General features: G+C 46.1%; 1 protein-coding gene across 1 annotated transcript; it reads left to right on the top strand.

Moving 5' to 3' along the window:
- The first annotated feature begins 83,071 nt into the window (after positions 1-83,071).
- Positions 83,072-271,102, top strand: CHEK1 (checkpoint kinase 1). Its single transcript, XM_078682330.1, has 13 exons — positions 83,072-83,179; positions 117,080-117,178; positions 117,698-117,921; positions 154,741-154,805; positions 154,891-154,960; positions 163,129-163,317; positions 199,202-199,306; positions 199,723-199,818; positions 210,601-210,709; positions 220,983-221,160; positions 225,795-225,926; positions 257,861-257,962; positions 269,760-271,102. The coding sequence occupies exons 2-13, from the start codon at positions 117,114-117,116 to the stop codon at positions 269,853-269,855; spliced, it is 1,431 nt and encodes a 476-aa protein (XP_078538456.1). The 5' UTR covers positions 83,072-83,179; positions 117,080-117,113; the 3' UTR covers positions 269,856-271,102.
- The last annotated feature ends 17,256 nt before the right edge of the window (positions 271,103-288,358 follow it).

The raw sequence follows: 288,358 nt of genomic DNA, 5'->3' as shown, positions 1-288,358 counted from the left end.
ATGGACACACAAGGAATTCACGAACTGTAAAAGCCGCAATTTGGTTTACGCAATCATCTGTCCCTGCCCTAAACTGTATATAGGGAAAACGACTCAGCAAATAAATCAAAGATTAGCACAGCATCGATCTAGAATTAAACAAAACATACTGACGGCTCCAATGGTACAACACTTTCAGCAAAGTGGTCATAGTGAGAAGTAATTTAAGTGGACTGTATTGTCCGGCATTAAGACTCCTCCACGAGGAGGGGATGTGGAGACATTACTGTTGCAAAGAGAAGCATACTTGATTTTAAAGTTAAACTGCGTGAGTGATGGTAAGAACGAACTTTCAGAACTTCAAAGAAATATTTACTGATCCTCTTGTGCACATCACCAGCACCACTGAGAAATCCATTCGGCAATTGCAAAAGCAGGATGAAGCCCTTAATTATTATTCACCACCCACAAACTTGAGCGCATTAGTCCCTGGCCCGGTTATACAAACTACAACTTCTAGAAGCCAAAGGGAGAAGTGTAGTCATATGACCCTAGAGGCGATTTCCGCACAGACACACAGCAGAAACATGGCGGTACGCTAAACAGTCGGAGCGAGCACTGCCGAACTAAACCATAAGTCAGAAGGTGAGCTGTAATTCTGTCCCCAGTGTTTGAACTAAAGGCCACTGATAAATGGGTGAATTCATACATAGTTTTTAAACCCTTTCAGCTTGAAACATTGAATGCGGCAGAATAACTCATTAACGACGACGCCTCGAAACACAGTCGAGTGACAGAACCACGGCACACACAAGTAAGAGCTCGCTCAAGTAAAAGTGATCTCGAATGTTTGTACATTAAAACCGATTGGTAGTGGGAATTAAAACAAATTCATTATTTACAAACAGAAGGGTGGCTACCCCAGACCGTCTTTCTAATGCAGGATCGGTCTACAGCACGAGTTCACTGCACCAACTACTACAAGTAAGTCCAAAGTACCAAAAATGTAAATTTTTAAGAAATGCCCATTTTGTTAAAACACAAGGAGACAATTACATGTCTCTTTTTACCAACACAGGCAAAAAAAGTCTTCACATCAGGAGTTTACACGCCAAAGCGGCGCTGGAACAGTAAGGTAATTCCGTGCACCAGAAAGCAGTAGTGTAACAATACAAAAAGACAAATAGGAGAAGGCACTAAAAATGTCATTATTTTTAATCCGTCAGGTACCCAGGTTTGCCCTGAGGAAAAACCCGAACAATTGGACCGGGTTTGGAAACGCGTCGGCATTTCCGATAAGATTCGTCTCTCCAATTCGCCAAGGGCAGAAAATAAAAGGGTGTCCCGGTTTGCTGGGCACATTAGGTTAAAACAAGCCCATGGTGAAAATCAGTCCTGAAACATATAAAGAAATAAGTAGGCAGGACTGAAACACAACTGAGTCTGGCGTACCTTTGCATGAAGTTTTTATAAAGATTGAATTGTAATTATTTATTCATACGCAAGAAATTGTTTTGAATTATGATTTGTTTAGCACAATGTGTTTATAATTTATGTTAGAATGTGTTAAAAACCTCGTATAAGAAATGAAGAAATGTCTTATATGAAACTTGTTAAAAATAAGTGAAATAACACATGAGCTGTTTAATTGATTCAAAGCTCATATTTTGCTGGTAATTAAAAAGCAGCATACGGTTCTGAAAAAAAAAAAAAAAAAAGCAGCATGAAATTCGAGACCAGGCGATTTTGTATTATTTGAACTTCTAAAATTGGCATTTCCAAAATAGTTATAATAAATCTGTGCACACCATCGTGCAGCGTTTATGATTTCTATTCCAACCATACCAAACTTGACCACCCTGCTCCTCTCATATAAGGAATTACCACTGAAACACTTATCAGGGAATCCCCAATGCATTCCTATGGGAGGGCAGCATCACAGTAGTGAGAAACCGAAATGGCTGTTTGTCACTACCAGGACATGTCACACACTTAAGTTACATATCCTACCTTTTACCTACAATGCACCTTGCACATAGGGCTAGCTAGGGCCTATCTTAGAGGTGACTGACATGTAGTGAAAGGGGAGTCACAGACATGGCACACACTTTAGGTGCTACGTCATAGCAGCAGTAACACTGCGCGCAAAGGCCCTGCAATGGCATAGGCCTGGGATAGGGTTTGAAAGGCAACTTTCGTGGGTGGCACAATCAGCGCTACAAACCCACCAGTAGCATTTAATTCACCAGCCCTGGGTATATGAGATACCACTTTACAAGGGACTGACAGGTAAATCAAATAGGCCAAACAGGTGCAGACCAATCTTACCATGTTTATCCCAGAGAGCACACGCACTTTACACTGAACAGCAGTGCTAAAGTGCCCAGAGTCCTAAACCCACCAACACCATGTCAGAAAAATAGCAAATTAATTTGTTTTGGTGTCTACATTTATATAAAAAACTGCTTTATTTTTATATATCTGAAAGAAACAGATTAGTGTTAGATTCCTTACATTAGAATATCCCCAGGTGTCAGGGTGGATCCGGAAAGTTTTCGTCAGCAGTACCCTTACGCGCCAGTAGGCGTTGTCTGCGGCTCCGTGTCCGTCGGCATCGCCGTGGTCGCCGTAATGACGTCGTCGGAGTACTTAGATGCCGCCCTCGCGCACTGACATCAGTTCTTCTTTTTTCCGCACCAGCTAGCGCAGATCCGGGAAGAGCAGTACTCTTAGTCACTTTTTGACTACTTTTTTTTAATCCATTTTGGATCTCTTATTTTGAGTCGACTTCGACTCCTGGTTCCATAGGGATGGCTGGCTTCAAGCCGTGCGACGCCTGTCACCGCCTGATGTCGGTGACCCACCCCCACCATCGGTGTCTCTACTGCCTCGGGACGACCATGATGACAAGTCGTGCCCCGACTGCCGGGCCTTGACCTTAAAAGCTAGGCGGGAGCAGTCCCGCAAGCTACTCTAGATCTAGTCGGCTCAGCGCTGCTCGAGGTCCCGGTCGAGGAGGAAGTCGAGGGACCGGTCGCAGAGCCGCAGTCATCGCTCGTCGAGCCATCACTCGTAGGGTCCAAGTCCTCCGATAAGTCAAGGCACTCAAAGAAAAAGTTGAAGAGGCGACATCGCTCTTCAGACTCTCCTCGCCGCTCGTGCGACGCGGCTGAGGGTTCAGGCGACACCGCCCGCGCTGCTCCGTCGGAGCCGCAGGTGCCGCCTCCCGCCCCATACCTCTGGTCCCTGGCCTGCGAGCGACGCCGGAGGAGATTCGTAATTTCCTCATTGCCATGAGGACTCACTTCCCTCCGTTGAGGCCTGCCGGCTTGCCTTTGGGCCCCACAATCCCAACCTGGGTGCTCAGCGGGCTGGTGGCTCCGGCCCCGGTGCCGTCGGGTGCTTCGGCCCCGGCGCCGTCGTCGACCTCGGTCCCAACGCTGTTGGCCCCTGTGGGATCTGTGCCTGGATCCCAGTCGACGCCAGTTGACCTACGACTCCTCCGCTGGCGCCGACCCCAATGGTGTTGCTCCCGGCGCCGTCCTCGGATGACGTCAGCCCCAGTTTCAGCCCCGGTCAGGGTCCGGCGTCTGAACGGCGCTGCTCTGCGCCATCCCCGGCATCGATGGGTGAGGCCTTCACCTATGATCCGGCTCCGTCATTCCAGACTGTTTACCAGGACACAGATAAAGGGGAGGACTGGGAGGAGTCTGAGGACCCTCTGGCACAGCAGTGCCAGTTGAGCCAGGACTGGGAAGATGAGCTAGGGGAGGCCAGTGGTTTGGACACATCGCCCGACACTGGATTAATCTCTCCTCCCTCCGTGGCTACAGAGGAGGGTGCTATATATGGTGTGGTGTTGCGCAGGGTGGCCAAGGCCTTGGCTCTTGAGCTTCCTGCTGTGGCCCTGAGTACTAACCTCCTCACTGAGGTGTTTCAGCCGCCAGTAAGCTCCTCGGAGCCTCTACTGCTGTTCAATGAGGCCCTCACGGACGTTCTGTTGGGCACCTGGTCCAAGCCCTCCACAGTGGCCCCTGTGGATGGGAATGTGGCCCGACGCCACCACCTGGCTCTGGGCGACCCTAGCTTTCTGTCCGTGCATCCCACCCCCGAGAGCCTGGTGATCCAGGCATCTACGCCCCAAACTTGCTTCCCGACCGCTCCCCCGCATTGGGAATCCAAAAGGTTTGATCAGTTTGGGAAGAAACTGTTCTCCTCACTGAGTTTGGGGTTGCGGTCTATCAACATCGCTTGCCTTTTGGGCCGTTATACCCACTCCTTGTGGGACACGGTTGCGAACGTGCTGCCCCAGTACCCGGAGGAGGCCCGGGCCCAGCTCGCCCAAGCCCTTGCGGAGGGGCGGGATGCGGCGCGTTAATCCATCAGGTGTGGACTGGATACCAAGGCCTCGCTGGGAAGGGCGATTTCCATGACGGTGGCGGTTCGCCGCTATGCCTGGCTGAGGTCCGCCAATTTCTCAGCGATGTCCAGGCCATGCTCATGGACATGCCCTTCGATGGCCAACGCTTCTTTGGCGACAAGGCAGACAGTGCGCTTGAGCGTTTCAAGGACTCCAGGACTACGGCCAAATCCTTGGGCCTTTCTGGCCAGAGCCAGCAAACTTCTGCTTTTCGCCCCTTTCGTGGCCAAGGAAGGGGCACCCCCACACGACCTGCCAGCCACAGGCCACAGAACCAGCCTCAACGCGGCCGCGGACGTGGTAACCACCGTGGCGGTGCCGGAGGACAGCGGCAAGATCAGTCCACATCTGCTCCCGCAGCATCTACCTCAAAGCCGTCCTAGTTCGAGCTTTCAGGCCCATTTGACGCCAGTGAGGGGCAGTGTCCACCATCACCTCCTCCACTGGCGCTCCATCACATCGGACAAGTGGGTGCTGCAAATCGTCGGAAGGAACTACTCCCTCCCCTTTGAGGCGACCCCTGCACCCACGCCAATGCAGTACCACCACATGTTGGGGGATCACTTTCACTTCTGCAGGAGGAAGTTATGGCCCTCTTGGCAAGGGGGCCATCGAGCGCGTTCCTGGGCCAGAAGTAGGACGTGGTTGCTATTCCTCCTACTTTCAGGTACCCAAGAAGGTCAAAGGAGGCCTACGCCCTATCTTGGACCTCCGGAGCGTCAACGGCTTCCTCCAGAAGGAGAAGTTCAAGATGCTGACTGTAGCTCAGGTCCTAGCTGCCCTAGACCCTGGAGACTGGATGGTAGCGTTGGACTTTCAGGACACATATTTCCACATCCCCGTCCTTTCGGCCCACAGGCGCTACCTGCGGTTCACGGTAGGCCACGAGCACTTTCAGTTTACCGTGCTCCCCTTCGGCCTTACCAGTACCCCTCGGGTGTTCACGAAAGTGATGGCGGTGGTCGCAGCTCATCTGCGCAGATCAGGGGCTTCAGTCTTCCCCTATCTCGACGACTGGTTGTTTAAGGCGGGCTCGCCCCAAACAGTCGTCTACCACCTCTGGACTACTGCCGACCTCTTGCACTCGCTGGGGTTCTCCATCAACATGCCGAAGTCGCACCTGTGCCCCTCTCAGAAGCTCCTTTTCATCGGAGCGGTTCTGGACTCGGCGCAGTTTCGGGTTTATCCCCGCAAACAGTGGGTTCAGGATATTCAGGCTCTGATTCCGATCTTTCAGCCTTTATCCCGAGTTTCGGTCAGGTTGACGCTGCGGCTCCTGGGGCTGATGGGCTCCTGCATCCTTCTGGTGCATCATGCCAGGTGGCGGGTGCGGGCTCTGCAGTGGGACCTGAAGTTTGAGTGGGCACAGCATCAGGGCAACCTGTCTGACCACGTCCTGATCTCGGAGGGCACTGCGAGTCAGTTGCAGTGGTGGCTCACGAACCGCGATTGGGACAGTGGCAGATACTTCTCCCTACCCCAACCGGAGCACATAGTAGTGACAGATGCGTCCCTCCTGGGATGGAGGGGCCACATGGGAGAGGCGGAGATCAGATGCCTTTGGTCTCCGGCAGAGTCCTGGCTCCATATCAACCTTGTGGAGCTGTGGGCGATCCTACTTGCACTAAAGGCATTCCTTCCCTCTGTCCAGGGAAGTGTAGTGCAGGTGTTCACGGACAACACCACCGCCATGTGGTACTGCAACAAACAAGGCGGGGTGGGGTCGTGGACCCTTTGTCAGGAGGCACTGCGCCTCTGGAAATAGCTGGAATCACCCTGGTGGTTCAACACCTGGCAGGTTCCGTGAACACCAGGGCGGACAAACTCAGCCGCCGGTGCATGAAGGTCTCTTTCAGCAGTGGGGAGAGCCTTTGTTAGATCTATTTGCCACCGAAGAGAACGCGCAATGTTATCAGTTCTGTGCATTGGAATTTCCAAGGCGGCACTCGCTCGGAGACGCTTTTCGCCGCGAGTGGAGCTGCAGTCTGTTGTGCGCCTTTTCGCCTATACCACTTCTGCCCAGTGCTGAAGAAGATGAGGCGAGACTAGGCCCAAGTCATCCTTGTGTCTCCGGACTGGGCATGAAGATACTGGTATCCCGAGCAACTCAGCATGTCAGTCGATCCTCCGATTCGACTGCCTCTTCAGGAGGACCTTCTGTCACAGTAGCAGGGGACGGTGCTCCACCCGAACCTGTCCAGTCTCCACCTACATGCGTGGAGATTGAGCGGCAGCAGTTGAGGCTATTTGACTTGCTTCCTGAAGTCTGTGATGTGATTCTGACAGCCAGGCGTCCCTCCACGAAATCGGTTTACGTCTGCAGGTGGAACAAAGTTTTTGCATGGTGCACAGCAAAGGCTGTGGATCCACTCTCTGCCCCCCCTTTCAGAGGTTCTCCTCTTCCTTCTTTCTCTTGCCCAGCAGGGCTCTGCTCTGGGCACTATCAAAGGCTACCTCTCGGCCATTTCAGCCTTCTTAAGGCTTCCTGATCAGCCTTCTCTTTTCTAGTCCCCTGTTGTAAATAGATTCTTGAAATGCATCACACACGTTTCCTCCGGTTCCCTTTGTGATGCCTCAGTGGGACTTGAACCTGGTACTAACTTATCTGATGTGCGCTCCCTTTGAGCCACTTCATAAATGTCCTCTTTGTCTTCTGACTCTTAAAACTGCATTCCTGGTTGCCATCACCTCTGCCAGGAGAGTGAGTGAGCTCCAGGCTCTATCTTCTAAACCTCCTTTCCTCTCTGTCCATCCGGACAAGGTTGTTCTGAGGACTCGTCCTTCTTTCCTGGCCAAGGTGGTTACAGCCTTTCATATCGGGCAGTCCATCACCTTGCCCACCTTCTTTCTGCCTCCGCATCCCTCCAAAGAGGAAGAGAGGCTCCACCGTCCGAACCCAAAATGTGCGCTCTCCTTCTATCTAGAACGCACACGACAGTTCCGGGTGGATGACCAGCTCTTTGTTGGTTATGTGGGCGCTAAGAAGGGACAGGCGGTGCCAAGCGGACCATCTCTCAGTGGGTCATCTTGTGCATCAAGGTTTGCTACTCCTTGGTGAAAAAGGAGCCCCCTGTGGGGCTGCGCACTCATTCCACTCGGGCCACGGCGGCTACTACTGACCTGGGTCGGGGAGTCCCCTTGCAGGACATCTGACAGACAGCTACGTGGGCCGTTTGCTAAGCACTACTGCCTGGACAGCCAAGTCCGGAGAGATGGCTTTTTTGGCTGTTCTGTTCTCCAGGACTTTCTGGTGTGATCTTGGTCCGCAGACCCACCACCGGGGTTGGTATTGCTGGGGTATCTATTCTAAGGTGTTCGATTCCTTACCGCCCCACCCATCCTCCCCGTTCTGCGAACCGATATCTAGGGTTAAGGACATCCCTTTCAGACCCTAGTTTCATGGCAACAGTGTCGGTTTCTATCATGGCTCTACATTACTGGCGCGGAAAGCTAGGTACAGAACTGACATCAGCGCGCAAGGGCAGCTTCTAAGTGCTCTGACGGCGTCATTCCGACGAACACGACACTGACGACGGACGCGGAGCCGCAGACGACACCTACCGACGCGCAAGGGTACTGCTGACGAAAACTTTCCGGATCCAGCCTGACGCCTGGGGATATTCTAAGGTAAGGAATCTAACACTAACTACGTTTTCATACAGGTATATCGTTATCGAATGTAAGTAACTTGTGCATTGGTGTCCATTTTTTTTTGTTAATTACCTATTGTCCATTTTGGTACTATTAAATGCTTAACACACATAGGAAGGGTAAAACACATACCCTTCCCACATAGGGTATGTGTTTTGCTGTTCACCCTATGTGGGAAGGGTATGCCCAGACATGGGACCCGTGCTCACTAAGCCACTGGAGTCAAGCTATCCTGGCTGAAGACGGCTGATAGCCAGAAACCGTTCCTAGGATGCTTGATTCCGGTCCAGGGAAGACATGGCTTGGCAGTTCGGGCTGGTCTGTTCCCTTGAGGCACAGGGTCAAGACTGATTTGCATATGGCCATGTCTGAACTGGGGTGGCTTGGTGAGCAAAATAACGATGGATTAAACCCAGATCTGTGACTGGGGGTGAATGTTTTGCCATTGTGCAACATTCTGTCCATCATCTTGTGTGTTTTGCTGTCCTTTTAAATGTAGGCATCATCAAACTTTCAGTGAAAGTGAAGTGTAGCGTTCTATGAGGGACATACCACCAGAATCTGAGCTTAATATATTCCAGACCACAGTCGTGAAGAACCTTATGGGCAATGCACAAGGTCTTAAAAGCGATCTGTTTCTTTACGGGCAACTAGTGACATTTATATAGTGCCTGGCATGCTGACTGAACTTCGGAATGCTCAGGAAAAGATACGCAACTGCATTTTGAAGGTCCTGAAGTTTATTTATTAGTTAAGGTTGAATGTTGATATTTAGAGCATTGAAGTAGTCAATTCTTCATAACACTAAGGAAACTACTACTGTTTAATGCAGCTTGAAAGGGATGCAGGGAAAATGTTCTACAATATTCTCAATATATAAAAGCAAGATGAAGCGACTTGATTAATTTGTTCTGAGAAAGTCAGCTTATCATTGAGCATCACTCCTATATTCTTTACCTTTCTAGAGGAAGATAAAGGGACCAAAAGGATGTGTCATTGCCAAACAGAAGAACCTACGTGTTTCCAGAATTAAGATTAAGGCAATTAATGTTAATACATTTTCCGATTTCCAACATACAGTTATGAAACCCGTTTGCTACCTCATGAATGCCACTTGAGATGGAACACAACAATCTGACTATCATCTGTGTAAGATCCTATAGAAAACCCAAAGGAGCCAATCAGTCTAGTGGAAGGTGTAACATACACATTAATAAGTGGGGGGCTTAATGTTGACCCCTCTAAAAACGTCATTATATTTGAGGATTGTCTGAAAGAAAGGAAACTAATAGGACCAAGGCAGAGTCCTTCATCTCTAAACTCTGGAACCAGTCTATCAACACTGCAATGTCGAACGCAGCAGACAAATCTAAGAGGATGTGTGCTGCCTTACCACCACTATCCACTATTGCTTTATGTTCCTCCTCCATCGCTTCAATTAGGGCTGATGTCATATTCTGGAGGGGTAGCGATCTGTTGGAGCACTTGATTTGATTGATTCCATTAGTTTTATCACCTGCTCAATTGTCCGAGGTGCGAATTCATTAAGGATCTCTGTTCCCATTATATGACTTTCATGAATAAAATCGAGCAAGTGATCAATTTCCATATTTAAATAACACTTATTGTATACACCATTGACTTTTGATTGGAAATAATTGGCAACTTTTTCACAAAAGCATTGAATTAGACCTGATGTATTTGTGGTATTTAATTAATAGTGTGTTGCCATTTTGAAAGTTCTTTAGATTAATTTTTAGCAGATTAAATATTTTCAATATCGTAAGTAGATTTTTCAATCATAACCATGGCTTTGAATTCCCTAATGCACTGCTACTATTTATTTCTCTTGCATGGATCATAATGTCTTCTCCATTTTTATTCTTGTTCATCAAATATGTTTTTGAGATCTTAGTTTGTCCAAGTACCATGGAGCTGAGGTTTTGCTTCTATGACACTTTCAAATTGGCAGCCGATCCAATACTTTGCCAATCTTTTCTGTTTAATTTAAGGTTGCCAGGTACAGATCACTGACTAAAAGTGGTTGGGTTTTGGATACAATCACGTTAAATTTATCAGCTTCTGGGGTGGGACATCCCGGCGGACCCTCGACTGATACTTCTTCACAGCACGGAAGACATTGGCGGGAACAGATATAGGAGACACCTCCTGTTCCTAGGCTTCACCCTAGCCAAGCTCGACATCTCGCAGCATTGGAAGTCTTCCTCTCCCCCTGGGGTGGCGGCATGGAAAACATCCTTAGATAAATGTATGTCGGCTGAAGTAGCGGTATTTCAAGCATGGGGTTGCCCGCAGAAACATGAAAAGATCTGGGCCAGGTGGGCTAAACACAGGGTTATCGACCTGTCCTTTCTTTTACAGCCAGCAAACCTAGACCCTATTAAATGACTGGTCATCAATGACTCCCCAATCTAATGTGCTAATTTGTTCTAGCTGTGGACCTATTCTTTTTGTCATGCATGTTTTTATTGTTCCTTATGTGATGTGTGGTGCAGGGTTTGGGGGAGGGGGTTGGGGTTTTATGTTGGATCGAATGTTTCGCAGACCTCCTGGTGAGGCTCTCTCCAGTATCTCATGTTCATGCATTCTGTCATTTGCCTGTATGCTGCTTACTGGGTTTCGCCCACTTGGTGTTATAAACTCAATAAAATATGTTGATAAAAAATGTATCAGCTTCAAATTTATGCCAGGCGTGCAATTTAACGATTTGCTAAAGTTATGTTTCGGTATTGCCTTATTTAAAATTATTCACTTACAAGTGACCATTTTATGGTCTGACCAGGTAAGCAGTAATGTGGACAGAAAGTTAAGAAGCAGATTATTTGAGAAAATGCCATCCAAAGTATGGCCCACTGAGTGGTAGCAGTATGGACCAACTGGGGAAGTTAAAATCCTCAAATATAATGAAATTGGACAGAAATAGACATGATTCCTACAAGGAAATGAGCAGTGCTAGAGTCCTAGTACAGTGCTGAATGGCGCAGGACATGCGCTTTGCACAAGATGGAAGTGAAGTTGCTTTCACAATATTGGATGTGTATTGCTGACATTACTGAAACTGAAGGCAGGAGACAAGTCTTCTTTAACTATTCCTTTGAGCCTTTTACTGAGAGCACCTGCTGGTTAGTCTTCCTGTGGCACTGCCTTTGGTGGTTGCTGCCGATGAATGGTGGGACTGCAGTCTGTTGTTCAATGTATGCCTGTATAGAATGTTTTTATAGCAGAACCCTAGCTAGAAGTCAGCAGAGCACTGTACATGGTCAAAGACAAGTAATGTTAATGAGTAATAGGAGAGGAAGCTGTGCAATGAACGGGTAATGCATTGTGATATAGTGTTCCTTGTAGAGGTGAGTCTTCAACACTCCAAAATTAGAGCAGCATTAAGGTGGTTCTGATGGAAATGGTGATGTTGTTCCACATGAAGGGTGCATAGATGGTAAAGGCCTGCAGTCTTGTGTTATATATATATATATATATATATATATATATATATATATATATATCCATACTCAGTCTGCAGTATAATAGGGTCCTGGCTAGAGGAGTGCCGAGAACCGCCAAAGATAGGGAGCTTCTCTGCATGGTAAAAGGGGGTACCGGTCGTAATGCCTTTGTAAATAATGACGCTGGTTTTGTAGAATGTTGCGGCCCTGCAAGGGTAGCCAGTGGATTTCAATCCGGATGGTGGTGTTGTAATCATATTTCTTCGGGCTTCGGATGGGACCTCCTCTCTGTTGCCCTTATTGGGCGATGGTATGTTTATTTTTTTGTGTTTAATTGGTCAAATTCAGGCTCACTGCTTAACCGCACCTTTTGCCACATGTTGTGCATTCTTTGTATGAAATGCCTGTTTAATCGGTCTTCCGTTTAGGGACCACGGGAGCCTCCATTGCTCCTACGCGGTTGTTTTTAGGTTTCGCCTGGCGTCGGAGCTCCTAGCTTCGCCCAGGAGAAATCTTATGTCCCTACAGTGTAGGGCTTAGTCCCGCCCTCTGTTCCATTGACTAGCTCCATAAATGGAGGCTAGCCATTGGAACAGAGATCTGTCCGTCAATTGCGGAGCAGATTCGTCCTGCCCCTTCTGACAACGTCATGCGGCAGTGGGCGGGGTTTATTTTTTTTTGTCCTCCATGTTTGTTTTGGCCATTCCGCGGCCGACCGTCGCCGGAGGAAGTACAGGTCCAGGTCTAGATACAATCAAAAATCCGATATTGTTTCCCCTTCTCATGCCGTCCCGCTGCTCGTGTTCCCGCCCCCCTCCCGCTGTCCGTTCCCCGCCCGCAGCTCTCCTTCCCCAGTTCCAAAGCCCAGAGCTCTGCCCGTAATCACATCTCCTTGCTTCATCCTCAGAGTAAAAAACCCTCGGACAGTTTTACAGCATGCAACAAATGTTTTATGTTCTCTTTGAAGCCAAATCAACCGCTTTTTATTACAGTCATATTGCGAGATACAAACACTGCCACTTACAATAATTTCAGATCAATGATAACAATCCAAAACACGGCACAGCTACGATCACACTAAATTGTAAAAGAAGCATGTTGCCTTCTCATGCCGTCCCGCTGCTCGTGTTCCCGCCCCCCTCCCGCTGTCCGTTCCCCGCCCGCAGCTCTCCTTCCACAGTTCCAAAGCCCAGAGCTCTGCCTGTAATCACATCTCCTTGCTTCATCCTCAGAGTAAAAAAACATCGGACAGTTTTACAGCAAGCAACAAATGTTTTATGTCCTCTTTGAAGCCAAATCAACCGCTTTTTATTACAGTCATATTGCGAGATACAAACACTGCCAGAGCAAAACCTGCAAACTATTCATGGTAGAAATATTATATTTAGGAATGGGTGTCTGGCTCTGTGTGTGTGTGTCTGGCTCTGTGTGTGTGTGTCTGGCTCTGTGTGTGTGTGTGTCTGGATCTGTGTGTGTGTGTGTCTGGCTCTGTCTGTGTGTCTGGCTCTGTCTGTGTGTGTGTCTGGCTCTGTCTGTGTGTGTGTCTGGCTCTGTGTGTGTGTCTGACTCTGTGTGTGTGTCTGACTCTGTGTGTGTGTCTGGCTCTGTGTGTGTGTCTGGCTCTGTGTGTGTGTGTCTGGCTCTGTGTGTGTGTCTGGCTCTGTGTGTGTGTCTGGCTCTGTGTGTGTGTGTCTGGCTCTGTGTGTGTGTCTGGCTCTGTGTGTGTGTCTGGCTCTGTGTGTGTGTCTGGCTCTGTGTGTGTGTCTGGCTCTGTGTGTGTGTCTGGCTCTGTGTGTGTGTCTGGCTCTGTGTGTCTGGCTCTGTGTGTGTGTGTCCGGCTCTGTGTGTGTGTGTGTGTGTGTGTGTGTGTGTGTGTGTATTTGTGTGTGGGGCTCTGTGTGTGAGCAATGCCAATAGCTCTAACTTTTCCAAAGGCGAAACCATTGCATTGTAAATGCTTGTTTCCTGTTGGATGCTCGCACTATGGGGCCCTCCGCATTACAGACTATGTGCTCAGCGCATCTCTACCCCCCACTACCCAGGTGCGCTTCTGTCTCACTGTGTTCAGTGAAGCGTGGCTGGTGAAGTTAACTGACACGGGGAAGTTTAATGAGCGATTGGAAGCGAACACCTGTTTGGCTATTTTTAGCGTTTCCTAACGCCTGAAAATGATCATTGGGCATATATATTAATAGCGTTTCCTAACGATTGAAAAGCAAGGGCCTGTCTGGAGACAGACACCTGTACTCGTGTAAGAGAAAGGAGCTTAACACACTAGTGGGACAGTCCCAGGCAGAATATTGATTCCCTAGAGAATAACAGGGTGGAAGTCCCACAACTGCACCCCTTTACACCATCAAGGGGAAGTAAACCCTATCACAGGGACATTGAGTTAGGTGTTACGCCTAATCAGCTTCCCCCACTACCCCATTATAGCTATGGGAAGCTTTGAGGTAGATGAATCCATGAAGGAGGAAGAGGTTACTTACCTCCCAATTGATGAACAATTCTGCAAGGTAATGGATGCCTCCATCCTCAAGGCAGTATCACAGGTAGTGGCCCACATGGAGAAGAGACTTATGGCATGGCAAGCCCAATGCGTGAAACCCCTTAACCATAAGGAAGACATGATGGGGCCTGTCGTGTTCTGCGATGTGCGTCAGGCAGTATATCAGACTCAGGACACAGGTTGGTTCTGCAATACTTCTTTTATTGGTTTCCTTTGGAGCTGGTCACATGCACGTCCGTCCCCGTACCCGTCCTGGTCAATCTGCTGTCCTTAACCGGATGTGGTGTCCGGTGACCTGGTCACCTCCCTCATGACCCACTGGGTCCTAGTGTCGTCCTGTCCTGTCGCCCTATCTGTCGGGTCACGACAGCTCCCCCTTTGTTGCAAACAAATATTCATGGTACAGTTCTACTGATAATTTTCGCCCCCTCCCCCTTTTACAGCATTTACTCATTGTTGTGGTGAGAGAGAGAGAGAGAGAGAGAGAGAGAGTGTGTTTGTGTGTGTGTGTGTGTGTGTGTGTGTGTGTGTGTGTGTGTCCATGGGTCTGGTCGACCCGTCTCCCCAGTCTCTGACTCCTACGTTTCATCACTTAGTCTCTTTATCCCCTTGCATTCCTCCGTTGGTCGCTGTTCTCTGCCATCAGCTTTTGCTTCTGTTTGTCGGTTGTCCTCCTTCTGCTCTCCACTTGCCAGCCTCTCTTCGTCTGCTTCTAGCTCCTTGCCATGTGCCCAGTGGTGTGGGCCAGCTGGCGCCCTCTCCGTAGGCTCCTCTCTTTCTACTGCCACCCTTCGTTGTGTTTGTTCCCTCAGTGATTCTTTTCCGTTCTTTTCCTCTTTCTCTGGTCCCTGTGTCTTCTCTTCGCTTACGCTCAGTGTCTATTTCGTTTTTCCCGTGTCATATGTCCTGTATATGAGACCCATGGCTTGGGCGGTGCTGTTGCTCATCAGGCATGGTCCTGGGACATCGCCTTTCAGCACCTGGATGTCCTCTTTGTTCTTTTTTCTTTGTACCTCAGTTCCCCTGTGAACTCTCCCAGGTTTGTTACCTGTTTCTTTGACCCCCAGATGAAAACCTCAACCCTGGACGCTCTCAGTGTCGGCTTGGCTTTCATCTTCTCGTACTCTGATGCCCACATGACCTTGCATGTTGCACCACTGTCCGGTACAAATTCCGCTTCATGTGCTCCTACTCCTATCATTACCGAGTCTGTCTTTTCCCGTGTGCTTCTGTTTGCTGGGTGCGTTGTTTCTCCTTATTCATCTCCCCCGCTCAGTTCTGTGTGGGCCTCCGACATGTGATATAGCCTTTCCACTTCCTTTTCTTCCTCTTCTTCGCCTGACCCTCGTGATGAACTTCTCCTTTCTGTTTGTTCCCGCCAGTCATTCCTCCACCGGCCTGTGCGATAGTTGTTTGTCACGTGGTGTGCGTTTTCTATTTCGACGTACTTCCCTCTTTCCATTCCCTTGGCATGGGTCGTTGCTCTCGCCTCTGCTCTCGCCAGTGACAGGATGTTCTCCAATGAGGTCGGTTCTTTTAGGACCCTTGCCCTGAGTCCTGTGTCACGACAGCCTTCAATGATCCGTAGCCTTATTGCTTGTTCGTTATCGAATTTGTTGAACTCACAATGTGTCACCAGTTGTCTCAGCCTTGTCGCAAAGTCATCTGGCGTTTTGTCCACCTGTTGACACGCAATAGTGAAACTGTATCGTTCGAAGTCAACATTACGTTGTAGGTCAAATTTGGCCGTTAGGCATTTCTTTAGTTTCTCATATGTCTTTGTTTCTTCGGTTGGCAGTGTCACCAGAAGTTCTTCGACGTCATCCCCTGCTAAGTTCAGCAGTAACCCTAATCTCTTTCCGTCTGTTACATCTGTCACTTCCATATATCTTTCAAACTGTCTGATCCACTTCTCCCACCTGATTCCTTTTTGTGGCTCCGATAAGTTGAACGGCAGTGGCTTCCTGTGTTGTGCGCTGGGTTTTGGGTCTGCCATTCTTGCCTTTATATGCTCTTTTCTCTTTTTGTTCTGTCGCTTCTTTGTGTGTTGTTCTGTGTTTCTTTTTGTTTTCTTTCCTTTTATAATCTTCTTTTCCCTCACTTTTGCCTTGTGGGGTCTTTGTCCCTCCTTTTCTTGTTGTTTGTTTTTCTTTGTCTTTGTCTTCTTTATGCCTTTTACTGTTTCTTTCCTTTCTTTTCACTTCTTTTTGCCTTTGTTGCTCTTTCTTTTCTTTGATTGTTTCTAATTCGATTCTTTCTTTCTTGTCACTTTTCTTTTTTCTTTCTGTTTGTCTTTTATCTTCTTTTCCCTTTTGTCACTCTTTTTCTTCCTTTATTTTACTTTATTTAGCCTCTTCTGGGCTTTCTTAGGCCTTTTTTGTCTTTATTCTTGTCTTTTTCCTTGTGTTTTTGCTTCTTTTCTTTCTTGCCTGGCCTTAAAATGGCCGCCCTGTTTGTTCCTATGGTCTTTCTTTGTATTGTCCTTTTCCCAAAATGCTCTTCTCGCGAGATTTCACGATCGAAATCTCGCTCGCCTGACTTAAAAATAGCCGCTTTCCAGATCTCGCTTCTGATTGGCCCAGCCGCCTGACCTTAAGATGGCCACCGAGACTCTCGCGAGAGCTCGCGCCTCAATTTCGATCGCACGCTTCCTTTCGCGCTCACCGCACTTTGTTGGCAGTCTCTTCAGAAGCGGTCGGGTGGGCTCCGATGTCGCTCGTTTCTCCTTTCCTTCTCGCAAATCCAGGGTGGGCACCTGGTTGTTCCTGATGGCGCCGTCAATCAATACGTGTCGATCTAGGCGTCGGCTCGTTTCACCCTCGTCGCCAGTTGTCGTGTTCTGCGATGTGCGTCAGGCAGTATATCAGACTCAGGACACAGGTTGGTTCTGCAATACTTCTTTTATTGGTTTCCTTTGGAGCTGGTCACATGCACGTCCGTCCCCATACCCGTCCTGGTCAATCTGCTGTCCTTCCTGTCCCTAACCGGATGTGGTGTCCGGTGACCTGGTCATCTCCCTCATGACCCACAGGGTCCTAGTGTCGTCCTGTCCTGTCGCCCCATCTGTCGGGTCACGACAGGGCCACGAGACCCTTTACCTCCAGGGAACCCAACTAAGCCCGCTCCAGACAAGAGCAAATGCACATAGGGGTCAGGGGTAGACCTTGACGCTTTGAGCATTTGAAGAAAGCGTTCATGGACTCCCAACCCATGCTGGAACCTTCAGGTCAGGGCACTCCTGGGGAGCCCCCTCTAATTTCCCCCCAAAGTACCACATGGGATGGGGACGATTCCTCGAATACTTCCAACGGTGCCGGGGAACAGTCCAGACCCTGGCGCCCCTTTGCTGGACTCTCAACCATCCGGCTCTAACCCGATCATGGCAGCAGGCCTATTGGATCCAGATGACCTGCTGCATCTGCGTTATGCGGAATGGTTCCTAGCCCCCTAGGTTGCATCCTATATGGCTAGCAGGCTTAGGAAAGCTCTAGATAAGGAGGTGAGGAACTGCCTCAAGACGGAATGCCCTCGGCCGACTTCTGACAGGAAAGTGGTTCTAACCCCGGACATAGGAGCGAAAATGGCCACCTTCCTCACCAACTTTGGCCGTGACCCCAAAAAGGGCATTGATGGGTCCTGGCGGTCCTGTCAAGATAAACTATTGGATATAGGAGGACCCCATGCCTAAATAATGGATATGGCAGAGGGCAAGAAGGCATCCAGTACGCTTATCTGGTCCGAAGCCTTATCTAGCTGGGCTCAGCGGGCAATAATCTTTTTGGGGAACGCCAACTGCGCAATTTCTACTGAATGGCGCAGATCCTTCTTAATCAAGATCGACCCCAAACTAGGCGATCTCTCAACATCCGAGGTGGGCACAGTGGCCCAGGGCAACCTTTTTGGGGACCCGCTTATTCGGGAACTGGTGAAATTTGTTAACACATTCAATTCCCTAGATAAGGCTCAAACCTCCATTAAAAGAATATTTAACCCCCGTGTTTTTGCCAATGCCGGCCGAGGAAGTGGGCACTCGTCTGGCTGCTTTCAGCAGCAAGCCTCCAGAGGAGAGCCCAGCCGGGGCCAGTATCAAGACTCCAGTAAATTTGGAAACTTCTACCAAACCAGGATCTACGCCTGTCGTAGAGGTGGCAGGGGCGGCAACAGGGACCACAGCATCTACAACAATTCACAAGGTGAGAACTCAAAGTGTAGAAGACCTCCAGCTTGGAGGTCATTTGGCATTATTCTTGCAGAACTGGGAATCCCTGTCTTCAGACACCTGGGTCCATCAAACGGTCCAAGGGTTTCACATAGAGGTCTATGGGACCCCTGCCCAGAGTCACAGCCCCAGGCCTCTGATCTTTCAACGGATTCAGCAAACCCTGATCGAGTTAGAGATAGCAGATCTCTTGGAGAAGGGAGCTATCGTCCCCACCAGACATCCCAATGGGTTCCTCAGCAATCTCTTCTTGGTAGAGATGAGGGATGGATGCCAGCGTCCGGTGATCAACCTAAAGGAGTTCAATGGATGGCTCCTATATCATCACTTTAACATGAAGGGCAGTCACCTTCTCAGAGATCTTTTGCAGAGGTTGGAATGGATGGTCCGTTTTGATTTGAAGGATGCTTTTCTGGCCGTGCTGATTTTCCCACCTCATAGACGTTTTCTGCAATTGCAGTGGAAGTCCAAGGTATTCAAATTCACCTCCCTTCCTTTTGGACTCTCGTCCGCCCCTAAGTGTTTCACCAAACTGATGGGACTCTTAGCAGAATTCTTATGGGCATGAGGCGACGACATTCTCCTCATGAATCAATGCCCTCAAACTCTCGCCCTCCAGTTGCAGATGGACGTAGACCTACTGGAGTCATTGGGTTTCATGATCAACACGCACAAGTCCACCCTGACCCCGACTTAATCCATTCACTTTCTAGGATTTCTAGTCAACTCGATAGAGACGACTCTCAGTCTCCCTCCTCAGAAGGTTGTCCCAAATCAGACACGAACTATGGGGAACCCTGCTCAAAGCTCAGATTATCCTAAGGCAACTGTCCCGCTTAGTGGGACTGCTCTCGGCTTCCATTCAAATGATTCTTCCAGTACCCCTCCATTATCGGGCACTACAATGCCTGAAAATAATGCATCTCTGGAAAGGCCTCTCCTATTCCCAACTGGTCCCGCTCTCGGAGGTGGCGATGGAAGAGATCAGGTGGTGGATCTCCCATATGGAGGCATGGAATGACAGGGCAATTTTCGGCTCCCAATCAGACCTGGTGATTAAATCCGATGCAAGTGGATCGGGGTGGGACGCTCGCTGCGGTGAGTTCTCTACCGGAAGAAAATGGTCTTCCAACGAACAAGCTCTTCATATCAACTGCTTGGAATTGATGGCAGGCTCCTTTGCACTCAGGTACTGGATGAAAGACAAGGTGCAGTGCACAGTCCTACTGAAGATGGACAACGTAGCAGCGGTTCGTTACGTCAATCATCTCGGGGGCACACGCTCAAAGGCCCTGTTGAACCTTGCCAGGACCCTGTGGGATTACTGTTTAACCAATCACATATCCCTGATGGCAGAACACCTCTCAGGCCAAGCCAACCAGATAGCGGATTGGCACTTTAGTCACTGGAGAGAGGTCAGTCTGTGGAAACTGAATCCCTTGGCCTTCAACCAACTCCAGGAACGTTAGGGCCCATTTTTAATGCATTTGTTTGCCTCCCGCCTAGACATACAGGTGGAGATGCTCTGCAGCTGGAGGCCAGACCCTTTGGCAGTGGCAACAGATTCCTTCCTCCAAGACTGGAGCCTGGAACAGGCCTATGCATTCCCTCCATTTGCAATGATCAAACGGCTGTCGGCCCAAGTGAGCAGGCTGGTGGCGGATCTGGTCATGATCACTCCAGTCTGGAGGTTGCAAGCCTGGTATCCTGTGATGATGGAACTTTCCTGGGATTTTCTAATCCCTCTACTCCTAGATCTATATCTCCTAAGAGATCCCTAGGTCAATCCTCACCCCTTGATAATGGCGTGTTCCCTCAGGCTAATGGCTTGGAGGATTACCGGGAACGATGGAACGTTAGTTTGGAACGGGAATTTTAGCGGAGGCTGCAGCTCTCCTCGCCAAGGCCTTGGTGGATAGCACCAGCAGACGATACAGATTGGCATTGTATAGATGGGTATGTTGGTGTCTCCAACAGAAAATGGATCCCGTGTGGGCGGAGGTTGTTCACATCCTAAATATTTTGGTGAACATGGCCTCACAGGGCTTAGCCTACAGGTCCATTACCACCTTCAGATCAGCACTCTCGGCGGGACACCTTACCATAGATGGCTGCGCGGTAGAAAAACATCCACTTGTATGCAAACTCCTTAGGGGTTTTAGATTATCACTCCCTACAGAGCCTAGATACTCCGTGTTACGGGATGTGAATAAGGTCCTTAATCTATTCACATCCTGGACTTTGAATAGAAAACAACTGTCAGCGAAATTGGCGATGTTGCTTTGCCTCATACCCTGTTGCAGGGTCTCTGACGTGCGGGCTTTGTATATTACAGGTATGATTTTTACTCCAGAAGGGGTAACATTTAATATTTCTCGCAGAACTAAATACAATTCTAGAGTGGTGTCCTACCCAGAGTTTCAGTGAGTGGCAAAATTATGTGTGGTCTGGATCCTGAAAATGTATGAGGCGGTCACAGATGAGCTTTGCCCTCTTGGGGCCGGACAGCTGTTTGACCAAACCACACAGAGCAGTTTCCTCCCCTATGATTGCCAGATGGATTAAATGGGTAATGCAAGAAGCAGGGATTGATACCTCTCAGTTCGGCGCCCGCTCAGTCAGGAGCCATGGCCTCTAAGGCCTTCTCCCTGGGAGCTCGTTTAGAGGATATCCTCAATGCAGCAGACTAGTCTTCTGATTCCACGTTTAAAAAGTTTTACTTCAAACCGGTATCATCTCTGGCAACCGTAGTGGTGAACCAGCTTTAAACTAGCCTAATCCTCAACTCCGGTTCTTGTCATAGAATGAACAATTTCCTAGCTATCGTAATGGAAAGTTTAAATTCTATTAAGGACACGGAAGCGAGGATTAGCTGACCTATTTAGTCAAGCACTGGCTCCCACCCACAGTAAGAGTTGGATCTCAAGGTTATAAGAGTGCAAATATGGTTTCACGTAACTTAAACCTAATCATCCCAATTGTTAATGTTTGTAGAAAAGTTTATCGAATGTGTGTGATGCCATTGATAAAGATGTTCAATGACTGAAGTGACCGATTGGCATGCTTAGGAGAGAGTATCGCAAATGTCTCTTTATATATTTTTTCAGGATCAGAGTCAACTAAACAGGAGTTTCGTTCACAGGGAGAAGCTGTGTTTGCAGGAAGAAAGAGGAAGATAGAGCGTCTGCAGGGACAGTTATACATGCAGGTGCATACTGGTTGGACAGACTGTTTTCGCTTTGATTTTCCCATTGTGCCAAGGGAAATGTAGTTTGTTTAAATGCCTTGTCGTTTAAAAAAAAAAAAGGCTGCTACTGAAGTAAAGCAAAGAAATGAAAAGCCTAATCCTTGCCTCCGTGTCCTTAATAGAATTGAAACTTTCCGCTACAATAGCTAGGAAATTTTTCATTGTCACTGGTGATGTGGGACTTTTTTGTGAGAAAAGCAACCGTTTGGCTTAGAAAAAGCTATAGAGTCCACTCAACCACTATTTTTAATATGGCTTAAATGTATTAAAAATCCAATTCAATGGTGAAGTTGAATATTTGGTAAATATACAAGGAAAGAGACTTTTAGAAGGTTATACATTTCCTGCTGCAGTCTCCAGTAGGCTTATTAGCATGGGCTGCCCTACCTGCCAGTGCTTCATCCATTAGTATGTGTGAAACTGCTCCTAGGGTAAGAGCAAAGGCTTAGGCCCTTGGGCAGTAAGATCTACATGTAAGAAACTGAGCTTACCTTATCAAGGGAAGAACCATTTGGAAGGGTCCGCGATAACCAGTAACTTGAGAGAGACCAGAATTAGGCCTGTCAAGTATAAGTTTAATTTTACATGAGACCTCGGAAGGAGTGGCTGCTCGATGCTATCATACACTATATCCATACTGGCTCCATTAACAGTGGACGACAAAATGAGTCCCAGAACAAGGGTAGTGTGAACATGTATGACAAGACTGCTAAATTCCATGGACGCATCCCTGGGCGGGCCACAAGCCTCCTGCAAGCGGAGAAATGTTTGGCCATTTTATGTTTCCCTGATTATGGTGCACTGTGGGGTAGTTTGCAGTAGGGAAAACAGGATGTGCTGTAAAATTGGGAAGGTGTACTAGATCAACACCGTCTACCCAATACTGGGGAGAAGCTGGCTTTTTTTAATGTTGCTGAAATTTTAACAGCACTAGATCTCACGTCTGCATACCACCAAATTGCATTCCATGAGGACTCAAAACCACATCCTTCATTACAACAGAGAGGGCCATATTATTATACAAGAATGTCACTGGGATTATCTGCTTCCATTGTCTGAGTATATTGTACAAGGCCTTTAAAAACTTGCATAATCTGATATATTTTCAGAGTGTTATTATTTTCGAAAAAATATAAAGAAAGACACAATGATACTCTTTAAGATTATTACTGTTTTAAAATAACAATGGGTTGGCTATAACTAAAGGAAAATAATAGTTAGAGGTAAAATCTATAGAAGATTTGTGGCGTTGTATAAGTACAGATAAAACTGCACCAAAGAAGAGTTTAATAAAAGCAATAGATGAGATTCCCAAGTCAAAGGATGAAGACCACCTCAGTTTCACATCATTTAAAGTCACACCAATAAGAGGAATCAACACGCCAAATATATCCGTAAGCACTTGACTAACCCCACGTTTTATTCTTTTAAGACTAATTTCACTCATCTCCGTTATCTCACCTAAATGATACACGTTTGGAAAAACTAATGTAAGATAGCTAGAACTTACCCTGTGAGTTGGAATGTTAACATAAGCTGTTTTACCAAAGACATGAGAAATGTCCCTAAATATAGGGTCATTGTTCAACATATAATCTCTACCACTTATTCAATTATAACTGCACTTGTACCACTCATTTCTGAAGTTTTTTCCTCATCAACTTTGTCATGCATTATCCAAATAACTTCTTCTTCTCATTAATTCTACGTCTATGATGTATCTTTGAATTTCTAAATCACTTCTCAGCTTCTTCCTGTAGTTAAATCTCCTTGTTTCTGCAGCATTTCTAATACCTTTCAACCTCCTTTTATTAAGTTCTCTAAAACTAATTAGCTTACACACACTCTTCTTGTTAATGTTGTCAAATCCTTGTTGAAGTAGTATAATAAATCTATTATTTTTATTAGTCTTAATTTCAGGTATTTCATCAAAAGGCAATTCATTGTCCATTAGTAGATCCTGTCCCACTAAAATTGCTAAATTCACACGACAAAATATGGCAAGCTTAGAGGGGAGTTGAAAGTAGGTCACCCCTTCTGTAATAGAAGTTGGCGGAGAAGTACATTTAAAACAAACTGTAGCTTCCATTAGCCACTGAGAATCGATTAACAGAATTACTTTTCTTTAAAATTCCCAACAGAAACATTTCTATGATATAATTTATCCTTTGTAGCATTACTATGGTATAAATCATTTTTATGTTCAGAAGTATATCCAACAGGAGTGTACAGACTTACTAAAACACCGATTGCGGTTAACAGAATAACAGAATGACTTTCCTTAAAATTCAGAACAGAAACATTTCTATGATCTAAATTATGTTTTGTAGCATTACTATATGTAAATCATTGTTATCTTCAAAAGCATACCCAACAGGAGTGTTCAGGCTTCCTAATACACACATTTTGGTTAACAGATTAGCAGAATTGCTTTACTCAAAATTCCCTTTGATCTACTCTTTTGTAGCATTACTATGATGTAAATCGTTTTTATCTTCAGAAGCGTTTCCAACAGGAATATACAGATGTCCTAATATGCTAATTAAAATAAATAAAATGAGGATCATAAAAACTATTTTTAGAGCCAATCAGAATTTGTTGCGAGTAGCCATCTTCTTTAATTAAAACTTTAAAAAACAAAAACTAAGCACAATGCAAAAATATCAAAAATAAATTCTTCAAATATGTTATACATTCTGGTGAAAGTATTTTTACTTCACAAAAAGAGTTGATGTAAGCAGATGAAGGGGTATATAATTCAGCAGTTATGTGCATTAAGTTCAATGCGGACACAAACTGCTATCTTCAGCTGGATATCAAAGGAACCAAATTATTCTTCTCCAAAGCAGGCAACTGGAACGCTTTGAGTTTCTCTTGGTGCTTTTAGAGGTTGTGTTTTTGATGTTTGATTTTCTTGTGATTCCTTTTCTTGTTGTTGTTGTTGTTCTTCTCGTCATTGTTCTTCACCTTAAATTCTTTGCTCACTCCCCACTGATCAACCTAGTAAACTCCAGCTTGACTGTGAATTAGTGGTTTGTGTCACTACTTCTTCATGTGCAATCTTTACTCTCTCCTTTTGAGATGCGGATATACAATGTGGTAAACCTCGACAATTTACAGCAGTACTCATCACCAAAATCACCTGATAAGGTATTTTCCATTGAGGGCCTAGCAAGCTTTTATTAACATGCTTTATCACCACGCCCCTGCCACCAAGCGATAGGTTGTGTCAGGGTTCTTCACTTGCTGATGGTGTAGCCAAATTTACCTGGTGAGAAATAGAGCTTACCAGATCAGTCAAACTCTTGTATAAATCCAAGACCAAAAACATCCATAATATTCACAAATGCAGCTGAAGGAATACGAGGAATCCTCATAGCATGAACCATTAAGAAGTCATAAGGAAACAAATCTGTAGTCTTGCTGTGTGGTTCTGAAAAATCTGGATTCATATTATAGTACTGGACTCGAGAATAAAAACTTCGTCGAAATGGGACGAATTTGGTATCAAAAGACCGAGAATGACGAGTACATCAAGTACATGTATTTTCGGCATATTCGAGTGACGATTTCACCTCGAAATCGTCATTTTGCCTTCTGAACCCTTAGCTGCATGTTGCCCTCTACATAGGCCTTAATCCAGTCGAATTTGATTCCACAAGGACACATACTCCTTAATCGACTTCTTCCTGACCCCAGTACAAGTTAGAACCATTGCCCCAGGCCGAACTCGTTAGGTCAGTTCCCTCCCAGTGGCCGAGCAAGATAGTATCTAGGCCCAACCGGCCATAAAACCATTTCAGCACGCACACCTGCCATATCTCGCTCACATCTTTCTCCACTCCTTTTCTTCACTTATTTTATGGTAGGGAGGTGACCATTTTTATTAGGGGTCCAGCGATATCTGATGAAATGTTGGGCCTTGCCGGATGATTTGTTATGGGCAGCACGACGTGAAATATGTACATGTCATCATGACTCTGCTTTTCTTTTGTAATCAGTAACCATAAATGAAATACCACGAATCCTAGGAATGTTTTGCTCAAGGCTGAATATTGTGTATAAGAAGAGAAGCCTAACTTTGTGAAAGTGTGCAGTCTCCTGAATATACTTGTATCGTACTTCTAGGACCCTGTCACCTTGGTTGCAGCCAATAAACTAATCTTTGACTTCACCTGGAAGACTCTGAAGTTTCTGTCGGTCTGACTCAGGAGAACCCGAGGTCTCTGGTGTGTTGATCCCCTGGCACCGCTGGGTTACCGGTTCTGTGCCGGTTCTTAAAAACCCAGTACCTCATTTGGCGCCCAACGTTGGGCGATTCCAGTGGTACCAATCAGCCTGAAGATCGTGAGGAGCTTCGTGTGAAAATTCCGGAGGAGGGCCCACCACCTCATCGACCCCTGCATGTCGACGTGGTCCGAAGGTCTTTACTGCGAGGTTCCCCGCTTCCCGACGGCTACAAGGACTGCTGCCCTGGCTATCGCCCTGATGTTGGACCCTTGAAATTTTCGGTAGAGCGAAACGCTGAGACGAGTCTTCTGGTGAAGCCATCGATATTTTTCAGTTAAGTATAAGTGGAGCGTCTCCCAGTCCTTAGTTGGACTTACTTTGTGGTATCTTGGAGATACATAAAGGTTTTTATTGGTACTTGCAAGCACCATAACCGAAGGACTCGTGTATTCACGAGAAATATCGTAATCGATAAATCCTTTGAAGTTTTGGAACTAGACTAGAGAGCGAGGATGCCTAGTCTTAGACTCGGGAATTGGTTTTGTCTTGGTAGTAATAATAGGGACTCCCGATTGGAGGACTCATGTCCGGTTCCTCCAGTTGGAACTCCGACTTACGAGCTGTACGTTAAACATGGGGTAGGCCCCATCGTTTACAACGAGGTATGGATTAAATACACTAGGAAAGATGGTGTTTTAAAATGGCCCCAATATGGTAGCTTTGATTCTGAAATCTTAGACAACCTTGAAGTTAAACTCTTCAAAAAGAAAGCCCGGCGGGCGATGTTTGACTCTTTCCGCCTATGGCGCAAAGAAGCCAAACAAAAAGAAATTAAATTAGCTAAGAAAAATAAGAGAGAAGGGGGACTTTCAGTAATGCAAGCTGCCGTGCAGTTTAAAGATAATGAGGAAGAGCAGATAAATGAGCAATTGCACAGGCAACGTAAAATGGCAATAGATAAGTGTTATCCAGTTTTGCCGTCTCTTCAGCAAGGGACAGCAAAAGAGCGTGAAAAAGACCAATTAATGTCGCAATTATTAACTTCGCCACCCCCCTATGCGCAGAATGCCACAGCACCCCCGCAACCTTTAGTTGCACAAGCTGCGCCTCTGGCTCTTCCACAGCACTCACCAGCTGCTCTTCAGCTGGCTCCTACTTCTTCGGTGCAGCCTCCTTCAGGCCCACCGACAACTTCTGTTTCTCCTGTGTTTTCTACGATTTTGCCTAGTACCACATCTATTATTCCTGATACCTCTTCTGCCATCTCTACCCCCGCCTTATCTCACCCCGTTTTTTCATCTGTTTGTCCTTCAGTTTCACCTTCCCTTCGGCAGAAAATGGCCAGCACTGTTACTAATCTTCTTTTACCCCTTTTCGGGTCGCCTGCTACGACCCCGAACATAAGTAGAAGACAGTTGCGAAGTCAACTGCCTGATTATCAAGAGAGAGATTCCCTGAATAATTTAGCTCGGAAATGGGTCATGGACACTGCGAAATATGATTTACAGTCTGTCATGGAAGTTTTCCATCAATGGGAAACAGCGACACAGAGATATGTATTCGAACAAATGTGTGTCTTTCTTGGCGAGGATTTAGAAGACAATGATCAAGAATGCATCCCGTTAGAGATGTGTCGTGTGCGATTTAAGTTTGGAGAGGGTATGATTGTAGGTCCCGATGTGGAAAAAGCAGTTGAAATGCTATTATCATATCGAAGTAAGGGAAGTAGTTCTGGGTCACCATCGGAATATAGTGCATCTAGTAGGAAAAAGGCACGACAATACCCTATGAGATAAGTTCCCCCACAATGGAGAGAGGGTGACGCGACAGCTGTCCCACCTGTCCTGCCCCACTTTCACCGAGTATGGGTACATGTTCCATGGAAGCGAGCTGAAGTTTTAGCACTCAAACAAACACTACCAGATCCGCGTAAAAATCCTGCAGGGTACTATAAAGAATTGTCGCAAACTGCTGGGTCATGTATAATGAATTTGGCCGATATCGATATGTTATTCGGGAACGTTGTTCCACAGCCTTTATGGGGAAAAATTTGTCATGTAGATCATGACCAGGAATTAGGTGACACGTGGGCTAATATTACTGCTGCAGATGCACGACAAGTTGGTGGTGCCAAGCCTGAGCCTCTGATAGCGGAACTACCTGGTAGAATAGTAGATTACATGAAAACGATAATGCCTGCAATACGTGTAAATTGGGATAAGTTATCTGCATGCAAGCAAAAGAAAGAAGAAACTGTATCAGATTTCTTCACCAGATTTGAAGAAACATTCATTGACCACAGCGGTCAAGATATGACCACAGAAGGTGGCCAGAGATTGTTTGTCGATAAATTTGTGCACAATCTACTTCCAGACTTGTGTAGAAAATTAAAAGATTCGGAAAGTTCTTGGGCAGTCTCATCTTCAGCCCAGATATTAGCTACCGCACAGTACTACGAGAATAGAGACAAAGATGAGAAAGATAAAGTAGAAAAGAAAGCTAGAGAACTCAAAACGAAGGTTTTGCTACAGCAAGCCTATCCTCCACGTGGTGGTGGTAATAAAAATAATAATGGTCAGAATAACTACCAGAACACTTTTCAGCAGCCTCAGAGAAACTTGCAGAGATTCGATTACAATCAAAATCGCGTAGGTCCCAACCAGTGTTTATACTGCAAACAAGAGGGTCATTACAAATATGACTGTCCTGCCCTGCCACAACGTGCGAATGGATTTTCTGGCGTAAGAGGTCGTGGTAGTCAGCAAGCGCCTAGAGGTAGAGGGCGTGGAAACGCCCCTCAGGACGCACGTCCCCTTCCACCACAAAACTCTATGAACAGGTTTGACCAGCAAAATAACGTCTCTGACAGGACAGCTCAATACTACGTTGATGAGTATTACACAGAAAATGAGCAGTGGGAGAATAACGATTGCTAGGACAGCCTTAGACAAGGAGAGGGAGTTGTTTCAGTTCCAGTAGATCAGAGTGGACCTTACGTTGAGGTGATTACATCGGGTGTGTCAGAACCTTTTCTGTTGGATACTGGTGCTACAAAGAGTTCGATTATGCACTCCAAACTCCCTGGCGCACCTTTGTCTGGCGAAATGAACGTTTCCGTAGGTTTTTCTGGCGCCCCGGTTAGAAATCCGATTTCTGACCCTTTATCTCTTTCTGTTGGTCCTTGTGAATTCAAAGCACCCCTTATTTTGACAACAGGTTGTGGTGAAAATTTACTAGGATTAGATTTGCTAAAAAGATTGTATGCGACTTTGTACTGTTCTCCTTCAGGAGTACAACTGACTTTAGGTAAGAAAGTGTTTTCTCCCATGTATTTGTCGAGGAATGCACTTCCAGCAGAATTGGCACTTCTTCCCGATATTCTTTGGGCTACTGGTCCGAATAATGTAGGTCTTTTAGAAATTCCACCGTATATTGTAACATTGAAACCGAATGTCAAAATGCCACGAATTCCCCAATACAGAATATCCAATGAGGGCGAAAAAGCTTTGCTCGCGATTGTTTACGAGTTGATTGAGAAAGACGTAATTGAAGAAACACGAGGAAATGTTTGCAATAGTCCTGTTCTGCCTGTTTTAAAACGAACTGACCCTTCTCAGCCACCTGTGTATAGATTCGTGATTGATCTTAGGGAAGTAAATAAGATAGTGGTGCCACAATTCCCAGTCGTCCCCGACATTACAACATTATTGACTATGATTCCAGCATCCGCATCCTGGTTTTCGGTGATTGACCTGAAGAATGTTTTCTTCAGTATCCCGATTGCTGAGGAAAGCAGGGATATTTTTTCCTTTAGTTTAGGTGGTCGCAGTTTCCGCTTTAAACGCGCCCCTCAAGGCTACTGTGAAAGCCCCTCAATATACAGTCAAGCTCTGAAAAGTCAGCTTGACGCAATGGTTTTGCCCAAAGGTGCCACTCTCGTACAGTACGTGGACGATTTGCTCATAGCTGCGGATACTGAGAAAATTTGTAAAATGGCCACGTTGACATTACTGCGCCATCTATGTGATATGCATCACAAGGTGTCACTTTCGAAGCTTCAATATTGCCGACAAGAAGTGACCTACTTAGGTCATCTCTTATCGAAGGAGGGGAGGAAACTGACCCCAGAAAGAATTCAGGCAATAGCTAAATTGAATGTGCCAAGAACGCAGAGAGAAGTACGCGCTTTCTTGGGCATTACATCGTACTGTAGACAGTGGATTCCAAATTTTTCGTTATTAGCCAAACCATTATTGGCACTAACGTGTACAAATACACCCAATCCCATTCCTTGGTCTGATGAGTGTCAGAAAAGTTTTCTCGAATTACGCACAGCATTATGTTCGGCCCCTGTGTTAGGTAACCCCAACTACAGTAAGCCTTTCACATTATATGTCCACGAGAAGGAGGGTTGTGCATTGTCCGTGCTGACTCAGTTATACGGAGATAGACAGCGGCCATGCGCCTATTTTTCATCAACTTTGGATCCGGTAGCACGAGCATTGCCAAGTTGTCTTAGGGCCACAGCAGCAGCAGCTGTTTCTATTCGACAGTCTGCAGGTCTAGTAATGAATAATACACTGATCGTGATGGTCCCGCATGCAGTAGACACATTGTTAAATAGGACCAAGACACAGCATTTAACTAGTGCTCGACTGTCCAGTTATGAATTGACGCTACTAGCGAGCCATGTGCACATAAAAAGGTGCAGTACCTTGAACATAGCCACATTGTTACCAATTACTGAGGAATCGGATGCTTCAGAACAGCACGATTGTTTCCTCAGAACAGAGGAAGAGACGAAAGGGAGAGTTGATTTATTCGACACTCCTCTTGCCGAATGTGATGGTACATTATGGGTGGATGGTTCATGCTTTAAACTCCCAAATGGTAACGTGACTACAGCATATGCTGTCACAACTTTGCACACAATCGTTGAAACTGCGCGAATACCACACGGTTCAGCTCAAGCCGCTGAACTCGTGGCACTTACGAGAGCATGTGTGTTATCCAAAGGAATGAAAGTGACTGTCTATACCGACAGCCAGTATGCTTTTGGAGTGGCTCACAGTTTTGGACGATTGTGGAGAGAACGTGGGTTCCTGACTTCGCATGGAGCTAAGATTCAGCATGGTCAGTTAGTAAATGAGCTTCTTGAATCACTGACGTTGCCCCTGAAAGTAGCGATCGTGAAATGTAGTGCACACAAGAAAGTGATTGATGATGTTGGTCGTGGAAATGCATTTGCTGATGAAACTGCTAAGGAAACGGCAAAGAATATGATGAGCCGAGTGTATGTTGCGAGCCCAGAAAGATGGACTGGTGATGTTGGAATATGTGAAGACACGATAGAAAGTGTGAAGTCCATCCAAGCTGAGGCCACGGATAAAGAGCTAAGCACGTGGAGAGAAAGTACAGGGAGAATGGATGCAAATGGTTGTTGGATTGAATCGACAGAGCAACAGAGATGGTTGTTACCCGATGCATATGTGCCTGCAGTGGTTACGATGGCCCATGGGATGGCCCATATCAGCGTGAAAGGAATTTGCGAGTTGTTGGCCCCAGTGTGGAAGAATTCAGGGATTCCCAAGTGTGCAGAGAATGTTGTCAAGAATTGCATGGTATGTCTGAAGCACAATCCTGGTAGGGGAACCCCAACTCCAGCTGGTCATTTTGCACCTCCTACGTATCCGTTCGAGGTTTTGCAGCTAGATTTCATACACATGGAGAGGTGCAACAACTTAAAATATGTGCTCGTGGTTGTTTGTGCCTTCTCAAGGTGGGTAGAAGCCTATCCCCTAAGGGACAATACTGCCTTGTCCACAGCGAAAGCCCTTGTGAAAGAGTTCTTCCCCAGGTTCGGAATGCCTAGAATGGTCTGGTCGGACAACGGAAGTGAATTTGTGGGTTGTGTGATGAAAAGAGTGTGTGAAGGGCTAGGCATTAGGCAGAAGTTCCACGCTGCAAATCACCCCCAATCAGCTGGATTAGTGGAATGTTACAATGGCACGCTTAAACTTAAATTGGCCAAAATCCAAGCGAGCACGGGTCTTAAATGGCCTGACGCTCTACCCTTAGCACTCCTATCCACCAGAATGACTGTGCATTCGCGAATGAAACTCAGCCCCTATGAGATAATCTTTGGTCGGCCAGCCAACATATGGGGAGTGCCTAGGCCCACGAAGTTTAGCGAGCTGCAACACCCCATTTTGCTTGACTATTTGTATGAATTGACGGCTAAATTGCGTGTTTTATATCAACAGGTCCACAACACCTTGCCTCCGGTCTCTGAGACACCGGGACACTCCATTGACCCCGGTTCCTGGGTGTTGGTCCGCAATTTCCAGAGGACAAGAAACGACCAGCCCAGATGGACCGGGCCTCACCTCGTCCTCCTGTCTACAAGGTCGACTGTTAAAGTGGAGGGGAAGGCCAATTGGGTCCACGGGATCCATTGTAAGAAGATACCCTTCCCTCTGCCACACGACCAATGGGTCCGAAAAGGAGGCACTGACTCAGAGCGCACAACTGACGAACGTGTAAAAGAAGCTAATCCTGATTATGAAAGCGGGAACATTTTTCAAGACACTGCGCCACCACCAGAACAATTGAACTCTGTGGAACCTGAACTACTATTCCTGGACCAGACAGTACCCGGGAAAAGACGCTACAATTTACGACCAAGAAAAACAGACTAAAGTAAAAGTGATTTATTTTATGATCCGAGAGAAAAACCTGTGGACTAATAAAAAAATACGTTTTTCCAAAATCCTATTTTTCTGAAAGTGCAGATTCTCCCATCTAGGTAACTTGCTTATTTTTGTTTTTTTTCGAACCGCCATCCGGGTTCCGCTGCTAGGGTCGCGGTTGATTAAAGACTTTTGGGTGCAGCTGACGACAATAGGTCGCTGGTTCCAGTTGGTCCAAGGGAGCCACCCTAGACTGATGGAAGCATCCTTTAGCAGAAACAACCTACCGCCGCGGGCAGCACCTTAGAGAGGATGGAGTTTCCTGATGTGGAGAGAACTGCCAAACAAATGAACTTTAAGCAGAGACTTTTGAAAACAATGAGGAAAAGAATTTTTATAATAATGTGTATTTTTATGCTATTTAGCGTAATGGTCTTTTTGATAAGCTATGTTTTATTCTCTTTTCATGTGACTTTCACGCCCACTACATCACCCATACCTCCCCCTACTGTTTCCTCTCATTCTTTCCACTCTTTGCCTGACCACGAATCAAATAGGAGATTAGAGTTCATTAATAACTCCTTCGTTCAGCTATTACACCAACACCAACTTGTAATGAACACAACCAACTGTTGGGTGTGTGGTCTCATGCCCCACACCACGGATAGAGGTATCCCCTATTTGGTCCTGCCATTTAGTCACGATGGGTCAGTATGGGCATATAGGACAATGTTCATATATGCACGAGAAATCCAACCCCTACGTTCTGTAAAAGATAACCTCAAGACTAGCGCCCTAGTCAAGGGTATAGTTGACATGATCAAGGGAGTAACTTCTTACGAAGATACCCCGGATGATGAGATACTTGCATATGTAGGTTGGAATGTGACCGGATATGGCACTACATTAAGTGAGAAACAGCAAGCCAAGAGATCGTCCCCTATCTGGATCGTACCCCATCAAGGTCACCTGTGTCTGCAAGGTATTGGTAGGAATCCCAGAGCTCAGCTAGGGAAGAGTGTCTGTACAGAAACGTACGTTTTTGGATCTCAGACTTCCCCTGCCTTTTTAGCCGCTAAGGGTACTTATTTCATCTGCCATGATAGAGCCTATACATGGTTGCCCCCTGACTTCTCGGGCTCATGTTTTGTTTCATTCCTGTTACCTCCCACCTACACAGCAGCGGCGGATTACCATCGGACAAGGGTCGTTAGAGGTGTTTTGAGTAAAGAAGACACTGCAGGTCAAGAATTTGGTGACTTTGCAATGGGTGTTCTGCCGTTCTGGGGAGCCATGGCTAACAGCAGAAACATAAGGCAATTGACAAGGGTAGTTGAATCCACCGTGATTGAAACTGCGGGTGCCCTTAGTAACCTGACTGCTGAGCTCCAGTCGGATCGACTGATGACCCTTCAGAACCGGGTCGCTTTGGATGTAATACTGGCGGACCGAGGTGGAGTATGCAAATTGATCCAGTCCAGTTGTTGCATTTTTATTCCAGATAATGCTCCAACAGTGTACGGGGCCATCTCCAAACTACATAAGATTTCCGAATCTATTCATGTGGATAAAGGAGATTGGTCATTAATGGGATGGTTCTGGGGACTGATATCTGCCTGGGGATGGAGAATTCTGATGGTCATTGGGATGGTCTTAGCCATTCTTTTCCTGTTCTGTCTATGCATACAGTGTGCTCCTGCAATATGTGGCCTCTGTGTTACATCATGTGTAAGGAAGCCTGTGTCAAGACATGAGCTCAGCACTAGAATGATGTTGCAGCAACATCTCAATGACTTTAGGAATATAGATCTGGACTCAGATTAACATGAGGATAGATTAATTGCCTATGTAAGGGCAAAAGGAGGGTCTGTGGTTCTGAAAAATCTGGATTCATATTATAGTACTGGACTCGAGAATAAAAACTTCGTCGAAATAGGACGAATTTGGTATCAAAAGACCGAGAATGACGAGTACATCAAGTACATGTATTTTCGGCATATTCGAGTGACGATTTCACCTCGAAATCGTCATTTTGCCTTCTGAACCCTTAGCTGCATGTTGCCCTCTACATAGGCCTTAATCCAGTCGAATTTGATTCCACAAGGACACATACTCCTTAATCGACTTCTTCCTGACCCCAGTACAAGTTAGAACCATTGCCCCAGGCCGAACTCGTTAGGTCAGTTCCCTCCCAGTGGCCGAGCAAGATAGTATCTAGGCCCAACCGGCCATAAAACCATTTCAGCACGCACACCTGCCATATCTCGCTCACATCTTTCTCCACTCCTTTTCTTCACTTATTTTATGGTAGGGAGGTGACCATTTTTATTAGGGGTCCAGCGATATCTGATGAAATGTTGGGCCTTGCCGGATGATTTGTTATGGGCAGCACGACGTGAAATATGTACATGTCATCATGACTCTGCTTTTCTTTTGTAATCAGTAACCATAAATGAAATACCACGAATCCTAGGAATGTTTTGCTCAAGGCTGAATATTGTGTATAAGAAGAGAAGCCTAACTTCGTGAAAGTGTGCAGTCTCCTGAATATACTTGTATCGTACTTCTAGGACCCTGTCACCTTGGTTGCAGCCAATAAACTAATCTTTGACTTCACCTGGAAGACTCTGAAGTTTCTGTCGGTCTGACTCAGGAGAACCCGAGGTCTCTGGTGTGTTGATCCCCTGGCACCGCTGGGTTACCGGTTCTGTGCCGGTTCTTAAAAACCCAGTACCTCAGCTGGGTGTGCTCATCATACTCAACAGAACTAAGGTAAAAGTATCTGGCCATTTCAGCGCTGTTGATGCACACACTTCAACTAATTTTGCTTTCAGGGTATCTTTGGCCCTCTTTACAATTCCTGGTGTTTCTAGATGATATCCACAATGTAATTTCTGCTCCATTTTCAGTGCCATGGAAAGAACCCTCATTCTCATTGTAAAGATGTTGGCAAACCAAATATAGGGATCAATAACTTTAATAAAACCTTGGCTGCTGTGTGAACATCCGATGTCCTGATTGGATAGGCATCCACCCACCCACTGAACCGACAGACTGCCATTAGAATATAACTTAAACCCATTGCATAGGGGCATTTCAACAAAATCTATTTTCAATGTTGTGAAGAGACCTAATTTCTCTATGTGACTCAAGGTCACATTATTCCTTTTGCCGGTGTTTATTGGCTGGCAGGTAACCCACCTCTGATATATTGTCTCTGAGACTAGTCTTTAATGTGGATTAAACCAATATCTCTAGAAGGTTGAAAACATACCATCACGCCCCACATGTGTAGGTCCATGAATGTATCTAGCCATCAGAAACATCATAAAATCAGATACTGCAACCCTCCCATTGCTTGACAACCAGAAGTCACTCTTCTATCTTTTGAACATACTGCTTTTTCCCATGGTTTCTTTTTATCCTCTGCCACCTCAATTTGCAGCTCCCTCAACTCCTCAAGTGATTGAGTTGACATAGACAAGAAACTATTGTAATGTTCCATTACACATTCAGATGCTTTATTTGTTCCAAATGTACCAGATGCAAAATCACTGTACTTTTGGCCCAGATGTACGACCGCGTGAATTTGCGACTCACAATTTGCACGAAACAGCGAGTTGCATTTTGCTCATCGCAAAAAGTAATGTACGTACACAACCAGTCCCCAATTTGCGAATGGCAAATGACTCGCATCGCAATTTAGCTAGGATGCAAATTGTGACTTGCTAAGCACACGCAGATAGCCTTCGCGGTGGAACAGCCAGTTTAGCATGCGCAAATAGCGTACCTGGCAGAAAAGGGTATTTTGCATGTGCAAATAACAGCCGCGATTAAAAACCAAAAAAAGCAAAAACACTTCCTGGGAGAGCAGAAGGACCCCAAAACAGGAAGTGGTCCCTGTAGAATCCTGAACAAAATTGACAGTACATGTTGAGGTGCAGCAGCACAGTCCAACACTGCAAGCCAGCTAATCCAAGAAAGCCAAGATCCAGTGAGAAGGCAGGGAAGGAGCAGCTGCGCAAACTAAAATTCTCAGAGAAGGATCTGGACATACTAGTTGAAGAATGCTGCAACAACCACGAGCAGCTTGTCGGGCGGTCATCACATACTGTCTCAGAATCTGAGAAAAGGAAAATCTGGAGAGAGATTCAGCTGCGCATAAATGCCCTGGGTGTGGCTGACCGGTCCCTAAATGACCTAAAGAAAAGGTGGTATGACCTGCGCTCTAGGGCCAAGGAGAGGGCAGCAGCACAGCTGCGTGAAGGAACAGGAGGAGGCTCATCCAATGTTTCAGATACTTCAGCAGCAGAGGCAATGGTGGAAAGTACCCTGGAGAGAGAGGCAGTAGTGGGAATACATCTCAGCCACCACCATCCCCTGGTAAGTGTGAAATGTGCGCTATACTATTATGTCAACCAATAGCCTGATCCCCACATGCATGCCACACACCCAGAACCAACTGCATCTACATGCTCCATGATCCAAAAGTCACAGTTGGTGTATTATGGGAAATATAGTATGTGGCATAAACAGTGCAGTTAGGGACTGACAGGAGCTGAAGAACATAGTACCACCACTGAGATAGTGACTCAGATTGTGTTTATTTATTTCCCCTTTTTGTAACATAAATACACCTCTGGAAGGAGAGTCAAGGGCAGAGGATAGTGATGCACAGCAGGATCAGGTCCAGATGGAGAACGGGAGGATGAGGGAATAGTTATTAAGCCAAGTACTTCAAATGTCCAGGTAAGTGCTGAACAACAGGTCATCACAGGCTCAAGCAACACAGCAGCAAGCACAATCCTAGAGCACTCTGGGCACCAGGATCCGGGTTGTGCATCCGACACAGCAGTCAGTAAGGCTGTTTCAATCTAGGATGCACACTCCCTCCCATACTGGAGCAGCCACTCTGGCGGCGTTTGGTGGCCTGGAGCAAGCCATGTTGAAGGTTCAGCGCCGGCAACAAAAACAGATCAGGCTAATCAATTCAAAGCTGAGCAAGGGGTTTCATAACATCACACAACAAATGGCTGAAAACCAGTCCCACATTGAGGGAACATTTGATGCCCTTACAAGGGCAATTGGGCAGCTTTGCACAGAGTTGGCTGAGGAGAGAAGGCAGCCTAGGAGAATGGAGCGCAGCCGGGCACATAGAATTAACTTATTAGCCAGGGCAATGGGTAGGCTGGCAACAGCAACAACACAGCACACCAAGTGCACCCTGGCTCTACAGATGGAAATGGGCCACTACAGTGGTGACATTGCAAGAGGGCTGCAACAAATAACAGCTGCAGTGGAGGCAATCTAAACAAACATGATTGCCACTTGAGGAGCCACAGAGACAGCAGACAGCAAGGTGTCCAGCCGCAGCAGTGTCTCCTCTGCAGAAACACCTATGCAGTGGCAAAGCGGCAGTCTGCAGCCACAAATCCCACGTGCCAGACCCCAACATGCTGTACGTAGAGGCACAAAATGAGTTTTGACACATATGTTCCTGTTTGATTATTGTTGGTGGTGCAGTAACCACATGACATTCATACTTTCAGTTGGTTATGTGGATTGAGATGGACAGGTTGTCCAGCATTGTTTATTAACATGCCCTTCAAATAAAGGGGGATTCAAATAGTTAAGTTCACTTTTTGTAGTGTCATTTGTTGTGTGTAAAGTGTCAATGGTTATGACCTACCTTGAAAAATAATGTCTAGCTTTGTGGTCCCTGCGCCTTCTCTCTTCTACTGCTGCATTTCCCTCTCTTGGCTGTTGGGAGGTTCAGCCAGAGTCTTCATCTACCAATTCTGAATCAGACACCTCCACCGGCATGCCACACCTGCAGGCAATGTTGTGGAGCATAGCACAGGTTGCCACCGTTTTGCAAACTGTATCAGGCGCATACTGCAAGGCTCCACCACTCTTGTGAAGACAACGGAATCGTGATTTTAGGATGTAAATTGTGTGTTCAATGACTGACTTGGTGTGTCTATGTGCCCTGTTATATTGCCTTTCAGATGCGTTGTTGGGAAATAGGTACGGTGTGAGGATCCATGTACGCAGGGCATACGCACTGTCACCTTGGGGGAGATTCATAATGGTGAGACACCATGCAGACAGACATTAAGGTGCAAATACATTTCACTGTGGGCATGAAGATTCAGTACTTCAGTGCACTGCTTTATGTTTTTTCTTCAAAAAACTGCTGAATAAAGTTTAAAAAAAAGTTTCAGTACTTAGTAGGTATCCTTCATCAAAGTCACCTCTTTCTAATTTCTAGTATATGCCACTGTGTCTGAAGTTGTATGAGTCATGGGGGCTTCCAATATATTTGGCAACAATGTATGTGATGATGTTGTTTGCATCACAGACAACGTGGATGTTGAGGGAATGTGTGCTTTTCCTATTACATAATATGTATTCTATGCGTGAGGGGGGACATTTGGGCACATGGGTCCCATCTAAGCACTCTGTGACTTGTGGAAACCCTGCCATTCTATAAAATAGCATTTTTGTATTTTCAAGTTCCTCATCATTCCTGGACAGGTATATGTGCTGATGGATGTGGTGTAGCATGGCATCTAGGAAATCATGTATGAAATGTGACAACACACTCTGCGACACACCTCCGCCCACTGCAATGACATCTTCGTTGCTACCAGTGGCCAATAGGTGGAGGGAGCACAACACCTGCACATGTGTGGACATTGCATTGCTACACATGGTTCTGCTTTCCAATTGTGGCTTCAAGTTGTCTATGAGGACTAGGATGACTGCTACTCAGCCTGTATTGCTCATAAATCTTTTCGTTTGTCTTCTCAAACAATGTCGGCCTGACTCTGAAAATCCTCTCTTGTCTCCTCCTCCTCTGCTGAGCAGCCAGTATCTGCACCCTCCTTGCTATCACGTACAGGGCAGCACTGTGGAAATATTTCAGATGCATTCTGGGCCATTTTTTATAGGTTGGGCCTGTTTACCACCTGGTTCTGATTAGTGGTAAATTGCATTCGCAAATGGGCCACTTTGCGACTATTTGCTAATTGCGAATGGTCCGTAAATTGTAACTAGGGACTCACAAATTGTGAGTTGCTATTTTCAGAATGCAAACAGCGATCACATTTTTGGCGAGTCAGTATTTGTTTGCACCGTAATTTTGAAATTTGCGAGTGCCCTTCGTGCATTCCGCACGACCATTTTTGCAACCGCAAATCTTTTTGCGACCGATTTTGCACTTACAAAATGGTCCTACATCTGCCCCTTTGACTGCAAAATGATTTTGGCTTGAAATTATATCATCTCCACTCTTGTGTGCAACAGTTTTCTTTAAGAATTGTAGAGCCTCTAATAAATCCAGAATTCTGGTAGAGGCTACTAATCACAGATTGCTCACGTTATGAATATCCCCCAAACATCAGACTAGATTCTGAAACTTTTGAGCAGTACCTCTGCACAGCTGTAGGTGGTACTGTACAGCTCTACATTGACTCTGTTATGCTCTGGAAATTACATGTGGGCCCATATATGTCGCACTCCCACACCCTGGCATCAGTTCCTTTCTTTCCTCGCCACCAGAAACAGATGCAGAGCAACCTTTTGTCTCTTGGAAACTGTTTTCCTAACTAAATTTTAAAGAGTGTAATGGAAATGTCATCTCCCAAGACAACCGGATTCAACCAGTGTAAGGACTGTTGTAAACAAATGTCTGTGACAGATCATCATCAGGTTTGTGTGTCGTGCCTGGGGTTGAGTCACAACTCTAAGGCCTGCAGTGACTTCAATGTCAATGAACCAAAAGGCTGTTATACAGTTCCTACAAATATACCAGGACTGTGTATTTGACCAACTTGAACTTATTTGAGACTTATTCCACATATACCAGCAATAAGTGTTTGTGGGTTACAGCTAACCCATTGAACCCCGAAACCAACCAGGGTAACAGATGTTATTGGCAACCTCGAACATGACACTCTGATGCCCAAGGAATCCGTGGAAACTGATCTAACCCTTTTGTTTGGTCCCTCTTGCATGCCCAAGGTAAACACGAGAAAGATGCGACAGTGCATTTTCAAACGTATACTATTTTTTTTTAACTTCTTTTTTTTATTAAACATTCTTCAGTGTCATTATACAGTATTACAATAGCAATGGTTGATATTACCTATCTGTCATCATACTTCATATTTCGTCGACATATGGATGTTTGAAAACAACCAATACTAGTGGAGGTCCCGCTCAAAACACCCCCCGTCAACCACCCCCTCCCACTTTAGCAATCAGGTACCCCCCAATTACCCCTGTACTCTTCCCACTGTTGCAGCACTTTTTGCCATTTTTCAAACATTTATTGAAATGATTGTATTCTTTCAAAGAGAGCATGCGCTGTGATTATTAGAAAGATGAGGAGTTACTGTAATCAGCATTACCAGAATGGTAAACAATATGAACAATTCAACCATGTTAATTGTTGCTAACATTTGCTTACTCCTTTCGGTATCTAATCCTACACTGAAGAGAGCATAGTGGGAGTACCCTTCTGCCAGATCTATTGGGATAGCATAACACCCATACCTTGGTCGTAGGTGTCAGACAGCTGGTTGTATTGCACAGAGTATCTTCCTTAGCAGGATGGAGGTCAGAGTCGGCAGGACTGCATCTCCGTATGACCCTGGAACTAACTGTACAGACTACGGGGTGTCAAGGCCTATCTGAGATACACATACAGCACAATCATGCAATAGCAGAAAGTGTAGCAGAAGGCACCATGAGAAATAGATGTCAACTTAAGGAGTTGGATTCAAAACAGTGTCGGCTCCTCTATCTGAGCGGAGGAGCGTAACCCCACAAACACTAGAGCTGAAAAATAAAATGGTTAATAAAGTTTATTTATTACCATTTTATATTCCAGTAATCTGAACTCAGAGTAGGGAAGGGGTGGGGCCAATGCTGCCAAGTGGCAGCTTGTGGTACATAAAACAGTATGGTCCTTCTTTTATGTAATTAACATAAGATGTAAAAATGTATTTGCAATGATAGCGAGTGAAGAACAAGGACAACAGCATGAATAAATCACACTCAATGTTGAGTTCTATAACCAAAGTATATTATTTATATATTAAAGATTCATTTATAATCAATTTAGTATAAAGAAACATCAAATTCATTATACAAAGGTTGCTCCACAGAGAGTGAGAGAAAAAGTGTTCTTAGAAGTGCTCATGTGCGCAGTGATAAGAGAGAAAAGCAAAAAGGAGGGGGAAGATTTCTTCACTATTTATTGTACAAAATAATCATAGTTCAGTGGCTATGGCAAAGAGGGAATCCAATTTAGCTAGAGCCAAGAAGCCTGCTTGGTAGATGTATCTAGCCAATTAATTCTTTCTTAGTCAGAAGAGGGTGGTGTCCAGATAGAAAGATCACCCCCCACACGATATCAATATTCAATCCAGGCTAAATAGTTCTTGTCAATGTTTTGACCTGACTAGTGCAAGAGGTAGATTGGGTCCTAGCTTGCGGGTCTTCATCAGGACAGTATGCAACAAAATTAAAGGGCAACCTCACAGTGGTGCAGTCACACAGAGTGTTGAGGGATGTGTTAATTCAATGTACAATATCCATTCTAAATCCAGAATGAATGTGGCGTAAACTCTTTCGTCCATTAAGTGGCAACCCCTTCGTGTGAAGATACAGTATGTGGTGAGCGGTCTCTAGTTAAAAGGAAACTGATTCCAAATATTGTCAGGTCTCGACGAATGAATCGTACCTTACTCAGCATAGGAATTAATCCGGTCCAGCAATGGTATCTTCGCACGAAGGGGTTGCCACTTAATGGACCAGCTTTTTATGAAAGACCTACAGTGTGAGTTTCCTCCCTCTCCTTTTGTCATGCTGCAGTGCGACCTCAACATGGTGCTCACATATTTGATGTGCACTCCCTTTGAATGGTTTCACAGATGTCCTTTGCAGCTTCTCACCCTCAAAACGTTATTCCTTGTTTCCATCTCATTAGTGCGGTGAGTGAGTCAGCTTCAGGCTCTGTGTTAACCCGCCACACACTACCTTCTTCCCAGTAAAAATGGTTAACATACTTCTTTCCAAAAGTTGTGATGCTGTTCTGCATCAGCCAAACCATCACCCTGCAGATGTTCTAAGCTTAGCCTCACCCTCTAAGGAGGAGGAGAGACTCCATCACTTGGACTCCAAAAGAGTGCTGAGCTTTTACATCAATCGTTCCAGAGGTCACTGGGGAGGGGGTCCCTCCATGGACCTCTTTTGGAGGTAATCAGTGGTCGCAGCTGTAACCTCTAGCTTGCTCCCTGCTACTCCTGGCACTTACTTTGTGACACCAGGTCTCAGAGGTCTTTGTGAGGCAAGGCCACGCAGAAACAGACCATCTCCCATTGGATTGTGCTCTGCATCAAGATCTGCTAAGCACTGAACAAAAAGCAGTCTCCAGAAGGACTGCAAATCCATTCTATCAGGGCCAAAGCTGCTACCACTATGTTAGTACGCAGAGTTCCTGTCCTGAACATTTGCCAAGTGGCTACGTGGGAGTCACTACATACATTTACGAATCACTAGTGTCTGTACAGCCAGGTTCGCAGAGAAGGGTATTTTGGCTATTCTGTCCTGCAGTATTTTTTAAAGTCTAACCAAATTCCCTGACCCACCTCCTAATAGGTACTAGTTTAGTATCTATTTAAAAGGTGAGGAATCTACCATCAGAAGCCTCATTCAGAAGAACAAGTTAATTGCCTTCGGTAACGCTCTTTCTGATAGAGACTCTATCTAACTGAAAAATACTAACCAGCATTTCCATTCTCCCCATTCTGTTAATTGGACTCTACTCATTATTAACATTCCAAGTTTAGGAACTTGTACACTAGTCAAAGCTAATTTACTGCTAGGGCCCTGAATCTTATGGTTACGGGTGGATTCAAAAGCAACGGACATCAGTGTGTGGGAGTCGTACCTATATGAGCCCCACACCTCATTTCCAGACCAAAACGGTGTCTGCGTGGAGCAACACAGCAACACCTACAGGCACATAGAGGTATTTCTCAAAAGTTTACGGAGCCAGTTTGATGCCTGGGGAATATTCAAATGGTGAGGCATCTGCGGTTAGACAGAGTCTCTACTAGGAGGAGTGTTCCTTAAGGCAACTTGCTCATTTAGGAATCTGCACACTGGTCAAAGCCAATTTGCTGTGAGGCTCTGCACCAGAGGGCTCCGACAGCCTCAAAAGCAATTGACAGTGTGTGGGAGTGGGGCCCTTTATGGGCCCTGCACATCATTTCTGGAGCGGGATTTCGGCCTTGCTGAGCCACACGGCACCACCTACCAATGCACAGAGGTACAACTCAAAAGTTTACCAATCCAATCAGATGCCTCTGAAATATTCAAAAGGGGAGGAATGTATGATTAGATAGCCAACCAGAAAGAGCATTCCCACAATTGAGTAAATTGTTCTTCATTGCTTGCTTCTGATGGGGGGGGGTGCCAGCAGATGATAAGAAGCACCTTTGTGACCACCATCATGTACCATTCCAAAACCGTATCAACCATCTGCATAAATTGTAACCCTCAATCCAATGGCTGTGCAGCATGCTCTTGTAGTTGCAATCAATTCTGCCCCTTGTGCTGATGTTGCTTTACACAAGTATGATGCTTCCACAATATATGCTATTGTACAAACTACATATACTGCTTGAATAGTTTCATAATAATATCTCAGACAAGATCCGGACACAAATGAAATAAGATCAGCCAATTTGAGTACATCTTAAATATCCAGTCTTGGATTTAGTACACAATTCTGTCACATCAATGCAATCATGGTCACCTTAATCGATTTTGTCAGCAGCCTCCTTCCTGGCAATGGCAGAAAGGGTGCAGGATTAATTGTATTGCAGGATTTGATCGAAATGTTCTCTGCCAACAAAATAATCTGCTCATACGTAGTCATGTGACTGTAAGGTGCTGAGAACAGGTATGAGTCAGCAATGTCTCACCTGAATTTGGAACCAGGACAATAAGTGTGTCACTAACTTCTAACTTTGTACCATTATCAAAGAAGTAGCCACAACGCTCTCCGTGCACCCTGGGAGTATTGAGGCCACTCTATATAGTGCAGCAAAATAAACTATGGAGTGTGCTGTTCCACCACCCCCTTGCTGCTGTGTGAGAAAGAATGTACCCTTCTCTTTCATGACAAATTGTTCTCATAATTCCTAAAACTGGGGTGCTTCACCAGCTATGTCTGAGCTTCAGGGAGGCTTCTATACACTCATTGTCCTAGGGCTCCCTTTACTGTGAAATTCAATCTACTGATAACAGTATCCAACCAACCCTAGAAACTTCTAATTTATCTCTCTGTGATGTTCGGGATTCATTTTCAGAATTGCAGAAATGCGTTCTTTGGACACCTTTCTTACTCCCTTCTCAATTTGGTATCCCATGTATATCACTTCCTCATAATACTGTAATTTTGCAAGGGATACGTCATGCCCAATTCGGCTAGATGATTTAACATAGCAATTGTGCCAAGTCTACAGAGCTCTCTCATTTTAGCCGCGACCTGCAGATCACCATTGTATTGGACAAGCACTGAATCACAGGAAATTAGACTTCAGATCCGGCTTTAGGATTTGGGAATAGATTGAAAGACCCTCTGTGAGTGATTCTACACCAAACCAGCATTCTATTGTGGAATCTGATTGTGTAAAGATATTGACTATCCAAATGAAGAGTGACTGAGTAAAATCTTTAACTCAAATCTACCACTATAAACCATTTGGCTTCCGTAGAAATCTGGAACCATATCACTGCAGGATTCTGTACCATGAGACAACAAGGAATCACTGTGTCATTAATTTTGTGCAGGTCCTGTACAATCCTCCATTTTCCACTAGGCTTCTTAATTTCCATGAGCTACCTAATACTTCTTTTAAAAAGCCTTGCTCAATAATTTTATTGTAAGGTAGTTAAGATGAGGCCCTTTTATTAATTGTAATTGTTAAATGAGTTTTTAGAATGTTTTATGGACAATTGTCTAAATAGACTTAGCGCCTTGAGACCCTCTGGGTGAGTAGTGCGCTTTATAAATGCCTTAACTTGAACTTGAACTTGTTTTCCACCTACCTACCAGTAATTGTATTATTAACAGGTGAAATCCCCGGCTTAATTAGTAAGCTTGATTGAGGAGTACTAAGAAACATTGCATTCAGTGACAGTGATCTGCACTTTTGATAAATCCAATGTATTTTCCTGAAAAATCCCAAACCTCCTTGTTCATCATATGTATTTAATCTGGAGATACATTTCCTCTGTAAAACTTGGAAACATACTACCTCGTGGGATATTATCTTGAATTCAGGATCCTCATTATTTGAATACTGACACAATCCGGTAAACAGTTATTTATGCAATTGAGATTATGTAGTACGTCTTGTCCTAACAGGTCAACTGGAGTGGCCTCACTGATTATAAGTTCATGGTCCTTTACGATTGAACCAATTTTTACACCAACATTAACGGATAACTTACAGGTAGCTTGTTTATTTGAAATGTCTGTATCATTGACTTATTTTCCTAAGAGACGTAGATGGGGATCCTCCACTCTCTAACCGTGGTGCGGGTTGCACCTTCATCGGTAAAAATGGTACAGGATGGCCATTCACTTTTCCGTTTGAGAAGGCCAATCAGGTCTACATCTAGGACAGTACCAAACATGCCATTCTCCTGCCTCCTCATGCACCATCGTTGTTTCAAACTCGGTCCTGTGCAGGAGGCAAATTGTGGAAAATCATCATTAATCACTGAAAGCTTTTGCTGAAATCTAAAACTATGTTGGAATCCCTGCATATGATTCTGTTTTGGCTGTTGCATAACTGAAGCTGAAGGCATATGCCCATTGAACTGTCTTGGATTATGCATGTTTTGCGCACAACCTCGTAGGGTCGGCACAGTTGAATGTATCACCCCATTCTGCGCCATCAGATTTATAGTATACTCCATTTGGGGAATTCTTTGTGATTCACTCTGAAATCTATTTGGATTAAACCTACAATCCTGTTGCCAATGACCATTTCCCTGAAAATTATGGCATGGGCCATTTCTAATTTGTGCATTATTAATATGTTAATTGGGAACGTTGATAGTAAAACCTCTGCTCGAGGACCACCATCTCCACCTTGCCCATACTGCATGCCATATCTTTGTTGTTAGACCTGCCTTTGATTTACAGTGGGTTTATTCACAGACTTTTTGCTTTTGGGCCTTTTCTTTCTGACCTGTTTTTGTTGGTTTTATGACTCTGGACACTTTGCCATTGCTGATCAGTGCTAAAGTGCATATGCTTCCCCTGAAATTGGGTTTATTGATTGGCGTTTCTCTGATTGGCTTATTTGATTTACTACTAAGTCCCTAGTACAGTACACTGTGTGTGCCCAGGGCCTGTAAGTCCAATGCTGCTAGTGGGCCTGCAGCACTTATTGTGCAACCCACACAAGTGGCCTTTCAAAGGGTTCTCAGACATGCCACTGCAGTGTCTTGTTGCAGTTTTTACTGCCATGTCGACCTGCCTAGTGCACCCACTTGCCAGGCCCTAACCTTCCCTTTTCTTACATGTACGTCATCCCTATGGTAGGCCTACAGTACCCCTGTTGGCAGAGTGCAGTGTATGTAAAAGGTAAGGACTTGTACTGATGTGAGTGACATGTCCGGATAGTGAAATGCAGTGTATTTCGTTACTATTGAAAGGCTGTCTGTCACCTTAGGATAGAATGTGAGTTATTTATAACATCTTATAAGTATAACTTCCCTTTGGGACAAGAGAGAAAGATGGGGTTTAGTATGCCTGAACTCAGAATATCAAAATGCATCTTTTGGTAAAGATGATTTTTATATTGTGTGTTTGCAAATACCTCTTTTAGAAAGTGGGTATTTTTTTGTTTAGCCATCCTGGGTGCTTCTGCTGGTTTTTGAATTGACTGTCTAGCTTTGGAGTGACAGGGGCTGAGGATGTACATTCTCTCAGACAGCCACTGGGGCTGATGTGTGACCTGCCTTTCCATAATGAGTCATGGCTGGGCTGAATAGACCTGCGCTGCATTTAGAGTGGGGGGGGGATTTCCTGCACCTGAATGGGCCTAGTCTGCCTTACACAATGTTGTCTCCACCTCCCACTGGGAAGCTGGACCAGAGAGGACAGAACTGGTTTTGACTGAGCACAGAGCCTCTCTGCCACAAGAGAACAAACAGAAATGCTGTATAAATATTTGGGTAAAAGAGACAATGGTCCTAGACCTCAATTCAATGTGACACTAATCAATACTTAGTTGCTAAGGCAATCACATTTTTGAGCATATAGTAAATCAACAGCTCCATGTAACAAATACTAATCTTAGTATTTGTTACATGGAGCTGTTGATTTACTATATGCTCAAAAATGTGATTGCCTTAGCAACTAAGTATTGATTAGTGTCACATTGAATTGAGGTCTAGGACCATTTTCTCTTTTACTGCATATTACCCAGGTCCTTGACCAATCGGGTTACCCCAGTTTTGAAAATGGTATAAATATTGGGGCCCTCCTGAGCAGAGGACCCCAAACTCCAGAGCAGAGGACCCGAAACTTATAAGGGACGCGTTTGGCAGTTTTACCAAAATCTATATTTGGGAGCAGGAGAGGCTAATCAGTCAGAAATTGAAGATTACCTAGATAATTCCCGACCTATTAGATTTGATATAGAGGATGCAAATAGCCTAGAAGAACTGCCCTCAGAGGATGACATTTTAGGGGTAATTAAAAACCTACCTGGAGGGAAAGGTACTGGGCTAGATTGTATTCCCTCAGAATTTTTTTAATAATACATATATATAAAGGGGGTTTGCCACCGAAGTCCTGGTCCCGGGCAAAAATAATTATCTTTCCCAAAAAACACAAACCCCCGGAACAGCTTGGCTCATACCGCCCTATTACCCTAATTAATTCAGACTCGAAAATGTATGCCAAAATCCTGGCAAACAGAATTGCCCCTTTAATGCACAAAGTCATCTCACAGAGCCAACATGGCTTTATACCAGGGAGATCGACCATTAATTATATTCATCGGGTAATCACCTTGTTTGATGGATGGAGGTGGCAGGGGACCCTCTGGCGCTCGTCTTGCTCGATGCTGAAAAAGCGTTTGATAAGGTCTCCTGGCACTTCCTATGGGCAGCAATGGCCAAAATAGGGATCCAAGACAGGTACATTCATGCCGTCCAAAAACTATATATAGAGCCTAGGGCCGTAGTGATGGTAAATGGCAGTCTGACAAAAGAATTAAGAATCTCACGCGGGACTTGACAAGGCCGTGTTCGCCTCTACTCTTTGCGGTTTATATAGACTCATTTATTAGACATCTAGAACAAGATAGAGCAATCAAGCCGGTAATTTTAAAATCCTTTCCGACCAAGACATTAGCCTATGCGGACGATATCGCTATTGTTTCAACTGATCTATGTACGGCCATGCCGGCAATAGAGGAAAGGGCAAAACAATTTGGAGATTTGTCAGGATATGCACTTAATCAAGGGAAAACCCAGATTGTTCTCGGCAAAGATTGTTTAATGAACGACAATAAAGTGACGAAACATGCAACCTATCTAGGCATCTCAATTGCATCCGACCATGAAAATCTTGTTAACATCAACCTAAAGCCAATAACTAGTGTAATCCAGAAAGATCTCAAGCGCCTAGATAATCTGCACCTCTATCTTAAAGGCAGAGTAAATGCGATCAAAATGGTTTTCTTCCCCAAGATTCTATACCTCCTTAGAGCAATCTGTCTAGAATTTTCTACTACCTGGCTTAGATCAATTGATGAGATGTTTTCCAGCTTCATCTGGGCATACTCACAACCGCGATGCGCCCAGAAGCTTCTCACCCTCCAGAAAGATCGGGGTCGGCTGGGCCTCCCGAACTTGCAAGCATACTATTGGGCAACTGTCCTCCTCTATAGCAGGGGATTACTCGAGAGTAACCGTCTGAATGGAACAGGAGAGACCGTTACACCATCTACCTTCCAACTGCTGTTAGGTAGGGGGAGTATCGGGCTTGGTGGAGGCACCTACATGACAGTTACTACAAAAAAAATTGATTTAAAACACTACTTAGCGGGTTTAAAGTATGGAAGACAGTCAGGAAATTGGTAGGGGTTGGTAGACTCTCATTTTACACGCCTATAAAAGACAATGCCGACCTGCCCGCCATATTTAAAGACAATTATATGCGGAAATGGTATGATGCTGGGATTAATCAGTTGGGCTGCCTTTTTTCCACTGAGGGGATACTATCCTTCGAGGGGCTAAAAAAACAAATTTGGGCTGGACTGGCTCGATTTCTTTAAATACCTCCAATTAAGAAACGTTTTATCCCGAAAGACGGGTGGGAGGAGAGGTATGGGTATAATTGATTTATTAGACATAATAATCTCAGGCACTGGGAACAAGATCGGATGCATGTACCTACACATTATGGCATTGTTTCCAGACGATATGGAACAAATATCTCAGAATTGGCAAGCAAAAGCAGATATCACAGATAACGAGTTTAGCCATGCCTTTGAAATGTCGCAAACAATTTTGATGTAGACTAAACTCCAAGCACAATTTTTTAAAACATGTTTTTTTTATATTACACACCTGATAAAATAGCAAAATGGGGATCCGTTGTGAGTACTTGCTGCCCGAGATGTAACCTTTATAGCGCTGATTGTATACATATCTTTGCATCCTGTGAGGATCTAACAACGGTTAAGCAAGAAATAGAGAAGTTCTTATCCACACTGCTAGATAAAACTGTTGTGTTAACCAGTGGAAGCATCCTACTGGGGATCGCAAATCCAGAAGGCACCGATATAGGCCAGGAGCTTATCTTTATTGCAATGGCTGTCTTCAGGCATTGCATTGCCTCTGCATGGCGAGACCGCAATGCTCCATCGTTCCAACAATGGCTTGCCAGATTCCTAGCGGTGGCTAATATTGAAATTAATATTTACAAAGGCAAGGGTAGGCAACGACGAAAGAAATGCTTAAAAATCTGGAACCCCCCTGATAGCGTGTCGACAGGTTGTGGGTGGTATAGAGTAATTTCCCCGCTTTAAAGATTAATATTGTTTTGATTGTTGTATGGCATCTGTATTTTCTATTGTGCTCTTATACTGTCTATTGTCATATTGTGCTTATTGGTTTTTTTCTGCTGTTGATTTGTGTTCGTGCCTAGTATATCTATATTGCATTCCAAATTTCTATTCATCTGTTTGCCTAGGTGGGTGGGGGGGGGGACTGTTGTGTTAATGTCATTAAAAAAATAATAACAAAAAATATATATTGGGGCCCAGACCCCAGAACTTTAGATTACTTCTGGATCCAATAGGAACCTCTGCTAAGGAGAAGAGCTGGGAAAGCTGAAGGAGAAGTACTGCCCCTTTGCTGTGTGCTCTCTGGGGTTGGCATGTAGTGGCTGTTTCTGCCACGGAGAGGACAAGGAGTTTGCTGTGTGTTGTGTATCCTGCTTGAAGAAGATCTCCAAGGGCTTGAAGTAGAGCTTACCTCCTGTTCTGAAGTCTCAGGGACAGAACGACTTCACTACCAGCTCCACAGAACATCCCTGCTGGGAGTTCTGCCCTGCCAAGCGGTGCCTGTTGCTGTGTTGGGTCTCTGAAGGTTGTTCCTGCTGCTGCGAGATTGGAAAAGACATTCAACTAAGAGAAGTGCAACGCATCCACACCGGTTTCTGACGCATCGTCATTGTGCCACTGAAAAAAACGACTCAACGCCTGCCCGCGGCTAGAGAAATTGCCGCACGCTGAATCCTATTGCACCGATCTAGGAAGTCCAAGATCACAGCCCGGATTCCGATGCAGGTCATGCTGTGCAGTTGCACAAACCAATGCATCGTGGGACTACGGCTGGGGAGACTAGTTGCTGCCTCCTGCGCATCGAGAACCAACGCATCCCCGATTGCCACGCATTGCACCGGGGCGCCACGTCTACAAGAATGTCGAGCCGGAGTAAGAAACCGACACATCACCTCCCCGCACAGTAAGAAACTGACGCATCACCAACCCTTCATTAGGGACCGACGCATCACCTCCCCTGCGTGGCAGTAAGGAACAGACGCATCACCTCGCCTGAAGTAAGGAACTAACGCATCAACTTTTCTGGGTGTAAGGAACCGACCCATCACCTTCTCTGTAGCTGTTTTTGTTCATTATTTTGACGCATCCAAGGTACTTTGTGTTGAAAGTGTCGCCTTTATAGTTTGCTATGGACAGACCTGTTTTTATCTTCTAAGAATCCTATTTTGATGATTGTATGATAGGTTTTTGTTGTTTGGTCCTGTTTGGTTTAGACAAAGATTACAGATTTTTCTAAACTGGTGTGGTGTCTATTTGAATTGTTTTCACTGTATTACTTGCATGTGTGCACAAATGCTTCACACACTGCCTCTGAAATAAACCTGTCTGCTCATACCAAGCTACCAAGGGGGTGATCAGAGGTTATTTTAGAAGTGTATCCCCCTTACCCTGACTAGGAAGAAGGGTCCCTACTTGGACAAAGGTGCAAACGATTGCCAATGAGAGACTCCCATTTCTAACACTTGTGCATTACCACCTTGCACATCAGTACCAAAGCCAATACCAGGTGTCTCAAAATCACCTTGTCCACCATTAGGCAACCTTCCATTTATTTTTTGTTGTTTTTTTCTTTTCAGCATCAAAACAATCAATATAATACTTTGTGTACACCAGAATCCAGTCTATCGATCTGGCCTGCCCACACATCATGCTCTGCTAGATATGCAAACTAATCTCCAAATACAGTCCCAATACAAATGCCAAAACAAGTCCAGAAACACTTTCTTTTGTGAGGCCTTCAACCCCACTATACTGTCTCTAAATCTGCATTAATCTTTTATGATTTGCATGCATTGATTCACCTGGATTTCATGTCACTCTTGTAATCTTTGCTCAATGTACTTGTTTCTGGTTCCTCTTGGTCTTCAAGTGCTGAATAATTTGTTTATATTGCTCCATAAACACCGGAGAAGGCTTATTTTGAGTGGCTTCTTACTGTGGTTCTTCTACTGGCCACTGAACCATAGACTCACATTCTGTCCACAAATCTCGAGGCACAACTATTGTAAATAAAGCATTCAAATCTGTCCAAAGCCCTTTTGAAATGGTCACAGTCTTTTCCAAATGTAGACCAGTTTTTGGTCTTCTCTCTGAACTTTTGGAAATTTTTCCTAAATGAATAAAGACCACTCCTTGGCCATAATACATGCACACATGCTCCTCTTTGCACTTCTCACAACAGAAACCCTTTTTCAACAAACATGTCACAGTTCAAAACACATTCTTCTTCATTTTACTCTTTTTCGACAAGCCAGTTTTATCAGCTGGTTCCATCTATTCTTTCCAATACCCAATCACATTCTCCTATACCCTAATCATGTCTAATATTTCTATGAGAGTATCACATAATATTTTGGGACTCTGATTCATTAATTAATTTCCAGACATCCCTTTCTAATATGACTCACAACTTTTCTTTTGCCCTAAATCATCTTTAATTCTCTAGCCAATTTCAGATGTTTCTCAAATGCTTTGAGAGCAGTTTTCCGGCATTTACACTCATATATGCCAATTCATCTTATTATACTTTGAAATGTTGTCTTGATCGATTCTTCTTTCTGCTATTAATTCCAAATCTCTTCTGAGTTTTAACATATCAATTTCCATTGTTTTCCTCTAACTGCATGACAACCAACTAGACATGCCTTGTTTCTCTTGATACTCAGCTATCCTGCCCCTAAATCTTCCGGCTGCCCCTGCAATGGGCTTTGTGATACGAAGGAAGTCTTACTTCAATCAGCAATCTGTTCATAAAACAGATAAAGCAGGTCTCGGTTTGAGATAGCGCATGTGCGCAGTACAGAGCAGAGACCTAAATTTCAGGGAAAACAATGCCAAAAGATGCATATCTAAATGACGGCTTCTGTAAAATTACAACATCTGCAGTGAAAGAGAAAAACATATTGTGCAAACAACCATTCAACATGAAACCAGGACTTTCAATGCTAATGTATAACTCACAGTTAGTATGGCATCAGTAGTTAGGCTAACTTATATCAGTACATCGTGTTATTTCACTTGTATGCTTACAACGACTAAGTATGACTACCCACTAAAAAAGTAACATTTATTATATGTGTATTATTTTGCATAGGCTTTTTCACTTTTCAGCTTAATGTATTTTTGTTTACAAAATGAGGAAATTTGCTCCAGCAACCTCCCCCTCTGATGGCTAGAATTGCCATCACAATTTTATCATAAATGGATATCTAAAGTGCACCTTCCATTCTTGCAGTGTCATCTAACTTATTTGTTGAAGTTTTCACCTCTTTCAACTTCTTGTATGCCTTATTCTTACAATCTTCCGTTTCTATTTCTTCTCCCCTTTGGCTTTCTCTTTGGTTTTTTTCTTTCTTGTTAACTACCATCTAAATCCCTTATACAAACGAATAAACATATTAAGCAAATTACAACAATTAGTACAGGTTTTAATATAATCCCTAAGAAACCATTTCAAATGTTTCCATGCTTATTACTTATAGTACCAGCTACTTTTCCTAAGGTTCCTAACACACTAGTTGTCTCTAAAGTTTCTAATTCAGGTTTAAGGTTTGAAATGTTTTTTGCAAATTCTTCTATTATTTTACTCCCGTCAGGTATGTATGAACGTGCTTCTGTACGCGGATGATGCCGCATTGATAGCTAGGACACATTTAGGTCTACAGAGACTTTTAAATACATTTAGTGACTTCATGTCCTCTCTTGACCTAGTGGTGAATAATTCTAAATCACACGTTATGGTTTTTGGGACTGCTAAAAATAATATTAAATCTTTTTACTGTAAAGGGGAAGTGATTACTAATGTTAAAGTTTTCACTTACCTAGGTGTAGTTTTTGATTCTAAGGGTAGCTGGATTCCGCAAATAACAGCTAAAACTAAAGCGGTGAGGAGCTCTGTAAATGCTATCCTAAGCTTCTCAAGGAGACTTGGGGGGAAACCAAGTGGTGCATTATTAGCTTTGTATAGGGCAAAAACATTAGCTATAGCACGGTATGGAGCAGGTCTGTGGGGTTATGTGAAAACTGAAACTATACAAAAGGAGGTTAACAAGTTTTTTCGCTCTATGTTAGGGCTCCCTCCGTCGACAGCCACTTTCTCAGTCCATCAGGAGCTTGGAGTAGGTTACATTATCGATATCCTCTCCATGGCACCTATCCTACTATGGATTAGGGTTTGGATCAATAACAACTTGGGTCTTAATCATAAAATACTGATGGATTGCTTAAAACTTGATAAGTACAAAGATATTGCCTGGCTGTCATATATTCATAAGTGTTCAGTGGAACTAGGACGCCCCGAGATATTTTCCTCCCCCGCTTGGCCTGAAAAAAGCAGACCTAGACTGGGTTAAGCTTAATTTCTTCAAACTTAAGACCTTGGAGAGAGAGGAACATCAATTAACAAAACCCACCGTTAGAGCCCATTTTATGACAATTACCTGTATAGCTATTCAACCGTACCTTACTTTAGTTAATATTCCATTTCACAGGTGGCTTCTGGTTAAATTTCGATTTAACCAGATTTATATGGTACTTTGTGATAGTCAAGGTTGGTTTAAGCCCGAGGATGCACCTGTATGCAAATGTGATGACTTTTCCCTGCAAAACAATATGCATTTAATGCTGTTCTGTCCTTTTTATAACGTTCCAAGACAGAAGTATTTGGTACCTTTACTGAAAGGGAAAGCTTTTTTACAGGCAAAACCAGCACTCCTGTATTTAAAAATGCTAGAATCCCCCTTGGTGATGTTCAGCGTGGCGAACTATCTTGTTGCTGCTGTTAGGATCAGGAAGAGGATATTACAAGTGTAATATTGGGGTTTGTGATGATTGTTGTTTTGCCTCACCTATTTGTACATGATGATTTTTAATCTCGACATTTTTTAATAATTTTTGATACTGATATTGTATTGTATGAAATTTTTATATGAATTTGGAATGTCTTTTAACTGTTTGTAGTATGCTTTTATGATTTTTAACAAAATCGAATAAAGTGGTTTTTGACTTGACTTGACATGTATGAACAACAATTTTGAGCCTTCAACATTTTACCGACTACACCTTTCTCTGCCAGCAATATATCTAAAGCTAATCAATCCTGCGAAAACAATGATCTGATAGCTACTAACTCTGTTTTACTGCTAATAAATTGACAGATGTACTAGTAGCCAGCTTATCTACTACGGTACAGAGCTTTCTGGTTTTCTCATCATTCAGAACTACTCTTACTGGAGGAATAATTGCCCCAAAGATATCTCCCACTAATTGAGTCCCATCCATGGTACTGCGTATATGTCCATGACGAGTCATTTTTAGGACATCTATGTGATTTACATGATACTTCTTAGGTTACAATAGAGCTAGATAGCACACTCCCTCCCAATCAGAAGGCAACTGAAAATATGCATCTTTCCTACAAACAAAATATACTCATCGTCATTTTTGGACAGGCCCTTTAAGAACTTCAAATGTATGTACAAAACCTTATCCCAATGTGTCTTTTTCTAAACGGATTTCTCATTTTAGAAACACAGAATTTTCCTTTCTATCTAATTTTAAATTTGGATATATCATTTTCTTTTTGTATTCATCTTCCTCCTTCTTCCAAACATTCTTTAATGCACCTTCTTCTTTATTTGCATTACAAAACATATGAGCTCTGCATTTCAATAATGCTAAGATAAATCGCTTTTCTAATGGTCTCATTAAACACATCGAATTTTGTTTGTATGCCTTAACAATATCTATCTCTATAGGGGATCAAAAGTGGATGAAGTTCATAAGAGTGGTTGTGTTCGGTGTGCTGAGCTGTTCCCATGTGGTGGGCAGGTGGTCGTCGGTGGTGGTCAATGGGATGATGAGGAGGTCTGAGGGATGGGGATCGAAATTTCTATAGATGGTTGCTATCTTGTTGTGGAAGTAGTCAGTGAGGGCATCGCAGAGTTCCTGCGAGGAGGAGATCTAGTTTTCAGTGGCTGACAGGCAGGTGAACTCTCTTTCAATAGAGAACAGTTCCTTGGTTTGGTTGGCACTGGTCTCGATCCAGTGGGTCAGTGCCTCCTTTTTTGCAGCTTTAAGCTGGCGGTTGTTGTTGCCAAGGGCTGATTTGCACAGCTGCCAAGGTTTCAGACTGCTTATGTGTGGCATTTTCTCAACTTCAGTGTAATTATGAGTGACATTCAACAAGTATGAGTGACACTTTCTCTCAAGCAAATAAAAGCAATGAAGACAAGGGAAACAAATAAATACCAAAAGCTACACTCATTTGAGCAACAAAAAACTCCAATAAGATTTTAAACCTGCTGCAAAGCATCTGATCATACTGCAGACAGCGACTCATTGCAATGCAGAGCCCTCAGCTGTACTAACTCTACTTATGCAGCTGAACTCAACTTTGTCCAGACGGAAGACAGTGTGATTGATGCAATGAAGAGCTCTCAGCCTTAGGTGCCAATTTTCCGCTGACTCATGAGTGATAGTTAAATGTTTTCAATGGCCTCATGAGTGACATTCCAATGCCATATGTCACACTATTAGTGAGACTTCATTGCAAGACGAACAAATGCGTCATCTCATTGGCATTAAGATAAATTACAGGAATGACTCCTTTTTGTGCTATGTAGTGGTCTAGAAATGCCCAAATAGAGATCCAGCTCTTTCAATTGCTCACTTAAGGGCGCCTTCTTAACTCCTTATTTCAATAAGATAATCCTGGGTTTTTAAAAGAGTGATTCTGAACCAAAAACAAAATGGTATTGTTGAAAGAGAGCTTTAGCTTGTGTCCCCTGCCCTTTGAAAATTTTAAAATAATGTATGCAGTATTGTGACAAAATGAGAGGAGCTCAATGTACAGCAGGCAAGAGAAAAACAGTGCCGTTCTCTTTTAGGCCGGAAACAAGAGCAGGAGAAAACCCGTTAACCCAGTTGAGACTCGGGTAGTAGTGTAAAAATAATGAACAAAGTCTCAACTGGTAATCATTTATGCATTGAGAGAGAAAAAAATCAGTAAGAGAGAGATGGTAAAAAGGGAGACCACAAAAGAAATTGTATAGAAATGATCATTCTTGTTGCGAGATGCAAGTTGTTATATCAGCACTACATTACAGCTTATGCATAAGTGGCCCAATAGTAGGCGTGCACTTTGGGCTTGTGAAGGTGAACGGCACAGGGACACAATGTAAGGTGAGAAAACAGTGTAAGTGGCACAAAAAATACAATTAAATTAGAGGTCACAAAAACAGTTGCCAGTTATTTTTTACAAAGCAGTATTCAACTGCTGAAAGAGACCACAGTAACTCCCAAAATTGTGCTGAAAAGGTCAATGGTGTTTCGACCTGTACAATTTCAGGTCATCATCAGGACCGGGTTACATAAATCAGGTGAATGCTGTATATGGGCAAAAAAAGGGGGGAGAGAAGAGAGGTAAGGGCCAAGAAATGCCAGAAAAGTAAGCATGGATGGATAGTTAAGGGAGGAAAACGGACTTCCAGGGGCAGTAGTGGAGAATCCGGTGAAGAGGGATGACTAAGGTCTGGAGGATCAAAGCTGGCTCTCCAGGGGAGGAGTAAAACAAGAAAAATCCATGAGGAAGGGCAAAGGGGCTAGGAAGGGGATGGGGTAAGGAGAGGTAGAAAAGGTACCTGGGAGAGATGAGACCAGCCAGGAGTGTAGAAATGAATCAGAGCAAGGCAGTCCTCATTCACTGCTTTTCCCTCAGCGTATCCACATGTCTCCCCTCCCTTTACAGTTGATGTCTGGCTACGCACGCCGCGTAATTTAACCCTCCGGGACTGCCCATCCACCACGAGAGATTCATCTTCCTCAGGCAACGCCTTGGATTTCACTTGTCTTTCACTGATTCCTTTCTACACTCCTGGCTGATCTCATCTCTCTCAGCTAACTTTTCTACCTCTCTTTACTCAATCCACTTCCTGGCCCCTATGCCCTTCCTCATGGATTTTTCTTGTTTTACTCCTCCCCCCACAGAGCCAGCTTTGATCCTCTGGACCTTAATCATTCCTCTCCGCTGGATTCTCCACTACCGCCCACGGTAGTCCTTTTTCCTCCTTTAACTGTCCATCAATGCTTATCTTTCTGGTATTTCTTGGCCCTTGCCTCTCTTCTCCCCCCCCCTTTTTTTGCCCTTATACAGCACTCACCTGATTTACGTACCCCGGTCCTGATGATGACCTGAAATTGTACATGTCGAAACACTGTCGACCTTTTCAGCTCAATTTTAGGCGTTACTGTGGTCTCTTTAAGCAGTTCATTATTGCTATGTAAAAATAACTGGCAACTGTTTTCGTGACCTCTAATTTAATTGTATTTTTTGCACTGCTTACGCCTTTTTCTCATCTTACGTTCTGTCACCGCGCCGTTCACCTTCACGAGCACAAATGTGCACGCCTACTATTGGGTTACTTATGCATACACTGTAATACATTGCTGATATAACTACTTGCATCCCGCAACAAGAATGATCATTTCTTTACAATTTCTTTGTGGTCTCCCTTTTTACCGTCTCTCTCATATTGATTTGTTTCTCTCTAAATGCATTTGTCCTCTAAATGATTACCGGTTGAGACTTTGTTTATTGTTCTCTTTCAGCCCAGCACAATCACTAAGTATGTGCTGATCCTGCCCATTAATTCTGTCCTAGCATTGTGAGGTGATGTTCAAACCTAGGTACAGGGTAGAAGAGCAGTGCTTTACAGAGTGCAAGTTTAGATAATTAAAATAAATGCCACCCTGTGAGATTGGCACACTTGCTTACCAGAATCAGCTGGGTGCACTGAAGCTGGTCTAGTTCGCCTCACTCTTTCTGTCCGATTTACCTTATCCCAGTCTCTCCTCTGCACTCTCTTTCCTTGCTCTTTTGCCCACTCTTCCTTTCTCAAACCTCTCTCACTGTTTGCTTTTCCTCCTTCTCTTCCTTTTGCTCCCCTGCATTCTCCTTTCTTGCGCTTCCATCCATTCTCCTGGTCCTTTCTTGCACTGTCCTCTCTACCTACTTTTACTTCTTAACTTTTATTCTCTCTCCTGCATTCTCTGTTCATCTTTCTCCCCTCCTTCCACTTTTCTTGTTTCTCCTAAATGGTCCCGTTTCACTCGATTTTCTCTTTTTATGAGTTCACCTTCTTACTTTCACTTCTTTTCTTTGTCTCACACTTTCTCTTTCTCCTCCACCTCACTTTCCTTTTATTTCACTCATGCTTTCTTTCCTTGTTCTGCCCCCTCCCCTTGATTCCTCCTCCATCTTTTCTTCCTCACTCCTTTAGTCTTCTTGTGTAGCAGTGATGGCATTGCTGATGCTACCTATAATCTGTGGTGGGCCAATACGTTCATGCACCCCAGCAACAAACTACAGAGGCACCAATAAACAAAGAAAAACACTGTAAGAACCACTAACCTATGAGTCAAAAATATCTAAATTTAAATTTAATAAATAAACCTCACCTATTCTTAGAGGACTTCTTGGTCTCTCCATAGCACACAAGCTAAAATGAAACGCCTTTCTGTACTTGAAGTTGAAGGCACTGAGTAAACTTAGTACTGCACTACTTCTAGAATACACAAAAAGCATTGCATTTGTTAGTATCTCAGTGTAAATTGATCCAATTTTTGAGGGCATTGCATTTTTCATAGTAATTATTTGTTTTAATGCTTCCTTTCCTTACCAGTGCTTTGGTAGCCATAGTTGTATTGTATTGTATTGTAATTGCATTTATATAGTGCTTACTACACCTGTCGAGACGTCAAAGCGCTTTTTCGGCGAGTAGCACGCTACTCCGGGACCCATAAAGGATTAGTGTTGAATTAGTATAGTGAAATATCCAAGTAATTAAAGTGGTGGATAGGTTAGTCAGTTATTTGAATTCGGAAGGATAGCGGAAGGATATAAGAGGAAAAAAGGTTTGTATTTGCATTTATATAGTGCTTCTTACCCCTGAACCACCTTTTTTTGGGGGGGGGGAGGGGGGCAGTTGCACGCTACTCCGGAAAGCCATAAAGGATTTTTTTTTTTTTGTAACTTGTTTTTATTGTTGCATTAGCAAGCATAAGGTTGGAGGAATCATCTGCTGGCGCGGCGTCAACATTCAGCCGCGGTCAGCCAATCACGCAACTTTTCTGCATATAAAACTAGGCAATGTGGCATTTCTTCCATTGAATAACACAGGCTCCTCAAACTGGTAAGTAAGCAGGGATGCAGGCAGGAAACCCCACCTGGGGGGACAAAGAGGAACAGTAGTCGTGGAAGTCCCTGCTGTGGAGGTCGTTGGAATAGGGCCCGTGCAGGTCGTATAGTGGTGGTGTTGTGCAACTGGGGGGACAAAACTGTGGGGGGGGGAGCATGGTGGCAATAGCAGGAGTGTCGCTAGAAGGGACGGGAGTCGGGCGATGGGCTATGAGAGGGATTCACAATATCCATGCACGTCGTGGCTGTGCAGTCAGTAGGCGAGGTCGTCCCATGCGTGGGGCAGCCGGGCAGTTGGCGTGGGGGGGGTCACAATGTCTCTAATATGGCGCGTGGCGTCGGGATCTGGCACAGGCAGTGCGGGAATCAGCTAGGAGTCGTGAGTGCGCCCGGACGGGCGGGTGGGGGGACAATGGGGGGTAGGTGTGGGTGAGGTACTAGCGCGCAGGGATTGCCGGAAGCTGTGGAGGAGCATGGCCCATTCCAACGAAATGGGATGCTTACGTGCGCCCTTAGCTTCTTCCTCTCGGAGGGCATCCTACTCGGCTGCCGCCCACTTACAAACCGCCCCCGACCAAGCCGCTATGGGGGGGCCCTCCGGGGATCGCCAATGCATAGCTATGCAGTGGTTCGCCAGTAGTAGTGCCAGGGACACAAAGCGCCTGTGTGCTGGGGCCCGTTTAGTAATGTGAAGGATGCCTAGCGCACTAGCTTCCCATGAGGTCAGGGTCGTGAGGCCTGTGAGTTCCGTCAGTGTGTCATGTACCGTCCGCCACAGAGAGTGGAGGGTGGGGCAGCTCCAGAACATGTGTCAGAAGTCCGCAGCGGGGGAATGACATCTAGGGCATAGGAACGTCGTCGTGGGGTAGAACCGTTGCAGTCGCGCTGGCGTAAGGTATGCCCTGTGTAGTATGAAATATTGAATGTTTTTGAAACGGGCGTTCCTAGAGACTCGTTTTGGGGCCTCGAGAGCCTTGGTCCACTCCGAGTCATGCAAAGCACGCCCGAAATCTTCCTCCCACTTGGCCCGTAGGGTCGCCAGTGAGGCTTGCGAGAGTTCTCGAACCGATTTATAGAGCCAAGTGACTAAGTGGCGCCCCACACCCATGAGTAGGGTAGTGTGTATGACTGGATGCGTGTCTGGTTCGCCGGACTGGAGATTGTGGTAGGGACGAAAGCCCTCAAGCAACTGTCGGTGTTTGAGGAATTGACCTGGGGGGAGTGCGTACTCGGCGGTCATCCGGTCGAACGACTTCATCTGGCCGTCCTCAAAAAGCGACTCCATGTCCGTGATGCCACAGCGAGTCCACTCGGCCAACATGGGAGCTGAGAAATAGAGTTCCCGTCTGGGGCAGCCAACCAGAGGCAGCAACAGGGAGTACGGAACTCTCCTGGGGGAGATCCGATGGACCCGCATCATGCATTGACGCGCTATCGCAACCTGGAGGGGATATGTACGCCGTGGTTTGGTGCCCGGAAGGAGAAGACGGAGAAGCTCCGGGTTTGCAATTCTACCAGTCGGGGTACCGGTTTCCAGGGTGTATCGGTCCGCAGTCCAATATGATAACCATTGGAGCTGCGCCGCCAAGAAGTATGATTCGAAGGAGGGAGCTCCCAGCCCCCCTTGTGTCGTAGGGAGTTGGATTGTTTTCAAGGCCACTCTGTGCCGGCCCGAGCCCCAGACCAGGCCGCTTAGGAGAGAGTTGAGGTCTTGGAAGAAGGACTTCGGCGGTATCACCGGTAGGTTGGTGAAATGGTAAAGGAGCCGGGGAAGCATCACCATTTTGGCTAGTGCTATCCGTCTTATCGGGGCGAGCGGGAGCTTGGTCCAGAAGGTGACCGTCTGGCGGAGGCTAGCCAGCATCCTGCGGTGATTCCCATCAAAGATGTCGGCCGGGGAGTGGTACAGACGGACGCCGAGGTAACGGGGGGCCTCAGCGGACCATGCGAGCTTGTGAGTCCCTAGTTGAATGTCTCGGGGTGGCAACTCGGGGTGAAAGGGGTAGATCGTGGATTTGTCCCAATTCACTCGAAGTCCCGAGGCATCCGCAAATTCGGTAAGCGCCACTGCTATGGGAGCAAGATCTATCTCAATGTCTCGGACGTAGATGAGAAGGTCATCCGCGTACATCGAAACGCAGTGCGTGATGTCCGCAAGCGGAATGCCCCAGAGTGCTCCCTCCTGCCGCAACCTGATCGCCAGTGGCTCGACGGCCAGGGCAAAGAGAAGAGGCGACAGGGGGCACCCCTGTCTAGTGCCCCGACGGACCTCGAATGCGGGTGAAATGTATTTCCCAATTTTTACACGCGACGTCAAATCGGTGTATAAGAGGCGTGTATATGCTGTAAGTCTAGGGCCTATGTTGAGTCGGTGTAGGACCGAGAAAAGGTACGGCCAGGTGAGGGTGTCGAACGCCTTCTCTAGATCTAATATGAGGCAGGCGGCGCGAGGGAACCTGTCTCGCACCTGGTCCTGGATATGAAAGACCCGGCGGATGTTCTGTGAGGTATTTCTCCCCGGAACAAAGCCACATTGGTCAGGATGGACCAGTGGGCATATGATCTGGGCGTACCTGTCAGCTAGGATCTTCCCCAGGATCTTACAATCCGCAGAGAGAAGCGTTATGGGGCGATATGAGCCCATGAGGTGCGGGTCTCTGTGGGGCTTTGGGAAGGTGACAATCACCGACTCGCGCAATGAACGGGGGAGCACTCCTGCATCGAGTGCCGCTGCAAACACCTGGGTCAGGCGAGGGACCACCAGGGGGGAAAATGTCTGGTAGTATTCTAGTGGGAAGCCGTCCAAGCCCGGCGCCTTGTTACGAGACAAGGCTTGTAGCGCCTGTGCGATATCTGAGGGTGCTATTTTGGCGTCGAGCGTGCGCTTGTCGGCATCCGAGATCGTGGGTAATGACAGCGGGTCAAGGAAATGGTCCATAAACGACAGAGAGGAGTGTGTCGGGGCGCCGTACACCCGTGCGTAATAGCAGTGGAACGCCAAGAGGATATCAGCTTGGGACTGGACCAATGTCCCTTCCAGGTTGATAATGTCTGTGATTGGTTTGTTCTCGGTGTCTTGCCTCGCCATCCAGGCCAGTAACGCACCCGTTTTGTCTCTGTCCTTGTGGACTCTGGCGGCATAGGCTTTAAAATTGTATTTCCTAAGGTCGGCACAGGCCTCCTGGTAAGTGGACTTTGCCTCAGCTATGTGTGCGGCGTGTTCTACCGAATCATCAGTTTGTTTAGTGAGTGCAGCTAAGCGCTGTTCCGTGGCTGTGAGTGTCTGTTCCAACGTGCGACGGACCCCTGCGATCTGTTTGATGCATTCTCCCCGCGCCACCACCTTGAAAGCATCCCACTCCACTAGTGCCGACGTCGCCGTGTTTGCATTGTGCGAAAAATATTCTCGTATACTGCGTTGGTGTGAGTCCCTGAACACCTGATCCGTCAGGCAGTCCTTAGGAAGCCGCCAAGAGGGAACGGGTGGGTGTGGGGGACGCCAGGACAGGCGTAGTATATGGGCGTCATGGTCTGAGACAACTCGGCCCAGGTAGTCAGAGAAGACCAGTGTAGGGAGGATCGGTGCAGAGCACAAGAATCTGTCCAGCCGGACTCGGAGGTTGTGGGGTATGGAGTGGAAGGAATATATGCGTGCCTGGGGGTATAGGTGTCGCCAAGCATCGGTGAGTGCCCAGTGTGCCGTCCAAGCTCTGAAGAGTTCCGCCTGCCGGGGGATTGGAGAACGCGCAGGGGGGAGGTGTGAGCGGTCTAGCAAAGGGTCCAACGTGCAGTTGTAGTCCCCCCCTAAGACCCAGGGGACGTCGGTGAACTGAGCTAACACTCCCGTGAGGTGATCCCAAAACTTATCTTGCTCTGTATTGGGGGCGTAAATGCTTCCTATAAGGATCCCCTGACCGTCTAGTAGACCCTCCAGTAGCGCATATCTGCCGTCTTTGTCCACCACCCGTCTGAGTTCTCGGAAAGGGGTCCCTGGTCGAACCCATATCAAGGCGCCGCGCGCAAATGCTGAATATGTCGTGGCGCAGAGGGTCCCCCGCCATTTGGACTGTAACCGGCGTAATTCAGTAGCATTAATGTGCGTCTCTTGTAAGAGAGCAATATTAGACGACATGCGCTTTATGTAGGAGTAGACAGAATATCGTTTGCTGGGCGTGTGAAGGCCTCGTACATTGAGTGTGAGGATGCTAACATCCGGTCGTGGGGTCGTCATGACTATGGAGTCGTGGGTGTGAATCTAGCCCCTTTGTAGTCCCCGAGGGAGTGTGGTTGTGAGTCTCGTGTGAGCTCCTGCGTGCCGTGCTTCCATAGGTACGATGGGGGAACTGTCGGGAATAAACAGGTAAAAACCAAAGGTGGGAAACAGTCCCAATACAAGGGATATATCACCGGGGGTGGCATATCCAAACCAAGAGTCCCACTAGGGAAGAAATTAAGCAAAATTCAGCGGGGGCGGCGGCGTGTGTTGTCGCTGGGCTGTGCGTCGATCGGGCTTCTGTAGGAGAAGTATCGATCGCACGTGTGCACACACATTCAATCCATCATGTAACCATTGGCTCACAAACAACTCAAAGAGCAAACATCATAAGAGGATACAGCAGTGCGTATGTCTCTGCTCAGGAAGTGGTTCCAGGCTGTTCAATCAGGATAGCGTCCATCTCGTGCGTAACAAGAAGAGGGGAAGAGATCGGGCCAAACCCTGACATAGTTCCGTCGCTGTCTCGGTCTTTCTCAGGGGTGAATAGGTGCGGTTGGCGTTCAAGGTCCGGAGCCAGTGGGGAGAGGTGCAGATCCGTTACCGCCTTCAGTGCGTCTCGTCGCTCCTTCATGATCTGCGTGAGGTCGGGTGAGCCCGATGGGGAGGAGGCTTGACTTTTGGACGAGCCCGTTTGGGTGCGCTTCGTACCCCGTTTCCTGGGTCGACGCTGATCAACAGTTTGTCCTCTTGGGGGCCTGGCTTTGGGGATCAGCGGGCAGTGGAATTCAGCCCAGTCCTGTGCCTCATCCGCGTTGGTGAAGAAAAGGGCCTTTCCTTTGTGTAGCACCTTGAGGCGAGCCGGGAACAGCAGAGAGTATTGCACATCGTTCGCATGGAGGCGCCTTTTAACGTCCAGAAAGGTGGATCTCTGTTGCTGGATCTCTCGGGCATAGTCCGGAAACACCATGACTCGCTGGTCTTCCACCTGCAAGGGGCCCGCTGCCCGGGCCGCTCGGAGCACCGCATCTCGGTCTCGGAAGTGTAGGAACTTGGCCAGCATGGGGCGCGGAGGAAGGCCCGGTTTAGGCGCCCGGGCGGGGACCCTATGTGCCCTTTCGATGGAGAAGAACGCCGACCGCTCCGATTCTGGGGTGAAAGATCTTGTCCAGGACTCCATATAGGTCAGCGGATCCGAGTTCTCGATTCCCTCCGGTAGCCCCAGGACGCGAATGTTGCATCTCCTCGAGCGCCCCTCCAAATCCACTGTACGTTCCTCGAGGGTCGCCACCCGGCGTAGGATGTCCTGTATGTCCGTCGCTTGGGTCTTCACCTTGGGTAGCAACTCGGCGGCAACCCGCTCACCCTCTTTCACTCTGTCCGCCAATTTACAGTGATCATCGCGGATCAGGCTGATGTCAGTCGTCAGGGCCCCCAATCGTTTTTCCATCGAAAGTCTGGATAGTTCAATGGCTGCCAACACCTGATCCAGCTTCGCCGAAAGCGTGGGGTCGGTGGGTGGGGTATTGCTCTGTGTCCAGGCCCTTGTTTGTGGCATGTTCTCGGGGGCCGTTTCCGGGACGGCGGCCGCCTGCTGGCCTCTAGGTTTCCCCATGGAATCGATGGGATGGGCCTTGTATCGCCGCACAGTTGGAGGGGAGAGCAGGAGTCAGAGAACAGGTGATCTGGGTGATAGTTGGCCTGTATGGGCCAGGCATACGGCCTGCACTGGTGCGGGGGTGAGGCAGAGGCTCCTTTAGTGCTGTGTGCACGGTTCCTCGGCGTGTCAGGCAGCAGAAGAGTCCGTTAGTAGCGGGAGTAGCGGGTACCCCTCGGCGTGGTCCAGCGACTGCGCCAGCACAATAGATGGCGCCTGGGGGATGAAGACCCGGAGGGTCCGAAGCGGGTCGGCGGCCTGTGGTGACTGATGGCTCCGATGTAGGGGTCCTCGCTGTGTTGCAAAGTCCCGACCCCTCCGCAGGGTGAGCGGTGAGGTAATGGCGGCCCAGGGGATATGCTGGAGGGTTTGGGGGGGTCTCCGGTGTGTTGAAGGGCCCGTAGTGGTATCCAGGTACCGCCCGGCTCGTCGCAGGGCCCCCGGGGGCCCCGGGGATTGCGGTAGTGATGAGGTGGTGAGGGGGTCCCTCACAGTGGCGCCTGCAGGCGTACAGCGGCTGGCCGGTGACTAGGTGGGAGGCCGGTCGCACTTCACCCCCCTCGGGCAGGGAACAGCGCCCGGCAGGGTTTGCGGATGACGGGCGCCCGTGAGGCTGTGGCGGAGATGAGGAGTCCTCATCGCGGAGCGTCACCGCCGTCTCCCGGGGGTCCCGCCACCGCCGGCATCATGAGGAGGCCCGCGCCGGGCCTGGCAACCGCGTCCCACCGGGCGCCATCTTGGGGTCAGGCAGTCCGTGTCAGGAGTTCTCGGGCCTCTCCGCTCCCACGGGCAGGGGGGGAGGGTGTTGGGCTATCCTCGGGGGGCCCCCAGGGGAGGCCTGGGGCCGTTGGGGCGGTGGTGTCGGGGATCCCCAGGGGGCCGGGGGGCCGAAATAAAGCAGACACTCACCGCCGGGAGAAGCTCCCAAGGCGCTGGGAGGTCCGGTCGCCGCACTGGCGGTGTGGTTGTAATTGCCCCTCAGTCCACGGTAGCTCGACAGGTATCCGGCCGGGTGGCAGCGCTGGTGGGGTGAGGCTTCGGGTCGGTGGCCGCCATCTTGCGCATCAAGCCGCGCTCGCAGGGGTGGGCCCAGTAGACAGTAGATCCCCGGGCGTGAGCCGTGTCACCCGGACAGGTGCGCCGCCACTCCGGACTGTGCGGATGGTCCGCGGGAGTCCGATCCTGACGCGAGGATGTATCTGCGCCGAGGTCAGGGGATTGGAGACGCGGCCGCCATCTTGCGGGTCAGTCCGCCGCTCCGGCAGACTCAGTGCCCCTCTTCGGCGCCGCGCTGTAGCGGCTGTCGTCGGGTCCGGGAAAGATGCCCCCGATGTGTCTGCAGCCGCCGGTGAGTTTCTGTGTTGGCTGAGGCTCCCAGCGATTCCCAGGAACGGGCAGGATGCAAGCCCGATCGCGGAGCCTCAGCAACACACAGCCGCCATTGTGGCTTGCTAAGCCACGCCCCCCGGAAAGCCATAAAGGATTAGTGGTGAATTAGTATGGTGAAATATGAAAGTCATTTGAGTGGTGGACATTAGTCAGTTATTTGGAATGAGAAGGATAGCGGAGGAATAGAAGGAGAGAAAGGTTTGCATTTGTATAGTGCTTGTTACCCCTGAAAGGGGTGTTAACGTGCTTTTCTGGCAAGGAGCATGGTACTCCGGAACCCATAAAATGATTAGTGTTGAAAATAAGTATAATGAAATATAAAGTAATTTGAGTGGTGGATATGTTATTCAGTTATTTGGATAGAGAAGGGTAGCAGCAGGATAGAACAGGGAAAGCCATAAAGGATTAGTGGTGAATTAGTATGGTGAAATATGAAAGTCATTTGAATGGTGGATATTAGTCAGTTATTTGGAGTGAGAAGGATAGCGGAGGAATAGAAGGAGAGAAAGGTTTGCATTCGTATAGTGCTTGTTACCCCTGAAGGGGTGTTAACGTGCATTTCTGGCAAGGAGCACGGTACCCCGGAACCCATAAAAGGATTAGTGTTGAAAATTAGTATAGTGAAATATAAAGTCATTTGAGTGGTGGATATGTTATTCAGTTATTTGGATAGAGAAGGGTAGCAGCAGGATAGAACAGGGAAAGAGGATTGTATTTATATAGCGCGTGCTACCATTGATGGGGTTTGAAGCTCTATTTTTTTGTGAGTAGCACGCTACTCTGGAACCCATAAGAATTAGTGTTGACTTAGTATAGTGAAATATGAAAGTAATTTGAGTGGTGGATATGTTAGTCAGCTATTTGGATTGAGAAGAGTTGGGGAGGGGTAGAAAAGGGAAAAGGTTTGCATTTAGATAGCGCTTGTAACCCTGATGGGCTGTTGAAGCGCATTATTGGCGAGTAGCATGCTACCCTGGAACCCATAATGGTTTAGTGTTGAAAATTAGTATAGTGAAATATGAAAGTAGTTTGAGTATTGGATGTGTTATTCAGTTGGATAGAGAAAGGTAATGGAGGCATTAAAGAGGGAAAAAGGTTTGCATTTATATAATGCTTGCTTACCTCTGATAAGTTGTTGAAGCGCTTTTTTTGGCAAGTATCACACTACTCTGGGACCCATAAATCAGTAGTGGTAAATTACTATAGTGGAATATGAAATTTGAGAAGTGAACATGTTATTCTGTTATTTTGATTGAAAAGGATAGTGGAGGGATAGGAGAGTGAAGGATTTAGAATTATTTTTTTTGGAGGTCATAGCAGTAGGAGGAGGCTTTTGGATGAGTAGAAAGGGGTTGTGGAGGGGAAGAGTCAGAGAGAAGAGTTTAGAAAGGTTTGTTTTGGGGATCGAAACCCAATGCAGGGCTTTCAAGGCAGGTGAGATGTGGTCTTGCGGGTTGATATGCAAGAATAGTCTGGCAACCGAGTTCTGAATCCGTTGTAGTATTTTCATGGTAGTTAAAGGTGATCCGTGGTAGATGTTATTGGCGTAATCGAGTTTGGACAAAACAAGGTTGATGGTAGCTTGGACCTTGTATGGAAATCCCAAACGAGGGGAAATTATTTGCAGCGTTTTTATAGTGACAAAGCTTGATCTTGCTAGTTTGTCCACTTGGGCATTCATTGACAGCTTGGAGTCCATGGTCATTCCGAGGTTTCTTACTTCCTTCGACACTTTAGGTGGTGATCCCAGTTCATCAGGCCAGGTGGCAAGCGGGTCATAATGTTTCCAATTGCCACATGTGAGTATTTCCGTTTTAGAAGCATTTAATTTGAGGTGGCTCCAAGTCATCCACTGATCCACGGGCTCTGAGACAACTGAAAATTGGGGAGTTTCCAATGTATTTGAGGCATTCCAGTTGAAGGAGTATTTGTGTGTCATCTGCATAGTTATAGTACGTGAGGTGAAATTGATTGATCAGTACTGGTAATGACTTCATGTTGATGTTGAAAAGCATGAGCGAGATGATAGAGCCTTGAGGGACCCCAGCTTTTGTGGAGTACGGTTTGGACGAGAAAGGTGGGGTATTGATGGCATTAGTTCTGTTTGAAAGGTAGGACGTGATCCAGTCTAAAGCAGTCACCCTCTATGCTGGCTTCATAGAGTCTTTGTATCAGAGTGTCAGGGTCAACCGTGTCAAAGGCAGCTGAGTGGTCCAAGAGGAAAAAGGCAGCAACCCCGTTGCAGTCAACTGTGTTCTTCAGGTCATCCCTGACTGCAAGGAGGGCAGATTATGTACCTCTTCCTGGACTGAAACCTCTTTGGAAGTCTGAAAGTATGTCATTCTCTTCAATGAATTGTGACATCTGGGCAAGCGCTGCTCTTTCTATCAGTTTGCCCAGGAAAGGACCATTTGTAATAGGCCTGTAGTTCATTCAGAGCCCCTGTTCTCTTCAAAACTGCTCATCAATGATGGATTAAAATCAAACAGCCCTGAGCTCATGGAGTAAGGACTTAAATCTGCAGAGTTTCTAAATTTGATGTGCTGTGAACGAACTCACACAGATTTTGAATTGCTGGACTATAACCAATCCATAAGGAGACATGCCTTTCTCTGTCTCCACATTAGTAAGGAAAATGAGTACTGCATGCCAGAAAAACACTCAGCCACTGGATTCATTTTCTTATGCAACGGAAACTACTGAGGTCCCATGACAGTGGGCAGCTGTGGCACTGGTTGGTCTCAGCTGCTCTCAATCAGTACAGTCAGCTCTGCTGAGCCCAGCCTGCTGTGGCACCAGCCCGCAGGTCTACTTAACTTGGAGGCTCAGGCAGACTGCTAAAATCAAATTATATTTTGAATATTGTAAATCAACATCATGTTAGAAATCATCATGAATTGTCAGACCTGAATGGCCAACGTGACAAGAGTGGTCTTTTTTTCAGCACAGCATTGTGGAGGCACTAAGATTTCTTGAGATCCTGCTTCTGCAGAGGTGACTGTCCGACCTCATTTGCTCGCCCTGTGTTCCTGCATGATGATGGAGCAGCAAACTGCTGGCGACACACAGGCAAGCAGTGGTGAGGTGAAGAAACATAACTGCCATGTTTTGCTGCCTCACTAGGACTTCCTGTCTGCAAATAGACAGTCATTGGACGCGATGTCACATTAGGCCTCCGCAGCCGACCCTAGCTGAGCGGGTTTCTGCAGCAGCTGTGAATGATGTATATGCTGCCAGCGCAGCTGAGCCCACTGGATGGCGCAAACCATTCACTATATTATTTTGATTTTAAATTCTAGTCTGTACCAGCATTTCAGAGCATTTCACAATCAATGCACCGTTACACAGTGCTCTCTGCCAGACTCATTGCTCGAGTGCTTCTGGCGCCCTCTTTCTCTGTAGTCTGGCTCAGTGCTGCTTTGATGTCAGGGCACGCTTTAAATGCATGACTAAGCATAGTGCGGGGATGTGAACCACCACATTAAAATGCGTCAGTGTCGGGTCATTGTCGTAGGCGGATGTCCAGTCTTGTACACTGATGATGTTCTTGAGATCTTCGGTGAACGCCACCTGGTACTCATCCCAGTAGCTGGGTTTGGGTGCTGCTTCCACAAAGCTTTGACAGTTCAGCTTTCTTGACAATGGCAATGATCTCGTGCAGAGGTGTTTCACCACTCACCCTTAACTTTTCCTGAACAGCGGTGTTTACTGTGTGCATTATTATTTGGTCCCGCACCAAGTCGTCATGCAGATGGCCAAATTTGCAGTTGACCGCTAATTTCTTGAGTGCTACAAAATAATCTTCCACAGTCTCTGTCTCACTCTGTTTTCGCTGGAAAAATAGTATCTATCTATGGCCGTACATATGATTGGCTGGTAGTGGCTGTCTAAGTCGTCCAATGCGTGCTGGAACCTGTCTCCGTCCGTCGTGGCTCTCGGTTTCTTAACCATATTTTCGTAGACCCTCAACCCTTTAGGCCCCAGGTTGTGCAGCAGAATTTTCTTCCTGTGCTTGCTGGAGAACTCTTCTTCTCCTTCATCTTCCTGGGCAGACAAGTAGTTGAGGAAGTACCCCTTCCAATTGGCCCATTTCATGGCCGGCGCACCAGGTTTTGGGAGGAAGGGCACTGGATTCGTGAGGAAGAAGGTCTGGGCACACCTTATGGTATGAGGAGCGCACCTGCGGGAAGGTAGTCGCGCCTGGAACTTGCACGGTGCCTGTCGCTGACCGAGCAGAGGTGCCTGTGACGCAGCGTCTGAAGGTGGTGCCGAGCTGTTACGACCGGCTCCAATGTTCGTTCTTGGGCCGCGGGCGAGGTTGCTTGCACTCTAGCAATGCACTTAGGGTGACCACGTGCAGGGGCCCTTGCACCTGTGATTGAGAGCACATACACTGCACAGTTTGTAAAAGAGTCCAGATTCAGGGTTTGACAGCATGCAGTAGGGCGAATCGCTGAGAAGTAGTTTCAGTGCTGCTGTATGGGTCCCCTTGTGTGCATGGTACACGTGGCGAGGCTCTCCTGAACAGGTGCTGGCAGGACGCTACGCAGGACGCCTGGGAGCCCCACATGGGAGGTGCCGAGATCGTGAAGTGGCCGCAGGTGTGTGCTGAGGCTGTAGCGAAGGGTGCTCACCTTGCCTGTGCTGGGAGCTAAAGATTGCCGGCGGAGACCAGGGCGTGGCCGGGAGCACGCGTGACCATAGAAGCCTGGACGCTGCACTACCTCTCCTGAGTACCGTGCAGACGGCTTGCTTCCGGCTGTGAACACTGATCAGGGTAATGTGACGTGTCTGGCGGCCGTTGCAGCGGGATTCGTTTCCGCATGTCGCCAGTTTGTAACGTTAGTCCCTTGCACCATAAACCATAAGGGCAATGTTGCTGATTATGTATTGTCACCTTTATTGCGGGAGAGGGACACACGTCTGATCTATGCTGTGCCTGTTAATCAATGGCGCATCACATCGTGCTCTCCCGTCAGGCACCACGAGCGGTCACATGGGTGCCTGACAACTAGACTGCAACACCACAGATTTGAAGGTGGCTTGGTCGGTTTGGTTCCTTTCTGGTGCGCCATCTTCTGTTCATACATGCCAACCATCCCGATTAAGGTGGGAGACTTTATTTCAAGTCTTGTCTCCCGCCTCCTGATTCCTGCATGCAAAATCCTGATTCCTCTGTGGGCTTCAGCTAACGAGGCATGGTCTTGTGTAACTCAAGAGTATGCACTGTCAGTAACCTGCTCCTGCAGGCCAGTGCACAACACTTGCATCATGCTCTTTCTGTCCTGCCATAGCACTCCCCCTGCTCTTGACAGGTAAAACAAGCATTTGCAATGCAATAGGTCTCACATTATTAAAGTTTGAGCTATTGGCATTGTAAATGACAATGCCTTTTATTAATTTATTTTTAAAACTTGCAATCGGTGCATAAACAAGCACTTTGAACGTATAGTCCTTGCTTATGATGAGCAAGGCTGGCAGTAAAAGAGACTGCCAGCCTTGCTTCTTATAAGCATGGACTATAAGTACAAAGTGCTTGTTTACGCACCGATGCAAATGAATAAAAGGCATTGTCATTTACAATGCCAATAGCTCAAACTCTAATAATGCGAGACCTGTTGTATTGTAAATGCTTGTTTTTTAGAGCATCCATCACATTTGCCAAGTAAAGATAAGACAACAGGGGAGCAAGTATGATCCCTGTTTAAAGCCCTGGTCCATAAAGAGGTGCTCTGATACCACCCTTTCTCGGATTAGGAGCACCCTTACCCATGTTCTCATGTACAATGAAGTGATAGCCGTCAGCAAAGGCAACGAGATTTCCCATTTTAGAAGTTTTTGCCATAGTCTCCCTTTGTCTATGCTATCAAAAGCTGTTTCTAAGTCAATAATGGAAGCATAAAGAGTTACTTTTCAGTGCAGTTGATGTTAGTATAATTAAAGGGAGTGCTATCTTCTATCTCTCCATTTTCCTTTTCCATCCAACTAACAGACTCATGTCCACCACTCAAATTAATTCATATTTCCTTATACTAATTCACCACTAATCTTTTTTGGATTCCGGAGTATCGTGATATTCTCCGAAAAGCGCTTCAACACCTCATCAAGGGTAGTAAGTGCTATATGAATACAATTACAATACAATCCGGGCTCCCCTTGAAAAACTGCAGATACAGATGTGAGCTATGGGGCATATTTGTGGCGCTGCCATCAGCTGCTGTTAACTAGCAGCTGGCCAGCTGATTAAAATTACCTCGGAGTTGGTGGCAGCTGGATTAAGAGAAGGATGAAACCATGGCCAGCTGATGCCTTTTATTACAGCCAGACTTTATTATGTGTAAGCACATATGTATTTTTCAAACTGGAAGAATCAGGGGCGGGAGTCAGGCAGGCAGACAGACCTTTGGGAGAGGGTGGGGGGGGGGCTCCTTGGCACACATTCTTACTGCCCTGTACACCACAAGAAAGGGCGTCCCCTTCAAACCTGGATAATACACACTTAACATTTATCCATCTTGCAGGATGTCCTTTGGAGGTGAAATCAAGGCTCACGTGAGGTTGGGATTGGAGCTGTGCTTTCGCAGAGGAGCAGACACTTTAAACATGCTTATTTCAAAGTGGAATACTCTTCTAAAACAGTTTCTATTGATTGAAGACTGAAAATCAATGATTACGAGTAAAAAATAGCAGCAAAATTTGAAAATCTATGAAGCAATATCCTGGGGGGGGTCTGAATAGTGAACTTCTGTAATTAACTATACATAGATCAAATTGCTCTCCTGATAAATCTTCACTTGTGAGGTAACACAGACAGGAATAGCAAAACAGCCCTATGCAACTCTCCACAACAACACACGAAATCCTGAAACCAAGGCAGCTTGCTATTTAGCAATACTAGTGTGCAAGGAACATGCAGTTGCAGTACACTAAAATACATAGCACTTGTTTATTCAGTAGTCCTTTGTGGTTGGGTACGTAAAAAAATAACATCAATCAACTACGGTCCTCTAGAACAACATGAGCGAAAAAATGATTCATGACGTTTGCAGAGTGTATAGTTACAACTAAGAGACAAATACTAACCGCAATGTTCACAACAGGAATCTTGCAAGAGACTATCCGTTACCAACTTGAAGGATTTGCACTGCCCTAAGAGAGGCTTTTAGTGGTACCAGCCACGCCAAATGTCATGTTGTTTGGAGGAAGGCCGGTGCGGAGCTTGAATGCAGTCCTGGTCAGCAGGTTATTCATTCACCACATTCGTAGCCCCAGGTGACGGCAGAGAGAGAATTGGAGGTTAACAGAGTAGAGACGAGAGTGTCCAGTTCGCAGCCCAGGAGGCTGAGCCCCGTACACACGGTGCACTCAGTAAAGGCGGCGAATAACAGCAGCTGGCTCAGCCAGCCAGTACGACAAGCACTAGTACAAAGGCCCTTGTGAGGCAGAAGGCCCCTGGAGTCAGATGGACACAGAAACAGCACCCCAAATATTCACTGTCTGGCTGTCAACATGTGTATATCATAGCAGTGTGACCATAGCAGTGTGAGGAGCTGGAATCGGGGAAGGGTGAAATCTCTGGTGGGAGGGCCCGGCACCCTGTAAGGTATTTCAGGTCTTCCTGAACTCAGTCTTGCACTTTTCACAAGCGCAAGCTACACACCCACCTTTTATACAAGCGGCTAGAGGCCGTCCAGTTCGTAAATGGCTCTATGAAAGGAAGTGCCGGGAAGGAGATAAGAGGAATGTAATCGCGGGCACACGGTGCTCCTACACAAGGACTCCCCTATTGTTACTCATCGAGTTCTTACAGTGCCTCGAAGGCACAAGCCTTACATAAAAGCGCTCACTTCCTGGTGATGACACATTAAGAGACCGTCGAGCACAAGCGTGAGTGCTTCGGATAATCAGCACTGTCAGCATGTGTAGACGTACAAAAGGAAAGAAGAACCGGAAGACAGCAGAACACGAGTGACGGGAGAACAGGGAAAAAGAAACAAGTAATTGCGATCGCAAAAAAAAACAAGTAGAACAGACACATGCACAAATTTAGTAATCTGTAATAGAAGTGCCATAGAGAGGTTTGAGTGTGTTATGGACTCATGTTGAAAATAATTTTGAAAGGCGCCTGGACTCAAAAATCGCCCGTGTCCTTAAATCGGGTGCCCCACTGAACAAGGGATTTTGTTTCTGTGTAGCTTAAACCATGCGATTTTCAACACGCACCATGCCAACAACAACATTGGGTAATAAGGGCCAAAAACGGTAAACGGAATATTAAAAGTCAAGTCAGTACTCATTTAAATGACAATGGTTATTGTTAATTGTGAAATTATGACGATCTTATGAGAAAATCGTAATCGTAATCGTAGAGGTTACTGTGAAGAACTGTGAAATTGATGGAGGCCAAACTCTGTAATACAATGCAGCAGAAAACAACCTATGTACGGCAGTGAAATAGAGTATGTAATATTAAGACCATATCCGTAACCCAACATTGTTACATGTACAGGCAGAGGGAAAAGGATTACAGGCAGAGGTAAGAGGCACATGCAGCAGATTGAAACTACGTAAAGAGCCATTGAGACGTTTGACAGTGTTGTGGACTCATGTTGGACATAATTATTAAAGGCTCACGGACTTCCAAAGTGGGCGAAATGCTGAGAGATAAAGCACAGCGTCCATAATGCCTAACAGGGGCAGAAAAAACACGGCCGCGAAATGAAAGTAAATAAACGCGGCCGCGAAATGAAAGCCTTTGATGCAGCAGGGGGCATAGCGGATCCCTTTGAAATGAAGCTGCTGGCGGCACCACGCTGGGGAAGCAACAGATGGCTGGCTTTGATGTGGTGATGCGAGGCAGGCAGGCAGGCAGGCGGATAGAAGCGCGTGCACGGGACACATGCACCTCTGGAAATCTGCATTTTTTTAGAGCTTAGTTTAGCTCTTAGTTTAGCCCCAATAGTCTCGTCCTATCCATTCCTTGCGGAATGGGATGAGCGAGACCATACATGCCAACATTTCAGAAGAGCAAAGAGGGAGATTTTTAAAACAAATCCGGAGAATGGGGCCTTGAATCGGGTTACTGTCATGTGTGGGCTTTGGAAGTGTGCTGCTGCAGGATCGGACATTTGAAATGCAAATGCACGTTCTTTTTCTTACCTTTCAGAAGCATGGAGCGCAATGGCAGGCAGAGAAAAGGTGATGCAAGTATTGAACACTGCCTGGCCTGGCACGTTGCTGGCAGTGCATTCACCCTCCCTCCCCCCAGCCCGCCCCTGAAACAGGGCACACACACAGCCGCCCGGAGTACTTCACAGGTCTTTAAAAGACCATGAGCTTGTTAATGAGGCTCAATTGGTTTTTCACCCCTCCTAGCCCCTGCATCGCCCCTCTGACTTTTTCTGGAAGAATTAGCACGTTACACAATACCAAGGCCTGTCAACTGAAAACCTTGAGGAATCGGCAGGGCTTTAAGTGGGGTGAAAAAACTGGGGGGGTCTCTCAAAGGGGCGTGGCCAGTGTAATTAGGGGCGTGGCTTTAAAACACGCTAAAAATCTGTGTTTAGCATAGTGTGCCGCCCGACTTGTATTTTTCTGTTTGTCATTTCATCCAGATATATGATACAAAAAGTAACATCATACCTACAACAAGTAAGAACTATTGGCTTTGTCAATGGTTATTAGTTGCATAAGATAAATAAGCTGCAACTATGGCTTGTTACATATAATATTGAAAAAGCTTCCAATTAAAGCCCTGGTGACCCACCACAATGTTGCTGCTCTTGCGTTTTAGAAAGAGAAGGGAAATCCAGAAAGAAAATGACACTTCAAAGGATTCCCCCCCCCACAACGCTCACCAGGCATGACGTCATGCCGTAACTTCTTCACTAGTGAGAAGTGAGCAGTGTGGGCAGCACACATCGACGTGCCTGCTGTCTCGAACCGGGTCTCTATTGGGCTGTTTTGCGCCCTAGCACTTTTTTAGGTTTTGCCTAGCCAATGCGTACGAAGTACGCATTGGCTAGGAAAAACTTAATGATATCTGTGTGTGGGGACTGGACCGTCCCCACTCTCGCATTGGCTAGCTCCATAAATGGAGGCTAGCCATTGGGAGAAGGCTCTGTCCGTCAATCTCGGACCAGATTCGGGGGCGTTCCCGAGAATTTTTGGCTTTTGGCTACGTCACGCTACGTCAGACGAAAGCCGGGAACGCCCCCGAATCTGTTCCGGCATTGCCGGCACCCGGAAGAAGTCCAGGTGAGTGCTTGCTTTTTTTTTTGCTTGCTTTTTTTTTTTGCCCGTTCCCACCCCCTCTCCCGCTCTCCGTTTCTCCGGATCCCGTTCCCGCCCCCCTCCCGCTGGTGCCCGTGCGGTTTTTTATGCATGTTCGGCTCGTCTTCCGGCCCCGTTCCCGGGGGCATTAATGCAATAGAAATGCAACTTGTTTGTTTAATGTAACGCACACGTCCTAACTTTGCGGACACCCACAAACATCCAGCAAAGCTCAGCCCACACTCTGGTAAGCAGCTAAATTACTCCCAGGTCAATCAGGAACAGGCGCTCTCCCCCCGGGTGCCAGGCTGGCCCCCCTGAGCCCCCCCATCCTCTCGCGCAGGATCTCCGCCACCGTTCAGCAGGTTCAGCGCGGCGTTAGTACCGCCGGCCATCATGGCTCCGGTGTTAGTGAAGGCAGACTAAAGGATAAACACTGCCGCCTGACAGGGCATAATTTGTAACGAAAGAAGTGCCGGTGCCCAGGCCGTGGCACTGCGCGCTCTCCCCCCGGGTGCCAGGCTGCCCCCCCTCGGCCCCCCCCATCCTCTCGCGCAGGATCTCCGCCACCGTTCAGCAGGTTCTGCGCGGCGTTAGTACCGCCGGCCGTCATAGCTCCGGTGTTAGTGAAGGCAGACTAAAGGATAAATACTGCCGCCTGACAGGGCTTAATTTGAAACTAAAGAAGTGCCGGTGCCCAAAGTGTTCTTGAGGGGCAGGCCGTTCTCGATCTCGTATTGATTCAGTTCCTTGCCTCATTCACTCACTGGCATACTCTCCTTGCCGTTTTAATTCACTTTGGCACGTTCATTTTCATCCTTGCTTTCCTCCTTTGGCACCGTTTCTCCCTCTCGTCCTCCTCCTTTCCTATGTTGATGCTTTTCTCTACTTTAAAAAACATATATTTTCTTTCTCTTTTGTGTCAATGTACGATAATAAAAGAAATAAGTCTCAGTCCCCGTAAATGAGCCGCCCGGCTCAAACTAAGCACCGATTCCAGCAGGTTCTAATGGTGAAGTGCCTTGGTGGCAAAACGCTCCTCTGGAGTTGTAAATCTGCTTGCCCGTTTGACCAGATTGTGTGATCCTGGGCATCCAGTCTCAACTTAAAGTGCCCCAGCTCTGTTCTCTTCCCACGCCAGCTCTTAGGAGCACACTAAGCCTCAGTATCAACATCTAAAGAAATCAACATAGAGGACTGTTGATGAGCAGTGCCCGCGTCAAACTGTAAGTGGAGACACAAGACGCGACTGGAAAGTCTTGCTGAGAAAATAGAGAATTTTCACAGTTCTACCCCTGCAGAAGCCCTCACACATGTTCATACTTATATCCTGAGTGCGACTGCTTTGACAACTTATTTCTGAGCCCCCCAACGTCTCCCCTCCCACATCATAATCGGTCCTCAACAGATGGTACCTGGTACCGATTGTGAAAAAACACCTATGCAGCCTCAGCACCATCTGGACTTGCCATCCTTTGGGTCAGGCATCATTAGGTTTCAGGCCAGCCAATGGGAATGCAGCTGCCCTCCAAAGGGGTAATTCAAGTGCCAGCCAGGAAGTAAATTGAACCACTGTTGATATGGTTGGAGGCTGGAAGGGAGCAAGTGGAGGCGGATTATGTACTTTGAGCAGGTGGAGTGGTGTTTACATATGTGACTGTGTTTCTACTTGGCGTTTATCAAACCAGCGAGTGCATTCTGGGTGCTGTAGTCATGGTTTAGTTTAGTTGGAACAGCTATCTTTGAAACAATTATATACCGAAGGAAAATGCTATTGGAAAACGTGTGTCCTTGGCGACTGCCATCTGGTAACCTCAGGGAAGAGTGGCTCATCAGTGTCCGTTCTCTCTATGTTCTTTCTTTGCTTTTTAGTATTTGCAATCGATACATGGATTTCCTACCGTATGTATGTTGCTTTTTATTAATGTTAATCGGAGGAACCTGAGTAAGTAATGTAGATGCTGCAGAAATCATTGTGCACCCCAGGATCGAAAGCTGATAATATTTAAATACTCTAATTCTGACATCTCTGCCCAAGATTTGAGAATGATGGCCTTCGGGATGCTTTGAATGGCATGAAGGAAATTAAGCAAGTGGGGATCCATCTCACCTCATACTGTGTTCATGCCACTAAGAGCTTGTGAGGGACTAGTTTCAGATACCCAATCTAGTCCCTTTTTATGTATTTAAATATAACGTTCCTTACTTGTGTGGTATATTCAAAATATGTCCAGTGAATTTTCATCCAACTAATTTGTATGTCCAGATGCTCTTCTGTCGCTTCTTTGATCACCTTGTCCCGCCTGCATGCCCAGTCTAAACATCAGATTGCCAAAATTCTACAATAACTTCCACGTCACATTCTGCATTTGTCAATTGAGTGGTCTTTAAGGCGTTCAGAGATTACAGATTTGCTAGTCCACCTCAATCAAATTTGAATCCAATAGTTGACTTTCCATTTTTTATTTTTTTTATTTATTTATGGCAAGCAGGTCAGGATAGGTTTGTGCCGTCCACCCCTCCTGCCACCTACGAATGCACCGTGAATAATGGTGTTTGTGTATACACTTTTGAGCGTACGAATACATGTGTGTACATACTTATGTGTGTATGTACTATGTGTATGCGCCTGTGTGTTTGTGCGCGTGTCTGTGCGGGTTTCTTCATGTGTGTACGTCTGTCTGCGCATTGTGTGGCTGAGTGAATGTGCCTGTGCGTTTCAGCTCGTCCGTCTGCATGTCTCTCTGCATATGTGTCTACGTGTTGAGTATCAGTGTGAGAGTGTGTATTGTGTGTGTGTGTCCGCCTGAGTGTGAAAAATTGTGCGTGCAGTGGGGCGGGCACACATTGCACAAGGGCTGTCGTGACGCCGTCGTGCCCCAAGAGGAGTGCACTATCCCAGGACACATTCTGTGTGTGTGGGGCTCGCAGTGTTTGGGGGGGGGGGGTCTCGCAGTGTGTGGGGGGCTCTGTGTGGCTGTGTGTGTGGGGGGCTCTGTGTGGGTGTGTCTGTGGAGGGCTCTGTGTGTGTGTGGGGGGGCTCTCTGGGTGTTTGTGTGTGGCATTTGCGAGAGATTAAGCTATTGGCATTGTAAATGACAATGCCATTTATTTATGTTAAAAAAATATATATAAATAAAAATAATGTCAAGAGCAATACCAATAGCTCTAACTTTAACAAAGGCAAAACCATTGCATTGTAAATGCTTGTTTCAGGACTGCAGTGACAGCAAACAGCTGTCACTGCAGTCCAGAAAAAAACACAGACCGCCTGTGCCAGGGCTCAAAACAGAGCCCGATAGAGACCCGTTTCGAGCCCCCCTTAAAAAAAAACTGCCGGTGCTCAGACCCCTTGAGACCCGGCCCACTTAAAGCCCTGGGAAACGGATTTTTGCTTGCAGGAATCGGGAGGCGGGAGACTAGCCCTCAAATCGGTAGTCTCACGCCTGAATCGGGAGGGTTGGCAAGTCTAGCGAGACCTAAAAGCCATGTGCATTTGCATTTCTAATATCCGATCCTGCCTCAGCAGATTTGCAAACCCCATATATGACAGTAACCTGATTACGGCCCCAATAGAAGTCACTGGTACTGGGGAAAATATTCTCCCGATTTTTTTTATTCTTTTTAAACTCTCCCACTACATTTCGAATACAACTGTTGTTTCTGAGATTTCCTAGTTTTCACTGCAACTGTTTTACTTTCCTCCCACGAGAAAGGCTAAAAAAACAAGTCTCCGCATTTTTTCACAATCATCTGATGATTTGCACTATATCTGACCAGGGCTCAAGTCGGGGTACCACGCGGGTGGACGGCGTCCCCCCACTTATTTTAACTTATTTCACCGGGTGGACGCCATCCCCCTTGCAAAGATGACCTTGCTGAGGAATAGAGTGTATTCTTGCCAAAAAGTTGCTCAGAGTTTATTTCAGACAGCATGAACTCGCATTCTCAACGGAAGTTAGGAGCCCCTAATGTCACCGAAGTGATTTACAGAAAAGTAATAACTGCAATAAACAAAACGAAATATTCTGACAGTGGCCAGGGCATTCTGGCGGAGCCGGCAGAAACGATGCTTGCATTCATTTTGACTAGGAAAACAGCAGGGCACCTCGGGTGACCCGAAGCGGAGGAGAGCCTATGTATGGGGAATGTCGTGCTTCTGACTCGGGCTCTATGCGCCTCTCAAAGGCATAAGTGGCCTCTTTCAGGCGACTTTGATGTAACAACCGCTGCGTCTTCATGCTCTATGTTGTTTTTACCTCTCGTGACGTCACTTCCGACCGTGCCGTCACTCTATGTCTTTGAGCGTCCCCCCACTTCTATGTTTTTAGCTTTCGTGATGTCACTTTCTGTCATGACGTCACTTCCTGTTTTTGAGCGTCCCCCCACTTCTTTATTTAGGACTTGTGCCCTGTATCTGACTGATATGCACTGTACTTCTATTGAGAACGTAATCATGTGAGGCTACGTCTTGGTTAAGGGTTATTCCTCTAATGATGATCGGGCAGCAGACTGTTGGCCGACACAAAAGCTGGCAGTGGTGCGGTGAAGAAACATATCTGCCCTAGACTACATTTCCCCTGCCGATCACCTGCTCGACTCCGTTAGGTTTTGCAGACACTACCATGGTTCAACAATCAAACAGTTAACGCCTTACTGGGAACCTACATACAGTTTAACTCCCGGGCTTCCGTTACACACCGCAACAATTGACTAGTACAAAATGGCTGCTCCGTTTACTATTATTAGTCTTCCGACCGCAGCGCCGTGTTCATTGGTCGCATGCTGCAACCAGTGATTCAGCTCGGAATTACGCATGCGCTCTACCAGTTTTGGTTGGCGGGAAACTAGAAGCTGATTTGTCGTTTTCAGGTAAAAATACTTACAATATAGTTAGTCTTGATGTAGTTATAGCAAGAAACAAGGAAGAACTGTTGTAGGGGGAACTTGCTGGAAGGGAGCTCTATGGAAACTTTAATAGTAGGGCAGCTGCGCCTAAGATCAATGGGCTTAAAGGGGGCGGGGTAAAGGGCCGGCATCTCTGATATCTAGCATATTGGGAGTAGGGGTGAAGGAAGGGTAGGTTCGCTCTCTGGTATTTGGAGTGGAGCTGGGAATGGGGTACAAGTGCTCGCACCACTCGTTTCAAGAGGGGGGTGGGCAGTCCCCACTACCACTCCAGACAAAGCAGCATCTCGGTCCCTCGTTGAAGGAAGACAGCAAGCACCTCGCTATACCTCTCACCAATATTCAAGTTTGGAGGCGCCAAATGTCGTGCAAGTGTTCTGGAACTCAGCACTATATATAGGAGGACTCCCTACTTTCCTGTGAAGATGCTGCGTAACTCCTGCACGTTAGAGAGGAGGCCATAGTGACATTGGTCTCAAGCCAGACGTTCTCAATCAGGCACACATCAAACAGTTTAGCTGGTAATACCTAGTGAAGTGGACAAAAACCCCTTGTGGCGGCGAGGTGTAATGGGTGCCGAAACAAAAGTCCATTCCTCTATTCCAGTATGCCGCTAATTTGGCCATTAATTAAATTTGCAGCGTAGGGTGTAGGAACAAATAGCAAGCTACCGCCATTGCTCTTACCCCGCTTCACTGAAAATGAGACGAAAAATAGGAATACATTTGTTGATTTTATCATTGCTACCGCTAAACTTATTCAGTGTTAAAACATTCAAAACATGGTGCCGCATTTCCCTGTGACGTTTTGTGTTCTCCGTTTGACAAATCTGGTCATGCGTGCGAATATTTGGGGTACTTTGCCTAACAGGAGGATTTCTGGGGCTACAGGTGTTGTGGGAAAAAGCGTTTTTCAGTATGTCAAAAAGTGTTGTGACTGAGTACAATGAGATTATTGCATTGGATGTGTATTTCTTGGTGGATATATTTGCGCTATTGGTATAGTGCGAACATTGGCAAAAAAAAGGCAGCAGAGCGCTTTACAGGATCAAAGGCAAGCATACCGTCAGCAAGTGATGGGAGATGTCGCTGGTTATTGGATTGTGATTGCTTTGTGATTAAATATTCTTTAAATAGGTGTGACGTCAACTCTTTCATAAAGTGGACTTGATTTGGGGGCAGTCAATATGAGTTTTCAAATGTTGCTCAAGATCCTGGATTCGTATATGGAAAAAGGCTTGTTGCCTTTTTTCCCTTCACTTGCTTAGTTTCCGGTTTGTTGGTTACCAGACTTTAGGTGTGCCCCGCGCCACCAGAGATGGTGAGTGCTCCTGCAAAGATAAGTGGAGGTGCCATTCATTATGGTTTCGTAAATGATTCAGACCCTTTACCTCTGTGGTGTGTCTGTACACTGAACTACTTCTCCATTTGCTGTAGGCCACTATAGTGTGATTTGGTCATGGTAGAGCTACATGTGTTTTGCAAATTCTATGAACCGGTGATTGTCAAAAGGCTTCAGCCATTCGTCGGTTTTCAGCAGTAGGGGTCTTTCCAGGGTTATGAATACCTGGCCTAATGCTGACGCGATGATGTTGGCTGATGTCATTTTCTGAACTTCTTAAATGAAAATCTTCAGCCATTCACGATGACCAGGATGTGTCGTCATCTGCCAACTGTAGAACTAAAAAAAAAAAGGATTAAGAAAAAAAACACTCTTGCATGTATTAAAGCCATTACTGCATGGTGATGATTGGACCCTTTACTGGTGCTGTTGCCAAAGCTTGGTCTCAGTTTCAGCTGCTCGTTGTCTGATGTATGCAAGTCTCAATTTCGAGCAGGTAATTTTTGGCTTGTGTACAGCTTTGGGTTTTTCTATTCCTCGTTTACTTTCTTGTGTCAAACCCACAAATGAATGCCAGATTATCTACAGTGCCACAGTTCAGATACCTAATGTTCTCTGTAGCAATTGAAACCTTGCTGTCTAATGTCGAGCAGTGATGAAGGACGTTTCTGCCTTAAGGGCTCCTGTGTGACTGGGATTTCTGAAGTCTTCTCTCCGTGCATTGTCTACTTCATAGCTTTCCAAACTTTTCATGTTGGTGACACACCTTTTAGTCAATCTTCATCTTGCGACACGATAACGTGAGCAAGCGCAGCTCGCGAGCCCAAATCACCTAAAGGCGGTTCCGGGGGGGGGGGGTTCTCCCCTGAGAAAAGTTTGAAAAAATAGTGGGCAAAAGGTGGATTTTCAAGCAAATTTGAGAAAGCAGGAAGGTTAATAAAGCAATTGTGAATCTGTTCTAACAAAGACAGTGACTGGCAAAAGTGGGTGTAAGCAAGGTTAGGTTTGTGCCTGAAATAAGAATATAATCATGCACACATTGACACATGCCCCAGTGATTTACGGCACAAAAAGGGCGGGTGCACGCACTGCCAACCCTTTCAACCATGCACAAAGTCCGCCTACTGCCTTGCTGAATATGAGTTACCCCTTGCCACCTGCACCCCTTCGAATCGCCACAATAAAAAAATACATTTAACATGAAAAAGTCAATCTTAGAAAACATGTTTCACCTATAGCCCATTTAAAATATTTTCATGCATACCGTACCACAGAAGTGGGTACCTGGGGTATGTAAACGAGTCTCTCATATCTCCCCCAAATACTCTACTTACAGTGCTGGAGTATGTAAATGTCTCCCATACCACCCCCTCATACTCTGCCACAAACGTGCATAAATATACAGACAAAGGATGATTGACACATTCAAAAAACAAACATACAATCACATGCATAGAAATATGTGACTTTCCAGACTCAAGCACACACTCTCTCACACACACACATACACACACACTCACACTCGCACACAAACACACACAGAGATGACCCAAAGAAGCGACGGCATGGTGAACACAAATTCTCAGACAAGCGCATACACAAAAGCTTGCACTCTCCTAGACACATAGGGCAATTGACTAAACACACAATGCTGAAACGAGACAAACTCTCCGGGAGCACCCCAAAACATAACCGGAAGCACCTGCACATTTGACAGTAAACCCTCAAGTAACTGAAACCATGTCTGCCCTGCTAGATGTTTCAAATACAACTGGCTTTAAACTCGCACACAGCTGTGAAAAAACACGCAAAACAAATGCAGAAACCCTCACAGGCAGACAAACACACTCAACAACTTGCACACAAAGAAAAAGCTTCGGAATAAAAAAAAACAGGAAGGCAAATAAATGCAGGTTGAAAAGCCTAAACATGAATGTAACCAGACATGGTTCCAGGAGCACACAGTACAAAAAGAGAGGTCCAGGTCTACAAATGGATGGCAACATGACCTGGGAGGCAGCTCTAAGATACTGTGTGTACTATAGATGGCTGACTCTGTGTAATACCACAGTAGTGACATTATTGGAGGACTGTAATATCCCCTTGCACATGTTTTGTTTCCTTCTCCCGCCTTGTTTTCTTCTTTGTATAGTCATTTGTAATTCTAAAAACGTGTAATTTGGAGACCGAACCTCAGAATGCTGAACTTGAAAACCATGAGGCCTGCTGCACTAGACAGCAGGAGGCCTGCTGAGCAGTGAAAGCATTAAACAGGAGCAAACAGTCAGAGGCAGGGGTCTTGTGCACGTAGAGTAGAGTCTGAGCCATGCGGTTAATACTGCCAAATCTGAGGTGTGCTGAACACAGAGTTTGAGGCCTGGGCGCACTGTATGCTGACGGAAAGCCTGCTACACACAAACATCCATCCTCATGTAGGCAGAGTCTGAGAGATGAGGTTTGAGGCATGCTATCCATGGACACGGACACAAGCCTCCTTCCTGCATACAGCATTGCGCACAGCTACACTGTGCACAAAGACACAAGCCTCCTGCACACACACAGCATTGCGCACAGCTACACCGTTCTCACAGACTCAAGCTTCCTGCACGCATACAGCATCACACAGCTGCAGACTCTGTGGTGCCTACTGCTACACATAGAACAACAGTGCATATAATACACAGACAGTAAGCAGGCCTGCTGCAAAAAAGCAGCGCAATGACTACTGGACAGTTTGAGGTTGTCTGCACAAGGGGTAGAAGGGCTCACTGAAAAAGCCAAACTTTAAACTCCAGCAAACAGAGCACATTAACAAACGCAGTGGGTCAGGTCAGGGAAGGAAAATGGAAACAAGCCAATTCTATTTCTTTATATCGCATATTTATTTGCCATTTGCACACAGTTGTTGCAGGTTTTAATGACCAAACAAAGTTTACTACTACTAAAAATGAGTGCATTTGCACTAAGACACAGAATAGGGGCAAATGCAAACAGAAGGCACATAACATTGGGCGATACCCACAGAAAACCTTGCACACACAAATCAACACAGACAACTATGCACACAGGCCAACAGGTGTAACGGCATAAGCAGATGTCTATGCATTCGCTGAAAACAAACACAAATACACATTGAGTCACATTCAACAGAAGTAGGATTGTACAAGATGGATGCACAGGCGGGCTGAATAGATACATGGATGAAAGGGGTAGGGCTGCCTCAATGGATGGCTTAAGTGAGAGGGCAGATAAAAAGCATGGTGATGATGCGTAAAAGATATCGGTGTGTGTTTGGGAGGATGGGTGTGCTGAGGGGAGGGGGCAGACGTATGTAAAAGGGTGCGTGCATGGTTGAAAAAATAAATGCTCTGCTCTAATAAATACATGAAATGGCTAACCTAAATCGATGCTATTTTCCAGTAAAATGTTTGCCCAAGACAGAATGAAATGCACACGCAATGGCAATCTGTGAAGATCATCTGGCCCCGCCAAATGTCCTTTGCTTGCTGCACAGATCACTGGCATGTAAAACCCTTCAGAGGTAATAATGCCTCTTTTGACCCCCAAGGCCTTTGTTAAGGCAATGGCAGCATTGTACCACCCCCATATAACGGCATCCATACTATGCCCCTTGAGCTCCTACCTGGGGCTGCCGAGCAAGCACTTCTGCTGCAACACTTTTGTGACTGCCACATAAGGCATCATGCACTCACGCCACGCTCTCTAAAATCATGGCATCCACTCAGTCACACAGACAAACACATACAAACGAGTACCCCTCACCTGCACAAAGGAGCGGATGTACAGACACAATCATGTGTCAAATAAACCCTGTGTTCATACAATCCATGTGCAGTACATTAGTAACCTCCGCGATATGGCTACTGTCACAATCGCACATAACTAAAACCATGAAGTGTGTAATTATCCTCACTCTACGGAAAGTTTTAAAATATCGAAAATGTACCTTACCTGTGCGTCTGGGCTCCTTGGTCACTGTGTCGCAAAGGGTACAAGGCCGTGCACACAGCTCACGCTCGCATAACGCTTCTCCTTCCTCCGCGTACGCCGTACTGCGTCACTGAAGGCAGAAGCCCAAGAGAGCATTCACCCTAATCTTCCCGCATCGTCGCGCGACACACCCAGGCATGGGAGGCGACACAGTGCTGTATCGCGACACACACTTTGGAAAGCCCTGGTCTACTTGCTTCTGAGGCCATTTAAAAACTTGCTTGGAGCTGTCTTTTATGCTAATTGGTCTAATGTGTCTACATTCTGAAGCATATGTATTAAAATGAACAGTTGCACAGTTTGACATGCTCTCTCTTCTCGTGGAATAGGGGATTTTGAATTGCCTGAGAGAATCTCTTGGGTTGGTCACCCCGTCTGGCGTATCACTTAATAACCTTAAAGCTGTAATTTTAGCGTCTGTGCTGTGAAAATAGTTTGTTGCATTGAGAATAAGTGAGTAGTTTGTAGGCCGACTCCATTGCAAATTTTTGACTTGAAAATTTGATTCACAACAAATCTAAACCAGCGATATCAGAGAAGGGTAAAACAAAGTAAATTTTTTTCTCTGCCCAAGGATGCTGAACCAGTAGAAGATAGTTCCAACCCAACACTTGTGTTGACTTCTGTGTAGAAGCTTGAGAGATTATAGCCAATAACAACTGAGCCAAAAACTGACACTGACTTCAAACCCAAAGCACACTCTCCAAACCCAAAGCACACTCTCATGACCTAATTGCAAAACAAAGAACAAAACTGAGATGCAGTGTCAAATAATATGGGCATGTTCAGCAAGCAGTTGATGTCAATTAGAATATTGGAAACAAAAAAAATAAAATGCTTTTGGCAGGGAATAAGTGCCTTTGAAAGAAGGCCCCATTTAGTCTAAAGGGCAACACAGTTCCTCCTATAACTGTTTCTAATGATATTTCTCTGCATTTTATCGCTTGCTCTAGAAAGGAGTATAAGAAGGGAGAACTTAACAGTCCTAATGCTCCATGTGGCTCATGATGGAAACTACCTTTAAGAACAGAAAATACTTAACCGTGACTGTCTTTTGTCATTAAATGGAAAATGTTTTTCTTGTGGGAATATTTACTTAAGACATTTTAAGAATTAGCTTTGTGTAGAATTTAAAAGGCAATTAGAATTACAAGAATAGTCTTTTATTAAAACATAGTCTCTGATTCGGTATTAAAGTTGTAAGCAAACTTAACTAAAAATACATTTACAAACACATTTTAATTAGTTATTTTGGGGAAAAAATGCCTAACCACAAAGATGTGGACCACTGTGATTTGATCAAGTATGAAGTGTGGGTGTTTGGCAGCAAAGGATGATTCAATTCAATTGTATTATTATGATATGGAACTCAAAGAGGTCCACATAAAATAGTTACATTTTTCATTAAAAAGAAAAGCAATACATTCAATATAAATTATATGAAATTCTGAAATACAAGAGGAAACCAATCGACATACAATTTTACTCTACTTTAGTCAAAGTATGGCCCATAGACAGAGAAAGTGCAAACGTACAAGCTAATCAATTAAACATTATAACGGAAAACTAAATAAAGTTATTAAATACAAAAACAAGTAGTAACATTTTTTTACGGTGCAATTCTAATGCAGTACTTGTATTTGCGCATTACATCCTGCATTGTAAGCAAAATTAGTACAGTAATTCTATTTTATTCAATGTAAAGTGTTAGGGACCTAAAATGCTGTATTCCACAAAATCATAACCAAATACAATTACTCTAAAATTATAAAAATTCAAACCATTCCAAAAAGTATTTTAAAATTGTTTTTAAAAATTTGCAAATATTTGTGCAGACTATTTTTCACGCTGGCACATAAAGACAATTCCGGGCCTCTGCTACCTTAGTTATGTTATACTTTAAAAACATTGGTCTTAGCAATTGGTGCCAGAACGAGTGAAGGTAACATGATTTAAGTTTTGAACACAGTTCCCATAAAGATCATAAAATCTCTCCTCCCTTTCTATTCCCTCCCAAGATCAGTAATAATTCTTAGTGGAAGCAGATTCAACCTCAATAACAAAACAGTTCTGCGCACACCATGGGGGAGGTTACTTAGTACATACTTAAAATATATTTTTTTACCAAATACTACTCTCCAATATTATTTAGTTCCGGGCATGCTGAGCACACAACACGATATCTATTTTCCAGCTCACTTCATAAATAGTTTTTTTCCTATCACATTTATTTAAGGAGAGCTTCAGGAAGAGGTGCCGTCTCACTCTGACCAATTCTAAACATATCTAGAGCTTTCATATAGTGAAAAAGTTTGTATTTCAGTGCAGCTCGAATGGAACCAGGTTCGCAATTCAGTAAGCTAATCCCCCACCTTAAAACAGCCGCCATAGCAAATGTATTCGTAGACCGAACCCTAATTCAAGCTGAAGAGTGAATGGTATGGTTGGAAAATTCAAATTACAATTCGGGGGCCAGATTCACCCTTCAACCATCTAAAAAAAGTACCAATGCCGTTCCATTACCTCACAGGCTTAACTCGGTGAAGGCGGAATCTTATAAACTGCCAATACATGGGCAAAATGCCTTTGCTCACAACACTTATATAATCTGGATATAGCCTAGTTTTGAGATAAAGCCTTACTTTTATACTGACTAATATGATCCTTATTCAGGCAATTATGAGCAAACATTCTGCCTAAATGTGGATACAACTCTACTGCTCCCAGCTTGTCATCCCCCCCCCCCCCCCAAGGTGTCCAGCTCTGCAAGGTAGGTCATGGATGTAAAGGAAGCAAAGCAGGGGCACAAGTAAGCACCCCTGTGTCTCTACCTTGCTGGAGAGACCCTGATTCCTGCCCATCCGAACCTAAGTCCAAGTTGAAGAGTGCAAAGCGACAACCTGAGCAAGTGCGCAGGGATCCCCAATACAATCGGTTTCCTCCACAGCGTCCCACGGTCAACCCTATTGAATGCTGTGGAGAAACAATAAAGGCAGATTATAAGGCCATTCCTTTACCCAAAGGATACGTATCTATCAATGTTTGGAGGGCAGCGATAATATCTAAGGTTTCACAATTTTTGTGAAAACCAGCTTGCTCCACAGGAACAAAGTTGTTACCAAATGCCCAATCTTGGAGGTGAAGGAGAATACTATTGGCAAACAATTTGCCAGTCATGTCCAAATTGCATTCTGCCTAAAACTAGCAGGAGAAGTTTTGGAAGCCTTTTTAGGGCTCTGCCTACATCCCACGAAGTGGGTGTGGCTTAAGAGTCCTTTTCTGAGGAGTTCCAAAATCTAACCTACGAGTTCCAGAGAAGCGCGTGAATTTTGTTTGTTATTTATGGCAGCTGCATGGCAATTGGCCCTCGCATTGCTGTGTTTTTACAAGCCATAGGCTGTTGAGTTGCTCCGCTTCCTGCATATTCCGTGCGGACACGCGCAGCAGAAGGCTATATTTCATCAATTACCAGCTGTCGGGGGCCGCGGTAATTGAAGCCAGATGCTCGACGCGCATTCACCTCTTTTCAGTTACTTTTTTTTCCAGCTGTATGTGCACGCATGCTGGCTCCCTGCCAAAGCTTGTGGGCCCGTGGTAATTGAAGCCAGATGCCGGGCGCGCGTGCCCCATTCTTTTCTGTGTGCTCTCGTAGCCAGGCCCCCTCGCAGCGCAGACGTGCCTCCACGACCCCTCCCGCTCTTCGCCGTGCATTTTTCAGATGCCTCCGGCTACTCTCTGCTCTTCGGTCGCAGACCCGACGAGTGCCCCGACAGGCGCGTGGAAGAGGCTCGAGGACTTCAAAGCATGCAATTTAAGTATGATGTCAGGCCAGGCAACACATTTCTGGCATTGCTTCAGTATGCTCTGTCTTCAGAAACACGCTTCAAGATTAAGGATGTCTTTCCATATTTATGGGGATGTTTTAAGTTGATCCCCCGTAGAGCCCTCTAAATAAATTTGCTGCAAAAGACTAAGCAGAACGCACTGCCAGCCCCGGTTGAGCTTTTGTGTGTGTGAAAGCGCACATTCCTTTCCAAAACAGATGTGTTGGGAAATGCTTCCCCGCTAGCAGGGGGCGGAGAAAACTCAGGGACGGCGCTTCGCACTTACTCTAGGTGAGGACGTGCGGGTGAGTGAAGAAGTGTACATTAGGCACACTCATTTGACGATGCGCTACAGAAATAGTACTTATCCTTTTACACTGCACCACAGCTAAGGATTGAAGGTGATCAATCCTGCGCCACGAGAGATAACCCCCGTTTTAAACAGTGCGTGAGGAGATGTAGTGTCTGCCAATTTTCTGTCCAGAAGGTGCTGTCTCAGTTCCACAAAGCAGTTGGTGGATAAGTGTTCATATGCGATGAAGTAAATTAGTCCTTCAAAAGTAGTCACCTTGCTGCCCTTGATCCACCCTTCCAAGGCCCGGCTGTAGAAATTCCCATATTCTACCCAGGTGGTGCCGGGGATCTTTTTGCAGTCTCTAAACCGTTGCCGGTACATCTCCGGGGTGAGCCCATATCGGGATAGCAGGGCATCCTTCATATGGGTGTAGGAGTTCATGACGGTGGAGGGCAGGTCCAGCATGGTGTCTCTTCCCTCACTGAGGAAGGGGCCCCACAATCCGGCCCCCCAATCCTTCTCGGGCACTCGGTGGGAGGTCATGGCGACCTCGTACGCTTTGAACCACTTCTGGATGTCATCCCCCTTGTAATACTCTTTCACTACGTCCTTCGGTATGTGCACTCTGGCTTCCACTGGGGAAGGGGCTTCTCGGTTCCCCGGGGGTCGGGCGTCTTCGCTTCTGGCTTTGAGTTCCAGTTCTTTCAAGCTGCGCTCATGTTTGAGCTGGAGTTTCTTCCCTTCATGCTCCCTCTGGAGCTTCTTTTCCTCCAGTTCTCCTTGCAGCCGTAATTGTTCTACGGCCAGTTTCTCTTCGGCCAACTTGAGTTCTCCTTCCATTTTAAGACGTGCCAGCTCTAGCTCGTGGCTTCGGTTGCGTTCTCGGTCTGTCAGCTCCTTCGGTGACAGACCTCTCTCCACGCTGGGACTCCGTGTCAGGGAGTCGGTCCTCTCGCTTTCCTGGCCGCGGGTTTCGGTCTGCGGCCCTCCCTCTCTGCCATCTCCTACTGGTGGGGGGGAGGAGGGCCCCGGCCTCCACCCAGGCTGTCAGGGCTTTTTGGTAGTCTTCTTTGGTGCTTAAACCAGTGGTAGCGATGTGGAAGTCTTTGCAGAATTGTTTCAATTCTCGGTGGGTATATTCTTCCAGAAGGTCCTTTTGGAATGTGGGCTTTTCGCTTGATCCGGTGAGACTCATGATTGTTCTTCGTTCAGGTAGTGTCAGTCGTTTTACTGCACGATCTCTAGACGTAGGCTCTTATCCTGTCGCTTGCCACCCATGTTGGAAGGGGCGATCCCAGAGGGCCAGGCTATGCTCTCCCGACCACTCCGTGACCCACCTCTCCCACAAGTACTGCAGAGTCTTAACATGAGGTCCTCGCCGGGGAGGACTTCGAGTCTAGGATCGTACACACTGAGCTCACACCACACTTATGAACGGACAACACACTGTAGGTTTCAATAAGCAAGTTCTTTATCAACAGTAAAAGGAATCCGCATTCGTATTTACAAGCAATCGAGGGATTGTAAAGTCTCAGGGATTCGGGAAGAGGGAAGCGGGACAGTCTGAATCTTTAGGCCAGTACGAAGCGTACCCTGCGCACAGCTTTCAATCCTCGAGCCGGGGGATACGGAAGATGATGATAGTACTGGTTGCTGCACTCACTTCAGGACGAATCCGTTCGTGTTGGTAGCGTCGATGGTCCAGCCGGACCAGAGTACTCCTCGAGCCGTGACGAGGTCAGCAGGGCATGATCCAGAGGTTAGTTCTTGAGGAGCAGCGACCACGTCAGCAGGGCTCAGGATGTTCCACGAAGGTCTTTAGTGTTCAAGATCGAGCCGCGACGAGGTCAGCAGGACTCCGATGTTCTAGTTCCGTCTTTACGAGGATGAGCCGCGACAGCGTCAGCAGGGCTCGAAGAGTTTGAAGGTTGTTTCCCCCAAGGGTTAAGCCGCGATCAGATCAGCAGGGCCCTCTTGTCCAGGATACAACTGCCCGTTAGTTGTTGGGCGGGCCTTGATATAGTCCAGTGGCCCTTTGATGTCCGGACCCTCGCAGGCGGAGGTCTCATGCCTTGGGGGCTGGTCGTTGGAGAGGTCCGTCGGTTGGCCCTTTGATCCCTTTGAAGATGCGTCCGGGAATTCCCAGACACCCAGCAGGGTCTGGAGCCAGCTCTCGGGGAGGCCAGAGGTGCGATCAAAACCGGCCCACAGGGGGAGGCCAGAGGTGTGAGAGAAACCAGTCTCTCAGGGGAGGCCGGAGGTGCAATCGAAACTCCCTGTCTTATCTCACTCGGGGAGCCCTTTACCCCCCAGCTAGGACTGGCGCGTCTGGAGCCTAAGTTTCGCTGGGGCCGGGGTCAGGCAAGGCCCAGGGAGTCAGGGACCTCGGGAAGGGAAAATGGCGGTCGGGGCCCTGTGAGGTGATGCAGGTTCTGGGCGCTCGGGCCTGGAAGGAGGATGGTGGAATGCGGGGCTGGTCGTCGGTTGGTGGGGTCGTGTAGGGAGTTTGGGTGGGCAGGGAACGGGACGACCAGGGGCTTCTGGGTGCAGCGCTAGGCTAACTGGGTGCTGAGGAACGGGGGAGAACCATGCCACGAGGCCAGGTTCAACAGAGAGTGAGTGCAGAAAGAGTGCGAGAGTGACTGTGAGTGCAGAGTGAGTGCGAGAGTGACTGTGAGTGCAGAGTGAGTGCGAGAGTGACTGTGACTGTGAGTGCAAAGTGAGTGAGAGAGTGAGTGTGAGAGCGACAGTGAGTGCAGCGCGACAGTGAGTGCAGCGCGACAGTGAGTGCAGCGCGACAGTGAGTGCAGCGCGACAGTGAGTGCAGCGCGACAGTGAGTGCAGCGTGACAGTGAGTGCAGCGTGACAGTGAGTGCAGAGTGAGTGCCAGAGTGACTGTGAGTGCAGAGTGAGTGCCAGAGTGACTGTGAGTGCAGAGTGAGTGCCAGGGTCACCGTGAGTGCAGAGTGAGTGCCAGGGTCACCGTGAGTGCAGAGTGAGTGCCAGGGTCACCGTGAGTGCAGAGTGAGTGCCAGAGTCACCGTGAGTGCAGAGTGAGTGCCAGAGTCACCGTGAGTGCAGAGTGAGTGCCAGAGTCACCGTGAGTGCAGAGTGAGTGCCAGAGTCACCGTGAGTGCAGAGTGAGTGCCAGAGTGACTGTGAGTGCAGAGTGACTGTTCCAGAGAGAGCAGGGTATGCTTGTGCGCTTACACGGTGCACCGACACACATGAGCTAAAACAAAGAACAGCTGAACACATGTCTTGTTACACAAGGTTCCAAAACACAAATGTAGGTTACGCTATGATTAATTCAACAAAACTCACGCTATATACGGCTGAAAAATAGCATAAGGCGAGGATAATGAAATTCAACAGTACTTCGAAAGCATGGCTTACATTACAAACAAAGTCTTGCAGTTGCCCATTGTAAATGACAATGCCATTTATTTAACGATTAAGCTATTGGCAGTGTAAATGACAATGCCATTTATTTATGATTTAAAAAAAAAAAGAAATTTCATGAGCAATGCCAATAGCTCTACCTTTAATAATGCCGAGACCATTGCATTGTAAATGCTTGTTATATAGACGCACAACAACTCTAACCTTCCAGGAGGATGGTATAGCCCTATACATATACTTTTGGGACACCAGACACAAAAACGAAGCCAATCCAGAAATCACTTGTATGATAAGTTATTGGGAGTTCATCCTGGCCAATCGTCCGGAGAATCATGCACCCCTAATGAAACTCTCTATCTCCTCACAAGAGGGTGGGCCATATACGTTTGAAGAGGGAGGCTCATCACTCGACTCCCAACAACCACCCTTAATTATAATTGATGGCATATAACTGCGAGTTGTATTGGGTCCACTCTGCATCAGATATAGGGATGGCCTCAGCCTTTTATTCTAGAAACACAATATTCCTCTATTAATGGTCAGCATTTATGCAAGTCACCAGAGAGGGTGTTTTCTCTCAACTTAGTCAATTTCTGGTCCTCCTCCGTTCAGTTATCTTCAGTCTAGTTCTCACCTGCATTAGCCAGTTAATTTCCCTTTGCCTCAAAAGAGACAACTGCTTAAATTGTTTCATTAGTAGTGAGTTTATATCACGATTTACCTTCTTTAACTCCCAAGTGAGAACTACAGAGGATTTAACACCAGTATTACTAGTTTTACTCCCAAACGATCGAAACGAGAACAGTTGGTCTTCAAACCAGGCAATAGGTTTCTTTAGTGAAGTAACAGAAGGGTCTGAATTCACTAATTTTTACATGAGCAGCTAGGTTAATCGTATTACTATTTGACCAGAATGTACCCCCTTTTGTTTTATTATAAACAATGGGGTAGTATCTAGAATTTCAACTCGGGCACTTTTAGCTCCAAGTCACAATCCACCGAGAGAATACTATGATCGCTTATATCCGCCCTCAGTACCTCAAATTGGTAGCAGGCGCTAAACATTTGGTAAGATACCACCATGTAAGCAGCTAATGATTGCCCTCGAGAGGAGTGGAAGATGAGAGAAGCTGGTGAGTTCTTCGAAAGCCTGCCATTTAGAGCGATAAAGTAATTAGATCGCGTGCAATCCAGAAAGCATAAGCCTTGCCTATCTGATCTAATATTACCAGGCAAAACACCCTCTACAATACGCCACACCTCTCCCAACTCTGTATTTCCAAAAGTCAGAGAAGAACAGTTCGAGATTTAGGCTTTAAAATCTCCTAAAAAGATTCAGTGTACCTCCTACTGAGACATTTTTATTGTGTGCAAAAGAAAACATAGACTCCACATAAGAACCACACAACCTCACAGGAGGTATATACACATTTATCAACAGAAAGGATGCATAAGGCCTTCCAATCACATTACACAGGGCTAACTTTAAGAAAATAGAAAGTTTTGAAGGATAAACAAATATCTTTGGATTCCAATTTATACTACTATTAAGTAGAATGGCTCTACCTCCACTGGCATGACTTTTTACCGTGGGTTTTGCTGTACAAGAATAGACAGAATAATTATATTTAAAATCGGAGAATGTCCAGGTTTCCTGTAAACAAATCATCAGTGTCCAAAACGTCATTAAAAAGTTTAGCTTGGACTTAGACTGTCCCAGACCTGCCATGTTCCAGGAAAGGATTTTACCCAAAGGGGTACCTCTGCTACACCATGGGGCTACCTTATCCTCCTTCCTAAATTCCCTGACCCGCTGGTCCTCATATCCCACAACATTTATCACTATCCTTCCCATATCTTTACCAATTGAGATTGTGATATCCTTCAGGTTTACAAACCACTACTACTATGTGAACCTTGGGAGAGCTTTTGGGTGCCCAATCCTGCACTATCACACTTAAGATCACTTCAAACTGTAAAACATCTCAGGAAAAGGTCCACATTGACCAGGATTAACATTACAACGACCCTAGAACTAAACGTGACCGTAGACATGGAGCAAGAGAATGCACATACACCTGGTCAATAATCCTGCTTGACAACAGACACAGGTCCTCGATCTCTAATAGGAGCTCCAGGATAAAACTTCTATTCAGAGGGCCCAGTTCACTGTCAAACAAGGAAACAAAATTCAACGTATTAGAAAGATGGCCACAACCAAGTCCTTTACCAGGAATATCATACCTTGACCCTGCCCCTTAATTAAGCGGCTCTGCTAATGGAATAAAAGGAGAAAGTTCCCTTTTAAGGGTCCTCATAAATTTGGGCACAGAACATAAAGAAGACAATTCTCCATGAGGGGGGGGGGGGGCTAAAGTAGGTCTTATAAGGGCCCACTCCGCCTCTTGGGGGACTCCAAAACCCTCTTCATAGATTCTCACTAATTTCATTTGGCCAGCCCCGATTATTATGGAGAATTACTCCCATATCCTTGGGCCCCTTCCCCAGCCGATGGAAGTCTAGAATTGGTCGTTCTAGTATGTGAGGAGTGGCGGACATGCTTATTGCTTCTAGAGACTTAAGCTCCTGACCTAAACAAGAGACAGCATTTTCTGGCCCTTCTTTTCGAAGCTGAACAACGGGGGCGGAGTCTTCTAAAACATTGGAGAACCCGAGTTTTTTTTAGACTTACATTTCATGATATGCCAGATCCTTTTCTTTCCCTTCTGGCGTTTGATCAATTACAACCCTGGGGGACCCCTTCACAGAGAATCACTATCACGGTAAGCCCTTAATAAATTAGCACCAGAAGGGGAGACCTCCTGCAAGACTGCAACCCCAGGGGTAATCGGAGTCACTTTTTTAAATATCAGAAAAACAGAAAGAGGATTCTCAATCACATTTGTGCTTTTGGCAACATAACACAGTTCTTCAGATACACGATTTAAAGAAGATAAACTGGGCATGTTGTCAGTCTCTATAATAGCCTCTTAGTTCCTGTTAGATTTTCCACAGGGATTGGCCCCAAGTCCGCCATAATCACTGGCCTGAATTCCAATTTCTGCCACCCTTCTTTTTCCACTAGATTAGTCTGGGAGGCCTGAGATTTCATTTCAGTGCCCCTTTTTCGGGCATAAACCAAAGGAAATTAGGTGCTGCACTCCCATTAAAATTGGGGACAACCCATCCAACACTTGATCAGAGTTAGCAACTGATCTGTGCAGCAGAGCCATAATGATGATAAAATATTCTCTACACATATTAAAATATTGGAGGGGACCCCCCTTCCAGATTAAGTGGCTGCATACATACTTGGTACCTTATGGGCAGAGATAGAACTCAATTCAAAGAAGAATTCATTGAGGCCATATAGGAAACCCCTGAAGATGGCTTACTACTATATAAAGCCGGTAATGATTGAAGACTGGGTAAACAATCCAGATGCAGGCTCCAGATGAAGTCCAGGGTAATCGGAGACTTTAGCTTGACCTCCCTAATCCGATTCTTGTCAATAAGAGCGGCAATGTCTGGCATGTTATAGTCCTCCACTGCACCAAGGTTACTGTCTCACAAATCAACACCGAGCCCCCCCCCACCCCTCCATGAGGTACTGCAGGAGTCTCTTTAGGTGGCAACATTTCCGACCCAAGAGCCACAATATGACCACTGAATGGGACACCAGGTGGCGCCATGAGATTATTGGAACTGGACCCAAGATCTATCTTGATGCCAACAGTACCAGCAGTGCTCGTCTTGAATGCAGCCTCAATGTCCATTTCTTCTATTACTTTCACCATACTACACAATTTATTGGACTGGTGTAAAGGGTCAGCTGGTGCTGAACCACAGGCAACACTACTGACTTGATGCAAAGCAGTGCCCTGGGACAAAACTGTAACCAATGTTGTCGTCTTCATTATTTGCATCTGACATAATCTTCAGTCACCGTTTCCCTACCCCGCTCCATCTCTTTGAGAATAGGTTCAGCAGAGGGATTAGACTTCCGAAGTTACAGATGGTACTGTGGCTTTTTCTGCCTCATAGTTTTTTCAGTTTTTAAAGGTGTAGAAGAACTAGTAGAGGTTACAGTTGCTCCAGAAAAGGAGATTGTGCGACCTGAGTGCAGACACCTAGATGGCATCTTGCAAAAGTGTCCACACACATCTCCCAGTGACCAGCTCCTCCACTTCTTCCTCCTGTGACTCTGCAACTCTGTAACTGAAGTAATTCCCTTCCGGTTTGTCTAGCTCTCCTGGCGACAAACCTTATGATGGGAGCCCAGACGAACGGCAACTGTCGTGATATTGCCTATAATAGATCTTATTGCTTATACTTGGTAATTTGTCATAGTGTCGATGGCTGATATTTGCCAACAATAATTATTGAAATTACTCCAAATCATGTCTATCTTCTCATGTCTGAAAGCCGTCTATAAAAGTGCGGATAGTGCTTAAAGTACTGAAGAATAAAGTGCTATGTATATATAATTATCTCCTCTTTATGTTTTTGACGTTCAAAGGTGCAAATAAAATAGCACCAGGTAGGTAGCATCAATGCAAGGTAACTGATGGACTCAATTTCCTGAATGACTGTACAATTCCCTCAAGCTGTTGATTAAGGATCGCTATATCAATATTGATCATGTAGCCAAGAATTTTATAGAAAAGAAATGTTTCATATGTTTTAAATTCTTATTAAATGTCAATATATTATTTCAGCGAATTGACTCTGTCCGCTCACATAGCATTCTTGAACTGACCTGTGGATCTGTCGTTTTATTCTCCCCTTTGCTCACCGGACCAGCTCGCCTCCCCACTCGCTCGCACTCGCTGGTGGGAGCGCTTTCTGCAGTCGGCAGAAGCACACACTGCTCCCAGCGGAGTGCGCTGTGGGTTGAGGCTTGAGGGGGTAATAATTGGAACTACTCCGTCCGGGGGACTGCGAGGACCAGCAATCCCTGAACTAGCGCAGCTGGTGCCTCTTCCCCCGGCGGCCACGCCCCTCACCTTCAGCCTATTTACTTTTCGCGACACCCGCTCCGCGGGTGCAGCTCCCATAGCATTCTTGAACTGACCTGTGGATCTGTCGTTTTATTCTCCCCTTTGCTCACCGGACCAGCTCGCCTCCCCACTCGCTCGCACTCGCTGGTGGGAGCGCTCTCTGCAGTCGGCAGAAGCACACACTGCTCCCAGCGGAGTGCGCTGTGGGTTGAGGCTTGAGGGGGTAATAATTGGAACTACTCTGTCCGGGGGACTGCGAGGACCAGCAATCCCTGAACTAGCGCAGCTGGTGCCTCTTCCCCCGGCGGCCACGCCCCTCACCTTCAGCCTATTTACTTTTCGCGACACCCGCTCCGCGGGTGCCGCTCACATAGCATTCTTGAACTGACCTGTGGATCTGTCGTTTTATTCTCCCCTTTGCTCACCGGACCAGCTCGCCTCCCCACTCGCTCGCACTCGCTGGTGGGAGCGCTCTCTGCAGTCGGCAGAAGCACACACTGCTCCCAGCGGAGTGCGCTGTGGGTTGAGGCTTGAGGGGGTAATAATTGGAACTACTCCGTCCGGGGGACTGCGAGGACCAGCAATCCCTGAACTAGCGCAGCTGGTGCCTCTTCCCCCGGCGGCCACGCCCCTCACCTTCAGCCTATTTACTTTTCGCGACACCCGCTCCGCGGGTGCCGCTCACATAGCATTCTTGAACTGACCTGTGGATCTGTCGTTTTATTCTCCCCTTTGCTCACCGGACCAGCTCGCCTCCCCACTCGCTCGCACTCGCTGGTGGGAGCGCTCTCTGCAGTCGGCAGAAGCACACACTGCTCCCAGCGGAGTGCGCTGTGGGTTGAGGCTTGAGGGGGTAATAATTGGAACTACTCCGTCCGGGGGACTGCGAGGACCAGCAATCCCTGAACTAGCGCAGCTGGTGCCTCTTCCCCCGGCGGCCACGCCCACCGCCTTCACGGTTATTAGTGTCTGGCTCCTCCCCGCGACGCGGGACGGAGCACGGGGCGAAGCCCGGGCCAAGGGCGGGCCCGTTTAAGCCCGTTCAAGACTGGGCAAGACTGGACTGGGCCACCCTATTTGGTTTTTGGTTTTAATTACTCAATCGGCCCTCTATATTGTACTGCTTTTTAGCTGAAGTATGTCCCCGAGGGGCACCAGAAGCAACAAAGCCCTCCGAACGGCCCAAACCACCGGCCCAATTGACCAATTCATCGCCGAGGCAAATGATGCCATAAATCAGGGCGTACTTCTTTTGGAGCGAAGGGTTTCTCAGGATTTGAACGCTGCTAAGCGTTCCTCACTGGGCTTATTGGCGACGGTCAAATCCCCAGGTAACCCTCCAGCTCCAGTTATACTTTTAGCTAATCATGCCGATCCTTTTTTAGTTCCAGCTACAGTGGACTTATCAGTCTCTCTTGAATTTTCAGCCCTCCAGCAATCCCAATTATCCCAGTCACTGGAGCAAACCCCGGCTCTTTTTAATAGTCCGAGCAGGGCTGACCCTATCCCCACTGTCATACGGGGAATTAGGGAGGGCGCGATTCCCCAGAATAAAAAGACGAAAAAGATCCCCCGCCATATTAGGAGTCCGCAGCTCAATAACCACTCTCAAATCGGGTCTCCAATAACTCCGCATCCTAATCCACATCTAATTTCTGTTCCCCACTCTCTCAATCAAGCAGTCCCCCCGCCCACTGAAGGGGCCCGTACCCCTATTGTCACCCAAAATACTTCCCCTTCACCACTCATTTTTAGCCCCCATCCTAGTACCAGTTCTATTGCAGATTCTAGTAGTTGTCCCTCTGAGTTTAATAATGAACTTCTCGATAGCATTGGGGCACTATTTAAATCCTATCTCCAGCCGTTCGAACATATTCTTACCAACATAGCGAAGCAGTTAGACGTGCTATCGTCTTCACTAAAATCTTCCCCAGGGCTTCCAATTGCCCAAACCCTAGTCACCAAACCTACCCCGAAAAATTCTAGTAATAGGGCCCCGGCAAACAGTCGCTCGGCCACAGCAGTTAATAGTTCTACTACAGCAACATTAACCAGATCCAATCCCCCTCCACCAAAGATAGTAAATGTTCCCACCCCAGCAGTTACTTCTCTTCCTACCCCTGTCCTTTTGCCAGTTCAGCCCACTATTCCACTCTCTAAACATTCTAATACACGTGACCAACATATCACCACTCATAGGACTAGGAGGAAGGGGACCCCTCCAATCCATCTTCCTCCCGAAGCAGCTCCCTTCGTCGTTATTATGACTGCGGTTCCAGAGCTGAACCCAAGCTCGGACGAACCTAGTTGGTCCCTTAGAAATAAGGTTCTACATTGGTTATCTAGTAATAGGCCCCTTCCCCCTTACGCAAATAATAAAGTTACTTCAGTACGGCGAGTTCCCTGGTTAGGTAAAGCACATAAAACACTCCAGGGAGATTGTGTAATTGTGAACTTCGAAGATCCGCACACAGTAGAGCATATTTGCTCATGGGGTCCTCAATACACATCCGATGGCATTAGTACTAGAAGACTTTCCTTCTTTTATCCTCCAGTCCAGCACTATAACACCGGGCCAGAGTGGAACTGGACCCAAGTCGGAAACTGGAATCCTAGACGGGACTGGAACAGCAGGTCCAGGTATGGGGGGAGTGATGTAGCTCCCTCATTTGGCTGGGGCGGAATCCCATTGTCCAACAGATATGACTGTTTGGAAATGGTTGATTGACCATCATCTGTTAGCCTTTATGCTAATTTTCCATCTCCTTCCCCCGGTCACTGCGTTACGGTGCAGACCTCGGTCTTGCTGCCGAGCACAACATCTCTCTCTGCTGCACCCAACTCAGATGCACCTATCCCAGATCTGTCAATTGCCCCACCCATCCCTTCTCGGTCTTCATTCCTTACCAAACATGTACCTACTACCTTCGATCTCCTACCCACCAACTCACCTTCTTCTCTTCTCCCTTTAAAACACTGTCATTCCACACACGTCACCTCACCTAAACCGATTACCACCAGGAGCTCTCCTTCACCGTTTCATCTCCCCGTCTTATTTTGGAACATAGCGGGTCTCCGCTCTAAACTAAAAATCAAATCATGGTTGGACCTCGTTTCGTCTTTTAAAATAGTCTGCCTCCAGGAAACGTGGGCTATAGCTCCGATACATCTGCAGGGCTATATTACGTTCCACTCACCTGCCAGCCCTACCACTCATGGCAGATCCAAGGGGGGTTTAGTTGTTTATCTGTGTAATACCTTACCTTTGCTGAAATCATCTGTCTTACATAACACCCCGAATTTCCAAATTATTTCGCTTGAATTTAGCAAAAGTACTGTTTATCTTTGTATTAATTTTTATAACAACTTTAGTGTATCTGATTGTATTAAATGTGTGAAAGAAATTTCTTTTCTAATTAACGACTATCGTAATAATCACCCAACATCTCTATGTCACACAATTTGGGGGGGTGATTTTAATGTTTCATTGTGCCCTAATTATAGCAAAGGAATTTGTGGTTGGCAGGACGAAAATGACTGTCCATTAACTCATTTTATTCATTCCTGTGCTGGTAACGCTTTGAATGATAGCCTGGCTGAAATGGAACTTGACTTTGCTAACGTGTTGGTAGATCCCCCTATCGATTTTAAGCCTACCTTTCATGGTAGGGGTATGCTGTCCACCATTGATTTTATTCTATGTTCATCATTGCTAAAAGGTAATCTCCAACGGTTTAGCACGGGTTCTGACATTTCAAGCGATCACTACCCCAACAGTATCATCCTGTCCATCCCATGCGGCGGCTCCTTACCTAATAAGATTAGCCACCTAATCCAACAGTCACTGGCCATGGACAAAGTGAATGGCTTTTCTGTTAAATGGTCAAAAATTGACCCTCTAGTTACCTCTGCCAAAGTTATATCCAATTCTCTCCCATGGATAAACAACTGTCTTGCTGTAGATTCTTCACCCCAGTTGATTTTAACTAGTTTTCAAGAGATCCTTTCAGTAATGCGTTCAGTGCTATCTCGCAAACATAATCCCGCTATGAAAGGTTCTATGGGATGGTTCGACAAAACATGTCGCAAAGCCTTATCAGCCTTAAAACTGGCCACAAATAGCACCAACAGAATTCCTTCTCTGATAGCTAAATTAAGAAAGGACTATAAGGTGGCCCAACAGATCCGTAAAAAGGCTCTAAGGAAAAACCTTTGGGACCAATTACACGAGTGCTGCCTAACCAAAGATAGTGCCCAGTTTTGGCGTGTCATTAAATCACCCTTTTTAGCTGAGGATAAGGACTTAGAGGTGGCAATTTCTGCAGAGCTTTGGGTGTCTCATTTTTCGAAAATATTTGGGGGGCCCTCTGACCCTCCTCTATCAGTAGACTCCCCACTTGTTGATCCCGTTGGTGTTTCAACTTACCCCATTGACTTGCACTTTAGCTTGGGTGAGGTTTTGCACGCCCTAGCGCGTTCAAAAACAGGAAAAGCGCCCGGCCCAGACGGTGTTCCCCATGACATCTTCTCTAGCAACTTAGAATTGTGGGCCCCAGTTGTCACCCAGGTGATGGCGGCAGTCTTGTCAAATGGCCTCTTGGATTCCTGGTCCTCCTCCATACTATTGCCGATCTTTAAAAAGGGAGACCGCAGCAACCCTGCCTGTTACAGACCAATTTCCCTCCTGGACTCATTGGGGAAAGTCGCTGGGCGCCTTCTCCTGGAACGACTCCAGGACTGGGCGACGGAAAATAACATCTTAACCGATCTCCAGTATGGGTTCCAGGAGGGCCTTGGTACGATAGAGCAGGCATTAAACCTAACCTTACTGATCGGCAAGTATGTAGGAGCGAAGCGCGGTAACTTGTACGCAGTTTATATTGATCTCAGTTCCGCCTTCGATTGTGTGATCCACTCCAGGCTCTGGTCTACTCTGAGCGACCTTGGAGTGGATCCCCCTCTCGTTAACTTCCTGCGCGAGCTCTACTCCGACGCTACCGCGTGTGTGAGGTTTGGGCTAGCCGGAGAACTAACACCTTCTTTTCCTGTTACGAGAGGAGTAAGGCAGGGCTGTGTCCTGGCCCCTTTCCTTTTCAACCTCTATACCAACGGGGTTGAAAAGGCTTTGTTAAAGGGGAGCCAGGACCTTCCTACTATCGACCATCGTTCAATCCCTGCCTTACTGTACGCGGACGATTCCGTCATTCTAGCTAGGACCCTCATCCAGTTGCAGAAACAAGTAGACAAGTATAACCAGTTCATGTCCTCCTTGGGACTAAAAGTCAACAAGAGCAAGACTTTCGTAACGCACTTTGGTCCCAAAGTAAAACACCCCAAATCTATCTACCTAGAACAGGTTAGACTGGAGCGCGCCAGGGAATATCCTTACCTAGGCATCCTAATGGACGACCAATTAGCCTGGAAACAGGCTGTGGCTTGCAGAAAAATGCACTTCCAAAGAGCAACTTCAGCCTTGGTTTCCTTTTCTCGAAAATTGGGTAAACCTGCTCCTAAAGAGCTGCTTAAGATCTATCAAGCAAAATGCCACAGCGTAGCCACCTACGGCGCTCCCGTTTGGGGCCATGCCCAGGTTGATAGCCTACAATTAGTCCAAACTAAGTTTATTAAATATATCCTGGCTCTACCTAGGAGCGCTCCAATATACGGCTCCCATATCGAGCTGGGCATCGATTATATAATAGATTCCATCAGATGCCAGCCGATTCTTTTATGGCGCCGTATTTGGACAACACCTCAATGTCATCTTACCCGCTCCCTTCTCCAGGATTGCCTTACCTTAGCAAATTGGCAAAAAATTCCCTGGTTACTGTATGTCTCAAACTTTTTTAGGGATATGAATTGTGATGCATATTTTTCTGACCCACTGTCTTTGTCTGACATCAGTAAAAAGGCGCTGAAAATTCTCTGTATGAACCATCTGAGGCATCTCCGCCTCTATACAGAGATACTGAAGCCAAGTAATGTGCACATTTTATCCATACAATCTACCCTTGGTACCCAGCCCTACTTATCCTTTTTCCTATCTAATTTTGAAAAGTATGTGTTAACAAGATTTCGTTTTAATTTATTCTTTCGTCTTGTTACTTTCCCTAATGTGCATAATTGGTCGCACGAAATGGCTTGCTGTCCGTGCGATGGTGTTTCGGTTCAATCAAACATACACACCATTTCTTTCTGTTTTTTCTTTGTTCAACAACGTAAAAAATGGATAATTCCCCTCTTACGTAGCATGGGGTTGAGAACGTGTCGGCCAGCTTTTCTGGCTCTCCAGATGCTGGACACCCCCCATGCTGCTAAATGTGTGGCACTTTTCCTGAAATCCTGTTTAAAAACACGTTCTATGATTGGGTCTTCTATTACATGAATTGACATTCTTCACACTTTGTTTACTCTATCGTAACTATTGTTTTTCCTTTAGTGTCGCACTTAATTTGTATTTTGTATTTTATTTTTCTTTACAGTTTTAATTGTGTATCCATGAAAATTTATTTTGATTGTTAAATTGTACTTTTTATGATTGAATGTTATGTCAATCGAATAAAAGTTTATGAATCGACTCTGTCCTAGCTCGTTGTACCCTGACCTTTACCTAGATCCTCTTACTAGATATTTTTGTTGTGGTTATCATATTACATGGGAGGGGTCAGTAAATTGTTTAAGCTTGTACAACACACCCATCCCTAACAATACTACAGACCGGTGAAAAGGTCCTCACTGGCATTAATGCCCCAGACGTATTTGTATCTCGCTCCAAAATATACTCGGTCTCTAATCTTCTTAGTAAAGACTCCCTGTTGCTCCCCCTTCTAAAGTTCAGAACCAAGTCCAGTAGATAGTATCTGAACTGTTCCAAATTGTTATGGTGCTCGTCTTTAAAATGGCGGGCAGCCGGGTAGGTAGGGCCTTAATTGGTGATTGCCCGGATGTTTTGCAGTATCTGCATGTGTGCCTGTAGCTTGTCACTGCCAATATAGCGCAGTCCGCAGGAACACTCCAACACATACACAACATGATCTGTCTTGCATGTAAGGAATTTCTTAATTATAGTAGGTTTGTCACTGAATGGGATTAGATATGTTTTATTCACCCCAAATGTACAGGCTCGACAGGTGGGACATTTGAAGAAGCCTTTTCTAAGTGATAACCAGGTATCTCCCTCCATTGGTTCTTGACTACTTTAAACAAAAGCATTACTCAATGAGGTAGCTTTTCTGTACGTAATGGAGGGGGATTTGGCAGAATGTGACCTATAATTGGGTTATCCAATACTAACTGCGAGTTTCGCCTGATGATGTTCCTCAGTTGTCTTTCCTGTTTGTTAAACGTGATAATTAACCAAGTTTGCTGTTCCTCGTCTTTCTTCAAAAAGAACAATTGATGGACAGAATGCAAAACAATTTCATACATTCACCCCAGTACAAAGTTCTGGCATAAATCCATAGTTTTTTTGCTCGCCATTCCAGTTTGGACCCACCCATGTGCAAATCAGTCTTGACCCTGCGCCCAATGGGAACAATCCAGCCCGAACTGCCATGCCAGATCCTCCCTGGACTGGAAACCAGCATCCTAGGACCATTTTCGGGGTTTCAGCCGACATCAGCCAGAATAGCTAGACTCCAGTAGCATGGAGAACAAGGGGCCCACGCCTGGGCATACCCGTCCCACTCGGGGTGACAAATGTAAAGCAAACAATTGATGGACAGAATGCAGAACAATGTCATACCTTCAACCCAGGACAGAGATCTGGGCCTAAATCCATCGTTTTTTTGCTCACCATGCCATTCCAGTTTGGACCCAGCCATATGCAAATCAGTCTTGACCCTGCGCCCAATGGGCACAGTCCAGCCCGAACTGCCAGGCCAGATCCTCCCTGGACTGGAAACAAGCATCCTAGGACCGTTTTCGGGTTTTCTGCCGTCATCAGCCAGGATAGCTTGACTCCAGTGGCATGGAGAGCACGGGACCCACAAATCGTCTTTCTTCTGCATGGGTTTAGAGGTTGTATCACAGCTGTTCCTACCAAATAGGAGCTCAGATCTATTGAGCAGTTGTGATTTAGAAATTGCTGAATTGATTGTTTTATCGGAATAACCTCTTGCCAAAAATCAGAGTTTGCTGTCTCGTTGAGCCCTTACCAGGTCTGTGTTACTACATATTCTCTTCAACCTAAGGATTTCCCCATAGGAGATGCTCTGAATCAAATGCTTAGGGTGGAAACTGGTAGCATGCAGCACGGAATTACCGGCTGTTTCCTTATGATGTAACACAGTTTCTATCTTGTTGTCAATAACACAGACCTGTATATCAAGAAAATTGACTGTTTGTGTGCTCACTGCCGCTGTAAAATTAAGATTGATGTCATTAACATTGATCGCTGAAACAAAATACTTCGTACCCCTCCAAATGACAAACAAGTTGTCAATGAATCCTAACCAAATCATTACATGCCCATTCAAGATCGCCCATAGTTTGCCCTGAGGACCAGCTCCTCCCACCAACCTATATATATATATATATATATATATATATATATATATATATACACACACACATTTTTCTCACTTTGGCAGCTCCACTCTGTGAGCCACAAGCACAGAAAGGCTGCAGCAACACAACCCCAATAATAATAATGGAGAAGAATCTGCCTCTTACTTCCTTTTCTCGTGGAATGAACTGTAGATTAAAACTGTTTTTGCAGTGACCACAAGCAGACCTAATGGGCGCGTAGAAATCTCCAGCAGAAAATGTAAGCTCAGCTCCACTCCACTCTCCGTCAAGTCCTCTCAGCGACCGCGCTGCTGGGACCATGGACCACACACTGGGGCCATGGACCACACACTGGGGCCATGGACCACATACAGGGGCCAAACCAGGTCCATAGCCAAAACAACACTTGCGCCACTTCGCCCTGCTCTCCTATATGGACTGCCTACCAGGGCCGAGACTGGGGGCCTAAGTGACTCACTCGCTGCCTCACTCCTTGCTTGCCGAAAGCGTGTGACGTCACACGTGCCGTAATCTCGTGATCGTAATCAGTGGTCAAGGACAGTAAATTTGAAATGCTTTTAGAAATAGAAAAGAATGATCTGGGAAGAATATTGGTAAAAGTTAACTCCAGGATAAGGTATCCTAAGCAAATTGCTACTTCAAGTTGGAGCATATCAAATGTCGTGGTTGTGATGAGTTTGTCCTCTGCCTTCTTTTTTCGTTTGAAGCCATCTCTACTTGTTCTTTTAAGGCCCCAAAGCACATTATTGTGCTAAGGATGTATTTATTACATCTCTGCTAGGTCACATTTTTCATCAGTGCTTGGTTGAAAGTCTGCTCGCTCGTCAAATTTCCATTATGCCTTTCAGTGTCAGCTTTGGTTGGCTTAGGATGTATAGGCGTAGTTGTGCTGAAAGAAATCCATTGTTGATATGTGTCCTTATTTCCATCTGATTTGTTTTGGTCATCAAAGAGCAGGATGATTCGAGGTGTCTCATTCTTGCTTAAATGCATCTGTTATATGGGACATTGTGTGGCATTTATGGGATTACATTGTTTATAATCTAGGGTTGTTTGTGGTTGGAAGTAGTTTGTTAGGTCATTTACATGGACATCGTAGTTTTTTTTTGCCCAAGTTTAGTCAAGTGAGCAGGCTGTCTGCTTCTGTCCATAGATGGTGAAACAAAAGATTTTTCAATTTTTTTGGGGTAGGGTTCTTACTCCAGTCTCTAAATAGTTGTTGACATCATGCCAGCCACGTTGCCTGGCGAAGTCCGATAGATACGTGTAAACTCAATTCAACATTGTGTTTATTTGCTCTGAACTGTTTTTTTTCTTTTGCTGTATTTTTATTAGCCCATTGGAGTTTGATGTCTTATCCTATTTGACAGCTGATTTGTGTTTCTCTTTAATGTTGTTCCATCTTTTGTTTGTCTTCCCTCACCTTGGTTGCATTTGGTAATTCTGTTTTTTACATTGTTTGTGAAGGCAGAGCTCAATGGATGTCATTAAGAAGTGTGTAGTATGGGTCGGACTGTTTCACTTTCATCACAGCATGTGACCCCTCTTCACTTGCATGCTCTGCTTTTTTTATCCAAGACTTGCACAGTGCCTTGGCTGTTCTCCATATGTGCCTTGCCTGGAAAGCGTTTGATCTGGTCAGAGTGAATCATTCTGGTTATTTACTGTTTGGTGGACCCCACGTATCTAGTGGTTGACGGATTACACGAAAACGCTGCTGGGATGTTGTGTGTAATCTCCACCGAATGTATGCTTGCACCTATTAGTAATAATAATAATTTCTCTATTGTGTAGTTAATAAAAACCATTACAATATAGTAATAAGTAAAAAAGATACTTTCATATGCGGACTGTTATGCAAAGGAGTATAAAATTTAAAAACAACCGTTAATAAAAGTACTAAAAACACAATTGTTCTTGAGAACCTAGTAGTTTCGAAAACTTATTCTAAATTAGCCAGTGCAATTTGAAGTTCAAAAGTTCAGGCTTGTATTGGCTTTTCAAGTTTTTTTCTTCTCAAAATTAATTACGTATTTAATTATTTGACAAATGAATTGTGGATCCGCTGAATCCAATGCGTGAAGTATCTCTGAGCGACATGTGCAAATTCCTTTTTCGTTGAACTTTACCCTAAGTAGACTCCGGCGTTCACAAACCATTACTATACAAATCAAGTGGATGATGTCTTGTACTGGAGCACCACAAAGATTACAGTCCCTCGGGCCTGGTGTCTTCCAGCCCGGTTGGTCGGCGCTTGTTGGCAGTTTACCCATGCGTAGCTGTAAATACTTTAGTTTTAAATGCGATGGAAAAGCAATGCCTAGTCTTTTGTAGGATTGTATTATCATCCAGGCGTGTGCACGGCGTCTAAGGGTTGTTTTGTCTTCGATCAACGAGTGCATGTTGACTGCCTTTTTTACGGTCAGCTTAAAAGATGTTACTGGTAACTTCCTTATCCACATTGAATCCATCTCAGTACTTTTCAGGGAGGAATTTAAGTACTTCGCATACTGGGATTTGGAGTTGCTTTGCACTTTGCACCTATTAGTATATCTTTTTAACTTCTAGTTTTGTTTGTTTGATGCACACATGGGTTTGGCTCCTCTGACATCACTGTATAAATCCCCCGAGTGGGAATGGGACTTCATTGCATGCTTCAGTTTCCTGATTCTTCAATGTAGACTCCTCTGCTTTGTTGTATCACATGTACAGAGTGAGGTGTTTCTGCTGCATGTTATATGGAGGGAGAAGGGGTGGTGCCTAAACACATTTTTACTAACTAGGCTGTGCCGATGACCCTGATCTGTAGGCAGGTGAGAAACTACTGTTAAACATAACAAGTAGAGTCTGGGAGCGCGGCTAACGTCCAGCATACATACTGCCTAGATGCATATGTAATCACAAGGGTATGCAGTTCCTGTATAGTCCTAGGAAAAGAGCAAAGCTGTTATCGGAAGAAACTGGGCAAGCAGATCGGGGTGGGGGGGGATCTGATCGCTCCGAAGCAATAGTTCTCACACTCCCACATGTGTGTCATGCTTCATCATAGGGCAGCTCCTCATTGGACCGGCGCTGCAAGGCCAACAGGCCCCTAGAGGGGACTCTTTGCCGGAGGTCTTTTGAAAATAAGACTCAGTGATGAAGTGTGTGTGGAGTTAGTGTGTGTACATTAGAGACCGTGGTTTAAAAATGACCAAGAGAAATCCTTTGGGAGTTTAATAAGCAGGTTCTCTTGTCATAAATAAAAGCAAGTAGTGGCTGTGTTGGAGGCAATGATCCTGTACAGCTCACAAAGTGGTATAAGCTTTTAACATGAGGCGCTGCTCGATGATAAAGCATGACACCCATTTGGGTGTGTGGACACATTGCTTTTACCCCCGGTCTATAAGAAGGAGAGATAGCTTAGGGGTGGGGTTCTTGTTCTTTAGAAGAGTTGAGAGGGCAGTACAAGGGTTTGTAGAGAAAGGAAGGTCCGGATCCTTGGACCTACGTAGGGCAGTGCTTGGATACCCTCTCTCTCATGGGAAACGGGGAAGGAAAACTGTAACTCTGGTTTTCTAGAGCTGTCCAGACTACCGTGTGGTGGTCTCAATAGGTTGGAGACTAGTAGTCCCTATAGGAAAGGCAGCACTTTGGTGGGATTCATCCCTCCAAGTGATTTTCACCCTGCCACATAGAGAAGAGGGATCTCTTATCTTTGTGGCAGGGTGAATATCACTTGGCATCATGCAAGTAGAGATATGCCTGCTTTAGTCAGTCTTCTCTTGAAGATCTAGGACACTTTTTTCTGTTAAAGCTGTTCCTTTCATTAGTTATTCTTCTTAGATGAAATCAATCAAATGTTTAATTAAACACGTATCATCCTTTCACGATGTGCATGCACTGCTAGAAAAATGGTGGACGTTCGTTCATATGGCATCATAACTTGCCTTAGCATTGCCCTCTTGGGTCACTGTGTTGAAATGCATATAGATGTTTATTTGAAAAAAAATGCTTTAAAGTCTCTTTATGCTTTAGAGAGAAAAACTCGAATCAAAGGAATATAGGTACAGCACTTGCTCCACTCTAAATCCATTGTTCTTTCAGTTTTTAGTCTGCTACTTACTCGTCAGTTCAAGCCAGGTCATTTTACTCCAAAAGGATGGTTTGATAAAGATTGCACGCGAGCTTTAAAAATTCTGAAGAAAGCCTTACAATCTATACCAAAGTCACCATTGGAGATTCGTCAGGCTAGATCTCGGTACCACCTTGCCATAAAGAGTAGGAAAAAATCTTTGAAAGCGGAAGCTTGGCAGGCACTGTTGTCAACTAGTGAAAGCTGTGATTCCTCAGCTTTTTGGAAATTTGTTAAAGCCCCACTTCCGTGGGTCAAAATGCCCGAGAGGAGGTTAGATCTGGCAATTGATGGAGATACTTGGGCTGCATATTTCCAAAAGCTGTATAGCAAACCTAGTCTTTCTGACACATCTCCAGCGGATCCCACTCCTTCTTTCAATGGTACCACAATGGGTCTGAGAGAGGGATCTCCTAATATTGTTTTCCTATGTGAGGAGGTTACTCTCGCCATTAGAGAAAGCCCTTCTGGCAAGGCCCCCAGCCCAGACGCCATTCCAGTGGATGTCTTTAAGGCCGAAATAGACTTTTGGGCCCCGTTATTAACTTCTGCCTTGAACTGCGCAAATGCTTATGGCCAAATTCCAACCTGGGCAGAGGCCATTGTGGTACCCATATATAAAAAAGGAGATAGGCATGTACCCTCTTGTTACCGTCCTATCTCCTTGCTTGATGCGCTAATGAAAGTCGCGGGACGTATCATCTTAAAACGTATCCAAAGCTGGACAGAGGAGGCGGATCTACTTTCTAGATTTCAATATGGCTTTCGAACTGGTAGGGGCACAGTCGAACAGAGTTTGAATTTATACTTTCTAATGTCAAAATACGTGGAGGCTAAAAATGGTAACCTCTTTGTAACATTTATAGATTTGAGCTCTGCGTTCGACTGTGTCGTCCATGACCAGTTATGGAGTGTTCTTAAGCAACTGGGGTTGAACTCATCCATTCTTAACTTTATCATGGATTTGTATAGAGATGCGGGGGCTAGGGTGCGGTATGGACAGAGAGGGGAATGTTCCCCTAGATTCACCATTGCTAGAGGTGTGAGGCAGGGGTGCATATTAGCCCCCCTGCTCTTCTCTCTTTACATAAACGGTGTTGGCGACCATATGCGGAGGGATGAATGTGACTACCCTAAGGTGGAGGGTCATGACGTCCCAATCTTGTTATATGCCGATGACGCGGCTATATTGTCTCAAACAAGGTTGGGGCTGCAAAGGGCTGTTACGAAATTTACTCACTTCATGCAAGAAAAGGGTCTGAAAGTAAATATTGGTAAGACCTTTTCCCTGGCTTGCAGTAAGGGTACCAAGAAAATCCGATGGCCGATATTTATTGAAGGACAAAAAATAGATACCGTAGAACAATTTCCTTATTTGGGTATCTATTTTTATAGAAAGATGACCTGGCAGTCTGCTGTAAAAGCCAGGACGCTTGCCTTTACTAGAGCGACTGGGGCTTTGCGGGATTTTGCTAGCAAAATAGGGGGGAGACCTGTCAAGCAGCTTATTACCATCTATAAAGCAAAATGTGTAGCAACAGCAATCTATGGGGCTGGACTCTGGGGAATTGACACTATTACATCTATCCAGAAAGTTGAAAACCAGTTCCTAAGGTACTTGCTAGGGATCCCGAAGTCAACATCTATTTATATGATCCATATAGAGCTGGGGCTACCGTTTATTTCTGACGTAATTAAGACTGAGCCCTTTCTCCTATGGCACAAGATTTGGACCACCACAGAGACCGCTTTTAACCGAGAAATAATTCTGACAGCCAAAAACTAGATGGGGCTAAACATATAAAATGGTTGTCATACGTTAAAAGGTTTTGCTTTGAAATTGGTCGCCCAGAGTATTTCACTGACCCTCTGAGCATATTACCCGGAAAGCTTTGAGAAAGATCACCTAGAGGCAAAAAGATGGACTATTCAAAAATCTCATAAAACTGTCTTGGATTTTCAAAGGATTACCTTGTCCCAGGGTCTACAATTATACCTTTTTTCTGACATCACTTGCTTCACAAGAATGCTCCTCTCTAGACTCAGATTGGGCTCCTTTTTTCGGCTTATTACTTTCCCCTCCTGCAATGACTGGTCCCGAAATTTGCCCCCTTCCCCATGCGATGACATTTCACCCCAATCCAATATCCATTTTATATTGTTTTGTAAATATTACCTAGTCCCCAGAAAATCCTTATTGAAACCATTATTGAAGACCTGGGGTCTGCGGTCCTGTAAAGATGCTTTTGACCGATTACAACAACTGGAGAACAGGGACGTGATATTTACTATGGGAAAATTCTTGAAATTGCTGCTAAAATTCAGAAATTCGTTAATTTAGGAATCTGTTACGATGGGTCATATGGATTTGCATAAATATCTATTGTTCTTTTATTGTTTTAATGGAAAATGTAACCCCTCTGTTCCTTGAAACTCATGTTTCTTTTATGGATTTACATTTGCATTTCTTAAAACTTTTAATGATAAATTGATTATTGTAATGTACGCTTTTATGATATCCTTGTGATAATCGAATAAAGCTTATTTTGATTTGATTTGATTAGTCTGCCTGGGGTGTGTTCGATTTCCAATGGGGCCAGATAACCACTGCTCTTGACCATCATCTTCTTTCCAGTGATATGTTGTTTATTAAATCTGTTCTAATGACCTAATAACTATGTATTTTGTAGTGTAAATGTGATCATTGTGTTGGTATCCCCATAATATGGTAATGCATCTCTTTATTTCTCAATTAACTTCTAGTTATGTTTTTTTTTTTTACCTTTTGAAGACGGTGCCCTATTGTACGGAAACATTCTTGTTGTAAATAGCAGAACCACACTGGCTTTACAGCTTCCTGATCAGGTATCAGGAGCGCACTTTTCAGAGCGAACAATGTCAGTGTCACTTTAATTTTGAATTTGAGACCACTAACACAGATGGCACCGAAATGGTGTGTTGGTACTTAAAATACTGTAGGCCTCTGTATCGCTAGGGACAGGTTACTCTGCTATCATGTTAACCCCCTCAATCACCTTCTGAAACGCTGAGCAGAAGTTTTTCTTTCTTTCTTTTTTTTAGAATACACTGGGGAAAGGGTATATAATCTGTAAGGAAGACGCATATTCAGATTGTAAACACTTGGGGAAACTACTGAAATTCCTTTGTGACCCAACATATGCAAATTTACTGTAACGGAACGAAAAACTGATACCATCTTTTCTAAACCTCGTTACAGTCATGAAATTAGTATGTGAGACACGTCTGCCATATGGTCTTCTGAAAACAAAGTGCCACTATTTCAGATAAGGGTGAATGTCATTAAAATAATTTTTTTTCATCTTTAAGGTTAGTTGGATTCTATCGGTTGCACATATGAAAAATGGCGGTACCATTTGTGGAAGATTGGGATCTGGTGCAGACTTTGGGAGAAGGAGCTTATGGAGAGTACGTAGCACATTCTTGTAATTCTCAGTGTATGGATCTCACCTGCTCCATGGCCATGCACTTCAAATCATCATTGAAGATAACTTGTTTGGGCAGCAATGCTGAGCTGAAAACATTTTGCAAAAACTACTACTTTAGCTTCATTCAAAATTCTTTTGCGTTTGACTGGGTTAATGTTCGGTATCCTGAGACTGCCAAAGTGTGTGTGTGTGGGGGGGGGAGAGTGGGGCGGTAGGAGGTGGCGCTAAGATGTCCATGTATTTTCCTTGGGATGCAGAATGCAACCAGCTGCTCTAAAATATATGAAAACTTGAGAATTTTCACTTTATCACTACTTTAATTTGCTTGTGGCTATTGAAAAAGACTGCAGGTTCTATCAGCACTTTTAAACTGTGTGCCATGGTTGTCTGTTGCATTAGTCTGTACAATTTCCTAGATGCTCGGACATGCAGAATAATTTCTAATCTGTAAAACGCACCCTGAAAGTCAATTGACAGTGGCCTTTTTCCCCTCTGACAGAGTGCAACTGGCTGTGAACAAACGCACTGAAGAAGCTGTGGCAGTAAAAATAGTTGACATGAAGCGTGCAGCAGACTGTCCAGAAAACATCAAAAAAGAGATCTGCATCAATAAAATGCTAAATCACACTAACATAGTCAAGTTTTATGGGCACCGGCGCGAAGGTACCATCCAATATCTTTTTCTGGAGTACTGCAGCGGTGGAGAGCTGTTTGATCGAATTGGTAAGAGTTGAAGATGTTATCGCAAAATGTTTAAGGCTCTTTTCAGATCCTTCAATAATAGTAATGGTTTCAGAATGACCTATTTAAATATTATTCAAAGCTGTTTAGGTGCAGGTCGAGGACCTTTTGTTTGTATGCTAGTTCCACAGATGTGTACTTTAATCGGCGTGGCTGAACTTCACTGATCCTGGATTTAAGTACCTAGATCCCTTGATGGCTCTGCTTGATTTAAGCACTTTCTGTCCTATTAGAAGTTGAATGGTGTAACAGTATAGAAGAGAGTCAGATAGTGTTTTACCCTTACTGCCTTGAGCGCATTCTCAAAGTTACTCGTAAGAAATGCTGATTTGATGTCTCCTTTCATTGACTTTTTTTTAAGTGAGGGGTTCATGTCCGTTTCTGAATGGGCCATTGTCCAGCATACTAAAACTATTCGGTCAATACGACTTGCCTAACAAGCATTGAAAATGCAATAGGTCTCGCCTTTTATTAAGGTAAAGCCATTTGCTTTGCTATACAATACCATTGGCAAAGCAAATGGCTTTAAAAGGTGAGACCTATTGCATTTTCAATGCTTGTTCTGACCTGTTTGAGCCTAAGGAAGATAGCCCCTTAGGCTCTCACAGCGCCATAGTGCCCTCTAGGGGCTCACCTTGTTATGATACCTTACAATTTGTTGGCCTAGCTGTCACTTTTAGCTTGAAGGATACTATGAACACCATCTCTGTGCTAAAAACATCTAAGGCACCAGGACCAGATAAAATTCCACTGGACCTCTTTAAATTAGAACCCCAGATTTGGTCACTTTATTTTAATCTGCTTTCTAATGCTATAGCGCGAGGTGAGGAGATACCTGATTCCTGGAGAGGGGCCAAGATTGTTACCATATATAAGAAGGGTGATGCATGCGCACCCTCGAATTACAGGCCAATAGGCCTAATCGACAATGCCCAGATTTTTGCTAAAGAAATCCTTGACAAATTGCTCCATTAGATAGACACAAATAATATCATGTCAGATCACCAAACTGGGTTTCTCTGTAAGATGAGTACTACAGATCAAATTTCCAGATTCACCATGCTACACTGGAAATATACACTACTACATCAGTTAGAATCTTTATGTGGCGTTTGTTGATCTTAGGGCCGCCTTTGATCTCATGCCCAGCACAAATCTGTGGTCTGTCTTAAATATGATGGATGTTCCGGGGAACTTAATCCATCTCATGTCCCAGCTGTATAGTAACAACTTTCCCCAGGTACGGTGTGGGCATGCAGGAGAGTTAACTAAACGCATCCCTATACAGCGGGGTGTACGACAAGGGTGTGTCCTTGCTCCCACGCTCTTTACCCTGTATATAAATGAAGCCGCTGATATCTTGAAGAATTGCAGAAATGACTCCCTTTCACAAAATGGTAATAAAGTACTGATTCTTTTATTTGCTGATGACCCCCTCCACATTTCTAAGACTCCAATGGGTCTCCAGCTCCTTGGTGATAAATTTACAGATTTTTCTGTGTCAAGGGGCTTGTAGCTCAATGCTAATAAAACCAAATATATAGTATTTGGAAAGGGTGCGGTCAAAAATTCAATCGTACAGGCTGGGGGAGAAGCAATCGAGAGGGTGAGGAGCTTCGATTATCTAGGAGTTAAGGTAATAGAGAGCCTGAAGCGGAATGATCAGCTAAGGAAAAGTGCACTACTACTTGAGCACAGATCAAAAGCTATTAATAAATAGGCTGCATAGGCAAACAAGCTCCCGTGCTCATTTTTACAGGCAGTTGGCACAAATGTGGCAGACTACTGATTGTGCCTTTAAGTGTCTAGGTCAAATTTTTAACTACTGTTTTACTCTGACAATATCCATTTTATATATATATATTATTTAAAGCTAATTTTTTGTGTTTTTATGTACTGGTTGCTTAATTTGCACATAGCTCTGCTTGACCTTTGCTCTTAATTTGGACACAAGTAATGGCTAAAGAAAATGAATTCTGAGTAGTATTGTTTTTAAAGGAATTGTGTTGTGACATGTCTTAAAATGGTTTTTGAAAGTATTCCCGCAATGTTTTGCACGTGTGCACTTTTATGGTAGGGGGCTACCGAATAAAGTATATTACTACTACTACAGCAATGTCCTTGTTCCAGAGTGCCTAAACTGTAAACTACCCTACACAGGGGAGAATTTGGGCACTAAGATTCTATTTAACTTCAGTCTGTGAGCCCATGAGTGTGCATATTGCCAGTTGGTGTCTATCCTTTTTATGTGATACTGAATATATCTTCTTAGTTAATGGCTTACATTTCCCACAGCTATCATAGCCCCTCTCCATGCCCAGAACGTGTTTTTTTCAGGCTGGAATATCACCTTCAAATGGTCTAAAGAGGTTTTTGCCAAAATGCAGCCTACGCTTAGGACATCTTACACCACTAAAAAGGCAGTCCTTTGATAAGAGTTTTGTTTGTACTCCGTTGTCTACAAGCTAAAATGTAAAAAACACATCGACCAGGCTAATTGGCACAGAGCACCCCAACAAGAAAGCCAGCCTTTGGTGCAGTCGCAAGTTGTGGTCATGGGGATTCATAAGGTCACCGAAGGGAAGGCAGTGGTAGAGTTAACTAAAAGAAAAAAAAGTCAAATGTTTGCTAGCCGACTGTGTTTCATTGACGTGTAGTGATGGAGGATTTAGATAGATGTGTCCTGCATCTCCCTGCTGTTCAGTTGTCCATGGTGGTTTACTCTTCAGGCAAGTAAATGTGTTGGGCCTGAAACATCATCCAGGCAGGTTTCAGTTACTGCCACGAAGTTCAAGTTCCTGCTGGCATTAAGGTAGCACAACACGTAGCGGTGCACTGCCTACCAAATGTTTCCACTAATAACCTATTGCTGGTATCTGAAGAGGCCATCTTCCAGATGGTGTCACTCTACACATCGCCTGAAATTATTGAGTAAGCGGAAGGTCATTAAGGTAGCAAGATAGAACAGAAACGGATCTTAAAACAGACTGTTCATTCTATGATATTAGATTTGGACAAAATGATGAATTTATCTCCTACTCTTTCGAGCTGCCTGGGGCTCACTCCTCTGTGGCACCATTGAGGATTCTGTGGATTTAACCTACACTTGGGCTTGCAGGAGTATTTAAAGGCAATACATTATTTGGCCTGATTCCCTCCTGGAAAGCATTTGTAGATTTCTCCGTTTGTTGTTTCCATTAATGATAGCACAAATATGGCGTTAACTGTTGGAAGTCTGACGTTAAAACTGGATTTTGTGTTGGCGATAGCCTTGCACAGAGCATCTGCGAACTCCAGTTTTGCTCTTTCTATCCATGGACACTTTCAGAGACCCTTTAGTGCTTTCTACCCACCAGCAAAACATATTTCTGTAGTCAAATATCTATCTGAATCAGAGATTTTGCTCCTGGTGTTGTTACCTAATCTTTATATCGCTGGTCTTCAACAATGTCTGCACCATCTGAATGTAAAGGAATGTAGGAGTTGAACTCTGACCTCATAAAGAAATTCAGCTTCACTTCATGGGTGTGCTCCATATGGGTGCAGAATTAGAACTATGCTCTGGAAAGCGCAAGCCCGCTGGCCTCAGTTAGGTTTTGTCAGTTGTTTCAGAGCGCAAACAAATGCACTAATTTCTCAGGAGTTGGTTACAAAAGAGAGAACAGAGATTCAGAGGATCAGAACTGTTACAGGCAGGTAAATCACAATTTCCCTTCACTGCTTGCCTTTTTAGATTCAGGAAAAGGTGACCTTTGCAAGTGCTGTTTGTATAATGGCAAGAACATAGAGTACGTCCTCGCCCTAATGGGATGTGAGCTACACATTAGTATGAGGCCTTTTTTTGGGGATCCGCGGTAAGTCCCAAGATTACTGGGTACTAACTTTAACCATTAGAAACTCAGAAGCAATAACTTGAAACTTCATGAAGCTCTTTACTTTGTAAAAGTACACAACTTTCTTAAAGATATGTAAGCTATTCTATGCTCCAGATCTACACAGAAAACCAGAAGTGCCTAGCAGCATCTGAGCTTGAGCTACAATTGTGACATTTTTTTCTCGCTCCTAGGAGCCAGATGTGCAAAGCAGTTTTTTCTCACAAGCACTCCGATTCGGAGTTTGCGACCTAAATGGGTTTAGGCGTGTGCTATATGTCCCTTTCAAATAGAAATTCCTAGCTATGAAAGGGTTAGAACTGAAATAGCGTCTGTCTAGGTGGTAACCTATTCATGAAATGGAAGGAGTCCCTTCTGGACCCCTTCCCCTTTGCGAATGTTAAAAAAAGTTGGGTAGTGGAAGCAGGAGTGGCTCCTCAGCTATGGCAGAGGAGCGTTGCCCCACTGCTTTCAAGCCGTGCAGAAGCAAAAACATAAAATGATAACTTTCAGTTATTATCATTTTATGTTTGGCTGCTTTGAGGGCCGTCGGGTGGGAGGGGCTGCTCTTCGAGCAGGCAGTGGAGGAGTAGTTTGCCCACTCCTAAAAGTGCGCAGTGACTGTTTGGTTGGCCCTCTCGAGCCGCCCAGACCAGTCATGCGCACTTTCCCACTTCTCCATGCAGGCTGTATTACAGACCGCACGGAGAGCAGAGCCACCCCTACAGCCCCTGGCTGGGCGCTGTGTCACTGCGCTCAGACCACTCACAACGCTGCCTGCTTCCTGTTCCTGAAATTGGAAGCAGGAGAGCAGGAGCAGCTACGAGGGACCGGGCGGTGACAAGGTAAGTGATTGCAGGAGGGTGGAAAATAAAATTAAAACAATCACGGTCCTCCTCAAACCCCCACTCCCCACATCCCCCCCCCCCCCCCCCCCCCTCACCCCGCGAGTCATGCCAGCCGCTGCTGAGTGGACCACGCAAACTCTCAAACAACCAAAAACAAAGTACGCTTTTTTTTGAGAGGCAGCCCTGTTTCCTATAAGGAAAACTGTCTGCATTTAAAATCAAGCATTGACATAGCCAATAGGTCTCGCTTTTGGGACCTTATAAGTATTTAGCTATGCAGCACAATATCCGTGGTGCAATAACATCAACTGTTGCATGTCTAAAATCGTACAGGGTCCTAAAGTCGAGACCTATTGGCTATGCCAATGATTATTTTTAGAGGCCTGGCATGCAGTTTTAAATGTAGGCTGGTAAGAAAGGTGCCAACCCGAGGGGCAAGGTCTAGAGAGAAATAAGATAGGAAGAGAGGTGAGTTATGAGATGGCACAAATCGAAAGGGGAAGCACAGAATAACAGGTCAGGTAAACAAAGTAGCGAGGCAGGTAGAGCCGGTGGGATGAAAGATATGAGAAGTAGAGAGAAAAGAGGTGCAGATGAGATAGAGAGATGAGGCTAATACAGAGGAAGGGCGAGGGAGAAGTAGAGAATGGTGAAATAGGGAGAGAGAGACAGCGGTAAGACAGATGTATTAAACGAGCGAGACATTGGAAGCATAGAGAATGAACAGAATTAGTGAAGGAGATAGAAAGAGATGAAAGCAAAGGGAGTGATCGATGGAGTGGAAGAGGTAGAGAGAGCATTGTAGAGCAAGAAATAAAATAATGCGAAAGGTGAGGGAAAGAGGACATCAATAAAGAGAGAGACATGGAAGGCAATAGGTGAGGTAAATTGAGGGGCTAGATGGTGTATGAGAGGTGGTGAAGAGAGAGATGAGGCAGTGAGTTGTGAGGCAGAGAGAGAAATGAATATAGTAAGTGTTCAAAATAGCACAAAACTGTTCGAGTAAACATGAAATGATGCATGGAATGAGGCCTGGGGACATGCCCTTTGTTTATCTTCCCACTGTGCCGTCTGATGTTCTCACGTTTTCTGAGTAAGCAGCGCCGTAACTTTTGCCTCCCCTTCCCCTGTCGTCTTTTTCAGCCTGTCACAGGGAACGTCTCAATATGCAGTGTCGGCTTATACCGATAAAAAAGGAGTTTTGAGTGACATTTTTATCCAACGCAAGCTTTTCTTGTTGCAAGTTGTTGCTTTTTAAATGTTCTAGTACTTAATGATGTTTTTATGTAGCTGCTTAGTAATAGAATGCATTAAAACTGAATATGAATTTTGCTTGCTAGAAAGGCAGCCGCCTCGCAAGCAAATAGCTTTTTTTTCTTCCGAAAGGGTAAATCAGTTTGATTAATAAAAACAGTGCTCAATGTCCTGTTTTTTAACGAGCACTTTAAGTGCTGCTGCAACTACACATATTGGATGTGGGTTATATAAAAAAAGGCTAGTGCCATAATGCTGTGAGCTTAAATTCTAGCAAAGTGCGTTATGGGAATGAGTAACCAAGTTAGCACATCTCGAAGTAAACACGGGCGGAACATCGAACTAAGGATGGGAATAGGCTTCTTGGGTAAGTGGTTCTACACCACAACAAACAGCAAGAGAGATTTTATGCACATTCCCCAAAAACATTGTTAAAATATCACAAGCCCCCAAAAATTATATACGTCACCTCTCGGGAATGCTGTGTAAAGAAAACCCTCCTTTCGGACTTTTGAAGTATGTACTAAATTTATCTCAGTAAATATTTCCAGAAAGATCTGCCATGGCTCCACTTCTTGGCACTCTGAATTTAGCATGTATGCCAACACATCTGATGCAAGCCGAATACTCATAATTTATGCATGGTTCTGTTGTGGTGTGCACGCAGGCGGTGACGCTTGGTTCTATTGTGGTGTGCACACAGGCAGCGATGCATGGTTCTATTGTGGTGTGGGGAAGCCCACTTTGTTAGCTCTTTAACAACGGTCTACAACAGTGACCTGAAATGAAACTGGCACTGTTGTAAAACACTGTCAAAAAATTCTAGTTCTGTCCAATAGATGGCTACATTACTACACATGAAGTACACTGGACATACAATATCACGATTTAAGTAATTAATAAAAGGTGTCTGATAGGTTCGCCAAATCATTTTTTTAGATGAAAGTAGCCACTGTAATGTATTATATTTAAAAGCGGAGGGTCCAAATTTGGAGAAAAATAAAACAAAGCTAATGACACCCATACCACAGTGCTGAAGGCTCAGACATAGGATCATGCAATGTACCAATTTGTGCTCTCACTTCCAGGCAAATATATGAGTGCAACACACCAGAAATACAGATCTTGAAAAGGTAGACCGAACACAAAAGAATATTACAGAAATTACAAAATAGGCAACAACATATGATATTTTGGCATGCGCGTATCTTACATTATCTGGACTTGATGGCTTCATAGCCTTTCCATACTGGGTGAGGAATCTGGCGGCAGAGTGACGCGATCTGTGGTGGGGGAGGGGGAGGGAATTGAAGCGCGGAGAGAGACACGCAAGGCTTAATGAAACTTGACAGGAACAGCTGCGCATGTGCACGTGCACGTGCACGCAAGCTTGAGGCCAGGAAAAGCTACTGGTAGCACTTTGAAAACCCCCTTACTAAAAGTCAAGCAAGCTGCGCATGCGCTGCTCTAGGTTTGACCTAAAAAAAGAGGCGTTTTTTCATGTCTGATACCATGGCATCAGTAAAATCAGTCTTTTTCTTTGAAACAAAATAATGAGTGCCATAGTCAGAAACCAAAATATTTGGACTTTCCTCAACAGCAAACACTTTGTCTAAAAATGTAATGACAACATCAGTAGTGGGCATTGAAACCAAATCACAGACCAACTACTTAGAATAGTAATCTATAATAATAAGAGATGTCATATCACTAGGTAATCTGTGAAAGGGTCCTGAAAAGTCAACTGCTAACTTATACCAAGGCTTTTCTGGAAATGTGTTAACTACAGCTTTGCACTTGCTGAGCTGCCAATGCTTATCAGACAATAACACTCCTTGCACTTGTTAACAGAATGCCCCACACATGTATCCATCCCCGACTTGTCAGAAAATGTTTTGGTGGGCTGCTGTGACTCGAAGAGAATGATGCTTGAAGAAAAATAAAAACAGTTCACTACTCGTTGCCAATAAAATGTAGTATCGAAGTAGTAATAACCCTGCTAAGAAAACTGCGGTCTTCAGGGTTTTATTTGAGTGACCGAATTAACAGCCCACAAAGAACAAACAGGGGCCATAGATCTCTCTGCCATCCAGTGAGCCAGTCCAATGTGGAACGCCTCACACAACTCAACAAGCACTATAGCAACGGAACGCCATGGGGCTCAATCAAAAGAATACCGCAGGTAAGCAACAGTAAGAACATAATTTACACACTAGTAACACATCCATGTTACAATAAATACACAGACATGCTATATAGCGTAAAAGCACAAATACAACAAATGCCCAGCTAAAGAACGATGATTCAATCATGAATGCAAAACATTTAAGGATCGGTTAAACCAGTTGAGAAAAAGAACTGCTCAATAAATATACTTCCATGACAAGAATTACCTACAAGAAGCTGATGTCTGAAAGAAAAAGAGCTTACAGAAATATGCCGAGGTGCTGTCACTGCTAGGTTCACGAGATGCACTGCAATAAGCAGATCTTCTGGCTTCATAGGTGTAAAGTTCGGGGAGCAGCAAGTGGTTGCTCACAAGCACCCCACCAGGAGCAGGCGTCTTCACATTGCCTCAGCCCTGCACTGAAGGCTGACTCCAGAGGGACAAAGATGGAACCCGCTCTGTGACCTAACATATGTGCCTTATGACAACAGGGAAGACGCATGCCGTGGCGCGCACATTCGCACTCGACACCAAACGCCTCAAAGATAAAACTGATTTGGGTTAAGCGATTGTGCGAAGGTGGCTTAAAATGAGGGACCGATGTGGATGTGTAAATAATGAAAGGCACTTTTTTTTTATTCCGCCGGTCTCGTGAGAACTCTAGATAACGATACTATACATCATTATTGGAACAGTTTGGTGGCATAAGGCACCTTACGAGCTATTTGATGGGGAAATACTGGCACCCTCCCAGGAGCATATGAATGAAACTCACCAGACCTAGCAGGTTTGCTCAGAAACAGAGTGAAATTTATTTAACGGTACCAAAAGCATGCATCATTGCTAATTAGTAAGGAAGAAGTCAGATCTGCCACCTTAGGGGCTCTCAGACCGCTTCTTCCCAGAGTGACAGATTTCTAGGTGCTATATACCTAAGGTAATGCCATGTCAGCGGAACTAGAATAAGGCACCAAGCCAAATATGGCTGACATGGATATGCAATGTCTGGACCATGCAAAACAGCCAGATATGGGCAGACCAGAAAGGCAGGCTCTGCACTGTGTAACACTTGCATATCATTTAGTCAAGACAAGCAAGGTGACATGTAAGGGTGTACAGAATAGCTTGTTGAATCTTGTCCAATCAGGGTCAGATAGGAAGCCCTTTTGAGCTCCAGGCCTCATGTTAATGTGATCTTATATAAGCTTGAAATCTTTGGAAGTGCGTGCAAATGAATTTATATGGACATTCATATATATTTTGTTACAATCCCCCCCTTTTGGATAGACATATCCAACATTAGTGTTAAACCAAAATATATACATATCTTTGGATGGCATTACACAGTGTTTGCATACAATGCATGTATTGTCACATTGATACATCTTGATGAGATCAGTATTATATCAGCAGGCTGTTGTGATACCGGTAGTAAGTGTCCAACAAATATTTTTCTCTGTGCAATGCATAGTGCTACAGTGTCACTTAGTCACTCAGTTCCTGGGCACTTTTTGCAAGTGTCAGTAATTTAAAGGCACACAGTGAGCGGTCGTCTGCTTCTCTTCCTGGTCCGCAGTCGTCTTGTTCAGGGGCAGTGTCACGGACCTGCCCTGCGTTGTCCTCTTCGGTCTATTTTTCTGCAGGTGCAGGTGCAGACCATCCTGTGTACTTCACTCAACAGCACCAGTAGATGTCGATGTCGTGTCCCTCTGACACTTTATGATGGGCCCTCATGGATCGTGGAAATAATCTGGTCAGTCCTCGTCTTGACTGCTGTGTTGCTCTGGTCCCCTGGTGACAGATGGTCATCACTTTCTGGTACCGTCCTCTCAGGTGTTGGGGCGCTGCCTTGCCTCTTCTCCCCTCAATCAATTCATGGCGGTGGTTCACCGTCTGTGGTCCAGTCCACCTAGAACTAAAAGAAACCGCTTTTATTTTTCTCGCAATGACCATGTATCCATAATCGCTTTAGAAGTCTTTGCCACATTGCAGGCAGTCCTAAATTCAGAGCACCAGGCCCTTTCAGGAATGTTCCATCAGTTGCTTTTACTAATAATTTATTTATTTTTATTTTTATTTTGGAGTTCATTTACTCCTCCTGGCCTCAAGTTGGAGGGTGGTATGGGGCATGCATGTTATACTTTATTCCCAAAACCAACCTCTTCAGCATAAATGTAGTCACTAAGTGATCTCCTTTTATCGCTATTTATGCCCTGGTGGGTCCCTAGCCTTGGAGAGATGGCTTTACTGAAGTACTGTACCTCAGTTGCTGCATTATTCTTCCCTGTTGGATACACTTCCATTCATTTTGTAAAGATATCCACCCACACCAGCAAATATTTAAATCCATTCTCTGGGCAGCAACATGCATCCGCGCATTCATCCTGCCTTGTTCAATATCAGAGGTTCCCTGCTCCAGTCTTGTAAGGGAAAGTAACATACTGCGTGGGGACACAGGCATCTATCTCATCCTGGTAGGCCCATACTCTCTTTATTATTCAGCTCACATCCATCATCAATCATCCCTCTATGTTCATCTGTTGTTGGAGACCATTGTGCTTCCTTTACATTAGCTTACAACAATTGTCTCTGAATGAGCTGTGTTTTTGGAATGCTTTGTTCATTAGTCCCATCTGCACTGGCTGTAACATGCTTTCATTTAATGCTGTGTCAGCAATGGCATCATCTTTGGCTAACTTAGTATTAGCTCCTGTGTATGCTTCACATTTTATTACCGCTATCCTGGTGTATAATAGTATTGCTTTTAACAAGATCCTTACTAAAGGACCATTTTTAATAAGGCGCCCTGCTTCTGTTATACATCCGTGATATTTTCACAGCTGGCCACAAATAAGAACTGCAAAGCATAATGTGAGTCAGTTTAAATGTAAACAGTTTTACCCTTGACTAGTATTCATGCTTTGTTACAGCATACAGCTCATCTTATTGGGTAGATGTTCCAGGTGGCATAGCTGCACTTCAGCTATCGCTATAGCATACCCTGCTCTGATATCCGTGTCTATCAGTCTGCTGGAGGAACCATCAGTGTACCACTCATATAGTCTACCTTTTTTAATGGTGTCTAATCTTGGCGTGGTGCCGTTTTCTACAATCTCAACACCAACTTACTTAGGGGGTCATATTTTTTTCTAAGAGAATGGATGTCATTAGAATAACCTATTGCAGGTAATACTTTTGACAAATTAACAGGTGGGCAACTTATTATGACATTTAGACAATGCCATTATAGCCTGTGTGCCTGTCAGCAGAAAATGTCGTGTTGATCCAGACAACAACAATCATACCAAATGTGGCACCTAGACAATACAGGTATAGTTATGTTATGTTAATTGTTAATTTCGATTTATATAGCGCCAAATCACCGACAGGTCTCTTAGCGCTTGCTTTGGGAACCCGTCCTGGCTTTCCCTGCGAGATAACCCCTACTGGGCATCCCCAAGGTGAAGACCAGGCATCCCATCGCGGTGAGGCCGTAGTGGAGATTAAGCAAGCTATTGCCCAGAGTTGCAGAGTGTGAACCCATGATTCGAGTAGGCACCGAGGCGAGAATTATCGAGTCCGTGGACATTTTGAGCTCAAGACCCTCCCGCGTCAGGAATTGAACCCTGGTCCCGGGTCTGACCTCTGCATCAGGGTCGGCCTCCTCTAACCAGTGAGCCACACTTCTCCACGAGTCCAACACAATGGGAGCCGTCCTCCCCACCATCACGGCTGCGGACCCCTAATCACTGCAGAAAGCAAAGTCAAATAGTTGTGTCCCACAGGCCTTTCTTTTCCAGCTGTGTCAGCACACCATCGGCAGCATCACTTGATTTGCAATGTTATTTTGCTCTGATACAGAGATGGAAAGGCAGTTTGTTGTCCAGCAGTCCCATGAAGGTGCAGTACACCATGTCTCTTTCAATTTCTTGAAACAGTTTGCAAGTTCATTTTGTAACAGTCATAGCATCTGCATTCATTATCCATTGGTGGCAGCAGTTCATTATCGTATTCAAAGTAAGGGGGAGAAAGAGGGAAAAGACAAGGCTCACCCTCCAAGAATTAACATTAACATGAAACCCCTTAAAAACAGGGATCAAGAGCCTGGCCTATCAGTAACCGGTATTCACAACACTCACTGGGGTTGGAATAGTTAGGTTTATTCATAAAGAAAAAACTTTTCCTTTCTTCAGTCCCCTCACTCACCAGGGTTTCCCCACGGTGACATGCTTCATCATTGGGGCCATCCCAGCCCTCTACGGACTGGGGCGTGCTGCGACTTGCGAAATACGTAGGAGCACTTAAGTGATGGACTATGAGTAGTGTAATCAGTGTTCGTGAAGTGGAGTGGAATATTAGTGGGTTAAAACTATCTACCTAGTGGGCTACTAATAGTTTATTCTTGCTCCTAGGGGGTAAATTAAAAACGGGGTAGAATACTAGGGGTCCTAGTAGCAATGAGATAGGTGTACCTAGTAATTCAGGTCAACCTGTTTCGAGCATTCCCCAAGCTCTTCTTCAGGACTACACAGGGAGCAGCCCTGTGTTCGCCACTCCTAATTGTGCTCAAGTGAGGTTTAAAAAAAATTAAATTTAAATTAAATGCTGCAATAGTAAAGCATGCATTAGCACATACGTAAATAGTTAGTCACGTAGTATCTGTAGGAGATAAAACACATGCAATATGGTTAAGGGATTAAATGGCCCCCCACAGTATTCACATACTTTTTATACACACAAGACACAGAATGTGAAATAATCTGTGCCTTTGTCCATGCTTGAAAAAAGAAGAAAGCCGAATGGCGTGCATTTAAAATAAATAAATTACTAAATCATGATGAGCGAATATTTAAGGGCTAAAGCGGCACCACGTGGGTTAGTAGTCAGGAATGAACCCTTTATCTTTCAACATGACATGGTGTTCAAAAAAGATTGGTCCCTCATCTCCTGGCACTGTACCAGGGATTGGTTAGTGCTGATTGTAAAAACTGCAGCACGCCTTTCAGAAGAGATGAAGGTGGGAATACACAATCTAGAAATTAAACTAAAATCAAACCAGAGTACCACAGAACTCCAAAAAAGACTGGAGGAACTGAACAAGACAATGAGTGATTTTGAAATCACCTTAAAGGACCCCAAATACGTGAAGTTTCACAAGGATACAAAAATCTTTTTCCCATGAAAAAGTATATCCATACATAAAGGATGACTACACCCTGACAGGGAGGAACCCTGGCTACAACACAGATAGTGAGGGATCTGACACGGGATCTTACACCTCGGACTCCAGCTACAATCGCAACCAGATGAGGAACAAGAGACCAAGGGGAGGCTGCATGAGGAACAGAGGAGGTTTTGGGTGGCCCCCTTACCAAGGAGCACCACCTTATGGCCCACCTCCCCAATACTTCTACGGACCACCACCTTTCCACCAACCTTACCAACAACAACCCTACCGTTTTTGGGATAATATACAGTCCCTGGAACAGCATCAACAGACTTTGCTCCAAATTAGTCCGGGAGCAGTCTATACCTACCGCGATGACAACGCGGAAACACAAGCACATAAGCAACAACCGGACTCGCACTCTCTAACATGCGGTCCGGAGGTTGCATCGTAAGGGAATCAGCCTGAGTATCTTGAGATCAAGTAAGTGCCCTCTTTGATCCCCCACAGGTGCCGACGGAATGCGGACTGCTGAGATCCACGTTTGTTTTTCGGTAGCATAACCGACCACTAACACGGCAATACTTGTCCCTCATTTTCTTTCTCAGATCGAAGCGATACCACCAACTCTCCGCGTCCATGGGGCAAAGCTAGGTCCCCTTTTATGTATGTTACAGTCTGTCAGTTTACATGTGGTGTGCGTGTGTTACAATGAGTGTCTCTCACGGTGCTCTTAGACATCAGTTTTTGAAAAATTTTTTAAATACACGCCATTCGGCTTTCTTCTTTTTTTCAAGCATGGACAAAGGCGTAGATTATTTCACATTCTGTGTCTTGTGTGCATAAAAAGTATGTGAATACTGTGGGGGGCCATTTAACCCCATAACCATATCGCGTGTGTTTTCTCTCCTACAGATACTACGTGACTACGTGACTATCTATTTACGTATGTACTAATGCATGCTTTACCATTGCAGCATTTAATTTAAATTTAATTTTTTTAAAACCTCACTTGAGCACAATTAGGAGTGGCGAACACAGGGCTGGTCCCTGTGTAGTCCTGAAGAAGAGCTTGGGGAATGCTCGAAACATGTTGACCTGAATTACTAGGTACACCTATCTCATTGCTACTAGGACCCCTAGTATTCTACCCCCTTTTTAATTTACCCCCTAGGAGCCAGAATGAACTATTAGTAGCCCACTAGGTAGGTAGTTTTAACCCACTAATATTCCACTCCACTTCACGAACACTGATTGCACTACACATAGTCCATCGCTTAAGTGCTCCTACGTATTTCGCAAGTCGCAGCACGCCCCAGTCCGTAGAGGGCTGGGATGGCCCCAATGATGAAGCATGTCACCGTGGGGAAACCCTGATGAGTGAGGGGACTCAAGAAAGGAAAAGTTTTTTTCTTTCTAAATAAACATAACTATTCCAACCCCAGTGAGTGTTGTGACTACCGGTTACTGATAGGCTAGGCTCTTGATCCCTGTTTTTCAGGGGTTCCATGTTAAAGCAGTTCATTATCCCCAGGAAGGACATCATTCATTTATTGGTGGGCAGGAGCTGAATGCCCTGAAACAATTTAATTCTGTCAGGTGACATGCGTCGTGTACCTTGGAATATCACAAAACCCAGGTAAGTCACCTCTTTTTAGCAGCATTGGCATTTTGACAATGAGGCTTCTCTTCTCTCCTGGAGGTAGTTCAGCAGAGCTACAGCGTCTTTTGTCACAGGCTTTCACAGGCCTCAAGTGATGGAGATGTCACAAGGAGGTTATCTGCATAGGTGGTTAAAGTCTCTCTTTACTGCCTGCGCATTGACATTGGGACTCGCAGTGAACGAAGTGGACTTGGTATCCCAGTATGATGGCACAGAGGTTTTCACCAAGAGGATGGACTTTAATGCTAAAACCCACTGAGGAGAGAAAAATACTCTGCCTCTACAGGTATAAATAATAATATCGTACTGGTGTCGGGCACAACAGATGTTTTCACCACTCTTTCTTTTTAAAATCTTATTTATTTTAAATATCACTTTATGGTGAGGGCATTTTTTCAAACCTCTCCATTCCCTAAATCAATAACCTTATTGTTAGTTATGTGTACATCCATCCATTTCCTTTTCACATGTAACAAACGGCAGTCTAACAGCATCATTCATCATATCTCAGCACATCCACACGTGCTCAACAGGGGGTGCATACAACAGAGAATCCTTACTGAAGCTGCAAGCAGCAAGTGCCCTGTTCTAACCTATCATTAGGTATTTGTAAGTAAATTCCATTTATTTATTTTTATATATATAAACACACATATACATACATACTGTTGCAAAATTATATTTATTTATATTAAAGCTGTGAAATGTTTCCCTTTATCTCCCACATTAGTAGAAACATCTTCCACTTTAGTGGAAACATGAGATTCTCCTTGGGCTTGTCTGATATCTGCATCCTGTAACACTGTGCAACAAGAAAACTGATACCATACTCTTATCTACTCTCTGGTATCTCCGCTGCACCCCTTGATAATGTTATTCAGTGAAATGAACCCACCCGGCATATCTCCTACAAAGGTATTAGTTCTCAAGGAAACAGTGATATCCTAAACAGATCTGTGGTGTCCAATATAGTTCAAGGAAGGCTAATGTGATATCCCTAATATTATTATCATAAATTGAGAATTAATTTTGACCCTAATTTTCATAGGCACATGATAGCCTCAGCCATCATCAGAGCCAAGTTTATTTTAACATTCTCATAAATGAGAAATTTAAAAAAATGCTATGATCTTATTTGTAAATTACCTGTAGTGCAAAACTGGACCATGTTGCCCATTCAATCAAACACAGCCCTGTACACACACACACAGTAGCTAACTTCAGATAAAAAATGCTCAAAAACTCCCTGCGTGGACAGACTTTACATTACTTGTACAGGACTGCAGACACTTCTAAATAAAACAATATTTTTTCTTAAAGAATGTTTGCTAAGGAACACATGGGCATCTTCCCTGCGTTCTACTTTTCATGATCCAAACTATGCAACATCCGCTCTAAACAGCACGGTCAGCTTATTTACACAGACCAGCTATTGATGCTAACACTTTTTAAAACAATATTACTGAATAGCCAATTAAATGTCTTATGGCTATTTCATAGACAGTTTAGACAGGCTCGAAAAAGAGAGCGCAACCATATTTTCTCTTACCCTTAATTTATAGAGGATCTAGCCTCCTTCCCCCATTTTGACAGTAGGAAACCTGAAACAGGTTTCACTTCTGTCAACACTATCAACCCCTATTTGTAGCAACTGGGCATAAACAAACTGAGGAAGTAAATAGCATTTGTAAGCGATTTAAACATGAATAAAAAGTAAGCAAACTTTTCCTTGTATCCCATCTCGTCTTTCAAAAAGTTTCAGAGGTCAAAATGTCAAAGGCAACCCTTGCTGTGAGCCTGGTAGGCTTCTAAATGTGGAACTCAACCTTTTAACCCATTAGCAACTGGCTGTCCCAAGGCTTTCCCCATGTGGGTTATTTGTTTAAAGAACTTCTCCAGAAGCAAGACTGAGGGTCCGTGCCTCTGTGGTGATATTTTAAAAGGTACGATCACATTTGAAAGTATCTCTCGAGAAGCATGACTGAAAATCTTTCCTGCTCCGTGCGTGTGTGTTTATAATTGAAAGGTATGGTGCACTTTTATTCCTTATCATTTATTCATTTCTTGTGCACTGTGCGTTCTTGCACCTAAAAATTGGCTCAAAATATTTCAGTTTTCAGAATACCATAATTTTCTCCTAGTATTCTTGTGCATAAAAGCTAAATATTGCATAAAGGGTTGCAATGTAATTCAGGTCTCTAGAGATACTCTTTGCATTACTTTTGAAAGCCTTTGTATTTGACACTGCAGCCATTAGGCCATACTACATTTTCTAAATATTCCAAACCAGTCTAAATCTATTGTTAGCAGTTTTTTTTATTTTACAGCAGCTCATACTCTGAGCAGCCACCCTGAGCAGTCACCAATTAATGTGAATGCCTTTTAATATCATGTATCTAAGGATAGTCAACTCTACTCCACATCAATGTCTATTTTTAATATTTGTTATGTCCTAGTTTTGTAGAAACACACACATTCGTTTTTCTCCGTGAGGCCTACTTTTTTCCATGGCACAGCTATGGTGCAGCAAAAGCACCCACTCAATCTCCGCAGTTAGAATTCTACCTCCTACAGAGCAGGAGCTAGCCTACAAATATTTCCAAATACAACAGGATGTAGAGAAAGCACACAAAGAAACATTTCAATTAATTGCTATAGATATATATTATAAAAGCGTTGAGTATTAGTATATAATTTTATTTATGTTGAAAAATGAATACCTCTTGGATGGGTCTACGCCAATATATGCATGTTATTTAAATACTGTGTTATTCTAGTCAAAGAGGAGTACTTTTTCGATATTTCTACCATATGTATACACCCATATTTTTCTTACAATGGTATTTGATATTGCTATCAAAAAGGAGGGATATTTTGGGGAAAAATATCTATATCTATATGTTTGCATCAGCCAAATAAGTGAATCAATCCCATATTCTCCTCCACACTATCTTACTCCGTCCATGCTCCTAAACACCCATCCCTTCACAAATCTTATTAAAGCTTGACCGCAGGCCCTGCATTGCCCTCTTTGACACGTCCTGGGTTAACAGCTGCTGCCAAAAGCTTCTTATTCTACTGAAGGTGATTCCAGTGAGGCTATGTATAATGCTCCTAGTAACATGAGGATGTATGCTAGTATTTCCCAAAATATTTATATTGGAAAATCAGTTCAACTTAGTTAAAATACATTTATAGAAAACAAAAATAAACAAGCATTTCCAAAGCCAGTAGGTCTGAAATTGGAGGTCAGTCTTTTGATTTTTCTTTTTTCAATGCATGCCTTCTTCTAGGCATGGTTTTTGTAAAACCATATCAGTGTTGAAGCTGCTGGGCCCTCACCATTCTAACAAGCATTGGCAAAAGCAAAAAATCGTTTTTGGTCTCAAAAATTACACATTGCCACAGGAATTCTGTGCACTGTACAAAACTACTTTGTGGGTCTATATGCTCCTTGTGAAAGAGCAGAATACAGTCACTCACAGTGATGCCAGCTGATAGAGAGAGAGTGACAGGCATAATTTTAATATACACAAAAGGTCATGGCTAACGCCAGGCCTAATTAGAAGCCCACTTTTCCTCCAACCACTTTTTCCTAACCCTGGAAGAAGTTTTACGTCTGCCACTGTCAAGAGTACATTTCCAACCCCTCTCATTATGAGAATATTTTAGAAGAATTGGCGAAAACCCTTAAACATGCAAGTCACTTACTTCAGCCCCAGTATGTAGACCTGCAGAAACATGGCAACATAAGGGAATTGCTAGTATTCAAACCCTACTATGGTATGAGCCCTGGCATAATCAGAGATGCTATAACAAAACTTTTATTTAATGAGATTGCTGCAATAATTTGCAGCATTGCATGGGGACAAGTAGAATACAGGACAATGTATGCAAAACCAGTCTCTGCTTTAAATGCTATACCTTGTAACTGCTTCACTGTCCATAGTACTTAACATATTTTCTATACTTCATATTCTTACCTTCATTTGAATTTTTCTCTCCTGACGGTTTTTTAAACAGCTTTCTAGTGCGCTTACCATGATTTTCATCTGAGATCCTGTCTTGTGATGTCTGCTTTGTACTTACAATGTGTGCGTACACCCTGAAAGATAAATTCAAAAAATCTCCTGCAAGGGAAAAGTGTTAGGTCAATTTCCTTCTTTCATGCACTAATGCGCCTCATTTTTATATAAATCATGAAACATAGAGGTTCAGTACTGAAGATCAATAACCTATTCAAATGCAGTCATTCATCCATGACATAACTATGCATATTTCAAAATTATTCCCTGTGTTCCGGTGCAACCAGCAAATTTGAAGCTCCACTCACTATATTCTGGGAGGGTTTCTTTTTGTGGGTAAAATCAATACCCCCTCCTAGCAAAGGGTATCTTGAAAATGGATTTTATAAAACCCCCAAAGGGTCTAACCATTTGTCAATATTTATTGACATAAGGTAACTTAGTTACTTATCAGTCACCTGCTTCACTACTTCTTATATGTGTAGGTACACATAAATTATTCTCTAACCCAGGTTCTCCTGCAGTGTATGCCACATATCAATTAGTATATTGATACAGAGAATATTTTTAAAAACATTCTCTACAGTCCCCTGTCTATTTTAAATGCCAGTCAATGCCCCTTTTATTAATACTATGTGTTAAATACATATTTGAAAGACTGAAAGGTCACTTGCACCAAGGCAAGTTAGTTTTATTTATTTTTAGCTTACATCTCACTTACCAACTGGTGACATCACAGTCCTCCAATATGTCCCACATTCCGATACCATTCTGATGGGGAAATACTGGCACCCTCCCAGGAGCATATGAATGAAACTCCCCAGACATACCAGGTTTGCTCAGAAACAGAGTGAGATTTATTTAATGGTACCAAAAGCATTGATCATTGCTAATTTGCAAGGAAGAAGTCAGATCTGCCACCTTAGGGGCTCTCAGACCGCTTCTTCCCAGAGTGACAGATTTTTAGGTGCTATATACCTAAAGTAATGCCATGTCAGCGAAACTAGAATAAGGCACCAAGCCAAATATGGCTGACATGGATGTGCAATGTCTGCACCATGCAAAACAGCCAGATATGGGCAGACCAGAAAGGCAGGCTCTGCACTGTGTAACACTTGCATATCATGTAGTCAAGACGAGCAAGGTGACCTCTAAGGGTGTACAGAATAGCTTGTTGAAGCTTGTCCAGTCAGGGTCAGATAGGAAGCCCTTTTGAGCTCCAGGCCTCATGTTAATGTGATCTTATAGAAGTATGAAATCTTTGGAAGTGCATGCAAATGAATTTATATGGACATTCATATATATTTTGTAACAATATTAAGTAAAACAATTAGCAGTGTACATCACTAGAACTGAAGAATCACGGTAAAAACAACTGCATAAACCTGCATTCCTGGAAAGCATTACACAAACTGTTAATGTAGCATTCTGTTAGAGGAGAGGGGTGTGGTGTCCTCTGTTCTGCCGCCTCCTGCAAGTGGTTGGCGCAGTGGCAATGCCTAGATTGTTAGTGTACTTGTGACTGTGCAGAACGATTGGTGATTGTGTGCTATGGTTTAGTTTGAAGAACTTATGGAGTATGCATGCTATGGTTTAGTTTGCAATGCTATGGTTTAGTTTGCAGAACGAATGAGGATTGAGTGCTATGGTTTAGTTTGCAGAACGTATGGTGATTGCGTGCTATGGTTTAGTTGCTCCTTTGGGGTCAGTCAGTGCCAGGTTAATCAGAAACTTTATGAAAAAGACAAAGGAACCCACACTTCATTACATTTCACACCATTTTGATTCGGGATGAAAAGGATAAACAAAGCTTAATATGTTTATCATGGCGATTAGTTGCGCCGTTTTATTCATCAATTTTATCAAAAGTAGATATCACTTCAGTCAAGAGAAATATCAATGTCTTGAACGTACTGACCATGAGCGTTCAACAAGAAATTCAAATCAAAAATTGCGTGATTACACAATGACTTGACGCGACATACATATAAATTGTAAAGACATATAACCAATAAATAATATACAAAAAACATGTGGTTTCATTTCACACGAAAAGGGGAAATTGTCAACGTATTTTTTCGGTAACACTATTATACAATATTTAGAAATATTTGACCAAAATGAAGCCTTTCAATGGGTCTCCAAAAGAACAAAACGACCTCTCGGTAGAAATGTTAGTAGGCTTAACGTTCCTAACAGTTTTATCTATTTATCAAAACTTAGGACTTGATCCTGTCCGCCTACGCGTTTCGAATTTGGGAGGTTTCTTCTCAAACTCTCTTCAGGGCCAAATGAATTCTTTTCCCCGTTTGTTAAACCTATTAATAAAGACACAAAAAAATTGTGGATGCTCGTTACAAATTGCTCCCCTCAACCTGCTCAATCAAATGTTTACAATCGGCACTTCATAAAAATCCCTGTTTTTTTTAGAAAAACGCACAGACCCTACAAATCTACACAAGTGTTTTGGATGAACCGAATTACCTCAAATCCCCAGAGGTACGTGTCATTTTAAAGTTGTACATAGGAGAAGGATTGAGCAGGTTGAGGGGAGCAATTACGGAAAAAATACGTTGACAATTTCCCCTTTTCGTGTGAAATGAAACCACATGTTTTTTGTATATTATTTATTGGTTATATGTCTTTACAATTTATATGTATGTCGCGTCAAGTCATTGTGTAATCACGCAATTTTTGATTTGAATTTCTTGTTGAACGCTCATGGTCAGTACGTTCAAGACATTGATATTTCTCTTGACTGAAGTGATATCTACTTTTGATAAAATTGATGAATAAAACGGCGCAACTAATCGCCATGATAAACATATTAAGCTTTGTTTATCCTTTTCATCCCGAATCAAAATGGTGTGAAATGTAATGAAGTGTGGGTTCCTTTGTCTTTTTCATAAAGTATTTGGGCCCTTACCTCACTTCTGTCCGCATGGGCCATACTCCTTTTTGGAAAAAAGTTTAGAGCGGGTTGTTACCCGAGTGAGTTAGGACTGAGACGATTATTGTCTCTTGGGTGTCACTGAATTGATTAAATCTACAACAAGGAACAACCTTCCTTGTTAAAGCATGTCAGAGAATGAAACATTGTCTTTTACGGAAAGCCATATAAAAAATTTGATTGCTTCTAATCCCTTCTCGGGTCTTTCTCTAAGTACCACTGCAAAACATCAAAACGAGGCAGATAGGTTAACTCGTCTCCAAAAGAAGCACATAAGGACAGAATTGCATGGACATTTCCTTCTACAACATTTGCGGGCTTGCACAATACCTTGGGGGCTGCAAGTGAAAAATATACCAGTGATCTTTGTGGAAGATCCGGAATATAAGAAAGGCTTTAGCTACATAAATACTAAATGTAGTCGAGACCTTATGGTCCACACAATTGAGACCGCTCAACGTTTATGTAGTGAGGAAGAAAAAGAAATTGCTGAACTATTAAAAGCCATTGCTGACAATAAAACTGAAGTAGAGGCAAAGAATCTACTAGATAAAATCGAAAAAGAAATCCAGACTTTCAAAGATATCACTATTAATACCAAAACTGCCCAGTTCGAGAAAGACTCTAAATCGTTTAAAATAGAGCAAGTGTACCCTTTTTTAAAGGAAGATTATTACACCACTATTGATTCAAAAAGAGCTCTAAACTCGTACCAGGGCAGATCAAGGACGAGATTCACCACCTTCTCATCCACCTCATCATCTGGATCGTCTCCTGATTCCAACCAGGGTCAGCAAAACAAAAAGGGCCCAAATCAACCTTTTTTAGGAAAGGGCGGGCAACAAAACGTCCGCTTCAAACCACCATGGGAAATGCGGGCAAGGAACAGGTACTACAACAACTAGATGTATCGACAATAGTGAACCTTTCTGACAAAATCCTCACTGAAGACGAGAGCATGATCCTCAATTTGGGTCTCAAATTCGTCCCAAACCGACAAACTGATTTCACAAAACTTAAGCTTGAGGCATTGGATTTTTGCAGGAAAATCAGATTAAAAACATACTTTGCCGGTGTAGAAGTCGCCACGAGTTGTGAAACTACTGGCCTCAGAGTAAAATCCAAATTTTTGCCTACCACTAATATTCCCAAACAGGTGTACGCGTTCGAGCAAGCAGTCCTGTCAGCGCTAACAAAATTAGAAAAGAGCAAATCATTCGTCAACCACAATATCAGCAAGGGTCAACTTAAAGCTATAAAAGATCTGAAATCAGACCCTTCTATCATTATTAAACAGGCCGACAAGGGTGGTGCGGTGGTGGTATGGCCCCGCCCAATGTATCTACTGGAAGGAAGGACACATGTAGACAATCTGGAATGGTACCGAGCGGTCAGAGAAGACCCGGTGGTAGAAATCCAAAACAAAATTTCTTGCATCACCAAGGAGGCATTGGAGAATGGCTTCTTGGGTCCAAAAAAATTCGAATTCTTAAATAAAAAGTCACCGAGAACACCTGTTCTCTACTTCCTACCGAAGATCCATAAAAACAATACAACACCCCCGGGGAGACCGATTGTCTCCGGCTGTGACTCAGCCCTCGAGCCTGCTTCAAAATACATAGATTTCTTCTTGAAACCATTTTTGTATGGGGTCAAATCGTACCTAAGGGACACTATTGACTTCATCAATAAACTTCAAGAAATGACGTTTGACTCTGAAACGCAGCTGATGGTAACGCTAGACGTTACCTCACTGTACACTCAAATTCCCCAAGATGAGGCTCTTGAGGTGATGGAAATTTATTTAGATCAACGCGAAAGACCACACAGGGTTCCCACTGCTTTCATTCTGGCCTTGGCCCAAATCACATTAAAAAGGAACTACTTCAAATTTGAAAACGAGTTTTTTGTTCAAATCAAGGGCACAGCCATGGGTTGTCCCTATGCTCCAGAGATGGCGGTGCTGTACATGTCACAGTACGAGGAAAAATTCATTCATAAGGATAACCCCTATGGTGCAAACATCAAACAATGGTTACGGTATATTGATGATGTCTGGCTCCTGTGGCAGGGGAGCCAGACAGAGCTCATGGCCTTCCATGAATGGCTAAACTTGAGACACCCTGACATCAAATTCTCCATTGACTGTAGTAACCAAAGAATGACATTCCTCGATGTGGCTGTTGGTACCGAAGGGGGTAAGTTCACCACTACTTTGTTTAAGAAGGCTACAGACAAGAACACAATTTTACATTATAAGAGTGCTCATCCACAGTGTTTGAAACAGAACCTCCCTTATGGCCAACTGCTTAGGATCAGACGCAATTGTTCTGACCTTGATGAGTTCAATGCACACGCAGATACCTTTTGTGATGAACTAAGCAAAAGGGGTTACCCCAAAAAACTTCTTAAGCACTCTAAGAAAAGAGCACGCTTTACCCCCCGAGAGGAACTGCTCAAAACAAAAACCAAAAAAGAGTTGGATAAACTTGTATGTGTCACTACCTACGGAGCCCACATGAACAAATTTCGACAGATCATTCTGCGTAATTGGCATTTGTTGGAGGGATTAGATTTCCCTTTGCAAAAGCCTATTTTCGCTATGAAGAAAAACCTGAGCGTCGGCCAACAAATCATTAGAGCTGACAGTTTCATACAGAAACCCAAAAGTGATTTAATTTCCAAATGGAACCTCAAACCCATCACAGGCCACCATAAATGTGGCACTTGTGTGGCCTGCAATAATGTTGTAGAAGGAGATGAATTTTGCCACAACGGCATAAAATGGAGACACAGTTTACATACAAACTGTAAAAGCAAAAATGTAATTTATGGGATTCTGTGCGCTTGCAATAGATTGTACATAGGTAAAACATGCCAGCAAGTTAATGTCCGGATAACCCAACATCGCTCGCGACTAAAGAAAAAAGTGCAAAATGCCCCAATGGTTGAACATTTTGTGACTGCAAACCATAAAGAAACAGATTTTACATGGACCGTTCTGGCCGGAATGGACCCACAGCACAGATCGCCTAATGTAGAGAAGGCGCTGTTGCGTAAAGAGGCCTATTTGATACTTCGGTTTGACACCATTAATACCGGCCTCAACTCAATTAGCGAGCTCTCCAGGCTGTAACTTTGCTCCACAGTCTAATGGACTCCAGGCCCCATAATGCAACAGTGTGGGAAAGCAAAAACATCCCACCTTTGATTGGTCAATCAAGAAGGAGTTGGCCTCTTGGAGATACCGAGGGAACTGAATCCCATTCACTTTGTGTGATGGAATGAGGAAGTGGTGAACGCTGCAAAGTTGAAAGGTATGGCAACCACATAGCAATAAGCGGGCCAGCGGTAACGCTGTATTTCACAGCGTTTGCACTTTGGTAACAGGGAATTATTCTAGATAATACTACCGGTTTTAAATCTTTGTCCACTAAAACCGACTCAGGCAGTGCCGCCGCGTTGCTTGTTAAAATACCCAGCGCGCGCGCCGTGCCTTTGAAACTGAAGCATGGTCCTTGAATGATTCCTAACCAACGCCCGCGTTTCCCCAAACAGAACCACGGCATCTGAAGACACTCCAGAAGGGGCACCGGCACAAACCCGGCCCCGTTGAGAACTAAGGCTACTTTGAAATTTGACGGTCAGGAAGAAATTCAGTAAGTCATTACCTGTTTGTGCAAAATAGCACTTGGGAGCCTATGAGAATCCATCATGGAATAAGCAAGTAATATGCCTGTTTTACTTGCAGTGTACCATGTGAAATACGAATAACTTCATTACTGAAAATTGCAGCAGAATATTGGTTCCCCTTGTACCTTACATTCAGGTATGAGCATAATGCCTTTGTTTACCGTTCATTTAAAACAAATGTTTACAATCGGCACTTCATAAAAATCCCTGTTTTTTTTAGAAAAACGCACTGACCATACAAATCTACACAAGTGTTTTGGATGAACCGAATTACCTCAAATCCCCAGAGGTACGTGTCATTTTAAAGTTGTACATAGGAGAAGGATTGAGCAGGTTGAGGGGAGCAATTTGTAACGAGCATCCACAATTTTTTTGTGTCTTTATTAATAGGTTTAACAAACGGGGAAAAGAATTCATTTGGCCCTGAAGAGAGTTTGAGAAGAAACCTCCCAAACTCGAAACGCGTAGGCGGACAGGATCAAGTCCTAAGTTTTGATAAATAGATAAAACTGTTAGGAACGTTAAGCCTACTAACATTTCTACCGAGAGGTCGTTTTGTTCTTTTGGAGACCCATTGAAAGGCTTCATTTTGGTCAAATATTTCTAAATATTGTATAATAGTGTTACGGAAAAAATACGTTGACAATTTCCCCTTTTCGTGTGAAATGAAACCACATGTTTTTTGTATATTATTTATTGGTTATATGTCTTTACAATTTATATGTATGTCGCGTCAAGTCATTGTGTAATCACGCAATTTTTGATTTGAATTTCTTGTTGAACGCTCATGGTCAGTACGTTCAAGACATTGATATTTCTCTTGACTGAAGTGATATCTACTTTTGATAAAATTGATGAATAAAACGGCGCAACTAATCGCCATGATAAACATATTAAGCTTTGTTTATCCTTTTCATCCCGAATCAAAATGGTGTGAAATGTAATGAAGTGTGGGTTCCTTTGTCTTTTTCATAAAGTATTTGGGCCCTTACCTCACTTCTGTCCGCATGGGCCATACTCCTTTTTGGGAAAAAGGTTAATCAGAAGGAACATTATTTCCGGAGAAGCTTTATATTGTCTATACTGTACCACAAGTAACTGAATTAAAACATGCCGTGTACATTGCGGCTGATGACATACTTAGCTGTGCGAAAAGTGAGCATGGTCAGTAATATAGCAAGCTTCATTTTGTCAATGTTCACTCCTGCGTTGAGCCAGATGTTCGGCAAAATCTCGGAGCACCAGGGGTACCTTGGTTGCAACCCTACCCACAGCTCAGACAAGCGCGGTCCAGCCGCAAAAGTGTCAAGCATTGGCCTGATTTCGCAAGATGCGCAGCCGTGAAACGTGTTCGGGGGAGAGGCGACCTAGACAGAGAGGCAGAGTGAGGCGCGCGCGGGAGAGCCAGAGGAAAGCCATATGCCACCTCTGCTCGTAAGCGCGCGTCCACGCACATGCACGCAAGCTGTAGGCCAGCCATGGTAGCATTTTTTGAAGCCCTTACTAAAAGTCTCGCCAGTCCAGTGCATGCGCTGGGTCAGGCGATACCTAAAAACTACACAGTTCTGGGTTTTCAGCAAGATGCCTGAATGCAAGATGGGGATCACCAAACTTAATCATGACACATATAAGTAAGGCACTGTGCGGATCTTGGGTTAATTTACATAACAAGAAGTGCAGATTCTCTCAGTGTAAAATGCTTGTAATTTTTGATCTGGTGGAGGGAATTGTGCAAGTATTCCAACATTTCCCAAAATGACAAAATTCTTCATTAGAGAGTGGTTTAAACTCTATCAGACTATTTAACAGCTAAACAAATAAACACTTGAGGAATGTCTTACATCACTTGAAGATGCTGGCTTAATTGTACCACAAAATTTCTACAGCACTCACTAAGCATAACAGTTAAACTCAGGAGTGGCTTGAGGCTTTCTTGCCAGTCGGGAGGGAAAAAATATTTTTTAGTAATTTCTAACCAAATCAAAGAGTCGCTGCGTGTTAAGGCAAAAAAGAATGCTATACAAACTGAAAGTTGGTTTGACTCTCAATGCACAAAGGCTTATACCAAACTTAAACATGCTCTAAATGCTCAAGTGACGGACCAGGTCTACATTAGGGAAGCCAGAAGAAACTACAATAAAGCATTAAAACCAAGGAAGAAAATGCTGAAAGAGGAAGCATGGAGCGCTTTACATGAGGCTTCTCTTAATCCTACTGCTTTTTGGAAGGCAGTTAATGCACAGTTTTTGGCTAATAACGACAAAGCAACCTTAGAAATCGCAATAAATGATTTGGAGGGATATCACACTTCTCAAAGTTGTATAATAATTCACTGACAGACGACCAGGGAAATGTGTTCAATGGGGTTAATCTTGAGGTCTCTCCCACCTTCCAAATATTATCATTGAATTTTACTTTGAGCGAGGTTAATGCTGCCATAAACGCAAGCTTCGGTGGTAAGGCCCCAGGGCCCGACGGTATACCGGTTGACCTATTTAAGTGTAATCTAGCACTGTGGGGACCACTACTAACACAAGTTTTTAATGCATGTTGTACAAAGGGTTTTTTATCAACCTGGTACGATTCTATAATTATCCCCATATTTTAAAAGGGAGACAAGGTGAATCCAGTTAGTTATCGCCCAATTTCATTACTGGATTGTACAGTTAAGATTGTAAGACGAGTGATCCTAGAAAGATTGCAGGCCTGGGCAGAGGAGCAAGTAATAATAAGTGACTTACAATACGGCTTTCGCAAGGGCTTGGGAACAATAGATCAGGGACTGAATCTACACATCTTATTAGATAAATATACCAAAGGGAAAGGTTGTTTTTAACGTTTGTTGATTTAACGGCAGCATTCGATTGCGTCGTTCATGAAAAGTTAAGGTTGATCTTAGAGGAGCTGGGAGTAGATATTTTACTAATCTCTTTTTTAAGGCAGCTTTGTTCAGGGGCAAGGGTGCGATTCGGGCTAGGAGGGGACTGTACCAATAACTTCGAAGTGATGAGGGGTGTAAGGCAAGGCTGCGTCCTTGCACCGTTTTTATTCACATTGTATATAAACGGCTTGGAAACTGTTTTGTTCAAGGAGTGCAGGTATTTACCAGCAGCAGCTACTCGCCCTATCCCTGCACTCTTGTACGCAGATGATGCGGTCCTTATGGCTCGCACGCCGCTGGGTCTCCAAATGGTAGTAAATTATTTTACAAATTTTATGTCCAACTTGGGCGTGTTCCAAAACTATTTAGGAATTTTATTTGATCAGTCAGGAACTTGGAACCGGGCAGTTAAAGCCAGAAGGCTTTTTATTTAGCAAATCATTGATGGCACTGTCAAATTTTAGTAGAAAATTTAGGGAAATGCTCACCAGGGAAATTGCTACACATTTATAGGGCGAAGTGTGTTGCGATTGCTTCCTACGGAGCTGGAATCTGGAAACTTGCCAATGTTAACTCACTGCAGATGGCAGAAAACATGTTTCTCAGGTTCCTCCTGGCAGTGCCGGTCAGCACATCAACTTTTGTCTGCCACACTGAGCTTGGAATGCCACACTTGGAGGATGTGATTAAGACTCAGCCTGTCCTCCTGTGGCACAGGGTATGGATCACGTAGGAATCTGCTTTTAACCGTCACATATGGAAGGATGCCCTTGGGCTCGATGGGGTTAAACATAAAAGATGGTTAGAGAATGTTAAAACTTTCTTATTTCAGTTAGGTCATCAAGAATACTATTATGACCCCAGACAATGTGTAATGTGTCTAGAAAGGACCTAAAAAGTAACTGTATGCGATTTCTGAATGAAATCAGACTTATGACCGAAATGAAAAAAACAACGGTCCAAGCCCACCATCTTACCCTGGTCTCTGCAACTATGCAACCATACATTTAGTTAATCGCTGGAGACTACGACAAATTTTTGCTAACACGTTTTAGATTACATATTTTATATAGATCTTTGAGTTTCCCCAAATTAAATATCTGAAAGAGACACGTTCGTATTAGATTCCTTACCTTAGAATATCCCCAGGCGTCAGACTGGATCCGGAAACTTTTGCGTAGCAGCACCCTTGCGCGTCGGTTGCGGCTCCGCGTCCGTCGTCGGCGTCGTGGGCGCCGTGATGACGTCGTCGGAGTACTTAGACGCCGCCTCCGCGTGCTGACGTCAGTTCTTCTTTTTTCCACGCCAGCAAGCGCAGATCTGGAAAAAGCAGTAACCCTAGTCAATTTTTGACTAACCTTTTTGATCACTTTTTGATTGTCTTTCGAGTCTCTCGACTCCGAACGGTGCCTTAGGGATGCCCGGCTTCAAGCACTGTGACGATTGCGACCGCCTGATGTCGGTCACGGATCCTCACCGCGTCTGTTTATCTTGTCTGGGCGTCGACCACGACGACAAGGCCTGCTCCGACTGCCGGGCCCTCTCTTCGAAAGCCAGGCGGGAGCGGTCCCGCAGGCGACTCGAACTCCGGCAGTCGGTCCCGCGCCGCGAGAGGTCCCGATCCCATGGGAGGTCGAGGGACAGGTCGCGGGCTCGGAGCCACCACAGTTCCGAGGGTAGGCCGCACTCCTCCGGGTCGAAGTCGTCGTCAGGTAAGAGGCACAAGAAGTCCAAGCGGCGTCATCGCTCTTCGGACTCCCCCCGACGCTCGCACGATGCGGCCGGGGGTTCGGGTGACACCACCCACGCGGCTCCGTCTGAGTCGCGGGCGCCGCGTGCAGCTCCACACCCTCCGGTCCCTGGGCTCAACGCGACGCCGGAGGAGATCGAGCGCTTCCTCATGGCCATGAGGAAACTCCCTCCTCCGACGGGCTCCACGGCGCTTTCGGGCCCAGCGGACCCGTCTGGGGCCCCTAGCGGGTCGGCGGCTCCGGCCCCGACGCCGTCGGGTGCTTCGGCCTTCGGGCCCGGCGCCGCAGGTCCCCTCTATCCCGACGCCGCCGGCGCCTTCGGGCCCGGCGCCGCAGGACTCCGCTGGACCTCCTTCGGGATCTGGTTCGTCGCCGGTGGATCTTACGACCTCCCCGGCGTCGGACCCGCAGGTGTCGCCTCCGGCGCCGTCCTCGGGCGGCGCCGTCCCCGGTTCCACCTTCGTTCCTGTTCAGCCGTCGGGACGGCCCCGATGGGCGCCGCTCCAGAAGCCGTTGGGTGATTTTCACTTTTATGAGCAGGCCCCATTAGTTGAGAACCCTGAGTTTCAGGAGATGGGTGATGAAGAGGACTGGGAGGGGTCTGAGGACCCTCTGACCAGGGAGTGTCAGTCTCATGAGGACTGGACAGGAGATCTTGGGGAGGCCAGTGGCCTGGACACCTCTCCAGACACTGGTTTTGTCTCCCCTCCTACCGTGGCTTCGGAGGAGGGGGCAACCTATAGTGTGGTGCTGATGAGGGCTGCCAAGGCCTTGGGCCTTGAGCTCCCCGTCGCGGCCGTGAGGACTAACCTCCTCACTGAGGTCCTTAAACCGCAGTCAAGCTCGGCCGAGCCTCTGCTGCCCTTTAATGAGGCCTTGACCGACGTTCTTCTGGGCACTTGGTCAAGCCCGCTACGGGTTCGCCCGTAGATAGGAACGTGGCCAGACGCCACAGCCCAGCCCCGGGCGACCCATGTTTCCTGTCCTCCCACCCTACCCCCGAGAGCCTGGTCATCCAGGCCTCCAATTCCCAGACCGCATTCCTGTCGGCCCCGCCGGACAGGGAATCCAAGAGGTGTGACCAGTATGGGAAGAAGATCTTCTCATCCCTTAGTCTAGGCCTGCGGTCTTCCAACACCGCCTGCCTCTTGGGACGTTACACCCACTCTGTGGGGGATAAGGTCGCGGAAGTGCTGCCAGAGTGTCCGTTGGAGGTACGGGCCAAACTCGGCCAAGCCCTTGTGGAGGGCCGGGATGCAGCCAAGTATTCCATCAGGTGTGGGCTGGATACCACCGACTCGCTGGGTAGAGCGATGGCAACGACGGTGGCGGTCAGACGCCACGCCTGGCTGCGGTCCGCCAACTTCTCGGCTGATGTCCAGAGCACTCTCATGGACATGCCGTTCGATGGCCGTCGCCTCTTTGGCGACAAGGCAGACCATGCGCTTGAGCGTTTTAAGGACTCCAGGGCTACGGCCAAGTCCTTGGGCCTCTCGGGCCAGCGCCAGCAATCGGCTGCCTTTCACTCCTTTCGTGGCCACGGAAGGGGTGCGCCCACACGCGCCGCCAGCCACGCTCCGCAGGGCAATACCCAACGCGGTGGCGGCCATGGGAACCGCCGTCCGGGCGGTCGGGGGCAGCGGCGAGGTCAGTCCACACCTTCCCCCGCAGCATCCGCCTCAAAACCCTCCTAGTCCGTGCTTTCAGGCCCATGTGACTCCAGTGGGGGGCAGGGTTTGCCATCACCACCTCCACTGACGTACTGTCACTTCGGACAGGTGGGTGCTGCAAATCGTCCGAAGGGGCTATTCCCTCCCCTTCGAGGCGACTCCTCCAGCCATGCCACCGCAGAACCACCGTGTATCAGGGGATCACTTGCGACTTCTGCAGGAGGAAGTTACGGCCCTCTTGGCCAAGGGGGCCATCGAGCGCGTTCCTGGGCCAGAAGTAGGGTGTGGTTGCTACTCCCACTACTTTCTGGTACCCAAGAAGGGCAAAGGGGGCCTACGCCCTATCTTGGATCTACGGAACGTCAACGGCTTCCTCCGGAAGGAGAAGTTCAAGATGCTGACACTGGCTCAGGTCCTAGCTGCCCTGGACCCAGGAGACTGGATGGTAGCGTTGGACTTGCAGGACGCTTATTTCCACATCCCCGTCCTGCCGGCCCATCGACGCTACCTGCGGTTCACGGTTGGCCACGAGCACTTTCAGTTTACCGTGCTCCCCTTCGGCCTTACCAGCGCCCCACGGGTGTTCACAAAGGTGATGGCGGTGGTCGCAGCTCATCTGTGCAGGTTCGGGGTTTCAGTCTTTCCCTACCTAGACGACTGGCTGTTGAAGGCGGGCTCGCCCCGGACAGTCGTCAGCCACCTCCAGACTACGGCAGATCTCCTGCACCAGCTGGGGTTTTCCATCAATGTGCCAAAGTCACACCAGAGTCCCTCTCAGAAGCTCCTCTTCATCGGAGCGGTTCTGGACTCGGCGCAGTTTCGGGTTTATCCACCCGAACAGCGGGTCCGGGATATTCAGGCTCTGATTCCCATCTTTCAGCCGTTATCCCGGGTCTCCGTCAGGTTGACGCTGCGGCTTCTGGGGCTGATGGCCTCCTGCATCCTTCTGGTGCATCACGCCAGGTGGCGGATGCGGGCTCTGCAGTGGGACCTGAAGTTTCAGTGGGCCCAGCATCAGGGCAATCTGTCCGACCACGTCCTGATCTCGGAGGGCACTGCGAGACAGCTGCAGTGGTGGCTCACAGACCGCGATTGGGTCAGCGGCAGATCCCTCTCCCTTCCCCAACCGTAGCACGTAGTTGTGACGGACGCATCCCTCCAGGGCTGGGGAGGCCACATGGGAGAGGCGGAGATCAGAGGCCTCTGGTCTCCGGCGGAGGCCCGGCTCCACATCAACCTGTTGGAGTTGCGGGCGATTCGTCTAGCACTGAAGGCATTCCTCCCCTCTGTCCGGGGGAGTGTAGTGCAGGTGTTCACGGACAACACCACCGCCATGTGGTACTGCAACAAACAGGGCGGGGTGGGGTCGTGGACCATTTGCCAGGAGGCTCTTCGCCTTTGGCAATGGCTGGAACGCCAGGGCGTGACCCTGGTGGCTCAACACCTGTCAGGTTCTCTGAACGCCAGGGCGGACGAGCTCAGCCGTCGGTGCATGATGGATCACGAATGGCGTCTGAACTCGGACGTGGCGCAAGGCCTCTTTCAGCGATGGGGAGAGCCTTGGTTAGATCTATTCGCCACCGAAGAGAACGCGCAATGTCATCAGTTCTGCGCGTTGGAATTTCCAAGGCGGCACTCGCTCGGAGACGCTTTTCGTCGCGAGTGGAGTTGGGTCTATTGTACGCCTTTCCACCTATACCACTTCTGCCCAGAGTGCTGAAGAAGATCAAGCGCGACCGGGCCCAAGTCATCCTTGTGGCTCCGGACTGGGCGAGAAGGTACTGGTATCCAGAGCTACTCAATATGTCAGTCGATCCCCCGGTACGTCTGCCTCTTCAGGAGGACCTTCTGTCGCAGCAGCAGGGGACGGTCCTCCACCCGAGCCTGTCCAGTCTCCACCTCCATGCTTGGAGATTGAGCGGCGACAGTTGAGGCCATTTGACTTGCCTCCTGAAGTCTGTAACGTCATTCTGGCAGCCAGGCGTCCCTCCACTAAGTCGGTATACGCCTGCAGGTGGAACAGATTTGTGGCATGGTGCACAGCAAAGGCTGTGGATCCTCTTGCTGCCCCTCTTTCTGAGGTTCTTCTCTTCCTTCTTTCTCTTGCCCAGCAGGGCTCTGCTCTGGGCACTATCAAGGGCTATCTTTCTGCCCTTTCAGCCTTTCTCAGGCTACCTGATCAGCCTTCTTTGTTCAAGTCCCCTATTGTAAACAGATTTCTTAAGGGCATCACACACACGTTTCCTCCTGTTCCGTTTGTGATGCCTCAGTGGGACTTGAACCTGGTTCTTACCTTTCTGATGTGCGCTCCCTTTGAGCCACTTCACAACTGTCCTCTTCGCCTTCTGACCTTGAAGACGGCTTTCCTGGTTGCCATCACCTCTGCCAGGAGAGTGAGTGAGCTCCAGGCTCTTTCTTTTACTCCACCTTTCCTTTCTGTCCATCCGGACAAAGTGGTGCTACCTACCAAACCTTCTTTCCTGCCCAAGGTTGTCACGGCCTTCCACATTGGGCAGTCTATCACCTTGCCAACTTTCTTCCCGCCACCGCATCCCTCTAAAGAGGAAGAGCGGCTCCACCGTCTGGACCCAAAACGTGCGCTCTCATTTTATTTGAGTCGCACACGCCAGTTCCGGGTGGATGACCAACTCTTTGTGGGTTACGTGGGCGCTAAAAAGGGGAAAGCAGTGCACAAGAGGACCATCTCCCGGTGGATCATCTTGTGTATCCAGGCATGCTACTCTTTGGCTAGGAAGGAGACCCCCGCTGGATTGCGGGCTCATTCCACCCGAGCCACGGCGACTACCACTGCCCTGGGCAGGGGTGTGCCCTTACAAGACATCTGTCAGGCAGCTACGTGGGCATCGCTGCACACGTTTGCGAGACACTACTGCCTGGACAGCCAAGTCCGGAGGGATGGCTTCTTTGGCCGTTCCGTCCTCCAGAACTTTCTGGTGTGATTATTGGTTCGCAGACCCACCACCGGGCTTGGTATTGCTGGGGTATCTATTCTAAGGTAAGGAATCTAATACTAACGTGTCTCTTTCAGATGCACAAGTTACTACTTGTGTAACGATATATCTGTAAGAGACATTAGTTAGTATTAGATTCCTTACCGACCCACCCATCCTCCCCGTTCTGCGAACCAATATCTAGGGTTAGGGTTGTCCCCTTTCAGGGCCCTAGTTTCAATGGCACCAGTGTTGGTTTTTAACATGGCTCTGCGTTTCTGGCGCGGAAAAGCTGTGTCTAAGAACTGACGTCAGCACGCGGAGGCGGCGTCTAAGTACTCTGACGACGTCATCACGACGCCGACGACGGACGCGGAGCCGCAGACGACGCCTACCGACACGCAAGGGTACTGCTACGCAAAAGTTTCCGGGTCCAGTCTGACGCCTGGGGATATTCTAAGGTAAGGAATCTAATACTACCTAATGTCTCTTACAGATATATCGCTACACAAGAAGTAACTTGTGCGATTGGTCCAGAACACTATGTAAGTGCCCGTGAGACGACATTTTTGCACAGTCATCTAGACATATTGTTCTTTTGCAAATTTTACTCTATTCCCAGGAAACAATGGTGTGTGCCAGTGTTAAGAAAATTGGGTCTGAGACAATGTCACCCTGCAATTTTGGCACTACAAATTTTGGACGATGAATTTATTATTGCCTCTGTACTTGCTTTTTTAACATTTTTTTTAAATCTCGTAAATCAATTGTGATATACCAATAACTTTTTAACGTCTGCCAAAAGCATCTGATATCATTGTGGCCCCCTCTTTTTTAAATAGTTCTGATCATTTTAACTGTGGGAGATATGAATTGTACTTTTATGGTTTACTTTGTACAGTAACCGAATAAAGTTCTTTTAATTGAATTGAGTCTATTCAGTCCTTCTTCAGAACTTACATCTCACCTCTGGAGGTATGATACGAAGGCCTTTAATCTTGAAGGCCCCTTTGATCTTTTCTGTCTCAGGATAGGCTAAGCCTGCTAGAGTTGGGACTTTTCACATGAGCAAACGATCTAGGCAAATCTGTGTTTTCTACAAGGGCTACTAAGTGGGTGTGCACTGAACTGTCCTCACTAGGGGCCACTCTGAATTGCCAGTATAGACTATTCTACCTTTGTCTCGGCAGAAGTTGTTTTGCCATGCAATGTCAGATATGAACAATAAGCCTAAAGAGGAATACAGCTGAATTTGACCTGTTTGATGTTGGAGCACAAGTGCACCCCGTCTAGGATTCTGAAGTTTCTACCTGCTTTTAGTATTCTCTCAACGTCAACTTGTAATGTCAAATTTGCTCCCTCACCCCCTTCTTTTACGGCTCTCCTAGCATATGTCATCAGTGGGTTCTATCTAGTCTTCTAAAGTTGTGCTTTTGCCGGCTTCAGTTGTAATGTGTGATTATCTGCAGCTCTGCTTGCATCTCTCTCATGCCTCTTGATGGAGATTTAACAGGATCAGACACAGTACATCGCTCCTCTTCCTCCATAGATTGATCATTGCCTCTCTCATCTATTAAAATTAATAATTTTCTCTGCTTAATAAGTCACACATCTCTGACTACTATTATTGAAGCACCCTTGTTCAAAAATAGACATATTTATTCACAAACACATGTGAATGAATTAGTTTCATCATTAATAATACACCATTTGGTAGTAAGGCCTCTAATTTTCATTGAGACAATACATTTTCATTAAAACCTGTGCAATGCAGAGTGCAATCGTTATTACTACCTTGGTATTTACTTTGATAAACACTCTCTACATAGAATTGTCAAATGTTTGTGATTCAACTTTAGGAATTATGAAAATATTGCAACTAACTAAACCTTTGTGCTGTTTCTTACAGAGCCTGATGTAGGAATGCCTGAACAAGATGCTCACAAATTTTTTCATCAACTTTTGGCTGGTGTTGTAAGTGTATTATCTACTTCTGAGTTTAAGTTTTTTTGCACCGAGAGAAAGATGAACATCATTTTGTGTTTGTTTTTTTTGTTAGGAATATCTCCATGGGATTGGAATAACTCACAGGGATATTAAGCCGGAGAACCTTCTGCTTGATGAAAGGGGTGAGTTAAGAAAAATGAAATACTCATGTTAGACCTCCTTTGGATCTACAAAGTTGCTCCTGATTATATTGAATGGTAAACTGTACATAACTTTAGAGCCTTGGATATTGCAGGTTTTAGCACACTGTAAGGAGTTAATGGTACCTGGCTACAGTTCCATCTTCTAGGTTGTGGGTTTGTGGCAACGTTTTATTTCTCAATTTTTTCATTTTTGTCTGGTTAAATTTTCTCCCAGTAATCTGAGTTATGCCTGGATTTCAAGACTACTTTCTTCCAAGTAGGTAGGGAGAAGCTGGCTTCTGGTCTGGGATGGATTAGCCTAGCTGTGTGATTTCCTTCTCTACGTCTCTGGCAAGTCTTCCGTATGGCGTACCCCGTGACTCATGCTGATTGCCTCAGGCGAGCTGAGTTAGGGAGGCTAATGTGGTAGGACTTGGTGGTGGCTGTATAAAATAATTGGCCTTAGGTTACGGTGAACAATAGAGAATCTGAGCAGGAGAAAATTTGAATGGTTGGTGTGTCAGTAGTCAAGTGTTTTGAGACTGCCTCGACGAGTAGACACCAAATTGTTTCAACCGCCTGACCAGAGCTACTTCATATTACTGAAGAGCAACTTATGATGATCAGCATTTACCACTTGGGAAAGGTTGCATTTGTTTGAAGACGAAATTCCTTATTTAAATCTGGAAATAATGCTGTAAATAAGAGGTTGGAAAACTGAGAGGCCCAGCCTTTTAATAGCTGTGCATTGATTTAAAAGTCTGCAAATTTGAGATGCTATTATTGGTTGAAAGGTGCCCGTTGCACCATTGACTTCAAATGGGGACACAATCAACTTTTAAAAAGCATAGGTGCTTTTTAGAGCAGTGTCTTCCTATCACATGGGGCTAGGTGTAGTGGCCAGTGATGTTTCTTTTTTAGTAAGGTCTAAGTTAGGAAAAATATTTTTGGACCAAGATTTGCTTATTATATTGTTGAAACTTTATATTGAGTCTGTGTTGAATTGCAAAGCCTGGTTGACATTACACACATTAATATGGAACAACAGTGGTTCATTACAGCTTCAGGATTATTGCAATGGGTATGTTCAGCTGTGGAGAAATGACAATTACACACAACAATAAACATTCCTTGTATTTTGTTTTCTCCCACTTGACAGGGAACTTAAAGTATTTGATAGTGCTTATGATTTAAAACTGACTTCTGTGAATATGTAGTGCTGTACCATCAAGTTTTTCACAGTAGTTTTTTACAAGTAAGAGTGTTGCTTAAAACAACATGATCATCTCCATTTGGAGATGATCCCCGACGTGTTTATGGTAATGTCTAGTTTCTGAGTTGAGAGGGCAGTGTTAGTACTTGGAGTGGGGTCATCTTTCCGTTATTTTTACATATTTATATTTTAAACTTGGATACTTGAGCATTTGATATACAAAAACAAATGTTTGCCTTTTATCAATAATGTTTCTGAAGAAGTTAATGTTAGACCTGGCATCCTTGGCGTAGTTTCCCCTGACTTTTTGAGCTCTACCTCCTATGTTTTTGACTCTATGCTGGATTACGTTTTGCTGGTTTAGATGCTTTGGTCACTTTGCCACTGCTGATCAGTGCCAAAGTGCAAGTGCTCCTAGTAGGGCCTGTACAGATGAAAGGGACATGCTGCAGTAGTGGATTACTGCCAAATTCGTTTTTCACTGTAGCAAGGCTACCTTGCCCATAGGACAGAATGAGGGGGGTTGGGGGGCCATGGGTGCCTGCCTATCTTCCCCCAGGAATAAGATAGGAAATCCAAACCTGGTTTCTCTGGATTCAGAAATCCATAATACATCTGTTAGCATGGGTGGTTTTTAAATGTGGTGTCTGAAAATAGCACTTTTGGAAAGTGACTAATTCCTTGTCCAGTCTGCCTGTGGGCCTGCCTGGGTGTGTGAGTTAGAGTGAGTGTGACAGGGTCTGGGAAAGCGCCAGCAGTGGGATGATAGCTGGCTGCCCCTAAAGGTTAGGGGGAGGAGTGGTGCTGGGCTGTGCCCTGCCTTTGCGATACCGGCTCCCCTGTCTGCTGGGTGACGGATGTCCCTGCCTCCCTGCTTCAAAGGGAAAGATTCCCCAGGACCGAGAGACTCCTGCAGCCAGAGTCTGGACAAGGGCGACCTGTGCTTAAATCACAAAACCTCAAAGGCATCAAAGACAATTTTCTGTATAAAGGAAAGACCTGTGTACATTTGAGGCAGACTACTTCTGACTGAAGAGGAGCGTCCCTGCTGAAGAGGACACCGTAAGAAGACCCCAGGAACAGTGCTGCCATTGCTGTGTGTCTGGAAGCTGACCTGCTGTCTTGTCTTGTCCTGCCTAAGAGGGGCCGTTGGGACTGTGCTGTGTGCTTTGTCCCCCTCCTGCTGAGAAGAACTCTCCAAGGGCTAGAAGAAGAGCTAGCCTCCTGGCCCCAGAGTCCAGGGACAAAGAAACTCTGCCGTGGTCATCGCCTTTCCCCCCCTCCTGGCTGTGTGCGGGGGAATGCCATGTTGGTGACTTGCATTTGCCGAGAGAGAGGGTGCTGCGGGAGCTCGCGGGCTCGTATCCTCTCTCCCCAAGCTCAAACTTCAGGAAGCATCGCCAGAGCCCAGGGGGCCGCCCTCCTGCCACTACACAGGAGCGCCGTGGGCCCCTGACTCTGCCCGAGAAAACCCGGCATCCCCCGGGCCCCCAGCACCGAGATCTGCGAGGCACCGGGAGCCGAGAAGAAGAGGGGAGGCTCGCCCAAATCGCCGCGCTGGGATTGGACGGCGGGCTCTGACCTCTCCGCTGGGATTCCCTGGAGCCGCGCTGCGGTTGGTTGGCGGCCCGCCGCGTCATCCGAGAGCCGCGCTGGGATTGGCCCAGCGCGTCTGGCCCGAGCTGCGTGTCACGAGGAAGCCGGGAGCCGACCTGCCTGCTGTTCCCCCCAGATAACGCTCGAGTGTGGGCTTTGGACGAGCGCGTGTCCACCTGGGAGGAGAGGGGTACGAGTAGTGCGTGGATGGCTGGCGCCGGCCGGCACTGAAGGAATCGATAGCCGAGCCCTCCTGGGAAGCCCGTACCGGCATCAGGGTGAAGTGCGGTACCGGGCTAAGAGGAAGTCATTGTTTGGACCATCACCAGGGTAACCGTCACGGGGTACATTTCATGGGGGCATTGTATGCCTACGCACCCCCGCGCCCAGGGTCCCCATGAAGAGCGGGGCAGTCCTTTTCATCCAAAGACTGCTCTGGGTGCATTCTGAGTTGCCCAATCTTTTGCAACAGACTCATTTTACGTTTTAAGAACACTTTCCATAAGAAGAATACTTTTGTTTCAAGAAGCCTATTTTATGTTGCTTTATGTCCGTTTTAAGTCTGCCTAACAATATATAAAAATATTATTTTTTATATCAGACCTGTGTGGTGTCCGTTTGTGGTCTCCATTATAATTACTGAAGGTGCTGGTGCAAATACTTTACACATTGCCCTGGAGATAAGCCTGTCTGCTCTGCCAAGCTACTAAGGGGGTGAGCAGGGATTATCTACTAACGTACATCCACCTTGCCTTAACTAGAGGAGAGGGTCCCTAGTTGGTCAGAGGCCGTGGCCCTACCAAGTATGGACCCCCAATTCTAACAGTTAATAATTGAAAGACCGAGGCCTACTTTTTTTTTCTAAAAAGGTCCATAGACATGCCTGAGGATAATTTTAAGTGGCTTGCTTAGCTGAGCTTTTCCTATATTTTAAGTGGGACAGGGAGGCCCAGACATGGGTTCCATGCTCACCATGCCACTGGATTCAAGCTATACTGGCTGATGACGGTGATACCCTGAAACCGGTCCTATGATGTTTGTTTACGGTCCAGGGAGGAACTGGCCTGGCAGTTTGGGCTGGACTGTTCCCATGATTTGCATATGTCTAGGTCAAAACTGGGGTGACGCGGTGAGCAACAAAATTATGGATTTAGACCCAGATCTCTGCGCTGGGGGTAAGTGTTTGACATTATTCAGCATTGTGTCCATCAATTGTTCTTTTTGCATTCGTCCCCAAATGGACCTAGGGCCAGAACCCCCGCTACCAAGGCAAGCCAGTCACCATGTTTCTCTCAAACACCATTACACCTACCATTCCCACTCTCACAACTAGACACTGCAACCATACTCTCTCTATTTCCATATTCATACATGTCACCAACAACCTCATTCACATACCATGAGAAAGAATACATACACCACCTTATCACTCCATCTTCAATTCAACACATAGTCCTTGACATAGCCAACATCACGCACCACCACTTACATACTCTTTATTACAGAAACCTGGTTCACACCCTCCTCCACCCATATTTGACTCTGTTCCCCCTCTTGATACAGCATCCAACACGTAGACCGCACATGCAGAACTACAGCGGGACCTGGAATTGTGCACAAGTCATTGTAGCCCTCCACTATCTTGACATGGCACACCAGAGTCTTTTGAACTCTTATCCTGTTACTTTCTCCTCTCAGCCTGCCAAACTGCCTCCTTTCATGTCATCTGCAGATCACCCGGAACCCACAAGGACTTTGTAGGAGTGTTGTCAGACCTCCTCAATTCTGGCTCTATCCACCTGTCTTGGAGACTTCAATCTATGCAGCAAATCAAGTTCCAAAACAATGAGAAAAACCCTTGACTCTCTACCCAACAATGTAGAAATTAAACACTGCATCACAAACCCAAGTCTCCCCAAAGGCAAGACACCACCCTCTCCTCTCTGCGTGCCCCAACATCCACTGCCACCCCCCTGTTCTTCTGAACTGATATTCTTGCCATCCCCTCCACATTCTAAACATCCTCCACCACATGAAGGGCAGCAGAAAAGGAAAAATTACCATCTGCTCCTTCATGCATATCTATTTAGAAATCCTAGAATATCTAATCCACGACCCAGACTCTTGCAGCCTACAGTAGATGTCAACACCCTTCTCAACCTCTACAGCACCTCTATGAATAATCATGTAAATGCTGTGGCCCTCTGAAAAATTGCACCTCCAAGCCTATGCCGTCAGTACCCAAATTAATCCTAGAACTAACTGAAAACAAGCATGCAGTGCACAGATAATAGCACCAAGCCATGAGAAACTGGTGGAATTCATTCTTAGCAGGTGAATGTTGTGGCGTTGGTATGGGACCATGCATGCTTGACTGAGTTCTACATTTTTTTTCTTAAGTGCCATTGATAGGGCAGTTTGCTCTGCAATTTCAATGTATTTATTTATTTTGATATGGAACTCCAACGGAGGTCCACAAAGTACACCAATAGATTAGAAAAGACATACTTTATATACAATACAGAGTTCTTCAAAAGTACACCAATAAATAAAAAAAAGACATACTTTATGTACAATACAAAGTTCTTCAATATCCAACCATCAGGTATTACAACATACAAAATAGACTTAAAAAAATACCTAATAACCAAGAATGTTTTAAAAAAAATTCATTTATCTGATAGCAAACTATATCATTTGGTGGGCACAAAACAAATGTGCGGGCCTCCTGAGCAGAATGGATATTAAATTTGATAAATGATGCTCTTAAAAACATAAGCATGGCCCTTTGTAGTTCCGGGCACACTAATAGCACATGATTAAGATCTTGAATTTGTAAAGAACACATTTCACAAATTCTCTCCTATTTTGGTATTTTGTCCCATATACCAGTAACTTCTCTTAGGGGCAACAAGTTAGTTCTCAATAGGAGTATCAGCCTTCTAATCCCGTGAGGAAGGTTCCCGGTTAAATAAAGTGGTGGTCTATTCCCCAAAGCACTCTCATAGACCACCTTGTTACGTGATTTGGACTGACTTAAAGCAGTTTCTCTAGCCATGCTAATAGAGGTTGTGGACTTCTTTATAAACAGCTTCAGTTCAGACTTTGGCATAGGGGAATCAACATTTAAGCTAAGCCCAACTAGATCATTTGCTTGTGCAGAGGACCTAAAGAATGTCGATTGTTCTTTCAATTAATGAAACATTTCTATTCTCAAGGCAGCCCTAAGAGTGCCCTCATCCCCCCAAAAGAGGGAGTTACCCCACCTCAGGACTGCAGCCACGGATTAAATATATGAAGAGACTAGACCAAATTCCAGACGTAATACTTTGGGGCAGCCAAAGAATTTAAGTTACGAATTTGGCGTAAGATTCTGCCTTCAGCCTTATCGAAAGAGCCAGTGATTCATATCCAGTACTTTAGCAGCATATGTTAATGAAGGGGGGACTTTCACCTTAAATACTGATGGAACATGACTAGAGTGGCGTCTCCCACAAGTTTTATAAAATCTGTTTAAGGCTCCAGCTTGGGAGACAACCTTACTAACACAAAGTTTAATATGCTCGATATCTCGTCCAGCTTTTGAAAAAACCTTGCCCAAATACAAGTACAAATCAACTAGTTCCATTTCTTCGTACCCCAACGTCCACTTATACCCTCTCTTTATTCTTAGCCCTTTCTTGCGGAAAACCAGGATTTTGCTTTTAGCGATATTAATTTTAAAAAAGTGGTCTTTGCATATTTAGTTAGTGCATCCAGACGACGTTGCAGACCAATGCGCGTTAGATAAAAAATTGCCACATCATCTGTGTATAATAAAGAACCAACTGACATTGTACCAAATCTGGGAGCATCCTCCCAGACTGAGTTCAAAGCGCTGGGGAGTTCAGATATATACAATGAAAACAAAAGAGGGCCCAGCAGGCCGCCCTGCTTAAGCCCAGTATATATTTTGATCTTACATGATAACCCCAGTGAACCTCCCATCAGAATTTGGCACCAGGTGTCTGTATGTAATTCTATACAGTTTGCTCTGTGCACATTTTGGTGCAAATTCAGGCTCAAAAAGTGCCCTCCGATAAATCTTTACTTCTCAGTGAGGCTAAACATCACAATCAATACATTTCAATAACATGAAGCATATTTGGTTCCATTGCAGGCAAGAGTGAATTAATTTTCAAAACAATGGAAGTTTGTTAAAGGATTACAAAGTTACACATTTAAATCATCAACACTTGTAATTCTGCTGTCAATACGTGAATGCGTTAGTCCATATATTTTCAAACCAATTTAAAAACCTAGAAACATAGACCGACTATTACGAAGCTGTCTCGAATTAAATAGATCAAAATCAGCTCTTCCATAAAGAAAGCATTCTACTCTGCCGAACTAGGGAAAAGTCGGGTGTTCTGGGGAGAAGTCAGGATAAAGGGATTATGCCAGATAGTCTTGAAAGGCAATAGAAAGGCATCTGCTCACAAGCAATGGAAAAGGGAGTTCCAACTTCTCATCTATATTCCACTGGCTGAAAACACACATTCTCACATTTTGCTCCACCTACATACGAGTCCCAAAAGAAGAACCAATTAGTTTAAGGAACAAGCATATAAAACAACTTTGCTAATTTTCCCAAGCAAATGCACAATGCACTCACTCTAAACGTGCTCCGGACTAACACTTGTCTGCAACATAAGATACATTCAGTTCAAGTTGTACCCTGCATGTGCGCATTAGAGCATCCTAGAAGGATTGCATCAAACCTTTCACACAAAAAACAAAAGATACATCATTCAAGATTGCTGGCTCGGTTTTCTATTGAAATAAAGATACAGGACAAGAAGCAAAATGGCTTCCATCTTTAAATGTGGCATATGCTAGCTACAGTAAGTTTAAATGCGAAAAATACATTTGCGTGTGATCATGTTATTGTAAATATAAATGCAAGCATTTTTAATATGAAAAAAAAACTCCATCACCATTGCGTATGAAATGAGATTGTGTCCCGTAAGTGTAACTAAATGAGTCTGTGACACACATGCTGTTTTAGGTATCCTGTATTAAACAGGACGCCAGTTTTGTTTTTTCTTTCTGTGCCTAGTATTTACATTACATTGTTTCTGACTGTATCTAAAATGGAAAAACGGGCTACATTTTTAGTCGCTGCATTGATTAAATGTAAATTGTAATTTTTGTCAACTATTTAAAACTCTGTATTTTATAAGTTTTTGTAGCACTTTTGTATTAGATAAAATGCTTGTGTCCCTGAAAAAGCACTGCTTTTAAGATCTGTTTTGAATTCTCTAGAAAAGCACTTGAAATATTTAATCTATTTTGCTTTTTCTTTTAATGTATTTTTTAGATAAACTTAAAATTTCCGATTTTGGTTTGGCAACTGTGTTCAGACACAACGGCCGCGAGCGATTGTTGAACAAGATGTGTGGGACGCTCCCTTATGTTGCACCAGAACTAATTAAAAGAAAAGAATTTCATGCAGAACCGGTGGATATATGGTCTTGTGGGATAGTTCTAACTGCAATGCTAGCTGGAGGTAAGAAGCAGAGACAGGCTCTTGAAATCAGTTTTCCTAGATTCTTTATATGCTGCTTTTATACTTCATGCTCAATACATTTTTCCTCCTGTCTAATGTATTCAGGCATGAGGAAAAAAAACAGATGAATGATTTTTGACTGCACATTATCATGAAAGCAAAGTATAATTGATTTTGTTTTTACTTACCACATGTGTAAATAAGCACTTTACATAAAACTGGAAATTCATTGTGGTTTACTTAAGTGATGGGGAAAAATGTATAGCAAAGATGTCTGCAAGCTAGAAAGGTGGCTGTTTAAGTTTATTTTTTTAGATATAATTTTAGGAGATGTGATTTTACGTTTTTCCTTGTGAAAAGAATGTTTGGGTTCGATTTGAGATAATCCTGTATATGACGCCAGGATATTGATACTTGACTTGAAATGGCTTGGTTTAATGTTTTTATTTCATTTTTGTTTGGCTTCTTTATTTCTCAGTGCAATTAACATTTGCTTTTAGACTTTCCTTCTTGATCATAGTAGACCTAGATAGAAAGCTTTTTAGGTCGAGCTTTGCGGCAGCGCACAGCGTGCTGCTCGCTGTTCGAGACTGCTGTAGTAGAGTATGGGAGCGAAGCCGTGCCCACTCTCCTCCCCTATTTTTCATTGGCTTGTGTCATTGTCTTTCGTAAATGCTGCCTTTGGATTCGTTAATAGGCTCGTTAGTCCCTCCTTAGTACGGAATTGTCTTCATTTGTATCCTCCCATGGCTACTGGCCCCTTTACTTCTGTTGTTACACTGGATCTGTTATTTCGTCAGTAAACACTATTTACTTTATTGAGTTTCTCTTACTGCAGGCCAGACATGCGCTGCTTCAGCTGAAACCGCTTGTGTTTTTTTAAAGAAGCTCGGCCACCCCGTAACTTGGGCGTCCGCTTTCAATTACTTTAACCCGGCATTATCTCGAGTCTGTTTCAAACCCCCCCTGCCCCCAGTAAAATGGTAAAAAATGGATTTCACTAATACCACCACCAGTACCACCGCCACCAGTACCACCGCCACCAGTACCGCCGCCGCCACCAGTACCACCGCCGCCACCAGTACCGCCGCCACCAGTACCGCCGCCACCAGTCCCGCCGCCACCAATGCGACCACCAATACCACCACCAATACCAATTCCTCCACCACAATGCCACAACCACCCCAACACCACCACCAATACCACAACCAATACCACCACCACTAATACCACCTCCTCAGCGCCTCTCGCTCACTAGTAATAGCAGGGGCACTGTAAGAGACCGTAGTTGCAGCCAAGACCATCCCTCCCTCCCTCCATGCCTGCCATAAAATACAGCCTGCTCTGCACCAAGAGGGGAAGCCAGGGCCCTACTACAGCTGGAGTGTTTTTTGTTAGGCCAAAGACAGCAATGACATTACGCAATGTAACACTGCCCACTCAAATCACGGATAGGGCAGGAAATAGCCCACCCCCGCTCTTACTCCTGAGCCGCGACAGTGTAATCACAGAGCGAAAGGTTAGTGTTTATAGCTCGGATCATATATAACTCTCACTTCACACTTTGTGTCTGTGTAATTTATAACACTTACACATCTTCTTCACTGCTCTGTTTATCACTACTTTGAAGACATCACCGGCCGGTCTCTTCATCTGATATTTACAATCTAACAAGCGGTCGTGAAGGCCCTTTATTGCAATGCAATAGGTCTCCTATTTGCGAGAGTTTAAGCTATTAGTATTGTAAATGACAATGCCTTTTATTTGTTTTAAAACTCAAAACATAAATAAAAGACACTGTCATTTACAATGCTGATAGCTCAAACTCTATTGCATTATAAATGCTTGTGTTATGCAAGCAAACTTGAAGGGGATTCTGACAAAGAGAAAAGTGTGTTGAAAATACAGCTATATGGTCAAAAGCGAGGCATCTGGATATTTGGAGACACGTTGGATACCTTGGTGGTGTGCATCAGACCACCTTAGCTTACAGTATTCTCTGTTCTTAAGAAATTGAGCAGGTCCAGGGAGCGCGATCAAGTATAGTTGTTGATAATCACCTCTTGCATACCCCTCCTTCTAAATTTCCTTTTGGGTATTTAATTCAGAAAATCCTGGATAACATGGTGATGGCAGCTGGGGATGTAGGAAAGTGCCCTTTTTTGACATGATCCCCCACACTTTTTTGTTGGTAAATAATGTAATTTTAACTGAAAGTGCACTGGGTTCCTGCTAACCAGGTCCCCAGTGCCAGAGCTCTTTCCCAAAACTGTACAATTGTTCCCCCAATCGGTAAAACGTTTAGCACCCTCTGTAAGTCCCTTGTAAATGGTACCTAGGGCTGAGGCACTAAAGAGGGCCCCTAAGGGCCGCAGCACGAATTGTTTCCCCCTAAGGGAACCCTCACCAAGCACATGCAAGACTTCCATTGAAGGCTGCGTGTCTTGCTGCAGACAAAAGTAAAAATAAGACATGTCACACATACTTGTGTGCCATGTCCCCTACCACTGCATGCCATATTTGTGAGTCAACCCTACAGCAGGCATAACAGCCCTAAGGCAGGGTGCTTAATATGACATGTGAAGGCATACTTGCATGAGCAGATAAGCCCCTTGGCTGGTCAGTCCTATTACTGTCTGTTCAAGTGGATGGGGAAGCCAGTTTAAAACGTGCTGGAAACTGGTAAAAACGAGTTCCCTTGCTACATGTTGACATTACTGAAGATAGGGATGTTTGGTATTAAACATCTCATATTCTAAACCCACACTGATGCCCGTGTTGGATTTACCAATACATGCGCCAGAGGGCACATTAGAGGTGCACCCTTAAAACCTACCAGGGTCTGGTGTCCTTGTTGACTGGTGTCTGCCAGCCTGCAACCCAAGATGCTGTTCTGACCTCCTAGTGTAAGAGCCTTTGCTCTCGGGAGATCCAGAACAAAAGAAAGTCCAGGAAAAGGGTGTAACACTCCCCCCCCCCCCCCCCCCCCCCCACAGGATGACCTGCTGATTAGCCTCCTTGGCCCGGCGTGTTTTAAAGAAGTGGCTGCCTTTGGAATGCAAATTAGGTTCCCCTCACAGGAGAGGAAGCCATTGCCCTTCCATAGCCACCTTGGCAAATGGACAGAAGGGGTAATTAGCTAGTCAGGTAGGCTTGCTACCTTCAGGCTAGTACCACCTCTAAGGTGGACTACTGTGAGGTGGATCTTTGTGATGGCAAGCTTAGTAATTCTGGGACAGGGTTATGCCCACTTCCCACAGAAAGTGGTCATATAGGGGGCGTAGTGACCCCAAGGGTCAGTAGTCTATTGGCCACTACCCTACAATTCCCTAGCACCCCTGAATTCAGCATTTAGGGGAATCCCTGGCACCAGAGGGACAGACCGATGATGACTTAAGATGAGAGAGACACCGAAGAGCCGCAAAAGCAGAGAGGGGAGAAGAAGCAGCTGACTTGGTACCAAACCTGCCGGCCTGTCTGCATCCTTTGATTAAAAAATATGCCAAAGTCGACTCGTCCTGCAGCTGTTGCCTCCAGAAACCTGGGAGACTGCCTGCCTTCGAAAAAGACTCAAGACCTCCAGAGAACAGCACACCTATTCTAAAGAGTCTCCAAAGGAGAAGACTCTGAGGCCCCCGGAACTGCAAAAACAAAAACAACACCCGAAACCACCACTGTACTTGACACCTCCGGCCCAAGTTGAAGTGGGCCACCGGTGCCAATTCGGTTCCCCAACCTTTCAGAACTCAAGTCCATCGTGATTTCCCCCCTCCAGGACTCCCCGACATCGCCTGCAGCCTCTGTACGCAAACCCCCTCAACCGCAACTGCTCCGATAAGGAAAAATCGTACACCCCTGCACCTGGGTCTAATGAGAAGAAGAGCAGAGGTGTCTCCCTGTCCCCGGACCTCGCAAGGCCTGAGCCTACTAGTGGTACAGCCCGACTGGGTACGTAGCCAGAGCCTGCAGCCTCTTTTTACTGTGACCGATCCCCATTGAAACGCATTGGTCTCTCAATGCTGATTTGCACCCTGCAATGGCCGCCCTCATGCAGCTCGTAGTGCACTGTTGGTGCTGGCTTGGATATTGTCCCCCATTCACCCTAACTCCTGGAGATTGATCCTGTAAGTCCATGTACTGTAACTCTTTGCAGAACTTGCTCTTCCTTCCATAGGATAGCATTGCAGAACTCACATTGCACTGTGTCCACTGTTTGAAGTGAAAGGAATTCATATTTAAAAACGTACTTACCTTAACGATTTTTATTTGATGCCAAATCGTATGTTAAAGTACTTGGTATTTTTATAAATTGGTGTGCCTTTCCTTCTTGAGTTGTGTTGTAATTTTTTAATCATTGTGTGTATTTTTAAAATGTCTTTCACACCTCTGTGTTAAGCCTTAGGCTGCTCGACCACACAACCCCCTAATAGAGCACTTTAGGCTTGCATAGCAAGCCCCTGTCCACTCATAAGGGAACCCTTGGACTCCTTATACAGTATATCAGATTTTAGATATATCGAATAAAGAGCCAGCGTCCTACAGGGGATAATTATACTTTTTACACTATTATTTAAATAAATGCAGCACTGGCTTTGGCAGATGTCTAGTCTCCAGAGAGGCCTACCATTTCTTCCTACTTACCAGCAAGTAATATTTGTCACTTGTGCAAATCCTGTCCGTAGGATGCATCTCAAGAATCTGCCCCTAATGGTGGCAGTGATCAAAGAAAGACCAATACTTTCACATGGCTATTGTAATTGAGGGAGGTCAGACAAGCCCTTCACTCTTTCCTTCTATCTGTGCAGAATTGCCCTTGTATTGTTTCTCTGTAGGCGCACCCATAGAGAGTGCATCTTGAACATGAACCTCTTAGCCTACTGGAAGTAATAAGAAAAGGCTATAACGATGGGGAGATATTAGAGTAACAATTACAGGGATAGATTAGAGCGTGTTTCTGTCACTTGTGAGTGTCCTGAGATGGAGATCTGTGTTTTAATAGGTCGGTCTTTGAGCTTCTCCTGGAAGATTGTAGGTTGTTGTTACTTGTGATGTCGTCATGTAGGCTGTTCAAGAGTTGTGGTGCCAGTCATACAAACGGCTTGCTTTTCCTTAATGGTTTTCCTTACTACTTGAATTAGAAAAATCTGAGGTTTGGATTGCTACTTCCATTTCAACCAGGGACTTTGTTTTTTGCAGATTGGGATGGAAGTAAACCTACATGTATGGCTGTGTGTGTTATGCAAGCCAGTTTGAAATTGTTTCTGGTATCAAGGGAAGCCATCATCATCATCAAACAACTTTATTTTGCACTTCATAAAATGCATAAAAGTACACATATAAAAAGTTAGCATAAAAAGGTACATTGAAATTAAGGGAGCAATAAGTTCTAAATTAGGGGCAGTACAGAGCCCACAATAATAGCCTTTACATAAAAAGTTGAATCAGAAAATATATACATGCATATAAAAAAGACAAATACATCAATAAAAGAAGTGATTTCAAAGTGCTGTAATTGGGGTACTGAAAGCCTTACGGGTTCTCATTGCGGCCAGTAAAAAGGAGGCCAATGCATAATAGAACAATGCGGTATCTAATGAATAAAATAAGAGCTGAGGCCACAGTACTCGTTGAAAGATTTCCTAATAGTGGAACAATAAAAACCTTCCTCTCAGCTGTGTATAATGAACAAAAAAGGAGGTGATGTAAAGTTGATTGGGCTGTCTTCTTGTCACAGAGACAAGGCGGTAAATTGCTTAGAGAAAATTGGTTACTTGGTAACCCAGCATTAAAGGGATAAGGTTCAATCTGAAACAATGCTTGTTATGCTCAACAATCCGTAAGTGTGAGTGTGAATAATTTAATATCTGTGGTATGGTTACATAAAACTTTACGGTTTGTTTCCCTTTATGGCTATTCCACCTGTCATGAGTAACTTAGTTAATAAAAATTGCCTTTAATCTTGATTTAGGGAAATGTTCACAGAGAATAGGGGTATCATAAAAAAGGCAGGCCAAAAAGGTTAGTTTCTCTGACATGCGATAGCTAGGGGAATCTGTGGGCGTAATTCAAATTCAGGATATGTTTGAGGATATTTTGGTTTAGACCCACAGTGCCCCTTTTCCATATGGATAGCCAGAGGGAAAGTGGTGCTAGTCTTATGGCACCTGTAATAAAGGGCATGCTGGCTTCTTTATGAGCTATAAAATTGTTACTTGATTGTGGGATTGACCGCAGCATTTTAATGAATTTGTCTTCTTGAACTTGAAGTGGTGTTACATCACTGATACTCCAAATTGCTGCCCCGTATGTGGCCATTGGGAGCTTTTTTGTCAGATACATTGTAAACATTTCTAGTATCAGTTAATGGCCTAGTTTTTTTTGAGAATTTAAAATAGGCAGTGTTACTTTGAATCATTAGATTAACTCTGCTTTGCAACATCTCTTTCCTAGTTTTTTATTGTCAAAAATAACCCCATAATAATTAAAATATGGTACTTGCTCTATTGTTTCTCCATCTACTTTATATATCATTCTCTTCTTTTTATCACTACCCATTGCCATAACATAGGATTTTGCTTTGTTAACGTGTAAGTCCAGATTATGCATAAAATCTGTGTTTTAAGATTTTGTAGTGCCATGGGTGTCCTTGCCAATAAGACAGCGTCATCTGCGTAGAGGAGAATAGCAAGGAGAGTCGATGAGACTAACGGAGTATCTTTCGTAGTTTCAGTCAGCACATTGGTTAGTTTGTTTGTATAGAGAGCAAACAGAAAGGGGGCCAGGACACAGCCTTGCCTGACACCCCTTTCGATTTTAAATGGTTTGGTACATTCATGAGTTCTCCCATAGCGTACCATCCAAATAAAGCTGTCTAATAAAGTTAGTGATGTCATTATCCACTTAATCTCCTTCAACGTGAACCATACTTTGCTATGGACCAAGCAGTCCAAGGCATTAGACAAATCCATGTAGGCCAGAAGGATTTGAGCGTTTTTCGCTCTAGTGTATTTCCCAATTGTAAGAATTGAATTAAGACACTGGTCTAGGGTTCCTCTGGCCTGTCTAAACCCATATTGAACTTCCGTGAGGATGTCCCTTTCCTCAGCCCATATTTCCAATTTGTTTGGCAATAATCGTCCCATTAGTTTGGCTGAGCTATCGAGCAAAGAAATGGGACGATAATTGGCAGGGATGGAAGCCTCCCCTTTCTTATGTATCGGAATGATTACTGATTTTTTTTCAAGGGAAGCCATTAGAAGTATTTCATGATGCGGGCAATGCCGCAGATTTCTTGGTCCCTTTAACAATGCATACACCTGTGTGTAGGTTGGCTCTGAGGAAAGCTAGTGCTATTTTGGTGAGAGCTGCAAGTATCTAGTTCACTGCCATTAAGGCGCAAGAGCACCAGGGCCTGTACAGAGGTCCTGAAGCCTTTCGGTGAGAAGAGCGGTTTCATCTTGCTGAGAAGGTGATTCTTTTAGGTAATGTGGAGATGTGGCTTTAGGCAAATATTTAAGACGATAGTGATTACATGCGATTTGCTTTGGAGACTGTTAGAAATGGGATTTTTAGTCGGCTAGGGCAGAAACCACCACTCTAGTCAGGATAAGGGAGTTACACTCCTAAAATAACCCCTGCTCACCCCCTTGGTAGCTTGGCATGATCAGTCAGGCTTATCTTAGATGCAGTGTGTAAAGCATTTGCACCTAACCAACAGTAATACAGTGTAAGCACTACAAAAGGACACCTCACCAGTTTAGAAAAATATCCAATATTATTATATACTTTAGACGACCAAATAAGATAAAAATCCACAATACAAATCTTCGGTTATCAAAATATGCTTGAAAAATAGTTCATTGATGTCGATAGCTCCGTCCGGGGCTATCACGGTGTCGAGAGCAAACAAATCCAAACAGTTCTGGCTGACCGAGGCTTCGGGGGCCAGCAACGGTGTCGGGAAGACCCGCAAACAGTACTTTTTAGAAATGCAGGGCGTCGGCGACGTCTCGTTGAGCTTCCGAAAGCACGGCGTCCGCAGGCGTCTGTTCCGGAGGTTGGTGCAGGAGTCGTTGGGTTACTGTGTCAAGCTCAAGAGAGGGAAACACCACCACCTTATAAGGTGTGGGAATGAAGACTACCTGGTGTACATATGGAGAAAGTCTGGTATACGTTTTTTGGTATGTTGAATGATACAGTGAAGCCAGCTCCATTTAACTGGAACCACCTTTTCTTGTTAAACAGGGTTTACTGGACTCTATACATACTGTCTAAGTTATCAAGGAGGTCGGAAGCTAGATGTAAGAGTGCGACCAGCCAAAGCCAGATCACTTTCATATGTTCATGGAATGCCAAAAATGTATATCCTTTTGGGATAATGTCAGTCTGTCACTTGCTGAAATCTTGCAGGAAAAGTTCTTTATCACTTTTACTTGTCTTCTTTTCACAGTTAAAATAGCTTTGGGGGCATGTTACTGTAGGAACATGGCAATATCGAATTTCTACATGTCCCACTTACTAGCCATCTCACCTTATGGGTTACAAGGCCTAATAGGGGTGACTTATTAATATTCAAAAGGAAAGTGGTTCTCCGGTCAAAAGGGTTGTTTTGACAGGTCGTCCTGCAGGTTTAAACTTCAGTAGTCAGGATACATTGGTAGGCATCAAGCCATGTTTTCCTTTTCCCACTAGAGGATAGCACAATAAGTGCTGCAGTCCACAGGTGATATTTAATTTACCATACAGTGAGTGTAGTTTCTACACTATACACTAAGGCCTTACAGGAGAGTCAAGTATGCCAATATGAGAATAGCCAATTTTTACATATTTCATGAGTCTGAGCACATACACTAGGCAGCGGACGGCAGCTCCCCAGTCTACAAACGAGCAATTTTTTTCTACAAAAAAATAGGGGGACCACACAAAAAGAGACATTGTCTCACAATGTCTAATAAACAAAAGCTACAGGAATACAAGCAATACATTAAACTTGATTGGCAGGCTATAGCCACTTCAATTTTGTACTGCATGTGTGTTGAGATCAAAATGTCCCCTGCAATTGTTTACTTCTGCCCTGGGTGCTAGACTATGGGTATCTGGAATCCAGGTTTTGATTTTGGACCTAGTTTCACACTAATCTAGTGCATTCACAGAAGCCTAGACCTTTTCCTTGAGTTGAGTAAGGCCGTGGACTGGTCCCGTGACCTGGAGGGGCGCGCCAACCGTGCCTTCATTGCTGTGTGCGGCAGGTTAACGACCTTGCGTTATATGAGATATTTTAGGCACACCGATAAAATACCTATTGCTGCTATCACTGATCCCAAATTTCAAGTTTCTCCTCCAGGTTCAGGTAGTGAAAATCATAAACAACAAAAGAAAAAGCGCAGGGTATTGAGGCAATTATGACTGCACCTATCAATAATCTGGTTTATGTAATCAAAAATCCGGGTGCTAAGGACCTAAGCTTCCAAGGGAAATTTCCCACAATTTACAATAAAGCACAGTGATCCAGCACTCCACAATAAAAAGTCATCAATGAACAAGTATAGCAGAAATTAGAATCCATTCAGCAGGTCTTTTTTATTAAATGTTCTTTATTCATATTCTTCACACGACAGTAGCCAACGCGTTTCGTCCAATAGGACTTCTTCAGGGCTTATCAATTTCCAATGTTGTCCTCCCTGTTCTACTGGATGTCTACACTTGATAGACGCTCTCATTAATATTTTTCGGTAAGTTCATCTTGTCTATATCCACAGTTTGGCAACCTCAACGTTTTCCAGAATTGCGTCTCCCTTTATTTGAAAAATGTACATATCATACGTGCTCCCAGTGGAATAAATATGGCGTTAGCCCATCTCAGTTAAATAGAATCGGTTTGTGATCTCCCACCGCGCGGTACTCTCCAAAAAATAGTCAAAGGTAGTGAAAATCACCCCCTCACATTTTTTTAGACTACTGTAAATAGGAATTCACTGCATACTTACCAGTCCACCATTTTTTTGTGTCCAGATTGTTTGAATTAGTTACGCCCTGTTCAATCCAGATATAAGGAGCAAGGAGTGTAAAAAGGACTTCTGGGTGAGAAAATTAAGCAAGGCTATGGATTTTGAATATATCATAGTAAAAGAAAGGTTTTAACGGGTTTCCTTAAAAATAGAAGTCCTTTCTTGTCTTTCAGTCTTGAGGCTATGTCTCTGAATGCTTTGTCTCCTCATCTCACTCTATTGATTTTTGGAATCTGTAGGCAGAAAGCGTACTTGGAGTCAGAAAGGCTGTGAAAGATGGATCGGCTGCTCTGTGTTAAATATCCAAGGAATAAAAAATATGCACTTTTCTAATTGAAGCCAGAGATGTGATGCTAAAGCGTCCTTCACCTGCACCTCTAGGGCGGCTGTCCATCTGAGCAGACTCAAGCAAAAAGTACAGAACCTCTGTAGGGACCTATATTTCTTTTGACATTGAGTAAATCTGAACGATTTGTAAAAGAGATGCCAAAGAGAGAAGCTTTACAATATTATTCAAACATATAAGTTTATTTAACTATTTTTATCATTTTTAGAAGAATTTTTTAAGAAACATTTGTACAATTGGACAAATGTTTCTTTAAAAATTCTTCTAAAAATGATAAAAATAGTTAAATAAACTTATATGTTTGAATAATATTGTAAAGCTTCTCTCTTTGGCATCTCTTTTACAAATCGTTCAGATTTACTCAATGTCAAAAGAAATATAGGTCCCTACAGAGGTTCTGTACTTTTTGCTTGGTTTGTCTCTCCCCCCTCTGGACCTTAAAGTATCTGGGAGAACTCTCTCTTTTCTTACATCTGAGCAGACTCTCCACATCCATACGAATGCATGTCACCTCCTGAGAAATCTCCTGCGCTGTTGCTCTACTCATGTGAGTTACTCTGTGACCTTCTGGAGATCCACGTGCACCAAGCCCAGGTCTACAGCCACCCTATCAACTCGTACCTCTCAGCGTGGTTCGCGTGTCCTGGACCACTTCAATGACGTCCTGCAATATCCTAGCAGGGCTGCACCCCTGTGTCCCGTTCGCCCTCGCTCTGAGGCACCAGAACCATGGTGTATTTATCCATGCTTGCTTGAATTGTCTGTGATGGGAAGGGGGGCTTGTCTTTCGCCATGGTGCAGGTGTGTAACTGTTTTGCTGAGGCCCTCTGCCAGTTCTACTGGTGTTCTCACCTTTCGCCCCCAAGCCGCGCTGCCCAGGTCAGTCCGAGTGCCCCACTGGGCTGGCAGCTCCACCGTTCGCAAAGTTTCTTGCGCTTGTTGCCCATTTACTGCATCGATTTCACCGTAGCCCCCCACTGGCCCCCAGTCACATCTGCTTACATGTACTTTTTCTGCCTCAGGGATGAGCGGTCCTGTCCAATAGCCTCCCTCTCACCCAGTTCCAAAGGCCAGCCATCACACCTGCACAGCGGCTTATCTCAGCTGCTCCCCTCCAGGTGTCCCAGGGGCCTGCCCGCCTCTCTCAGCTGTTTGCTTGTCGAATGGGGCTGCTCTGTTTCCACTACACACAAGCTTCCGATGCCTCCGCCCTCATCGCTCCCCTTAAGGCTCCACTATGCCAGGCACCCACTCGTGTAGGGCTCTTGTCAGCTAGGCACTGCCACACTCCCTGCTATTCCTCCCGGGCAGCAGATACTTCTTGCGGTTTCTGGTCACTGCTTGGTCGAGTCACGGGCACTGATCAGATGTCATCTCGGCCCCCCGTCTCCGGGCTCAATTTAAATGTCATAGCTTGGCTGTGTAGGTTTAAAACTGCAAATTCGAGCTGTCAAAATTAACCCCTTTTGACAGTCAAAACCTTCCCTTTAAATATTTATAAGGCCTTATTGTCTGTATGTCAGGGTGCATGTTATTTAAAAGTAGCACATGTAGAAAATTAAGTTAAACGTCCCTACAGTGAGAAATCCCCAAACACTATTTTCACTAGAGAAAGGCTGGCTGTTCTTTAGGAAAACACTGGCTTGTATTATTACATTAAATAATGCTTTTTCCGGTTAGGAAACAGAAATATATTTAAAGAATAATTTTTATTTGTTAATAAAATCCAATTCAGATACCATTTTTGATTAATATTAAGGAAAATACACTTTTAGAAAGTTACCATTCCTTGCCTAAACCCTCTGGAGCCTAATTGCACCATACCCCCAGTTAGTAATTGGCATTTGAAGAACTGTTAAAACTACAGCAGAGCACAAAGGTCTGGGTGTGGGAAGATGTTGTTCCTTTGACAGGATGACCAGTGGGATTGGGCCCAGGAACTGCGTTCATTTCAAAGAGGCCTCCTCTTTCACAGGCAGATGTTAGCTGAACATACTAAAACAAAAGGGTTATGTTTGAAAGGCACCCTGTTTCCCCGTACATAAACCAAATGTGGAGGGTGTCTCCTATAACAAGTAGTCACTATGCCCTGCTCCTTAGTTCTCACCAGACACACTAAATGTGCTCTTATAGAATAGTCACCCGCATGTTGTGGTCACATTCGGGTGATGCGGTACACAGAGCTAGGTTGGGAAGTCCCCGCTGACAATTGGTGCATGTGTGACCTTTGATCCCAGCATATCCCTCTCTGCGTTTGCTCCCATGAGGCCTGGATAATCTCTGTTGTCACGATTCTTGCCCTTGGTCTTGCATGGAAAATGTGTGGATGCATAACTTCTGCTCAGTATAGGTTAGGAGTACAAGGGCCTTAGAGGTCCTGATGAAATATGCACATCTTGCGAAACAGATGCACCATATCGACCTAGAATAGACATACTGCTCAGCAAATGCCTCTTTGTGTCATTTTATGTTTTAACCATATCACAGGGCCCTCTTATTAAAAAATTGGGCTAGGGTTCACTAAGGATATTTTTAACGTTTTCTATGCTAAGGTCTCACTATGAACATAGAGAATATCAAAGTGCTCCCTCCCACTGCGAGGTAGAGCCCACCTGGTGAGAAGTACCTCACCAGATCAGGACTTGATGGTGAAGCATGCCACATGATGAGCATGTGGGTGGGGTGTTTTTTAAAAAAAAGAATACATATAGTGTGCCTAGTAGGCACAAAGGAGCAGGTCATAGTGGCTGCTTATTTTGAGAGACATCCTCCACTTTTGGTTTATCTAGATGTTAGCTCACACCTAGGCAGGGCCTTTCTTTGTGTGTCCCCCCAGCCCCACACCACATCCGGACAGGCTCCTATATTAGTTGCCCTTTTTCACATTACAATGTAAAATCCTGCTGGAGTGTCAAACTCTGCTTGACAGGTCTGCTTTGGTTTACAAATTACACTAGGAGTGCACTTGAAAGCAAGGGAAACAGGATGACAAAACAACTTGTGTGTACCCACTCTCTGGTTGCTGGAATACAGTGGGATACAGTGACCTCCCCAAACTGGATATTAGTGTTAGATATGGAAGAACACTGGATTACCATAGTAAACACCCAGTCCTCAAAACCAGATATATTTCATGTGCCAGAAGACTTCAGCCACCTTCAAAGTGTCCAAAGTAGGGTTGGCCCTGGAAACGTATACCTCATTGTTTATGGCATGCCCAGGAGTCTTTCCCACCCACCGGCTTCTGCCAGGCATAAATGTGGCATCTCCAGACACCCACTTCAAAACTTGTGGCCTACTGTTACAGCTGCAGAGTCATGAGAAAGGCATATGCTGCAACTGCCCAACTAGTCAGTGGCACTGATCTTGGACTGTACCCTGCTGGTTGGTCTCTGCCCGTCTCCCCATTGATTATCTAAGTGCCTCCCCGGAGATCCTGAGGGACTTTAGAAGTGTACTACTGTGGTGGATTAGTACTTACAGGAATAAAGTCAGAAGGCAAAATCTTTGTCCAACATAAACCAGGTTGGTGTATCTCACTCGCAATCCATCTCAGCCAACGTCAAATTGCACCTAGGTCCCGGTCTGCCATGGCCATATATTATCATTGACATTTTATGCTTTTTGGTGCAATTCCTATTTAAAACTTTAGAAATTCATATCTCCGATTTAGGATTTTTATTGTTGCATTTCGACTTTATTATTGCTGTTTTGGTACTGCGTAAATACTTTACTCAATTCCCTAAGTTAGGTCTGTCTGTGCTGTGCCACAGCCAGCAGTAGGTTGAGCTTTGGTTAATTTATTCACTTTGAGAGTTTACCCTGACAAGAGTTGTGAGTAATCCAGTTCCTTACACTGATGTTAGACTTAATGATAAAAGAATGAAAAATAGAGGCGAGAGTGAGATTCTCTAAGGAAAGCCCCATGTCCCCTGCCTTGATAGAGAGTGACAATGAACACTGGAATTAAGATGGGACAATTCCATGAGAAAGGATACAAGTCATTTGAAAGCAAAGCCAGCAAATCACCCTCTTTTAGCTAATTTGTGAGGAGGGGTGGTCTTTGGTGTCAAACGCAGCTGAGAGGTCCTGAAGAATATGTATCCTGATACCTCTGTAATCCACCTTCATTCTTAGTGTATTCAAGGTGGTGAGTACCAACAGCTCTGTACTCAGGCAGTTTAATTTGGGATCGAGGATATTACTTTGTACATACTAAATCTGACGCTGGCATATTGCTGCTTCTACTTGGAACCTGCACAAGAAAGGGAGCTGGAAACTATTGCAATATTTTTCAGTAATTTGCACCCAAAATGTTTTTCCTCAGTGAAAGTTTCTGGGTACGCTTCTGTAGCAACCAGGCATTAATTATGTATTAAAGGGGTGATTTTGGTACTTATGGCTTGTCAGATAATAGCATGGCAGGGTTCCTGTGGTGGACCAGAATGATGAGTACATAACAGCTTTGTTCTTTAGTCCTTTACATACCAGGCCTCCCTATCTTTTTTTTTTTTTTGTTAAATTTTTTTTATTGAGCAATCAGATAGAAAGTACAGAGATGGGCCTACAACCACACGGGCTGGCCGCTAATTCGCAAAGCACAACATATGAAGTAAACAATCATTTCCGTGGCCAGGCACAAATCATAGATTAATTATTGCTCAAAGCATAGGACAGGACACTACACTTTTCTGTATTAAACATTAAACTAACGAACTCCAAACAAGGCGAATGCAGCAATCAAGTCAGCTCAGATGGCAGAGGGGATGACCACTAATCAGGAAGACAAAAGTAAATCAATGAGACTCGGCAGGGCCGGGGGGGGGGGGGGGGGGGGGGGGGGGGAAACAGCGGGGAGGACAGGAAAATCTTAAAACAGAATGAAAATTTTCGGGAACGTTAGCCTAGGGAGACAGGGTAACATCAGACGTGTCCACCAAGGGAGGGGTACAAATTTCTCCATGATATGCATTCCACTGACCCCAAATTCTCGTCCACGGCCTGGGTCTGCCCCTAGCCACATAGACGGTCTTCTCCCGGAACATGGACCAGTCCATGTTATCCTCCCACACCGAAACGTCTGGAGGTCTGGATGCGCCCCAGAGTTGCGCAATGTCCCGCTTCGCGACCATGTACCCCAAGGTCGCCCATCTGGTCTGGGCCACGGAATAATCGGTGGGTTCCCACACGTTCAACAGGCATCGTCGGGCCTCAGGCTGCAGGGTAATACCAGTCACAACAGTCATCACCGCAAGCACCTCAATCCAGTAGGCTGCTATCGCCGGGCACTCCCAAAGTATATGCAGAAATGTAGCACTCATCCCACAACCACGCTTACATAAGCCATCTGGGGAAAAACCCATTACAACCAGACGCGGACCAGTTACATACACCCGGTGGAGGATTTTAAGTTGCACCAAACGAAGACGGGCGGGAATGGCGACCTCTTTTGGAGAAGAGAGTGCCGACTGCCAATCCTCGTCATCTAATTCCAATCCGTCACCTACCCACATCTCCCTAAGTCGGACCAATAAGTCAGCGCGATTATTAATCAATTTCTTATAAATAAGGGAGATAGTGCTATCGGGCAGGTGTCCATCTAATATGCGATCCTCAAGGGGGGAGGACTCGGGCAGGGTCACATCAGGAGTCAGAACTGAGGCCAGGGCATGCCGGACCTGCAGATACCGAAAAAACTCTCTATCACTCAAGTCGTATTCCGCCTTAAGGGCCTGGAAAGACTTCACGCCACCTTTCACACAAACATCACCCACCTTACATATCCCAATCATATCCCAGCGGTCAAAGCCCTTAGTAGACCAGAGACACCCCAAACGTTCAGAAGCATAAAGCGGAGTCGCCATTGTCAGTCGATTCTCCCATCCCAAACTCACATTCGCGGCGCGCCACACCTTGACTGCGATCCCGGACGGGCCCATAAGATGGCGCCCGGCCGATCTAGAATAAAGCGCTCTATTAAAATCCCCTCCCGGCAGCTGGAATCTATCCATCTCAAAGGCCGGATCTCGACCCGGGGAATACATCGCGTGGTTGATGGCAGACAACTGGGCAGCCCAGTAATATCTCTTGATGTCGGGGAGCGCCATGCCCCCGTCATACCAAGGGATGGTAAGTTTCGCAAGGGCAATACGTGGACGCCCGTCCCAGATCAGTTGTCTTTGAAGACTCTCGATCTCTCGGAAATATGTAGCGGGAATGTCGTCATAAGAATTTTGAAGCGCGTAGAGGAACCGCGGCAGGGACATCATTTTAAAAAGGGCCGCCCTGCCCAGAGGAGACAGGGGCAGCTTACGCCAACGGGCCACATCCAGTCGCAGTCTAAGAAGCGGGGGAAGGAGATTACGCTCGAACCGGAGTGAGGAGTCCAGCGTAATAAAAATCCCCAAATACTTGAAGCCAGACTGGACTACCTGGATAGGAAATCTGTCCGGCAATGGGGGCAAAACACCCGAAAGAACATAGACACAGGACTTAGCCCAATTAATAACTAGGCCCGAGTTAGCACCAAACGAAGTAAGAACGTCAAATAAGACATTTAAAGATTTACGCGGAGAAGTAAGATATAGAAGAATGTCATCCGCGTAAAGTGAGACGCGGTCCTCAAAATCTGGTGACCAACGGATCCCTTTGATTGAAGGCTCCCATCGAAGCCACGCAGCTAACGGTTCCAGGGCAAGCGCGAATAGCAACGGAGACAGGGGGCAACCCTGACGGGTCCCCCTACCAAGACAGAAGGGGACAGAAACTCTACCGTTCACCACTACCTGCGCTAAGGGTTCGGCGTATAACAACTTCACCCAACCAATAAACTCAGGTCCAAAACCAAATTTTTCAAGCGCTGCCCAAAGATAGGGCCACTCTACCGTGTCAAAGGCCATCGAGGCGTCCAACGAAGCCAAAATGGCCGGCTCCGTCAGAAGCCCCGCCCTCGCAACAGCACCATGGAGACGACGTAGGTTAAGAGCCGTGTTGCGATGTGGGATAAATCCGGACTGATCCGGATGAACCAAGCCACTAATTACCGCCAAGAGGCGGGTCGCCAGGAGCTTGGCCAGGACCTTGGGCTCCACATTTAACAGGGAAATGGGCCTATAAGATGAACAAAGGTCCCGCGGTTTACCGTCTTTGGGAATTACGACTATCGTAGCCAGACGCTGATCATACGGGAGAATACCCCGCTCCCGGGATTCCAAAAACATGGCACGAAGATAGGGCGCCACCCTGTCAGGACGTAGCTTGTAAAGTTCAATTGGCAACCCATTCGGGCCCAAAGCTTTGCCCGAACGGAGTGAGCGAATGGCCGTCGCTATCTCGTCCACAGTAAAAGGGGACTTCAAAGAAACACGGTCTAACTCGGAAACACTGGGCAAAGCTATATCGCGCAACAAAAGGCGAGAGTCAGCAAAATCCCGTACAGACACAGGGGTATAAACCACACGAAAATATTCCGCAAAACATTCAACTATTCCAACCGGGTCCGTCACTCTCACACCATTCGAAGACTGAATCACAGGCACCACACGATTCGCCCTCTCTTTCTTTTTTTTTTTTTTTTTTTTTTTTTAAAACCTTTATTTCGTAGTATTGGCAAACAAATACGGGCCTACAACCATCCGGCCGGCCACAACATCTTGCAGGTCAAAGCAGCAATTGAAACGGCGACTTGGTAACAAATGAGAACAAAGCATAATCATTCCATAGTACACCAGGGACACATAGGTAAGCCAGAGAAGCAGGATAAATAATGGTTTACATTTTAAATTTATAGTATAGCGTAAAAAATAGGAGTTGAGGAGGATCGAAGTCCATACAAAGTGTCCAAAACAGAAACGGGCGAGCGATACCGACAGAGATCCAGCAAGCCGTAAGATTAATTCAAAATGGCGGCATACCGAGAACACAAAAGGATGTACATTCCCACAGCACGTCACTCGCCAGTCGCTACCCACCCCGCATCGATCCCACCCACCACCCAAAAGGAGGCAGAAATAAGAACATAGAAAGGAAGAAAAGGCCCATAGAAACCAAAAAGGAATAAAGAAAACCCCTTCCCCCCACCCTACACGCATGCAGAGGCTACGGCCACCCCCCCCCCCCAGCAGCGTGCCTGTCGCCCCGAAGAGACCCGAAATATAGAAATAAGAAAGAGAAAAGAAAAAGGGAATCGGTGAAGATCGGAGGAGGGCTAAACAGTCGGAAACAAAACCATAAACACATTTAACCCCAGCAGCCCCCCCCCCCCCCCCCCGGCCCCGGAACCCAAAGCAGAAACCAACGACTAGTCCAGGTAACATTATCCAATCAAAAACAGGCAGCAGAAGGCAAAAAAGGAGAAAAAACAGCATCAACCTTGTCCCCTTCGGTCGAGCACGACGACGAGGTACCATCGCAGCGTAACCCTCGTGGATGGAAAAAACAGACAAAACGACGGCCACAATAAAGAGCTCTGTCCACCAAGGTCTGTCCACTTCAATGTCCCACGGTCGTCGGCTGAACAAAACAGGAACCCTCGAAGAGCGATCAGCCAAGACAAGAGCAATAAAGCCAGGATAGGGCAGAGAAACATGTCGGTAGTACACACAGGATTTGCTCGGCATAGCGTCCAAAAATCATCCCCCAGCCAGCGCACCAGCACAGACAGCGCACTCCGTTGTAGCCTAACCATGACAGGCAATATCACAGCTGGGTGCTCCAAGGCCTCCACGTAGATCTGGGTAGGCGCAGCCCGGCAGCCGAGCACAGGGTGTGGCGAAGAGCACGGCACATTGAAACCCACTCGGCAAGTCGGGGGCTCCGCGGACAGAATGGCGTCAAGTCGGTCCCCCAGGTCCCGAGCAGTGGTAGATAGGGCAGCCCGCAAAGTATTCAAAGCGCTCATAACATCATCTAACGTTAGAGACGCCGCAGGTGAGGTAGATGCAGCAGCTTCCCGCACTCGGGGCACACCCGAACAGGTCTGATTCCAACACCGGTCAGAGACATCCATCGTGAATAGTCAGCCAGCACTCCGCAGAGCAAACAATATCGGGGGCCCAGGGGTCACTCAATCCAGTATAACACCGCACTCATTTGCGGTGCAGCGCCAGTTGCCATATACACCAGTAATGCAGCCCCGTGTCGGTAGATGCGAGTGTCGAGTGCGCGGTCCAAGATGGCACCCACAGCGTTGCTGGAAGACAAAGAGGCATCAAAAGTCGGCTACCGGCTGGGGGAAGGACACATTGTAGCACTGGTCGCAGGAACAGTGTTGCAAGCGTGGAGGGAGCCAAGCGGGATGAAACGTTGCGGCGTGAGGAGCAGTACAGCAGCCGCTCCCCGCCAGTCGACCGCCGCCGTCGTAAGTGAGCACGGTTGTGGCACTCAGGATCGGCCGCCCTCACAGAACAAAGACGGGGACGTCGCCATCATGCCCAGAACGGGACAAGGATGTTTCTCTGCATCCGCTGCAGTAAACACGCCGGGGAGTGCACCGTTGGCGTCAGGACAGTCTCCCGAGTCCGAAACATCAGCGCGGGTACAGGATAACAGACAGGATCAGTAGCCCTCCGGAGGGAAAGCGAGAGGGTCGGCGGAGCCGAGGGATCAGGCGGCCTTCATGGTTTCAGGCTAAGCTCCTCCTCGCCCTCTCTTTCTTATCCAACCAGGCCAATAATTTACCCGCTTTGTCCCCCACATCATACAAACGACCCTGTTGCTCCCGGAACATCAGTTTAGCCGCATCCGTGACCAAAGACTTATAAGCAAATTGTTTCAGACCCAGGGCGTGGAGTATATCAGATGTAATACCCGATTCTAGGTCAGCCTCCCTCTCAGCAATCTCCCTCTCGAGGTCCACCACCTCCCGATTCCTCGCCTTCTTGGATTCAACAATAAGGGAAAGGGCCTGCCCACGAATCACTGTCGTCCCACAGGGATATCGCAGCTGAGACGGACCCCTCGTTGTCTAAAAAATACTCGTCCAAAGACTTGGTCAAAAGGCTGCGGGTCTCGGGGGAGGTAAGGTACCATGGGTTGATCGGAGCCACCCGGCCCGCCGCCTCCACCCCCATCTCAAAACAAAGCCAGAGCGGGGAGTGATCGGAGATGCCCCGGGGGGAGGTGTCTAATCTCACGTACCGCCGGCGACTGGGCCGCGGGCATCAGGAAATAATCCAGTCTAGACAGACTCCCATGGGCCCCAGAGTGGAAAGTGTATTGAAGCTGAGTAGGATGCATAAGCCTCCAGCAATCCACCAAGCCAAACGTATCCAGAAACCCACCCAGCCACTGTTGGGCCGCAGGAGTATCCCTAGGGGGGTGACGATCGTGTAGACCGGAGAACACCGAATTAAAGTCACCTGCAATGAAGAGAGTACTATCAGGGAGGTTTAACAACACACGGCCCAGATCGGAAAAGGTAGAAGTCTGTAGGCCGGGGGGCACATAAACAGAAAATAAGGAGAGGGTACGACCCTCATAACGACCCACGAGGACAGCATACGCCCCCGATCATCAAAGATCACATCATCAATAGCTAGGGGGAGGGAAGCCCGAACAAGGATACCCACCCCCCTGGAACCCGTGGTAAACCCCGAATGTGTGGCGAGGCGATAGCCCCACCTATTCATTGCACGACACGTATTGCCCACCAAATGCGTCTCCTGTAGAAAAACAATATCTGGAGACAAACGTCGTAGACATCGCAACACCACACCCCGCTTGATACGATCCCCCAGACCATTAACATTCCACGAAATAAACCTCAACCCGCTACCCCCCATCCCACACAGCAACGCCGAAACCCCTCTCCAATGAGCATGACATAAAAAACATCAGTAGCAAGATAGATTCGCCTTGAGAACATAACACACAAACATCGAACTTCCCATCCACCCACCCCCCAACAGTCAAGAAAACACCCCCCACCCTGCACCCCTGCAAAATGCTAAAAAGCCACCCCAACATGCAGTGTGCCTGTCGCCCAAGAACCCCGATTCTACAAAAAGACCCCGGAGGAGGAAAGGCTCTGGCCCACCCACCACCCCGAGCAAGACAGATAACGAGGAGAACACACAAACAGTAGAGGCACTTAGGCATAGAGTCCCAGAAGAAATTACTCTATACGAGGGCCCAGGCGTAGACGAATTGTTCAGCTCTCAACACCACCCTCAGCACCACCCGGGTGGGCGGCGGACTCAGTCGCAGGAGGTCGGTCAGGCAGAGAGTCCAGCCAGTCATTCACAGAATCAGGCCGATCAAAGAAAAAGGTTCGGTCATTGTACTCAACCCGCAGCCTGGTCGGAAAAAGCATAGCGTAGCGTAATCCCATGTCCCGGAGACGTTTCTTGACACCACGGAAGCCCATACGCTGTTTCTGGACCTGTTGAGAAAAGTCCGGATAAAAGTTCACCGTGGCGTTCTCAAAGGCCACCGGGCCCTTCACACGTGATGCCTGCAGGATAGCGTCCCGATCCCTATAATGGAAGAGTTTCGCAACAATAGGCCTCGGCGGGGCGCCTGGCTTACCCTGGCCCCCCGGGACACGATGGGCACGCTCCACTGCGAAAAATGTACTCAGTCCAGACGGAGAGAGGTAGTTCTGGATCAGGTCCTCAACCAGGAGATCAACAGAGTGAGGTTCTGGATTCTCCGGAACGCCAACCACGCGCACATTACAGCGACGTGCCCTGTTCTCAAAGTCCTCCAAGCGCCGGGTCATGAAATCGTTCACCCTACGGAGATTGCCAATCTCCGTCTGTATCTCCGAGACGTCTGCCGTGAGGCTGGATGACTTGAGATCCAACGACTTCACCTTCTCGTTGGTTTTAGATAGGTCGGCCCGAATCAAGTTCACATCAATGGCCACGGTGTCGATTTTGTGGGCCAAAGCTTCATATTGTTGGCCTATCGTCTCCTTCATGCCAGAAATGGCGCCCATAATGTCCTGCAAGGATGGCTCCGATGACGCGTCCACAATGTGGTCAGCCGCACTCGGGCCGGGCAGGGCGGCTCCGGGGGACCCCTTCGAATGGGTGTAGCGGTCCATAACGTTAGACTGGACCGGGCCCCCACGCAGGGGCGTCTTGGTCGTCCGTGTCTCTCGGTCCCCTCTGCCCGCCATGCTGGAAACTGCGTCACCAGGAGATTTACCAGGCTCGACGGAATGGCCACAGGAAAGCAGGGCGTCGGGACCAAAAAGCAGCTGCAAGGGTACCACTAGGATAAGACCAGCCAAATAGGAGAATAAGCCAGCCAAAGGCCCGACAGCCGTCTCGTGCCCCTGACCCAGCCCAGGCCAGACTCCCCTGCCAGATGTCTCAGCCTGAGGCAGAATCGAAACCGAAACTTAAGAGGGGGACCCACAAGTCCAATCCCCCTGCCGCTGTTGTTCAACTCCAAGACGGCCACAGAGCCTCACCCAGTCCCGGGCGTACCTCGAGGGCGGAGCCCGAAAGTTCGAACCACCGTAACTCCGGAGCCCCGGGTCCAAATCAAATTCCAAAAGTTCCAGGAAGATCAGCCCAGCGTCCTCTACACAAATCCTCGTAAAGAGTCAGGATATGTTCAGGATATCATGCCGGGAGTGGCGGGGGTCCGGAGAGCGCTGTGCTCACGCGGCCATCTCGGATGCCCGCCAAGCTCCTCCTCCAGGCCTCCCTATCTTGACACCATTAAGGTCAATAACCATTGTCCTTACTTTTTCAATTCCTTGACCCAGTATGCTAATCCTTTATTGTTGACTCTGTGGCTCAGAGAATGAACATGTTCTCTGTAAGATACTGGGCCTGGAAAAATCTTTCGTCTTCTGGGGTTTTCCTTTGTATGCTTTGCCTTATTAAAGAGCTGAAGAGTCCTTCATTTAGTGACTTTTGTGTGCTTATGCCAGAACACTTAAGGATAGATTGCATACATTTCTAGATAGACTCAAACAACTATCAAGGTGACTCATCTGTTTTCCCGGCTAGTGGTAGGTCATTTGTGTGCAATGGAGAAAACTCACACCATGGAGAAGCATGGTGTTCTTGCGTTTTAGAAGCCTCTTGGGATTGGAATCGGAAGTCAGTGTGTTTAGAGTGGTTAAACATGTGGATTACTGCTTTGTTTGCAAGTCGCGCGATCCTCTCCAAGTTATTACTAAGCCAAATTTCTCATACAAAAGTCTTGCTTGCACCTGTGTCTTTCACTCAAATGTTTTGCTGAGGCCCCTTCGGTGTTGGATTGTAGCCGACCAAATTGACTGCATAGATCTCTGACTGGAGAGAAAGCTTTACTTTGAGAATGATGGTGCCAAGCTTAGTGAGAGGTGCAAGAGTACTAGAGTGAAATAAGCACCCAGAAGTATTGAGCTATTTGCGGCTAAATAACCTCTGATCAGAATCTGGCCCACCTGGCTTCTGTAAATGTAAATGTGAGGAAATGGGGTGTATTATATGGTATGGGTGTGCGACCTCATTACACTTTCCAACTCCTTTAGGTCCAGTAGGTTTCGTTTTATTCCTGCTAGCTTATCAGGGGGTCTTGCAGTAATTCTCTATCTGTTCAGGCACTTAGTAATCCACTTGCTAATGAATCTTGTTTGGCAGTGGTCGTCCCATATTATAATCTGTTGAATGTTTCTCCTTGCAATAACAGACTCATATGAAACTCTAATCTGAGAGACTTCTACCACAGATACATTTGAATATTCTCAGGCATCAGACTGCATCCGGAAGATTTTTTAGCAGTACACCTGCGCCCCGGTAGGTGGCTGTAACGGTAGCGGTAGGAAAGGGCAAGAGACGTGTCTTCGTTATAGGAGATTTTATTTTAGACAAGAGGTAGTCTGTGCAAGTTATGCGGGAGGACACTCTCTGCGGGGAACGACTTTGGTCCGTCCGCCTTCTCCTCCTCGAGGCGTCTTCGGACTTTGCTGTTCTGACGGGGCTTCTCCGATGTCTCGTCTCTTTTGGCTCCGTGATGCCAGGTCACGCTCAAGGCGGGGAGAAAAGGAGGGGACAAGTATCAGTCCATGTGCCCCGAACTCTATGTGCAGGGGAAGGGAGTGAGGGAAACACCAACCGTGCAACAGCTCGTCTACGCGTGAGAGGAAAGGGTAGGTCAGTGCAGGGACAGGAACACCGGGAAAACAACCAAGGGTAGTGGTCACGTTACGGACCCGCCCTTGCGTCCCACCCAACCCGCTATACGACCCCGTGTCTCGCGGAGCCACACGCCTCCTCCTGGCGTGCGGCTGGGCGGCTCGTATTGCCGTTGGCCTCCTGGCTCTCGTAGCGCCGATGGCTCCTCTCTCTCTATCCGGATTCCCGTAGGTGTTCGTTCGGTCGGCTCCTCTGCTCTCGCTGCTCCTCCCAATGATCCGTCTTCCTCCTGCAGCAACTCACTCGCCTCTTCTCCTCGATTCCAACGTCCTACGGTGAACAAGCACACCTGATCCGGCCTCACCTCGACTTTTGACGTGACGTCTGACTCTGCCCTCTCTCCCTCCTTCGTCCAGTTAAAGGAGCCGCACTCTTCTTCATCTTCGGATGCCTGCCACGGCACATCAGTCTGCCACCATTCCTGCTGCTGATCGGGCTGCTGTAGAGACAAGAGGGGTGTGTCATGGGATGAGTCCCCGATCAGGGTTCTGGGGGTCTTTAACCGTTGGGGCAACGGGTTCCCCTGGTTACAGTGGCGTAGTTTGTTTCTGTGTCGGCATCCGCACTGGAAGTGACATGCGTGGTACCTGTATAGTCACCACCTTGGTTTGCTGATGTCTTTACTTTCTGCGCCAGATAGTGCTGATCTTGATTGAGCTACCCTCAGTCACATTTTGACTGGATTCTTTTTACTTTTTGTCGAGGTTGTTTAGATTTCATCTCCTGGTGTGAGGGTATCACCCAAAGAAACTGGCTGTTTTCATACCATGTGGAGTTTGTCATCGGCAAATGCGAGTGACAGACCCCCACTTGGTTTGTTTGCGGTGCCAGGAGCCAGGGCACAACAACAAGGTTCGTGAGGACTTCCCCGCCATGCACCCGAAGGCGCTGATCAAGCCCTCCCGCAAGTCCTTGGCGCCCGACGTCATTGGACTCCGTAATGCTCGAGGTCCCATTCTTGTGGGAGGACCTGGGACTGTTCGCTAAGCCCTTCTTGACATTTGTCGCACACAGTCTTCAGGGAAGTTGGGGAAGATCCAGAAGTATAAGAAGTTGAAAAAATGCAAACGCTTCGACTTGCCCTCGTCCGTCGAAGGGGGCTTTGGCACTCCAGGCCTCGCAGGTCGGTGCAGTCTGAACCTAAGTCTGCTCCACGCATCCTCAATTTTCCCAGAGCCACCCCTGCCGAGATAAAGGAGTTTTTTGAGGCCTTGCGCCTCACTTTTGGGCGGCCCGGCCCCACTGGGGTGCCTTTGGGTTCCAAGGGCACAGGAGGGTTTGTCCTCGTCACTACTTGGGCCCCAAGGATCCCTCGGTGGATCCAAAGCAGAATCGTTGTCTGGACGAGGACCTTCCTTGGTTCCCACTCCATTGCCACTGGCACTGCCAACACCCCTAGGCAGCGATATCCCCATACCTGACTCAGACATGGAGCCGGATGGGTGCTTCCTGAAGCTGCATCCTTCGCCGACTGAGAACATCCTCATTGAAGCAGAGCCAGTACCAGTACCTTTTTTAAAGGATAGGCCTGGTGAGGGACACTTTTGGTAGGGCTCAATGGACCCGTACGGAGAAGAACCATTTGAGGAGAAAAACTGGTATGGGGAACTGGGGGAGGCCAGTGAATTAGACACCTCACCTTACTCTGGCCTGATGTCACCTCCTACTGTGGCTACAGAAGCGAGAGCCTCTTTTGCTATGGGCGGCTGAGGTCCTGGTCCTTAACCAGTCCTCAGTGGCCGTCCAAACTAATGTTTTGACTGAGGTTCTTCAGTCTGGAGTTTCCCCCTCAGAACCTTTACTCACATTTAATAAAGCCCTTACTGCCATCCTACTTGAAGGCCTGCTCCAAGCCCTGCACAGGGGCTCCTGTGAATAGGACAATTGCCCACCACCATCACCCCGCTCCTGGGAATCCCAGTTTCCTTACTCAGCACCTCACCCCGGAGAGGTTGGTTATTCAAGCCTTCTCATCCCACATTTACCCATGTGCATTCCCTATTACTTCACCAGATAGGGAATCCAAGAGGCTGGACACCTTTGGTAAGAGAATGTTCTCTTCCACCAGCTTGGCACAGCGGTTATTCCTATACTCTTTGGTATTTGGTTATGCAAGTGCTGCCTATGGTCCCAGAGGAAGCCTGGGCCAAACTTGTTGAGGCCGTTGCAAACGTGAGAGATGAAGCAAAGTTCTCCATCAAATGTTATCTTGACACGACCGACGCACTAGGCAGAGCAATTTCACTGGCAGTGGCCTTGCGGCAGCACCACACCTAGCTGAGAACATCTGTTTGTTCAGGGGGTATCTAGGCTTCCCTCCTGACTCCTGGACATGCCCATTGATGGCCATCACCTATTTGGTGACAAGGTGGATTCAGTGCTCGCATGCTTCAAGGACAGCAGAGCTACTGCCAGGTTCTTGGGGTTGTCTATGACTCGTCGTCCACCTCATTCCACGTTCCGTGCTACGGAAGGGGTTTCCAGCCACGCCCATACACTTTCAGCCACGCCCATACACTTCCAGCCACCACGGCCATCAGGCTTCCCTGCCATTTCGTGCCCAGCAGCGTGGTCCCAGTGACCACATGGGACAGGCAGTCCGGTCAGTCCACCATACCCCTGGCAGCTGCTGCCTCCAAGCCTCTTTAGTCCGCCCTCAGTCCATCATGAGCCCCCACTGCCGGCCAGTAACATCAGACCGATGGGTACTACAGATCGTCTAAAGGGGTTTCCTCCACTTTGTGACAGCACCTCTGCCCATCCCACCCACTTACGACCGGCTGACAGAAGACTGTCTCTCCTTGCCCTGACAGGAAGTGCAGGCTCTTTTGGCCAAGGAAGCCATTGCGAGAGGGTACCGTCATCAGAACTAAGTTATGATAGCTGTTCCCGCTACATTCTGGTGCCCAAGAAGGACGGCAAACTCTGTCCTATCCTTGAGCTGCACCTTCTCAACTTCTTCTTGAAGAAGGAGGAATTTAACATTTCCTAGCTATCGTAACAAAGTTTCAATTCTATTAAGGACTCGGAGGCGAGGATTATGCCTTCTCTCTTCACTTTTATTAATAGCAGCCAATTTTAAACAACAAGACTACATTTCCCATGAACCCTTGGTAAATTTGTAGTAAAAGAAAAGTGTCCAATTAGAAACGGTCCTGGGTCCTCCAATCGGGGACACTCCAGCTCCAACATAGTCTGTCCTCACTGGCCCTTCATCCTCTTTCGTCGCGTGAAGTCAGCTGTTAGATTACATTCATGCATCCTGTTCATTCGCATCCGGACCTACGAGGACAATGGTACATCGTCACTCAACGAAGAGGTATTCGTCAAGCCGGTAAACCAAAAGCAGTGAGGCAGATTTCCACAAAATGACAACAAAATCAGTACTCTCGACTGTCTAGAATCAAACTCAGGTACTTACTCCAATACGGGGTGGGAAATCTTCATCCAAAACCCTAGGGCGGGATAATCCTCCCCTCGGAGTCCTTAATGAAGAGGTGTGGCGCCGCGGCCAGGGCGACTGACGCTGGAATCTGGGGACCACGGTTCGATCCCCGGCTCCGGCGGCAGGTCAGCCCAGCACCATGTGACTCTGGGCAATAGCTCGCTTAATCTTCCCGACGGCCCCCCAGCGCCTAGAGACCCTTACGGGTGATTGTGCGCTTTACAAATGTGGACTTTACTTTACTTTACTTTAATAGAATTGAAACTTTCTATCTGAAAGAGACACGTTAGTATTAGATTCCTTACCTTAGAATATCCCCAGGCATCAGACTGGATCCGGAAACTTTTGCGTAGCAGTACCCTTGCGCGTCGGTAGGCGTCGTCTGCGGCTCCGCGTCCGTCGTCGGCGTCGTGGGCGCCGTGATGACGTCGTCGGAGTACTTAGACGCCGCCTCCACGTGCTGACGTCAGTTCTTCTTTTTTCCGCACCAGCAAGCGCAGATCTGGAAAAAGCAGTAACCCTAGTCAATTTTTGACTAACTTTTTTGATCACTTTTTGATTGTTCTCGAAGTCTCTCAACTCCGAACGGTGCCGTAGGGATGCCCGGGTTCAAGCCCTGTGATGATTGCGACCGCCTGATGTCGGTCACGGATCCTCACCGCGTCTGTTTATCTTGTCTGGGCGTCGACCACGACGACAAGGCCTGCTCCGACTGCCGTGCCCTCTCTTCGAAAGCCAGGCGGGAGCGGTCCCGCAGGCGACTCGAACTCCGGCAGTCGTTCCCGCGCCGCGATAGGTCTCGGTCCCACGGGAGGTCGAGGGACAGGTCGCGGGCTCGGAGCCACCACAGCTCCGAGGGTAGGCCGCACTCCTCCGGGTCGAAGTCGTCGTCAGGTAAGAAGCACAAGAAGTCCAAGAGGCGTCATCGCTCTGCGGACTCCCCCCGACGCTCGCGCGATGCGGCCGGGGGTTCGGGTGACACCGCCCACGCGGCTCCGTCGGAGTCGCGGGCGCCGCGTTCAGCCCCACACCCTCCGGTCCCTGGGCTCAACGCGATGCCGGTGGAGATCGAGCGCTTCCTCATGGCCATGAGGAAACTCTCTCCTCCGACCGGCTCCGCGGCGCCTTCGGGCCCAGCGGACCCGTCTGGGGCCTCTAGCGGGTCGGGGGCTTCGGCCCGACGCCTTCGCAGGTTCCCGCTATCCCGACGCCGTCGGTGCCTTCGGGTACAGCGGCCCCGGCGGCGCCTTCAGGCCCGGCGCCGCGGGACGCCGCTAGACCTTCTTCGGGATCTGGAACGTCGCCGGTGGACCCTACGACCTCCCCGGCGTCGCGCCATCCTCGGGCGGCGCCGTCCCTGATGACCCCTTCATTCCTGTTCCGCCGTCGGGACGGCCCCGATGGGCGCCGCTCCAGACGTCGTTTGGGGAGTTTCACTTCTATGAGCAGGACCCATTGGTTGAGAACCCTGAGTTTCAGGAGATGGGTGATGCAGGGGATTGGGAGGGGTCTGAGGACCCTCTGACCCGAGAGTGTCAGTCACATGAGGACTGGGCAGGAGACCTTGGGTAGGCCAGTGGCCTGGACACCTCTCCAGACACTAGTTTTGTCTCCCCTCCTACCGTGGCTTCGGAGGAGGGGGCAACCTACAGTGTGGTGTTGATGAGGGCTGCCAAGGCCTTGGGCCTTGAGCTCCCCGTCGTGGCCGTGAGGACTAATCTCCTCACTGAGGTCCTTAAACCGCAGTCAAGCTCGGCCGAGCCTCTGCTGCCCTTTAATGAGGCCTTGACCGACGTTCTTCTGGGCACTTGGTCCAAGCCCGCTACGGGTTCGCCCGTAGATAGGAACGTGGCCAGATGCCACCGCCCAGCACCGGGTGACCCATGTTTCCTGTCCACCCACCCTACCCCCGAGAGCCTGGTCATCCAGGCCTCCAATTCCCAGACCGCATTCCCGTCGGCACCGCCGGACAGGGAATCCAAGAGGTACGAGCAGTACGGCAAATAGATCTTCTCGTCCCTTAGTTTGGGACTGCGGTCTTCCAACACCGCATGCCTCTTGGGCCGCTACACCCACTCTCTGTGGGATACGGTTGCGGAAGTGCTGCCAGAGTGCCCGTTGGAGGTACGGGCCAAACTCGGCCAAGCCCTTGTGGAGGGCCGGGATGCAGCAAAATATTCTATACGGTGTGGGCTGGATACCACCGACTCACTGGGTAGAGAGAAGGCTACGACGGTGGCGGTCAGACGTCACGCCTGGTTGAGGTCCGCCAACTTTTCGGCCGATGTCCAGAACACCTTGATGGACATGCCGTTTGATGGCCGTAGCCTCTTTGGCGACAAGGCAGACCATGCGCTCGAGCGCTTTAAGGACTCCAGGGCTACGGCCAAGTCCTTGGGCCTCTCGGCCCCGCGCCAGCAATCGGCTGCCTTTCATTCCTATCGTGGCCACGGAAGGGGTGTACCCACACGTGCTGCCAGCCACGCTCCGCAGGGTAATACCCAACGCGGTGGCGGCCGTGGCGTCCACACCTTCCCCCGCAGCATCCGCCTCAAAACCCTCCTAGTCTGTGCTTTCAGGCCCATGTGACGCCAGTGGGGGGCAGGGTTCGCCATCACCACCTCCACTGGTGCACCGTCACTTCGGACAGGTGGGTGCTGCAGATCGTCCGAAGGGGCTACTCCCTCCCCTTCGAGGCGACTCCTCCAGCCATGCCACCGCAGAACCACCGTGTATCGGGGGATCATTTGCGACTTCTGCAGGAGGAAGTTACGGCCCTCTTGGCCAAGGGGGCCATCGAGCGCATTCCTGTGCCAGACGTAGGGTGTTGTTGCTACTCCCACTACTTTCAGGTACCCAAGAAGGGCAAAGGGGGCCTACGCCCTATCTTGGACCTACGGAACGTCAACGGCTTCCTCCGGAAGGAGAAGTTCAAGATGCTGACACTGGCTCAGGTCCTAGCTACCCTGGAGACTGGATGGTAGCGTTGGACTTGCAGGATGCTTATTTCCACATCCCCGTCCTGCCGGCCCACCGGCGCTACCTGCGGTTCACGGTTGGCCACGAGCACTTTCAGTATACCGTGCTCCCCTTCGGCCTTACCAGCGCCCCACGGGTGTTCACGAAGGTGATGGCGGTGGTCGCAGCTCATCTGCACAGGTTAGGGGTTTCAGTCTTCCCCTACCTCGACGACTGGTTGTTGAAGGCGGGCTCGCCCCAGACAGTCGTCAGCCACCTCCAGACTACGGCAGATCTCCTGCACCGGCTGGGGTTCTCCATCAATGTGCCGAAGTCACACCTGTGCCCCTCTCAGAAGCTCTTTTTCGTCGGAGCGGTTCTCGACTCGGTGTGGTTTCGGGTTTATCCACTCGAACAGCGGGTCCGGGATATTCAGGCTCTGATTCCCATCTTTCAGCCGTTATCCCGGGTCTCGGTCAGGTTGACGCTGCAGCATCTGGGGCTGATTGCCTCCTGCATCCTGCTGGTGCATCACGCCAGGTGGCGGATGCGGGCTCTGCAGTGGGACCTGAAGTTTCAGTGGGCCCAGCATCAGGGCAACCTATCCGACCACGTCCTGATCTCGGAGGGCACTGTGCGACAGCTGCAGTGGTGGCTCACGGACCGCGATTGGGTCAGCGACAGACCCCTCTCCCTTTCCCAACCGGAGCACGTAGTTGTGACGGATGGGTCCCTCCAGGGCTGGGGAGGCCACATGGGAGAGGCGGAGATCAGAGGCCTCTGGTCTCCGGCGGAGGCCCGGCTCCACATCAACCTGTTGGAGCTACGGGCGATTTGTCTAGCACTGAAAGCATTCCTCCCCTCTGTCCGGGGGAGTGTAGTGCAGGTGTTCACGGACAACACCACCGCCATGTGGTACTGCAACAAACAGGGCGGGGTGGGGTCGTGGACCCTTTGCCAGGAGGCTCTGCGCCTCTGGCAATGGCTGGAACGCCAGGGCGTGACCCTGGTGGCTCAACACCTGGCAGGTTCTCTGAACGCCAGGGCGGACGAGCTCAGCCGTCGGTGCATGATGGATCATGAATGGCGTCTGAACTCGGACGTGGCGCAAGGCCTCTTTCAGCAATGGGAAGAGCCTTGGTTAAATCTGTTCGCCACCGAAGAGAACGCGCAATGTCATCCGTTCTGCGCGTTGGAATTTCCAAGGCGGCACTCGCTCTGCGGCGCTTTTCGTCGCGAGTGGAGCTGCGGTCTACTGTACGCCTTTCCGCCTATACCACTTCTGTCCAGAGTGCTGAAGAAGATCAAGCGCGACCGGGCCCAAGTCATCCTTGTGGCTCCGGACTGGGCTCGAAGGTACTGGTATCCAGAGCTACTCCGTATGTCAGTCGATCCCCCGGTTCGTCTGCCTCTTCAGGAGGACCTTCTGTCGCAGCAGCAGGGGACGGTCCTCCACCCGAGCCTGTCCAGTCTCCACCTCCATGCTTGGAGATTGAGCGGCGACAGTTGAGGCCATTTGACTTGCCTCCTGAAGTCTGTAACGTCATTCTGGCAGCCAGGCGTCCCTCCACAAAGTCGGTATACGCCTGCAGGTGGAACAGATTTGTGGCACGGTGCACAGCAAAGGCTGTGGATCCTCTTGCTGCCCCTCTTTATGAGGTTCTTCTCTTCCTTCTTGCTCTGGGCACTATCAAGGGCTATCTTTCTGCCCTTTCAGCCTTTCTGAGGCTGCCTGATCAACCTTCTTTGTTCAAGTCCCCTATTGTGAATAGATTTCTAAAAGGCATCACACACACATTCCCTCCTGTTCCGTTTGTGATGCCTCAGTGGGACTTGAACCTGGTTCTTACTTTTCTGATGTGCGCTCCTTTTGAGCCACTTCACAACTGTCCTCTCCGCCTTCTTACTCTGAAGACAGCATTCCTGGTTGCCATCACCTCTGCCAGGAGAGTGAGTGAGCTCCAGGCTCTTTCTTGTACTTCACCTTTCCTTTCTGTCCATCCGGACAAAGTGGTGTTGCGTACTAAGCCATCTTTCCTGCCCAAGGTTGTCACGGCCTTCCACATCGGGCAGTCTATCACCTTGCCAACCTTCTTCCCGCCACTGCATCACTCTAAAGAGGAAGAACGGCTCCACCGTCTGGACCCAAAACGTGCGCTCTCATTTTACTTGGATCGCACACGCCAGTTCCGGGTGGATGACCAACTCTTTGTAAGAAGGGGAAAGCGGTGCACAAGAGGACCATCTCCCGGTGGATCATCTTGTGTATCCAGGCATGCTACTCCTTGGCTAGAAAGGAGCCCCCTGTTGGCTTACGGGCTCACTCCAACCGAGCCACGGCGACTACAACTGCCCTGGGCCGGGGAGTGCCCTTACAAGACATCTGTCAAGCAGCTACGTGGGCCTCGCTGCACACGTTTGCAAGACACTACTGCCTCGACAGCCAAGTCCGGAGGGATGGCTTCTTTGGCCGTTCTGTCCTCCAGGACTTTCTGGTGTGATTATTGGTTCGCAGACCCACCACCGGGGTTGGTATTGCTGGGGTATCTATTCTAAGGTAAGGAATCTAATACTAACGTGTCTCTTTCAGATGCTCAAGTTACTACTTGTGTAACGATATATCTGTAAGAGACATTAGTTAGTATTAGATTCCTTACCGACCCACCCATCCTCCCCGTTCTGCGAACCGATATTTGGGGTTAGGGTTACCCCCTTTCAGGGCCCTAGTTTCAATGGCACCAGTGTTGGTTTTTAACATGGCTCTGCGTTTCTGGCGCAGAAAAGCTGTGTCTAAGAACTGACGTCAGCACGCCGAGGCGGCGTCTAAGTACTCCGACGACGTCATCACGGCGCCCACGACGCCGACGACGGACGCGGAGCCGCAGACGACGCCTACCGACGCGCAAGGGTACTGCTACCCAAAAGTTTCCGGATCCCGTCTGACGCCTGGGGATATTCTAAGGTAAGGAATCTAATACTAACTAATGTCTCTTACAGATATATCGTTACACAAGTAGTAACTTGTGCGTTACGATAGCTACGAATTCTTTTCATTCTATGTCAGGACTGGAGGCGAGGATTATGCTAGTTTAAAGCATGCTCACCACGAGGTGAGTCATGTCCAGCATTGGCTTGAAATAAAACCTTTTAAAGGTAGAGTCCGAAGACCTATCCGCCATGTTGAGGATTTCCTCTAAACGGGCACCGAAGCCAAATGCTTTCAAGGCCATTGCTCCTCGCGCTGAGTGAGCGCCCAAGTCGTTAAGACTCATACCTGCCTCTTGCATAACCCACCTAACCCATCTGGCTATGGTGGGAGAGGACACCGCCTTAAATGGTTTGCATAATGTAATAAGGAGTTGACGTTCTCCTGGCGGCCGGAACTCCTCTGTCATTTTTTCATACGCCATCAGGCAGCGGACCACACACAACTTAGGTGAATCTGGGAATTCCGGATATGAGATTACTCTAGTGTGGCACTTTAGTCCTTCTATGCAGAGTTAGTCACTCAATTCGGAGTGAAAATCCTGGATGTGACATCCAGAGCTCTCACATCAGATACACATCGGCAGGAAATAAGGCAGAGCAGCACAGCCAGCTTAGCCGACAGCTCTTTCTGTGACAAAAAACAGTTAGGCTGCTAAGATAAGAACACGCTAAGGTCCTGGTTCACATCCCATAAGGCTGAGTGACGAGGTTCCGGAGGCAGGGATAGTTTAATGCCCCGGAGAGGTTTGCACACGAGGGGGTGTTCTCCGACTGCAGCATTATTAAGCGGCAGGTGGCCTGCCGAAATGGCTGAACGAAATGTGTTTATAGACCCGTAAGCCAAACCACTAGAGGCTAGATGGGCCAGAAAATTCAGGATGTGAACCACATCTGCATCCGAGGAATTGAAACTCAATCGCACACACTAGCGGGACAACCTGCCCCAAGCGGACCTGTATCGTTTGACTGAACTGTCTGCCCAAGCCTTAGACATGAACTCTTTAGCTTTTGCCAAAGGCCCGGGTCCTCCCATCGTCACATGTAATCCTCCACACCATGAGCCACAATGAGTTCCCCATAACCAGTGGGTGGGGAACTCTGTCTGGATCCAGAAGAAGATTCGGAAAGTGGGGAGTAGGATTGGAGAACTCAGAGAAAGTTCCAGAAGAACCGGAAACCAAACTTGAGATCTCCAAAAGGGGGTGACTAGAACCACCTCTGCTCGCTGCCTCCTGATCTGAGCCGTCACTCTTGTGATCATTGCAAAGGGGGGAAAGGTGTACCCAACAGATCCAGTCTCCAGCTGTAAAACTGTAGGAGTTGGTGGTCGAGCCTCGAGGCAAAGAGGTCTTATCGAAAAAGGACCCCAAAGTTCGTTCAACCTCCGAAAAACATCTGGGTCCAGCATCCACAGACTGGAATCCCTGAAGTTGCAGGTTTGAAAATCTGCCACCAAGTTCTCGCAACCGGGGAGATATTCCGTCAGTGCAGTTGGTGAATGTTATTCTTAATACATCTGTTTTATCCAAGGTTCAATTTCTTGCCGTCTTCACAATAATGTTCAGTGGTGACTTTTAAAGGAACGGGCTCTTAGGACAAATTCTTTAAAACAATACACTTGTGATAGTTTAACTTTGGCTGTTTATCTACTTTACCTCCATGGAAGTATGCTCCAATCCCCTTTACTAAAGTCTGCTGATGCCTTGCACCCTAGCTAACCCTTTTTCTGATGTTGCGAGTGTACTGTACATTCCCTTAAAAAAGAAAAGACCTCCAAGGTAAATTAAACAAGAGAGGGCATTAAGGATAAAGAATGCAGAAGTTACAATTACGCATAAGATGTTCTTACTTCCATTTTACATGCAGCTTAGTCATGGCAGTCATGTTTGTGTGGGGAGTTACTTTCATACTGTACCCTTTCTGTAATGTCTTGCTTTCTTCTGCTGTTCTTTGTTTTATTATGAAGCATTCAGGGAGAGGTTGATGCCTTCTTCTATTGCAGAACTACCGTGGGACCAACCTAACGAGAGCTGCCAAGAGTACTGTGACTGGAAGGAAAAAAAACATTACTTGTCACCTTGGAAGAAGATTGATGCTGCGCCATTAGGTATCTTTCCTGATTGATTATATATTTACATATCTTGATTATATACTTCCATATCTCTTTAGATATTTGTCTATGTTTGAGTTACTAGACCACTTAAAGATTTTAAACCAAGGCAAGACTTAAATAATAACTATAGATACATGTGCAGTAGGGATAGCTGATAGGAAATTATCAGTTACACATAGAACTAACTGGCACTAGGAAATTTGGGGAATTTCCCTATGTTGTGTAAATGTGTCCAATTCCATTAGTTGTTTGTAACTGTACTTGGTGATTGATCGGTGAGTCAAGAGGTCTGTGAATGAGATATGCTCATTGCACATGGAAGTGTGAAAGTTAATGTGGGGCATTTTAATCTGCATTTCAAGGTGGCTGTGTAAAATGTTGATTTTGTAACTGGTCTTCCTTTGTTCCAGCTTTTTTGACTAAAATATTAACGGAAAGTCCAAGTACTAGAACTACCATTCCAGACATAAAGAAAGATCGATGGTACATGAAGACTGCAAAGAAAGGTATTCTGTTCATAGGATGATTGTTTGGCATTGGTGCCAGTTAATCTCATTTGTAGTGAATGTATTTCATGGACAAGGAAATGGCCAGTGCAGTGATCCAGAAACAACGTATAAAATTATAGCTGAGTAAGAATGAATTATGGTTATGTTTTTCTCCCGATGGGTTCTGAGTGACATGAGACTAGAGCGAAGCTCCTATTGTCTGTGATGCCACGCAGAACCCCGAGGTGAAAATCGTCCCTGCTGTATGCTTTTTACCCATCTATAATTTTGTTACATATGATCGCCCAGATCATCTGCCCCTGCTTTCAACTTCTACGCGGGGCATAAGATTAATGGGTGAGCCATACGTAACAGCCTCTCCTCTCTGTCCCAAATGTATAGGTCTCTGCAGTGCATGAGCTAATGGCCTATTAGCCATGTTGTCTAGCAGCACCTCTGCTGTTCACCTAGGCTGAAAGTCACCGAAAGCCCAGAATCACAGGATGTTGAGCCGACAACAAGTCTCTTTACCCCAAATGTGGAGTTTATTGTCCTGCTCTTTGTAACACAAAAAAGCAGTGATTTGGCCTGCGCAGGCCGCATCATAGCACTTTTTTCAGTGACTTTCAGCCATGACAAGACCAATTAGTCGGGCATTGCCAAGTTCTTTTGCCTTTGCCAATGCTTGTTCGGTGTAGCTGGGGCCTTGCTGAGCAAATGTGGAAGTGATAATGAGAAACAGTTAAGCTTTGAAGTGAAGCGAGGATGTGGCGTAACAGCCAGAGCTACCAACGGAAACTGGGGAACCAGGTTGGAATCTCGGGATAGGCTGAATAGTTTGTGATTCTGGGCAAATCACTTAAGTTTCTCCCTGCCTACGACAATGAATGTGTCATTGTATAATGTAATTGGTGAGCACTTAAATCACTCCAATAGCCTTGGCTGGTGTTAGCAGTATGGCAAGATAAAGGACAGAACAAGTGCTCCAATACAGGGGTGTGGAAATATTGCAAAAATCTACTTGGCCAGGGGACAAAATGTTACACAAATCTACTTGTCCTGGGAAGTTAACTGCTTGCCCCACCTACTCCGTTATCACTATGTTAGGTCTGCACGTAGAGACCCTGCACTGCAATCAGTGCAACATACTGTGCAATATATATTTCAAGTGCAAGTCCAATTATGCAGTGCATGGTCATGCACTCTTAAATGCAACTGTTGTTCTCGCTGGCTGTACAGCATGTGTGCAGATGTGTCAGAGTGCACTGCACCCAATTATCAGATATTTTGCATGTAACACATTTTCATATGTAGAGAAATAGTACCTAAAGGCAGAGGGCAGACTGCATTTCTTGAAGTGTTTTGGCACAGTCCAGACTGTGTCGAAATATGAACCTGTAGGACAGAAGGGTGTTCTCTATCATAGGGCCAACTCATAGCTGTCCAGCTTAAAAAATCCTCAGATGTGATGCGCTGATAAACGTGTGGATGGGAATAACTGCACTTCTTGTCAGAGGCTATGAACGGTTCATGGGGCAGCAAAATCACGTAGCAGATACACTATGGTTGATTGAGGCAGTATCCACAAGTACAAATACACAAGAGGCAGGTGTGATGTGATTATATTTTTAGGCACTCACTGCTAGATCTCCACATTCTTCTCCCACACAAAGAGCATATGCAGCACTGGCAGTAGCTGTACAGGGTTCTCTCTTGCAATTAGTAATGGCTGCAGCAGAGTAAGCTTCCCTAACATGAAGAGGAGCAGATCAGCAACGGATGTTCAAGTTTGTCTCCTTCTGATAGCAGTCACGCAGCTGAAAAGCAAGTGTTAGTCTCACAGCGAAGGGAATGAGTGTTAAGTTGAAAAGACAGTAAATCTTAAAAGTGGAGAGCTGATCATCATTGAGACGGAGACTAGTCAGCAAGTCCTGAATACTGTATTCAGAGGGCAGTGCGAGTGCTGCAGTGGTAGCAGGCACAGTGTACAAGGCTGGAGAAGGTGCAGTCTGCTCAGTGGTTGAAGTGCATTAAAAAACGTATGGGAACTGTGATGCTGAACGAAATGGTGGAGGCAGGGTCAGCGAGTCTGGGGGCAGGGTGAAAGCAGTGGCTAAAAAAACAATATTTTCTAACTTTTTGTGGCCTTTCAACTTCAGTTAACTACATGTATAATAATGGACAGCTTTAATTGAAATGAAAGTTATGTTGATCGGTGGTAAATGCAGTATCAGACATTATGAAATCTCTATTAGTTCATGCACTGACCAAACCATGAACATTTAGCACAGCAAGCAGGAATCAATGACAGACCATCCTAGACACAGGCACCCACATGTGCAGACTGCACATGCATCCCTATGCACGGGTGGTTGTGCAAGTTTCACTGCAGTCTTCTGATGCTAGCCACAGGCAGCTGTCTTGCAGGCCACTGAACTCCACCAGAGACAACATCAAAGAGCTGGGTCAGCCCTTGACTACCTGGGGTAGAGGTGGAGGCTGTGAGATGCCTGCCCACTGTATCTCTGCTGAAAAAGGTTCTGGTCACCGGAGGTGGAAGGGGTGGGTTCTGCTCACATGCAATGAAACAGCTCTGTATCTGCGGGGGCCTGTCTTGGAAGCTTTTATGCCACCTAGTAGTGACACTGAACCAGTGACAATGTGGGGGTTATGACCCTGAAACCCCCAAAAATCATTTCTGTAGTCAGAATAAAAAATAATGTGGAGGGGCAAGTGCAGGCATCGAGAGGGATTTTGGGCTGGGCAGGAGGCTCAGGGGCGGCAATAGGGGGTAGAACAGGCTAAACATTCTTCATGTACCTCTAACGTAACCAAGCATTGAGTGCTCTTTGCCTAAATAGAGCTTGAGAAAATATGATCACATCACAGGCAAACTGTGACACTTTTTGATTAGAGCCTCCATTACCGATAGGACAGTTAAGGAGGTCGAAAGTCTGCAGTGATATGTTTGTAACCTATGTGCCATAGATAGATACGAGTATGGTAGTTTGGTGGGCTTTTGGACCTGCTACCACATACAAGGTAAAGAGACACCTGCAGCACCCCTGCTCCGATCCCACTGGGTTAGATCAGCAGGCTGAGTTTTTCTTCAGTGATCTGTTTGCAATGTGCCCGTCTCAGGCTCCAAATCCAGTATGCTAGTTTGAAGGTTTGATGAGAGACAGAGTGTGAGACGCAGACCGAGTGTGAGACGCAGACCGAGTGTGAGACGCAGACCGAGTGTGAGACGCAGACCGAGTGTGAGACGCAGACCGAGTATGAGACGCAGACCGAGTATGAGACGCAGACCGAGTGTGAGACGCAGACACAGAGAGACACTAGTGAGCGTGTATTAGTGTGGATTTGTTGGTATCTTTATTGCATGGTTAGTAGTTGATATAGTCTAACTTAACTCCCTGGAGCAACAGGAAATATTACAGAGAACATTTTTATAACAGCAGAAACACGCTAACTTGAGGTACTTTAGCAAAAAACGAATTGTGGGCGTGGAGTCTGTGAAGAGGTTGCGAGGACTAGTAGTTAGTCGGGTATTACTGGGTTGTGCACTCATGTGCAGTTCGTGTTGATATTTTTCAGTTAGTATATGATACACACAGTCTGAGCAGCAGGGAGCAAGAGAGAGGGTCGTTTTAGAGCAGAATATAACTAAGGTGTGCAGGTTACAAGACTGAAAGGAGTACATTAACTATGATAAAGTACCGGAGTTCGGCTGCTGTGAGGCGATTAGGGACAGAGAGCTCCTGGACACGCTATTACAGAGTGCTGGGGTGTCTCTTGCAAATGCTGCATGGCTCCTGTGCAGCCAACATGCAGGACATTCTGTGCCAGGTGGGTGTTAGGGGTAATTGGCCAATTTTCAATTCTATAAATTCCACCAGTTCTGTCGTAGCTTTTAAATACACACAATAGTTACAACTGACGTTAGATCACTAGTGGGAAATGCTTTTCTTTGTGGTCTCCTGGAAGAAAGCTGACAATGTGTGCCCCCGAACGCGCAACATGTAATGTACCAAAGGGAGAGGGTGCCAGGCGTCCTCGGATTGAACTGATATGGTTTGACCCATACAGTTGAACTGCAAGTAATGAGGTGCGAGAAACCTCTTAGGAGGGGCTTTGGGGAGTAAGAGACAGGGCCGAGGCGCTTGCAGCACGTGCCTGCACGAAGAACTCACGATCTAAGCAGTTATTTAATAATGTTGTTACACAGGCACATGTTCCAAAAATAGCAGGAAAGAGAGCATGAAACATGGGCGCTTCAGAGAAAAATAAGGCGAGACTAATACTTTTAACTCGTGTCACATCAGGTGTAATGTAAAGCGCCCACCAATGAATGAGTGTTTGTGATAGGTAACTGATTCTGGACACTGGAATTTCAACATCTCTTCGTCTTTATATATATTATGCAACAGCACACAGCAGCTCACTGTTCACCACCTCAGTTCTCATACGGGCAAAAAGTAGACGACTTAGATTATGTACTTTGCAGGTAACTGATAGCAGCTTCTGTCGCACTCTTATAAAGGAAATTAATACAAATCACATTTCCGGCCACCACTTTTAAAATCCACCAGCTTTCACAAGCAATACGCGGTAAAACAAACATATTGCTTGTGTGCTGTAATGCTATTGTGTGGTGATACGGAGCGCAGGAATTTTTAATGTGTATGCCCCAGTACAATTCTTTAACTCCACATTTAGTATAATATGCGTCACTGCGTAGCTGAGCTCCACTTAAAAAACAGTCCGCTCCAAACCCCAAGTTAGCACGCTCTGCTTTCTCTTGTGGAGTCTGAACTGGGCACTCGGTAATGCCGCCTGCCGTTATTTTTACTGAAAATCGCAGAGCTCTCAGCAGGATGTTTGCATTGCTTCTTCCCTCGCGAGCAGCGAGAATAAAGTTAACTGTATTCCTACGCCCCTTATGCCGCAAGCTCACTTGTCATTAGCCTGGTAACATTAATGCCCCTCTGCCTCCTCACCCCGTTTCAGGTCGCACCACCATCAGCGAGATATTTGTGCTATTATCTTTTGTTAAAATGGAGACAGCTTCCGCACGGTTCTGCACGTCCACCCCATTAATCTTGAGGAAGCAAGACACCCGAATCCTGAGATTGCCGCTTGTTGACACTGAAGTTTCAGTCCCCCAGCCAATCACTGGCTAGAGCCCAGTCATGGGCTGCTAGCCAATCAGAGGCCTTCAAAAGCGTCTGCAGCTCCCCGCCAGCCTTTCTGATTGGCTGTGAGACCCAGAGTGTCCACAGCCTGTATCATGTACGCGATTTAATGTCTACTTGTCCGTAGGACAAAATAAACATTACATCTTCTTGCCCGTGGTAAAAATCAACATGGTTCAGGCGTCGGGCGATATGATTTCCCCACCCCTGCAATACAATTGGATCTTGAAAAAGTGAACAAGTGCTGTTTGTGTTTTAACAGCTTTTTAAGAAATGCATTTGTTTATGTACACATGCATGCATTTTAGTGGTATGTGTATATGCGTACAAGGAAGGTGGTCTGAAAACACAAGGACTCATATGGAGTACTTGAAAACAATGAAAAAGATGGAGGATGAAACAAGCACTCCAGTACCATCGGATCGTACAAAAAAAAACATAAACAAGTGCTGTTCATGTTTTAACAACTTTTTAAGAAATGCATTTGTGTATGTAGAAGTACATGCATTTTAGTGATGTGTGTATGTGTACAAGGGGGATGGGCTGAAAACACAAGTATTCCTATGGAGTGCTTGAAAACAAAGAACAAAATAGTTCTGCTAACCGGGAGCAATGTAAGGAGACATGTACTTGGTCCATGCTCTATGGGAGGCCCAACATAAGAAGAGGGTATGATGCTCAATTGCCATGACGAATGGCATCAAAGAAAATGAGAGCGACACTGAAGTTTACCAGTAGTAGTAGATGGGTGGCCTGTAAGCCCTCAGATAGAATACATCGCATCTCTTCGAGACAGCGCATGCGCGATCTAGCCAAGACCTTAAAAAATACCTGACGTCCTGTCACCCACCCCACCAATCTTTGTTTCTTCCCTTCCCTCTCCTCCAGAAGATGTGCTACCTTCATTCCAGTACTGCTCTGACAGGCTCTTGCAGACCTCATTCAGGGCAGACTGGGATTTCTTTATGACGTAGCAACAGTGAGGTACGTCTCGGCAGTGTATTGTCAGATTTAGAATCTGACATTCACGCTAATGGCATAAAATCTCTATTAACTTTCATCAAGCCTTAGGACAGCCATATAGTAGATAAGGAGATAATTGTTTAATAACATACACATTTATGCACATCTTGCAGTAAAATCAAATTCCTTTCCGAGGTTAATTGGAGAATGGCTTGAAAAGTGGGCACTATGCTGCTTTGATCCAGCAACCATGAGATGGCAGAGACTTCCTTGTACATCGTTTGAGTTACTTTTGGGGGCAGATGTTTTAGGAAATGTTGACAAGGTTATCTACATGTTAAAGAAAGTCAATATCAAGAGACATTGATGATGCTCTTCTAAAGAAAAAATTGATTATTGGATATCATGAGGAACACCCCTGTTCCTCTTCACTGAATTTTTTTGGGGGTTTGATGAATGGCGGCTGCCTCACCCTTCTTTATTACTTTCAGCATTCTTTACATTCTGAGTGTCTTTTCACTATTTTTTTATTTATTGTGTTCTCTAAATCGCAAACATGACCCAGTTGGGTATCAGAGTGCTTCACAAGTTATATAGCACCAACAATTGTGACAACAATTTTTAAAAGGCATTGAAACATAAAGAAAGTGTGTAACCTGATAAACTTCCCATTATAACACATGGACCGAAAGAGTATAAGAATGTAGGCACTAAGTTCACTCATCAATAGATATAAAAGTCTGTCTCTTTACATATTAGATTCATATTGGGTCATAAGCATCTGTCAGATCACTAGTAAATTAACTCCCTGCTAAGCTGCAAGATCTATTAAGATACATCTTGTGATCACTCCATTGTAGGGTCACCTTTAATGCATCATTCATTGGCTTAATCTCTTCCAGAGAGGAAATCTTGATATAGACCTGGGTGTCATCTGCGTACATTTGAAAGGAGATGTAGGCCTGCTGTAGAATTTCAGTTAGCGGCTGGACACAAAGTTTAAATAGAGATGTAGCTAGTGTTGAGCCGAATATGACTCCATACTATGAGAGTCATTACATCACGTGGCATTACAACGCGGTTGTTGCAACGACCACGTTGTTACCACTTTATGCCATTACTACGCAAGTCATTACATCGACTTGCAGTAGATGGCGCCCTGACATTAGACATATTTAATTTACTATTCAAACTCCAGCCTACGCACCAGTAGGGAAGGTGTTGGAATAGTAAACTATACTATTCCTAATGTTAGCGCGTCATCTACTGCAAGTCGATGTAATGACTTGCGTAGTAATTGCATTGTGTGCTAACAACGCGGTCGTCGTAACAACCACGTTGTAATGGCATAGTGGTGTAATCACCGCGATGTAAAGGTTGTTTCCCGTTGAGCCTTGTGGGACTCCAATCGAGTTAGAAGACAGTGATGATGGTTCCTGGTTAACTATGAATCTTTGCATTCTGTTCTACTAGAAGGATTTAAACCATTTTAGTACATTTACTGATACCCCCATCTTGTTCTCTAGACGGGCTAGCAATTTTTCATGGTTTACCGTGTCAAAAGCAGAAGACAGATCAAGACGAACTAATAGACATGTTTCATTATGATCCAATGCCCGTAGGGCATCATACACTATATGAAGTATTACTGTTTCCGTATTATGATCAGGTCTGAATCCGGATTTGCCGTTATCAAGTAGAGCAAATATAGCAATATGTTGACTCAATTGTTGTGCACATTTTTATAGCAGTTTGGCTAATAGAGGAATATTGGTCACTGGCCGAAAATTATTAGGGTCAGAAGGGTCTTCTGTCTGTTTTTTGATGATGGGGAGGACTTGACCAGATTTTAGGAAGTTTGTCATGGAACCTTGCGACAGGAAAGCATTGGTTATCGTTGTCTAAATGGGGTCAATGATTTGATTGACTATCGTCAAGCAGTTTGAGGGGAGAGGATCATTGCAGTGGTTGTTCGGTTTTACAGTCAAGAGAGTTTGGCAATATCATTGTGGTCATATAGGTTGTAGGTCGACCATTGGGCATTATTTGTGAGCTTTTTCTGTGAGGTGTGTATGGGTTAATCATTTTGGAATGGCAAAGGGCCAGTGAGGTTATCTGCTGCTATCCTGAGCTCATTTTCCAACAAGTTGGCTTTGGTTGTAAAGAAGGTTGAGAATTCCTCACAGCTCAGTTGGGATTTTATTGCTTCTTGCGAGGATTTGGACAGTTTATTAGATTCTTGTTTTATCATCTTGAATAGTTTACGTGGTCTGTTTTTAGCATTATCCAGCTCCTTCCTAAAGAAAACATTTTTTCATCTGAGAACACTTTTGTTGTATGCTTTTCTAGTCTTTCTAAGGAGTTTTAGCTGTGGGGAGGAAAGGTGCTGTCTCCACTTCCTTTCAGCTAGTCTCAGACTTCGCCTCTCTTCGTTTAGCAATCCATTAAACTAAGGAATTTTATCTTTATCTGGTATTTTGTAAGTTTTAAAGGTGCAATCCTATTGAATATATTCGTCATTGTTGAATTATAGTGTTATGTGAGTTCATTAACCCGTGCCATGTTATTAGGCGGGAGCAGATCATTCTCGCACCTTGCTAATAGTTGGTCATTGCTTAAATCTCTATTGTCTCGTACCCACTTCTTAAGTTTGACAGGTTGCGTGGTGTTTTTCTTTTTAATGATCACTCTTTGGAACGGGATGACGCGGTGATCCGACCAATTTCAAGGGACTATTAGGTTTATTTTCACAGCCTTGTCTCTGGAAATATTCCAGTCTAATTTTGAGCCTTTTGAATGTGTCGGCATAGTGCAGGCTTGTGTAAGATTCAGTTCTAGGAAATCTTTGAGGATGTTGACCTATCATTAAGACAAAGGCACAATGTGCTGTATTTGATGCTACCGGGACCATCTCAGTCTGCCTTTTTGACACAATGTTCAAAATGCACAAAGCAGGAATGAACAAGACAACAACTTGTAATCTGCAATAACAAATTGGCACCTTTGAGCCAATATATTTGATTCCTACAGATGAAAGACGCTGTGTGACTGTTTGCTCTAGTGTTGGATGTGATAACTATCAAATCTGATAAAATCTGACACAAACTTGTGTCTGAGAAATGGGACAATGCGTTGATTTTTTGTGTTCACTATGCCAAAATCTGCATGCCTCTGAATTTACTGGCATTTTTCAGCTGGTATACATTGGTAAGTTTGACCTGACAAATTTAATTTCGGAAACGTGTGGGGTTGGTGGGGTGCGTTTTGATAGGAGTTACCACACATTTTGTAATTAACCGGGGCACTCTTAATTGATGCCATCTGGGGAACTGTAGACTTCAAAGTGAAGATCAGTCACAACTTAACCACATTACTGGACTTCCGCTCAAGCCCTCATTCCAAGGTACTCTGAAATACAGACACTGTATTCCTGGAACTGGCAATACCTTGAGAAATGGGAAATTACCTTGTGAGTTGATGTTTCAGCATCCGATTCCCAAGGTCATGTCTCAATTTTGGGCTTTTTACCACTATCATGTTTCTCCACAGTTCTGGTGGTGAGAAATGTCTGGGCAGGGTTGACATCCGAAGTGCAATTTTCCAGTGTTACTTGTAAACTCGATTCGGCCTGTAAGTCCTGTTACTTCTCAACTGAAAATGAGCAGTTTAGTGAGGTATTAAAATTCAGTACATGTAAGCGAAGATAGGATCCGGATACATGAATATTTCGTCAACATTTCTAACATTAATACAAAGGATGGCTGAAGTAACATGTAAAATGTAAGGCCTTTTAATGTGTTCATGTGGATGTATGTGCCTTTTTTAATGTTAGAACCCAAAGCGCAGTTTGTCTTTCTGAAATGTCATGTTTATGGTGATCAGTATCAGGAGGACCTGCTAGGCTTCCACTGTGCTCATTGCAAGATGAACATTATGCACTTTTCGATTCTTGCTGACGATGTAGCATGGCCTTCTGCGCAGTCTGCTGCTGCTGTTGTAGCACCTTTATTTGGGAAAGTTTAAGGACAAGGCTGTTTGTGTGGTAAATTGCAGTTATGTTTTTTGAGTGTTGTCGCACTCACTGGGGCTTCTCCCATAGATTCACAGGCTTATCATTTTCCCCGTCTTTAGGCAAGGAATTCTAGCAACTGTTAAAGGGCGAATGCTATTCCTCCCTTAAAAGCCTTTTAGTTCCATTTTCACTAATGGATGGTCCTTCTAGCTCGACTCCTTTTGGCTGTTTCAGATTATTTATAAAATGGCTGGGAGAAATGTATCCAAAGCTGAATGCGTTGGGAATATGTTTTAGGGTCGTGAGAAAATGGGGTGTAACGAGTGAAGTGGGGCACGGAGTGAGGCTTTTTATAGATTTGACAATAATAGTGTGAATTACATATATTAAGCTACTAATAGTAATTTGTAAATTCAGTTTTTGAGGCTTTTTATAGATTTGACGATAATGTGAATTACATATATTGAGCTACAAATAGTAATTTCTGATTTCATTTTTTCTATATTAATATGCTGCAGTATTTGCACATTAATTGTTCTTCACTAAAAAGGCAAAGCTTTATTTAGATTTGTTTTTTTGTAAATCCAGTGCCTTAATTGCTGGGCCATGTTGTTTGTATCTTCCCTGTAGAAGTGAAGAGGTCCCGTGTAGCCTCGGGAGGCGCTTCCGAATCGACCGGTGGCTTTGCCAAACACATTCGATCTGATATGGACCTGTCGCCTGTGACCAACGCACTCAGGTTTGAGCACTCTTCTTTTATAGAACCTACAGCCCAGTTATATTCGTGTTTGACACCGATGGATTGACTAACAGCGCACTAGAGCCAAGAACTCGAGATTTGACGGAAACTGTATGTCAATTTATATCTGAAAGAGACACGTTAGTATTAGATTCCTTACCTTAGAATATCCCCAGGCGTCAGACTGGATCCGGCAATTTTTGCGTAGCAGTACACTTGCGCGTCGGTAGGCGTCGTCGGCGGCTCCGTGCCAGTCGTCGGCGCCGTGATGATGTCGTCGGAGTACTTAGACGCCGCCTCCGCGTGCTGACGTCAGTTCTTCTTTTTTCCGCGCCAGCAAGCGCAGATCTAGAAAAAGCAGTAACCCTAGTCAATTTTTCATCACTTTTTGATTGTTCTCGAAGTCTCTCGACTCCGAACGGTGCCATAGGGATGCCCGGGTTCAAGCCCTGTGATGATTGCGACCGCCTGATGTCGGTCACGGATCCTCACCGCGTCTGTTTATCTTGTCTGGGCGTCGACCACGACGACAAGGCCTGCTCCGACTGCCGGGCCCTCTCTTCGAAAGCCAGGCGGGAGCGGTCCCGCAGGCGACTCGAACTCCGGCAGCCGGTCCCGCGCCGTGAGAGGTCCCGATCCCATGGGAGGTCGAGGGACAGGTCGCGGGCTCGGAGCCACCACAGTTCCGAGAGTAGTCCGCACTCTCCGGGTCGAAGTCGTCGTCAGGTAAGAGGCACAAGAAGTCCAAGCGGCGTCATCTCTCTTCGGACTCCCCCCGACGCTCGCGCGATGCGGCCGGGGGTTCCGGTGACACCACCCACACGGCTCCGTCGGAGTCGCGGGCGCCGCGTACAGCTCCACACCCTCCGGTCCCTGGGCTGAACGCGTCGCAGGAGGAGATCGAGTGCTTCCTCATGGCCATGAGGAAACTCTCCTCCGGCGGGCTCCGCGGCGCCTTCGGGCCCAGCGGACCCGTCTGGGGCCCCTAGCGGGTCGGCGGCTTCGGCCCCGACGCCACCGACGCCTTCGGGCCCGGCGCCGCAGGTCCCCACTATCCCGACGCCGCCGACGCCTTCGGGCCCGGCGCCGAGGGGTTCAGTTGTCCCGGCGCCTTCGGGTCCGGCGCCGCAGGATGCCGCTGGACCTCCTTCGGGATCTGGTTCGTCGCCGGTGGATCTTACGACTTCCCCGGCGTCGGACCCGCATCCGGCGCCGTCCCCGGTTCCACCTTCGTTCCTGTTCTGCCGTCGGGACGGCCCCGATGGGCACCGCTCCAGACGTCGTTTGGTGAATTTCACTTTTATGAACAGGCCCCATTAGGCCCCATTAGTTGAGAACCCTGAGTTTCAGGAGATGGGTGATGAATGGGACTGGGAGGGGTCTGAGGACCCTCTGACCAGGGAGTGTCAGGACTGGACAGGAGACCTTGGGGAGGCCAGTGCCCTGGACACCTCTCCGGACACTGGTTTTGTCTCCCCTCCTACCGTGGCTTCGGAGGAGGGGGCAACCTATAGTGTGGTGCTGATGAGGGCTGCCAAGGCCTTGGGCCTTGAGCTCCCCGTCGCGGCGGTGAGGACTAACCTCACTGAGGTCCTTAAACCGCAGTCAAGCTCGGCCGAGCCTCTGCTGCCCTTTAATGAGGCCTTGACCGACGTTCTTCTGGGCACTTGGTCCAAGCCCGCTACGGGTTCGCCCGTAGATAGGAACGTGGCCAGACGCCACCGCCCAGCCCCGGGCGACCCATGTTTCCTGTCCACCCACCCCACCCCCGAGAGTCTGGTCATCCAGGCCTCTAATTCCCAGACCGCATTCCGGTCCCCCCCGCCGGACAGGGAATCCAAGAGGTATGAGCAGTGTGGAAAGAAGATATTCTCATCCCTTAGTTTGGGTCTGCGGTCTTCCAACACCGCATGCCTCTTGGGCTGTTACACCCACTCCCTGTGGGATACGGTCGCGGATGTGCTGCCAGAGTGTCCGTTGGAGGTACGGGCCAAACTCTGCCAAGCCCTTGTGGAGGACCGGGACGCAGCCAAGTATTCCATTAGGTGTGGGCTGGATACCACCGACTCGCTAGGCAGAGCCATGGCAACGACGGTGGCGGTCAGACGCCACGCCTGGCTGAGGTCCGCCAACTTTTCGGCAGATGTCCAGAACACTCTCATGGACATGCCGTTCGATGGCCGTCGCCTCTTTGGCGACAAAGCAGACCATGCGCTCGAGCGCTTTAAGGACTCCAGGGCTACGGACAAGTCTTTGAACCTCTCGGCCCCGCGCCAGCAATCGGCTGCTTATCACTCCTTTCGTGGCCACGGAAGGGGTGCGCCCACACGTGCCGCTAGCCACGCTCCGCAGGGCAATACCCAACGCGGTGGCGGCCGTGGTAACCGCCGTCCAGGCGGTAGGGGTCAACGGCGAGGTCAGTCCACACCTTCTCCCGCAGCATCCGCCTCTAAACCCTCCTAGTCCGTGCTTTCAGGCCCATGTGACGCCAGTGGGGGGCAGGGTTCGCCATCACCACCTCCACTGGCGCACTGTCACTTCGGACAGGTGGGTGCTGCAAATCGTCCGAAGGGGCTACTCCCTCCCCTTCGAGGAGACTCCTCCAGCCATGCCACCGCAGAACCACCGTGTATCGGGGATCATTTGCGACTTCTGCAGGAGGAAGTTATGGCCCTCTTGGCCAAGGGGGCCATCGAGCGCGTTCCTGGGCCAGAAGTAGGGTGTGGTTGCTACTCCCACTACTTTCTGGTACCCAAGAAGGGCAAGGGGGGCCTACGCCCTATCTTGGATCTACGGAACGTCAACGGCTTCCTCCGGAAGGAGAAGTTCAAGATTCTGACACTGGCTCAGGTCCTAGCTGCCCTGGACCCAGGAGACTGGATGGTAGCGTTGGACTTGCAGGACGCTTATTTCCACATCCCCGTCCTGCCGGCCCACCGGCGCTACCTGCGGTTCACGGTTGGCCACGAGCACTTTCAGTTTACCGTGCTCCCTTTCGGCCTTACCAGCGCCCCACGGGTGTTCACAAAGGTGATGGCGGTGGTCGCAGCTCATCTGCGCAGGTTAGGGGTTTCAGTCTTCCCCCACCTCGACGACTGGTTGTTGAAGGCGGACTCGCCCCAGACAGTCGTCAGCCACCTCCGGACTACGGCAGATCTCCTGCACCAGCTGGGGTTCTCCATCAATGTGCCAAAGTCACACCTGTGTCCCTCTCAGAAGCTCCTCTTCATCGGAGCGGTTCTGGACTCGGCGCAGTTTCGGGTTTATCCACCCGAACAGCGGGTCCGGGATATTCAGGCTCTGATTCCCATCTTTCAGCCGTTATCCCGGGTCTCGGTCAGGTTGACGCTGCGGCTCCTGGGGCTGATGGCCTCCTGCATCCTTCTGGTGCATCACGCCAGGTGGCGGATGCGGGCTCTGCAGTGGGACCTGAAGTTTCAGTGGGCCCAGCATCAGGGCAATCTGTCCGACCACGTCCTGATCTCGGAGGGCACTGCAAGACCACTGCAGTGGTGGCTCGCGGACCGCGATTGGGTCAGCGGCAGATCCCTCTCCCTTCCCCAACCGGAGCACGTAGTTGTGACGGACGCGTCCCTCCAGGGCTGGGGAGGCCACATGGGAGAGGCGGAGATCAGAGGCCTCTGGTCTCTGGCAGAGGCCCGGCTCCACATCAACCTGTTGGAGTTACGGGCGATTCGTCTAGCACTGAAGGCATTCCTCCCCTCTGTCCGGGGGAGTGTAGTGCAGGTGTTCACGGACAACACCACCGCCATGTGGTACTGCAACAAACAGGGCGGGGTGGGGTCGTGGTTTGCCAGGAGGCTCTGCGCCTCTGGCAGTGGCTGGAACGCCAGGGCGTGACCCTGGTGGCTCAACACCTGGCGGGTTCTCTGAACGCCAGGGCGGACGAGCTCAGCCGTCGGTGCATGATGGATCACGAATGGCGTCTGAACTCGGTCGTGGCGCAAGGCCTCTTTCAGCAATGGGGAGAGCCTTGGTTAGATCTATTCGCCACCGAAGAGAACGCGCAATGTCATCTGTTCTGCGCGTTGGCATTTCCAAGGCGGCACTCGCTCGGAGACGCTTTTCGTCGCGAGTGGAGTTGCGGTCTGTTGTACGCCTTTCCGCCTATACCACTTCTGCCCAGAGTGCTGAAGAAGATCAAGCGCGACCGGGCCCAAGTCATCCTTGTGGCTCCGGACTGGGCGAGAAGGTACTGGTATCCAGAGCTACTCAATATGTCAGTCGATCCCCCGGTTCGTCTGCCTCTTCAGGAGGACCTTCTGTCGCAGCAGCAGGGGACGGTCCTCCACCCGAGTCTGTCCAGTCTCCACCTCCATGCTTGGAGATTGAGCGGCGACAGTTGAGGCCATTTGACTTGCCTCCTGAAGTCTGTAACGTCATTCTGGCAGCCAGGCATCCCTCCACGAAGTCGGTATACGCCTGCAGGTGGAACAGATTTGTGGCATGGTGCACAGCAAAGGCTGTGGATCCTCTTGCTGCCCCTCTTCCTGAGGTTCTTCTCTTCCTTCTTTCTCTTGCCCAGCAGGGCTCTGCTCTGGGCACTATCAAGGGCTATCTTTCTGCCCTTTCAGCCTTTCTCAGGCTACCTGATCAGCCTTCTTTGTTCAAGTCCCCTATTGTGAATAGATTTCTTAAGGGCATCACACGCACGTTTCCTCCTGTTCCGTTTGTGATGCCTCAGTGGGACTTGAACCTGGTTCTTACATTTCTGATGTGCGCTCCCTTTGAGCCGCTTCACAACTGTCCTCTTCGCCTTTTGACTTTGAAGACTGCTTTCCTGGTTGCCATCACCTCTGCCAGGAGAGTGAGTGAGCTCCAGGCCCTTTCTTGTACTCCACCTCCTTTCTGTCCATCCGGACAAAGTGGTGTTACGTACCAAACCTTCTTTCCTGCCCAAGGTTGTCACGGCCTTCCACATCGGGCAGTCTATCACCTTGCCAACCTTCTTTCCGCCACCGCATCCCTCTAAAGAGGAAGAGCGGCTCCACCGTCTGGACCCAAAACGTGCGCTCTCATTTTATTTGGATCGCACACGCCCGTTCCGGGTGGATAACCAACTCTTTGTTGGTTACGTGGGCGCTAAGAAGGGGAAAGCGGTACACAAGAGGACCATCTCCCGGTGGATCATCTTATGTATCCAGGCATGCTACTCCTTGGCTAGAAAGGAGCCTCCTGCTGGATTGCGGGCTCATTCTACCCGAGCCACGGCGACTACCACTGCCCTGGGCAGGGGAGTGCCCTTACAAGACATCTGTCAGGCAGCTACGTGGGCATCGCTGCACACGTTTGCAAGACACTACTGCCTGGACAGCCAAGTCCGGAGGGATGGCTTCTTTGGCCGTTCCGTCCTCCAGGACTTTCTGGTGTGATTATTGGTTCGCAGACCCACCACCGGGGTTGGTATTGCTGGGGTATCTATTCTAAGGTAAGGAATCTAATACTAACGTGTCTCTTTCAGATGCACAAGTTACTACTTGTGTAACGATATATCTGTAAGAGACATTAGTTAGTATTAGATTCCTTACCGACCCACCCATCCTCCCCGTTCTGCGAACCAATATCTAGGGTTAGGGTTGTCCCCTTTCAGGGCCCTAGTTTCAATGGCACCAGTGTTGGTTTTTAACATGGCTCTGCGTTTCTGGCGCGGAAAAGCTGTGTCTAAGAACTGACGTCAGCACGCGGAGGCGGCGTCTAAGTACTCCGACGGCGTCATCGCGGCGCCCACGACGCCGACGACGGACGTGGAGCCGCAGACGACGCCTACCGACGCGCAGGGGTACTGCTACGCAAAAATTTCCGGATCCAGTCTGACGCCTGGGGATGTTCTAAGGTAAGGAATCTAATGCTAACTAATGTCTCTTACAGATATATCGTTACACAAGTAGTAACTTGTGCGTTAGAATGATTACAACATCTAGAAAGTCAAAATGACAAGGGCAGCGCCTGTGGATTCAAGGCCAAATGAAGCTATTTGGAACGCTTTCAGAAGCTGTTTTTTAAAACATACGTTTTACAAAGTGTGCCGCGGTTCTAACTGGGTTTTATCTAAAGCGTTAGACGAGGCTGCTGCCGAACCGTATGCCCAAGAGTTTGCCTTTATGGTGGCCACTGATATCAAATATGGTGCTTTTCACACCAGGGGGATAATTTATGGAAAACGCAAAATTTAAACTGCTCTTTTCTACCCGAAAGTAGTCGTTATTTAAATATAATGTTCTGGTTGGGTGGATGTCTGCGATTATTTTTGGAACTGTAGGCTGCAAAAAAAGATTGAATTGGATAATAATTTCAGTTTTAACAGAAGTGTTAAATGGCTCGAGGTTTAACGGGTTAAGTGCTCGGCCTTGCAGATCTTACTGTAATTGTGTGAATAAATTTGTCGGCTGTTCACGCTAGCACGAGCACTCTCAGAAGGTTGTCTGTTTTGTTCATTTGACTACTGAAATTCAATGTGGCATCCGAGAGACATAGGTGGGAGTTAATGCAAATTACTTTTTAAATTTTCGCTCGAGACCTATTGCTGTGGAGTTGGCTCTCAAGGGAGACAGACCTGGGCACGCGCGTTGATTTCACATCGTGGACGCGCATGCCCAGTCTCCCGGAGCCGTGCACATCTCTTGCTCCACATTCCACATTCACAGCGTCGGCCTCTCACAATCACGCGCGCACACAGCCACACTCACGGAAGCACACGCGCGCGCACACACTCACACACGCTGGCACACACACACACACAGACACCCCTCCTCCCCCTTACCTCACCGGGCTCTTGTTGTTGATTTGGCGGCCCCCTCCCAGGGCCGCACAGCACTTCTCAAGGACAGCGACGAAGACCGCAGGCGCCGCCACTGGGCACGAGCCGCAGGATACGCTTATGTGCACGCTCACAGTGTGCCTACAATGTGCACATCGCGTTCTTTCGCTTTCCCTCACTTTCCCTCCCCTGTGGAGACAGTTTGTTTGCTGACTCGCTGTTTAGCAAAACTACAGGCTGCAGAGTTCAGTGAATCAATTATGGCTGTCTCAGCAGACCAGTGTGCCCTCTCGTCCTGCTGTCCACCCTGACAACAGGTCCAGTGATACCGACGAGGGTCAGGCCACAGAGGCACCTCCCGCACAGCAAAGCGACATTCAGCGCCTCAGTGTCCAGACTAACGTAGTAGCTCCCAGCGCTGCGGGTCGTACTCACTGTTTCACAAGTCTCCCAGGCCTGCAGCACTGCACGTGCCATGTTCCAGCACCGTGCTGCTACAGGGACTCGCCGAAACACTACCACTAATGTCTCACCGCTTGCTCCCTTGCTCGGGGGTGTGCTTGGCCCCAGCTGGATGCTGGCCGCCAAAGGGATCCTTAGCAGCTCATGGGTCTCGCAGTGTTCGTGCTGTATGCTTTTCTTCCCAGCGGGGGCTCGGATCTCTCATCTTGCGCCCTCCTCCTCGCTTACTTCTGTCTGGCTCTCTCCGCTTCACAAGGCCTTACAGGCTGCGGACCTACACAGCTCAGCACCGCATGCACATCCTACTGTCTCAAGCGGAGTTCTTCTCCAATCCTGAGCTGGGGAGACTTCCAAAGCACTCCGCAACATCTCTCCAGTGCCCTGATACAGATGCTGGGCTGATTTCTGTAAAGTAGACAGCAGATGCCATGATTATAAGCAGATTATTAAACCTGACTGGCAGAGCTGCATTACAGTGCGGCCACCTTGCTGTGGGCCCTCTAGCCCCTCAATAGTGTGTTACTTTATGTAAAATAATAAAAAACTGTAGAATTTCACTGAAACACAAAGGTAAGAGGGATGTCATACTTAGGTTCACTTTTTACCCATTCAAAATCATAGAAATTTGGCAGTTAAAGTTATATAGTTATATTTATCTGAAGAAACTCTAACTCGTGCCGTTAAGTAACTCTAGGCCACGAGTTATAGTTTCTTAACCTAAGTATAGCTAATATATATGTCTATCCCCCCCCCAATAAAATTTTGCAAAACAAAAATTAAAGCTAAAAGGCTTGGCAGTTAATTAACGTTGTATCTATTGGCATTGCCTCTGCTTGTTTTAGCTGCAGCTGTTGCCAGAATCTTTCTGACATGGAGGGTAGCATGAAGATAGAGCCCGTATGTTGCCATCTGTTGACTCTTGAGAAAGCTGTTTTGCTTGAATCTCAGACTGCCCTGGCTCATTTAGTCAGGTGATTCAGATACATTTTTCTCTAAATGTTTGCTCTGTGCAGCTCCTGTTTTTCTGGGCCCCTGCCTTTGATCTGAGCATGTACAGCGCGGGCTGTTTATCTCCAGAGATAGCAGTCCACAAGGCGGGCGGCATCGAAAATGCGCGCAACTTTCATTCAGATTAATTATGTTTACAGGTAACGGGAGCGCATAATATTTTCTATAGACGCGTCGGGTGCTTTCACATGTATAAGTGCCATTCAAACAAAAAAAAGTGTGAAAAGTTTTCCGTTTCGACATGGGAAGTTTAGTGTGGTGCGGATGACGTGCGATTGCCGTTCTTGGCTGCAACACTTGTACGTCTCCACCGACCAACATATGTTGCACAATTTTGATTGTTGTGCAGATCCGTGGGGTGACCTTGGTATATTTTTTTGAAGGGCTACGGAAAGAAATGTTAATGCTTCATTTCCCACTACATTTCTCCCAATAATGCTCTCACAAAGCCCCCATTTATCATTATCATGGTGAATATGCTTCTACAGCTCATGCCAAACCGCATTCTGTCACAGCCCTATCAGTTAGAAATCCGTGGGTGAGCCCTGCCTTCAGGGTGGCCCTGGGCGCTGTCAGGAGGCGTTACAGGGTCAGTCCATGGCGTCTGAGGGCAGTAGAGGACCTGAGAGCATCCTGAGGGGTTCTCAGGGGCCCTTCGCGCCCTCACTCTATCCATCTATCGCCCTCACTCCATCTATCAATCGCCCTTACTCCATCTATCGATCGCCCTCACTCTATCGCCCTCACTCTATCGATCTATCGCCCTCACTCTATCGATCTATCGCCCTCACTCTATCCATCTATCGCCCTCACTCTATCCATCTATCGCCCTCACTCTATCCATCTATCGCCCTCACTCTATCCATCTATCGCCCTCACTCTATCCATCTATCGCCCTCACTCTATCCATCTATCGCCCTCACTCTATCCATCTATCGCCCTCACTCTATCCATCTATCGCCCTCACTCTATCCATCTATCGCCCTCACTCTATCCATCTATCACCCTCACTCACTCTTATCTATCTATCGCCCTTCCTCCCTCTATCTATCGCCCTTCCTCCCTCTATCTATCGCCCTTCCTCCCTCTATCTATCGCCCTTCCTCCCTCTATCTATCGCCCTTCCTCTATCTGTCTATTGCCCTCACTCTATCGCCCTCACTCACTCTTATCTATCGCCCTCACACTATCTATCGCCCTCACTCTGTCTATCGCCCTCACTCACTCTTATCTATCTATCGCCCTCACACTATCTATCTATCGCCCTCCCTCTATCTATCTATCGCCCTTCCTCTATCTGTCTATTGCCCTCACTCTGTCTATCGCATCACCACAGCATCACTCACCACCACCACAGCATCACTCCGGGGCACCACAACATCACTATGCGCGACCACAGCATCACTGAACACCACAGAATCACTCGTCGCCACCACATCACTCAGCGCCACCACAGCATCAATCTGTGCAACCATTCAACAACAACTGGTTCAAATATGTTCTCTCAATGTTTCAAGCTTTATTACAAATGTCACAAAAAGATGTTAATATTTCACTTCTGTTCTTGGATTTTCTTCACAATAAAATACACTGAACATAATCTTCACAAAAGTTGTTTACAAAAGTTTACGCTATTGCCATTATAAATTACAATAACTTTTATTTAAGTATTAATTATTTAAAAAAAATTAAAGCCATTGTTATTTGTAATATCAATACATCGAAGTCACATAAATACAACACATATTGCATTAAAAATGCTATAGGTGTCATATTTGCGAAAGTTAAAACTATTGGCATTGTAAATGTCAAAGCTATTATTTTCGCTATTTTCAAAACCAACACTTAAATAAAACATTTATCATTTACAATACCAATAGTTCAAACTTTCCTAATGCGAGACCTATTGCATTGCAAATGCTTGTTTTAAATTTGGAAGGGACTGTTTTTGCGGTTCTGTGTCTTAAATCTGTGTAATGTCATGCAACGATGCGGTGACGCTTTTTTCTGCTTCTTGTTTTTCAGTGAGGACAGGATTCGATATTCCAGCACTCAGCCAGAGCCTAGAACTGCACTCTCCTCCTGGGAGTCGAGTCACTCATGTATAGACACACTTGTGCAAGGCATGAGTTTCTCCCAGCCAGTGTGCCCAGACCACATGTTGCTCAGTAGCCAATTATTGGGAACTCCGGGGGCATCCCAGGTAACGTGGCACTATGTGCAGTCTTCTATTACACTTCAGCTAACGTGGCACTATGTACGTACTGTATCACATACAGCTCTTCTCCTAAATATATTCTTGTTAACCTTAAATGTCTACAAACAGTTTCATACGTGGCCATGGTTTTATTTTATTGTATATTCCATGCACATTCTGTTCAACATTTAAACAAAGTGGTTGAGTTTCAGGGTTCTATATACTAACATTATTAAATACTTATTGTTGATAACAATGTGTTCTTTGTTCTAAGTGTCCTTTTAAAAATATTTACTTTTTAGGTAGTACGCCTCTTTTACCTCTACCCTTATCCTTTCATGATTTTCTTAATCCTCTTTCTGTTATAACTTATTCTCAACTTGTCCTTTGCTATTTTTTTTAATCTCCAAAGTTTTTGATTTTCCCATATTACTCTGCAATTATCTTTTCATGGGTCGCACTATAAGAAACAAACACATGCCCCTTTGTTTTGCTCCTAATGTAATCTCTTGGAGTAAAGTAGTTACACACCAACGTTCATTTTTACTTAGAAGACAACGTAGAAACAAGAAAAATTTACTGAACTTGAATTGTGCTTATCCCTGAGTTACCTCATTCAGTATTACAGCATATACAGAAGTGGACCTGAATGATTTCCACAACAAAGGATAAAAGGTTAAGAGACCTATGTGGCACTCTATGTACTCAAATCCTGAATCTCTTCATATACCCCCACTTCCTTTAGCCAAGTCTCCTTTTCTCAGCAGAACAAGGGTCTGTTAGCACCTGTTAACCCACTGTTTTACGCATTTCTTCCAGAACTTCACTGTGAGGAAGGGAATAACTTTGTTTTAAAGCTCTTGGCACTCTATTTTCCCAAGGTACGCAGCCTAATCGGGAAAGACACAAATCAGGGTATCGAGCATGCAAACATTAGACTCACTGATGATGAATTCAATGTGCAGAAGCAGGTTAACAACCGAATGCTTGAAATTTGATGGTCGGGAATAAGATTTGATACTTGTTAGATGTGTTCATTTACTCCTGTTTGTATTTGAACAACGCATGTTCAAACACACACCCCTTTAATGTACCCAGGGAAGGGAACTAGAGGCTATTGGGTCTCAATGGTGAGCTGACCTCCCAACACAATATATGCACACAAAAAGAGCTACTTGAGATTTGTTATTTTACTAAATATGCACCCCTCATCGTTCTACCCAACATGATGTCCATTGTTGGGCATACACAAAAGTGTGACTGGTTGTCCTCACACACCACCAAGTGTCATGCTTCATCTGATGACCGCTCACTCTCTCCAAAAATCCAGTTTGATGGAAAGTGGGCCTTCACCTGGAGTCAGGGATGCACTTCTAAGTAAGAGTGGACCCGAGATCTAAATGTATTTTTATTTTCTAGACTAGACACTTGGTATTAAAACCAGTCATGAGGACAAGGGGAATTAGTTCTGCATCACCACTCTACCATTGACATGTTTCTGCCTGGTGGCTCATGTGAGTCTGTGGCATTCTTCAGGGCAGAAATACGGGATCCTAGTGTTCAACCATACAGTAGCCTTGCCACTGAAAAACAAAGAGGGACCTGTGTCTATCTCTTATATATCTGGCCCATATGTACCTGCAAGTAAATAAAAACACTCTTTAGATTTTCATAATTTGTAGATATAGGGAAACACTATAATTCGTAGATAATTGTATGCATGCAGCATTCGCATGCTTGGTGTTATGTGGCACTGTACACGTGAAGTAACACAAAAAATTATCTCTTAGTTGTTAGACCAGCTAACAATCTTACCCAACTGTTGGGTCTTAAGGCCCCATGGAGGGAGGGCTCAGGAACCCTTGTAGTCCCACTCTGAAGGTAGTAGATGGGAGGAAGCTCAGTATCATTTCGTTATGATATATGCTCCCACTCGCGGTCTTCCATATCAAGGGATACATTATCCCTACCACATTCACCCTCTTACTTAATCAAGGTGCGTTCCTCTCAGAAAGCCTATTTGCGCCTGCCCCTTCCTCCCGAAGAGTGTCGGGTGGAGCGAGGGTCAGAGTGTTTCCCTGTAACAGGATTGCCCATACCTGCTGCAGCATTTGTTCCGGAAAGAACCAGGACACTACTCCGATGGAGTCTGCCTGGTTCTTGATATCATTACAGCAACGTCCTTAGCCGAGCATTTCCAGTCGAAAGTGAAAGAATCATAGGTTATGTAGTCCAGTGTATCGAGGCCAATGTAATGACAGCCGACGTAAAGAAAAATATGAGGGACACGTTTTTATTAGGGACTACTTGTGGTACAACTCGTTTTTTAAGAAAAAAATGTTTTTGAAACAATATTCTTTTATGGTAAGCAAGAACCCTTCTCAAACGTATCTTCTTTTTGAATCTGTAGGTTCAGATCGCAAACCGATTTGTCATATAATAGAGTGGACATTTCATGGAGTGGAACCCTTTTTAATGACTCCATGTCAGAAAGGCCATATCCCCCAAGTGTGGTAAAATACAGCTACAAAGAAGTGGAAAGCCACAGTAGTGATCAAATGTGATGGATTCTTGACCTGCACTTAATGGTTTTATGTCTGTTGTAACCATGGTATTTCATCATTCATCCCCTTTTCCCATGTTCTCAATCGATGCACCCATCTTTGTTCATGTACAAGTAGTTTTTTCTGGGGATCTAGGGTGTTAGTGTTTACTTTCTAAATAACCACCCACGTCAACATACCGTGCTTTTGGAGAGGGTGGATTGTCCTATGATGAAGCACGACACATGGTGGTGTGTGAGGACAACCTGTCACATTATTGTGTATGTCCAACAATGGACATTTTTGTGTATGTCCAACAATGGACATCATGTTGAATAAAACAGTGAGGGGTGCATAATTAGTCAAATAGAAAATCTCTGGTAGCTCTTTTTGGGTGCATGTATTTGAACACCCAACCCACATCTTGCTTTCATTCCTCAATTCTTGTTCACTACTTGATTCCGTCCAGTATCATTAACTATACACTGACCAAGAAGAGGTCAGTGAGGGTTTTATTCCACTTGTCAGGGACAACTATGCCCTGACCCAAACTTTTGCTTTGGAAGGTCATGGTGCCAAATACCAAGGCTGCATAGTCTTGATGTAGCCCTCATCTTTAATCCATCACCAAAAACTAACTGCCCCTCAAACTCATTCCTGCATGTTCTTTTTCGTTCCTTTGTCACTGTTTTTCCGCCTTTCTCTTCCTCCTTCTTTTACCCTTTTGTGTTTATCTCTTTCTTTTTATTGGTCAAAGTATGATGTGGAACAATAAGTGCTGGTGCCAAATTGTTGAAATTCAGAATTGCATGTACCTACGTCCATCAAGGTCACCTCTGGTTTTCTCAGTGAGCATAACCTGTTGTCAGCCTGCCGACCAGGAATGGGTTTTCATCATATTAGGGATTGGTGTTAAACCCTCACATGCAGGTTTCAAGGACTTCTTGGAATAGTATCCTAGTTTAAAATTGCCCCTCATGCAGGTTGATTTCTCCAGTCACTGGAAATTCAAGTTCCCAGAAGGTAATGTCAGAATTTGAGTATGGACTTCCATAACACGATTGTTCTCTAAACACACAGCTATATGTGTGCCCAGGACTAAAGAGTACAATTTTGGTGTAGGTGTTCCTACACTCACCTAGGGGTTACAGGGGTTTCCCCTACCTGGTTAGCACCATATTAATTGGAATTTATTTCACACATATGCAAATATAGCAGAGCGCCACTACTTCCTATCTACTGAAAACCCTCCCCTTTGAGTATATCTAGATGAGACGTTAACAACAAGTTGAGATGGAATCCAGGTTCTCTCCGGTTCAGGTCTGGGCTCCCAGATAGTCCAAGAGATCCATAAGTTTTTGCATCCTTGAAATATTTCAGAGGAGCAACACTGTTTATCCAAAAAGGCATGATGTAATTGTCTTGTACAGCCTCCTTTCCCCGTATTCTTTATACCTACCATAGGTCTGTGATGTTGAACGCTAAAAATCGTGTCATTTTAGCGTGTAGGATTCCTATTCGATTTCTGATCTGTTGAGATGATATATGTTGCAGCTATTTACGTTCATCACAAAAGCCCCTATATATATATTTTTAATGTTTTTGGTACTTTTATATAGCGCAAACTCGCCCCAAAGGTATCAGAGCGCTTTACATGAGCACCAGTTGCGGTACAGACGTACACATTCATTTTGCCACGAGGCGATTAAGTGATATGCCCAGAACCACTGGATGTTGAGCATTCCTGCCAAGACTTAAACCCAGTTCCCCAGCTTCGAGGTCGACTGCTCTAGCAGTTAGGCCACATGATAAGAAGAGTCCCCACCTGTAAAAAAGAGGTTTGACAGAGAGAGCGAGCAAAGAACTATTCCAGCAACCGATGATTTGCAGGAGTTTCTGAATAAACAAGAATGCAATGCTAGAGAGATGTAGTTGAAGGGAAGTAACTTTTTCCTGTGTACTGTGGCGGAGAAGACTGTTGAATTTTTGTATAGTAAAATTCTTTAAACATGTGAGCTATTACTGTTTGAATACCTGACATGGCTTTGGTGAGGTGTGTATGTTTTTGTAGGTTTTAAACTTTTTTTTCTGTTTCAGAATCCATGGCACCGTTTGGTGAAAAGGCTTACCCGATTCTTTACGAAGCTGGATGGTGACCAATCATACAGTACCCTGAAGGATGTCTGTGAAAAAATGGGATACACTTGGAAGAGAAGCTGCACCAACCAGGTACTTGATATCTTCATATCAGCATGTAGATATCTTGGGGCTAGAACAAGGCACTGAGTGTGCTGAGTGACGTAAGTTGACTATCCCATTTGCAGTTTAAAGAAACCAAATCTTTTAGTGTCCAAGAGGATTTTGATATGCATTATCTTCATCCTGGAAGACAGGCCACGTACCTGTGTCAAATAAAATCCCTGCTTATTCCAGTTACGTCTAAAACTTTCCAAAAGCATGTAACTATGATTGGGTTTTGCAGCGTGCATCTTTTCTGGATTCATGTCCTGTGCATTATTCCACGATGCAGTGGTAAAGTCCATAGTTGACTGCTTTGTAGTTGTTTTTTTTTTTAGTGGGGTCACCGAATCATCGACTATTTAGTTGTGTGTTCCTCCATGTATGACATTTGACACCCTGGAAATCTTCAAAGGACTCACCATCTTCCGATTTTCTGCAGTTGATTCTTGGAGCACAAGGGAATGCTCCGAAGTCAATTTCGATGCAGAAAGGCAAGCTGAAGCCAAAAGAGCCCCACATTTCCAAGTCAAAGGTTAAAGCTGGAGGCAGAACTCCAGAACTGACCTTAAAAAAGAATTGAGAGTGTGGGAGGGACTAGGCACCTTAAGGAAAGAACTGCTCGACACCGAAGAAAAGAGGCGAAACAACCTTCAATTAATAAAATTCTCTTGAGGGTAGAGAAAAAGAGAAGTCGCCTGGAAGCCGAAATGGAGGCCTTGTTGCGAAAAAAGAAAGAGTTTGACTGCTCTCTAAAGGAGTACAAAATCCTCCTGAAATCTTAGCAAGGGAAGCAACCATCAGGGCAGGGGGTTGCTGAAATGAAACCACCACTCACACCAGAACCTCAGGGAGTGACTGAAGAGGAGTTCTTTCAGTTCAAGGTGAAAGAAGAGCAGTCCTCGAACATGCCCCTTCAGTAGCAGGGGAGTCGATGGAAGAGTGGCAAGACATGCATGCTGACTCTCCAGAAGAGGGGAGTGGTCTCCAACCCTTTGAGACTTTCACCCCAGATTACATCACAGCATACCATGGGGTGCAATTGGAGGAATAGCAGACAGAGTCAAGCGTCCTGCTGGAGACTCTACTACTTGACCAGAAAAGAACCAATTCCTCCCAATGCTGCTCATTGTCTGCAACCTGGGGAAATAGGCCTTCAAGGAGCCAGCAGCTAAAAAGTCAATATTCCAACTCAACAAGCAAAGGGGGAAAGCATCACACAATTAAATGTGGAATTGGGTGAACAAGAAAGGGCTTTCACTAGTGGTGATACACCTACAAGGAAGGCTCAACACAGAAGCAGACCGATTGAGCAAACAGGGAAATATCGCACAAGAGTGGGAGTTAAAAGAAGTAGTAATAAAGGACATCTTCCACTATGCCACACTTGGACTTGTTTGCAAGTCCTGAAAATGCAAAAATGCAAACATTTCACATCCAGATTTCACCACCAAGGATCTCTAGGGAACGCCCCATCAATAAAATGGTCCGGGAGATTTGCATACACTTCCGCCCTTCAATACTGTTGATACCACACGTGATAATAAAGATGCAAACACAAGCATCTGACAATGTTCATAGTCCTGCAGTGGGCCAGACAAAGGTGGTTCTTGGATCTACTGGAGTTGCCACAGGCACAAATCATAAAGCTTACTGCAAATCAAGACCTCTTGATGATACAGGGGGAAAAGTGTGAAACCTGGAACCAGCCACCCTGAGTCTGTCAGCGTGGCTCCTGAAGACTTAGAGTTTGGACACCTAAACCTACCAGCAGGGTCTGTGCAAATAATTAAAGAACAAGTTAAAAGGTTCATACAGTGGTGCAACAGGGAAAACGACCGAAGAGACTGGTCACAGAATGCCATAATGATCAAATGGTACACTCACCTGTTGAACAGACACCATCGCTAAAGGTCCTCCTAGCGGCCATTGTGGCATACACAATAGGGGTATTAGGGAAAAGCTTCTTTACCTCACCGGTGCTAAAAAGATTCTTAGAGGGAGCCAAGAAGATTTCTCCTCCAAGAAGAGCACCCATGCCTACATAGAATCTTAATGTGGTACTCTAATGAAATCACAGCTTAAGCCAATAAACAGCTGACGTTTCTAATTCTAAAAAACTGCCTTTCTGATTGACCTCACTTCATTAAGAAAAGTGACTGAGATCCAAGATCTAAACACAAAAGAACCATATCTTCAAATATGTACGGGTAAGGTGACAATGGGAACAAACCCCAGATTGATACAAAAAATGTAGCAGGTCATACAATTGCCAGCCTTTTTCCAACAGCCAAAGGCACCAGGAGTGAAGATCATACCCACGCTGGCAGCCAGATGGGAGATTGTGTATTATTTGCGAAAGGCGAAAACAATCCGCACAGAAGAGCAATTTTTCATAGCTTTAGTCCATATGCGCAAGGGATCTCCTCCCACAAAAGGTACCATCGCAAGATGGGCTGTACAAGCAATCCAATTTTGTCACAAGACAGTAGGAGTAACACTCAGAGAAAGACCACAAGCGCACTCAATAAAAAAAAAGGGGGCAACTCTGGCTTTCTTGGGAAGTGTGTAGTTGGACGATATCTGCACTGCAGCCACTTGGTCTTCAGTACACACACTCATGAAACGTTACTATGGGGACATCCAAGCCAAGAAGAAGGCCTAAGTGGGACAAAGAGTGCTAACACACTTATTTGCAAACATACTCAGAGGAACCCAGCCTCCTTTGACAAGAAACCCAGCTATAAAATCAATTCACAGCATGTGAATCAGAAAAGACTCACACTGCAAAACTAACTGGTTACTTACTGGTGCAAGTAGTTTTTCAACTTGAAGAATTTTCCGGATTCATATCGACCCACCTACCTTTACCAGACCAGGTGTGTTTTCAAACGACATTCTCAAGGCAACAGAAACAAGGAAGATAACAAGCACAATAAAAATCGCCAAGAGGTAAAAAGAATCAAATATAGAACCTACGTCGCAGGAGGTCAAGGGTGTACGTATGCCGTATTACTAGTAGGGACATAGAGTCTCGAGGATGCCCCATTCCACCTCCCCCTCCCCCTCTACCCCCCCCCAAAACAAATGTTAGAAGAGACTACAAATAGACAGTTCCAGACTCGACCACTAGATGGCGGAATAATGCACTGCATTTGAATCCAGAAAATTGTCCAAGCTGCAAAACTACTACCTGCAAGTAACATTTTTGGTCTTTAGATGATATACTTAATAAATCCTGGTCATGCTTATGATTTCTCTGTTTACCAGTACCGGATAGCTCTGGGAAATGCCCCATCACATTCTTATACCTTTATATAGAACAGTTTCCGATGGATACTTTTAACTGCAGAACCTTTAAAGCTGTACCGCTCTGTGCTGATGTCATTCTGTTCTGAACGTCATGAGCAACGTCACATTGAAGCGCCATCTATTGATGTTGGCATCAGAAGTGGTTCGGGATCTGATTCTTGGTCTTTATAAACCCTTTAAAAAAAATGTGTACACAGGGCACAATAAGAAATGACACCCCTTAAAACAACAGATTTCAAGCTGTGTAGGGACTGTTGCAAACACATGTCTGTGATGGACCCCCATGAAATATGCTTAGAGTGCCTGGGTCGGAACACTATTCAAGGGCCTATGACGACTGAGCTCAGATGAATCTAAAGGCCATACCAGACCACAAGGTGAATTTGTATGTCACCAAACATTGAAAGACTCCCTCCTGTGACTAGTCGAATTTGAAAGGAAGGTCTCGTTCCCACTCCCAAGTCTTTCCCTAATCATATCTTCACAGTCAGTCTTCATATTAGTCCAAAAAGAAGCATAAGAAATCTAATCTGAAATTGGTCCCTTGCTGCCACTCTCGAACTTAAGAGAAGGTGCAAGGGAGTCCTCCTCCTGCTGTTGCTCCAGATTCTAAGCATATTCAGAGTCTAGTTCTGATGCACTCCAAATTTCTGGGTCTGTCGACAGCTTTGCAGCAATAATAAGTATTGATGGAGGCCATGGTGCCTATTTTCTACACTTTAAAAGTTCCCACTGGCGTGCTTTATGCCCCAAGCATCCACAGGGGCCTCCAGTTGGGCTTCCACTGGCACGTCTGCTCTTGGCGCTGTATGTTTCCCTCAAACCCGCATCAGGTTCCACATCTGCTCTGGTGCTGGCTCCATCCACTCTACTTGTTCCCTATGCGTTGACGCTGGTGCCAACATCAGTGACACTGGAGGAGGATGTGCAACCCATTATGCTGTCAAACTTCGAGCATGATCCTACCACACCTCGACTGAGGCTGCAGTCTGTTACTACTGAAGCGTAGCCAGCAGGGAATCCTTCTGATTCTGTGCCCTTACCACTCCAGACTTTGCACAGTCTTTTCAGTCAATCAATCAATCAGGATTTATAAAGCGCGGCTAATCACCTGATAGGGTATCCAGGCGCTTGCAAGCTTACTCAAACAGCCTGGTCTTAAAGGCCATTCGGAATTCCGGCAGTGAGGTGATGGTGCAAAAGTGCATGGGGGGCTGTTCCAGGTCTTTGCTGCAATGTGGGAGGAGGGTCCGCCACTTCTGATTCTGTAGATGAGGGGAGTATGGACAAGTAAAACGGAGGCTGAACGGAGTCTTTTCCATGGTTGGTGGAAGTTCAGGTAGTTGTTAATGTAGGCTGGTCCTTGGTTGTGTGTAGATCTTTGTGCATGGGTCAGCAGCTTGAATTGCCATCTTTTCTGTACATGAAGCCAGTGGAGTTCCCTGAGGTTGGGTGTGATGTGGGTTAGTCGGGGAAGGCTGCAAGTGAACCTGTGGCGTTCTGTATGGTCTGAAGTCTCTTTAGAAGGTGTGCAGCGATTCCTACGTCGAGGGCATTGCCGTAGTCCAGTCGGCTGTTGATGAGGGTTTGTGTCACAATGCGTGTCATGTGTAGGGGTAGCCACTTGAAGATCTTACGTAGCATGCGCAGAGTGAGAAAGCAGGCGGAGCAGACAGCTTTAATCTGTCATTTCATGGTGAGCTTGTTGTCAATGATTTCGAGGTTTCTGGCATGGTTGGAGGGCGTGGGTGCGGGCCCTAGGTCTGATGACCAACTGGAGTTGTTCCATGTGTTGCTGCTTGTTGCCAGAGTTCAGTACTTCTTGTCTGTTTTCAGCTGCATCCATTCGGTGACGTTTGTCATGCATCTGTGGAAGTTGGTTCTGGTGGTGGTGGGGTGATCGGTGAGTGAGAGGATGAGTTGGGTGTCTTCTGCATAGGAAATTATGTTGAAAACGTGGGATCTGACCATGTTGGCCATCGGGTCATATATGCGTTGAAGAGCGTGGGGCTGAATGGTGCGCCCTGGGGGACACAGCAGGTGATCGCCTTGGGTTCATGGGTAACAGGTGGGAGGTGGATTCTCTGGGTTCTTCCGGTGATGAAGGATGTGAGCCATCTGAGTATGTCCCCTTGGATGCTGATGTGGTTGCGTCTTTCGATCAGTGTGTGGTGGGATACGGTGTTGAAGGAGTTGGAAGAGGATCAAAGCTGCTGTTTCTCCTTGGTCGAGGAGGGTTTGGATGTTGGTGGCTGCTAGCAGGGCTGTTTTGGTGCTGTGATTGCTGCCGAAGCTGGGTTGGGAGGCGTCGAGTAGCTGGTTCTGCTCCAGATGTGTCTTGAGTTGATTTTTGATTATCTTTTCTAGTATCTTCACTGGGAATGGGAGCAGGGAGATTGGCCGATAGTTTTTGAGTTTGATAGTCGGTGGAGGGTTTTTTGAGTAGTGGTCTGACTTTGGCATGTTTTCAGGCGTCGGCAAATGTTGCGGTGGAGATAGAGGTGTTGAGTAGGGTGGTGAGTTCTTTGCCAATCCTTTAGTTTCCGAGATTGAAGATGTGGGAAGGGCATGGGTCTGTGGGAGCTCCGGAGAGGATGGATTTCATGGGGGAGGTGGTGTCGTGGGTGAAGAGGATGTTCCAGGTGGACAGTGTGTGGGTCGTGTTGGTTACGGTGGTGGCAGATCTGTCAAGATAGTCCTTAAGTGAGGGTTGTTGTTCGAAGTTACTGTTTATGGTTGGTTTCTTGTGGAAGAAGTGGGTGAGGTTGTCGCACATCCCCTGTGAGGGTGTGATGTTGTTTTCGCTGGCAGCCGGGTTGGAGGATTCCTTAACTATGTTGAAAAGTTCCTTGGTGTTCCTAGCCCTGGTTTCGATGCTTTCGTTAATGGCAGCCTTCTTTGTTACCCTCAGCAGGCGGTGGTAGATGTTGAGGGAGATCTTGAAGGCAGCCCTATCTGAGGTGTCCTTGCTGGTGCGCCATCTCTCCCCAACTGTTTGCTGTCTCGTTTCGCTGTTCTGAGTTCTTGGGTATACTGGCTGTCCTTTTTAGAGGATTTTCTCTGGATGCTGCTCTTTGTGAGGAAGAAGCTGTCTGCTCAATTGGTGATCCAGGCGTTTGTTTTTAATTTCCTGTTTGAGGTTGGTGGCTGTAGCAGGATTGGAGATGTTCATAGCGTTCGCCCAGTTTGTCTGAGTTTTTGTTCCACCTACGGTTTGGGGAGTTGGTCACCTTAGAGGTGGCGGTGTCGGGCCTGGAGATGCTGAAGTGGACGATGGAGTGATGGGTCCATGTGGGTTCTGTGACATGGCTGCATTTGATCCGGTTACTGGAGGTGAAAATTGGGTTCAGCGTGTGTCCTGCGATGTGTGTAGGGTTGTGGACAATCTGGGTCAATCCAACGCTGCTCATACTGTTGAGGAGGTGTGCGACGTTTTTGTCATTGGGATTGTCTGTGAAAATTTAGGTCTCCGAGTAAGATCTAGTCCTTGGATTCTAAGGCTAGGGCCGCAATGAAGTCTGAGATGGTGTTGCAGAAGCTGGAGCGCAGGTCTGGGGGTCAGTAAGCTAGGGTGCCTCTGATGGTTGTCTTGTCGTCCGTGTGAAGCTTGAAGTTGAGATGTTCAATGGGGGTTGTGGTAGTAGTGGTACACTGTATGGTCTCTTTGCGGATATGGCTGTTTCTCCTCCCTGATTGTTGGTGCGGTCCTAGTGAATGATTTTATATCCGTCATGGATCGTGATGGCAATGCCTGGGGCTGATGTGGGGTTGAGTCAGGTCTCGGTGAGAAAGACTTTGTCGGGTGTAACGGTAGCAATGAGGTCCCATAATTCGGGGTGGGGCTGGTCAGTGGTCTGGTGTGTGTGTGTAGTTGCAGGTGAAGTTGCAGTGAGTGCAGGTAAAAGGTCCTACAATTGTGCGTGGGTCGGCACAGTGGCTGTGTGTGTTGTGGCGTTTAGGATGTAGAGCTCAGTGATGATGTATCTTTTGGAGCTCCGGGAGGGCCCGGGTACGTGGTGCTGGGCACGGTACAGGTGTGGATAAGCGCAGATAGGCTTGTCTTTGGCTCACCTTTAGCGCACTTCTGCCGTGCTGTCGACTGCAGACTGCATTAAGTAGGCCATGTGGTGTGCAGGGCTTCTGCTGGTGGAAAGAACAGTGAGTGGGAAAACACCAGCAGGAAAACCCAGGCAGTTGTGGAGTCACTGGAGCAAGCAGGGACTGGCAGCCATAGGCATGTGGCAAACTAGGTGTCCAGGTGCCTACAACACTGATTCACACAATAGCAATTTTAATAAATTCTGTCCTCCAATATGATAATTGCTTCGAAGAGCTCCCAAAATGCCAGCGGCTGGATACCTCTGCAGGTACTGGCCTCATTTTGTCTTCTGGCTCTTTCACTGAGCAAAGTGTCTCTACTGCTGTCGTTATGCGAAGGGTGGAAAAAGTACTGGACCACAACATACCAATATGGTGGAGACGATCAATGTTTTGACAGTGATTCTCAGCCTCGTTAGGCATTTTCAGAACCTCTACTGCTGTTTAATGAAGCCCTTAAAGACACCCTTTTGGGCACTTGGGCAAAACCATCTTCAGGACCACCAGTCAATAGGCAGGTAGCTTAGTGCCATCACCCGCTCCCAAGCGACCCTCCTTTTCTTACACAACATCCTACGCCAGAGAGTCTGGTGGTGCAGGCACTGGAAGTGATGTCCTTATGGTGGCATTGGAGAAATAAAGCTTATCCAGTATTTGGGTGTCTTTCATAGATTCACATGCCAGAATCATTCCCCGTCGTCGAGACGGGAGCCTCCGGTATATAAAAAGTAATGTCCTAAAGACATACATAGAAAAGAATAGGCCCAAATGTCTCACCTTAGTAGCCTATCCACGTCCTTTTGCAGGAAGGACCAAACAGAGCAGGCCCCAAGGATCCCACCTTGGTGGCCTATCTGGGTCCTTTTGTAAAAAGGACCAAATAAAGTAAAACAGCCAATCAGCTACCACCTCCTTCTAGAACCTTCCTGCCAGGGGCCCAAGTCTCTCAGATTTTCTACCGCACGTTGTGCTAGGGAGTCTCCACCTGAGTTCTCCTCAGGAATTTCTCTTTTTCTTCAAAAACAACTTTAATTATTCTCTACAGTTATGTCTGATAGTCAGAAGAAGGGTCTTTTCCGGGCTTGTTCCTCATGCAGCAAGAAAAGACTTCACATTGAGGATAAACATGATAAATGTTTATATTGCCTCTACCCTCACCACCAGGCAAAGGACTGCAAAATATGTCGGACCTTCTCCAATAAGACCCTCAAGGACCGAGAAGGTCGACTTCTGTTGTGGCTCAACAGGCTCAAGACCAAGACTGATGACTTGGTGTCCGAAGGTGAGAGTGTGTCTGGAGTGTCGCATTTTTCCTTGAAGAGGCCAAGGGTTTCTTCCCCTAGCCCCACAGACACCCCTCCTATGAAGACTTCTAAAAAGTCCTCAGAGGGCAAGCCATCTGTGTCTGGCAAGGACCTGCCTGTCCCCGGGAAGCAGCCACTGGTCCCGGCGACGACGACGACGGCGTCGATGGTGCATTGAGCACAGAAAACCGTCTCAACGTCGACGACGACGGCCTCATCGGCTTCCTCCTCGACGACAAGGACGACGCCTTCATCGTCGGCGAGTAGACCTACGCCGTCGACCATCCCGGTCACTCCATCGACGACGAAGATGTCGTCGACGACGAGACCTTCGTCGAAGGCGCCGACGACGACAACACCGTCGACGAGAACAACGCCGTCGACGAAGTCTACCTCGTCGACGAGGATCATCCCGTCGACGGTGGGAAAGCCGTCGACGACGAGTACACCGTCGACGGTGGGGACTTTACCGTCGGCGAAAATGACGTCGAAGAAGACATCGTCGTCGCAGCCACCGTCGACGACGACTAAATTACCGTCGACGAACATACCTACCACGGCACCGTCGCTTTCAACGTAGACGTCGACAGGACCCTGGAAGGAGTCTGCACTCCTCTCCCACGCCATGGATGCCTTTCCACCGCAAGTGAGCCATGTCACTGTGAAAATTACTAAACGGCCTATTACACCGCAGCAGACCTCGCCCGGTAGGATCCAACAACTTCCTCCGGCCTGTCTACTACAAGGTCAGGAGTCGGACGAGGACTCCTTTACGCAGGCTACTAGTCCATCGGACCTAGTCCTGAAATGCCAAACCACAGACGAGGAGCCGGAAGAGGAGGAAGACCTTCTACAACAACAGGTCCAACCTCCGCCTCAGACACAGGTTACTCCTATGGTGTGTCTCCCCGCATCCATCGTCTCGGACCTACAATTCCTCATCCAGGATTATAAGGAAAGGTTCCCGGAGAAACATTCTGCGTCAGCACCTCCAGCTGCACAGGCGCCAGCTCCTTCATCTCGCCATAGACCAACTCCCCTGGTCATTGAGAAGACACAGGTTCTGATTCAGGACGCTCCCTCATCTGACGATGAGGAGAGGGAACAGGAGGAAGGTGAAGTCGATGACGACCAGTCGGACCCGGATGCAGACCAAGATTATGTGGCACATTCTCCAGCCTCTCCGGATCCACAGACCTCGGAGTCTCCACCTGCAGACATCGGTGGATTCCACAACATCATTGAGCGGGCGGCCAAGAGGTTCCATATGTCCATGGAAACTCAGGAAACGGAATGCTTCCTTTATGACTTCAAGGAGCCCACTTGGAAGACTTCAAGATCAATCCCCATAATTGACTACATCTGGAAGCAGGGCAAACAAATCATGCAAGCGCCTGCTTCTATACAGGTGGTGGTGCCCAGGCTTGATAAGAAATACAAGGCCACCTCCACGGCACCGGCATGCCTGACAGGTCACCCCAAACCAGATTCCGTGGTGACTCAAGCGGCGCAGAAGAACTCTCGAAATCCAGCCTCGCCTCTATCGACGCCACCTGATAAGGAGGGCAGGAAACTGGATGCCGTTGGCAAACGCTTTACTACCACTTCAGCCATGACGGTCAAAGTGGCTAATTCAATAGCCCTCCTGGGCCGTTACAATCGCCAACTCTGGGCGGACATTGCACCCTATCTTTCAAATCTGCCGGAGGATGTCAGAGAGGAGGCACATTCACTTCTCTTGGAAGGACAGACCTCTGCCTCAGAGCTCATCGATTGTGCCATTGATGCCGCCATGACTGGTTTCCGGCAACTGGCAGGGGCTGCAGTCCTGAGGCGACAGGGCTGGCTCAAGGCCACCACTTTCCGCCAGGAGGTGCAAACCAGGATATTAGATATGCCTTACGATGGCCAGCATCTGTTTGGGGAACAGATTGACGCGGCCCTTACCACCATAAAAAAGGACACGGATACTGCCAAGGCTCTGGGTACTTTACAATTCCGGACCCAGTCCTTTCGTGGCAACCGGGGAAGAGGTCAACCTGCATACAAAGGTTCCTATCAGAATCGGTCTTCGTACACATATTCACAGTCCAAGCCGCAGTTTCAACAGCGACAACCTCAACAAGGACGACAGTCTTCCTACGGCAAGTCCAATTACCGAGGAAGAGGCCAAAAACGACCTGCTGGCAACAGACAATGACTTGTCTCCCTCGCTAGCCCCTCCACCACTACATTCTTTAAGACTTGGAGGGAAACGGAAATACTTCCATCGCAATTGGCAAACTATAACAACGGATCGGTGGGTACTCCAACTCATTCGATTTGGACATTCCCTAGAATTTACCTCTATCCCCCCAACAACGCCACCGTGCCAGCGATCACACAGGCACCTACGATTACTTCTTCAGGAAATAGCTTCCATGCTGCAGAAGGGAGCGATAGAGAGAGTTCCACGGGCCAACAAGAATCAGGGTTTCTACTCTCACTTCTTCCTAATCCACCAAAAAGGAAAGAAATGGCGCCCAATCCTGGATCTCAGGGCACTCAACGTGTTCCTAAAGAAACAATCGTTTCGTATGGTGACTCTGCAAGAAATCCTTGGTCTGCTGGAGAAAGGGGACTACATGACATCCTTAGACCTCCAGGACGCCTACTATCATATACCTATTCTCAAAGGGCACAGGAAGTTCCTCAGGTTTGCGGTGGCAGGACAGCACTACCAATTTCGGGTCCTTCCATTTGGCCTCAAATCTGCCCCGAGGATCTTTACCAAATGCCTATCACCAGTGGCAGCATTTCTTCGTCAACAAGGTCACCAGGTGTTTCCATACCTGGACGACTGGCTGGTGAAGGCACCGACGGCGGCCGCCGCAGCCTCGTCCTCCAGCGCCTGTCTGGATATTTTCCACCGCCTAGGACTGACCCTCAACACGGCCAAGTCAACTCTGGAACCCACCAAGGTCATCACGTTCCTTGGAGCGACTCTGGACACGGACCGTGTCAAGGCTTTCCCCTCTCGGGAGAGAAAAATCAAACTCATCTCCTTGGCCAAGGCAGTGGCTTCGCGGAAGACTCTTCCGGTCCGCACGTTCAAGTCCCTCCTAGGCATGATGTCCTCATGCATACTGCTCATTCCACACTGCCGCCTAAAAATGCGTCCACTTCAGGAGGCACTGACAAAGCAATGGACTCAAGCCACAGGTTCTTTCGAGGACCGCATACGAGTCACTCGACCCATTATCAATCATTTGCAATGGTGGACATCTCTCCACCATCTGTCAAAGGGTCTGCCGTTCCTGCTCCCAGCAGAGCCACACGTAATAACTACGGATGCGTCCCTGGAAGGCTGGTGAGCAGTCCTCCAGGAACTCCAGATCAACGGCAAATGGACGACACAGGAAACCAGGCTCCATATCAATCTGTTGGAGTTACGGGCGGTTTTCCTGGCTCTACAGGCGTTTCTTCCACGCATTCGTCACTCCCCAGTGCTCGTCAGGACGGACAACACCACCACGAAGCACTACCTGAACAAACAGGGGGGGGCGCGTTCCATCTCGTTATCTCGAGAATCGCAAAGAATCTGGAACTGGCTTCTGGCACATGGAATAGCGTTGAAAGCGGAGTACGTCCCCGGCAAGGACAACGTCTTGGCGGACGCACTGAGCAGGGAAAAGTCTCCTTCCCACGAATGGGAACTGGACAGGGAGGTGGTGGACCATATCTTCCAGGAGTGGGGCACCCCGAACATAGACCTCTTTGCCACCAGAGAGAACGCCAAATGCCCAAGCTTCGCAAGCAGGCATCACCACTCAGGAACCCTCGGGAATGCATTTTCCATCGCATGGCGCAACGTCTTTGCGTACGCCTTTCCGCCATTCCCACTGATACCCAGGGTTCTCAGGAAGATGAAATCGGAACCCTGCACTCTGATCCTCATTGCTCCGTCCTGGCCGAGACAGCACTGGTTCACGGAGCTTCATCGCCTCTCTGCCCGGCCCCCTCTTCGCCTGCAGCAGTTTCCGGCCCTGATCACGATGTCTCAAGGGCAGGTTCTCCACCCGAACCTGAGCTCTCTGAAGTTATCAGCCTGGCTCCTGAATACCGCGAATTCAGCCATCTGAACATCCCGCAGGATTGCAGAGATGTCCTTGCGAAAGCTAGAGCGGTCAGCACTAACAAAACCTACTCACTAAAATGGAAGCGATTCTGTTCCTGGTGTGTGGATCAAGGCTTGCACCCCTTTCATGCCACTCCACAGCAGCTGCTACCATACCTGTTACACCTTGCGCAGTCAGGCCTTGCGCATACATCCATCAAAGTGCATCTAGCGGCGATTTCAAGGTTCACAAGGACGGCTGCAGGCCCATCTTTGTGGGCGGACAGGCTCATCAAACAATTCCTAAAAGGTCTATTCAGGTCCTTACCACGGCCTATTCCTCCATCGTGGCACCTCAATGTGGTTCTTCATCAACTAATGAAGCATCCCTTCGAACCCATCCATAAGGCGGAGATCAAGTTCCTCTCTTGGAAAACGGCCCTCCTCCTGGCACTAACCTCTGCCAGAAGGGTCAGTGAATTGCAGGCTCTATCCATCCAGGATCCTTTTCTTCAATTCAGAGAGGACAGAGTCATTCTGAGGACTAACCCTCGCTTCATTCCAAAAGTCCCCTCGGACTTCCATCTTAATGAACCAGTGGTGCTTAGATCGTTCTTTCCGAATCCTACCGCGGCAGCTGAAAGAACTCTACATTCTCTAGATCTAAAGAGATGTCTTAAATTCTACATCGATAAGACACAACACTTTCGAAAGTCATCCCAGCTCTTTATTGCCTTTAGTAGACCGAGACTGGGCATGCCCCTGACAAAGCAGAGCATCTCAAGATGGATCTCTTCTGCGATCACCTTTTGTCACGACAAGGCCGGACGGCCTGTAGACTCACGAGTCAAAGCTCATTCGACTAGAGCCATGTCCACGTCTGCGGCGCTGTTCGCTGGAATGCCGATATTGGACATCTGCAGAGCGGTGACATGGAAGTCCTCGCACACCTTCACCAGGCACTACTGCCTGGATACTGAGCTGATGAAGGATGCAGCAGTGGGCCGAGCAGTGCTTCGCCATCTATTCCAGTGAGGTGAGCCCTACTACATCCCTCCATCCTTTACGGGTATGCACATTCTCTTACTGTATTTATGTGCCATTGCATTTTGTGCTTTATAGTCATGTGATATGTATTATCTACATGTTCATACCTGATCTTCATACAGAATGTGCATATTGTATTGCTCGCTACTCTGATTCAGGCATGTGAATCTATGAAAGACACCCAAATACTGGATAAGAAATGCGTTACTTACCTGTAACTGCAGTTATCCAGTATTAGTGTCTTTCATAGATTCACATGCACCCTCCCGCCTCCCCTGGCTGGGCTCACCTTTGTCTCTAATGAGTTTACGCCTAACTAGCTTGGTGCGTACGAAAATCTGAGAGACTTGGGCCCCTGGCAGGAAGGTTCTAGAAGGAGGTGGTAGCTGATTGGCTGTTTTACTTTATTTGGTCCTTTTTACAAAAGGACCCAGATAGGCCACCAAGGTGGGATCCTTGGGGCCTGCTCTGTTTGGTCCTTCCTGCAAAAGGACGTGGATAGGCTACTAAGGTGAGACCTTTGGGCCTATTCTTTTCTATGTATGTCTTTAGGACATTACTTTTTATATACCGGAGGCTCCCGTCTCGACGACGGGGAATGATTCTGGCATGTGAATCTATGAAAGACACTAATACTGGATAACTGCAGTTACAGGTAAGTAACGCATTTCTTCCTTGATGGCATATTGACATAGGTTGTCTTTTTTACACATCATTGATGCGAATCCAGAGCTCGAATTTCCTCAGGAGAAAGTCAACATTAGCATCTTTAGTATAGGGACTGTGATGGACAGATGCCCATTTTGGACTTGCATAAAATTTGCCTGTGGTGCTCGGGCTCAGGTTCAGATCACAATGTAAATGCCTGTGGCTGTTTTCGCTGTATGCACCCTAGTGGCATTAAGGAGAGGAAGGCCAAGATGTTTGTGGCCCAAACAAGGGATGAATGTCAAGAAAGTCGCAAATTCAGGGCATGGTCGAAGATGCCGGCGTCACGGCAATAGTCGTAGTGAAAATGAAAAGGAGACGACTCGGTGCAGAGACTCTCCCTCCACGCCGATCCAGCAATGTTTCTGAATGCAGTGTACAATATGTTCCAAAGAACCATAGCCCCCCCCTCTCCAGTGCCAACTGGCCCCGTGGGTCCGATGGGATTCGCTTTTGGAGCTCTTATGACACTGTACCAACCGGCTCCCCTTACTTCATTCTTTCCCCTTGCCATCGGTAACCTAGGCTACCCTGTACATGGTTCCAGTGCTGTCTGAAAGTTCAGGGGTGTGATCAACACCACCGTAGCTCACTTTTCCATCAGGATCATCATCTTCGAAGATGGATTATATTACTGTACTGGTGCTGCAGGTGACTCTGTCAGACCCACAATATATGTAATTGGCACCACAACACTTGTCCCTGGCTCCACAAGATATGCCAGCGGCGTCGCAACCGACTCGACCAGAAACATTACTCCTATCTAAATTTCCTCAACGTTGTTCACAATGGAATTCTAGGTGCTTCATCAAAGATGTTAGGTCCTTTTTAAGGTTGAGCATTCAAGACCTCTTGTATATACTTTAGTATATACTTATATCTGTATGTACTTTGTGGGCTCTGGACATCAGCCCTAGGACTTGTCTGCTTCCGCTTAGGGACTTTTTTTTTCTGTCCAACTGCCTCTGTTTACCTTGATAGAAACGACCAGTAGAGGTCAGTAAAATACCAGAATTGCTTTTGGCTTGTTCAACTGCCTCAATTTAACTTTCTTGATAGAAAACGACCAGCAGAGGTCAGTAAAATCTAACATACCATTTTCTGAGTTAATTGGAGATGGACAAGCTGCAGCAGAGCAAGTGATTCACACGTGTCTTTGACACTGCCAGAACTACAGTGTAGGAAGCTGGATCTCTATATAGTGCACCAAAATGAGGTGCACTGTGCAGACTTCAGGCAAACCCCAATGGAATTACAGAGGCATATTAACACCCCCAAATGCTCTCTTTTGTGTTAGTGTGGGCTAGCAGTTAGGCATATCAGAGGGTAGTGCTCAACATTTACTACACACACAAAAGCAGTAAGTGAAACTGCACTCAATAAAGAAATCCAACCCCAAATTATAAAAAATAATCGAGTTTTTATATACATTTAGATACTAAGATCAGCGGAATAGAGTAAGTACTTTCCAAGGTATGATTTCTTTTAATTTTCACAAATGGACACAGTGCAATTTCTAGATCGGTTATGTTATCCTGTATAAATATGTATTGCATTCGGACGCTTCTCAACGACTTAAGCGACTATGGGGCAAGGTCTAAGGCCACACAAACATGTACCTCATAAGGCTCTGGGGCATCTGATTGCAGAGGTGTGTTACGGCGTCAGGTGTCCCATTCACTTCAATGGGTGAACAGTCCTGTCAGAAAGAGACTGAAAGCTGGGACTTGGCGGGGGTCAGTCCGGGGGAACCCACATGGGGTTGCAACCATTGAAATCCTCTACTCGCAGGTACACCCTTGGTCCAATTATTCTTGGGCTGTGTGGCTCGGATGCAGTGGTGTCTTTTGGCGTTGGATTCACTACTGGAGTCACTCGCGTTTGGAGGGGGCCAGCAGAAAGAGGCTGCAGGTGATGACTGGAAGCCCAGTCTGGGCAAACCCAGTAGTGGTTTTTAGCTTTTGTGGGTCTTGGGACACTGTTGGCACAGTCACCTCGCTTGGACTTGGGATCTGGAGCATGGGTGCCTAGGTGCTTTGAGGCCTCAGGTGGCAGCCGTCGCAGACTCGCTCTTTTTCTTGGTTTTGGCTGCAGAGGGCCAAACAGGACAACTGGGCCACTCGCGATGTGGGTCCTACTGTCCCTGAAGTTCCTTGATGTGCAGGTTGGTCTTCATTGGTATTGGTATCTGAGCTGGACACAACAAACCTTAGCTGCTGTAAGTAGCCAGTAAACCAGATGTTGGTGTTGTGCGGCTCCAGTCGGTTCTGGTGACACTACATTTGGAGGGAAGATGGATCTGATCTGAAGGAGCACTGCTACCTCTTCCTGGACGGCTGCTGCGTCGGTAGTCGCCATAGGCAGCAGGGCGGTGTGCTGGGCCTTGATTTTTTGGTGCCTGCGGCTGCAGGAGAGTAGCTCCTCTACTCCAAGGGAGTTTATTTGGCATTTTTCAAAGCACTAGCTGCCCTCCAAGTTACTTCAGGCTTGCACAGTAGCAGGATGAAACAGTTGCTCTACAAGGGTCAGGTGCCGCAGGCAGGCCGGGGCAGTTGGTGCCAAGTCAGTCATGTTCTTGGGTCCGCAGTCTTTTTCTTTGCTCACTTCATCCTTTTGATCCATAGATAATTGAAAGCCCTGTTATCAGGGGATCCCCTAAAGAGAATGGCTACTTAGCCAAGATGGCGGACGCACTCTAACGAGGCTCCGTCCCGTGGCCCGCACACTCGTAACTTATTCTGTGCATAGCTGTGCCATAGGGTCACAAAAACACACCCATTAGGACTGGTGTGCATGCGTGACTATGCACAGCGAGTTTGAGCTCGAGGCCGTAGGCCGCGACCCAGCTGACTGACTACAGTACGGCGGCCCCTCGATGAGTGCGGCGACTGGAGACCGGGATTTACTGAACGCTACGCGAAGAGACGGCTACTGACCCGATCGGGAGCAGTTGAGGACACCCGGAGAGGAGCGGAGGGTCCCCATGTGACGTGGGAGAAGCGGAGGTGCTCCAGCCTCGTGACGAACACAGACGGGTGGCGACTGCCGGCTGGGGGTCCTGTGGCAGATGCTGTGCATGGCGGTGTGGTGCCGGTTCTCTCCGGGACTGGAGGCGTGCTGTGGCCCATCTGACTACAGCGACAGTAGGCGGAACGAGTGATACAGTCCCCGACTAGCGCCACTTGAAAGCTGGGACAGAGCGGAGGGCCGCCCATACGCTGGGGAAACTTCCTGGTTATCGCTGCGTTGAAACGCCGTGAGTAGCAGCAGTGTGAACTGTATGATTTGGGGCGAGAACTGCTGGGATCGATTAAACTCTTCCAGTATGGGCGCTGGTGGACTGAGAGGGTGTGTCCGACCGTGGTTAGGGAAAAAGACCCGAGCCACACACTGTATGAGGGTGTGCACTTGTGGCGTGGGGTGCAGGCCCCTTCAGCGTAGCGCACGGGCGTTTGTGGCTCCCCTTCCTGGGCCCGCTGGTGCGGGATTGCCAGCTGCTTCCTGCCCTCAGGAGCCCCATGCCTGGCCGGAACGTCAGAAGGATGAAAGACTTGGTGGAAGGAAGCCCTGAGGCCTACTTACAGGCCTATTCAGTGCTGCGGCCTAGGGAGGCTTGGAAGATACGGACATGTGGCTGAAAAATGACATGGGACGATAGTGGGTACGCCCAGGCGGGTATTTGCCGCGGGAACATAGGATGACCCTGCGCCTAAGCAGAGACTAATGGTACACCTAACTGGAGGGATGGAGCGTAGCCCCAGTTCCTGGCCCTTCTAACACCTGAGAGCAGACTAAGAACACAGTATTGTCCTCTGGGCGCGAGGCACACCGGGGAGCATACGAAGGAGCACGTCAGGGTTGCAGTTCAGTCCAGACGATAAGAGCCCTGCTTGGGGTGAAATTCAGGCACCACAAATAGTTTGCACAATCTGGGCCGACACAGTGGGCGCAAGGATCTGGCGGTCAGCCTGGACTGGACCTGGCGCACAGAACATTGTGCCGCTACTGACAGGTCACTCGGGAGGAACCTATCCGAAGCACCGGAAAGCGAAGGTTCCATAGAAAAATACCCCATCCCCGTTGCACCTCAATGGAATGGGCAGGCAGTGCAGAGGTACACGAGCAGCACCCACGCGATCGGCGTTGGGCCCAACTCAGTCCAACCAAGAATCTGAAGCATCAGGCGCATCCAGACCCTCTAAACTGGAATCAAAAATAGACTCTGTACTCCAGGCAGTGATGAAAATCAGTGAGGCATTGACACCATAGACCCGCACGTCTCTTGAAGGCCGCATCGACAAGGTCACATTGGGTTTCACGCTCTTGCACGCGGAAAATTGGTAGGGAGAGTCAATGACCTCAAGAAGGAAGTAAAAGAGGTCACCCCAGTGGCCATGGAAATGGCCACAAAGTCGGTAATCTCACAGCCAGATTCCACTCCTTTGAACGGAGACTGGATGACGCAGCAGGCCGATCATGGCGAAATAGTGTACGTGTGGTGGGGCTGCCGGAAGGCATTGAAGGCGGAGATGCAGTGGCATACACCAAAACCTGGTTGCAATCTTTGATGCCTGCTGGTGCGCGCTCTCCTTTCTTTGCAGTAGAAAGGGTGCACAGGGTGCCGTTGAATCGCCTGGTGCTGGACAGAGGCCTTTCTTGTTCCGCCTCATGAACTTTAAAGATAGGGGCGCAGTACACCGGGAGGCCAGACAAATGGAAACTATAAAAGTGGACAATTTCACAAGTCCTCTTCTTCCCAGATTATGAGCTTGACAGTGTAGTGCCTTCCTGACTTAAACGGCGAATGCAGGACTTGAATCTGAAATATTCCCTCATATTCCCTGCCCGGCTGTGAGTGGTTGCGGACGTCTCCACGCATTTCTTCAGTACAGCGGAGGAGGCATGGGAATGGCTAGAAACCAAAGGTCACCACACCTTGCGGAGTCAGAGTCAACCCAATACGGGACCACAGGTGGGTACTCGCAGGGGTTGCCGCACCAGGCGTAAGTTACGAATAGTGGTATCACCAACCCAGTCAAGGGCTACCTGCAACCGTGAGCAGGTGCTACAGGAGAGGGGGGACACATTGCAGGCAGTGGACGTCCTGAGAGATCGGCGCAGCAGCAGAGATGCAGATGCCTTATCTGAACAGTCGCTGAGCGAGGACAGTTCGCAGGCTGTGTGGCAGGTCCATGAGGACTCGCAGTCACTCCTGACTGTTACGCCTCAAACTGCGGATGACAATTCTAAATACGGTGCATGGACACGCAAGTATAGGGTCGTAGCAGCACACACATATGAGGCATATACGCTCCACCAGCTATTCACACATGGGTTGCCCTACTGCACTAATTGGCATATGACGTTTGGGTAGACCAGCGTAGATATGCACACATCCCAGGCCGCAGGCCAATGACATATACCATAAGGCACAGCATAGTGTACACATTCACGAGCGCAAAGCGGGACCAATCCCACATATTTCGCTCGTTGTTTGCTCTAGCCCACCCCACATCACCTCATAATAGGATTGAGACCGCGATTGTTGCTGTGAGTTGTCCTCTGGCGCTATTAACAGTTTGGGCAGACACATGTTGTCTATCTGCTCCACCCCAGTTGAACCACATGAGGTTCCTTCCCATAACCCCTGTTCGTCAGCCCCTGCACTTATGGACATTCCAGTTGCATTTAGCAAGCACTAGAAGTCTCAGATTTTGTTGCTACATCCCTAACATCAGCAGCTGCCCGCGGCACGTGCTAGTATATTACCATGCACTATGCCGCCCACAAACATAATTACCTGGAATGTTAGGGAGCTCCGCTCGCAAGTACGGGATATATGCCTACCTTAAGCGTCACGCCGCTCACGTGGCACATCGGCAAGAAACACATAACTCACAGCCAGAAATCCATAGGTTACAACAGAGATGGAGAGGTCAAGTTCTAGCCACAGGCTACTCGTCCTATGCCAGGGGTGCTTTAATCTGGATACGGCCGGGTACCCAGTTTGTGTCGGAAGAGATGGAATTAGATACACATGGCAGATACATGCTTGCAAGGGGCCGCCTCAATGGGACACATGTAGTACTGAGATCCAGCTATGCCCCGAACACAGTAGAGATCGCGTTTTGGCACACACTAACAGGCCTGCTTTCACGCTGGTGCGAGGTCCCCTGGCTGTTGGGGGGCGACTTTAATTCGGTCTTAGACACAACGCTTGATAGGTCCTTCCCACCATTACCACAGACTGAAGCCACATCCAACGCTAAAAACCTGGGGGAATGGCTGCAGCAATGGGACTTAACACATATGGAGGGCCCTTAACCCACAGACACAACTGTACTTGCACTACTCACACCCGCACAGGCTTCATGTCCGTATTGATCGCTTTGTTGCAAGCGCACCACTGTTGGCAAAATGCCTCAATGCGGACTATTTTAGAAAAATGCTTTCTGACCACAACCCACATATCGTGGCATTACAGTGCGATAATGAGGGATCCACTACACATTTATGGAGGCTCCAGCCCCTGCATTAGAAGACCTTCCGTTCAGAGATGCAGTAGGCACAGCGATAGAATCATATTTTGAAAACAATACAGGGTCAGTTACAGACACAGGTACCCTGTGGACACAGGCAAGGCAGTGGTCCGAGGTTGTTATGAGGTTGAGCTGGTGCATTAGGAAATAATTGGATGAGGAGGTGAAGCACATTGAAGACGCCTTGACCAAACTCGAAGCTGAATAAGCACAGGGTGACGGTATACAGCAGAATATTGACGCACAGTGTAATAAGCATGCTGAGGTGCTAGAGCGGCTACGCTGCTTGAATTACGTGTTGCACGCATGCAGCGGCAGACAGAGCAGGTAGATTGGTGGCATGCATGGTCTGTCAAGAACAGGCACAGGTACCTGTGCTGAGGCTGCGATCTGCGACAGGACTGATGCTCAATACACATTTTTGACGTTCACGGTGAGTTCACCGCACCTTACACCAGAGTGCACCAATCCCTGAACGGTGTCACGCCACCAGATGTAGACTCCTTTCTAGCTTCCTTAACCCTATGTAAGGTCTAGACAGAGCAAAGGGACAAACTGAGTGAGCCAATTTCGCTGATGGAAGAGCATGCTGCTATATGCTTGTTGGCCACGGGCAAGGCACCGGGCCCAGATGGGTATCTGGCAGAGTATTACAAAGCTTACCAACAGGCCCCGGCGCATCGTCTTCTCGCAATGTACCAGAATGCGCAGGAAATGGGCACACTTCGGACACGCTTAGTGAGAGTCTACTGGTGTCCTTGCCCAAACCTCACAGGGCTATAGAGCTGCTGGGATCGTATCGCCTACTAGCACTACTTAACACAGATTACAAGGTGGTAGCTAAAATCCTCAAATAGATTAGCCCCATTAGTGCAGCAACTAGTGCACACGGAACAAAATGGCTTTGTACCTGCTCGCAGCACATCACTAAATTTGCGGTGCTTCTTCCGAGTGGCGCATTACTCCAGGGACAAATGGGTACATGCTGGATGCCTGGTACTGGACCTGGAGAAGGCGTTTGACACCCTAGAATGTGGGTTTCTATTTATTGTACTGCATAAAAATGGACTGGGGGAGGTGTTTCTAGACCCAACTGCCAGGCCCATATATATCAGAGCGGATTCCCATAGAACGCAACACGAGGCACGGCTGCCCACTTTCCCCATTGTTGTTTGCGCTCGCCATGGAGTCGCTGGCAGAGGGGCTTCGCAATACTCAAGAGGAATGGGGGATCCCTTTGGGAGACAGGATTCATGCTGTCTAAGTATACGCAGATGATCTGCTGGTATATCTCAGAAATGTGTGGCAGCCATGTGCGGCAATTGAGGCCACACTGCACAAGTTCGCTTCAGTGTCGGGTCTGAAGGTGAATTGGGAAAAGTCGTGCCTGTATCCCTTCGTAGAGTATACCCCTAACCCACAATTAGTCATCGATGGTAGGGCTGTCCATTGGCAGCTGGCAGTGTTCCAAAATTTGGAGATTCTCATATATAGGAGTTCGCAGGATCTTCTCAACGGTAATCTGGTGCGGGCAGTCACGGCGGTAAGGGCGCAGATGGCCTTTTGGAGTACCCTGTCACTTGCAGTTATGAGCAGAATTGCATTGCTAAAAATAGTGGTCCTACCGCGCCTGTTTTTGTTACTTCACAAACTTGCCACTGCATCTTTGGTCACCGTTTAGAAAAAATCTGGAATCCGACATGCAGCAGTTTATCTGGCATGGGTTGCAAAGCATAGTATCATTAGTTAAAATGTATCCTACTGACCACTCAGGGAGGCCTATTATTGTCCAACATGGAGCAATATTATCTGGGGGTGCAACTTCAGTTGGTGGCGCGTTGGCTAAGTGCACGCCAACTTGAAGACACAGCAGCGCAGACGCCTGGACTCACCAGATCCCAGATAGTAACACTGTTCCACCCAGGTAGGACGGGCAGCGCACCTACACAATTATTGGTCTGAGTGGCGTATCAATGCTATTGGCGCTGTCTTCGCATCACGTACCAAGTAGCACCATATGCACCCTCTCTACCCATCCTGGGCTCACCTAGGAGGCATAGGGAGGTAACCAATGCGGATCTTGCACACTGAAGGAAGCAGATATACAAACGTTAAGCGACCTGTACAATGATGGGCAGCTCGTTCCATTCGAGAATCTGGCCGTAGGCTCGGGCCTACAGCAGGGTCAGTTCCTGCTGCATGCCGCAGTGGTGCACACACTGAGCGCGCTATGGGACGATATGTCACAGGAACCTACCACTCACCTAACTATACAATATCTGCATGAACTGGGCAGAGGCTGCCATCTTACCAAGTGGTTTGCGGAATCACTCAGAATCCACACGGTGCCGCAGTTGCTTTCCCTTCGCGCCCATTGGGATGCTGATCTGGGACGGCCTGTCACAGACCGGGAATGTGAGAGTATACTTGAGAGCCCCATACGAATCCCTCGTAACGCCAGATTTCGGCTCATCCAATATTATATCACCCATAGAGCTTATCTGTCACTGAAACAAATAAACAAGTATTTTGATCGTACTGACGTGAGATGTGATGAGATAGGCGCAGATCTACTGCACATGCTGTGGTCATGCATTGCTATTCAAACGTATTAGAGTACGGTCACCAGCTGTCAAGCCCAGTGCATGGGGTGTGTTCTGGACTGGTCATGGGAATTGTGTATTCTGGGACTGAACCACAGGTCACGAAAGTACAAAGTGACGTCCAGGTACATAGATTTGGGCCTCATAACGGCCAATCGCTTATTCACGCGCCGCTGATTAAAGGAGTGTAACCCCATATTTGCGTTGTTGATTTAAAGTTAAAATGTAAATTAAATTGAATAGCAGATGTATCGGATGTCATGTAAACTACAAAATATAATAAAAACAAATTTAAACAAAAAAATCAGGGTGTGCCCTAAACACTAAAGGAAGGGAGGAATAGTAGCCAATGGGCTACCTACCCCTGGGGTCACTACACCCCCTTGATGATCACTTCCTTTGAGGAGTGAGCATCACCCTGTCCCAGAATTCCTAATTCCGCCACACATAATATGATGACATTTCTAAAGTCGTGTTAGCATCAGACTTGGTCATCCTAGAGGTGTGCCTAGCCTGGCAGTGCAACATGCCTCCTGCATAGCTAATTTTGCCATCTGTCCTGACGCCAGATGGCTCAGGGCAGGGAGGTCGGCATCCTCTCCTGTGAGGGAAGCCAGATTTGCATACCAATATGATGGGATCTTCGAAGCTCCCTGCCTTGAAATGCTCATCCTGTGGAAGTGGGTGTACGCACCCTCTGCTTGAGCAGGCTTTTGCTCCTGGCCTCCTGAAAGCAAAGACCCTCACCCCTGGAGGTCAGAAACTCATCTGTAGAGGCAGCCTGACTAAGACCAGTCTGTCAGCACACTATTAGTTGGTGGGTTTTCAGGGGTTACCTCTAAAGTGCCCTTTGCGTGCATGTATTAATAAGTACTTCACTGGCATCAAGTGGGTTTATTATTACGAGGTATTTGATACCAAACACCATACGTTTCAGTGAAGCCATTATGTAGCTAGAGAACTCGTTTTGACCAGTGCTGAATATATATCTTAAGATGGCTTCACTGCTCACTTGCAATATCTAGTGATAGAACTAGACATCACAGGGGCACATCTGCTCATGCAGAAACGTCTTCACATAAAATATAATGCACCCTTCCTTATGGCTCAAAGGCCTGCTGTAGTGGTGACTTGCATATATTTAATGCAGTGACTTGGGCATGAAACATAGGAGTGTGACGTCATGTTTTCACTCATGGTTCGCACCATGTCATGCAGCCTACTATGGCAGTCTGTGTGGAATTTGTCTGGGTGTCCCTTGGGATGGCATAAGATATGCTGCGGCCTTTAGGGACCCTCTTTAGTACCCATGCCCTAGATATGTGGGGTACCATTTACTAGGGACTTACAGGGGTGCTAAATACCTTTGCCAATTGTAGCACAATTAGACAACACCTTGTTTTACGGAAGGAGTACAGTGACTGAGGTCTGGTTAACAAGCCCCAATGCCCTGTCACAGTCAAAAATCAGCATCTAGTTGCAAAAAAGGGGGTAAAAGTGGGGGTTAACTGCAACAAAAGCCCAGTTCTCTACACACCAACGTCTATTTCTCTATGTTGGCACGCATGGCTGAGATGTTCAGGATCTTCTTCAAAACTCCTATGGACCTCCCTTTTGATGGTTCACACCTCCTCGGGGCAAAGGCTGATTCCATCGTTGACGGATTTAAAGAAACTAAGCAAACAGAAAAATCCTGTTGCCTACAGACGCAACGCAGTGATTACCACCAGTTTAAGAAAATGTGTGGATTTTTGTGAGAAAGTGGATTATTAGTAGGGGTGGTTCTGGGAACTCGCCAAGTAATAAGGTCACTATTCTGTATCAGGTCCAGTTATTCAACTTTAATTTAAACCATAGCTCAGTACTATGGCACAGATCACTCCGGCTTAACTCAAAGGAAACCATTGTACTAAAACAGTTAATAAGTCCAAAACACCAACTCCAATTGATAAAAATAATTTACATGTTACTGATTAAATAGACGTGAAAACCAAAACAAGAAAAATCGGATCAGAGGAACCATGGATATGATTTTCAGAGCTTTTGAGTTTTTTAGCACCAAAAAGCACAAAGCATCAACCGTGGGTATCTGGTCGCGTTACATCAGGTCAAAGTCAAAAGTTAAGGTCGACCGTTCTGAAGCTCGGATAGGCTACTGTGAAAAGTATACCTTTTGACATATTTTGTTTTTTCTGGAGGAATTTCTGGTTAGGGTGTGCTGCTTGCTGAATCTGACGGAGGGCTCAACAATGGCTGGTTGATGCGCAGGGCTGGTTCCAGTGAAATCCTCCATATTAGACATGGAAGCTTTTCTAGAAGCCACACAGCTTTCAGTATGACAATCCAGCTACTTGAATCAAACTGGCGATGGGAAGACGGTGATTGCAGTTCAGCAGTACTCCCATGGTAGGCTCTGGTTCTTATATGAAAAAGCACACTTTTGCAATCTTGAGGGAGGAGGGGATCACACTCTGACTCCAGGAACTTTTGAGCACCGCTTTGTGAGTTTGAAATCACTCTCCCAGAAGCCACGGGCAGAGTCCGTGGCAAATCCAGTTGGAACTGGTCATCTGAGCTCTTATTTGCTGTAGGCTTCTTGCAACTTTTGTGTTCCTAGAGCTTAACAGCAGGCTAGCCAACTAGCCCTTGGAGTCTACTCTTCTGTCCTGGTTTAAAGAGGGAGCAGGTCCAGCCTCTCCACTGGTGCTGTTCTTCTAAGGTCTATCCTTTGATTCAATAGGTGAAGTCATTCTTTTGTTTTCCACAGGTCCAACAGTATTCTGAAGACAGTAGCTAAGGGTGGCATTTTTATGCCTGTGCTAGATTGTTGGTGGGTGTGACTCCCTAATCAATAGGAGTAACATTTCCGTGGGTAACCCTCCTGACTCATACATCACTTCCTGGGGGATCAGCACTAGGCAATCCCACAGTGCACCTCTCTGCCTAAATCCATGATGCGAAAAACTTTCTTTCCTGGGTCAGAGCTATTAGCACACCCCTGAGTTGTGTCGAGGGAAATGAGGAACTCCTCCTACAAAACCAGTTTGGTGACAGGTTTTCCTTCCACTGGTATTGAAGCCAATCTGGCTACATAGACCATGACAGGGGCATAGCCTGGGTGTGAGTTACATCTACATGTGACAGGGGCTGCCCCTTCGGAGCTTGTACAGTTAGTGGACACATCCACCAGACCACTCTGTCATGAGTAGGTCACATCTCCTCCCACCCAAGGCTATTTTGTTCCCTTTCCTGATATCAATTTGCACCTCCCAGCAGGCTGCCAGGTGACAGGCGGGAATTATCTCTGAAAAGGCCACTAGAAGCTTTGTGGAGGAAAATATCAACTTTCAATAGTGCCATTTTCAAAATAGTAATTTAAAATCAGACTTTACTTTAAGATTGTATTTTAAATGAACAATAATTTGAGTTCTTGAACCATGAGTATAACTAGTTCCAAACTGAAGTTATACATTTTAAATTGTTATTGTAAGAAAATGTCTCTCTTTTTCATGGTCACCCCCATGTTTTTCAACTGAGGATGCTGGACTCTGAGAGTGCACTAAGGCCTGCTAACCAGACCTCGGTGCCAGTGCCCTGACCCCAAAGTGCATGTCGAATTGCCTGTACCCGATTGAAAATGGCTAACTTCCCTGTAAGTCCCTTGTATTTGGTAACCTGGCGCATGCAAGTTAGAGGGGTATCCCAGGATTGCAGCACATGTTGTGCCACTCTGGGGGTACCCCAAGTAAAACGAGCCCCCAAGTTCGTCACTGCAGACTGGAAGGGCATTCTTGCAATTCTAGGCCAACTTTGCCATTGAAAGCAATGGCAAAGTCACCATTCTCCTGGACATATGTGTAAGTTACCCCTCTGGCAGGCCTACCAAGCGCTAAATGCAGGATGCACCACAAGCAGGACCTGTACTTTACATGTCCTGACAGTAAAATACGCAAAACAACCATTTTTGCTGTGAGAAGCCTTTGGGTGCCAAATCGCTAAGTACCAGGTTACCCGCTAACCCCTCAGCTGTGCTAACTCGAGAACGGTGCGACCAAAGTGGGCACTCCAAAGTATCCAATAACTTGTTACATTGTATCTCAAGTCAAAATGAATGTAACTAGTTGCAATGTGCAGCTTTAGCAAAGATGGCACTCTGTTCCCTTTAAATCTCCTGTGCCTTCCCTAGCACACAGGGAGCCTGCTCCACGAGACCGCCATCTACCCTCCTGCACAGAAGTGCCATCGACACTCCAGAAGGAGAACAATCACTCCACTTGGGTGTTCGCCTCAAAAAGCGAGCTTTAAAGGTGAAGATTCTTTGAAGGGCAGTTGTGTAACACCAAAGGGGAGGGTTGCCCCCCATTGTTGAGGTAGATACACTGGCACAGGCAGCAGAGAGGGTGAAATGAGTTGCCAGACTGTTTAACCCACGGGGGGGGGGGAAGCCCTGAGATAGCCACAACCCAGGAGTGGGCAGGGAGGTCTGAGCATCGAGAGAGGGGTCTCACCATCTTGGGCAGAATGGTGCATCCTGGGATAGTCTGATGCCACACTCTACAGGAAGTGGTCACCAGGTTGGAGGAAACCTGGTGGCCCATTGGCCCTGAGGGCCCTTTCCGAGCATAAGAAGGGCATCGCTGGCACTCAGACCTCCGCTGTCAACGACTTGGAAGATGACCAAAGAAGGACTGCCCTGCTGCACTTGGGGACCAGCGAAGAGAAGCTGTACTGAGTACACCTGCTGGATAGCAAAGAGAGGGACTGTGCCTGTCATGATCTGCTTGAGGAGAAGATTATCTCCAGATCCCAGTCAAGCTGCGAGAATGCCAAAGGCCTGCTGACTCTCCTCCTGTAAGCAGCACAGGGACACAACACCTGAAGAAGCCTGTTGGTAGGCCAAAGTCTTCAAGTCGCCACCACTGCGGTCGTGCTGCACCAAGGACCAAGAAGCGATGCACAGAGTTGCACCCAAGTTTGCTGAACCTGGGAGTGATGTGGGAGGGTTGCTGGGACCCTCAGAAGGCAAGTTATCGACCCCGAAAGGAGTGTCCTGTGACCGTGACAATGGGCAACTAGTAGTCCAGTGGCAACTGGACTTTGGCCAGACTGGAGAGAACTTTGTGGTACATTGACCCTGCAACCAGGAACCCCTCACCATCTTTGTGAACCGAGGAATCCCTGCAGGAAGACCCCGTCAAACTTGCCACATCCACAGCATCCTTGCAGCAACTTCAGCATCCTTTAGCCCTTGCATCAAGACCACTCAATACAAATCCATTGCAATGTGGATAAAGTGCCTGGAGGTGCTAATGGACTGCTTCTTCTGTGAAGGTAACTGTTCTTGAAGACCTTGCTGGTCCCCCTGACTAGCTCCCTGCCAAAGTTGGTCGCTCTTCTAACAGACCACATTGACACTTTCTACGTATTACGTGAAAATGTTTGTAAGTGCCCAATTCGTTGATTTTGCCTAGGCTTGTTCGCGGTTGAGTGAAATTGCTTTGATTTATTATTGCTTATAAAATAAATATCTTCGTAAACCCTATATTTTCATTCTAAAGTTTTACAAAAATACAGTATTTTTATAAATTGGTGTTGAATTTCTTGAGTGTCGTTGGTGCTGTTGAAACACTTATTCCACTGTGTAAGCCTTGCTTATCAATACCACAGCTACCCAGGGTTGAGCTGAGGGTTTGACAGACAAAGCTTAAGGGTCCTAAAGGGATTGCTGAGTGTATTACGCCTCTGAAAGAGGCTGGACCGCCAGGGAATTTCTCTGATGGTGAACCACCTGAAGGGATCTGTATACGCTAGGGTAGACAAACTCAGCTGCTGACGTTTAGCAGAACACAAATGGTAGGTAAACCTGAACATGGTGCAGGGTGTCTGTCATCAATGGGAGAACCCTGGCTCGATCTTTTTGCCACCGCAGAGAAAGTGCAATGTCTGAAATTGTGCGCTTTGGAGTTTCTAAAGCAGCTTTTAAGTTTCACTCGGAGACACCTATTGTCTAGATTGGTGCTCGGGACTTGTTTATGCCTTCCTGCCTCTCCAACCCTGAGTTCTGAAGATCTGGAACTACCAGGCCTGGAAATTGTGCTACCCGTAACTGCTGGGCATTAGCATGTGTCCTCTGATGAAGCTGCAACTTCAAAACATCTTGTCACCGCACTAGGCCATTGTACTGTCCCCGGACCTGCACAATCTGCATCTCCGTGCTTGGTGTTTAACCTGTGGCATCTGACATCCTTTGACCTTCCTCCTTAGATTGTAATCATCATCTTCGCAGCCAGGCTGCACACTCAAAATTAGTGCACACCGGTAATGGTTGTGACTTGGTGTGGCTCCTGACAGATCAACCCTCTACAAGCCAAATTGTCTAAATTGTATGTTGGTCATTTTGTGCTTGGCCCAGCAAGAAGTTGCTTTAGGCACTGTTAGAGGCTACTTGTCAACTCTTTCAGCTTTTTTGCAGTTTCTGGATCAACCATCTTTCTTTAAATCATCTATTATCATTTTTTGAGAGGGTTTCAATATTTTTCACTAAAGCCTTTTGTGATGCTGCTGTGGTAGTTTAATTTAGTTCTCACATTATTTGTCTCCCCCCCATTGAACCACTGCAGTAGTCCCTTGAGACTTTTGAGACTGATATCAGTCTTTCTCATTGGCATAATATTGGCTATGCATGTGAGCGAACTGCAGGTTCTTTCTGTCAATCGAACTTATACAACATTCTTTCCTAATAATTTGGTGTTGAGGACCTTTGCTTCCTTTCTATCGAAAGGGGTCATACCATTTTAAAGTTGGGCGGCTGTCACCCATCTTTGCCCCAACTCATCCGCCTAAGAAGGGACAGAGACTTTATCATTTGGACCATACAAAGCTCTAACCCTTATATGGATTGCACCAAAAACATTTGTGGATGATCAGCTCTTTGTGGGGTTCTCTGGAGCAAAGGAGGACAGAGCAACTCAAAAGCGGACATCTGCTGATGGATTGTTCTCTGCTCAAAGATCTGCTGCACACTGGAGAAGAAGCAGCCTTAAGAGCAATTGCTTGCTCATTCCACCAGAGCCCAGGCTGCTACCACTGTATTAGAACGTGCAGTAGCTGTGCTAGACATTTGCCAGGTGTCTGTGGACATTGGTTCATACCTTCATGAATCACTCCAGCCTTGACAGCCATGCACACACAATAAGAGGGACATTTTACACGCTCGATCCTTCAGGACTTTTTGTTATGAGCCAGTTGACATGCCCACCTCTTGGGAGGTACTGCTATGGTATCTATTGACAAGGTGAGGAATCAGCGGTTAAAGTATACATAAGAAGAACAAGTTGCTTATCGTAAGTAAAGATCTTTCTGGTGGATACTTTAACTGCAAATTACTTGCCGACCCTCTCACCACCCCGTTCGGTGAACTGGGCTCTTTTCCCATCTAACAAGGTCCCATCTAGAGATCTGCACACTGGTCATGCCAGCCTGCTGATAGTTTCTGTATCTGAGAGCGCTCACAACCTAAGAGAGCAACTAACTTCGGCGCACATGGGTGGTGCTTATGTGCAGTTCAACGCGTGCCTTACGGGGCCGAATGACATGAGCTGGAGATGCACAATACCACCTATGGACGCACAGGGTTCTACTTTAAAGTTTTCCGATCCAGTCTGACAGCAGGGAAATTATCACAAAGGGAGGAATCTGAAGTTAAATAGCATATCCACTAGAAAGATCGTTTACCAAAGGTAAGTAATTTATTCTATCTATCCCAAACTCCTGCTTCCAATGTATGTGATCTTTCAGAACAAGCGCAAAATGCTTTGCTGTAAAGGGAATACAAACACTGTAGCCCACAACGGCAGGAGTACCCCTTTTTAGGATTTTTCATCACATTTTTATTTGGGTGCTCCTCGCTCCTGATCAGATGAGAATTGATCTTTATCTTTTTGTTTGAGGGTTAATATTTAGCTGGGCAGGACTTTAGGGCAGTGTGGACTAGTGGGATATGTTATTTAAATAGTTTTTTACTTTCTTTATTTCTCCTCCCGATCCCTGGCATTTTTATGAGAGATACTAAAGCATAAATGTTGATTGACAGATACCTCAAAAGTACATGTGCTCCCATGAAGCCCTTTCTAATGAAATGTTTGGTTCTAAGCCCTATTAAAATTGCACTACCAATTTATTATTAAGCTGCTAACTTGTCTGCCTGTGTTCTTATAAGGTGACTGTATCCACTACTGACCGGCGAAACAACAAACTAATCTTCAAAGTGAACCTGGTTGAGATGGATCAGAAGATCCTGGTTGACTTTCGGCTCTCAAAGGTACGTATTGCAGTTCTGTAAATTTGTAGCTGAACATCCACATGAATAACAAAGACCTCTTAACTGAAAGGTTTCCCTGGAAATTGAATGTATCTCCTAAATGTAAGTAGTCCCTCAGTACATATAAAGATTCTGTAAATAATTTTCGATACATTTCTTATAAATTCTCTCCATGTTGTGTCTTCCATTTTATTTTCAATTGTATCACCAGACTAGAGTGAACTCATTCATTTATCAATGCATTTCTAAGCATACATCACTTAACTGTTTTGTGAATCCATATTTGGGGACATACTTCTTTACCTGTGTTACTGGAGTGGAGGCCCTCTTCTGTAAAGTTCCACTTCCATGTGCTTACCCAACTCCTGTCACTAACATCCCTTGTGTAGGATGTGTATGGACTCTACGTGGTGTGTGTGTTTGAGACAGAACCAGAGTAAAGGAGGCGTCTGAAATCTATTTTGAATATCCCTGGCCTGACCTTTTGCACAAGATAGAGGTTAGGTGTTTTTCTAAGACAGTGGAAGTGTGTTGCTGACATTCATGAAGATAGAGGCAGGGGACCTAGACACTCATGTTAGAGAAGAGGAGACCAGGTTTCTTAGAAATGTTGCAGAGTGAAGGGCCGGTGATTGCTCTTCTTGAAGTGCTACCATTTAGTGAATTGTAGGAATGAAGGGTGGGACTGCGAGGTCCTGTTGTGCAGCGTCAAGGGGACCCTTTAGGTGAGGCTCACCCTTTTATTGTCCCCTGATCACTCTTTAAGTTTGGCTTATGGCAGCGAGGTGCAGAAAGCTCATGCACCATGCCTCTGTTGTGGGTGTTCCAGGCTAGAGACACCAGTGTTATGAGAATCATCACTCCAGGTCAAGGCTGAATCTGGACAGTGTCGTGGAGAGGACAGTTGAAATGAGAAACACCCCAAACCTGTTCTGAAAGTGCAGACTGTTGGTATACATCTCCTCTGCTGTTACTACATAAATGCGGGCGCACACTTGAAAATCCAGTTCTAAGTTCTCAATGAGTAAGGAAGAGAGTGCTCTGCAGAATACTCTGAGTACTGCTGGGCAACCATATCTGCTGTCTACCTGACAATCAGCTTCCCAGAGATGAGGGGACATAACCTGAGCCTACACTTTCTTGGAAGAGCTATATTTTTCTACTGAATCGCTTAAAAGCCAGCCTGCCTGCTGACAGAGGAACAGAGCCTGACAGCCCTGCCGGAGGAGTAAGATGTAGCATGTCTCCTGAGCTGGTGGGGGTTCTAGAAGAGAGCAACTACGAAGACTGAGCTGTGTACCCCAGTGTTGGAGAGTTAAAGTCTCTCCAACCGTAAAGCCTGGTGGTAACTATGATGATCACTGTTGGGTACTTGAAGATCACTGAAGCCAAGTTGGAGGCTTTACTATAGTGCCCAGAAGAAATGCAGTTTGAAATAAGCCACATTACATTGAAAATGTAGGCCAATGTGTGGCCTTGTTTCTCAGAGATCTTTGGCCTGTACATGGCTGCACCACAAGTTGGAGATCGATCTGTGCATGATTGCCCCTCTAGTAGGAGATTGGCTAGTGCGTGGCCACAAGGGATGTGGGTCCCTTGCTCACTGTGCCACCGGATTCAAGGTAGCCTGGCTGATAAGTGGTGTTACCCCAAAAACCGTCCCCAGGATACTTTTTTCATTGGGGTGGTGAAGTGAGCTAAAGAAAGATGATAGATTCAACTCCGATCTGTGACTGGGGTGAGTGTCTGAAAAGTTTCAGCACTCTGTCCATTATCTCTTTGTGTATGCTGTGCTCTGGAGGAAATACAGGAGTTTGGATAGGGTGATCATTTTGTACAGGGCAATTCTGCCCATCTGAGAAAGCAGAAGATTCTGAAAGTGTCCCATGTCTGCCTTATAGTCCTGAAGGACTCTCCCCAAATTGTGTTGGTAAAATCCTGCTTGGTCCACCGTTACATAAATGCCACAAGTATCTGAACCTCTTAGGTGACCAGCGTAGCCGGCATTTCCAGCCCAGCAGAGGCTTCCATGGAGCTAGTGGGAACGCCACCAACTTAATCCAATTTATGTGCATCCCAAGAACTTACCAAATATATTCAAGATGTCTAAGATATTGGGATATGGACTGAGCCATGTCTGCTAGGTAGAGCATGATGTCATCCACATGAAAGGAGATCACATCGATGGTCCAACTAAGACCTCTAATTTGAGCGCCTACCCTCACCCAGGCGGCCAGGGACTCCACCGCCAGCGTAAACAGCAGCAGCGAGAGGGGTAACCCCTCCCAAGTCCCTTGGTCAAGGGCAAACTCCAGGAAGAGTATTGCATTAGTTCAAACTTGTGCCCTCGGTTTGTTGTATAGGAGCAGGATCCAGGCCAGGATTTCTGGCCCAAACCCCATCTTCTGCAACACCATCAGTAGGAATCTCCTTTCTATCAAGTCAAAGACCTTCTTGGCATCAAGTGCCAGCAGGACCTTTGGCTCCCCCAGGACCCTCTCTCTGACATACACCCAAATAACAGGCAGAGGTTGTGCCTCATGGATCTACCAGGCATAAAAGCCTACTGGTTCAGGTGTATTAGTTTATACATTTCTTGGAGTAATTGGTTCACCAACACCTTGGCCAGAATCTTATCTTCCAGGTTCAGTAGAGTGATAGGCCTATAAGAGTCACACTTGTCCACTGGCTTGCCCTGCTTGTGGATCAGCACCATTGTTGCTGTATGGCGGTCCTGTGGGAGGGATCCCTCCTTCCTTGTCTCATAAAATATTTCACTAAGTGGGGCTGGCCAACTTACTCCAGAGGCACTTGTAGAACTCTCAGTGAAACCTGTTTGGGCCCGAGGCTGTCCCGCTCTTAAGGTGGCAGATGGCCTCCCTAAGCACCCTTTCCTCTATGCTGCTGTGCAGCATCTCTCTGTTTTCAGCCTCAAAAGAATGGGTCGAGGTTCTTGTGACACTCTTGGCACTGTCCCCAGTCCATCCCCGACCTGGTCTCATACAGATTCTAGAGGTGTGTTGCAAAGGCCCCAGCTATGTCTTCTACTGTGCCTACCTTTTCTCCCACCTCATTCTCTACATGGGGTATCCATGGTCTGCTCTCCTCTCTGTGCACCGTCCAGGCTAGCAGCTTGCCCACCTTGTTTCCTTCTTCATAGACCCTGTGTTGCTTTTCCCTAAATTGGTCCCTTGCCTCCTATTCTACCAACCATCTATATTCTTCCCTAAGCTAGGGCAACTTTGTACGTGAGATCTAATAGAGGTTACTAGCCGCAGATTCCTTCACGTAGAATTATCCCCAGGCGTGAGACTGGAGGTGGAAAACTTTTTTCCACAGCATCCCTACGCGCCGGGGGCGGGACGACATCACGCGACTCCGTCCAGGCGTTGTCCGCGCACGTGACGTCAGCGGGGTCACATAATACCCGCCCCAGAACCCCTACGTCAGTTTTATCATTTTCCGCGTGCAACACGGATCCGGTCCTTGCTCTGGCCTGTTTCGGGCCCCTTTTTTCTCCATTTCTTTTGGTGGAGCAGTGTGCGAATGCCTTTGGGCTTTAAAACGTGTACATTTTGTGGGCGTCTTATGTCGGTGACGGACCCGCACCTCATTTGTATGTGGTATTTGGGGGAGGATCATGGTACCACTGACTGCGAGGCCTGTCAACAGTTGAAACCGAAGTCACGGCGGGAGCGCCGCATGAAACTTCTCTGGGCGCATCTCTCCAGGTCGACGTATTCTTTTACAGAGCGCCCAGGGGGGAAAAGTGACTTTGTGTCTCTTTGAAGTACAAGGAGGGTTTGATGGTATTTATCACTGGAAGCCCCGCACCAGCCACACTGGCCGCCCTTTAGGGTTCCAGTTCGCTTTGCGAGGCATACTTAGTTGGAATATATATATATATATATATATATATATATATATCTATATATATATATTCACTGAAAAAACCATAGGTTTCAGGAGTTATATAGTTAGGAATTAGTTTTTAAAAAACCTTTGAAATTCACTCAAAAAACTATAAGTTTTAGTGGTGTTATAGTTAGCTGGACATTTTACTCATACAAAACCAATGAAATTGCTCCTATATAGTTAGTTGTACTAACTATATTTTGCGCACCCGCAATCCACTGCTGATGATGTCACATATTAGATCATTCATGACATGGTCAGTGACATCACTGATGACATCTCAAATGACATCACTGATGACATCATCCAGTGAATGTGGTTTGCTTCGTTATTTAAATATGCATTTTATATATAGCAATTTACATTGAAGAATGAGTGGATATATATAAATAAATATTTGGATGGAGGATTTAGTAGCAGTGTAATTGACTGTTTACTTGACCAATGTATAATGTCTCACTAAATATAGTGGATAGTGACTAAACTGTGTGAATATCTGTATCACTTTGTCAGTTGTTGTGTAAACTGATTCTACAGTTGGTTACTAGCTATGTGAAAGTCTATATTAGTTATTGATTAGTTAACTGAGTATTTGTATGAGAGTGTGAAAGTGTGTGTGGTTCGGTGGGGGGGTGTGTGACTGTCCAAAGATGTGTTGATTCAGTAGATATATGAAGTTAAAACTACATGTTCTAACAGTTTGGCTGAGTGAATCTCTTTATGGGTGTGGTGATGAGCAAATATATTTCTCAAAGGTACAGGTCCAACAAACTTGAAAAATAAAAGGCAGTGTATGTGTCAGTTGTTGTATATAAATAAGTATACTATCACAAATTCGAAAAAATCGAAATTGACAGCACTCCACTTCGGGAAACTTTTCAACAGCGTTTATTTTCACAGCTGCGATTACCTACGCGTTTCGAACGTGTCGTTCTTGATCACATTATCTATTCAAACATATGTATACATAAGACACAATGATTGTGTGAGTGACTGTATGGATAACTGTATACTTGTAATAATGATTTTATAATTCACTAAGTATGACTTACTATCTAAATGAATAGAAGAAGTGGTGTTTGTATAAGTGTTTTGCTAAGTAAATATGTAAGTATGATCCATTGTTTGCATAAGTGAGTAGGATGACTTCATATGTGAATAGGATGCGTGCTGTTGTTTAATGTCGATATAGATGTATAAGTATTTTTGATAGTGTTCTATTGTTCATTGACAGCATGTATGAGTGAATCCGTAAGCGATTAGATGTGTGTATACATCTATGAATCACTGAGTGGATTTTTAGATACTTGTATTGCTGTGATAATGGATTTAAATATGATACTCTGTATTTTACAAACAGTGATGAAAAATTGTAATAGTGTATGAAAAGGTGTATGTGATTGTCACGTGGATGATGTCATCAGTAATGTCATTTGAGATGTCATCAGTGATGTCACTGACCATGTCATGAATGATCTAATATGTGACATCATCAGCAGTGGATTGCGGGTGCGCGAAATATAGTTAGTACAACTAACTATATAGGAGCAATTTCATTGGTTTTGTATGAGTAAAATGTCCAGCTAACTATAACACCACTAAAACTTTTGAGTGAATTTCAAAGGTTTTTTTAAAAACTAATTCCTAACTATATAACTCCTGAAACCTATGTTTTTTTCAGTGAATTTCAAAGGTTTTTTTAAATGCTAATTCCTATCTATATAAGGCCTGAAACCTATGGTTTTTTCAGTGAATTTCAAAGGTTTTTTAAATGCTGATTCCTAACTATATAAGGCCTGAAACCTATAGTTTTTTTCAGTGAATTTCAAAGGTTTTTTAAATGCTAATTCCTAACTATATAAGGCCTGAAACCTATGGTTTTTTAAGTGTTTTAAAAAAAAAATTGATTGGTTAACTGGCTTATTAAGTGTATCTTAGTGAATACATATATTAGCGATTAATGTTTAAATATTTAAATATATGCATGAGTGATGTAATATGTGACGTCATCAGCAGTGCATTGCAGACGTGCAAGTTATAGTGAGTCCAGCTAACTATAACGTGGGAATTTCAATGGTTTTATGCGAGTAAAATTTCCAGCTAACTATAACTGGTGTGAAACCTATGGTTTTTTTCAGTGAATTTCAAAGGTTTTTTAAATGCTAATTCCTAACTATAACTGGTGTGTAACCTATGGTTTTTTCAGTGAATATATATATATATATATATATATATATATATATATATATAACATTTCTATGGCAAAATGAAACCCCTCATTTTGTTCCTTTTCAAATTAAATGTATTAAGTGTTACCACTTTATTCCAATCAAGATGACTTCAGGTGTGCCATACTTTTGTCATAAGTAAGACTGTTAGCGTTCTAGTTGTTCTTTAGAACACTATGGGACATTCGGTCATTGGGCTATAGTTGGGGTACATCTGGCTGATATTTGGGCTACATTTGGGCTCTTTTGTCTCTGGTGGCCATCTTGGGAGACTGCATATCAGAATTGTTTTAATGAAATATAAGAGGATTTGAGAAGTCACTCAAAATGTGCCCTAATTTTTCTTTCTTCAGCACTAATCATAATTTCTATGGCAAAATGAACCCCCTCATTTTGTTCCTTTGCAAATTAAATGTTTTAAGTGTTAAGACTTTATTCCAATCAAGATGACTTCAGGTGTGCCATACTTTTGTCATAAGTAAGACTGTTAGCGTTCTAGTTGTTCTTTAGAACACCCTGGGACATTCTGCCATTGGGCTATAGTTGGGCTACATCTGGCTGATATTTGGGCTACATTTGTTTTTTTTTGTCTCTGGTGGCCATCTTTGGGCTACATTTGGGCTCTAACATATATGTATAGCCCAATGTAGCCCAATATATATTTTTTCAAAGTTAATTTTCGTAAAAACCACTGGAGCACATATCTTGAGACATAGCAACAGCACATCGGGCTACCAGTCCCTACAATTTTGCCAAGTTTGGTGGAAAACCATTCAGCCGTTCGGGCTAAAAGTGAGTCCAACCGCCCTATGGAAATTAACATGGGGAAAACACGTTTTGGGACCCCCCTCTTATCTCGGCCCCCGCTTGACGAATCCCCCCAAACTTTCAGGGAAGGAGCGGAGCGCCGCGAGGCAACGTTAAGGAAAATTTCAGGAAGATTCCTCAACTGGCGCCAAAGTTATTCCCAATAGAATGTTGCGATTTCCCTATGGAAAACAATCCTAACTATATATACCTACTGGCTATTGCCAGTAGGTAATGTATATATATATATCTCCAAACAAACCTCCGAACCACCTCCAGCTGCGAGAAGCCGGCGAAGCAGGAGAACAGACCACAAGGATTTAGGCAAGATGTTCCGTTTTATTTCTTGCTGCCAAGTTTCACAAGATGACGCGTTTCGGGCTTGAAAAGCCCTTGATCACATAACGGCTGCAACAAACCACTCACTTTTTAAAATGCTTAGTTGTGTACTCCCCTACACCATGTGACGCAGTCACGTGATAGGTAATAGCGAAGAAATACTATGTTACTACAGATATCTCTTTTCTAACAGCATTTGATGATCCAGAAAATCATTTACGATGTCTGCTATAAAATACATTTATAAATATTCCTGTATAAATACATGAATTTCATTGTTTTAGACATATCATCTGATTACTGTATAAATACAATTTGAAGGTTTTTGAGGTCTACGTTACACTTTATTAAATCCTAGATTTCAACGAATTAACGTACTATTATCATGCTCCGTATAAATACCCAGCTATACCTCAACCTCCAAATTTCATCACATATCAATTTTATGTCATCATTAATATAATTTGCAATATCTGTAACACGTGCAAATATACGCAAAAAAAGTGTTTAGTGCTTGAATGTGCAAAATCCATATACTGTGCAAAGAAATCTACTGTGCAGATAAGTGTTGTAATGTGCAAACCGCATGATAAATAACATCTACTCATCATATCTTCAACAACAATGAATCCTTATAAATAGGATAAAACATTGCTTAAGAATATATAAATAGTGCATTAAAACTTTATCATTTGGTAAAATTAATACAAAAAAGAGTTAAAATTCATTATACAAAATCCTCTGATATGAATATTTACAATATTTATACTTTTATAGCCAAATTGAAATAGATGTTTAACCAAATTTGAATATCCGATTATCACAGATGTATCCTCCGTTACTACTCTTTACTCATTACTCATTACTTTTTATATACATGAAATTAGGGAACCTATGTTTCATGCGGAGATATACAAATGATTTACCGACGCCAGCAATCCTGATGTTATACTACCATCTGCGTCATCAGAAAACAAAACCAAGTATTGCACACAATATCCAGGGTACATACTATTTACAGAAAGTGGTGTAATTTCTCTGTATTATTGAGCCCTTTCGGCCATTTGCTGTCAAATTCAAGTATCATTTTGGTTTCTAATTGACGCAATTGCTGTTCACGATTGCCACCCCTGCGCAATTTGGGAATAGCTCCCACAACAAAATATTTAAGACACGCCACATCATTATTATGACATCTTTTAAAGTGGCGTGCCACAGGGTAGGCCGGGTCAGAATGTAGGATTGCACGAAGATGCTGCCAAATCCTGACGTGCACCTGTAGCTTGGTACTCCCAACATAATTGAATCCACAGGTGCACGTCAGGACATACACAGCAAACTCCGTTCTGCAATCATAGCTCCCTGAAATTGCTACATCTTGAGCACTGAATGGAGTCCGAAAGTGAGTAGTGTTGACTCCGAATTTACACGCCCTACAGCTTGAGCATTTTCGAAACCCAGTGGGCGGCTTAAGCCACATGCTGTTAGAGAGTGTTTCGGGACTATTCTTGTCTAGTTTTCTTCCCATATTGTTGGCTCTCCTGAATGTAACGGTGGGGCTACTAGGTAATCTTGGACCAAGAACACTGTCAGTTTGAAGGATCGGCCAATTTTTCTTAATTACGGCACACAACTTTCTCTCTTGCTGACTAAACGTTGTTATCAGTCTAGGGCACTCAAGTTTTTCCACCTTCTTAGTCGGGATATCTACTAAGTTTGACATCCCATTGACTGGTTCTTGAATCTCAAAAAGACTTCTGAAATGACGCATTTCGTCGATAGCCTTTCTCAAATGCCTCGGGTGCTTGGGGTTTCCTTTTTTCGAGGTGCACACCTGAGCCACATTTCATCGGAACACTCAAGCACTTCAATGTTTAAAGACTGCAAATCTCATCATTCAGTTTGTTCGTAGCATGAATAAATGTCTCTTTCAGACGGATTTTTATATTACTCAAAGTGAGAGGCTGATTTTGAACATGGGTAGGTTGAAACCGTCGCACTGTGCTGGGAAACAACCAGTGTATGAGCCCTCACTTCCAGCCACACTTTCCCACTGGTAGCATACCTGGAGACGCTGGTTCAGTGACAAAGTCTTTCCATGTAGTCATGGACTGTCGGATGACAGCAGTGCTTCTTCTTCCTTGGGTCGGGCGGCGGTTCCAGGTTTTTACCACTGAATACCCAGAACTCTTGTTGGAAGGCAACCCCTGCGTGTCACTGGCTATACGCTAAATATCAAAACACAATCTCCTTCTTTGGAAGTAGACAAGGGGACATGGCGGGGCTTCATAAAACAGTTTATTCAGACATACATAAAACATACATGAGTTAAGTATGTTTTTTGTCTCATATAGGAACATATTCCTAAAGTATAACTTCCATCCTGATTTAAGCATGTGAATCTATGAAAAATCCAATGCTGGTGAAGAAAATAAGTTACTTACCTGTAACTATGGTTCTTCAGTATTGGTATCTTACATAGATTCTAATGCACCCCACCCTTCTCCCCAAAGAAGCTCCCCTAGCTATCTAATGCTGCAAATCTCACTTGTGCTATAAAATCTGAGAGCCTGGAGCCTCTGTAGAGAGGGTTCTAAAGGTTGCTGTCGCCTGATTGGCTGACTTTGGAGCATTCCTAATGATTAGGACTAGATATTAAAGAGAATTGTTTTCTCCATTAACTTCAATGTTAATGTATTACTTTCTGCTTTTAATGTACCATGGGGCTCCCACTTCGAGGGGGGATGTTTCAAGCATGTGAATCTATGAAAGATACCAATACTAGAGAACCACAGTTACAGGTAAGTAACTTATTTTCTTATCTGCCTCCCATCGACAATGGTTTTCCTCTAGAGATGTGATTTACCTCTCTCGCTCCTTCTTTTTCCCCATGATGTGGGAGATAATATAACCCCTAATCACAGCATTGTAAGCTTCCCTCACAGTGGTAGCGGATTGTACAGAGTGACCTTTTTCCAGGAAATAGTAGTCCGTTGCTGTCTTCAGAGACTTCCTGGTGTGCCAATCAGATCCCAGAAGTGAAGCCGCCAGCCCAATGAGGACTGCAGGCTTGAGGCCAACAGGTGCGTTATCATGGGGGAGTGGTTGGAGATACCTTGCGCAAGGTATTGCTTAGCTCCAAACCACCCTCTCTGTTGTCCTTTTGGAAATAAGTAGTCTATGCGGGACATAGACCCTGCTAAGCCCGCTGCATAGGAATATTGTTTATTTGTGGGATTTTTCTCCTGCCACACACCAACAAATCCCAACGCCGCTAACCAGGTGCATCATCGGGCGTCTCTGGTGCCCTACTGCACCATGTGACCCTGTCCCATTCACCCGCAACCAACACCGCCCCCGCCACCCAATTAGTAATGTGGGCTCAGGAGGTAAAAGGATATTCCAGTCCCCATTTATGTCCCGAATACCTTTTGCTGCAGCCGCAGTGGAAGATATCCAGAAGCTAAAGCTAGGAGCTCTCCCTCGAATATTCCGATAATTGCCGCTAAGCAGCCTCCCCAGGTTTATGTGATCCCTAGTTGTAGGGACATCTTTTCCCGGAAGCCAGCCCCTCATGATCCCGTAGTGAAACCTGAGTTTGCTAGCAGTGATCTTCCTTCCCAAGGAAATCCACAGTGGTTCCCCACTAGGTGCTGTGGTATCCTTTCTCCTTGGTGTCTTCTGCTTAATAGCATGAGCACAATAAAAGGAGTATACCTGAGGTAGGGGAGTGGTAGTGTTATTTGTGGGACTTTATACCAACATGTACCTATTATCTCATAAATGACTGCGCCTGCCAAAATTGCTCTTATAGGATATTGAGGTTGGTGTACAGCTTTGCAGATGAGCTCGGGCCATAGCCGATTCACCTTCAAAGGTGTGCATTCTTCTTGAAAATTAAGTGCCAAACAATGCTTGTGAGGCAAAGTGCTACTATTTTGAGTTCTGAGACTGGAATGAACTACTGAATCCTTAAGGGGGGTTCCCTATATAGAGTGAATCAAAACACTTCTAAAACACACATTTTCCCCTTAGTGTGACCTGTTTGTATAGTTAACTCTTGCTTTAAGTTGTGTATAAATTAATTCTGATGAAGATTGTGCCTTTTAGGATCTTGTATCTTTCATATACCATAACATATTCCCCATTATTAGATGTATCCCCAAACAATTAGAACAAGCATACATTTGATCCTCCAAGATGTTTGCCTACTTGAAGGCGCCTCACAAACTGTCTTTAACACTCCCACTAACCCTTGGTAGTTGGTAAATATTAGCTCCTCGTTTTTTGGCCATCAGAGGAGAATGCCAACTAATAATGTTGGCTTAGGTTTATGGGCCTTGTGTTGATCGATTCATCCCACTGCATGTTTGGATGTTTGGACAAAATATACTGTATGTATTCCAAATTGTATCTCTTCTGAGACACTGTCGATTTAAATGCCTGATAACTGATTTATTTTGTTTGCTGTGCGTTACATTAATATTTTCCGTTTTGGTCTTATGCAGGGAGATGGGCTGGAGTTCAAGCGCCATTTCCTGAAGATCAAGGGGAAATTGAATGACATTGTCAGCACCCAGAAGAACACCCTCCCTACTACATGATCCATGTGCTCATATGAGAAGGAAAGAATGTGAATATGCTGCACTGTTCCCTGCTTGGACCAGAGTGTACTGTTGTACTTGTCGTGGAGTCACCGCTACACAGTCGCCTTTTTAAAAAATGTTTATTTTGTTTTGTTTCATGCTAGCTGCTGTTGGCATGTAAACATGCTTGATTACATTTCTGCCATTGACAAGAATAATGGATCTTCATTATGTTCATCCTGTATTTATCAGTTCTCCCTGAACTGTTACTCCTAAGACGGCAAGTATGCTTGCAGAAAGACCTACGATCAGAAATGGATCTTCAGCATGCACAGTTTCCCTTTATGGGCCTTTTAGTTGAAGTCTGAAGAAGAAAATCTATATGTAAAACAAGAAGACCTCATTTGAATTGGATTATAATTCCTCCAATGCAGCAACTTTTCTAATTAATTATTATTATATATGACTTCTTTTATATCAGGCTACTTCATCTCCATTCTTCTATTTTATTTACAACGTTGTGAACTGACAAACTGCAGCTATTATGGTCCAGCTATGTTACCATAAAATGGTGGCTGATGGAAATTAGGTTTACAGCTTGTGGTGATCCCACGTGGGAAGAAGCATTGAAAATATGTTAAAAATCACGTTTGTGTAGGATAGTGCTCCAATGCACTGGTTTTTGCTAAGTAGGAGGGGAGTTTACATTGTTGCACCCACATTGTTTTCATATATTGTTCGCTAATAATAGATGCATTGTCCACTTGAAGGCCTACTTTACTCAGACCTTGTGTGGTCTTTTTTGTTAGTCATTGTTTCCTTTTTAGAATAATCTTTTTCTTCTTAAAATCAAATTCAAATGGGATCCCTGTACACAGGCATGTGCACTCATTGTGATTAGTGCATATCCACCCATACTACACAGTGTTAACTTTACTTGTTGTTTGTCAATTTTTGTGTTGTTGGCCGACTTTGGTGCCTACGAAATAAAGGGTTCTCCTGCAAAACTGACTTACGGAAGTTCAGTGCTGATTCCTTGGGTCCCAATACGCACATGGTGCCCACTTGGAAAATCCTATACTTTTAAGGCAATAGACTTCCATAAACAAAGGTACCAGCTGCCTTTCTTCAAAACAGTGCAGCATTGGGACTAGGGTCTCCAGGTAGTTAGTGTGAAATGTGAAATTATTATTAAAGTAATGAGACTTGTACAAAATTCTTTGTCTTTTAAGTTTATAAAATACAAATAAAGGTTAGACACTGAATTCTGTTTGGGTTGTTTTTTAGTTATGGGTTTGAAAGATATGTGCATTTTAAACAATTAACTACCAGCCACGTGATCACTTTTAGACCTGCCAGATTTTACTAAAAAGCTGACCAGAACAAAAAAGAAACAAGTGGTCGTAATTAAAGACCCGTGAGTTCTCCTTTATCGCCCTTCCATAGGTAACTAATTGAATTATTTCCTGGTATCTGGTTAGGGTCCCAGACAGTTTATTTAGTAACCTATTCTTTCCATTAATGACTAGACCACCATGCCTCACTTGTGAGGTCACAGAGGCTATTATAAAATGTTAAGCCCTTTCCATCCGTTTTCTTTCATACTATGATAAACAATTCTTTTTCTGCCACCAAGACTATTTGTGAGCAATACTGCAGTTTTGTCTATCAGTTTTTATGTTTGGATGGAAGGAATGCAGGGGGGGGGGAACACTTAGAGATTCTCACTGCTTTTGGCAGAGTCGAAGGAGCATTACATAAACAACAATCAGTTGCTGGTTCACTAGTTTTAGTAAACGTTTCTTTTTTTCTTATTTTGTCTCTTCTGCTACGCCGAGAACAGCATCAGCTCCTCCTCCAGACCCTTCTGTGACATACTGTAGTGTGCGTGTGTCTGTGTTCGCTCCTGCCCTCATGTCTGAGCTGCACCACTATTGATAGCTAACGTCCTGTAGTGCCCCAACGTTTGGTGATCCCGCTATTTGGATCGCTCCTTGGCTGGTGCCACTAGGGCTTATTTTATATCACTCCAGGCTGCCTTGGTTACACTGCCAGAAATTGGTCTCTTTGTGGCCAGTGATAGCTGCCGGCAGGACTCTTTATCACAGTGGCAGCCTGCTGCAACACGCTACTTTGCGCAGGAAGGACCGGTTCTTTTATGGTCTGGGAAACACCTGAAATTTAAGGGAGGTGCCCTGGGAAAGTACCCTGCAGTGGGGCAGTAGCACCACAGCTCCCTGTACAGAAGGAGAGGGAGCGTGCAAAGGGTTCTAATTGGAGTATTTTGGTCGATAGGAATACGGCCATAAAGGGAGGCGGCGGCGGCGCTGTAGCACGATCAAAGTCATTGTGAGCAGAAGGAGGAGGTAAGTGAACTCATTGAACATATTTTAAAGTGCTTGTTATACATCAGAACCTTACTGTGTCCCCTGATAAGTCTGCCCAGGGATATCTCCCCAAAATAAGAGACATCAAGCTCCCGGTGACTAAAAAAAGCAAAATAAACGGTGGAGTGATAGTTGATACACCTGAAATAAGAGACTCTCTTGACCCTGAGATAGTCTCGCCTTTTTGTTGGGATGAGTTAGTCTTGTTGGAATATAACGCTCTCCCGTACTCAGTAATGTGCAAAGCTCAGCGAAAATCCTGGCAGTTTCAAATAAAGACTATGGGGAAGCACTTCAGGTCCACAACGACACAGTATTCTGCAATAGTGGGACCAGTGTCTCCCCCAGTATGTCCCCTCTAGATACTAGATATCCAGGAAAATAGAGGCTCTGGACTTGATTGAAAATACGGAAATGATTCACCCACCCCCTGTCTGTTTCATCCATCAGAATGGAAATTTGCCTAACAACGTAAAGGTAAGTTTCAATTCTATTAAGGACACGGAGGTGAGGCTTATGTTTTCTTCCTTCACTTCTAATATAATTCCATTTAAACAGCAGCCATTTTATCATTGTACAAATGAAAAAATCTTCCAATAAGCAGAAGGGAAAACATCAACAAGACATGAGTCCTTTTTCACTGTCCATGGTATGAAGACCTGTAGGAAATTAGGATCTGCTTTTATGGTTACCCCCTCTTTTCGCTTGATGTAATGCTGTTTCTGACTAGTATGACTGGGATCCTGCTAATCAGGACCCCAGACTCTGTGCTTTCTCCTCTACATTGGTTTGGTAAGTACTTGGGTATATCCCAGATTGGACACTGTTGTAACCGTATCAGTCCCTAGTATATGGTACTAAGGTACCCAGGGCATAGGTACACCAGGGGTCCCCCATGGGCTGAAGCATGTATTATGCCAAGAAAGGAAGGCAGACAAATAGGTATCCTGTCACAGGGAGATGTCGCCACCTACCCCATAGGGTTTAGTGTATTGGGGCAGAGTGGGGGCTATTGCCAGCGCCACATAGTCTGCATGCAGGGCACACTTTGTGCCCTCCATGCATAGTCCAGTTCAGTGAGCCATCCTCCCCCTTGTCCAGCCCCTCCTTAGAGAGGGACCCCTGAATCGTTCCAACCCTTACCTTAGGGTATATAAAGGCTTACCTGTGGGTGGGTCCCTAGATTTGTCATGTTACAAGATTCATTTCAGACACCACTTCTTCAACCGTCCGGGCACTCTGGACTTCTCTCTGGGCATCAAGGCTGCAACCGGGAAGACTCCTGCTGCTCCTGATTCACCCTGCTAGTCTGCTGCAATGTCCGTGCCTGTGGACCATACAGGAACCTTCTAAGGCCAAAGGGCATCCAAGACACCTGAAGGAATCTCGCTTGAAGTGAAGGAGTCACTTCCCTGCATCTGTAGGCACCGCAAGTAAGCTGACCGGTCTGCTGATCCTAGGCTTCTACAGACTCCGAAAAGCTCAGCAACATAGGTGGTGGTTCTCATCCCTCGAGGTGTAGTGTAGTTCCTATATTCCCAATAGGCTCTGCGCATTGGAATAATATATTCAGCAGTGTAGACGTAGGACTGAGGTTATCTAGGTCTCTACTGACTATATTAGACTTAAGGTTTGCCAGCTAGCTCAGAGGTCACTAGAAACTTTCTCGAATAAACGAGGAGGAGTTTAACCTCCCTGGATAGACAAGAAAGGATTAGCTTCTGACAACCGTACAACATGACAACTTTGCTCTCCCTGAATAAGAGTGTATCTCTAGAGTCGTGTGAAAACAATAGACAGCTATTTCACTCAGTCAAAATGTGCGTACTTAGTTTCACCAGAATGCAGAGAAAAGAGAGACGGGCGTTTTCAATAAAAGGTGTTATTTATTGAGCAGTCTTCTTCCTCATACAAGAGAAATGATTGCCACGATTGTAATGCTCATGGTAAAGTGCGTACAGTAAAAGGAGGATTATAAAATACTGTAAAAGCATTGATATGGTTTCTTAGCCATATGATACTTTAAAATAGATAAAATATATACATACTTATATACATTGACTAACGTTCTCAACTGGTGCTTCTAAATACGCCTACCCCGGTGTACCTGACCTAAGCCTAATACGTGGGAAGGAGTAAGTAAGTAGCAGTTTAAGTTAAGTTTGTTTTGCCAAGAATCTGACTCAAGAATTCTCTGTAAGGGTTTAGTCGGCTCCGTACCTGGGTAATAGAAAGCAGGAGGTCTGGTATCTCTCTCTCTCTCAGGACTCGATATCCCAGCAACCCGCAAGGGTAGGCTGGAAACGCCGGAGCTGGATTTCTCGGCAGGAGAAAAGACAGCGTCTTTCTCAGCGCGTCAAGGAGGAGGGGCAGCGTCCATGGGCTCTCGCATCAGCTTGGCTTTCGGGCAAGTAGATAGCTGCTCTGCTCCAGATTCACCACCGTGTGTTTGCTTAAGGCAACGTTGGTATATTTATACCTGAAAGGTGCCTGGGTTTGACGTAAGGTTGGACATAAGACGTCAATAAAGATGTCACTAAGAACTGGCCGTTCTTACAGTGCTTTACAGGAGTTCTAGGACGAAATCAAAACAATAGCAAGGGGGATTTCCCAGGTTGCTGGAGGCTTGGTTTTGTTTAGAGAACTCGGTGTGCTTACTAGGGGGCCGGAGAAGTAGCCTTGCTTAATGTGACAGCATGTGCTAGGACTGAATTATGGATATGATTATTATGCCGTTGTATGGATATTATTGATTATAGCCGGACAAGGGCATAAAATAGGAATATCGATTCAGGTTTCCTAGATAACACACTACACCCACTCCACGAATTAATGTTCAACATTACTAAAACTTAAGCAATAGTAAACATAAAAGGTGCACGTGTATACCAACCCACCCCAAAATACATTTTTGCATTTGAAATGGTTTATGCGAAATACATGAAAATGATTATAGGTACTGTACGCGTTTCAAGCAGTGTAATCCTTAAAAAGGCATGCATATATATCTCAGCATGAATGATTTGCGAAATTTACACATGAAATGGCTCTTAATACAGAAAAAAAGAGGTGCGAGACCATTCCATCACATATAAATACAGTTGCTGTAAATGTGCTAGACGTGATATATTGTTTTTTAGAGGTCCTAAAATAGAAGCTCTGTTCTCTAAGAATAGTTCTACTTCAAGCAGAGTATATGTGCCAAAAAAAAGGTAAATATTTTTGAATCGGAAAAAAATAATTTCGCTTTCAGGGGAGAGAGAAAAATATAGTTCCAAATATGTTCAGTAGCTTTTGTTTATCAAAGCCGAAGGCCGAATTCAGAGTTCAGGGAACGCTGTGTACTAGTTTGCTTAAAAGTTATTCTTTTTGTTCGGGGGAAAACATCATTTCAGACAGACTTGCAAAAAAGGTGTCTACGGCTTCAGGTGAAAGTTCAACCAAGTTGGAAAATGCCGCAATTGTGCAGTCGTGAGCATGATTGCTATCATCGATGACAGGATCAGCAGTGCTCACAGAAGGTCGTACCTGGGTGATGTTGCTCTCATCTCTTACTTCACTACCCTTTAATCGCAGTGGTGAAGTCTCAACGAATGCCGTCATCAGGATGGGTAACCGCTGGGGACAACACGATGCACGAGCCGTTACAGGACTTAGCAAAGTATCTGTTGGTACTTCTGATTGTAGTGTAAGACAGACGTCCAACACGCATTCTTCTCCGCACAGCATACATCGTAGCACAGGTAAGATACAATTCTGCCAGATGGGTCTGAATGAAAGAAACCAGGTCATATTCAGATCTCTTAGCCAGGCTAATCCAAGGACTTTAGTTATGCGGTCCCGATAGCGTATAGCTAGGATCGTTTCTTCCTTTGTTTGGCTTGCCATAACAAAGCAGGAGAATCAAAAATAAAATGCCTGCTACGAGTCCCAACAGGAGTGGTAGGCCACCAAAGACAGAATGGACAAAATTAGGAAAAATGCCCAGAACCGTTGTGAAGGGTGTTAACAGTCCCGAAAAAATTGTCTTAAATACATGCGGGATACCTCCAATATCGGACATATTTAGGATTTGGCTTAACATTTCTGCCAAATGTAGGGGGCAATTTGCTGATAAAAGGCTATGTATCTCTGCCGTTGTCCTTGCGACTTGCAGATCATACGTTTCTTTTGATGACGTCAAGGTCACAGTTGTCTGCAAAAGGACAGACTTTATTCTGCTTCAAGTATCAATTTGAATAGAAGAGATATTCAAAAATGGCCACATTTTTTCCTCCCTGTCTGGAGTGCTGTTTGGAAACAATACTTGCATACAGCAAGTGACCATGGAACTAACGCTAACTAGATAAGCTTTTCCTGGCACCATGCCACAACATCTGTGGTCCACTATTAGAATATAGCTCCCGTTAGAAAGCTGTCTAAAGAATGGCTCTATTCGAGTTGCAGGTGTGCCATGCTGGTGGCATGAAAGGTTATTTGAAATCCCCTCACAGGCCCCATGCAGGTTAATACCTTGACACAGAAGTATACCACTTAGTGACCTTTTACAATTATTACCACTAAGAAATACATTCTGTTCCTTTTCACTATAACGTGTGTGTGTAAGGTAATTTCCATGATGACTTAATGTACCCTTTACCCAACCTTTCATACTGGCCTGCTGGTATATATTCTTGACAGAATTTAAATTTGAAAGTTGTTATCGGAATAGTTATTATTCCGTGTATTATCCATTCAATGACCGGTCGTTCTGACATTGTCAATGGTAATCTCTCTAGTTTTTCAATGCTCAGAATTGTATATTCCGCTCCTTTCTGTGCCAAGCTGATTTGTATATCAGTAAGGTTAAAGATAGAGAACAGTGACGCTGTGTTGATTAAACGCCAAGGCACGTAGCCTGAACGCAGATTTTGTAACGTCCAGCCAATCTGCACAATAGAACGTAATTGGGACTGACCATGTTGTAACATTAACAAGTCCTGTTCTATTATTTCTACAGCAGATGATACAATGCTGTCCAGTGAATATATTCTGGAAGACAGAGTCATTAACCCATTGTCCACAACAGAAAGTGATTTTTCCAAATTAATACGGTCAATTTCCCGTATTTTTTCTGCTGTTTCAATTTGCATTATTTTCCAAGCTTCGTTGTAAGCTGCATATATACTGACCGCTATGAAACGTTTTTGACGCTGTTTGCGTGGTCCCATTATGAAATCACGCAAGTCAGCACCGTCTTTAAGTAAAGTCAAGTGTTGCTTAATTTCTGCCAGTGTGTTTGCGTGTAGCCATTCGAGGCAGAGTTTTCCTACACTGTATGTTGTAACTATCCCTGGATGTTGTCTCTGGGAGTATCTAGGGTCTGGCCTGGTCAATTTTAACCCCTGTATTTTGTTCAGGAATCTATCTTGACAGTTATTTGTGTCTGTGGGCCAGATCAACCATTTTTTCCAATCAGGATGTGTTCTGTTTTGGTTAAGAATATGTGATACGTCTATCTCAGCATCTGTAGTGCTATTACTGTCAGGTGTTGGCTTTGGAATAGACGGTTTGTTTAAGTCTTTAATTTTGGCTAGGCCAAGACAGGTTGTCTGTTGGATGGTATCATTCAAGAATATAATTTGTTCTGGGATCATGCAGGCTCTAAATAATGATTCTATACCTTGGCCCTGCCAATCTTTGGTACCCCAGATGGTTTTTGTTTCAATATTGTTTTTCCAAAAATCAAAACCAAATGTAGTCATTTGTTCATAAAATGCTTCAGAATAGATTAATTTAGTGTTTGTCAGCATTGTTTTCATTTCTGTCTTATTTAACATTTTGAAATAAAAAGTTTCTGCTTCACTTGTGTTAAACCCTGAGAAGTATGGGAATTTCTCATAAAATGTTTTTGAACTACATTTTGGTGGAGTTGCACAATGTTCCCATTGATTATAGTTTAAAACATTTCTAGGTTGAGCAGATTTATGCAAATAATGATGCGCATAGTGGTTGTAGCAGTACAATTCTTCATAATTAGATGAACCCTGCAAGTAATCATGTTCTGTAAATTTTGCTGACATAACTAAATCTGACATCATATCATTAATACTTTCAAAGTCCCAATCATCAGAGAATGTGCTCGGTTTTACAAAGTCACTTAATGAAACCTTGAATTGATGTGGATACTTCAATAGCTCGACCGGGCCATAAATATCGTATTCTGTTTTGTCCCAAGCTACCCCACCGGGTATTGGATTGGCTGTGACATTCACGGATGATAGTTCTCTTTTCTCGATGTGAGATGACTTGTGTGGCTTTAGGACCAAGTTGATGTTCTGACTTGCTGTGTCCATTGTACTATATTTTCCCTCAATGAAATTTCCCAAACAAATAACCATGATGAGCCAAAGCAGGAGGAAAAGTACACCTAACACAATCCAAAATTCAGGTTTCTTTGAGTTGATGAAAGAGTTCTGTTACTTTGTCTTTAAAAGTTTTTATTGTTGGCTGTTCTTCAGGTTCGCTTGGATCTTCAGAAAAGTCATCGAAATTGATGAAGTAGCCAGATGCAGTTCTATCAATTGTTGGAATCGCTTCCGGATTATTATTTGCTTTTGGAATTTTCTTTGTTTCATTAGCATAGTCCGTTGCTACATCGTTGTAGACAGGTGTTTCTTGATGAACTGTTTCAATTTGGGCTTCAAGAGGCACAAGTTCCATGGCATTATTGCATAGTCCTTTTTTAATCACTGTAGGTTTATCAAATGTGATTAGTCTCTCAGTTTGAACCTCTTGGATTGTAGCAAGATTTGGTCTTCTGCTACATCTTGGGAGTCCACTGGGCCTACAACTTATTATTGGCCACATGATTGTGGTTTTACCAGGTCGATTGATACAACTCGGTTCTCCTTTTTACCAGCAAGGGGCGGTAGTACAACTGATCTTGTTTCGTTCACAGCTAAGACAGGTACTGCTTTTCTGTAAGAAGGCCCAAATTCCTACTTCACCGCGATCTCTCTGACCAGATCCCCAATCTTTGGAATCCAGACAGGCCTTGCTGGGACAGGTGGTTTCTCTTCAGTGGCTGTTGGCTGCTGTTTTAGCTTTACGTTGCTCAGGTCTTTTCTTGTTTCATTTAAGTCCTGTAAAATAGCCAAACGATCTTTGATATCAAAGCATTTTTCTTCTACCACTGAAGTCTGACTATCTAAGTCCTGAGTATGCATTCTAGTACCGAACAATAGTTCATACGGACTGAAACCTTTTAGAGAATTTCTTGGCAGATTGTTAAGACTACGTTGGACACTTGTTAAATGTTGGACCCACCCAGTACCCGTACCTAATACCCTCGCCGTTATAGATTGCTTTATGTCTCGGTTTTTTCTTTCCACAATCCCGTTTCCCTCAGGATGGAAGGGACAAGAATACCGCAATGCAATGCCCATGCTGGTCATGGCCTCCTTATAAGCTCGAGAGCTAAAAGCAGGACCCTGGTCAGAATGTAGCATGCCAATTGCGTATGTGCCGATATAGACTCGCAATCTTTTATAACAGTTCTGGCGTCAGCCGAGCACTGGGGTCTACATTTTAAGTGAATCTAGTCTTAAATAATATACATAGGGACGCATGTTTCCTGTTTAATCATGCGTATAGAAAGCCTTATGCTTTCTATTAGGTGTTCTGGCACTACTTCGGCCGGTTCGCCACTGCGATCTCTGTTGCAGTTTTCACAATTTTTTGCAAATTTGTGATTATCCACGCTCATTCCCGACCACCAGTATTCTGATTGTAATTCTGTCAGAGATTCCTTGATCTTCTGATGCCTTAGACCTAATCCCATATGTGCTTCTTGTATTAAGAAGATTCTCCTGTTCGTGTTTGGAATTACTCTAACCCCCACTCCAGGGATTCGAGCAAAAGGAACGGAGTTTGCATCGATTATGTATGTATAATTAAGTGGATAGTTCACGGGTAATGCTGCACAGTCGCCTTTTGAAGAAGTTTTTACCGCCAGCATGGTTTCCCCGTCTATGTATTTTTCTGAACGCTTTTTTGTGGCTACGGAAGCCGGTTTAGTTGCTTCCGCTGTGGCTGTCTCAGCCAATGAATTCCCTGCAGCGTGAACGCCATCACGCTGATGAGTCAGTGTATGTATCACGTGAGTCTTTTGTAGTTCTTTCTTTACAAGAACTACTTGTTCCCAAAGCAATTTTTGCCTAATTGTGGCACCTGTGTCATCTTTGTAACCGTTTTCAACCCATTTCTGAAAGTCTTCATTGTATGATTTGACGCAGGAATGCGAATCGCACACTATTAGTGTCGGGAATTCGCGATCGGCAATGTCGAGCGCCATATTTAAAGCTATTAATTCAGTCTGTTGACCTGAATTGTCTTTTACAGATTGTGACATTGTTACCAGTGGCATCAATTTACGTCCGCGCCACTGGCATTTGACAACCTCGCACGTAGCGTTATAAGCTTGTTTTCCCCAAACTGAGGGTTCTGCATAACTGTTTGTGTATATTACGCAGGCGTAAAGTTGTATGGGCAGAATGTCGTTAGGCAGAGGATATTCTTTTTCATATGTTAGATATTTCAATTTTTTCATTTCCGGGTCAAAATAGTATTTCACTTTTTCTGTAGCAAGATAATTTTCCCATTGTATCCATTTTGGATCTAATGCCACGGTTGTTAAATTACATGGGCTTGTTAATGCCTCGAAGGCTGATTCTGCTGTTTAAAACAGTAATCCGTCTGCCTTGGGCCTGGGCTCTTTCTTTTGCTACAGCTGTTTGAACCGCATTTACAACATTTTTCGCAAGACTGAATGTTTTTTCAGCTTGTGAGTACAAGTGTGATTTGTATGCTATTGGTACCTTTTCTCCCTCATTAGAGGTCAGGTACGTGAATCCGCATCTTCCTGGGATGACTCGGATTACAAGGTTGCGTGTATTATCGCGAGTTTGCAATTTTGTTTTTGCTAACATGTCTGTTTGCAATGATCTCAACATTTCTGTGTGTTTTTGAGTCCAATTGATTGGTTTAAAATCAGGTTTTATTAATTCATAGAGAGGTTTAACCCTCTCTGCATAATTTAGAATGTATGCTCTTCCGAAATTCAGGAATCCTAGTATTGATTGTAAGTTCCTCAGCGTTTTTGGTGCCTGGAGTACAGCACACTTTTCTAAGAAGTTGTCTGCTAGGCTTTTGCCTTCACTTGATAATTCATATCCTAAAAACAGGACAGTTAGATGGGCAATTCGTGACTTTTTAAAGTTGAATTTGTAACCCTCTGCTGCGAACCCAAGTATTATGGTGTTCACTCTTTTCAAGTGAGTATCCAAGTCATCATCTGTTAGATAGATGTCATCGACATAAGATAATGCCTCATCATCATACATTTGTAGTAACTCTGTTACCCTTGCTGAGAATAATCCTGGGCTATTCTTGAACCCCTGTGGGAGTCGACAGAAATTTTTCTGCAAGCCCATTATTGAGAAAGCGGTCAAATACCTGCTTTCAGGTGCAATGTTTTGACAAAAGAATCCATTAGAGATGTCTAATGTTGTTTTGTATTTTTTGCGCACGATGTTATTCATTAGTGCTGCACTGTGTGAGTTTTGTACTGCAAATGTCTTGCAACATGAATTAAGGTGTCTGTAGTCCAAAACTAGATGATATGAATCGTCTGGCTTGGAGACAGGAAACAAAGGATTGTTCATTTGTGAGGTGCATGTTGCAATCACCCCCTGGTATTCAAGTTGATCTAAGATCTCCCTGACCTGTTTTTTAGCTTCTTGCTTAATTGGGTACTGCCTTTGTGCAGTTGGTTGACATTTTAATTGGATTTTGTGAGGAGGAGAGTCCTCATCCCATCCTACATGATTTTTATATAATGCAGGAGCTTGGGCTACTGCCCACTTTCTTGCAAGTGTATATTTTTTATGAATTGGAATGTGATTTGAGAAGGCAGGCATAATCATTTCTTCACCACGAGGGCACTCCCTGACAAACTCTGGTGGCCAGTCCTTTTCAGCTAAAAGGATGTCATAGCCTTTGGAAAGGTTATCCCAAAATAGACCCCTTACTTTCCTAGTCTTATCTCCCTCTATACGTAGTGTTATCTTGTATATTTTATGAGGTTTGCTAACTCTGCTGTCTGCAGTTTCCACTTGAATGTATTCATTCGTGTCCACTGTCTCCAGATGATTCATCAGGATCTTGCGAGCTATGGTCACTTCTGCTGCGCTGTCTAGCAGTGTCTGGGCCCACTCTCCGTTTTTCAGCTGTGTCCTCAGTATCCTCGGCATGTTTGATTATTTTAATGCTGGCTACCTTCTTTCTTGGAAATTGTAATTTTTTACTTTGATGAGCAGGTTCTTTGTCTTTGGACTTGACGTGCTCTTCCCTTTGTTCTGATCGTCCTCTTCTTTCCGATTTCTGCGAGGGAGTCTGAAAAGATCGAGAGGGACGTGTATCAATATCTTGATATCTATCCGGTTTCTTTATATTATCCCTATTTCTAAGGTTGTATCTTTTCTCAGAGGGCTCCCTCTGGGGAGACTTGTGTCCTTGGTCCGGAGATCTTTCTCTCCGCCGAGGAGACCTTCCTCTGGACTGAAATCTTTTTTCTTTGGGAATGGATTGTTTATTTCCATCCCAGTTCTTTTTTGGAGTGTTTAGATTATTTTTAATGAATATTTTTTCAGGATTTTCAGTTAGTTGGGGTTTCACTGGTTTCCCACCCAAACTATCTCTTCCTAGTTCTTCATAGGATTTTTCTATGATTCTGGCAAGTTCAAATGGTTGTTCTGCAATATATGTTTCTTTCAATTTCTGGCGGATTGCCACAGATGCTGCTTCCCCTTTTATGTTGGCTAATAATATAGCCGAGACCTGCTTAAAGTCTTTTAGTAATTTCATACCCAGAGTTAAAGCAGGTTCTGGACCGTATTTATTTTGAATCTGTCTTAGCACATCGGGTATTACCGCCATGGACGGAACACCATGTGTTTTTGTGTAAATGGAAGCAAAGACTGTGCCCCAAGTGTCACAGTCCTCCACATGTGGTGCGATCCCCATTGGAAGGCAGATAGTCAGAATTCTGTGTTTCTCAGTAGGGGTAGTATCCGGAAATACTGCCTCAATTTGAGTGATTTTTTGTGCTAACCAGAATGGAATTTGTTCCCGTTTAATTGGTACTTTACCCAGAAATGATTGTATGTTCTGTGGTGTAATTTTGTTTGTGTTCCTGATGAGGGGTCAGCTGTGGAATGTTAATAGCTGGTTGGACTGTTGAAGTCCGCATTACATATTGGACTAATTGTCTATGAATTTTAATCAGTTGTTTTAGCTGTGCTAAAAGTTCTGGTACTGACATTTTTTCAATGTCTGGATGTGGTGTGTAGCTGGCTAGAACCGGCCACGTTGCTCCTGGTCTACCTAGTGGACCGAGCCTGGTGATGTGATTATTATGTTTTAGGGTGCCTTTAAACCAGAGCAGGTGCTCTTGGTATTTTAATGGGATTTCCACCTCCTCGAAAGGAGTGTACTCTTCCGGAGGTTCCTCTATTTTGTAATAGTGGAATTCGTGTGTGACAGCGTTTGCTGCTGGAAAGTTTATCCATGTGTAGAATACCTCCTGTCTGCTGATATTCATGGGCCTCAATTACGAATACGACTATTCCACCACTCGATGTTAGTCCATTCTCTATTAGTTTAAGAGTTATAGTTTTTCTTATGTAGACCGGAATGAGTATTGCATTCGGGTCGGTCTGCAGGAGACTAGTGTCATCCTCTAGGAGTTGAGCTGCTATTCTAGCTGTCTCCCTTTCTTCTTCACTCTCTGTCATTTTTTACTGACAAAGGTTTTTGTCGCAGATCAGGTTTCCAGGAAACAAAGATTAGGTGCACAATATTTTTGGAACACTGTATCCTTCAACGTTGACTAAACCGAAAACTATACATAGAAATCTCTTCCTACTAAGTTCCGGCGGATTTGAACCTTTTACCCACTCCAGACGTCTTTTGGAGTATTTACGGGAAAAAGGGTCTGTGTGAAAAAGCACGACTGAGTTACTCTAACGTCTTGCATTAGATTTATCGCCTTACCAAACGTTGGGCGCCATGTAGTGTAGTTCCTATATTCCCAATAGGCTCTGCGCATTGGAATAATATATTCAGCAGTGTAGACGTAGGACTGAGGTTATCTAGGTCTCTACTGACTATATTAGACTTAAGTTTTGCCAGCTAGCTCAGAGGTCACTAGAAACTTTCTCGAATAAACGAGGAGGAGTTTAACCTCCCAGGATAGACAAGAAGGGATTAGCTTCTGACAACCGTACAACATGACAACTTTGCTCTCCCTGAATAAGAGTGTATCTCTAGAGTCGTGTGAAAACAATAGACAGCTATTTCACTCAGTCAAAATGTGCGTACTTAGTTTCACCAGAATGCAGAGAAAAGAGAGACGGGCGTTTTCAATAAAAGGTGTTATTTATTGAGCAGTCTTCTTCCTCATACAAGAGAATTGAATTGCCACGATTGTAATGCTCATGGTAAAGTAAAGTGCGTACAGTAAAAGGAGGATTATAAAATAATACTGTAAAAGCATTGATATGGTTTCTTAGCCATATGATACTTTAAAATAGATAAAATATATACATACTTATATACATTGACTAACGTACTCAACTGGTGCTTCTAAATACGCCTACCCCGGTGTACCTGACCTAAGCCTAATACGTGGGAAGGAGTAAGTAAGTAGCAGTTTAAGTTAAGTTTGTTTTGCCAAGAATCTGACTCAAGAATTCTCTGTAAGGGTTTAGTCAGCTCCGTACCTGGGTAATAGAAAGCAGGAGGTCTGGTATCTCTCTCTCTCAGGACTCGATATCCCAGCAACCCGCAAGGGTAGGCTGGAAACGCCGGAGCTGGATTTCTCGGCAGGAGAAAAGACAGCGTCTTTCTCAGCGCGTCAAGGAGGAGGGGCAGCGTCCATGGGCTCTCGCATCAGCTTGGCTTTCGGGCAAGTAGATAGCTGCTCTGCTCCAGATTCACCACCGTGTGTTTGCTTAAGGCAACGTTGGTATATTTATACCTGAAAGGTGCCTGGGTTTGACGTAAGGTTGGACATAAGACGTCAATAAAGATGTCACTAAGAACTGGCCGTTCTTACAGTGCTTTACAGGAGTTCTAGGACGAAATCAAAACAATAGCAAGGGGGATTTCCCAGGTTGCTGGAGGCTTGGTTTTGTTTAGAGAACTCGGTGTGCTTACTAGGGGGCCGGAGAAGTAGCCTTGCTTAATGTGACAGCATGTGCTACGACTGAATTATGGATATGATTATTATGCCGTTGTATGGATATTATTGATTATAGCCGGACAAGGGCATAAAATAGGAATATCGATTCAGGTTTCCTAGATAACACACTACAGAGGCCTGCCCTGTCCTCTCACCAAGTTTGAGGGCAGTATCCCTCGTTGGAGCCGCAGGAACCGAATCCCTGTGCACCGCTTTGACTTGGAGTTGCAAAGGCTTGTTGGCTTCCTTCCACCAAGATCTTTGTGCTCCAAGTAGCCCCAACTTCAGGCATCTCCAGTGACCAGGATCTTCGTCCTCACTGCATCACCTGCATCATGGGCATGCATCTTGGGGGGCGTGGCCACGAGCCGAGCATGGCGGACGCGTTCTGAGGTAGCTCCGTCCTCTGCCCAGAATATTAGCTGTTAATCCTGACTTCCCCGTATCCCACGGGACACCCACTCAAGCCCCGAGAACACCGAGGGTGAGGCGAGGGAAAAGACACAAGCTGCGCGTCTCGGAACTCCCCCGGGAGTGAGCGAGACGGACGGCGCCGGAGAGGCCTAGCTCCGAGAAGCGAGCTGCGACCTAAAGTTGAGGGGTGAGCCGGGCTCGACGAGATCTGCCGGTGCCGAAGTGAGTGGAGGCCAGAGGAGCTGGGCGGTGTCCTGCTGCGGCGGTATAACTGGCAGAAGCTGCACCCGATGCCACAACTTGCTGCACGGTCTGTGAGTGTGCAGTGCAGACGCGGTGCATTGGACCGGCACCGGAGACATCATTGCGGCGCGTGAGCACGATATTCAACACACCGGCGACCGGGGAGTTGGCGGCCTCACGGACCTAGTAGGAGAGCCGCAGAGACACTGAGAGCGACTCCGGGAGCCCCACAGGACGCTGACTGGTAAGTGCGGGCCCCGAGAGGGTGCTGTATAGGCGGGTCGGAAGGAGTACGCGCCACTGCCACCAGGCCTGTGCCTGGGGGCGCCATCTTGGGCTTACCGAAGCGGCCGCTGGTGCTCTGTTGTCGTCGTAGCGGCCTCCCTGCGGCCAATGTCGAGACTGATGCTGGGACAACAGTGAGCGCACCGGAATGCCGACGCGGCGAAGAGCACTACCAAAGTGCCATACAGGAAAAGGTGGGATCCACTTTGAGCCTCTGAGAGCTCTCTCTGTGGCGCCCTGACTGGGAGATAGGGCCAGTGGTAGAGGGCAGGACATCAGCCTACTGTTTGCATGTAGCACCGGTCCTTGGAGTACTGGGAGGCTCGGTCACCTGATTCTCCGGCTGTTGTGACACGCCGGACCCCGGTGGGGAGAGCTGCCCTTATACGCTGCACCCTCAACGTCACACGCTTGGGGGACCCGCGGTACACCTAGCAGGCACTGGACAGTGGCACTAACAGGGCCCGGCGATTGGACCGAACGCGATCCTACAGCTGTGTTCCACCTGCCCCCTCACACGTACAAGCACCATTGGGAGTGGCTCCGGTTGGTGGATGAGTGGCATCCGAAGACACGCACTAAGTGCACTGGCATTGGGAGCACAAGTGGGACCTCACCACCGCCATCCTGACGACGAGAGCCATGGGGAGGAACAGGGCCAAGACGCAGGACCAGGGCACAAATGCGGACATCCAGTCCACTGGCTCGGACGACCCACTGGCCTCCTCAAACATTGAGATAATACCGCCGACGGGCAAGTGCACACAGGACGCTAAATGACCTCATACTGGCTGAAATAAAGGCATCCAGGGAGGCGCTGGAGACGCGTATGGACAACATGGCGACTGGATCATCGCTCCTGAGGGCAGACCACAACAAGCTAGCTGAAAAGGTCTCGGAGCATAAGATCGCGCTGGACGACCTGATACCGCGGCAGACGGATCACTCCAGGAAAATAGAGCTTATGGAGAAACAGCTTAAACTGCTCTGGGACAAGATGGACGATGCGGAAGGGCGGGCCCGCCACAACACTGTGCGAATTTTAGGAATTCCGGAGCGCAGTGAAGGGAGTAACCCCACGCAATTTGTCGAGGATTGGCTGAAGAAGGTCGTGGGACCGCAAGATCTTACCCCGTTGTACAGCGTGGAAAGGGCGCACAGGATGCCAGCGAAACCGCCTAAACCGGGTGCACCGCGGCGACCGTTGATAGCGCGCCTTCTGCACTACAAAGACAGGGACTCAGTACTGAGAGTGGCGAGAGAAAAGGCACCACTGAGATATGAGGATAAGACCATCTCAGTATACCCAGACTTCACCCCGGCGGTGCAGAAGGGCAGATCGACATTTCTGGGGGTAAAGCGCAAACTGTGGGATAGAAACCTGAAATATGCACTGCTATTCCCGGCCCGCCTCAAAATAATACATGGACACAAGTCATATTTCTTTGACACACCTGAGGAGGCGGCGGAGTGGATGGAGGTGGCTCTGACACTGTTGAATACGCAGGCCCCGTTTGAGGAGGACCTCGGTGGTGGACCTTCGCGCCAGGGGGAGCAGCGGACTGACACGAGTGAAGAACACGCGAAGGGGTCTGCAGCGAGCGGAGGGACAACGTCGGCTCGAACTCGGAAGACAGCGGAGATAGCCCAGCTGACTGAGGCTGCGCTGGCTGCCCACGACGCAAGGGACAAATCGGAAGTGGGCAGCAATTTGGACTCTCACACAGAGGTGTCGGGCTCTGCCGACAGCCTGCAGCTCTTCCCCAAAATTACTGCCCAATTGGCGAATGACCTTTGATTGTAGCCGTAGAAGACTCCGGTTGGTAACGTATGAGATTTGCATAGGGACGAGAGTGGGCTGACAGGAATGGGGACACACTGGCTTAGGGCCCGCTGTAGTAACACCACCA

The sequence above is a fragment of the Lissotriton helveticus genome, chromosome 3_1 (assembly GCF_964261635.1).
Source record: "Lissotriton helveticus chromosome 3_1, aLisHel1.1, whole genome shotgun sequence".
Taxonomy (NCBI): domain Eukaryota; kingdom Metazoa; phylum Chordata; class Amphibia; order Caudata; family Salamandridae; genus Lissotriton; species Lissotriton helveticus.
Note: the sequence above shows the minus strand (reverse complement) of the source record. Positions and strands in the feature narration are given on the sequence as shown.

Bases quoted from the DNA above. Each gene is read 5' to 3' on its own strand.
- CHEK1 (XM_078682330.1), top strand. From the start codon at position 117,114: ATGGCGGTACCATTTGTGGAAGATTGGGATCTGGTGCAGACTTTGGGA. The intron at 117,179-117,697 runs GTACGTAGCACA...CCCCTCTGACAG, and splicing joins GGAGAAGGAGCTTATGGAGA to AGTGCAACTGGCTGTGAACA. The intron at 163,318-199,201 runs GTAAGAAGCAGA...CTTCTATTGCAG, and splicing joins AACTGCAATGCTAGCTGGAG to AACTACCGTGGGACCAACCT.